At 48.7% G+C, this 253,660-nt stretch overlaps 5 protein-coding genes and 2 long non-coding RNA genes across 14 annotated transcripts; 5 read left to right on the top strand and 2 right to left on the bottom strand.

The window, feature by feature from the left end:
* The first annotated feature begins 10,631 nt into the window (after positions 1-10,631).
* Positions 10,632-26,392, top strand: TCN2 (transcobalamin 2). 3 transcript variants are annotated; one of them, XM_078060775.1, is made up of 10 exons: positions 10,632-10,725; positions 11,023-11,222; positions 15,072-15,264; positions 15,968-16,137; positions 17,140-17,298; positions 18,598-18,770; positions 18,903-19,089; positions 20,032-20,197; positions 22,802-22,917; positions 25,793-26,392. In XM_078060775.1, the coding sequence occupies exons 2-10, from the start codon at positions 11,159-11,161 to the stop codon at positions 25,852-25,854; spliced, it is 1,290 nt and encodes a 429-aa protein (XP_077916901.1). In that variant the 5' UTR covers positions 10,632-10,725; positions 11,023-11,158; the 3' UTR covers positions 25,855-26,392. The 3 variants fall into 3 exon arrangements, with proteins under 3 accessions (XP_077916901.1, XP_077916902.1, XP_035954360.1); XM_036098467.2 differs by having other exon boundaries at positions 10,636-10,725; positions 11,081-11,222; XM_078060776.1 differs by lacking the exon at positions 11,023-11,222 and having other exon boundaries at positions 10,633-10,725.
* Positions 26,393-30,413: 4,021 nt separating this feature from the next.
* On the top strand, positions 30,414-37,072 carry SLC35E4 (solute carrier family 35 member E4). The gene is made up of 2 exons (XM_036098470.2): positions 30,414-31,780; positions 36,095-37,072. Exons 1-2 carry the CDS (start codon positions 31,168-31,170, stop codon positions 36,526-36,528), a joined length of 1,047 nt encoding a protein of 348 aa, XP_035954363.1. The 5' UTR covers positions 30,414-31,167; the 3' UTR covers positions 36,529-37,072.
* Positions 37,073-42,164: 5,092 nt separating this feature from the next.
* Positions 42,165-44,554, top strand: LOC118539711 (uncharacterized). Its single transcript, XR_013443465.1, has 2 exons — positions 42,165-42,936; positions 43,429-44,554. It is a non-coding gene; the product is annotated as an uncharacterized LOC118539711 (long non-coding RNA).
* A 1,289-nt stretch (positions 44,555-45,843) lies between these two features.
* Positions 45,844-54,049, bottom strand: DUSP18 (dual specificity phosphatase 18). Its single transcript, XM_036098471.2, has 2 exons — positions 53,805-54,049; positions 45,844-51,170 (listed from the first exon to the last, which is right to left on the bottom strand). The coding sequence occupies exon 2, from the start codon at positions 51,099-51,101 to the stop codon at positions 50,535-50,537; it is 567 nt and encodes a 188-aa protein (XP_035954364.1). The 5' UTR covers positions 51,102-51,170; positions 53,805-54,049; the 3' UTR covers positions 45,844-50,534.
* A 152-nt stretch (positions 54,050-54,201) lies between these two features.
* Positions 54,202-63,916, top strand: C13H5orf52 (chromosome 13 C5orf52 homolog). The gene is made up of 3 exons (XM_036098472.2): positions 54,202-54,591; positions 56,673-56,781; positions 59,929-63,916. The coding sequence occupies exons 1-3, from the start codon at positions 54,371-54,373 to the stop codon at positions 60,124-60,126; spliced, it is 528 nt and encodes a 175-aa protein (XP_035954365.1). The 5' UTR covers positions 54,202-54,370; the 3' UTR covers positions 60,127-63,916.
* Positions 63,917-73,532: 9,616 nt separating this feature from the next.
* On the top strand, positions 73,533-246,390 carry OSBP2 (oxysterol binding protein 2). Of its 6 annotated transcripts, none has more exons than XM_078060771.1 (14): positions 73,533-74,222; positions 105,178-105,386; positions 207,293-207,549; positions 219,946-220,138; positions 220,934-221,051; positions 223,154-223,205; positions 223,456-223,602; positions 224,678-224,923; positions 227,431-227,551; positions 227,838-227,941; positions 228,016-228,111; positions 228,192-228,376; positions 236,467-236,693; positions 246,271-246,390. In XM_078060771.1, exons 1-14 carry the CDS (start codon positions 73,546-73,548, stop codon positions 246,294-246,296), a joined length of 2,658 nt encoding a protein of 885 aa, XP_077916897.1. In that variant the 5' UTR covers positions 73,533-73,545; the 3' UTR covers positions 246,297-246,390. The 6 variants fall into 6 exon arrangements, with proteins under 6 accessions (XP_077916897.1, XP_077916898.1, XP_035954358.1 ...); XM_078060772.1 differs by lacking the exon at positions 246,271-246,390 and adding an exon at positions 241,773-241,879; XM_036098465.2 differs by lacking the exon at positions 246,271-246,390 and adding an exon at positions 236,930-238,542 and having other exon boundaries at positions 224,711-224,923.
* LOC144379926 (uncharacterized) lies at positions 234,484-245,298 on the bottom strand. The gene is made up of 2 exons (XR_013443464.1): positions 241,654-245,298; positions 234,484-234,962 (listed from the first exon to the last, which is right to left on the bottom strand). It is a non-coding gene; the product is annotated as an uncharacterized LOC144379926 (long non-coding RNA).
* Positions 246,391-253,660: the final 7,270 nt, after the last annotated feature.

The raw sequence follows: 253,660 nt of genomic DNA, 5'->3' as shown, positions 1-253,660 counted from the left end.
GGTTTTGGTTTCTTTGGGTAAATACCTGGTCATAGAATTATTAGATTATGTGGTATTTCTATTTTTTTAAGATTTTATTTATTTATTTGACAGAGAGAGAGAGAGCACAAGCAGGGGGAGCAGCAGAGGCAGAGGGAGAAGCGGGCTCCCCGCTGAGCAGGGAGCCCGATGCGGGGCTCGATCCCAGGACCCCAGGATCACGACCTGAGCCGAAGGCAGACACTCAACCGACTGAGCCACTCAGGTGCCCTCTATTTTTAATTTTTTGAGGAACCTCCATACTGTTTCCCACATGGGAAGTATAATCAAGGCTTTATGGAACTAGAGGGCCTAAGTAAACAACATGAACTGGTAGCCTAAGGCCTCTCTGTTGCATACAACAGTTGCTCCAGAATCCCTCCCCACTTTGCACCTAAGGCTGTATGGAGGTCCCGAATGACTAGCTGAAGGAGGAGGAAAAGACTCAAGTTTGATTTATGGATGGGTAGGCTCAGTATACAGGTACAAGGCAAAAATAGACCATATCTACATTATAGCTACTTCCAGGGTTGGTCTTGAAAGACAGTGGAGATGGAAACTCTTTCCAATGGGTGGGGCTGTAACTAGTCATCAGCTACTTATGGCAAGTAAAGTGGCCCAAGGTAAGAATACATATGGATTCCTGGGCGGTAGTCAATGGTTTGAGTGTCTGGTCAAGGGTCTGGAAAGGAAAGAACTAGAATGTAGAGATAAGGAGGTTTGGGGTAGAGGTATGTTGATGGACACAAGGATGAAAGTAATAGAGAAAACACTGATCCCCCAATACGCCACTGTTCCTTGAGGAGGCCAGCTGGCCACTCAATGGCAGTTCAGCTACAAGGCACATTTTCTGTTCTGGGAAGGTCACTGGTTTGTCCTCATAGGGAAAGATATCTAATCTGGGTAGGGGTTTGCCTTTTCTGCCCGGAGAGTCTCAGCCAACACCACTATCCAGCAGCCTGTGGAATGCCTGATACGGGCATGGGATCCCACATGTCATTGCATTCAACCAGAGGACCCATTTCTCAGGTAAGGATTTGTAGGAGTAGGCCCATGGCCATGGGATCCAGTGCTGTATCACCTATTGCACAGTCCAGAGGCAGCCACCCTCACAGAATTACTGGAATGGCCTTCTAAAGGCACCAGGTTGAAGGAAATACTCTGCAACAATGTATAGGAAGCCATCCCATTTCCACCCAGTGATCCACCGGGGGGGATATTGTGCTTCCCATCCCTGTAACTCTGGGCTCTGCAGGGTTGGATTCAGACCTGCACCACAGGGGGCCCTTGGCCTCCTCTGCGTCCCTCCCTTTTCATACTTAGAGAATTCTTCCCAATCAATCCTGTGCACCCCTAATGTCATCTTGGCATCTACTCTTGGAGAACGTGGACTAACATAGCAAGTCATAGATTCATAGCTTGATGATGATTCACAAAGCAAGCATACTCATAGAACCAGTACCCAGTTAAGGAAACAGAATATGACCAACACCCCCGAGGCCCTCCCAACTGTGCTCTCTTTCAGTTTATATTCCTCAATGAGAGTCACTAATTTCACTTCCCAAATCATGCAATAGTTTTGCCTGTTTTTGAACTTCGTGTCAATGAATTTCATAACATCTTCTGTTAAGAACTGTGAAGAGTCCAAGGTCTTAAGCCACTCGCACAGATATATAATTTTTAAATATAAACACTGCAAAAACATGAGGTTTCTGGGTCAGAGGAAAGAATTTTTGCTTGATACCCACAACCAGATTAACAACCAGAGTAGCCTTGCGCCTAGTTCCTTGTACCTAGATCCACAGACAATTCAGTGAGAGCTGATGGAAGCTTTCTGTGTGAGTAGTGGGTTATATATCATAAATGAGGGATGGAGAACAATGATTTTTCTCCATTTCTATAAGTAGGAGCAAAGCAGCTGCCTTCTCCTTCCCTCCTGAAAGGAAAAAGAAAAAACTCTGCTTATTAGAATTGAATTGAAAAGATCCTAGGTATTTACCCTAATCTGATGGAATGTAAATACATCCCTCCAAGAACTGGATAAGCCCCAGTATCTCTGGCTTTTATAATGTAGAGATGTTTGGGATGTCTCGGCTTTATCCCTTTTGAAATATATGGGGAGATAGCAGTCTGGTTTTCCTGGAACCTTGGGAGCTTAAACCAGGGGCCTAGTTGGACTGTACCCATTTGGCCCTCGCAGGGAAATAAGAGTTTTATTTTGCTTTTGGTTAAGACAATTAACTAGACAAATGGCTACAGATTGGAGTGTCATGGTGTCTGAAAAGTTAAATGTTTTTAGGGGAAGTGAAAGCAAGCATTGCCTGTCTTTATATCATATACATTTCCACATCTCAGGGGACTAGGGTTTTCTTTTTCTTCCTTTCTTTCTTTCTTTCTTTCTCTTTCCTACTTTCTTTCTTTCTTTCTTTCTTTTTCTTTCTTTCTCTTTCTTTCTTTCTTTTTTCTTTCTTTCTTTCTTTCTTTCTTTCTTTCTTTCTTTCCTTCTTTCTTTCTTTCTTTCTTTCTTTCTTTCTTTCTTTCTTTCTTTCTTTCTTTCTTTCTTTCTTTCTTTCTTTTTCTTTCTTCTTTCTGTCTCTCTCTCTCTTTCTTCCTTTCTCTCGAGAGCTCCTGGTACAGGGTTGGGGGCAGAGGGAGAGGGCAAATCTTAGGCAGGCTCCACTCCTAGCACAGAGCCCGACCCAGGGCTCAATCCCACAATCCTGAGATCATGACCTGAGTTGGAATCAAGAGTCGGATGCTTAACCTACTGAGTCATCCACGTGCCCCAAGACTAGGATTTTCTACAGAAGCACCAAGACATCCATGGAAGTTTTATTTCCTTACACAATGTTTTCTTTTCCTTCTGGCTTCTTTCATTCAACATTATGTTTATGAAATTCATCCTTATTGTTGTGCGAATATTCATTCATTCTCATTGCTGTACAGAATATGTCATACTTTATCCATTTTATTTTTGGGGGAGATTAGACAGTCCAAAAGTTCACCAACTGTGAAGATAGGGAGGAATGCACACTTCTGACACCAATGACAAGTTCATGGGCTCCCAAGATCATCCTCAAGTTTGATAATTCACTAGAAGGACTTTCAGAACTCAGTGAAAGCTGTTATATGCACGTTAACAATTTATTACTGACAAAGGATACAGATTAAAATCAACCAAGGGAAGGGCGCCTGGGTGGCTCAGTTGGTTGAGCGACTGCCTTCGGCTCGGGTCATGATCCTGGAGTCCCGGGATCGAGTCCCGCATCGGGCTCCCTGCTCGGCGGGGAGTCTGCTTCTCCCTCTGACCCTCCCCCTTCTCATGCTCTCTCTATCTCATTCTCTCTCTCAAATAAATAAATAAAATCTTTAAAACAAAACAAAACAAAACAAAAAAAAACAACAACAACAAAAAAAATCAACCAAGGGAAGAAATACATAGGGCAGAGCCTAGGAAAGTACCAATCATCCTCTCCCTATAGACTCAAGAGACTGTTAGTACATGGACTGTGATGGCTGGATTAAATTCTCCCTGTACTAATTCTGTTTTACCCTTTACTAGTTTATATAGTCTGTTTCTGTTCTTTTAATGATCACCCCCAAATTTTAATTTACACACTTAGCAGATCCTAATGTTAATCATTATTCTCCTCAAGAACAATACATGTATCTTAGTATACTCCAACTCCAATCTGAACCCTCTAGACTTAAAAACAATTGTTGTGCTTCATTTTTATCTTGATTTTATGCTCTTAATATTAGACATTATTGGTATTGTTTTACGCAGTCAATATTTGTTTACATTTATCCTCAAGCTTGACATTTTCTTTGCTCCCATTCTTTCTTACATCTTAGACTTTCCTTCAGGAATCATTTCCCTTCTTCTGGAGGTATATTAGTAAGTAAGGTTCTGTTGCAGGTAAGCTCTTGGTTTTTGTTTTTCCTAAAATGTCTTTGTTTTACTTAATTTTTGTTTTTGAGTGTTAGATTCACTGGGTATAGAATTCTAGGTGGCTAGTATAATCTCTTAACACAATGAAGATACTAATCTAGTGTGTTCTGGCTTCCATTGTTACTATTAAGTTATCTGACAATAGAATTATTGTTTCTTTGTAGAAAATGTGTCTTTTTCTAGCTTCTTTTAGGATATTCTCTTTATCTTTGATGTTTTTAGTTTCATTATAATGTATCTAAGTTTGGATTTGTTTTTATTTATCTGGCTTGAGATTCACTGGTATTCCTCATTCTGAGGATTTATATCTTCCCTCAATTCTGAAAAATTCTCAGCCATTATCTTTTCAAATATTGCTTCTTCTTTATTCTCACCATTTTCTTCTCATGTAGTTCCCGTTAGACTTATGTTGAACCATTTTACTCTATTATCCATGCCTTTTAATTGCTCATATTTTGGGAAACATGTTAATTTATTTAACTTGCAAAGAGAACTGTAAAATTAGATGGACTGATTGAGACAAAATTAAAGTCAACTAACTATGATATTTGATAAACTATCAAAAATTATACTAAAATTTTAGTGTTTTTTTAAAAATATTTTATTTATTTATTTGACAGAGAGAGAAAGAGAGGGAGAGCACAAACAGGGGGAGTGGCAGGCAGAAGGAGAAGCAGGCTCCTCACTGAGCAAGGAGCCCAATATGGGGCTCCATCCCAGGACCCTGGGATCATGACCTGAGCCGAAGGCAGATGCTTAACCGACTGAGCCACCCAGGCACTCCCTTTTGCCATTATTCTTACGGATCCCACTCATTTTCAAAGTTTCTTAGGTCAGCATCCTTTCCCCCACCCCTTTGGTTGTTTTATACATTGTTGATACAGATTAGATTCCTTGTCACATTCTGTATTCTATCCTGGGATCTCTTGATCTCCTCAATGATTTTTTTAAATTTGCATGCATTAAATTCACTCTATGTGCTGTAAAATTCTATAGGGCTGGACAAATACATAGTATTATGTATCCACCATATTACTATCGTATAGAATAGTTTTACCATGCTAAAAAAAGTCCCCTGTTCTTGCTCTACTTATTCAATCCCCTTACCCCAGCCTCTTCCCCCCAAGTTCTGGCAACTACTGATCTTACTAGTTCTACTGTTTTGCCTTTTCCAAAATGTTGTATAATTACAATCATATAGTAAGTAGAATTTTCAGACTCACTTTTCTTCACTCATCAATATGCATTTAAGTTTCATTCATGTCTCTTTGTGGTTTGATTTCCCTTTTTTTTTTTTTTTTAAGATTTTACTTTTTTGAGAGACAGAGAAAGAGCACATGTGGGGGAAGGAGGGGGACAGAGGGAGAGGGAGAAACAGACTCCCTGCTGAGCAGGGAGCTGGCCATGGGGCTTGATCCCAGGACCCCAAGATCATGATCCGAGCTGAAGGCAGATGCTTAACCAACTGAGCCACCCAGGCACCCCATTTTCCCATTTCTTTTGATTGTTATTTTTATTTATACCATATTTCATTATATATATATCAGAATTTGTATCCATTCACCCATTAAAGAATATCTTGGTTGCTTTCAGTTTTTGGTAATTATGAATAAAGTTGTTATTAACTTTTACATGCCGATTTTTGTGTGGACTTCCAGTTGGGTAAATAGCTAGAAGTATGATTGTAGAATCTGATAGTAAGACTATGTTTTGCTTTGTAAGAAACTACCAAACTGTCTTCCCAAGTGACTGTCCTGTATTGCATTCCCACCAACAATGAATGGCAGTTCCTGTTGACCTGCATACTCACCAGCATTTGGTGTCGTCGGTGTTTTGAATTTTGACCATTCTTTCATTCGTTTATTTGTTTATATTTTATTATATTTATCATTTTTTTTTTAGAGAGGGAGAGTGTGTGCACGTGGTGGGGGGAGGAGCAGAGGGAGAGGAAGAAAGAATCCCAAGCAGGCTCCATGCCCAGCATAGAGCACAGCATGAGGCTCAATCTCATGACCCTGAGATCATGACCTGAGCCAATATCAAGAGTCTAATGCTTAACCGACTGAGCCACCCAGACACCCCTTTTTAAAATCTTTTAAAATTTTATTTATTTATTTATTTATTTATTTATTTATTAAAGTAGGCTCCATGTTCAGTGTCAAACCAATGACATTTGAATTCACAACCCTGAGATCAAGACCTGAGTTGAGATCAAGAGTTGGATGCCCAACCAACTGAGCCACCCACATGCCCCGATTTTGACTATTCTAATAAGTGTGTAGTGGTATCATTGTTGTAATTTGCAATTTCCTAATGACATACTATGTGGAGCATCTTTTCATATGCTTATTTGCGATTTATTTTTCATCTTTGATGAGGTGTGTGTTGCCCATTTTTTTAAATGGGTTGCTTGTTTTCTTGTTGTTGAGTTTTAAGAGTTCTTTGTATATATATATTTTTAAAGAATTTATTTATTTGAGAGACAGAGATAGTGAGCACAAGCGGGGGGGAAGAGGGGGAAGGGGAGAGGCAGACTACCCAACGAGCAGGGAGCCCGATGTGGGGCTCGATCCCAGGACCCTGGGATCATGACCTGAGCCGAAGGCAGAGGCTTAACCAACTGAGCCACCCAGGCGCCCCTCTTTGTATATTTTGGTTAACAGTTTTTTATCATGTCTTTTGCAAATATTTTCTCCCAGTCAGTGGCTTGTCTTCTCATTTTTAAAAAAGATTTTATTTATTTATTTGACAGAGAGAGACAGAGAGAGAGCACACAAGCAGGGGGAGTGGCAGGCAGAGGGAGAGGGAGAAGCAGGCTCCTCACCAATGGGAAGCCCCATGTGGGGCTCAATCCCAGGACCCTGGAATCATGACCTGACCTGAAGGAAGGCAGATGCTTAACCGACTGAGCCATCCCTATACAGGCGCCCCTTGTCTTCTCATTTTTGACTATGTCCTCAGCAGAGCAGAAGTTTTTAATTTTAATGAAGCTCAGCTTATCAATTCTTTTTTTTTTTTAAGATTTTATTTATTTATTTGACAGAGAGAGAGCACAAGCGGGGGAGCGGCAGGCAGAGGGAGAAGGAGAAGCAGACTCCCTGCCGAGCAGGGAGCCCAATGCAGGGCTCGATCCCAGGACCCTGGGATCATGACCTGAGCCGAAGGCAGACGCTTAACGACTGAGCCATCCAGGCACCCTGCTTATCAATTATTTCTTTCACAGACCATGACTTTGATGTTGTTTCTAAAAAATCATAACCTCTCTAGAAGTTTTAAGTTTTATAGCTTTGTATGTTATGTTCAGTTCTCAATTTTTCACGAGAAGTATAAGGTATATGTCTAAATAGACTTTTTTCACATACGGATATCCGATTGTTCCAGCACATTTGTTGAAATTACTATCTTTTCTCCATTGTCAATTTCCTTTGCTCCTTTGTCAAGATATCAGTGGACAGTTTTTGGTTGGGTCTATTTCTAGGGTTTCTATTCTGTTCCATTGGTCAACCCGTTGATTCTTTCACAGGTTCTACACCATCTTGATTACTGGAGCTTTATGTAAATCTTGAACTAGGTAGTGTCAGTCCTCCAACTTTGTTCTTTTTCAGTATTTTGTTGATTATTCTAAGTGTTTTGCCTCTCCACATAAGCTTTAGAATCAGTTTATCAACATCCACAAAGTAGCTTACTGGGATTTTGACTGGGGTCATTTGAATCTCTAGATCATGTTGACATCTGTCACCATGACATCTTAACAATCAATATTGAGTCTTCCAGTCGACAGACTCAGAATATCTCTCCATTTATTTAGATCTTCCTCGATTTCTTTTATCAGAATTTTAGAGTTTTCTGCATATAGATCCTACATAATTTTTTTTTTTTTTTTAAGTAGGCTCCACACCCAACATGGGGCTTGATCTCAGGACCCTGAGGTCAAGAACTGCATGCTCCACTGAGCCAGTCAGGCGCCCCGGTCCTATACATGTTTTGTTCAATTTACTGCTCACATTGCTTTATCTCTCTGCCTTTTGGAATTCTTTGAGGCCTAGGTTTGAAGTACATTCTTAAAGAGCTACCATTTCCTTTTTTTTTTTTTTAAAAGATTTTATTTATTTGACAGAGACAGAGAGAGAGGGAACACAAGCAGGGGGAGTGGGAGAGGGAGAAGCAGGCTTCCCGCTAAGCAGGGAGCCCAATGCGGGGCTCGATCCCAGAACCCTGGGATCATGACTTGAGCCAAAGGCAGACACTTAACGACTGAGCCACCCAGGTGCCCCAAGAGCTACCATTTCCTTCTGCCACATACTAAGATGGTTTTTCAAGCCCATTTCTTGTAAAATGGGACTGCAATACCATACTCATAGGTTTCTCATTAGGATCAAATGAGGATGCTTATGAAATGCTTAGAACAGTGGCTGGCATATGGTTCGAGCTTATTCCATTTCAGCACTTATTAATGACTAACTATCAAAATCCAGGAAAGAGGGCACCTGGATGGCTCAGTTGGTTAAGCCTCTGCCTTCAGCTCAGGTCATGATCCCAGGGTCCTGGGATTAAGTCCCACATCGGGCTCCCTGCTCAGCAAGGAGTCTGCTTCTCTCTCTGACCCTACCCCCTCTCATGCTCTCTCTCTGAAATAAATAAATAAAATCTTAAAAAATAATAAAACCTTTAAAAGAAAATCCAGGAAAGAATGCTTACAGGGAAGAGTTAAATATCCACTTAGTGAGTTTCCAATTTCTAAAGGTCTGGATTCCAGCTTAGTAAGAGAAAAGAGCCTTGCACATGACACGAGACTAATAGACTATCTTAATCCATGCAGTGCTGGGACACAGCAGTCTGAGTAATCCTGCCTGACAGCCTTTCCTTCTTTCCCCTGAACCTCCCTCCATCCTCAAAGGCTGGTTGTCCTGACCAGGAACCCTGGAGGGAACACACTGGATCCCTGCTGGCGGGTGCCAAGAGAACTTCTCAGACAGATCCTTGGAACTGTTTTGAATCTATAGGCTCCTTTATGGAGCAGAGCAACTGTGGGGGTCTGATCATACAAACAGAAGGGTTATTAAAGCATTTGGCTAAAAGCTGGGGAGTTAGGTGAAATGTAAACCAAGCAGTGCTTTGATAGACTCAGCACATTGCAGGCCTGAGTGAAAGGGGTCAACTTCAGATCTGGACAGCAAAGTGGACTCAAAGTCCTCTTCCCTTGGAAACCACAGAGATAGGTGTGTAATGTTGAGTCCAGAAACTTCTGACCTCAGGCTGCTTCTCTGTGTCCAAGTGACTTAGCTCCTCCAGGCATGTTTCTTTCTTACAATTATGATTTAAAACAGCAAATTTATGATTTTAGGGGGGAAAAAAAGAAATCTCAGTAAAATGTAATAGTCACTCAAAGAACATGATTATTGGGACACTTTACAGCTGTAACATGACCTTGGGAAAAGTAATGTTTCCTGTTAACATTGCAGCTGACTTCATCAGTACCTCTCCTGATGCATGGACAGGCAGACTTTCACTTGTTCATTCCACACTAATTTTCACTTTCTTGGTATAGACCCCTAAATAGAAGTCCTGAACCAAACATTTTAGTCGTCTTTCCTTTTTACTTTTCCTGACGGTATCACCTAACACAGCCCACCTTTGCCCCCAGTCATTCTGTTCCTGATAGCTATGGGAAATGCACCTCTTTCTGGTGGGTCACCACAGTACGTTTAAGTCCATGGGAATCAGAGGTGACCCTGCTGAAGGAAGCTGCTTCTCCCCAGAGGCTGGGGGATGGGGAGCTCCTCCACCATGGTCACCTTCTCCAGGCTGCCCTCCTGGAGGCGGCAGGAACCAGAATCACCACCACCTGCCACAGACAGAGGGTTGGGGGGGCCAAAGCAGTCCTGTTCTGGATCAAGGCAGTTCCATTGCATACAAATTGCTGGGGCTCCCCCGGAGGTCTGAACCTGAGAATCTGCAGAAATTGGGCCCAGCTGGCCTCCCTAATTCCCCAGAACCTCACCCCATGGGCCACACCTCGCCTTCTTGAGCCAGACAATCTAATTGTAACTTGTAAAGTACTTCCGTAAACAGATGCATATATCTGTATTTGTCAATGTGAAGAGCTTGACTTGTGGTAAGTCAGGCACAAAACCAGATTATCTTGAAAGAATGAACCTTGGCAATTAGCCACAACATGACTGCAATAAAAATCTCATTAGGGGAAATGATTAGAGGTGTTTTAAGATGTTAACATTTTCACAGGTTGAGCTGGAAGGGAGCTTGGTTAGAATGATCTTGTCCAACCCTCTCATCTCACACAGGAGAAACTATTTCAAACTCAGAGAGGTTAAGTGACCTGGACAGGGTCACACAGCACGGCCATGCTTAACTCTTGGACATTGAATTTCCTGTGAGGTTAGGCAGAGGAGGAATCCTTTGTTCTCTCTTCTTACAGAGATTTTTTTTTTTTTTTTTTAAGATTAGTTTCCTAGTCCTAACAAGTAGCCCCACTACCCAGGACTTTGTGTCTCAAATGATTAAATCCTGTTCCTTCTTTGCTTTGTCTCCAGGAGGCCTCCCGCTTTCTGGTTGGTTGGGAAAACTGGCCAGTCTGGTCCGGGTCCAACCCCTCCCAACCCTAACGCCCGGCGGGCTGGCCGAGGACTGCTGACGCCAGCAGTCGCTCACGTGACCACCACAGCTCTCAGTTCCGCTCCCTGTCCCAGACCTCTGGGTGGGCACTTCCAGGGACTCCTTCTGTGGGGGGGCACCAGGTAGGCACCCCTACCCTGCCTGTCCACCGCTGGAACAGTGAGGGGGCGACCACGCAGGCGCAGGTGGACAGACGTGGGCAGATCAGATGTCAGGCCCTCTGTGCCTGCCCAGCGCTCTGTAGGCAGCGGGGACTGAATGTGGCTGGCCTCAAGATGTCTCACAGCATTGCTATTTGTCCGCCCCCACCCCCGGCTCCCTTCCTCCAGGAAAACGACTCTGCCCTTCCTTCCTCTGTTCTTTGGCCTTGCTTTCCCCTCAGCTACAGATCTTTTTCCCCTTTCTCTCTGCTGATTTAGCAGCATCCTGCTGGGGGCGTGGAGGGATTAATCAGTGACAGGAAGCTACCTCTTTCAGAGCAGTGACCAGCTGTGCAAGACCAGCCCTAGGAGTCTGTGGTGCTTCCTGCCCGCTGCTCGCCCACCCGCTCCTGCCATGGGGCACCTTGGGGCCCTCCTCTTCCTCCTTGGGGGCCTGGGGGCTCTCGCTGATATCTGCGGTGAGTAACCAGATCTACCCTGTGCCTCTTTCCTCCTGGGGCCTTAGGGGGGAGGACTGTCTTGTCCAAACCCCTCATTATGTAGCTGGAGAAACTGAGGCTCGAATGTTTGGGAGGGTACGATTTATCTGCCCCTTTGGACTTCCACAGCAGCTGGGACTTAGCTGGACCTCAGTGTTTGACACACTGTGTTGAGATTGACCCTGAGTTGACCCTCGAACAAAGTGGGTTAGGGCTGCCGGCCCTCCATACAGCCCAAAATCCATCTATAACTTTTGACTCCCCAGAAACTTAACTACTAATAGCCTACTGTTGACTGGAAGCCTTACTAATAAGATAAACAACACATATTTTGTATGTTATATGTATTATATACTGTATTCTTATGATAAAGTCAGCTAAAAAAAAGAAAATGTTATTGAGGAAATCATAAAGAAAAGAAAATAGATTTGGGACACCTGGGTGGATCAGTCTGTTCAGTGTCTGCCTTCGGCTCAGGTCATGATCCCAGGGTCCTGGGATCGAGCCCCGGAGCCTGGCGTCCGGGGAGAAGCAGGGAGTCTGCTTCTCCCTCTGCCCCTCGCCCTGCTTGTGCTCTCTCTCAAATAAATAAATAAAATCTTTAAAAAAAATAGATTTAAAGTATTGTACTATATCAAGAAAAATTCACATATAAGCGGACCCAGGTAGTTCGAACACACGTTGTTCAAGGGTCAACTGTATACATCTGACAGGCCACCAGACAAAAATGCTCCCATTAATCCAGTCATGGATTTATTTACTCATTCAACATGCATTGACTGAGGCTTCTCTGAGCCAGTGCAGTGTTGGGCTTTGGGGAAAGAACAAAGAGAAGACCGGTCCCATCCCTGTCCTCCTAATGCATCTGTTCTAGTAAAGGGGACAGACAAAAAAGTCAAGACGCAAATCAGTGCTGTGTTTGGGGGCTGCAGGGAGTGCCAAAGGAAGCAAACCAGGCACGGAGGTAGAGAGCTGGGGGCCACTCTCCACAGGGAGAGAGTTCAGGGAAGGATTTCCAAGGACCAGGCGTGACAGGGGGATTGAGACCCAGAGGAGGAAAAGGAGCTGACATGAAAAGGAGTGGGGGGCATCCCAGGCAGAGGGAAGTGAGTACGTGGGCACCCTTAACGGAGATGAGACGAGTCTGAGAGAAGCGTAGGTGGCAGGTCATGGCAAGGCATTTGTGGTATACTGCACGCACAGGAGCCTGGCTGCTTCGGCTCTGTGTCACAGTGTCCCCAGGGGCCTCTTGGGACCGGTGGACCGGTCTTGGAGTCTGAATGCAGCCTGGGGCTATTTGTGCACTGGAGATAGGCAGAAAGCAGGAGGCAGGCAGGGAAGCCTCTGTGCTCTGGGATTACCCACCTCTCTTCCCTCCTTGTATGGTCTCTTGTTATCTTTGGACGAACTGAGAGGCAGGTTCAGGTGACAGATGAGTCAGTCAAAGGTTGGAGAAGCCAGGTGACCTGCCAAGGCACTCCAGCTTTCCAGGGCTTTGCTGAACTCAGTGCTCAGAACTCCAGGCCATGGTCTTCCCTGGGCACCAGGAGCTTCCAACCTGTGTTCCATAAGTGCAACCAGACCCCTCAGCCCTTGGCTCTTGGTTCCCGTCCAGACAGTCCCCAGGGGAGACCTGGGACCCAGACCTCACTGGGCATGAACCATTCAGTAGTTGGCCCATAGACCCGACAGAAGCCCTGGACCAGGTTTGGGGGTGCAGCCCCCTACAGCTGAGCCACTTAGCTGCTCAGGCCTCATTCCCTCCGCTGCAAAATGGGCTAAGAATTCTTCCCTGCCTTCCTCCTTGGTGTGGTGCGGAGGATCCCACCGCTCAAACTTTACCAGCTCAAAGCTCTGTGTGGTTGTAAAATTGACAAGAATGCTGCACTAATGCTTTTGCTCAGGGTGGGCTCCTGTGCTTGGGAATGTCAAGGCCGGTCAGCTGGCAGAGCTGCATGGCCCTGTGAGCAAGAGGCCCCATGGGAGGGAGCTCGCCCTGGGCCACTTTTATGACCAAGGTGAATTTGCCCGGCTCCTTCCTTTTAAGGAGGCTGAATTGTGGTTATGAGCCTCTCTTTATAGCTCTGGCTCTTCTTCTTATCACTTCTAATCCCAGGGCTGACTCACCTGCTAGAGGGCAGAGCCTGGGGTTGGGGTGAGGCTCCCCTACCAGTTTGAAGGAAAGGGAGAGGGAAAGAGAGGTACAGGGGGACAGATGACCAGAAGGACAGGCAGAAAGAGGTAGAGACTGAGACAGATACAGAGAGGGGGAAATGCCTATAGAAATGGGAGGCAGCCCCAGAAAGTCACTGAGGATGTGAAAGGAAAAGAAAAGCAACCCCTGTCCCCGACCCCCACCCCCTCTAGCCCCTCTAGCAACAGATACCTGTGACTTTTGGGAAAACAGGCATAAGATGGTGAGACCTGTAGGGGCGCCTGGCTGGCTCAGTCTGCAGAGCATGCCGACTCTAGATCTCAGGGTCATGAGTTTGAACCCCACATTGGGCATAGAGATTACTTACAAAAAAAAAAAATGATGGTGGGACCCAAACCAAGAGGGATGGGCCTGTTACCAGAGGAACCCTGGTCCTTGAGCAGGTGAAGAGCTCTAGCGGCAGTTCCTGGGCTCAGTCCCCTGGGAGGGGCAGCCTGCCCAGCATCCTGGGACGAGGCACGGCCACAGTGGAGGCAGCTGGAGCCCTGCAGATAACTGGGAGGCAGTAAATGGGGGAAAGTCCAAAGTGCCTCCCAGGCCACCCACTGAGCTCAGGTTCCTTCCCTAAAGGAAGCAGGCAGGGTCAGCTGGGTCTGGGAAATGCCTCTGAGACTTCAGCTTCCCCAGTTTTTCAGCATTTTCATGATTCAGTTTCAGGCAAACCCCAAAGCACACAGAGAAATGGTTGCCAACGATGATGGCTTTCTACAGATTCACCCCTCAGTCTCCTCTTCACCTACACAGATGTGGCAAGAAAAGCCTTATTGTGAGATCTGCACAGAGGAAGCTCACCAGACAGCCCCAGTTAGCCATGGGCAGCCTACAGTGGGGTTTGTTTGTTTGTTTGTTTTGTTTTTTAAAGATTTATTTTATTTATTTTAGAGAGAGTTGGGGGAGAGGCAGAGGGAGAGAGAGAATCCTCAAGCAGACTCCCTGCTGAGTGGGGACAATCCCCACCCCCCACCCCCAATGCGGGGCTCGATCCCAGGATCCTGAGATCATGACCTGAGCCGAAGGCAGAAACTTAACAGACTGAGCCACCCAGGTGTCCCAGCCTGCAGTGTTTTAAAATTGGGTGTGTAACATGTTCTGTGTGTGGGTTGCAGTCTTGGTAAATGGATTCGGCAGAGCACCAAAGAACACGGGCTTTGCAGGCAGGTTCATCCTTGGCTCTGCAGCCTGTGGAAGACACAACATGACTTTGAACGTCTGCTTCCTCTTTTGCACAAAGCAGTGATGACAGTGTCGATGCCACAGAGCTGGCATGAGGGCCAGGTGAGGTCAGGTGCAGTGCCTGGGGCACATCATGAGGCTTGAGCTCCACTCTCTGTTACTCCTGGTGGCAGAGTGGTTGCCTGGTACCGGCTTCCTCTGCCCTTGGCCCACCACCTCTCCCTAGCCCACTCCAACTGCTCTTTTGGGATACCTGCTTTCCCCTATTTACCTGCCGCCTTTCATGACAGCCTTATTTTCCCATACAAGTAGGATATGTGCTAGGTGGAGACGGAATAGAGATGTTTATTCCCTAGAGAAGGCTCCGGTAAGGTAAAAGCAGTTCCTTGCTGGTGGCCTGGCTCTGCAACCTCACTTGACCTATTGTTCTCTTTCCTAAGAAATACCAGAGGTGGATAGCAAGCTGGTGGAGAGGCTGGGCCAGCACCTCTTGCCCTGGATGGACCGGCTCTCCCTGGAGTACCTGAACCCCAGTATCTACGTGGGCCTACGCCTCTCCAGCCTGCAGGCCGGGGCCAGGGAGGCCTTCTATCTGCACAACCTCAAGCTCAACTACCAGGAGAGCGTCCTGGGGTATCGCTGTTCACTTTCTTCTCCTTTCCCTATGTCTTGCTCTACCTCCTAAGGGAAAGGAGACCTGTGTTCTGGTTTGGGCTACCACTGCTTTGTTGGGGAGACTTTGGGCAAGTTTTGTCTCCTTTGGCACTTTCTCCATCTGTAGAATGGGGTTGGCTTGACTAGACTGGAGGCAGATATCACTGATCCATGATCACAGTCTACGCCCCCCCACCCCCACTACTGAGCCCAGAAGCAGCATCTAGCAGCATCTAACTTTGTGCTCCCTTTCCAGGGGGCATTAAGGGGAGGCCTGTTCTGAGGCTCAGTGTGGGAGTTTGAATGAGAGGTAAAGGATCGGGACCACCCTGAAGCATCTCCTGCTTGGACTCCCTCTCAAGAAGCAGACACAGAGCAGGGAAAGGGAAGAAAGGGAGGGCTGTGTGGACAAAGGGTGATCAAAATGGTGGGGGCAAGCATAGGTCACGGATGTCAGAGCCCTTGGGACTTGTCCTTGAGTCTAATTTTTTATCTTTATGAAATATGTATGGCATGCACCTTACAACATGCAGAGCTGACTCATCTACTTTTGGTAGTTCTAGCAAAGTTTCGAATTATTAGGATTCTTTTCACTTTATGATGTTGGGGGGAGGTGTCCCAACCCAGGCTTACCAAAGGTGGCATTTTCTTACAGAAGTGTTGTTTACTGGCTTTGTCCTAGGCTTCCCATCAACGATGACAACAGGAACAACCAGGCCAAGCCCTCCATGGGCCAGTTGGCCCTCTACCTGCTGGCTATCAGGGCTAACTGTGAGTTTGTTAGAGGCGACAAGGGGAATAAGCTGGTCTCACAGCTGAAGCGGTTCCTGGAGGACGAGAAGAGGGCCATTGGTGAGAGGACATGGTCTGCCAAGTGTGGGGGGGGCCCTCATCAGATAACATTCTCTGGGGAAGCATTTAAGTCAGAACTTTGGGTTTTTTCCCCCCAGGCTTCTTTCCCACCCTCCACTCTGCCTGTCTCACTATCCACCTAGAGGCTTGGGCCTGCCGCAGTCGCCATCCTTGACCAAGCCTTTCCTGTACCCCACATGCACTCTGTTGGCAAGTTCTGCTCAGTCACCACGACTGAACTGACTGTCTACCTCTGGGACAACTGCATGGCCTCCGTACTGCTTACTCCTCAGCCTCTCTCTGCTAACTCTCCTGCCGCCTGATTCGACCCAGCACATGACAGCCAGGGCAAGCATTTGAAATCTAAATTTGATCTGGTTAGCCCTGTTCAAACCCTGCACAGGCTACTCACTGCTGTGTCCACAGCCCCTCAGGCTCATCTGTCTGCCCCTTTCTCCTCTTCAGGACCTGCTGGCCCACTCCCTGGCTCACCCACGCACCTGCCTTTCTGGCTCTGGCCACGCTGATTTCTCAGCTTGCAGATCAGGGTCTTCGTATATGTTCTCTCTATCTGGAAGGTTTCCTTCCCCTTCTAGCTTCCTGCTCCCCCTTAGCTCCTCCTCACCCCCACCTCCCCAGTATCACTGCCTTTTAGAGAATCCTGCCCTGATTCCCAGCTACTCGAAGACCCCTACTGTTTGGCCCCAGAGACCTTGGTCCACATTTCAGTTCTAATCATGCTGACGTGGGTGCAGGTTGTGTTACTGTTGGAGGGCTGGCCGGGCACCACTCTGAGCACAGTACCTGACACAGAGTGGATCCTCAGCAAGAATGGGTTGAGGGAATGAAGGAATGAAGGATCCCATGACCCAGAGGAGGGTGTCGGGAAGTGTGGGCAGTGGGGTCCCATGTGCTGACTGGGCTGGTTGCTGGGAGGGGGGCAGAGAGGCAACCCCTCAGGCCCGGCATGAAGCCCCTGCCTCATGGTCTTCTTCCTCCCAGGGTCCAATCACAGGGGCCACCCCCGCACCAGCTACTACCAGTATGGCCTGGGCATCCTGGCCCTGTGTGTCCACCAGAAGCGGCTCCATGACAGCGTGGCGGGCAAGCTCCTGTACGCCGTGGAACACGACCATCCGCCCCGGGGCCGCCTCTCTGTGGGTGAGTGGGCGAGGCCCTGCTAAAGCCAGGCTGGCACTCCGCCAGTCCCCAGCTCCAACTGAAGGCCTCCACGCCCTGCCCCATGCTCACCTTTCCTTGGGACCCCTTCCTTATGAGTTCCTTAGGAGTGAAATGGCGAGGGCTCGTGTGTGGGGTATGGTGGTCGTGAGCCAGTGTTGGAGCAGGCCTGGGACCCGGACCCCAGCTCTGTCACACAATTATTGTAGGCTACCCTGGGCAAGTCAGCTGGTCTTTTTGGTTCAGCTTCTGCTGTAAAATAACCTCCCAGCAGTATTTTTTTTTTAAAGATTTTATTTATTTATTCGACAGAGAGAGACACAGCGAGAGAGGGAACACAAGCAGGGGGAGTGGGAGAGGGAGAAGCAGGCCTCCCGCAGGGCAGGGAGCCCGATGCGGGGCTCGATCCCAGGACCCTGGGATCATGACCTGAGCCGAAGGCAGACGCTTAACGACTGAGCCACCCAGGCGCCCCTCTCCCAGCAGTATCTTGATAGAAGATACCTTATAAGTCAAGGGCTTATCATGGTGCCTGGCATGGAGAAAGTTCTGGATACAAAGCTATGGTCTTGTCCTCATATGAGCTGGGAAGCCTGAGACCTGGATTCTGGAGCTGCTACCTCACTGTGTTACCTTGGGCCTCCAGTGCTCTTTCTTGTCGTCGTGATTCAGGGTCTCTTGTAGGTGGGCGTTCTGTGAGCGTGCCTCGCCTAGGGTGGGGGTAGGATGGAGTAGGTTGGGAGGGTGAGGAGATACTGCAGAGAGCTTGCTCTTGCCTGAGGCTTGTAGAAAAACCACTGTGGGCCCAGTAAATCACCTCTGGGCGGGGGCGGGGGCTGGTGGGGTTTAAAGCCTGAAGGGCCCAGGCAGCTCCCTGGACCTATGATATCAGATCACCTGGGGGTGGACCCAGCTATCGGTCTGTTCCAAACTTCCCTGGTGATTATAAAGTGCAGGCAGGTTTGGGAATGAGGGGTGTAGGATAAAGCCTCTTGGGCCTCCCTCCTCCAGGCTCTCTCCCTAATCTCTAACCCCTAAACAGTAGACAGGGGAAGGGTGACCAACCATTGTTTGCCTGGAACTAAGGGGCCTCCCAGGACAGCGGACTTACAGTGGCCAAACTGGGAAAGTTCTGGACAAACTGGGCTGAGTTGGTCCCCCTTGCTGGTGAAAACGTTCTAAAATGCTGATCTGACCATGCCCCTTCTTCAAGCCTCTGGTGGCAGCCCATTGCCCCAGGGCCCTGCCTAGACTGACCCCAATCGGCTCTGTCCCTTGCAGACACAGTGGCCATGGCGGGCTTGGCCTTCACCTGTCTGGAGCGCTCCAACCTCAACCGCAATCAGGGACACCGGCTCACCCTGGCCATTAGGACAGTACAAGAGAAAATCCTGAAGGCCCAGACCCCTGAAGGCCACTTTGGGAATGTTTACAGCACACCTCTGGCGTTGCAGGTAGTAAAGAGAGCATGGGGCCAGAGTTCACCCCGGTGTTCGGTGGGCGGTGGCCTGGTCAGGGACTGGAAGACCTGGCTCCTCCATGCCAGCCGACCCACCTCCTCCTTCTCTTCCCCATTCTGTCACCAGTTACTGATGAACTCCTTCATGCCTGAAAAGAAGCTGGGCACAGCATGCCTCAAGGCAAGGGCTGCTCTGTTGGCCAGTATGCAGGATGGGGCCTTCAAGAATGTTCTCATCATTTCCCAGCTGCTGCCTGTCCTGAACGGCAAGAGCTATGTGGATCTCATCTCCCCAGACTGCGAGGCACCAAGAGGTAGCTGGGCCTTTCAACGGGAGCCCTCTTCTTTTCAGTCTGCTCAGTGCTTCCTGAAGTCTGCATGTCCCAGGGAAGGGAGGTTGCCTCATCCTGATTTGCTGAGTCGACGGGGGTTTGCGGGTCCATGTGGGACACACTGGCAGCGAAGATGCAGTCAGAGCTTCCAGAAAGCCACGGTGTGGGGAGAGAGATACCAAAGAGAGAGCTCTGGGTGGGCCATGAGTCTGCAGCCCCTTGTGTGATACCCGGTCCAGAAATGTTTGAATGGATGAATGGGGAGAGACACATTTTGGGTAGTGCTGATATATCCTAATGAGTCCCAATTAGCAGCTGGAATCAGGGCTTCATCTGGGAGAAGGACTTGAGTTGGTGAGTGGGATTTTCCAGTGGCGAAGAGCAGTAGCAAGGGCAGGGCAGAGAGTGGGCAGCAGGAACAAAGGTGCCGAGGTGTAAAAGGGTCCTCCCAGGGTCCAATCACAAGGACCACCCCCGCACCAGCTACTACCAGTATGGCCTGGGCATCCTGGCCCTGTATGTCCACCAGAAGCGGCTCCATGACAGCGTGGTGGGCAAGCTGAAATTTGGGGGAAGGTTCCTACTAGAGAGTGGGGTCTGGGGGAATGAGCTAGAGTTGCAAGCAGGAGAATGAAAAGGAGGGGAGACCCTCAGAGGTAATGTGGGCAGGGATTCTAGTTGTAGAAAGAGCCCTCTGGGGAGCTATGTGGCAGATAGGTGGGAAGGGGGTACTGGAGGCAAAAAAACCAGTGAGGGACCCAACCTTGGGCAGCCGGGGGACTTGGGGGATAAAGGACAGGGGAGGCTGGGATCCTGTGGTGATCCTGGCTGAGATGGGCCACAGTGTCTTCAAGGGAAGAAAGGAGGGCTAACACCGGCCCCCTGCCCTCACACCAGCTACCCCTTCCTCTCTCCCTGGCTTAGTCCTGTTGCAACCAGCTGTGGAGACTCCTTCACAGACCCAAGAGCTCATCAGTGTCATGCTGAAGGTCCCCAGTGTCTTGCCACCATACAGACACGCCATATCTGTCCCTGCTGGGTCCTCCTTGGAAGATGTCCTTAAGAAGGCCCAGGAGCTCACAGGATTCACGTGAGACCCCCACCTCCCAGCCCTCACCCCACCTGACCTGACATCCCTGAAACAGGGCGTGGATGGGATGGGGATGGAAGAGGAGGTTCCCCTGGGAGAGGTGTCTGGCCAGGCTCTGCTTCCCCCTTCTCCACCCCTGAATGGCCCGGGGTATAGTGGAAACTGGGAGCTGTGGGCCAGCATTGTCAGTGGCTCTGAGAACATGCTCTGGGGGCAGAGCATCCACATTGGAATCCCAGCTCCACCACTCCCCCACTAGGGACCCGGAACCAGTTATTTACCTGTAATCCAGTGAGAACACCAGCTGTGCCCTGCTCCTTGCAAGGTCCATGCAAGGAGTCCGGGAATTAGTGCACAAAGAGGATGTGGCCCCCCATCCTTAGTAATCTCAATACAGGTTAGCTTTTTTTTTTTTTTAATATTTTATTTATTTATTTGACAGAGAGAGACACAGCGAGAGAGGGAACACAAGCAGGGGGAGTGGGAGAGGGAGAAGCAGGCTTCGTGCGGAGCAGGGAGCCCGATGTGGGGCTTGATCCCAGGATCCTGGGATCATGACCTGAGCCGAAGGCAGACGCTTAACGACTGAGCCACCCAGGTGCCCCACAGGTTAGCTTTTATAAGAATCAGAATTTTTATCATCAGGTGATCTTGGCCTCATCCCTGTGATGAATTACCCTGGGCAAGTCCTCTGTAGAATGTGGAGGTTGGGCAACATCCTTAAACTTGCCTCTCACCCTGACAAGATTCGACAAGTCTGGGGCCAAGCATTTCTGTCCAGCCGTGTCCATGCCTAAATAACATGGATGGGATTCTTGTGTTACCAATGGGGAATATGAACCAGAGGAGTTGAGTGCCTTCCACCAGGTCACCCAGACCCCAGACTTTTCTAGAAAGATATGCCTCAGTTTGAGAGAGCCCTAATTTCTGCATCCACCTGGAGTTCCCAAAGGACAGCGCCCTGCGGTCAGGGAGGGCCCACAGCTGGTGCCTCGCATTTGTCCAGGTCAGGGAATTTCAGGCCAGAGATATACAAAGACTCCCTTTAAAGAGCAAAAATTCTCCCAGACAGACCCCAGGATATTTCTGTTATACTATGACTTAGATGTGTGCTATTATGTTTACTATTAAAAGTTCCTTCTTTTTCTGGCTCCAGACATCTATAAATCCTAAACAACTCTGCAAATAGATATAAAGTGTAAAAAGAATAACATTCAAATAAGGACTATTTGCTGAGGAGCAGGTGTACATGGCCAGGCATGGCGTGAGCCCTATGCTCTCAGCTACTTGGGCCTGAGCTACTGTCAACCCTGAGTTTGTCCAGGCAGCTGTGACTTCATAGGCCCTTCCCTGGCCCTGAACACTCCATTCACTACTAAGCCCGCCTCAGCTCTCTTCCCAGTAGCCTGCAGCTTACGGGGGCCCACACAGCCCCCGACGGCCACACACGCTGAGCACCTGGGCAGGCCGCCATCCAGCAGACATTGAGAGTATGCAGACCTTGCTGGCGTTCATGTCTGAATAACATCATCAAAATGAAAAAAATAGTACTTAACATTCTGATTCAGAACTCCAGGACCTCCGAGGAGACATCAGGGAAACAATTCTGTCAGTGGAGGTGGGTGCCTGAACTGGGTGTGGAGGCCAGGCAGTAAGGTTATATGTCTGGAGGCAGAGAAAGCTGGACTGCAGAAAGAAAGATCCAGAGAGAAAGAGAGGAGAGAGAGAGAAACAGGGAGACGTGCTCTAAGCAGCCACATGGACCCACAGAGTTAGGGATGACAGGGCAATGGGGTCTGCTCCACGACACCCCCTCAAACAACACTTTTCCCTTGGACGAAGTCACCCTGAGTGGTTTTCTGTCTCTTAAAACTATAAAAACCTCCCTCTCTAAGACATAACCATTGATAAGCCTTTTGGAGAGAGGAAGAACATGACCCATGGGCTTTTAAGAGGACCCCTCTGGCAGCCACATCCACATGGTTTGGAGAAATGCACAGTTGGCGGCAAGGAACTCAGGGAGGGGGTGGTGTGAATAAGGAGTCTCTAGGTCACAAAGGCCAGAAACCTAACTCCAACCCTCTCTGGTAACGGGGGGCATGGGGTGTGTAGAATCGGAGAGAAGACTGAGCCACCCAGCCATAAGAAGAGGGAAGGGTCACTGAGCCACAGAAACTTCCAGACGCAGAGACCCACTGCCACCACCAGGTGTCTCTGTCTCGCACATCTGGGCTTCTCTGCATTCTGGCTTCGCCCTCTCTCATCGTGCACTGGCATCTTATATGTGGTGCTGGTGGCTTCTGCTCCTCACCCCTGCAACATCAGCTCCCAGAGAGGGGGCAGCTGCTGAGCCAGTCATGTAACAGGTGTCCCTTCCTGTAGGCCATGGTCCGGGTCAGTGCGGAGGGGGGAAGTCCCATGAGCGGGCAGTGTCAGGGCGTGGCAGAAGAGGGACGGGGGGTGAACGCCTGTGGCCTGGAAAGGATTTGGCCAGTGCCAGCCCTGAGGGAGAGGCCAGGACTTCCCTGGTGGGGGTAGTTCCGTTTCTGCCCTTGGGTCAGTGGAAGCAAAAGTCACTTCTCCTTCTGCCTCTCCCTTTGGTAGGTATGGAACCCAGAACTCCTTGTCAGGACCCTACCTGACCTCCGTGATGGGGCGAGAAGTTGGGGAACGTAAGTTCTGGCAGCTCCTCCAAGCCCCTGACACACCACTGCTAGAAGGTGAGTCTGGTGGCCAGCCACCTCTGGACACCTGCCCCAACCGGCCTGGTTGCGGCGAGGCTTCCCCGGCTCCCCTTGGTTTTCCCCTGAGCCTTTCTGGGCCTCAGCCTCAGGTCATCACTGATGCTCCAGGCGGCTTCTGACTTACTGAACTGAGCGCTTAAGAACTTTTACATAAGTTATTGGGGCAACTCTAGGAAATCAGATAGGCAAAAAAGGAAAATTAAAATCACCTATCATTTGCTCCCCAGAAATTACTTCTTTTAACTGTTGGTGTATTTTCTTCCAGCTAATTTTTTAAATATGTAAGTTTTTTCATAAAAACAGAGCCGAGCTCTGTAGCGATGCTGACAGAAACGAAATGCTAGTGTCATTCTAAATGTTCTAGATGGCGACATTAATATTAACGATATATCTTATTTAACCAAATACACAAGATTCTATTATTCCGAGATATAATCAATGTAAAATTATGAATGACATTTTTGCATGCTTGTTTTGTTCTAAGACTTCAAATGCACAATAGCTGTGTGTGGCTAATGTGAGCATACTGGGTGGCACAGCTCTATGTACTGTTTGGCAACTTTAAAAAAAAATTCTTGGGGCGCCTGGGTGGCTCAGTTGGTTAAGCGACTGCCTTCGGCTCAGGTCATGATCCTGGAGTCCCGGGATCGAGTCCCGCATCGGGCTCCCTGCTCAGCAGGGAGTCTGCTTCTCCCTCTGACCCTCCCCCCTCTCATGTGCTCTCTCTCTCTCTCAAAAAATAAATAAATAAAATCTTTAAAAAAAAAAAAAAAAAAAAAAAAAAAAAATTCTTGGGGCTCCTGGGTGGCTCATTCATTAAGCGTCTGCCTTCGGCTCGGGTCATGGTCCCAGGGTCCTGGGATCGAGCCCTGCATCGGGGTCTCTGCTCAACGGGAGGCCTGCTTCTCCCTCTACCACCCCCCCCGACTTGTGTTCCCTCTCTCGCTGAGTCTTTCTCTGTCAAATAAATAAATAAAATCTTAAAAAATAAATAAATAAATAAAATTTAAAAATTCTCCTCTTTTTTTGAAAAACATTTTATTTCATTTATTTATTTGACAGAAAAAGAGAGATCACAAGTAGGCAGACAGGCAGGCAGTGGAAGAGGGAGAAGCAGGGTCCCTGCTGAGCACGGAACCCGATGTGGGACTCAATCCCAGGACGCTGGGATCATGACCTGAGCCAAAGGCAGATGCTTAACTGACTGAGCCACCCAGGCGCCCCTCATTTATTTATTTTTTAAAATAAGCTCTGTGCCCACTGTGGGACTCGAACTCACAACCATGAGATCAAGAGTCGCCTGCTCTTCTGACTGAGCCAGCCAGGCGCCCTGCAACTTATTTTTTTCATTCTTAATGTATTGTGGACATCTTTCTATGTTGTTATATGTAGATCTTCCCCTTCCTTTGAAATAGCCACGTAGAATATATCACTCATGAGGGTGTTTGGGGCTGCAAATAACAGGAAACACAGTGCCAACCAACTTCCACTATATATGACATCCGTTGGATCGAGTGACCAGGGTCAAGAGGGAACGAGGACTTCGGGGCTGGTGTGACCTGGGCTCCAGCCCTCCTCCCCTGTGACTCCATATTTATTGGCTTCCTCACCCTTCTTGTGTCTTCCCAGGGCAGCTCCCTTTTAAAACTTTGCCCCAAGCAGACAGAGGTGGAATTGGGACACAGGCACATTCCTGGACCCATCCCCGTTGTTAGGAGATGGCCCAGGTTCTGCACTCACCGTCGGCTAGAGAACAAGGATTGCCACACGACTGGTGTGGGCCAGTCAGGGCCTGCCTCGGCACTGCGTGCTGCAGAGGGGCGTGGAGTGAGATGGCGAGGCTGCGGCTTCTTGATTCCTGCTAGATATTTAGGGTTTTAACGCCTACGCCTCAAGCTGTCATGAGCATCCTTGTGCATCAGCCCAGTCACCAGACAGACTCTGAAGGGTCCTCTGTCCCTGCTCTTGCTATCTGGAGCTTCTGTTGGGCACCTACCAAGTGCCAGGCATTGGGCCAAGTACTTTCCAGAAAGTGGGCCTTTCTGAGGGAGTCCAAGAAAAAGCATTCTCTTTCCCTGCCTGCTTCTGAACAGACTGAGAAGTAAAACAAAGAGGGGGCAGATGGAGACCCCAGATCTGGCCTCTATTACTGATAAAGCCCGGGCTGGAGGGTGTAGCCTGGGGCAAAAGCCCGATGGACTCAATCATGAGGCAGATGTGGATCATTGTGTCCTCCACCCCCCCCCCCACCCGCCCCATCCTGGTCCAGCAGGAAGCCCACTCTCATGGGGAAAAAAGGAGCACCTGGTTGTTGATACCATTATTGTCCTCATTTCAGAAGTGGGAATGCCAGCACTCACAATTGTGAAATAACTTGCCCAGAGTCACACTGCTGATGAGTGCAGAGCTGGGACTTGACTGTCTCTAGTGAGTGGAGGCTGGCTCCAGCAGACTTCACTTGTGGTCTTGGTTCTCCCTCCAGACCACACTGAGCAAATCCCCCTTCCTGATGGCCCCTCAAGGGACCCTGAAGACAGTGACCCTGCCCATCAGGTGTTGTCAAGGGTCTCTGGTTCCTTTCACCCCATGTTGGTTATCCAGAATGCTGTCCCGGCCCCCCTCCCTGGGGGCCTCCCCCACTGTAAAATGAGCCTGTGGGCCTCAGGAGCCCTGAGGTCACAGCTGATTTCAGTTTCCAGACTGGCTCTGGACAGCTCCCACTTTCCCACCAGCAAGCCCTGAGTGGATCTGATAGACCCTGGCCTCAGGGTGCTTGTCCATAAGAAGAGGTGGTGGGGTGGCGGGTGGGATTTTCTCTCCTGCTAACCCCTCTGCTTACCTGTTTCTGCAGGTATTGCTGACTATATCCCCAAGGATGGAGAAACCATCGAGCTGAGGCTGGTTAGCTGGTAGCCCCTGGGCTCACCCACGCCAGCAGCCTGGCCCATTGCTGGGCCTCCGCCTTCCCTCCAGACATCGCTGTAACAGGCACATACATGCCCAATCCTGCTGCTACCTCATGTGTCCTTGGAGCAGTGTCCCCTGGATTACCCAGCTACTACCCTTGCAAAGGTCCTCAGCCACCATCCACCCTGGATCAGGGAACCACGCATCTTCCCTGGGAGGGCTGTTGCTCGAGTCTGGCCCCGCCTGGCCACACAGGCATCCCTTGAAGGCCGCTCATAGTCTGAAGGGTCTGAAGCGTCTCAGACTCCTCAACACAAGGAGGAGAAGTCACGGCCATTGGTGTTGTGAGTACTGCCCCCTCTGGGATTGGGGTCCTGCAAGGAGACCTGTGTGGCCCAGGGGCTGCAGTCCTGACCCCAGCTCTCTACTCCGGCCTTCAGGGCGGTGGCCCCACTGCTGGCCTTGGCAGAGTGGCTGGTGGGGGCTCTGCCGAGTTGCTCAAAGCCTGCCTCTGAAATGATTAAAGTGTTGATTGTGTACCTGCCCTGGTGTCCTGATGCCTCAAGCTCATGACTGAGTACAGGGGGCTGGAGGAGGAGGAGCTCCCCTGGGGGCGCAGAGGAAGGTGGGGGGTGGGGGAGGGTGGCCGCATTCTCCTGGGGGCTGGTAAGGAGCAGTGCTGCTGATGCCAACACTGATTACTGTTTAGGGAACATAGCCTTGCTAGATGCTTTCTCGCACAACTCTTGAGGTTGTGGATATTTTTGTTTTCATCTCTACTTTGCAGATAAGGAAATTGGTACTCAGCAAGGGCATGTGACTCACCCACAATGTCAGGCAGGGGACGTGGCTGAGGAGACACAGGCCTGGCCTGGGGTGGCCTCCTGGCTCTTCCATGCAAACACTGAAAATTGGGGGGCTTCCATGGTTGTTGGGATTACATGACAGAACCCAAATGTAACTGGAGGCCCAGGAGCCTAGAGCTTTTTTTTTTTTTTCCCCAACACACAGTCAGGGTACCACCCCAGGCCTTCAGCGGCCAGGGGCCAGGGACCTTGCCTGTTAGTGGGAGGGCCCTGAACCCTGGGCTGACCTCTGGGAAGTGGGGTTCAGGCCAGGGAGGCACCTCACATGCCCCACCTCACCAAGGTGAGGAAGAGGGGGGCCTGCCCTCAGAGGGGCTCTGTGCTAGACAGTGTGTTACATAGATACCTCTTCCTAGAGCTCTGGTTTCACATATTCGGGGTCTGGACAGGAAGGGGAAGTAGATGATTTAAAAAATTCTTATATTGAAACAACCATCAGAGTATCAGAAAGCCACATGAAGACACAGCCTGTTCGGAAGGTGAAACGTCTGTGCCCAGAACCCCAGAGGACTTGTTCACCTGTCCCTCCTTGATCACCATCAGGGGCACTTCTCAGAGGATTCAGAACCTGCTCCATGCTCTGTGGTTCTTCTATAGTCCTGTTGAAGAAGGGTGGAGACCCAGAGGTCTGAGGCTTGCCTCAGGTCACAGAGCCTGGAGGTGGCAGAGTCCGGACCCTCCCCCACTGACCTCAGCCCTGAGGTACTTGCCACCACAGAACCCCCGCTGTCTCCTCGCCTGTCGTGGAGACACCAAGTGAGGAAGCCACAGGCCCCTCCCACAGAGAGGAGACTGGCAGTGGCAGGTCTAGACCAGGCTAGAGAGAGAGGGTGGACGGGAACGACAGGGATGCCCCTGCACTGGGCTTTCGAGGGCGCACAAACTGGGTGTGATCTACCCTCCAAAGGGACTATTTAGTCAGGGTGTGTTTGGCTCTGAGGAGCAGAAAACTACTGAATCCTACTCAAATCAAGCCCACCGACTCAGGGGCAGCCAAGGGTGGTAGGGAAGCAGACGTTGGGGCTCAACTTTCCATCACCTCCACAATGATCACTAGTCTCTGTGTCTTTCCCCCGTCAGCTTCTTCAGAGTGTGGCCCCAGCAGTGACTCTGTCACCTTCCAGTTCAATTCCCCAGCCCCCTCTCACTTCCTCAGCCTGTGTCCCAAAGCCTAGAGAGGGGGTCTGCCCAGCCCAGCCTGCCTGTGGATTCTGGGCCAGGTGTCTAGCTTGGCACAATCTGCTGGACCGTGAGAAGGGGTGTGGGTGAGAGCACAAACATGTCTGGTGCAGGGCCCCATAGTGAGAGTCTGATAAACAGAGGTCCCCCCTGGGGATTGGGGACCAGGTTTGTGTCTAGCCTGCATTTAGATCTGTAGACCTCCAGACAGACCAATTCCCCTCTCTCACAGCCATGGGATGGCGCCTGGATTTGCTTAGCATGTTCATGCCTGTGAGCTCATCATGTCATAGGTGGGGAAACAGGCCCTAGCAGTGAAATGATTTATCTAGGAACATGCAGTGACGAGAGGAGAGGTCTGTCCCACAGCCTCTGCAGCCCAGTTGCTAGGAATGCGTTCTTCTCCTGCTCCTGGTGCCTCCCAGAGTCCCTCCCTGAATCACCTACTTCCAGGTTGGGGCCCCAAAGGGCAGCAATCGGATCGGATCTGAGGGATTTGGGAGTCTGTGGGCAAGGGCAGCCTGCTGTGGGCTGCTCTGGGCTTTTGGATGGACCCCAAGGACAGCAAAGGAGCCCCCTGCCCCCATTTTTGCACAAGGGAAAATCCTATGGAGAGTCTTGCTGTCTACAAGTCAAGGCAGGTTAAAAACTGGGGCTCTGGACCCAGACAGACCTAGTCTGAATCCCCCACCAGCACTCAGGCTGCACAACCCTTGCTTTGAGCTGTGCCCTCAGCCTCTCCCTTCCCCCTCTACCGCAGTGTGGGCAGCTCTCTCCATCCCATCATGGCCCACTCAGGCCTCATCTTGAATAATCCTCTAACCCACCCCTTATCAGGCAGGGCAGGTAGGAGCTGCTTTGTGGCAGTCTTGGAGGAGTTGTAAACACTGCCTACCACTCCCTGCTAGCTCAGCTCTGAGAAAGTCAGGGTGTTTACTAGTTTTTAAAGTATTATTATTATTATTTTTAATTAAAGGAAATTTCCTGGAAAACTGACATCTCAAAAAGAATATAACCCTTAGGAGGCACTGATTCCTCTTCTTCAGGAAGTATGGGGGGAGGGAGGTTGCCCTCTTGGCTGGCTCAGCTTCTCTCCCACAACCCCTCTTGGAGAAACCCTATCTAAATACCCCCTTATTTTAGTCCTTGACCTGAAAATCCTTTCCCCTACAATTTGGACTATTAAGCAGCTATTTGCAGGCTCCAGCAGGCATCGGAATCACCAGAGGCAAATGTAAAAATGCAGACTCCTGGGCCCACCAGAGAGCGTCTGATTCAGCAGGTCTCCGGTGAAGCTGGGGGCGGGTGTCGGGGGTACGGGGGGTGGGGGGGTGGTGCGGAGGACACAGACGCTGCTAATCCTTGTCCAGTGATTATGATGGGGCTTGAGGGGCACTTGTCATTCCGCAGTCTTACCACGAGGGGGCGCCGCGGACCGAGCTAAGTGGTTACCCTTTGCGGTCTTGTTCCTCCCGACAGGCTGCTGTCCTCAGGACTTGCTGGTCAGACAACAGGCTAAGGGTGAGCCGTGTTCCGGTGGGCAGCTTCCGCAGGGAAGGAAACCCGACGTCAGGAAAGAGGCTCGCAGTTGGCTGTGGGCACCTACCTGCGCCAGGCATTGCACCTTGGTTCTTGCGCACTTGGGTTCCGGAGCTCAGAGAGTCCAGTGTCCAGCCTGGAATCCGAATCAGCTTGTTCTGCTCTGGGATGCGCGGTTTCTCCAACCCTGAGCAAAGAGAGCATCCGTCGTTTAGATGGGAAAGCAGAGACCCAGACAGGGGCAAGGGCTTAGTGGCAGCTGCTCTGGCTGCCAGCCCACCCAGGGCTCTTTGTCCTGCTAGGGCTGGGGGCAGAGGGTGGACCCCAGGAAGTCCAGCTATGAGTCAGTTCTGAGTGCCCAGGGGACGGGACAGGGGCTGTTGGCCAGGGATAGATGCTGGCTGGTACCCCGCTTCCACAAATGTGGGTGGCCTTGGTGATTCAGTTTCCCTGTGTCTGCCTAGAGGGGAGCGGCCCTGGGCTGGGAGAGGGAGGAAGTGCTGGGAGTTAGGGAGGGGCTATGGAGGGGCCTTAAGGGGCTCGGTGGTCCAACTCGTCTGGATGCTGAGGTCCCACGGAATAACTGTGGCCAGAGATCGGGTGGCCCCGAGACTGGTCCTGGGATGAGGGTCCCTGGGTGGGGGTCCTTGAAGATGCAGTCCCCGGTGAGGCTGGGGGTTTTATCGGCCTCCCTCAGAAAGGCACCTCATTGTCCCCGCACTGCATAGGTCTCTACGGGGGGCTTGCCTTGGCGCTGGATGTGGAGGGGCCTGATTCCCCACTGCTAGGGGAGAGGGGACAGGCAGCCTGGCCACTCCAGCTGGGGGGCTCTGCTGATGGAGGGACTGCTAGGCGGATGGAGGAGGGGCTGTGAGCGGGCGGCTTGGGGGAGGAGCGAGACATCCCTCCCGGCTCCGGGGGCGGGGCCTAGCCAGGGGCGGTGCTGGGGGCTCAGCTCAACTTTCCGGGTGGGGCGCGGGCGGCGGCGGTGGAGGCGGGGCCTAAGAGCGCGGGGCCTCGCCCGCGGGGCCGGCCGGGGCTGAAGCCTGGCTGGAGCTGCTGCGGGAGCCGGAGCCGCAGCCGCAGCCGCAGCCCGAGCCGCAGCCCGGGCCGCCGGAAGCCGGAGCCGCCGGGAGCCGGAGCCGCCGGGAGCCGGAGCCGCCAGGAGCCGGAGCTGGAGCGCAGGCCCCCGCCGGAGCCTAGTCTAGCCGAGCTCGTCGCGGAGCACCGGCCTGAACGCGGGCCGGTGTGTCAGCTAGCCGCTGGGCCTGGGCGCACTGTCGGAGGAAGCGAGCCGCGACCACCCGGCACCACCGGGAGCCGGTGCCCGGATCGCCCCTGCCAGGCCTGGGCCCGGCCTGAACGAGCAGTAGGTCGCCGGGTCTGGACCGAAGAGAAAAAGGAACGAGGATTCCATCTAATCGTGGAGTGGGCTTAAAAGCGGGAAGAAGAGTGGAGACTTCACGTGGGACCGGGCAGAGGTGCCGGCAGCTTACTAGGCCAGGCTTGAGCACCAGAGAGCCTGGCATGCCAGCCGCTCGGCCGGGGTTCTGCCCTGCCTGAGCCAGGAGCACCGCATAGCTCCTGGACCTTGGCTGGCACAGGCCTGGCACAAGAAGCAGTGCCCTCACCTGTCTGAGGAACTGTGCTTGGGCCTGGCCCAGAGTGGGACTCTTCGGTGGCCCAGAGCTGGTCCCTGGGGAGCCGTCCTCCTGCCGCGGACCCACTGGTACGGATGTGTCGCTGCCCGCTGGAGCACCATGAGGGCAGGATGACCTCAGCGGAGGCAGTGGCTAGTGGTGCTCGGGGGGCTGGGTCCCCCGAGTGGCCGCCCGACACCCCGCAGGCCCTCGGGCGGCCTGGCCGGGCCCGGGTGGCCGTGGCAGCACTGGTGTGGCTGCTGGCAGGGGCCAGCATGTCAAGCCTCAACAAGTGGATCTTCACTGTGCACGGCTTCGGACGGCCCCTGCTGCTCTCCTCGCTACACATGCTGGCAGCGGCCTTGGCGTGCCGCTGGGGGGCACAGCGCCCCATGCCCCACCGCACTCGCCTCCAAGTGCTGCTGCTCAGCCTCACCTTCGGCACCTCCATGGCCTGTGGCAACGTGGGCCTGAGCGCTGTGCCCCTGGACCTGGCACAGCTGGCCACCACCACCACGCCACTGATCACGCTGGCCCTGTCCGCGCTGCTGCTCGGCCGGCGCCACCACCCGCTGCAGTTTGCCGCCATGGGCCCACTCTGCCTGGGGGCCGCCTGCAGCCTGGCCGGGGAGCTCCGGACACTGCCCGCTGGCTGTGGCTTCCTGCTGGCTGCCACCTGCCTCCGCGGCCTCAAGTCCATCCAGCAGAGTGAGTGCCTGGGTCACTGGCTGAGAAGGTGGGGATTGGGGTGGGGGTGTGGCCTGGATGGCCCTGTGAGGGGTATGGCTGTTATCCCATCTTCCAGATGAAGAAACTGAGGTTCGTGACTTTGGAGGAGGCAGAAACTGAGGCTCGGTAAAGGACCGACAGCTCAGAGAATTCCAGGCCCCAAACTTAGCTCTAGACCCCAGCCGATATTTAATAATAGTTGCCATTGATCCGTGTCTCATGTTTTGTCAAGCCTTTTATCTCATTGGATCTCCATACTGCCCTGATGAAGGAAGTCACTCAGTTGTCCCCGTTGACAGGTAGAGACTTGCCCTGGGTCATGTGGCTAGTGAGCAGCAGAGGCAAGATCTGAACCCAGGCAGTCGGACTCAGTGCTGTCCAAGTGATGTGGCGTAAGGCTGTGGACCCTGAAGGAGAACTGATAGTGGGGACTCAGGAGAGAGAAAGAGGGCGAGACCTTGAGATGGGATTGGAAGCTGAGGGGTTTGGCTAAGTCTGGGAAGGACTGATGTTTACTGGGAGCTGCAGTGTAACAGTCCCCATGCTCCGTGTTGACCTTGAATCGCCATGGCAACCACCACCTTCATTCTCATTTGATAGCCCATGGAACTGAGACCTAGAGGTTCATGATTTGTCCCAGGTGACCTCACTTCTGAAGAAAGGAGACAGGGGGCCCTGGGCAGAAGGTGAGGTGGAGGCTCCAGGCCTAGACCCTGCTAAATCACTGGGTCTGAGGGTAGAGGATGCCTTCCCCTCTGTCTCCTCAAGGGGCATCTGAGTCACTGTCCCCACCCTCTCTCTGCCTCAACCTAAGGGAGATGTGGGGGAAGGCAGGGTGCCCACTTGGGGTGGGGAGGCCTGGGATCCAGCCACGCGTTTGCTCATACTTGCTGGTCAACCTTGGGCAGATCTGGGTCTTATCTGGGCCTCAGTCTCCCTATCTGTTCAGAGGAGGAGGGTTGGAGTTGATGGAGTCCCAGGGGCCCCCGTGCTCTCTCCCCCTTCCAGCTCTGAGATCTGTGACCTAGGCCTGGGAGAACGAGGAGGGGTCTTCAAGGGTGCTAGGCTGGGGTTGGGGGCAGCCTGCAGGCAAGGGAAGGTAGATGGCAGAGCTCAGCCCTGCCCTGGCATCTTCCCCATCCTCCTGGGCCCTGAGGCATGGTCAAAGCTCCGTGCTATTTTTGCCCTCGGGTTACATGAGAGCTGGTGACTGAGCTTGGGCCTGAGCTCTGGGCATGAGTCGGTAGTGGGAAACCTGACCTCTTTCCCCCCGACCCCCCCCCCCCCCCCAGCAGGGTCACAGGGCTGGGAAGGCCCCAGCCTTCAGGCCCACAGCACGCCTGCTTCTCACCCAGCCCTCAGGCGTGAAACAGCAGGTGCCTGGCATTGATCTGTTTCTTGGCTTCTGCCAGCTTCCTCCTTCTCTCCCGAGTGTCAACCGCCTGGCCCTCGAGGTGGGTTGGGTGCTTCCTCCAGGCTCCCACAGTACCTCTGTTTCCCCTGTCACAGCTCTGATGTCCTGTATTGTAGCCACTTGGTTACCTGTCTGCATCCCATCAGACAGGAGGGCTGAGAGGGCATGGACTGGCTTTGGGCATCTCCATGTCCCCCAGCACCTGGCCTGAGGCCTGGCACAGGCAAGTACTCTTTCAGTGGGTGGGTTATTAATGGCTCTGAGAGCAGAATTGGCAGGCTGGTTAAGGTACATGGCTCAGGGTGCTAAGCAGGGAGCTTAGGAGGCTGGAGGCCCCACCAACCGAGATGGGAGCCTGGCAGAGATGGGGAGGAACAGACCAGAGCCAGGAAGTAAGGTGAGTTTTGGACAAGAGGAGGTTTCTACTTCCAGGGGTTCCAGATTCAGACTAGAGTGTAAATGGTAGGCTGAGAGCAGACTGCATGGAGTAAGGGTAAGAGTCCAGGAAGGGGAGCACCCAGGCAGCCATGGGCAGGGCCAGTCTCTTCCTTCCAATCTGGGCCACTTGCAGGCCCAGGGTGGGGCTACGCTCCCAGAGAGGCTGGGAAGAGGGGTGCCAGCTTGCTGAACTTGCTTTCAGCTGTACCCACCTGCATCAGAGAGCAGCCTGACCTGATCCCTGCCTGAGTTCTCAGGCTGGTGGGGAGATGCACTCAGAGGCAGAGACTACAAGGGCAGGAGAAAAGTTCTAGAGCCAAGGTGGGCACAGGTGTGGTCGGGGCCAGCTTTCTTCTTCCTGGGGAGACCAGAGGAGAGAGCATTCTGGGAGTGGGACGCAGGCCTTGCTAGGGCCCGGGTGGCAGCCGGCAGGAGCAGCGTGGGGGATCATGACAGCTGCCGTGGCGAGCAGTCACCGCCGGGCACCAGACCCTGAGCTCAGCACCTCGCATGCTCCTGTGAGGGCGGTGTTGTTACACACGAGGAGATGAGACCTAGAGTGACTTGTGTGATATCACACAGCTGGTGACAGAGCAAAGATGGGCTAAACCAGCAGCCATAGGAACAGAGGGTCTAGAGAACGTTTGTCTGTCTGTGGCCGAAGCCTAGGTGTGTTCAGATGCTGAAACAAAATTGCCTTTAGAGAAGGAGAGGTTGAAATGGAGGGTTTGGTGGGGCTAGCCAGGGAGGGGTCATTAAGGAGGCAGGACCATAGGCTGGCATTTGGGGGCCCTGGGTGGGGCGAGTGGCCTGTGGCAGAGGATCACTGCTCTTTCCCTGGGCTGCAGGGAGGGCAGGCAGAGGGCTGGGTCGGGATGCAGAATGCGCACAAGGGGCTGGGGGTGGTGGGGAGGTTAGGACCTTCCTGCCTGGCTACCTCACGGCAGCCACTGGGGCCATGGGAGAGAGAGAGCGGCCTTCTGGAAGGGTCACCTTAGAGGCAGTGAAGTTCACCTAAACACCTTCCAATGATGGGACCTTTAACGTACAAGCCACACGCCGCTTGTAATAGTGCTAAATTTGGAGTGAAGGAGAAGGAAGCATTCCAATTATCTGTTCATTTCTAGAAATGCTTGAGCTAGAGGGACTGTTGCCTAGAGAACAAAGCCAAAACATCAAAATGAAATTGAGAGAGAAATACGGTTTTCCTATTCTGGCCTATGAGTAAGCACCCCTGTGGCTCTTTGGAAAGCGTGTGTCAGAAAATGCACAGAGGCTCCAAGAGCCCTGGGAGGGGGCCTCCATCGGTTACTCATCTCTCTCCACTAAAGCTAGGAGAAGGCCCCAGAACATCGTCACCAGTGTGCAAATACTGTCATTTGACCCGAGCGGTGTCTGACTTTGATGATGGCCACTGCTTCCTTTGTGAACAGCTGGGTGGTAACGTGTATAAGCATAGACTCACACACACACACACACACACACACACACACACGCACACACGCACACATTCACACATATGCAAGCTGGTAGGATCCTCTCTTTCCTTGCAAAACTAAAAGCTTTCCTCTTCGTCCTGGATTCATCTCGACAAGCCTTAGTGTTGGTAGCAAAAGATGCTGATGATCAGTTATGAACAGTGAGTGACAGCCAAGTGCAAACAATGACTTTCTTGTTGTCTTCCCGTCATCCCAGGGTCATAAGTGAATGAAGCAATGAATGAACTCGCCACTTGACTCCGATTTATTATTGTAAAACCTTTTTTTTTTTTTTTTTTTGCTAGGAGGTGGCAGAGCTGGGACCTTCTGTTGGCCCGTCTGTTGCTATGGTGGTGGGCGCTGCAGTGTGGGGTAGTGGGTGGGTGGGTAAGGACTGAAACCAAGAAAGGTGGGTCAGGGTCACTTGGCACAGGGCCTTCCAAGCTGGCTAAGAACCTAGGATATTTTTCTCTGGGGCCTGGGGAGCCCCCGAAGACTTTTTGTTTTTTGGTTTTTTTTTGAGCCACATTTCATGTTTATTGATCGTTTGGCTATCACAAGCAGCTTATTGTTTGAGGCTGCGGAAGGCAGTTTGAAGTGGATGATAACAGGCTTATTTATTTACTTTTTTACATTTAGTGAGTACTTACCTTACAAAGTCTTGATAAGTGTCATCTATTTTAATCTTTACAACAACGCTGCGTATGAGGTGCTTTCACCCAACTCTGCAGGTGATACGGAGGGTAAGTGCCAGGTCATAGCTGGTCAGGAGCGGACGCAGGTCGCAGGCTAGGTGGGGTGCCTGGATTCTTGACTGTCATGTTACAGAGCAGGAGCCACTAATTCTGCCTGAGGGACTGGGGCAGGCTTCCGGGGTGATGGGCCCCCGAGCCCCTGCCAGGTCGGCCAGTGGGGTAGGGGTCGTCTCCCTCGGGGTGCTGATGGCTGCCGTCCTGCTTGCAGGTGCCCTGTTGCAGGAGGAGAGTCTGGACGCGGTGACCCTGCTGTATGCCACCTCGCTGCCCAGCTTCTGCCTGCTGGCGGGTGCGGCCCTGGTGCTGGAGGCCGGTGTGGCCCCGCCGCCCGCCCCCGCCAGCTCCCAGCTCTGGGCCTGCATCCTGCTCAGCTGCCTGCTGTCCGTGCTCTACAACTTGGCCAGCTTCTCCCTGCTGGCTCTCACCTCTGCCCTCACCGTCCACGTCCTGGGCAACCTCACTGTCGTGGGCAACCTCGTCCTGTCCCGACTCCTGTTTGGCAGCCACCTCAGTGCCCTCAGCTACGTGGGCATTGCACTCACCCTTTCAGGAATGTTCCTTTACCACAACTGCGAGCTCGTGGCCTCCTGGGCTGCCCGCCGGGGCTTCTGGAGGAGGGGCCGGACTGGCAAAGGTCTTTGAGACCTAGGGGAACACCTGGGCTCCCTGGGACAGCCCCAGCCTGAATCCAACCTTGGCCAGTGGCCATGGGAAAAGCAGAGAGCAGGCAGCCACTGGGGCCCTGGGAGAAAGAGAGGGGCCTTCTGGAAGGGCCACCTTGGAGGCTGGAATGGGGATTCCCGGAGAGAACCACCTCCTGTCCCTTGCCTGGCTCTAACCACAGACCTCACTCACCACTGGATGGTGGGTCCAGACCTAGCACAGGCACTGTGCTTCTTGGACTGATTGTTAGGATGAGCATCAACTACTTCTCCAAAAATTGCTGGCCAAACTTTGAACACCTCACCATGTTCTGATGACGACGATGATGATTCTTGGCGATTGCACAATCCTTCCTCCTGGAAGTGGGGGAGGCAGCTAGGGGGCCCAGGGAAAGGCCTCTTTGTTGCTGGGATCCCCTGGGGATTGGGATCATCTGTGCCAACCCCAGGCAGCTGCTGTAGCCTCACCCCTGGGCCCCCCAATTTTGGGTCTTCCATCCTCAAATAAACTATTTTTGCTTGTATACCTGTGTCATTCCTCAGAGTGACAGCCAAGGAAATGTAGGGAGAGCTCTGGGCCCGCTGGCTGCTAGCTGCCCACCCAGAAATGAGGACATCCTCCCTGACCCATCATGGCCTGTCTGGGTCCCCTTCTCTAACTGGCCAGGCCACCATTGCTCACATTCTGCATGGTGGCAATGGCTTCCTCCCTGCTCTGCTCTGGCTCCTCTACTCCACCTTCCACATAGCCCCCGAAGGTTCTTTCTAAAACACACACCTTCTGGGGCTCTATACTGCTCCTGGGACAAAGTCAGAACTAACTGCGGGAGACCACAAGACCATCAGGATCTGGCCCCTGCGGCCTCACCAGGTTCCTGTCTCGCTTCTCTCCTTGGGCTCCACCTTCCATCCTCACCGACTTCTTTCAGGCACCTGGCCCAGGAAGGACAGGCGCAGGGTTTCCTGGCCCTGGCCTCCATCCAGGCTGGCCTTTTGAAGGGGAAGTGGGCCCAGGCTGAGTCACTCACTACCCACCCTGCCCGTGACTCAGAGATGCCGCCGGCCCAGCCCTGTCCCTGTGCAGCCTGGGCATTTCCAGCCTCCACTCTGAGGCTTGGCCAGACAAGACAGATTAGATGTCTTTGGGTGGGCAGAGCCTCACCAGTACTCAGGACCCTTTCTCTTTCCAGGGAGTCCCCCTGCCAGAGTAGGAGCCTCCCTGCAGCACCCTCGCCGTGGCTCCTGGAACCCCATGGAATGCTTGGCTGAAGGGTGAGCCTACCCCAGCCCCCAAACCCTATCAGATCAGAGCCAGCCCTTGGTGGTTGTGGGGGCAGAGGGCAGGGGTGAATCGGAGCCGTGCTTGACCTTGGGGCTGGCTTGTCACCAGACTCAGGACTCTCCAGCATTGAGGAGATTCCCTCAAGGTCATGTTTAAAGCCCTCCCTATCAGAAAACCCGGGTTTGTATCCTGGCCCCCTTTCTCACAGTGTGACCCGTTTGGTCTCTCTTGGTGTCACAGTGTCATTGGGAGTGGGCAGTAAGGATTGCTGGAATAACCGGAAGGAAGGGCTTGGTGGGTGATTTCCATCACAGGCCACTGCCCCTCTAGGCTCTCCCTCTTACTAGTTGATTGCCTCAGGCAAGTCGCTCCACCTCTCCAAGCCTCAATCTTTGTGCCCAGTCCCTGCAGGGAAGCCTTGTCCTCAGGAGAACAGATGTCACCTTCCTTGGGAAGCTCTTTCCTACCCCTACCTCTGCCCTGCTCCATGCAAAGCTGAGTCGAGAGCCACAGCTAAAGGTCACCCCAGCTCCTTGCACTCAGGCTGGGCACTGAGCACATCCCACTGTCAGAACTAGTGTATCACTTCTCTTCCCCACCAGCCTGGGCTCTGGCAAGGGCCAAGACAGCTGTCCTGCTCACCACTATCTCCCCAGCACGAGCACGGGGCCTGCTATGGACAGAGTAGGTGGAAGAGAATACTAGTCAAGAACAGGAGTCAGACCTGGGTCCAAACCCCAGCTCTGGCGTTGTCTAAGCTGTGTGACTCCAGGCAACGGCCTTCTCCTCCTGTGCCTCTGTGTGTTAAGTGGGGGCAGCAGTAGAACGGAACCCTGGCTAGCTTGGGGAGGGGGCTGCAGTGGGCTAATGTGTGGCAAGTGCTTAGCAATAGTGCCTGAAACCTAATAGGTCCTCAAGAAATGTTAGCAGACTGACTCACAACAGAACTAACAGAATTCCTAGTTCCTTCCCAAGGCTTTTCATACTAGCCACTTCCCTCCCCCCCAGCCTTCCACTGCACGGTGAGCCCCTTCCCCCGCCCCCCACCCTGGGGGCTTGCTCTTAGAGCACAGTGGGAGGGCTGCCCCAGCTCCCACCCCCTTGCCCTGCTTTGGAGGAAGCTGGGGATCTGGGTCTGTGCTGGGCATCCTGCCATTGTGGATTCAGAACAAAGCCCCTGCCTTGTCTCAGCCCCAGCTGCGAGGGGGCCCCTCCCAGCCACCCCAGGGGGCCCTTGGATTGTCATTCCAGGGGCCAGAGCAAACAAGGGCTCTTCTTGCTCTCTGCTCTGTTCCCAAATCAGCTCAGGGATGCCAGAAACGCCACCATCGCACTGCCCCAGCTCACTTGCCAGTACTTCCTGGAAAGAACACACTATACAATGGAGAGCCACGGGAGAGGCTTTGAGCAGGCAAGAGCCATGATGTTCAACACACATTTCTTGAGAGTGGCCCTTTAGTTTGGTCTGGATCCTATGTGGAGGGGAAATGGAAGGGGAAATTGACAGGAGGTAGAGAGATCAGGGAAGAGGTATTGTGGTCCAGAGGACAGTGGGGACAGTGTTGTGGGCACAGTGCAGAGTACCATCAGCTGTATAGATTTGGGGTAACAGATTATCCCCAAACATTACAGCCTAAAGCAACACACATGAATTATCTGACAGTTTCTGTGGATCAGGTATTTGGGAGTGGCTTAGTGGAATAGTTCTGGATGTCGCCCAGGGCTGCGGGTCATATGAAGGCTTGACTGGGGCGGGAGGGTCCACTTCCAAGATGAGTCATCCACACGGCTGCTGGCAGGAGGCCTCGCTTCCTTGCCACGTGGGCCTCTCCACAGTGTCCTTATGACATGGTAGTTGGCTTCTCTCAAAATAAGTGATAAAGAGAGCAAAAAGCCACAATATCCTTTGTGACCCAATTTCAAAAGTCACACTCATTTCTCTAATATCTTCATTTATTATTTAACTCTAATACTGTCATTTCTCTGATATCTTAGGTCAACCCTATCCAGTATGGGCCCTCCCACCTTGGCTACCCTAAGGACATGAATACCAAGAAGAGGGGATCTTTGAGGTCAGCTCAGGCTGGCTACCACATCAGTGAGTGTTTGTTGAGTGAGAGATTGAGGAGGACACAGCTTGGGGCCACGGGGAATGAGTCCGGGAGTCTCCTGCTCCAGGTGGGATTTTGTTGGCTGCACCTCTGTGTCCTCCCGGATACAGTACTATAGGATCCTGCCCACAGTGGGCACTTGGCAAGTGTTTGCTCAGTGAGGGCTGGAGGCCGCTTTCTTTGCTCCCCACTCACAGACAGGAGAAGGTCTGGGCTCCTTGGTCTGGTATTTGAAGCCCTGGATGCTCTGCTATCTCCAAGCCCACTCCCCGTGATTCTTCCAGCTAGATGAGGCCACCCCTGCTCCCTGTGCCTGATGGAACCTTCCAGAATCTAGGCATCCTTCTGCCCACTCATCATGTGCCCCTCCCTCCTTCTCTAAGCACTGCCAGCATCCCAGCTGGGTAGATTCTGGGGCAGCACTACCTGCTGCCTCGACCGGGCAGTGCTCTTTGTACGTAAATTTTCTTTGGTGTAAGAACCCTGTCTGTGCATCTTATGCTGGAGCCCAATATCAAACAAGCCAAAGCTGAGGCGCCTTAGCTGAATGAGGAAACCCCTTACCCCTGAGACACCTCTGCCAAATTTCCCATGAACCCTGTCTGAAAGCCACAAATCTAGTTCAGTCCTTGTCATACATATGAGGCAACTGAAGCCCAAAGAGGAGGAAGAACCAAGATGATTCGCTTCATCTGTTCGGGCTGCTATAACAAGATGCCACAGGCTGGGTGGCTTATAAACAGAAATTTATTTCTCACAGTTCTGGAGGCTGGATGTCTGAGGTCAGGGTCCCAGCACAGTTGGGTGTGGGGCCTCTTCTGGGTCACTTTTTTTGTATCCTTACACGGCAGATGGGGCAACTAGCTCTCTGGGGCCTCTTTTATAAGGACATGAATCCCATTCATGATGGGTACACTCTCATGACCTCATGATCCCCCAAAGCCCCTACCTCCGAATACCATCATCTTGGGCATTAGGTTTTTCAACATATGAATTTCAAATATTCAGACCATAGCAAAAATCTGATGCAAAGGGGGAACAGCAGGGCTAGGGCTTTATCTGCGAATTTTGGGGATTCTGCCATTTCCTGCTCCGAACTCTGCTCTAGAGAACAGAGCCAGGGTGTGAAGTTATAGAGGTACGTATGGTCTGGCCCAGGTTCACAGGGAGTGTCTCCCACAGAAGTTGCCAGGCGGGTATCTCCCAGCTCAGGCAGCAAAACATTTCTTTTTGTCTTCAGGGGAAAAGCATTACAAATGTTTTGCCACGGGGGAGTCTAGAAACATTTGTGGCAAGAGGCTTTTAGAGATGTTGAAAGCTTTCTGCTTTGGGGTGTCTCCTGGCACCTCTGAGAGGTGGGCAGGATGGTGATTTACTCTGGGTCCTCTGAGAAGCAGACACCAAGATGGAAAGAAAAGTGCAAGGGTTTTATGAGGGCAAACGTCTGTGAGGGAAAATGGGAAGGGAGCTGGGAAGGCTAGGAGACCTGTCAGACCATGATGTAAGACTCTGAGTGGAGGAGAGAGGGGAGGAAGGTTGGGTGGACACGTTTCTGACCATGCTGCAGTCTAAGGAAGGTTCAGCATGGCCATCAGAGCTCTTGAGGCAAAGAAGGCAACCAGAAGAGCCCCACGTCTCCCAGGAATGGGTCTGCCTTAGTATCCCTGCTGTGCTCAGGAACTGGCTAGAAGGAGTCTGAGGGAAGTCTAGCCTCAGCATAAACATGGTGATAGATTTCACACTGCCCTTGGTCAGTTTTACTTTCTGTAATTGGAGGTCTGTGGGACACATCCTTAGGGTCACCACAGATGCCATTGTGACTCCCATTTTACGGAGTCGGCAGAATTCCAGAAAAATTCCAGGGTCTGCCTGAAGTCACAAGGCAGGATGAAAATCCACCTTTTGACTCTCTTTCAGGCTTCTTAAGTGATACAGATCCTAAATCCAGAGGTGAAGGTGGATGGATTCTTAGGGCATTTGGATGTGACATCCCAGGATACAGGTAAGCAGGGTTGTGTGCTTCAGGGTCAAGAGCTACCTGTCCTTGGGGTCTGTAATGAGATCACCCTTTTAACAGAGGTTGTTCAGGGAAATCCCCAGGGCCACTAGCGTGTCACTATTTCTCTGACAGGGTATTATGAACTTCACAGAAACTTCTTAAACCAAATTTAATTTTTTCATTTATCATAAAGAAAGAAATTCTGCACTTTTAAAGTGGGAAAGTTAAAGGTTCATAAAATCACAGAGACCTGGAATCCCTGCTCCAAGCCAGGATGTTGGGCTGTGAGAATCATTTCATTCTTCCCTATTACAGGATTATGGTAAAGCTCCAATATGACCTACTTTGCCTAGGTTGTTTGAGTAAAGGGCTACCGAGTCTGAAGGAACAGAGTGAACTATTTGGGAAAAGGGGACCCTCTCAAGAGCCCTCAATCTCAGCCTCTTCCACTTAGGATATGAAATCTTGATCCTACCACAACCAATTCAGAAAATTAAAAAGAATAATTTTAAAAAGGAGGATCCAAAATTAGATTTCAACTATGAAAAAAAATGCATGAATGGAAATATACCACTATACCAAAATATTGACTTGGTTATCAAGATAGTCTTGTAGATGGACCATATTTGTTTTCCTTTTTCCACAAACGGACATGTATCTTTAAAAATAAATTTCTTGGGGTTCCAGTTCTGAGTAAGATAGAGTAAGCATCATCTGTCCTTCCCCCAAATGCAACTAAAAACGCTGGACCGAATGGAGCAGCTCTCTGAGGACTCGGAAAACGAAATGGTAGCAGGTGGTTTGGGGAAGGGAATCAGAACTTGAAGTATAAACAATCTGGCGGTGAGCTTCCTGTTTTGTTTTTTTTGTTCCTGTATCTCCTGGCCTGGTCTCAAAGTGGCTCCTGGAACTGTGCACTGGGCATGGAAGAAAAAACTCCAAGAAGCCCTGTCTTCCTGGTCTGAGGAGTAGAAAGGAGGGCCCCTTAAGGACAAAGTAAGGGAAATCTTTTTTTTTTTTTTTTTTTCCCCTTTTCTCTTCTTTTGCCCTGCCCCCAGGCAAACCTCATGCTCAAGTTAAAACTCAGGGCAGCAGCAAAGTCAATGGCAATGGCAGCTGGGAAGTCACCTAAAATTCTGAGGGGAATCCTCTCAGACCAAAAGAACTGTGGCCTGAAAAGAGTGTATGGAGGGAGGGAGTGTGGGGCAGGGGATGGAATTCCTAATGCCTTTTCTTTTTTTTTCTTTTTTTTTTTTTTTTAAAGATTTTATTTATTTATTTGAGAGAGAGAGAATGAGAGAGACAGCACATGAGAGCGGGGAGGGTCAGAGGGAGAAGCAGACTCCCCGCCGAGCAGGGAGCCCGATGTGGGACTCGATCCAGGGACTCCAGGATCATGACCTGAGCCGAAGGCAGTCGCTTAACCAACTGAGCCACCCAGGCGCCCCCTAATGCCTTTTCTCTCTTCATCCTGTCACTTGGCTCCAGAGCAGACCCAGTCGCAGAATGTGTGCAGCAGAGCAGGGAGACCAAAGGCCCTGATTTCCAGCTGGAGGACCTGGGAATGGGTGGCCTTGAACACTCGAAAATGTGGGGGAGATCGTGGAGAGGAGGGAGCTGGAGAAATGGATCCCATAAAGTTGCATACGAACTGCTAGGCTCCATGCATGGATCTGACTCTAAACAGTAGTCCAATGACTTTCAGAACTAAACTAGGTAGACCACCCAGATTTCTGACTGGCCCCTGGGTGGCACAGACTTAGGACAGATCTAAAATACATTGCCAAAGTTTTGAAAATTGAACTAACGTTGGAACTATGGCCCTTTTAAAGACTTTTTTTTTTTGAAGATTTTATTTATTTACTCATGAGAGACAGAGATTGAGAGTGGGAGGCAGGCAGAGGGAGAAGCAGGCTCCCCACAGAGAAGGGAGCCCGATTCGGGACTTGCTCCCAGGACCCCAGGATTACGACCAGAGCCAAAGGCAGAAGCTTAACCAACTGAGCCACCCAGGTGCCAGGAACCATGGCCCTTTCAAAACACAAAATTCAGCTGTGTAGCTTTTATTTAATTTAAAATTTTTTTTATTTTTAAAGATTTTATTTATTTGAGAGCGAGTACAAGAAAGCACAAGCAGGGGGAGTGGGAGAGGGAGAAGTAGGCTTCCCGCAGAGCAGGGAGCCTGATGCGGGGCTCAATCCCAGGACCCTGGGATCATGACCTGAGCCGAAGGCAGACGCCCAAAGACTGAGCCACCCAGGTGCCCCTGAGGTTATGGACTTTAAAATCAGGATTATCTGGATTATTGGGCAGGCCTAATCTAATCACATGAATCCTTAAAAGCAAGAATTTTCTCTGGCTGGATTCAGAGAGATGCAACAGAAGGAAAAGTCAGAGGTATTCAAAGTGTGAGAGGGACTCAACCCCCTGGATAGCATTTGAAGGAATGTAGGCAGCTTCTAAGAGAAAAGACCAGCCTTCAGCTGATAGTAAGAAAATGGGGTCCTTTGTCCTATAACTACAAGGAACTGAATTCAGTCAACAACCTCAATAAGCTTGGAAGCAGAATCCTCCCCAGAGCCTCCAGTAAAAAAAAAAAGAAAAAAAAAACACATGTGATTTCAGTCTTATGAAACATTTGATTTTGGCCTGTGAGAACCTAAGCAAAAGATTCAGTCAAGCCCAACCAGACTTCTGCCGTACAGAAATTGTGAAATATTAATAGGTATTGTTTTTAGCCACTGAGTTTATAGTAATTTGTTATAGCAGTAAAAGAAAACTAATACATTATCCATTGAACATCAGAGGGAAGTGGTTAAGATGTTAATTCTAAATAGATTCTGAAAAGTTAAGTATGTATATATTCTCTAGTGTAACCTCTAAAAAAACTATATAAAATTAAAATGGAATACTTTAAAAATATTCAATAATCCAAAAGAAGGCAGGAAAAGGGAAACAAATGGAAAACAGAGGACAAACAGAAAACAAAATGGTAGACCTAAATCCAAATATTGATAAATTTGGTCTAAACACACTAGTTAAAAAACAGATTAGATATGTAAAAAAAGCCCCAACTATATGGTGTCTACAAGAAACCCATTTTCTTTTTTTTTTTTTAAAGATTTTATTTATTTATTTATTTATTTATTTATTTATTTGAGAGAGAGAAAGAGACAGTGAGAGAGCACACAAGCAGGGTGGAGTGGCAGAGGCAGAGGGAGAAGCAGGCTCAGCAGGGAGCCTGATGTGGGGCTCTATTCCAGGACCCTGGGATCATGACCTGGGCCAAAGACAGACAGTTAACCGACTGAGCCACCCAGGGGCCCCAAGAAACCCATTTTCAATCTAACAATATAGTAGGTTCAAAGTAAAAGGATATAAAAAGATATATCATGCAAATACTACTTAAAACAAAGCTGGAGTGGCTATAGTCATATCAGACAAAGTAGACTTCAAAAAATTAAGAAGGGTAAAGAGACATTGCATATTGAAAAAAAGGTCAATTTACCATAAAGACATAGCAATCCTAAATATGTATGTACCTAACAACAAAGCTTCAAAATACATGTAACAAAAATTAATAGAATTGAAAGGAGGTGTAGGCAAATCCACAATTTTAGTTAAATACTTCCAACACTCTTCTCTTTGGGACGCCTCGGTGGCTCAGTAGGTTAAGCGTCTGCCTTCGGCTCAGGTCGTGATCCCAGGGTCCTGGGATCGAGTCCCATGTTAGGTTTCATGCTCAGGAGGGAGCCTGCTTCTCCCTCTGCCTGCCGCTCCCCCTGCTTGTGCTCTCTCTCTCTCTGGAAAAAAAAAAAAAATCCAACACTCTTCTCTTAGTAATCAATAGAACAAGTAAACAGAAAATCAAGGCGAGTATAAAAGAATTGAAATCACCATCAATCATCATCAATCAATAAGCTGACATTTATTGACCACTCTATCCAAAATAATGTTTTTTTCCTCAAGTGCACATGAAACGTTCACCAAGATAAACCACATCCTACATGGTAAAGTAAACATTAACTAATTTAAAAGAAATAAAATCATACAACTTATGTCCTCTGATCATGATGGAATTAAATAGAAACCAATAACAGAGAAATGGTGGTAAAATTTCCAATACTTAGAAATTAAACTACACACTTCTAAACAATACATGGGTAAAGGAGAACATTTCAAGAGAAATTAGAAAATATTTTGAAGTGAACAAAAATGAAAATGCAGCATATCAAAATTGGTGGGATGCAGGTCTGAAATAAAGTTTCTACCTTATGAAATTAGAAAAGACAAGATAAATTTCAAACAAGCAGAACTGCAGAAATAATAAAGAATAGAAATCAATGAAGTAGGAAAGGGGAGAACAATAGAGAAAATAAAAAACAAGGGAGGTAGTTGTTTAAAAAGATTTTAAATATTGATAAACCTCTAGCTAGACTAACAAAGAAATAAAGAGAAAAGACAAATTATCAGCATGAGGAATGAAAAGGTGTTATCTCTGTGGACCCTGCAGATAATAAAGATAATAAGGAATACTATAAATAACTCTATGTGCATAAATTTGACAACTTGGATGAAATGGAGCTATTCCTGAAAAATCACAAACTACCAAAACTCACCCAAGATGAAATAGATAACTTGAATAGTCCTTTAACTATTAAAAGAATTGAATTCATTGTTAAATTCTTCTGAAAAAGAAGTCTCCAGGTCCTGATGGTTTCACTGGTGAATTCTACCAAACATTTAAAGAAGAAATAACACCAATTCACACATCTCTTTCAGTAAACAGAAGGGGAGAAAATACTTTTCTACTCTTCCCTAACTTCCTTAACTTAATAAAGGGCTTCCTTAACTACAAAAAGCCTATAGCTAACATCATAATTAATGGTAAAAGACTGAACACTTTCTAAGATCAGGAATAAAGCAAGAATGTCTATTTTCATCCCTCATATTCATCATCATACTGGAAGTTGTAGCCAGTGAAATAAAATAATAAATCAAAGATATTCAGATTGGAAAGGAAGAAATAAAACTATTTTTATTCACACATGACAAGATTGTCTATATGTAGATTGCCAAGGAATCTACAAAAATGCTCTTAGCAAGGTCACAGGATACAAAGTCAACACACAAAAATCAATTGTATTTCTATATAGTACCAACAATGCACAATTGGAAACCAACATTAAAAAAAAATTTTTTTTCACAATGCTCTCCCTCAAATGAAATACTTAGGTATAAATACAGTAAAATATGTAAGATTTGTATGCTGAAAACCACAAAACACTGATGAAAGACATCAAAGACCTAACTCAATGGGGAGACATACTATATTCATGGATTGGAAGATTCAACAGAGTAGAGATGGCAGTTCTTCCCCAAATTGGCCAAAAGATTTAATACACTTTGAATTGAAATCCCAGTAGGAGTTTGTTGATACAGACAAGTTGGTTCTAAAATTTATATGAAAGGCAAAGAAAGTAGAATAACCCAAACAATTTTTTTAAAAAGAAAACTGGAGGACTCACTATCTGACTTTAAAACTTACTACAAAGCTACAGTAATCAAGATAGTGTGGTATTGGTGAAGAGAAAGACTCATATATCACACAGAATAAAGAGTCCAAAACAGACCTACACAAAGGAGCAAAGACAGCTCAATAAAGGACAGTCTTCAACAAATGTAGTTGAAACCATTAGACATCTATATGGAAAAATATGAACCTCAAACTAATCCTCATACCTTATACCAAAGGATCATAAAAATAAGTGAAAAATTTAGACCCTCAAACTTTAACATTGAAGAAAATCTTTGTGATCTGGGGTTAGGCAAAGAGTTCTTAGACATGACACCAAAACAACAGTCCATAAGAGGAAAAACTGGCAAGTAGCACTTCATCAAAATTAAAAACTTTGCTCTGTAAAAGATACTTCTAAGAGAAATGAAAAGACAAGCTAGACTGGGAAAAAATATTTACAAATCCTTATCTGACAAAGGACTTGTATCCAGAATATATGAAGTATTCTCAACACTCAAGAGTGAGAAAACAGCCCAATTTTAAAATGGGCAAAAGAGTTGAATAGACATTTCACCAAAGAGGGTATGCGGAAGGCAATGAAGCACACAAAAAGATGCTCAACATCATTAACATTAGGAAAATGCAAATTAAAACCACAATGAGCTAATACCACACACCTATCAGAATGGCTAAAATAAAAAATATTGGCAGTACCAAATACTAGTGAGAAAGGGGATCTCTCATAGTGGAATGCAAAACAGTATAGCCACTCTGGAAGTCTGGTAGTTTTTTTATAAAGTTAAACATAACCTTTACCATATAACTGACCGATCCCACTTTCTAGGTATACACCCTAGATAAATGAAAACTTATGTTCACATAAAAACCTATATACAAATGTTTGTAGCAGTTTTATTCAAAATGGCCCCAAACTGGAAACAACCCAAATATCCTTCAATGGGTGAATATTAAAACAAACTGTGGTCATCCATACAATGGAACACTACTTAGCTATAAAAAGTAACACATAATGAATCTCAAAGACATACTGAAAGAAGCCAGTCTCCGGAGGTTACATCCTCTATGATGCTATGTGTGTGACATTCTAGAAAAGGCAAATCTAAGGAACAGTGAACAGATTGGTATGTGCCAGAGGCTGGGGTGGGGCAAAGGTCTGAATACAAAGGGGTGGCGTAAGAGAATTTTGTGGGTGATGGAACTGCTCTGTGTCCCGATTGCAGAGGTAGTTAACACAAATGTGTTAAAACAGAACTGTACATACAAAAAATTAATTTTGTGGTATGTTAATTCAAAATTTTTAAAAATGAAGATAAAATATGTCCCAATCAATTTCTCTTTAAAAAGGTTATGAAAGAAATTTTCCATCTGGGTTTCTTCCAGAAAGGCTGCTTTGTGGGGGCTCTGCTACACCAGCCCTGGTGTTTGTGGGTCTGTTTATCCATCTGTAAAACGAGAAGTCAGTCTAAAGCAGGGCTTTTCCTTCTCCCCTGCACCCTAAAATTACACCCCTGGGCATGCCCTTTATGGAAGTGGGGGTAGGGTAGTTTGGAGGGAGAAGGCATTTGGCTTCCACTGGGCTCTGGACTCACAGAGCAGTTGTGCTTTTGTCTGTCTCATATATTGTTCTTCTGAAAACCTCTGGATTAGAACAGTTGGTCTTGAGTCAGATCCTCAGGCCCCTGGGGGGTTTGAACAATCCTGGATTTCAGGGCCTATAGGTGGGGCCCACTCATTTGTCCCTGTGGACCCCAGTGGTTAGCATTGGCGTTAATGGTCAGCAATCTAAACAAGGCCTTTTTGGGGGAAGCTGGAAGTGTGCTCCTTGCTTTAGGACCCCCAGTCACACGTGGATTCAACACAATGGAAACTCTGAAAAGGCTACAAAGTCTAGGCCTCTTCTAAGGTAGGGTCTGAAAGGCCTCAAACCACTTTTTTCCCCACAGGATGACATTATGGAAGAGCACTTTGTAAACAGTGAAGGGCTATGCACAGATGGGGGAAATGTCATCATGAGGATGACCACGCTGACCCAGACCAGCAGGGCCAAAGCATCATTCAGGACGAAAGTTGCTACCATAAGCACCTACCACGTGCCAGGCGCTGTGTTAAGGGATCATTGACTCTCCATGACAATGCTGTGAGGAAGGGGCTGTCATTGCTTGGACAGATGAGAAAGCTGAGGTGCCAAGAGGTCCCGATCACATGCGGGAGGAGGTGACAAGGCTAGGTTCTGGTCTATAGCTCTGGCCTTTCATTTCGAGACCTGTGAGAGGAACCTCTGAAGCCTGATATCAGGCCTGCTCTCCACATGTGCCCCTAAGAAGGAAACTCATGCCACCTTTCGTCAAAAGCTGGCGGGGGGCTGCCAAGGGTTCTTGAGACCTTGCCATTTACAAAGGCACTCAAAATCAAAAATATCTTTAAAAAATTTTATACTGTGGAATGCTTTCTTTGAAAACGATGCCATGTGTAAATCAAATCCAGAAAACCAGAGATGGGCCCCCGTGGGTCGAAGGTGGAAGCAGGGTTGGCCTGGGCCCCCAGGACTCCCGAGGCACCACCTGAAGGCCACTTACCTAGTGGGTCGGCGCACTTACTGTGAACAGCACAGGAGGTGCCCTGATGCTTAAGGCTCTGGCTTCAGGTTTGAAAGAATTGAGTGGAACTGTGGCTGACTCATTCCTAGGTTAGTCGGTCTAGGGGAGGGCAGCAGGACTGCAGGCTTGCCAAACGCTTTAGGCGCTAGTCCATTTGACCTGGGCACTGGCCTCACTCTCCCCACTGGCCAGCAGCCATGACCTGTCACTTAGAAAGGTAGGAAATTTCTCTGCACCATTGTACAGTTAGTGAATTTAATCTTTGAAGATACGGATAATAAGGTTAAAAGCTACAGCACCTTTCCTTTTTTTCTGGCCCTTATAAAAGGCATCATCTGTTTTTTCTGTATCAGCAAAAGTGGAACGTTTTAAGTTCAGATCTTGGTGGAGGGTCAACAGCAGATCTGCACCTCTGACCTGGGTGCGGGGGTGCGGGGGTGCGGGGGGTGCTGGCAGGCTCACAGTGGAATCATCAAATGGACCTCCTTCTCGTAGATGTCAGGGATCACTCCCATAGGGGAGCTGACCATGTGCACGGTGTTCTTGCCAAACAGCTGGAATTCATAGTGGATGAGCTGCTCCCAAAAGCCATTGTTGGGTCGGATGATGGGCCGGCATGACTTGGTCCACGTGTGGGCGTCCAGCAGGGACATGGCATGGTACTTCATGAGGTAGGCCAGGCAGAGGGCAGCTGAGCGGCTCACGCCAGCAGCGCAGTGCAGCAGCGTGCGGCCCTGCTTCAGCTCTACACTGTGGATGTGGTCAGCGATGGGGTCAAAGAAGTCACAGAGACGCGAGATGGGCGTGTCGGCCACGGGCACCTGTACGTACTCGATGTCCTCGTATAAGGTATTTACCACTTCCACCGACACGTTGATGACCGTGGTGATCTGGTTGCTGGAGAGCATGAGCTTGTTGTTGGCGGCCACCCCATTGCTGACATACAGGCTGCTGGTGATCTGTGAGAGGCCACTGACCGAGGGCTGCCGGAACTGGACCGGAAACGTACACAGGGGTGCTGTCATCAGGCCAGTGGGTCAGCGGCCAGTGAGGCACAAGGGCTACATCTTTCTGTTGGGCTGTGCCATGGAAAACTGCAAGGAGGAAGAGAATGCTTAGAGAGCAGGAGCCCAGCTGGGCCAGAGAGCCAACCCCAGGGGATTTCTGGGAAGTGGATGGGTGGGTCTATAACAGGATCCCCAGGGCGGTCCTCTGACCATCACAGCAGAACTACCCAGAGAACTTATCTCCAACTCTGGAAGTCAAGGCCTCCCTTGGGGGTCTCCACATCTCTAGCTGGGCAGGCGGACTTGCGTCCATCAGCTGCGCCCTGGCCTCTCTGTCTAGGTTCACATAGCCACTTGCCCAGTCTTGCTTCTGTTCTGACTTTATGCTCAAATCATGAGACTCTGAAGCAGCGACATGAGGAGTCACTGGTGGTATAAGAGAGAGGAGGGTCTCAGCTTCCCCCCTCCAAGAAACCCTCTGAAGAGACAGGACGTGCCCCTGTGAAAGTGACATCAATTACAGAGTCCTACATCATTAACCAAGCTCCTGCAACTGGCCTCTAAGGAGGGCACCTAGGGAAGAAGGCGGCTGGAAGCTTCCTGGAGGCCAGGATGGGGGGCACTACAGCAGCTCCCAGAGAAGCAGAGGGGCCTCAGGTAGACAAGCTATACCAGCACGATGCTGTGCGCAGCAGGCTTGTGGCAAGCACCCCAGCGAGGGCCACACCCCTGCTTTGTCCTAAGAAATCCCAGGTCCTTCACTCTCTCAGTCTTGCACAAAGCTGCAAAAATAGCACATTTTCACATGTTCCACTGAAACAGGAGTATTCAGATGTAGAGCACACTTCTCAAGGCCAAATGGCAGTTGTCATCAGGCAGAGACAAATGAGGAGCAGAGTTCTGTTCCCCTGCTTAATATATTTCACTGGCTGCCCACTGTCAGGATGAGGTGGAGTCCCTTAGCTTGACTGTCAAGGCCATTTGTGGTCTGGCTCCTGCCCATCTCTAGCCTCTTTTGCTCCATCCTGAAAGGCCTTGGCTAGGCTGAGCCATTGCAGTGCCATATGGATACCTGGTCCTCCCTGGCCCAGGGCCTTTGCCTTTGCTGTTCTCTTGGCCCAGAACCCTCTTTCCCTACAAGCCTATCAGATCCTGATCTGTTCCATTCAGCAGAGGACTTGGGATCTTAGCTAAGGGTCACTTCCTGAGGGAAACCCCTTGGAACCATACCCTTCCCCCAGGTTTAATCAAGTCCCTGCTCCAGGCTTTCTAAGCCCTATGTGATCTTCTTCCTACCACTTCCTAAAGATGTGGTTTTGTTTTGATTTGTCTGTGGTTCTACTGGGATTCACTGTAACTATCTTTACTCCTACTGTATCACCAATGCTAAGTTCTCTGTCCATATAAGTAAGTGCTTGATAAATATTTGTTGAATGAGGAATGGCTCCAACAGCCACAACTCTGTCATCTCAGAGATCTTCTGGAAAGGATGAGTTTTCTGGTCTTGTTTGTCTAGAATTTGGGGGAAGAACTTGGTGGAGGTGAGGGTGGTTCCTAAGTTGCTGGAGAGGAAGGACAAAGGTACCTAGGAAATCCTGCCAGCCAATGCCCCAGAGTCAAATGCATCAGGCTCACCCCAGGAAGGCCAGATGGGGCTGTCTGTTCTAAAGGTCATGTGGGGGCAGAGAGAAAGCTCCCCAAAACTCAGTTGAAAGCCTAAATGCTAAGGGATGTTCCATCACCCAAACTGATGGATCCTTATCACCTGAAAACCCAGAGAAAAGTGAACTGAGGGTCTCCAAAATTAGTGCCCAGTGGGCAACAGGAATAGAGGAAACTGCTATTCATCACAGTGACAATGAGTGTGCAGAGAAGACTTCTCTTGATGGTGAGGGTAGGGATGGGAGGAGAGACTTTTTCATGCTAGTCAAGAGATATTTATCAGGCTTTGTATTAGGTGCTGGGGGTATTGAAATGTACAAGACAGTCACGTCCCTTCTCTCACAGAGCTCAAAGTCTAGTGGGAGAGACAGACATTAAATAGGCAATTATAGGCACAACAGGGCTGGAAAATAGGGATAACAGTGCCTGTCTTATAAGGATCTTCTGAGGATGAAATGAGGTAACCCCAGGTAAAGTGTTTAACACGGGGCCTGACACAGAGTAAGCCCTCTATAAATGGTAACTATTCTTGCTGCTGTTAGGGACGGTGAAATGTAGGGCTTTATGGGAGTGAAGAATAAAGGGGTTTATTTCAGGCTCGGGGCGAGGGAGTTGCAAAGATGGCCTCAAGAAATGACACAAAGATTTGAAGAACATTTAGCGTGAGGGGGAGCGTGGTGGTGATTAGTTTCACCATTTTATGGCCTACAAAGCCTTAGGCTACCTTCATCTGGTTCGGTCTTCAAGCCAACATAATAGGTGTCTGTAGTTAATATCTCCATTTTACACACGGAAAAGTGAAGTAGAGAGGAGAAAAGGACCTGCCTAGGGTCACGAAGCAAGGTCCGAAAGCTGGTCTTTCTGGTCTCATCACGTGTGGGAAAAGTCGGCAAACACCGGGGGCGTTCATTAATACTGGTTTATAAGCGTGGGGCGAAGTCCACGGCTTGACAAGAGCAAAGAGCCACTTTCAGGGGTGAGCCTCCTAGGTTTTCTGGGGAGTTGACGTTGGAATGGGCTCCCTCGCCTCCTGGATGTTAAGAGCCCCCACAGTCTTACCTCTCTCCCGTGGGCGGGAGGGCAGGTTCGTTCAGGAAGCAACCGCGCCCGAAGCCTCGGGTGAGGGTCTCGGGGAGAGAGAAGATCCGTCACCATCCGGGAGCCACAATCCCCCGCTGGCCCGCGCTCTGGTTTCCATAGCAATGGTCCCTCCTCGCGGTGAGGAATCCGCAGCGCCGGGTCTTCGGAGAAACCCCGGCCTCGCCTCGGTTCCCTGGAGCTGCCCCGCCCGGCCCTACCCGGTTACCCGCCCCGCGATCACGCGGGGGCCACATGAGTCCTAGCGGAGAGGTAGTGTCAGCTCAGCGCGCCGCAGCCCGCTCCATCTCGCCCGGCTCGTCTCCATGGCAACGCGGCGGGCTGCACCACGGCGGCCGCCGAGGGACAATCCTGCCGCGTCCTCAGCCTCCTAGACTCCGCGCATACGTCCCGCCCCAAGGTCCCACCTTCCGTCACGCGTCTCCCGGGCAACGCGCCTTGCTCTGCGCGCCGCGTCGGCGCAGGGATTCACTCGGCCTCCGCGCGCTCGCCCTCCTCTGCCTCCCGCTGCCGAGTCGTTCTGGAGCATGGTAGACTCGGCTGCCCAGCAGTCCAGGCCCTCGGTCACATGGGACCTGGGCTCGCCATCGGTTTTTTCGGCCTCCCAGGCGACTACCAGTTCCGGCACCAACCGGACCCGGGCCTCCCCGCACGTTAGATTCGGCAGCCAACCCGAAATCCACGTAGGGACCCACCCGCAGATCTGCTTCCTGCGGCCGCGGACCGCGCAGCCGCTGGTGCTCTTCAGGTGCAGCCCGGATGCCCAGGGCTATTCTCAGACCCCCGCTCCTCCAGCGGCCCTTGGGACCTCGGCCGTGGCTCTCCCAGAGCCCCGAGCCCGTCAAACCCCCAGAGAGCCTGGATTTCTCACAGATGCGAGCCCCACCCAGCTCCTTCCCAGGCCAGCACCTCGCACCCCCAGGAGCTCGGGAGTCCAAACGCCCTCAGCCTGGGACTCCCAGGAGAAGCTGGAATTCCCATCTCCCACCTGCGTGTCTTCCGAATCTCCCCGGCTCTTTAGTCTCCCAGGCTTGAGATCGTATAGCCCCGGGGTCCCCAGCGCCCTTTGGGCCAGCCTTGAACTTCCTTAGAGCCTAGCGAGGCTCAGGTCCCTTCAGGCCTGACACCTCTCTCCTCAGCCTCTACGTTCCCCAGTAGTCCTGGGAAAGCCCTTCAGCTTTCCGAGTCGCACAGACCCCAACTTCCCCTCCCTCCCTTCCATTCCACAGCCCTGGCAGCATCCTCTAGGCTCCCACAGAGGCCTTGCGTTGGAAAACAATTTGGTTCAAAATGACCGTTTATTACTTGAAAGGGGATATTTACAGTCTCTGTTCCCCCCACCTTTTTAAACTTTTCCAGGAAATATTGGTAAATTTGGTACACCACTGAGTAGGCGAAGAGCGTTTTATGTGTCTTTAAATATTTTACGTTTTGTTTTTTTTTTTAACAGGATATGGGAGACGTTTTTATGTGAGCATCTCCTTTTTTGTATGTCACCCTTTTTATTTTCATGCCTTTGTTGTCAGAAAAATGTAAATGGGAGACTGGGAACATTTGTTTATACTAGTCTATAAATGTAAAAACATTCATAAAACCATAGTTCCAGATTGGCTGAAAATGAATTAGAAATTTTTTTTTAGTCCTTCAAAATGCTTTAACCTTTAAATATTGTCTTTTTTGTCCTGTCAAAGTAGTGTACACTTATAGGAAAATCAGACAAGACAAGCAAGCAAAATGAATGGCCACAGACAATCACTGTTAACATTTTGGTATATATTCTTCCAGATCCATTCATATATAAGTACTACAACATGGTGATTCAATTTTGGGGGGAAAAATTTATCACAAGAAATTTCACTATTGTGTTACCTACTCCCCCCCCCCCCCATACACTATGGATATCTGTTTTATTCATGACTGCATAGTATTTTATTGTATGGCCTAATTAGAATTTATTCCATTGCTTCTCTATTGTACACTTAATTTACAAATTTTAGGAAGAAAATATGAACAATTATTTTGAAATGGGCAAAAACATTTAGAGGTACATATTTGCAAAACCACTTCATGGTGTAAGTAAATTATCAAAAAGCAAAAACCTGGCATTATGCATTCTTGACCAATTCTTCATTTTGGCCAAATTTTTATCTCTAGTTTCACTGGGAGCACCTGGCTCCAGTCCATAACCCCCAACCACCCAACCCCTCCCATCCCATCTTCTTCCTCTCATCTTAGGAAGTCTCCTCAAATCTTTTTCCACCACAAACTTCCCTCACTTTTCTAGACTTTTTCCAAACCCTCTTCCCTTAGAATTCCTTCTTCCCTTAGAAGTCCCCTGTTAACCAGCCTAACCTCCAGTCCTTTTTTTCCCTGCTTCCTCTGATCCCTCCCCCTGCCAATCTTTCTTAGACCTAGGCTCTGGAGCAAGTGCTCCCCACTTCACCCGCCTCAAATTCATCCCTCTGAACCCTACCCTACAACTTTTGCTCTTCTCTAAGACCCCCACCTCCCATCTCATCCTATTTTTTCTCCTTAAGATGGTTGCTTCTGAGGACAGTTTTGAGTCCTGTTCACACTTTGGGCCTTTCCACATCTTTCTCAGGATGACTTTTCCTCTCAGCATCCAGAAAATACCCGTTTAGTGCACATTTTCTGCAAGAGGAAGCCTGGGCCTACTCCCTTGCTCCTCCGAAAATTATGGCAGCTGTGCCTCTCCTAAGAATCCTGGGGAAGCCTCAGTCACTCCCCTAGGACCCCATCAAATCAGTCCCTGTCCTAGCCCTGGCCCCAGCCATCTCACCCTGTGCCACTTTTCCCTCTCACTTCCAGCGTAATGAATTCCAGTGAAGCAGCGGCGAAAAAATTTTTACCCAAGAGCAACTTATCCCGGGTGATTATTCGTGACAATCTCAGTGCACAACGGATCTGTGAGATGGAGGTAAAGTCATCAAAAGCTTTTGCATTAGAGGGTGTTAGTGGCTTGACCCATGTTCACTTCACCCTCACCAATAGCCTGGGTGGGGGGGTGGGTGGGGGGGAATCACAGATTTTAGAGGTGATCAAGGTGCTCTAAAGCAAGTCTCATTTTACAGAGGAGGCAACTGAGATTCGAGGTTACTGGTTTGCCCCAGACGTCACAGCTATTGCTGGGCCGAGGGAGCCAAGGAGAAGGATTCCATATTTTTTGGTTCTTGTGGCATTTCCCCCCTCCAGTCATGTTATTTCTCTAGAGGATCCATGAATGGATTCCTACTGTCTCCTGTAGAAAGAAATCTTGGGTCTTGGAGTTTGAAATGGCATCAGTACTCTTTGGTCTGATTTTTCCTTTACCTGGAGGAGCACTGAGGCCCTTCCCCTTTCTGCTTATGGACAAGTAGGGTTGGACTGCTACCCCAAAATCCATAGAAGAAGGGGAGGGAAAACAGTGTTGTCACCACACAGACTCAATTTAATTCATTAAATGCATCATTAGGGGCTGCTTAGGATAGGCACTGTGTTGGGCACTAGGAAGAGGCTGGTGAACACGATGGACTGTGATAATGTACTCATTTCTTCAAGTGGAGCAGAAATCCCAGAGTTGAATTGCTGTCCCCTTCTTTTTTTTTTTTTAAGATTTTATTTATTTATTTGACAGAGAGAGATCGCGAGAGCAGGAACACAAGCAGGGGAAGTGGGAGAGGGAGAAGCAGGCTTCCTGCTGAGCAGGGAGCCCGATGCGGGGCTTGATCCCAGGACCCTGGGATCATGACCTTAGCCGAAGGCAGACGCTTAACGACTGAGCCACCCAGGCGCCTGAATTGCTGTCCCCTTCTTGACTCTGTTGACTTCCCTCCATGTTCCAGGGCCAAATCTAGACGGGCCTATGAGATTCTGACATTAAAAAGAGTAGGAGAGGTTCAAGAGATGAAGCTAAAGCCTCTTAAAGGCCAAAGAGACCAAAAGAAGAGCAGGGGTCTGGGTGTTTCTCTCTCTGCTAAACTTCAGCGGCACAGTGTAGTCGAAAGAGGGTGGACTTGGCAATGGACAAGCCAGCTTTTTGTGACCTCAGGGAATGACATTTCCTCCAGGACTCCCTTTTCTCATTTGTAAAATAGGATCTATTAGGATCCTCTCAGTTGCTGGTGACTCAAACTGAACTTGAACTAGTACAAGTAAAATAGAGAACAATCTGTTTACATAATCAAGGATGGGTAGGGCAGGGTCACCAATGTTTGGGATGAGAGGAGTCAGGGACTCCAGTACCATTGGATGTGTCTTCCACTTTACTTTTTCATCTCTTTTCTGTGTCTTTGTGCATGTTGGCATAATCATCAGGCTGGCTGTCCCTGGTGAGCATGGCCAAGGAAAGCCTGGCCCGTAGCCTAGAAAGGAAATGGGGTGCTTCCACTGTTGCTCACATTAGACGAATCCTGGGGAAACTCCGGTTGGCCCAGGGTGTGTCACTGGCCCATCCTTGCCCCAGTCAGTGTGACTAGGTGGTGTGGGCTGTTTTGACTGGCCCAGGATGGGTTGGGGGCCAATTTCTATCACCAGCAGGGGGAGGGGATGTTCTATCTCTGGCAAGTGGGGTGAGGATCCGTGAGATGCTGTAACTGGAGACTCTCCTGAGGTGCTTTATATGTATCAGAGGGCTGTGCCACCCTCCAGGCATCCAGAAGTTCTCCTTTTAAAGCTGTATTGAGCCCTTATGTGCTTTAGGTATTGAACATCCATTATGTATTATGTATTATTAATAGTTCAGGAAATTGAGGCTCAGAGAGACAGAGTAACTTCACTAAGGTCATCCAGTGCATCATCGTAGAGTTGTAAACCTGGGTCTGACTGGCATCTTCCCTTCAGGATGAAGACTGTCTTCTCCTTATTTGTAGACCTGGTGACTTGCTAAGGTCCCAGCTTGTAGGAGCTCAGTGGATGTGAGGCCTGAGTGGCAGCATGGCAGTGTTTCTGTCTCCCCCCCCGCCCCCCGCCCCTTCCCCTAAAGTGCTCACGTGAAGAGAAGAGGCAGCTTTGGCTAAGCCACTGGTTTCTCAGGACCTTGACAAGAACAGCTAAGACCTTGTGTCCTGGGAATCATCTGAGCACACTCTGAGAACACACCCACCCTCCCGCTTCATCCCTTGTTCCCAGGATCCACTTAGGTTCTTGGCTCATCCCTTGTTCCCCTTGCACAATGATCATGGCAACACTGGCCTTGAATGGAGCTCTCCTTTGCCTACGTTGTGCTGGGTTTTGAGACACTGTCAAGGCTTAGAATCCCCAGGAGGGTTTGCAAAAATGTCAGCTCCCAGGATCACCCCCCACCTGGTTCTGTTTTCACATGCCCAACACTTCCCCATCCTCCAAAACCCAATCCCAATTTATAAGTCACCCCTCCATGAGGCTTTTCTTGGTATTTTCCTTCTTTGAGCTCTGTACTTCTTTGTAGGGGTGTGTCACTCTCTGCTTCACTTAGAAACATTTGGGCATGTGCCCCAGCTTCCCGACGATGTTGTAGTCGCTCTGAAGACCTGCGGCTGATTTTTGTTAGTGTCCACTTCACAGCTAGCTCACTGGAATAAGCAAATGAGTGAGTAAGATAAAGGATGTGCCTTTCTAGGGCTTACAGTCTTGTTGGGGACAGGACAGAAATGATACGCTAGACAAAATAAGTAGAGGTCAGTGTGATGTAGGGGATGTCAGAGACAGTATGTGGGAAGCACTGAGTGAGTACTAGGGACAGGGTGATAGGATTTATGGAGGGGAAGGAGCCGGATGCACCTTTTCTCCACCCTCCCCACCACACACCTCCTTCTGACCAGTTTTCCAATAGAGATGTTGAGGTCCAAATCAGGCTTCTGGGCTGCAGACTGTCAGAGGTACCATAGGGGTTATGTGGCTCAATGCCCACATTTTACAAATAGGGAGACTGAGGCTTACTATGAGTCTATCTATTTAGGGACTATTGAGTCCAGCTGGCTCATTTTCCACGTACCCCCCCCCCCCCCATCAGCAGCACAGATGTCTCTCTTTCTGTGAAGTAGCTTCTTCATCCTAACATCAACTCTGGTTTTTTTTGTTTTGTTTTGTTTTGTTTTGTTTTTTTAAGATAAGAGCCTCAGACAGGACCAAGAGAAAGATGAGCCACTTATACGACCACCTGAAGAAAAAGTTCATGACGGACCAGCTCAGGAAGCTGGGGCGCTGGCGACGGGAATCCATGAACATCCAGGAGTACCTGGATAGCATCCGCGTGTACAAGGTCCACTTCAAACTCCAGCGTAACAGGAAAAGCCAGCCGCCCTAGTCAAGGCGGAGTAATCTGCCCCTGGGCCATGACGACACTAGGCTACAGGCGGAGGAGAGGCAGAAGCTAGCCCTCCCACACCATCGTAGAACAACAATAAACTGAGACCAGCGGACAGCGGAGCACAAAAGCTCTCAGCAACTGTGATATTCCTTGCCCTGCCCCACCATCCCGTCTGTTCTGGTGAAGGTGATCCTGATGGACCCGTAGCTGCCTGATTGGGAGGAGGCTGAATCAAGCCGGTTTATGGTTAAGGCCAAGATCCACCTTTGGTACCCACCTGTCTGAAGTGAAATGCCAGGCCAAGTGTCCTGGGACAGTGAGTGGTACCTTAGATGGGAAGGATTCAGTAGTGCCGCTGTCTAGTGGTGAGGGGGTCAAGGTGAGGCATGGGACAGACCTAGGTGAAGCGCTATATCTGCCCCCCACCAGCTGTGTGAGTCTGTAACCTCTCTGAGCCTCTGGTTCCTTATCCGAAAGAATGGGGTGGTAGTGAGGGAACCTGCCTCCAAGAACTGGTGTGAGGATGTGGAATGCTTGGCCCAGGGCCCATCATTGCCGATGGCTCTTATCATGATGGCTCCCTGACGGCTTCGGGCCTTGCCAGTCTCCAGTCCCTGGCTTTGCCTGCTGTCCTGACTACACCCTGACAGTCCCCACATTGTACCTTTACATGCACAGGCCCCTCATCCAGAATACCCCTTCAGCGCCCCCAGGGTTCTCTCTTCATCCTCCAGAGCTTATCTCAATGCCATTTTCTACAAAACTTTTCTGACCTCTTTCTGCTTCCTGCCTGCCCTTCCCCCCCACCCCCTTTGTCACATGGGTTTCCTCTACCCTCTGAACTTGGATTACCCAGGGTGGCTTAATTCTGCCTTGTGTGGTAGCTATTTGGGCATTTGTCTTAACCCCTGATTAGATGGTACAGTCTTTGAGAGCAGGGACCAAGGATCCTCCAAGATCCAGGCCAGGCCTCTGCCATGACACTTCCCCCCACCTGGCCCCAGTAGAAAAGGCCACTCCTTCCAGTGCCCACACCTCTGTCTGCACTGAGCGTGTGGTTGGCCATTTCTTGTTTGCTCACCGTCTCCCTGACCAGATTGTGAACGTCTTAATGGTGGAGATGCTGACTTACTCATCTGTAACCACAATGCCTAGTAAATGCCTAGTCGTCACTCAGTGTTTTCTGACTAAATGACTATTCCTCTTTGTAGTATAGCTTTAGCACAGTGCACAGAGCAAGGGCCTAGTATATATGTTTTTTAAGTTAACCAAGTCCCCTCATTTTACAGATGAGGAAACTGAGGCCCAGAGAGGTGACTTGATTTGCCTAGGGTCCTGCAGCAAGTTAATGGCAGAGAACCAGAAGCAGGTTTCCTGTCTGCCATGGAGTGGTCATTCTGCATCACAGCACCTGCTAGGTAAGGACATCAGTCCTCTCGGTGGCTTTTGGAAGTCTTCCCCAGGAAGTCCTCCTTACTTGTTCTCATCCTCATCCTCATCCTCATCCTCATCACGCCCCTCTCCAGGCTTAGTGCCTGGTCGCAGGCCTTCCTCTGAACGGAATATCCAGGAGCCTGATCTGGTTCATGATGTTTTTCTTTTCCTCCTTTATGGTCTTCCCTTGAGAACTGGAGCGTGCTACTTTTTAGTGGGGATGAAAACAGTCTTTTTTCCAAGCCCTTCTCTGTTTTCTTGGCTGATCACGACTGTTTAGAATAATTGATTTTAAATATTTAGAGTTTATCACACAAGAAATATGACCACGTCTGCCAAAAACCTTTTAGATCAACCTCTGCTAGCACTTTGGTGTCTTTCCTTTATTTGGTGTGTTTGTTTCCTTTCAACAAATATTTTTCCTTGGCCATCAGCCAGCGTGCCTGGAAAGGGGAAAGGCTTTGGGGATCTTGGAGTCTTCAGAGGGCCCACAGAGCAGCCCCAGCCCCTCTTTCTCTAAACTGTCCCCAGGGTCTCCCTACCTCCAGGATCTTGCTTAATGCAGCCTCCCTGAGCCTGACTCCAGTCTAGCCTCCAGCCACATGCACCCTCCTGGATGGCTGGCCTTGGCTGAGAGTCTTTGCATCCTCATGCTGTGGCCCAAAGGACTGCAGGATTCCCTGGGAGTGAGATGTCAACCTAATGAGTCAATTTTATAAGTCACTAACTCACCTCTAATTGTGTGGACTCAGTCTTCCCATTTTTGTTTTAAAAACCAGGGGATGTTGCATTTAAGCAGGGGACAAGCAGTGATGGAATTCTGGAGAGGCCACTTAATTGTTGGGAAGGAAAAAGATTAAAGGGAAGAAAAATCAGCAAGGGATGAATGGAGGGGTGTTGGATGGGAAGATATTGTTCGAGAAACAGAATCTTGACGCTAAGGAGAGGTTTATAGAGTCTTTAGTTCAGTGGCCACACATACACATGCGCTCATGTGCACAACTCTCAGTTCAAATGAAATCTCACCTGGCCCATTCCAGTAGTCAAGACTATCGCCATATTAACATTTATTCAGCACTCCTGTGCTGGGCACAAGGCTCAGCTCTTTTCAAACATGATTCATTGAATCCTCCCAACAACAAAGTAAGTAATTTTATTAGCCCCCTTTTGTAGGTGAGAAATCAAGGCTCAGAGAGTAAGAATTCCACCTAAGTAAGGTTGGGCAGCTAGTAAGTGACAAAGGCCACCCTATGCCTGTCTCACTCTGGAGACCATCTCCTAACCATCATGTGTTAAGTTCCCCATCTTTATTACTCTAGTTGGAAGTGGAGGGCCTGGGACCTAGAGCCTTCTGGAGCCTGATTTCACAGATGGTGTTGCAAGGGCCTCAGCTGTAATGTCAGCTAGGCTAAAACCCAAGTCTCCCTTCTACCAGGTGGCTAAGAAGACCTTGCCGTGATCCTGGGTTGGATATAGGCTGTTGAGGGAGAGTTAGGCTGGGTTAGGGAGATCTAGATGATGGGGATGAAGTAGGGCACAGGAGTCCCTCCTACTGCCCATTGGCTGTGAAAAGATGTTCCCAGTGTCACCCTCAGGGAATCTCCGTGGAATATCCTTCATGTCTGAAGAACTATGCTGAGGGCAGGGGACAGATGAATGATACTCTTTTAAAAAGAATTTTAAATTCAATTAATTAACCTATAATGTATTATTCGTTTCAGAGGTAGAGGTCAGTGATTCATCAGTCTTATATAACACCCAGTGCTCATTACATCACGTGCCCTCCTTAATGTCTATCACCCAATTGCCCCATCCTCCCACCCACCTCCCCTCCAGCAACCCTCAGTTTGTTTCCTATGATTAAGAGTCTCTTGTGGTTTTTCTCCCTCTCTGATATCATCTGGTTTTATTTTTTCCTCTCTTCCCCTATGATCCTCTGTTTTGCTTCTTAAATTCCACATATGAGTGAGATCATGTGATAATTTTCATTCTCTGATTGACTTATTTTACTTAGCACAATATCCTCTAGTTCCATCTACATCGTTGCAAATGGCAAGATTTCATATATATTTTTGTTGATGGTTGAGTAGTTTCCATTGTGTATATATACCACATCTTCTTTATCCATTAGATGAATGATACTCCCTTTTAAAGGGATCAAGTCTGCTTGAGCATACCTTTAATTCTTGCTGAAAATCCATTTCATTCCCTCCTCCTCTATCACCACATGCTTTAGAGTACTTGGAAAAACCTCCCAGGGTAGAAAACTTGCTGGGGGCACAGTGGACCTTGTTTTCCTTCCCTCTCCAGAATTTTTCCATGACCTGGAACAGAAGGAGGGAAGTTCTATTTACCGAGCACCTGTTATATGCAAGGCATTTCCTATCTTACCTCAATCAGTCCTTACAACACTTGTCAGGTATTATGCCCATCTTACAGGTGAGAAAACCAAGGCACAGAGAGGCTAAGGAACTTGCTCAGAGTCAGTAGGTTTGAGCCAGGCTGCGAGATGCATAGGGCATACTCTTTCCATATCGTCTAGTCACTCTGGTGATCCTCAGCCCCTTTGTGAGCACCAAACTCGATTTCAGCCATTGTTGGCGGCAGAAACAGCTCTGTGAGGGATACCCGTGCTGTGGGCCTGTTCATGGCCCTGGCCCCTGACTCTCCTCCACAGAGGTCAGTGATGTGGCAGGGAGGAAGTCTTGGATGATTACTCATTCTCCTCATGGAAGGTCCCAGCTCCAGACTGTCAGGGGCAGTGGCTTTGAAACCCCAGCAGGAGAGTGTGGAGTAGGCTGCCAAGGGGCTAGGCAGCTGGAATTCTAGCCACAGCTTGTCAGGGAGCAGGGGAGGCATCTGGCTACTCCAGCTGCAGTGAAGAGGAAACTCAAAGTTCTTACATATCCATCCCATTAGTCCATCTGTCCATCCATCCATCCATCCATCTGTCCGTCCACTCAACTCTCCATGTGGCCCTTCAGCACACAATCAGAACACAAAGGTGGAGGAACTAGTTTTCTTGTCTGCTGTGATCCTCTCAATTTTCCTGATCAGTGTGAGGACATGGGGTGACCTGCTCACTGGGAGTGCCTCTGCTTGGATTCACTCCGACTTTGGGCAAGTCACCTCTCCACTCTGAGAGTTTGTGGGGCTGAAAAAACCTTAGAGTTGCCTTGTGCAGGTCACTTGTGCAGGTAAGGAATTCATGGTGGATTTGGGACTGGATCGCAGGATGCTGCCACTCATTTGTAAAGTGGGAGTGGGAATCCTGTCTCTCCTTGCCACCTGGGATTGTAGGGAGGAGCCCCCGGGGTAAAAGGTGGGAAAGCGCTTTGAGGCCAGAAAGTCCCAGAGGAGCACCCGGGGCCCTGGCGGCTGGGCCAGGACAGATCCCACAGTGACCACAAGGGGTCAGCAGACACTTGTGCGCTCAGCTAGGATCTGCTGGAAGTCACAGGCTTGTGTGCTGGGGTCTGGAAGGGAGGCCAAGTCATTTCATTCCTGGAGACCCATAACACAAAGAGGTGGGGGCATAGCTCAGTCCAGCCCCTTGTGGAATCGAGAGGTGGTACTCTGGGTGTGACAGTACAGAGCCTGGTCCAGCTGCTGACTTTGGAACTCTGCCGGGCTCAGAGAGCTGAGGGGGCAGAGCCGGGAGCAGGCCTGGGACTCCCCACCTCCCCAAGTAATCTTTCTTTGGGCTTTAGCTTTCCCACCTGCAACCTGGTGGCTGATCTCTGCACTTCCTTCCAGTTCTCAGATCCTGAGATGTGGCAAAGGGCTTTGCACACATCATGCTCCACAAATACCTGCATTTGAATGGATTGGAGAGACTCCTGCTCTGAGCAAAGCCAGGCTTATACAAAATGATAATTCAGGGTGAGTTTTGCTTTACTGATGTATTTATCACTTGGCAGAATGATTCCTGATGAGATCATTTTAGCCAGTTGGCTCCTCTGGGAGCACTTTCAAGGTTCTGTCACCAAGTCACTCTCAGCTTCTGGAATGACCCCCACTGAGAAGCTTTGTGTGCCGGTCTTTCTCAGTTCTTCCTGTGGCTCACCAACATTCACTTTCCGCTTCATTCAGGGTGTTTCTCGAGCTCCTTGTATGGCACTCTCATAAGTGCTGGAACAAAACTGACTCAAATTCCCTGCCCTCGTGGAGCTTACATTTGAACATTCCCTAGGGGGAAAAATGAATCAGATGAAAACCCTGGCTGTTGGTGGCTGGTGCCTCCTTTGGGTTCTACAGGGAGAACTATTTGGGCTACATTTGCCCTGTTCAACCCATTGGCCACTGGAAATGCTGCCCACAAGCTTGGAAGGCTGCATGTGTCCTCATTCCTCGCTGCTGCAGAAAGGTCTCGTTCATCTGATGTATGTGGGCTCTATAGTTAGATGAGTCTAAATCAGAATCTCAGCTCTATCTCTCAGGAGAAAGTTATTTTACACCCCCCACCCACCCTTGGAGCTTCAGTTCCTCATCTGAAAATGGGAATAATTGTGGCACCTACCTTATAGGCTTGTTCTGAGAACTCAGTGAGCTAATGCTCACATCAGGAACCTGGTATGAGGCCTGGCCCCTCATAGCGTAAATGTGAAGGGGGTTGTGGTGTAATTGTAATTGTCGTGATGTACTTGGAGCTGACGTGTAAACCTTGAGAGGCAGCCTGGTGCAGGAGAGTGAGCCCCTCAATTTGCTGAGACCCTGGGCAGCATACATCCCATCTCTGGGCTTTGCTGGACTTCTCTCTTCCTTCAGATTTCAGTTAATCCCTCAGGAGGAAGAAGTTGGACTGAGATACACCCATAACCCATTAGTCAGTGAGTGCCTGGTGGGAACGGGGTCACGGAGCAGTGGTCAGTCACTGGGGCCCCAGCCAAACCTTCCTCTGGTAGTTCTACAGGGCTGAGTACACGGGCTGTGCAGGATGAAATGGTCACAGGGAAATATGGTTCCTTCGCTTTGTTCAAAAGGCAAATTAGAGGACTGGGAGCACCTGATCCTGTGGAACCTAGCTTTCCAAACTTATTTCCTGTACTTCTTCCCACAAGCCAAACCTCATGAATTCTCTCTCTTCTCCAAAGAGGCCTCTTGATTTTCTACTTGCAACCTTTGATCCTACTGTTTACCCTGTGAGGAATACAGCCCTCCCTCCTCTCCATTTGAAATTCAGCTCAGACCCTTTAAGGGCCTGGTTTCTGGTCCACCTTCGTGAAGCCCGCCCTGATGTGAGCTCTCTCTTCCTGGACTAGATGCACCCCGTCCGTCTTTCATACCTGGTGTTATCATCGTTCACCATATTCCCTTCATTCTCTAATGGGACTGGGAGCTCCTACCGGGCAGTTGCTGGACAAAGGGAGGTTGGGCTCCCCCTTTCTTTGGGAAATTTGCATCATGTACCACCAACCATATTCTCTGGAACTCCCAGGTCATTTCCAAGATGTTTTCTATGTTCTTTTTCCTTCTACTGCTTCAGAGATTCTGTGTGCTCTGTCACTGAGGAATCATTGACTATCCAGAAAGATTTTCAAACACAACCTAGGATTTCTATCACCCTAAGCAGAGGGCAAAACAGAGGCTGCTAACCAATAGTCCTCCTGGGGTTGACAGTGGGGCTGTTGAGTTTGGTCAACACCATGTTTTCCATGGTCTTGAGGTTAAGCATTTTGTGTGTGGGGGGAGAGGTTATGCAAGGTCTGGTTAGCAACAGCTTCTACCAGGACTATTGACCTAAAGCCAAGTGCACTTACCTTCCTAGCCCCTGAAGGCATTTGAGTTTGTGATCACCCCAAAGTGTGAGAACATGGGTTCCTTTAAAATATTTAACTAGTTTCTACAACTTTAAACTTGCACTTTATACAAAAGTGAAATGTACGGTGTATATAACAAAATGGGAACTCCCCTCTTGCTCCTCTCTGGGACCACCAAGTTAACAGTTTCTATGCATCTTTCTAGAAATGTTCTAAGATCACAGGTCCTTAAGATGAAGTTCATGGTCTTCATAAATTATATGTAAAATTTTAGATGTAAATGCTGATTTGTATATTCTGTAGGTTCCATCATCATCTTATGGGGGTCCACGATACCTGCCCCCCCACTCCCCACACATGTTAAGAACCACTGACTTTGAGACTTCAAATTCAGGATGTTCGACTAACACCCATGTTGGCCTCTCATCTTTCTTGAGACCCCACTGAAATAGAAGTATAGAAAATTCAAAAAGTACTAAACACTCAACAGCAAAGAGAACTAGAAAGAAGACTTATGCCACAAATATACCTTGAATTCCTACTATATGCCAAGTCTTCTAGGCCCTGATGGTAGAGCAGTGAAAGGAATCTGACAAAAATTCCTGCCCTCCTGGAGCTTACATTCTAATAAGAGGAGACAGAAATAAACCAAATAAATCATTTAGAAGGTGAAAAATTCTGTGGGAGAAAAAGAAAACAGCTGTGGGTGCTTGGGAAGGCCATGTTGGGGGGTGGTTTAAAGAAAGATGGATCACTGGTGAATGAGAGATTTCAACAAGTGCTTGGAATATGGCAGAAGATGAGAGCTCTTGATGAATGAAACAGATGGAAGGAGCAGCCAAGAACATTCTCTTAGCCAACTAAGGAGGAGGTGGAGTCAGCTGGCTTGAAAGAACCCAGGGAGAGCTTTGGGCTCAAAGTCAACAGGTTATAGAAGAAGGGAGGAGGGAGGAAAGAGAATGAAAATAGGGGATTTTATTCCTTAAGCTAGTTAGTAAGCTCATGGGTGTCACTTGTATTGTTATTTGCAGGCCTACACATATTTTTACAATATTCTTTTGTATCTACTTAGTATATAATAAACTCACACACAACCTGGGGCAGATGGGCCTGTGGGGTGGTGGATACCTGCTCCAATCCACTGTCCTACCCTTCTCTACACTCAAGTTTCCAAAGTGCAGGTAACATTTCTCCCAGGCAGAAAACAGTATAGCTTTTCTCTTAAGAAATTGAATTCAATATCGCAGGTCAGCTAGAGTTTGCAGTGTGGATGTTGGTACCACAGAATAGAGGCCTCCTGACTCTGCTATTTATGATTCTGCTCCACACTGGGCTTCTAGCCAGGTATTCTCATTTAGCGAAAGGACCAGAGGTAAGCCAGACCTAATTGTGTAATAGCAGAAGAAACCTACATCAACTCATTTTACAAGGTACTCAGTAATGGGCATACAGCCAGAAAGCAGCCAACCTGGGATCTGAACAGAGGCCTTCCTTCCAAACTTGTGCCCTTAGCTCTTAGCTCATACATATCCTTTCCTGGGTAAAATGAGGCACAAACTAGTCAGCATTTCTATCTGTGCCCACAAGCTTATAAGAGAATCTGTCTGGATTTTGAACGAAGACCAATGGGAACAGAGAGGCCTGGGTTTGTTTTGTTTTATTTTTGTTTTTTTTAAACAGGCTCCACACCCAACGTGGGACTTGAACTCACAACCCTGAGATCAAGAGTTGCATGCTCTACCAACTGAGCCAGCCAGGTGCCCTGAAAGGCCTGGGTTGTTATCCAGTTAGCAATGTGACCTTGGGCTGACCTCAGGTGGAAATGGTGGCTGTGACCAGCTCTGTGGCATGAGGTTGGATCAGCTATCCCAGAGTCTTCCCACCCACAGGCCCTTCACTGATTATCACTCTTAAGCTTTTCCCGCTCCTAAGGTCTGCAGGGGCAGCCTGGCAAGGCTTCTTTTGGGGGTGGGAGGCAGCTGTCTGGGGGCAAGTGTCTGGTGTCTCTGTTCTCTTATGACACAGGTGGACAGGCTTTGGGGCTAGAGAACCTTCTGTTTGAACCTGGCTCCCCATTTGTCCATGGTGTGACTCCAGGCAGGCCTTTAGCTCTGTGAACTTCGATTCCCTCTTACGGAAACATGGGGGAATTTACAGGGTTGTTGGAAAGGTAGGAGGCGAGGTTTGTAAAAGGCCCAACATTTGTAAAACAAAAGCATTTTGTGGTAATTTTCAAACCTATACAAAAGTGAAAGCTGAGAAAACCATATAATATACTCATGTGTACCCATCACATTGCTTTAACACTGTCAACCCCTGGCCATTCGTTGTTCCTCTGCTCCCCACCCACTTCATTTTTTAAAAAGCCATATTATTTGAAAGCAAATCCAAATATATAATTTCACCCAGAAGGACATCAGAATATATCTCTACAGATAAATCCTTTTAAAAAAATCACAATACCATTATAACACATATAACAAATAATTTCTTAATATTCCCTAAAACCCACTCTTTGTTCAATATTACCCAATTGTCCCTGAAATATATTTTTTGCAGTTGGTTAGTTTGAATCAGGATCCAAACAAGGTTCACATACTGCATCTGGTTGATATGTCTCTTAAGTCTTTTTTTTTTTTTAAGATTTTATTTATTTATTTGACAGAGAGAGAGAGAGCACAGCAGGGGGAGTGGCAGGCAGAGGCAGAGGGAGAAGCAGGCTCCCCGCAGAGCAGGGGGACCCTAATGTGGGACTCGATCCCAGGACCCTGGGATCATGACCTGAGCCGAAGGCAGTTGCTTAACCAACTGAGCCACCCAGGCGCCCTCTCTTAAGTCTTTTTAAAATGGATAACATTTTCCTTTTCCCATCTTTTTTTCCTAGGCCATGTATTTATTGAATATAATAGGTCATTTGAATATAGATTTTCCTATTTTGTGAATTTGACTGATTGATTCCTTGGGTCACTCAGCATGTTCCTCTGTCCCCTGCATTTCTTTTACACCGATCAGGCTACAAGCTGGATTAGATTCAGGTTTAGGGGCTTTTTTGGAGATAAGAGGAGGGGAGAAGTAAAATTACTTCATATCTGTTTCCTACTGGGTCACATCCAGAGGCACATAATGTCCTGTCATTGCATTTTTGGTGATGGAAGATCGATCTGTAGATTCAGCTGACGTCAGTCTGATCAGTTCTTTATGAAGTTCCCCATTTACCCCATCACTTAGAAGTTTTGATAATCGTTGCCTGGACCCATTATTTCATTTAGGGTTGCCAAAAGATGACATTTTCTTCTAATTTTATTATTCCTTCTGCATTCATTAGTCAATTCTTTTCTAAAGATTTTTTCCCCCATAAACTCTTTGGTTACTATAGATAGAATTTGTATAAGAAAGGAAGGATACAGACTTAATATCAGTTTTCAGAATAATGAATTGGTCCTGGTCATCAAAGGCAACCAATGAAGTTTTGTTTTGTTTTGTTTTGATTTATGCAACTTTAGGAATTTGTGGATCAAACTTATAGATCTTCATATATTTGATGTTTTGACCCATTGTAATCATTATTCTTGTGGATGTTCAAGTTGTCCCGTCCTTGGCCTGTGAAAGCCCCTTTGAAGTTGGCTTCTAAGTCCTTAATGGCCTCTTTACTTTCTGGAGGTGACATAATGTCTCAGGCAGGCTCATCTTGCATATTTTTTGCCCCAGACTTGGAGACATCCATTTCTCCAGCAGGTGGAATCTGGCATTTTAAATTTAAAAAATCTCCCAGGAGATCCCAGTGCCCAAGAGGCTCACTTTCTGTAGGATATAGGGTATTCCTGATTGTGTGGTATCCACCTAGCTTCCTGTTTCATCTCCTGCCCTGCTCTTTCAAATATGTTGAGCTCTTTGTTACTTCTCAGACAAGGTGTTTTCTCCTGATTTGGGGCTTTGTGCATGCTGATTCCTTTGCCTTGAATGCCCCTCCACTCCCTGCCCCTCTGACTCAGTGCAAACCTTGTCCTTTCTGTGATACCTTCTTCACTCACTCTGGCAGCTGACTTAGATCCTATTATCCATTTATTGCAGCAGTCAAAACATATCATTAAACTTTTAATAGTTGGCTTCCTTCCTTGGGTTGCAAACCCATCTGGCACATACCTAGCCAGCACTGAGCTTTTCCCATTGTTGTGGCTGTTTTCCAAGCCTATTAATCTTGGTCTCATCTCTTTCTGCTCTGGCCTCTGTTTAATTCATTTCACGAAACATTTCACAGAGCACCCCTCTAGTTATATAACTAGAGAATACGTACTGAGCATCTACTATGCCAAATGTGCTTTACATACATGATTTTATTACTCTCAACTGGTGAGGTAGGGATTATTATCCTCATTTTACAGATGAGCAAGAGGAAGCTCAGTGAGGTGGCTGAAGGTCCCATAGCTAGGGAGTGGCTGGGCTGGGATTTCGGTAGTGGATCTGACGCCAAAGCCCAAGATTTTCCCTTCACATCATCGTCCATCAAAGTGTGGTCAATGATCCACCCACATCAGAAACCCTGGGGAGGGTTTCTGGGGGAGCTCATTAAAATGCATGCTCCTGGATTCCACCCCAGACCTACTGACTCAGAATCCTAGGAAGATGCAGATGGAAAACTGAATTTCCAATAAGCTTCCTTGGGATGAACTGAAACAATTATTATTACTTTTTGAATAGGTGAAACACACACAGTTAAAACATTCCAAAGGTTCAAAGGGTGTAAGTGAAGAGCAGGCACCCCAACTCCATCCCCCAGCTGCCCAGTTCTCAGAGACAACCACTTTTCCTTGACTCAAACTGAGACCATCTTTGTATTTACGTGATATACCAAGATAGGCAGGTCTCTGCACTCCCAAGCTCACAAAAATCTGCAGGTAAGACCACCATTCAGGGGCAAGTGCGCCAGGAAAGGGTCTCAGTCACCAGCAAAGATGGCAAGGAGTTCTGTTTGGGGAGTGCCTGCACCACCTGTTTCTAGGACATTCCAGCGTGCTGGGCTCAGGCTATCACTTTGTGTAGGAGGCTTGTCCCTGCATAGGCAGTCTTGTCACAAGCAAAGATCAGGAAAGAACAGTGGGCAAAGGGAGCGTAAGACTCGTTAGGATGAGTAGAGGGGAGCCTGCACAGAGGTCTAGAGATGAAAGGGTCTGGGTGGGAGGCCCAAAGCCAACATTTCCACTTGTATTTTCCATTATTTGTGGTAACCATCGACCTTTCCCTTTAGGATAGTCTTTAAAATATTTAACCTTTCTGGGATCACAGACTCCTTTTGGAATCTCATGAAAACCGTGGACTTTCTCCCTAGAAAATTGCACAGACACATAAAACTCAGCAGACGATTGCAGAAGCTTCATAGACTGCCAGCCAGGATTACCCAGGGATATCCAGGAGGTCCAACTTAAGAACTCCGCTTTCAGATGTCCCTGGTTATACTTAAAACGCCCGGTTTACAAAAACTCTATATTCGTTTAGAGAGCCTGAACTATGTCGCCACTTGGCAGCGAAGTGCCGGGTCATGAACTAGAGGCCAGCCTGCTCAGGAGGTGGAGGCGTTGGTGACTTCGGCCACTGAGCTTGATCGTCGAGTAAGGACCCATAGACAGGTAATGGCTCCCATGGGGGGCGGTGGGCGTCCTCCTCAGCTTTTAGCGTCATCCGGCTGGGCCCCGGTGCTTCGGGAGCATTTCGTGGTTTCCGAGCGCGGCACCTGCTCCCCCACACCGCGATCTCCTGGGTTTCGGAGAGTGAACCCACCCCGGACTGGGGAGCGCCGGCGCTGGGCTCGGCCCGCAGAGCTGCGCTGCGAGCCGGCGGGCTCCGCATTCATCATTGTTCCCCCAGCGCCTGGCACGGGCTGGGAGGCAGGCAGCGAGGGTGGCCTAAAGCGCGCCGTCCCTTCCGCGTCGCCCGCCCACGAAGCTCTAGCGCCACAGGTGTTTCCAGGGCGCCTTCCAAGGGCCAGACCTGAGCCGGGCGCTGGCGACGCACGGGAGGGACAGAGGTCCAGCTCCGGCCCGCTGCGCGCGGGAAGGACAACAGTCGGCTGGCGCTGGCGGCTCGGGGCGCACGGGGCCGCGAGGGGACCTGCGCGCGCCCCCGCCCCGCTACGCGCGCTCGTGACGGCGCCCCCGGCCCCGCCCCCGGCCTCCGCCTCCCGCTTCCCCCTCCCCGCGACTCGGCCGCGCTCCGGTCGGCGGGCTCTATGGGGAAAGCGGCCGCTTTGTGCCGAGGCGGCGGCTGTGGCGGCCGCACCCGCGGACTCTCGTCGCTGTTCACGGTTGTCCCCTGCCTGTCCTGCCACACGGCGGCGCCGAGCATGAGCGCTTCCACGCCTGGCGCCGGGCCGGAGCCCAAGCCCCAGCCCAAGCCCCAGCCTCAGCCCCAGCAAGTGCCGAAGCCCGAGCGGCAGCCGGTGTCGGAACAGGTGTCGGAGCCAGTTTCTGAGCCGGTGCCAAGACTGGAGCCTGAGAAGACGTCCGAGCCAAGGCCAGAGTCCAAACAGGGAACGGAACTGCTGCTGGGTTTGGGGCGGGGGTCAGGGCCCCGGCCAGAGTTGGGCTCCAGTGTAGGGGCTGGGCCCTGCCCCAAGGCCTCATCAGAGCAGCTGCCGGCCCTGGGGCCGGTCGTGGGGAGCGCGCCCTGGACCAAACCCGAGCCGGGGTCGCTGCCGGCGTCAAAGCCCCCGCCCCTGCTGCGACCCGGACAGGTGAGGGCGTCTCTTGGGATTCCAATGTCAGGGACTGGCGCGACCTCCGCTGCGCCCAAGGTCTTACTGCCTCTGGACAGCTTCAAGGGCTGGCTGCTCAAATGGACCAACTACCTGAAAGGCTACCAGCGCCGTTGGTTCGTGCTCAGCAATGGTCTGCTGTCTTACTACAGGTATGGACGTGCCACACTGGGGCATCTGAGGTTGGAGGGTGGTGATGTTGCAGTGATGGTGACAGAGGGTGTGTGGGGTTGGAGGACACTGCCACTAGCTTAGGGATGTTTGGGAACATGGACTCTAGCAGGAGAAATAATATCTCTGACTAACCTCCAAGGGCTGGGGGCCCTGACCTCTGACAGGGGAGCCCCCAGTGGACAAGACCTCTGACCAGCTTGGGTTTCAGGAGTGAGTGGGGAGGTGGAGTGAGAGAGTGATCTGGGGCCTCAGGGCCCCTCTGGTCTTGGGGGTAGTGGAGCCTTGGGGCAGCCAACCAGTGTCAGTTCCCCAGTCTTTGATTCTGGTTCAGGAGCTAAGATCATTGTGTTAGGGATTGAGGGGAACAATCACCTTGTTCAGTCCTTGGAACCCACTGTGGGAAGGACTGCTTGCTCCTCCCCCTCGCCCAAGCTGGTCACTTAGTTTATTTCCCACTCTTCCTGACACCCCTGGTGGCCAGGCCTTGGGATGGGCACAGCAGTCCAGATGTATCAGATACAGGATCTGCGTTTTAGGGGCCCATCTTAGCATTCTGTGGAGAACCAGAAGCATCCCACTGTCATCTTCCTTATTGCAGAAGCAGCATGGGATTCAAAATTGAAGTCCAGTGGTGAGATAGCTAGTACTGTCTGCCCGATGAAAGGGAGAAAGATACCAGAGGCTTCTCTCTTTTCTAACTGGCTAGTGCCTTAGTATGTTTCCTGGGGATGGTTGGTTTCAACTTTGACATCATAGGTCACCCTATGCCATTTGTTCTCAAACATGAGCCGGTATCAGAAGGACTTGTTGAAACATAAAGTACTTGCCTCTCTGCCGAGTTTCTGATGCGGTGGGTCTAGGAGGACCTGAGCTTTGACATTTCTCACAAGTTCCCGGATGCTGCTGCTCCGGACCACAGTCTGAGAAGCACTGCTCCATTATCTTTGCAGACAGGAGGGCCCTGCCTTGCTGTTTGGTGAAACTCAGGTCACCTCGGTCACTTCACTTGGCCAGGCAGTATCCCTTCAGGTCGCTCACTATAGGGTTTGTAGGATCCTTCCTCGCCTTTTTGAAACACAGCTTCTGGAGGATGGTTGAGTCTATGATGCCCCTGACAACTGGGGAGCTCCACTGAACTTAAATGATGGTTCCCACTCCAAAATGGGGACCACTGTCATTAATTCCTGGCAGGGGAGAAAACTGACAAGTATTTCTCATGTGCCTTTCTCATGTGGTATCTTGGTGCCCTTCAGCGCACTCAGCCGCACCCTCTAGATCACACAGAACATAGCGTTCTTATAGTTAGGCAACCAAACAAGAAATGACTCTTTTCCAAAGGGTGTTTTTATCCCACTTACCATTCTCTGTCAGGTGTGTAAACATTTCACCAAGACATGCAGCGGTAGGGATCATCTGTGATTTGCTATAAATGTATCACTGTCGGCTGTGGACCACACACTCTTTTTTATGTTACATTCACTTCATCCTCACAACCACACTGTGAGGTGGGCTCCAGGATTGTCGAGGGGTTCTGAGGTTTGACAGGAGGATGTAGCTTATCGGAAGTCACTGGCCCCATCGGCAATGGGGAGAGATTCTGACCTGGGCCTGTTGTATCCACAGTGTCCTAATGCCCACTTTCTCGAGTTCACATTGTTATCTGTATTTACCAGGTACGACTAACCTAGAGGGGTCAAGGTAATGTTTATGAGTATAGGGTCCCACAGTTCTAGCGGAAGTAAAACCTGATCTCATGCACTTTTCTTTTGTTTTATTCTAATCGAAAGAGCAAAGGTTTACCAATTTCTTTTCTCTAAAATAACTGTGTGTAGACAGTTGGCATTTCAAGGTTATCTCAAATGTGCAGATTCTCTGGGCAGCAAGAAAAATTCTTATTGCTTGCTGATAAGGTTGTGGGCACAGATACTGGTTTGGGGGGATGAAGGGGTTGGGAGCAAGTTTCTTGTGTGTGTGCTTGCACAATCCAGCTCGGTTGCTTTGTTTTTGGACATTTCTAGACTCCAAGGTGGGCAGAACTGTTGCTTGACTTGTCTGGGTGGAATGAATGATTCCCAACATTAGGACAGCCCTGTGCCATCATTTAGTCCTATGTGAGTCTTTCCATGAATATGTCCTCATTCCCATTTTAGAGGAAAGGAAACCGAGGCCAAACGAACAAACCTTCCGTGGCTCGCCCAGAGGCACCTCACTTGTGGGTGGCTCCCAGATGCCAGGGGAGATGGGTGAGTCTCCAAGTGCAGAAAAGTCCCCTCTGAGGTGGAGCCCAAACTGCCACTTCTTCCTTGTACCCCTGTTGTGCCTTTTGGAAAGACCACTCTAATTTTATTATTCTTTTTTTTAACTAAGTGAAGCCTGGTGTTCAGAGAAATATCTTCAGAGAAAATGTGGGCACATATTTCTTGTGCTCTCTCCCCTCTCCCATCCTCCAGCCTGCCCCACTCTGGGGTAACCACCATCCCAAATTTATGTCACTGTCCTCTTTCTTTCTTTTTTATTCAGTTTTATCGCATCTATATGCAATTTTAAAAGCCCCATAGTTTTCATTTCAACCATTTTTAACTTTATAAAAAAGGGCATTGTACAATATATGATTTGGGGGGACTTATTCTGATGGCTTTATAACAGTCCAGGACGTGAGTGTGTCACTTTTTATTTATGCATTCTCCTCTCGATGGCTGACCATGACAGTTCTTGTACACATGCAGGAGATTCTCTTGGGTGAAATTGCTGGGTTGTAGGCATGTGAAGGTTCACCTTACATAATGCCAAACTGTTTTCCAAAGCAGTTGTACCAATGTATACTCCCACCGGCAGTTAATAGATTTTATGGATCTATATCCTTTGCAACACTTGCTATTGTCTGCATTGATGGGTATACTGTGGTGTCTCATAGTCTTGACCTGAATTTCTATCCCCATTATTTGTACCTTAATGGAAAATCAGTGGAGGTTTAGGTTAGAATTTCTCTGTTATGTGTGGCTTTCTCAGGTACTTCCGCCCTGGATTTTGCTTGAGAAACTCATTTGATCACTTAAGTTTATTCTAAAGGAGAAGGTACCTAGTGCCAACAGCTGGGCTTGGTAACAGTCCTATAATCAGGATTAAAAAAATGCTCTTTGTAAATATTGTCACATATAGAAACTATTTCGGGGAAGTATTGGTAACTGTTGGCAGGTTTTTACTTCTTTCCAACAATGTGCTAGGAATCTAAATAAATACAGGAGATGAGATTCTTATTCTATTGCTGACGTGCTTAGTTACATGTCTCTTTGGACACAAACAAAGAGAATGTGGTCTTTTGGTTATTAGTTCCCATTTAAAAAAATTTATCCCTAGTTCTTATCTCATAGAGAACATGTGATTACATGTTACATTAAGGAAAAATTCATAAGTGATGGGGAATTTTCAAAGGTATCGCTTCAGCAAGTTCTTAGGGCTAGAGTTTTCCACGCATGAGCTTTCTCCACATTAATGACAACATTGATTTGGTTAAGCAAAATTCTGTTTTGTTTATACCAGTTGCCTATTTGGTGACACTATAAATGATGTTTGTTTCCCAGGAAATGATTTCAAACAGAAGCATTTGTTTTAATTTATTTGTTGTTCAGACTGATCTACGCGGGTAGGCATAGCTAGGCCAGTTAGCAAGGAAGTCTTCAAAGAAATTAGCCTGGGTCTGTAAGAAAGAAGACTTCGGTCAAGTAAGAGTAAATTTTGAAAGTCTTCTGGCTGAGGAAGACCACTGAACATGTGGTGAGCTGGGCCCATTGTGGGGTGGTACCAAGTCAGGTAAGAGAAGTTGGCACACCAAGACATCTTTGACTCTAGGATGGATCATGTACTCATTCTTCCGGTGAGACCATCTCTCAAAGGCAAATTCTCATGGAGACGGGCTGCCAGGAAATAGTAGTGTTCTCAACATCACTTTAGGTAATACTCGAAGGACGGGGATGGGAAAGACTCTCCAGTTGCAAAGTGTCCCTGAGGATGCAAGTCTGCAGGTTAAGCCACTGGGGTCTCCACCCTAGAAGATGGTGGCCTTATCATATTGGATTCAGCTTTACTTTAAAATATCATCCAGTGTTTCATACTATAAGATTATTAGGAGGCTGAAAAGGAATGCACAGGCTGATAACGTGTCCACAGTTGCTTGAAGTGTATTTTCTTAACATTTAGCAGAAGGGTGTGGCAAAGAGGTTGTGAGTGGATTGGCAGCATATTTTGGAGGAACCCAGTACACACCAATGTTCTTAGCAAGGTCTAGTGACACAGATTGTAATTTTCCCCACCAATCCTGTTCCTTCTGCTAACTTTTCTCTTTCTATGAATAGCTGAAAACCTCTGAGTCATGCTTGCTGCCTCCTCCTTCTCTATTCTGACATCAGATGGAATTGCGAGCCCTGCCTGTCTTTCTCCTCTAGTCCCTCCTCTCCGTTCCTAGGGCCACATTGTGTTTCAGGTCTGCCTTCCACTTCGCTGGCGTCCCAGCTTCCAGCCCCTGTGCTGGACAGCGTGTCCCCACTGTGGTGCTAGCTCCCCACCCAATGGCCCCGGACTTGCCTTGTCTTCTCCAGGCTTCTTTTTCAACAGTTGCTTCCCTTATGTTGTTCATACATCCCTCCCTGCATTGGTTTTCTCCTGTTTGAAATACCCACAGTGGCCCCTGACTGATCCAAGGGCCATTGTCTTCCTTCTCTGGGAGCCACACACACACAGGGTGCCCGTGTGGGCATCTCTGCAGACAGCTTTTGTACAAAAGGAACACCATGGCCAAGTTCAGCATCTTCTTTGCATTCCTCATGGAGCCTGGCAGGTGCTTTGCTGTTGATATGTTCTCAGTAGCTTGGTTAATCTGAATGGAAGAGTGAGTGAATGAATGAGAATTGCCTGCAATTTTATGAGATTTCAGGGAGCCAAGTAGGTTAATGCCAAACTTGGGTTTTTCTTAATTTGTTTTCAGTTTCAAAAACTTGTTTGCTCGAATGAGATTGGGATGATAAGTGGGAGATTGCCGGCTGAAGCCTTTAGTGCCAGAAAAGCTATAGTTATGAAATGCAGATTATCTGGATATATTATGTTGACAGATTTGACTGTGTTGAAATAGGCTCTTCAGTGAAACAGTAGCCTCTTTCTGTGGTCCTACTTTCATATTTCCATAGGGTTGCAAGTGTTTGTGCATATGGTCTATATATACCTAGGATGACTTGTCACTTTGTAAAGTGTGGTGGTCATTGCAGGAATGGGGAGCGAAGGTAAAGCTTTAAAAGGGCTTTTCTCAATCTTATAGCTCCTTCAACTAGTTTCCTGTGCACCAGAAGGTTTGCTTTTGCAGGCCCTCCACGTGCAAGACCCTGTGGGAAGCAGGCCATGGATCAGAGGTGATGCCTCCACCCTAAAACATTAGATCCAATCAAATAACAGGCCCTCACATCTGTGGGGTTCTCTGCAGATGTCAGAGCGATTTCCAGTTCACGGTTTCAGTGAGGAGTGCAGGCCAGGAGCATTGTTCTGATATATGGAGGAAGAAGTGGGAGTTCACGGATGGCACCAGGGGGCAGCTCATGGACTCCACGCACCTCTTTGTGGGGGAGACCTCTTGCTGGGGCCCTGTGTTGGGATCTCTAAGACTAACCCTCTAGGTTCCATAAGGAACCAGGAGGACACCTAGGACTCAGCATCTATCTGTGTTCACAGCTGTGCTTTATTACAGCGAAAGGGGGCAAATCACCATCAGCAAAAGGAAGAAGGGCATGGGGTGAAGTCTGGGGAAACCATGCGCGAGCTTCTGAGGGTCCTTTCCCAGTGGAGTCACACAGGACATGCTCAGTTCCTCCTCAATGAGTTGTGACAACACGTGTGAAATGTTACCAGCCAGGGAAGCTCATCAGAGACTCGGTGGCCATGGTTTTTACTGGGGGGCTGACCATGTGGGCACCGTCTGCCTGGCATATACCCACCGTCCAGACTGCCAGAATGAAAGCAGGTATTCAGCGTAGACCGAGATTTTGTGTGAGTAGTTTAGGCACAGTGAGCCACCTTTAGCAGTTAGCGAGTGGGGGGAGCCCTCTCCAAACCCAGACTCCCAGATGCCAGCCCAGGGCAAATCTTTCAAAGGATAAGTGGCCTCAGCCCAGCTGTGTTAATTCTTTTCTGCATAGCTCTGACCTCCTTCCTCCTTGCAGACTTCAGTGATGTCAGGCACAGGGAAGGGCCAACACTCACTCCGGTTCAGGGAGAGTGAGCGCTTACATTTGGCTTTGAGTGCCAGAGTCGCTTCTTACTGCCTATCAGAGAAAACACATGCCAGTCTTGCAGGGTATGGGCATGGCCTGCTGCTCTGTGTGCTTGAGGGCCTTCTCTTTGGAGCCTCCGGCCACAGTGTTGTCCCTTTATTGTTTCATAGACACTTTTGTCATCTAGACCTTCCCTGAGACTCTTTGGTGACTTGATTTCGCACATGACTGGAGTGCACTTGCCACATGTTCTTCCTTCCTCTGCAAGTACTTTTCTGCCTTTGATGGAATGTCTGATGTGAGTTCTTCAGCTTGTGCCTTCTTTGGGGAGGGTCTATTAATCCAAGATTGGGGCCTGATGAACAGTCCGGAACATTTGTGACAGTAAGCATTATACCAGCTTTGGTTGTATCATTTATCGAGGGCCAACAATCTATAACGCAGTGTGGGAGATGGACATGCATACCATCCATCATAAAACCACTGCGTGGAGGAGGAAGGGGAAGAGGGATATCCATACCCATCCTGGCCATTCAGTAAAAGGCCAGCAGGTTCAGACACAGTGCCATGGGGGAGCTCGCAGGGAGCTGGGTATTCAAGCATGCCCCTCCCATGCCTCCTATAGTCTTCTGGGGTATAGTTGGCAAACTGTGTCAGGAAAGAAAGACAGGTCTGTGAAAAGGGTGTGGGGTTCCTTAACCCAGATCAATGTCTGCTTATCCTAGGAGGAGAGAAATACATTCCACTGTAAACTGACATACAGGGAGTAGGAGATGGTAAGAAACACCCTGAATAGAATTGAAATTGGCAGCTTTGATGTGTGGTGAATCACACACATACCAGGTGTCACCACACAAAGATGTGGCTTTAAGAGGCTCCTTTCATAATCAGACGCATGAAGCAAACTGTCGATGAGTTTCAGGGTCATGCTGGGTACTCTATGTTTTTTTCTTTTACATGGGACTCTTTCCCGCATCTGTTTCCATTTTTAAGAGTCCTGATCACTAAGCTCCACTCGTCTTGACACCTCATCACATGCTCAACCACACCTCCGCGCACTGAAGGCCGATTTAACAATCTTGACTCACACCATTTGATCTGCATTGCTGGGCCATTGCCTAAACCAAGAAGAGGGCTATTGGCATTGCTGAGCTTGCATAGGACACTGCCAGATTGTGTTGTCCTTTGAAGCTGTGGTAGGTACTGTCTTCCCGAAATACAGTGTGTGGCCTTCCTGGGCTCACCCCTCACTGCCCTGTCCAGCTGGGTGCCCCGTCCCTCTCTCCCTCTCTCTTGATACCTGGGCCTTGACCCATCTTCTGCCTAATTTGCCTTATTCCCCCTCTGCACACCACATGCCCTTCAGACTCCCCTTCAGATCTCTGCATCAGCCATCCTTTCAGCCAGGAGATCCCCTCTTCATTGCTACCGACATCCTAGCTGACAGTCTTAATTCCAAGTCATCTCAGGAGAACCTGCCTGCGTTCCCCTGCAATGAGCTGAGCTGGCAGAGCTGTCCTTCCTCTGATGCCCTTTTGAGTATTATGTATTTGGCCGTGCACCCCTATTAGCAGGATGTTGGTTTGTCTCCCTCCTTTAGGTTAACATCCGGCTCCTCCCCGCCAGAGCCTGGGGCTGTGTCTTCCCACTGAGGTGTCCCCTGGGGTGCTGGGCATAGTGCCTTCTACTTAGTAGATTCTCAAATTTCAGTGAAGTCCTTTTTTAAAATAGAAGACACTCTGTCATTTTAATCTTTTTACATGTTATAAAGACCCAACATACAGCCTGAACTATTGCAGTAGCCCATGGGGAGTCACTGAATTGCCAGGAGAATCAAGTGACCACAGAAGCTACACATTGCTCAGATTTTTAGCTCCTTTTCTGAGGCTTAGCATGAGCCAAGGACATGTGACAGTATTGACAACTCATTGTACTCATTTGTATTTAAAACTCTTCAGTATGAAGAATTTTAAACATATATAAGAGTAGACAATAGTATAACAAACCCCCGTGCACCCATTACCCAGTTTCAACAATTACTAACTTTCTGGCCAATCTTATTTCGTCTCAGTCCCCCACCTGCCAAAACCATTTCAAAGTCCCAAATATCACATTTCACCTGTAAATGCTTCAGTATGTATCTCTAGAGGATAAGGATTTTTAAGGACATATCCACAATACCATCGTGACACTAAAACAAATGAATAATTCCTTATTATCATCAAATATCTGGTGTTCACAGTTTCGATTGTCTCAACTGTCACAAAATGTTTCTTTGATTCATGTGTTTGTATCGGGACCCAAGTAAGGTCTACCCACAGAATTTCACACGGTCTGGGTTTAGCTGATTGCATTCTCTTCGTGTAGGTTAACATGTCCTCCCAGTTCTTTAATTTGACAGATGGATCTAGAAACTTGATCAAGTGATGATGTGTTCTTCCATCAGGAGCTCATAATGTCTGGTGGCTTCTTGGTTTGTGATGTTAGCTGCTGGTGATAATCAGTCTTCGATTAGTGTAATTCTATCGCTTCTTCCTTATTTATTAGCAGGAATACCTCCAGAAAGAGAAACCTCCCCTTATCTACTACTCTGGTTACTCAGGGGTATGGTTCACACAGGAAAGGCAGAATAAATTCTTGATTCTTTCCTTTTAATCACAAGCTCTCAAAATCATGAGTTGGTTCTTATCTTCCAATGGTGACCAATCCTTTTTGTTTTCTCAAAAACACTATCATCTCATGGATACAAACATGTCTGCTGTGTTTCAGCCCACTGTTGTATTGCCCTTAATCGTGCTCATATTGTCCTGCCTTGTCTTTGCCCTTACAGGGGCCTCTTCAGTTGGCTCTAGAGTCTTTTGGATAGGACCCTGATGGTGTTAATAGTTTCCTGTGTCTAGCTTGAAAGCATGCTCCAGGCTCTTCTTATACTTGTCTTAACCCAACCCTGGAGTCAGTTAAGGTTCCAATTTCATTCTTTTGCTTGTAGACATTCAATTTTCCCAGCACCATTTGTTGAAGAGACTGTCCTTTCCCCATTGGGTGGTCTTGGCACCCTGGCACGATATATGCAGGCATGAAAATCAAACCCGTTTGAACAACATCTATACTGATTGGATAGGACACTGCCACTTTCAGGGTCCACCTGCAACTCTGTCATCTGGGACTGTGGGAAGTTAATCCAAGAGGACAGACCTCTAAATTCCCTTCCCACATCTCCAGGCTTCTGTAACTGGCTAGTAAGCCCTCCACTTGCAAAAAGAATGATTGTGAAAGCCTAAGAGAAGGTGGGTGGAAATAAAAGCAGACAGTTAGGTTGCTGACAAAGATTGCTGACATGTACCTTGCATTTTAGCACAAGAGACTCCTTCTTCATCTTCCATTCATCCCAAACACATACAACCACTGCTTATCTTCAGGACCAGCCTCATCTCTGCCTTTCTAAGATCATCTTCTGGTTTCTTCCTCTACTGTCACACCCCAGTGACAGTGGGCTCTGTGCACATCCTAATAGGGGAGGGGGTAGATGAGAGTTAGAACTGGGTCCTCAGCTCACTTGTGCTCCTGGATCAGGCAGCCCCCAAATAAATCACCCCAAAACTCAGAGGTTTAAAGCAAGGGTGGTTTATTCTTGCTTGCATGTCTGCAGATGGCTGGAGCGCCTCTGCCTCCAGCAGCAGCACCTGGACACTCCTCTGCCTTGAACAAGTAGGCTAGCAGTTTCTCCCTGTGATGGTAGAGGTATAGGAGGGCAAGCAGGAAAGGAAGCACCCCGGTTCAAGCCTGCACACCTTCACTCTGGTCCATATTCCATTGGCTGAATCAAGGTACATGGCCCCATCTGATATCAGTGGGGTGAGAGGGTACCCACTCCCCACTCTAGTGAGTGATCCTCCAAAATCCCATGACGAAGGGTGTGGACATGGAATTGTAATTCAGGGAGGACATTAGGAATTGGGAAAAATACTTCAGTGTATCCCAGCCTCTACCCTTCCTTCCAATGATCACACTCTTCATCTGTAAAATAAGGGGGCTGGACTGGGTGATCTGTGGGGTTCCTTTTAGCCCCAGCTTCCTTGAGAATTTGATGAGGAAGCAATTGGAAGAAGTTGGGGGAGAGATGAGCTATCAAAGATGATCTCTGCCTGGCACTGGGCTTGGCACAGAAATGTCTGTTGACTTGGCGGCTTGGTGATCAGAGTCCAGGCAGCAGGGAGGCTGGTGGTTGACCTGGTAGAGAAAGAATGGGTGATGCTCTTGCTGAGCCACAGATGGGCGAGTGGTGTGTTCCTGTTCCCAGTTTGGGGAGACGCGCAAGCCGACTAAGTTGGGGGGGCATCATCTTTTGCTGCGTTGTTCACATGCTGTGACAAGAAAGACACCTTCCTTGAATTTTCCATTTTTAGAAAACGAAATTATTTTGCCAGTTGTGGGCACAGAAGTGATTTTCTTCTTCTGAGGCTTGCAGTTCTCCTAAGTTTGCATTTATTTTCCCTGCCAGTTTACTGAGTCATTCCTTCTGGAGATGGGATTAGGGCATTCTTAACCCCCGAGCAGATGTCCAGAGTGCTTTCTCTCTCACTTGCATTAACCTGAGTACCTCACAGCCTGTGCAGCATTTGCAGCCTTCTAAACTTTTTTTAAAAAGATTTTATTTATTTATTTATTTGAAAGAGAGAGAATGAGAAAGCACGTGAGGAGGGCAGGGTCAGAGGGAGAAGCAGACTCCCCGCCGAGCAGGGAGCCTGACACGGGACTCAATCCCGGGACTCCAGGATCATGACCTGAGCCGAAGGCAGATGCTTAACCAACTGAGCCACCCTTTGCTCCCCTTTGCAGCCTTCTAGATAGTAATGGCTTCGGGCTGCAGGCCTCTTGCCTCCCTTCCGCTGTCAGCCCTGGATTGCACTTGGTGACAATATGTGCTTCGTGTGCATGTGCAGCTCTTTGAGGGTAGGACCAGTAGCTCATGTGTTGTCTATTTTCTCCTAGAACAAATCAGTTTTCAGTAACTATTAGCCAGATGCACACTGCTCAAGCAGGTCATTGGAGCCTAGAAAGCTGGGGAGCAAGATTTTCCAGGTCCCTGGGTAAGTTGCATGGTGTGGAAGAATCTCTGGTAGGAAAGGAACTTGCAGGTCATTCGATCCAACCATTGACTTGAAGTTCATTGATTTCTTCCTATGACATCTTTGCCCCGTTAGCATCAGCCTCTGAGCAGACCTCTCCGGTGACAGAGAGCAGACCTTTATCTCCCAAGACAAGCTGGTATTCCTTAGATAACTCTGACTGTTAGAAAGTTCTTCCTCTGTTGAGCTGAGATGGGTTTCCAGGCAAACTCTGTCTTCATTGGGATGTTTCTCTGTCCCACTCTCCTGGACTTATCCCTTCCTCACAGCCATACTCTTCATCCTCAGAGAGGCTGGGTCAGTGTCCCTTTGTGTTTTCTCTTCCTGCGTAACAAATCATCCTAAAATTTAGTGGCTTAAAACAATAATAAACATTATCTCATGGTTTCTGTGGGGCCAGAATGCATGAGTGGGTGGTTAGTTGGAGGTGATTTTGCCTTGGGATGTCTCATGAGGGCTGCACTTACCTGAAGGCTGGACTGGGGCTAGAGGTTCCACCTTGAAGGTGACTCACTTATGTGCCTGGCAAAGTGGTGCTGGCTGTTGGTAGGGGGCCTCAGTGCCTCTCTCCATGGGCCTCTCCAAAGGGCTGCTTGGGTGTCCTCACAACATGGCAGCTGGCTTTTTCCAGAGAGGGTGATCCAAGAGAGAGCAAGCAGAAACCACAGTGGTTACTTGGTTGTTTTTTATTTGTTTGTTTTGTCTTCTTTTTTTTTTTTCTTTTTACCTTTTCAACTTTTTTGACTCTGTCATTTCCACAGTATCCTGTTAGTTACACAATCAGCCCTGACAATGTGGAAGAAAGTCTCCAAACCTCTGTGGCCCACACTTTTATCATCTGTAAACAGCCCTAACTGGCTGTTTGAAACAACCCATGAGGAAGGACTTGGTAAACCCTTCCATAACTGAGAGGGATGTTTTGAATGTAAGGATTTTGCTAGTAGTAAAACTTAACTAGTGAAAACCTCCTGTTTAACCTCACACTCCTGTGTAACACGTATAGTCAATGAAAGCAGGGCTGGATTTGCCAGAGGATGAGGAAGACATATTTGAGGGCTCTTTTGGGTATAGCCAGGCTGTGGTCTATCCTTCTGGAGTTCAGGAACCTTTTCATAAGGAGACCCCTCTGTGCTGACAGGGCCCTTCCCTTGTTAGATCAAATGATGGATGAGAGACAGAAGATCTTACACTCTTGTTGGATTCTTTGGGGGCCCAGGAGAGCCACCACCCCATGGCAGAAGCCTGGACCTCATCTGTTTTCTTCACTGGTCTGAGCCTAGTGCCTGGCCTGTCACGTTGACTGAACAAAACAGTGAACGTGACAAGCAGGGGTGACAGTTGTTTTAAGCACAGTCTCTGCTGGGGAAGTCTGTGACTGCCTGTGGTGTGAGGCCTTCAGCTTTGCAGGCTGCTGTCATGTTTTGATAGGAGTTCAGCTGCCATTTCTGCTTCACTTGAAACTTGGTGGGAGTCACTTTTACATAAGATCATTCCATCTAATATTAATATCAATGTGCATAAGACTGGAGGCCATGAAAGGAAGAAGTAGAATTCCTGAATAAATTACATGTCTCTCCATCAGATCTGTAAGCTTGTATTGTAATCTGTGCATTTAATTTTGTAATTGGCCTTGGTGTGTTAAAATTCTATCCAAGTGTTTCCTTAATTGACTTCTAATTTGTGGCGTTTCAGTCTTTTGCTTGGCTTGCTAACTGGTTTTCTTTTTTAGAACCTCCTTTGCTTAGTGAAGTATTTTGGGGGGGTATGTTTTAGTGCTGCTGAAATTTTAAGCTAACGGATCACTTGTAAAAGGAAGAATCTAGGTTGTTGGAACATTCTGTAGATTGTGGCTGCAGCTACAGAGATTGTGTGATGATTAAAAAAAAAAATCACAAATCTGTTCAACTATACTGAATTGTTCTGTGCCCATGACTAGGTCTTGAAATAGATCCAGCCCTGTGCCCTGAGGACCTGTCATCTTTTATCTCCTCCTGAGACGCTCCGTGCACAGCCTCATTCCTGTGCCTGGCTCACTGGGACTCAAGAGATCCCCTTCACCATCAAAGTCGTTCAGCACAGGGGCGCCTGCCTGGTTCAGTCGCTAGAGCATGCGACTCCTGATCTCAGGGTCATGAGGTCAAGCTCCATGTTGGTTATAGCGTTTACTTTAAAATAAATAAATAAAATCTTTAGGAAAAAAGTAGTTCATGGGGTGCCTGGGTGGCTCAGTCAGTTAAGCGTCTGCCTTCAGCTCAGGTCATGATCCCAGGGTCCTGGGATCAAGCTCCCTGTCGGCTCTCTGCTCAGCGGGGAGCCTGCTTCTCCCTCTCCCTCTGCCCCTCCCCCTGACTTGTGTGCTCTGTCTCTCTGTCTCATATGGATAATAAATAAAATCTTAAAAAAAAAAAAGTAGTTTAGCACTGCTGTTGGTCATCACTACACACAGGGAAGAACTTAAAATGCAATAGATTTCAAATGGATTTTATTTTTTATTATGGGAAATTTCAAACATATAAAAGTAGAGATGTTGGAGGGCGCCTGGGTGGCTCAGTCGTTAAGCGTCTGCCTTCGGCTCAGGTCATGATCCCAGGGTCCTGGGATCGAGTCTTGCATCGGGCTCCCTGCTCAGCAAGAGGCCTGCTTCTCCCTCTCCCACTCCCCCTGCTTGTGTTCCCTCTCTCACTGTCTCTCTGTCAAGTAAATAAATAAAATCTTAAAAAAAAAAAAAAGTAGAGATGTTGGTATAATGAACCCTATGTTCCCATCACTCAGTGTGAGCAAGTCTTACCTTTGGGTCAGTCTATGGCCTCCCCACCCTCACTTAACATGAAGCAAGTCCCAAACATCTTTACCCTAATTTTAATAATTAAGTTTAAAAAATAATTTTAATAATAACTAATATTTATAAATATTTCAGTATGTATCTCTGTAGAGATGAAGGTTTTTAAAAAAACATAATCAAAATGGCATTAACATGCCTAAAAGTTTAACAATGATTCTATAATATTATTAAATATCCAGTCAATATTAAAATTTCCCCATTAATTTAAAATCGTTTTTACAGTTTCTAGAAATCAGGATCCAAATAAGGTCCATTTATTGCAATTGTTGATATTTCTCCCCAGATTTTTTTTTAAAGGTTTTATTTATTTATTTGCCACAGAGAGCGAAAGAGAGAGAGAGATCACAAGCAGGGAGAGTGGCAGGCAGAGCAGCAGGCAGAGGGAGAGGGAGAAGCAGACTCCCCGCTGAGCAGAGAGCCCGATGCAGGACTCGATCCCAGGACCCTGGGATCATGACCTGAGCTGAAGGCAGACGCTTCACTGACTGAGCCACCCAGGAGTCCCCTCCCCAGATTTTTTAAATAAACTTTTTCTTTTGAAATAATTTCCAACTTAGAGGAAAATTTCAAGACTAGCACAAATAGCTCCTATGTACTCCTCCCTCAGATCCCCCAATTGTTACTAATCTCCATTTACCTTATCTTTCTCTATGTTATATTTATACATAATATTTCTTAAGATTTTAAGAGTAAGTTTCAGACATGATGCCTATTACCACTTACTACTTCAGTGTGTATTCCTTAAAACAAGGGCATTCTCCTATGTATGCACTGTAAACATTGATATAATGCTATCATCCAATCTATGGATCCCATCCAGATTTTGCCAGTTGTCTCAGTAATGTCCTTTAGAGGTACAAGAGCCAATCCAGGATCGTTGATTGCATTTGGTTGTCTTGTCACTTTAGTTTCAGTCTGGAACAATTCTTCCATTTTTTCTTGTCTTTCAGGCCCTGGACATTTTTGATAAATACATGCCGATTACTTTGTAGAATGTGCCTCAATTTGGGATTGCCTAGTGTTCCCTTATGTTTAGATTCAGTTCCGGCGTTTGTGGCAGGAATACCACGGGATGCACTACTGTGTCCTTCACAGTGCATCATATCAGGAGGCACATGATGTTTTGTCCTGCTACTAGTGATGTAACTTTTATCATTTGGTTAAGATGGTGTTTGCCAGATTTCTCCACTGTAAAGTTAACTTATAATTATTAATTAATAAGTAATTGATCAGAACCAACTAATTAATAAGCAATTAATCAGAATTAATAAACAATTGGAAATGGAAGCAATTGATTATAATCAATAAGCAATTGATTAGAATTAAGTCATAATTTAGTTACTTGGAATAATTAATTAGAATAGAGCTAGAATATAATTAACATAATCATTAATTAATGTGTAATTAATTAGAATTAAATTAGAATGTATTTTTATGCGGAGACACTTTGAAGCTAGGCAAAACACTGTTTAACAAATCGCACTGGTTTTTAGTACCCTTTGGTTATTCTTGGCTGAATCAGATGTGTTATTATTTTGATGGCTGCCAGTTGGCGGTTTTTCTTATAACACCATTCTTTGCACATTTATTAGAATGCATTGTACTATAAGGAGGAGCTTTTTATTTACTTATCTGCTCATCTATTCATATCAATATAACCTCATGGATTTTGGTCTCATCCAGTGGGTTATTATCAGTAACTCTCATTTATATTGATACTCAAATTTTTCCAGCTTTGGGAAGGAGGAGTCTTTTTAAACTGGCTCCTGTGTCTTTTTGACATTACCCATCACTCTGAACATTTCTTTACTTGTGGCACAACAAAATGTTCCTGGTTTATCTTGTACTGGAATGTGCATTTCTCTGATGAAATTGCTTTTGTTGGAAAATTTAGAAGCCAAAATCTGGATGCTGGGTGTGCTCATTGTCATTGGGACATCATTGCTTCTAGGCTCTCTCTGTGGATAGAGAGAGTTTTTTTTTTCTCACCTTCCCCTTCCATATTTCCAACTTCAGACTCTGACAATAAGAGCTCTGGCTCCCACTATCCTCAATATATTTACATATTTGCTCAGTTTCCTGTATGAAACTACTCTCTCAGCCATGCTGACCAAATCCTGTCTGTCCCTCCACACCCAGTCATACTTGCTGAATTTTCTTTAAAGATTTTATTTATTTTTTTGTCAGAGAGACAGAGAGAGAGAGTGCACAAGCTGGGGGAGTGGCAGGCAGAAGGAGAAGCTGGCTACCTGCTGAGCAAGGAGCCCAATGAGGGACCCAATCCCAGGGCCCTGGGATCATGACCTGAGCCGAAGGTAGACGCTTAACCAACTGAGCCACCCAAGCATCCCAACTCGCTGAATTTTCTTGACTTTAGTGTTGCTGATCTTGCCGGTGATGCCAGTCAAACCTCTCTGCCTCAGGCCATGGCTGAGCACAGGGAAAGGGGAAGGAGCTCCCCAGTCTCTTTCGATTTATAGGTTCTTATTCTCTCTTTTTTTCCCTTTACAATTTATTGGCTGAAGAAACTAGATCGGGGCGCCAACAGTCTGTCTCTCTGTCTCTCTGTCTCTGTCTCTCTCTCTCTCTCTCTCACACACACACACACACACACACACACACACCAGCAGCCATTGTGGACAATTTCCTAGACCCATTAGTTCAGTACAAGTTGCAAAATGATGATATTCTATCATTCCTTTTGTAGTTATTAGTAGAAATAATTCTATAAAGAGAAACTTCCCCTCATCTAACCATTTGGTTACCCAATAGTTTTGCTAATATGGAAATGGCAGGAAAAATGTTCCATGCTTTCCTTTATTCGCCACTTATCAGACAAATGAGTTGGACTTCTAGCATCTCTCCAGTGTTACTAATGACTTATTTTTTTAGTATCATTCTTATTTTTAGTATCATTCTTGACTTGATGCCTTTCAATATATTACAGTTGTTATTCTAATCTTTGAGATATGATTCACATACTGTGCATATCATCCATTTAAAGTATACAACTTAATGATTTTTAATGTATTCACAGATATGTGCAACCATCACAGTCAATTTTAGAACATTTTTATTATCTCCAAAAGAAACCCCATACCATTTAGCTATACTACTCTGCCCATCCCTCTGCCCCCGAATCTTCCCCCAGCCCTAAGTGACCACTCATATACTTCCTGCCTCTATATAGTTCCCTATCATGGACTTTCATATGGATGGAATAATACAATGTGTGGACTTTTGTGACTGGCTTCTTTCACTTAGCGTAGCATTCAAGATTCATCCAAGTTGTAGCATAGACCAGGACTTCATTCCTTTTTATGGCTGATTATTCCATTGTATGAATGTGATTCCATTGTATAATATACCAAATTTTTTGGTGTTCATTCATCTACTGATGGATATCTGGGTTACTTCCACCTTTTAGGTGTAATGCTATTGTAAAAGTTTGTGTACAACTTTTTGTGTGGACATGTGTTTTTTCATTTCTCTTGGTTATATATCTGGGAGTGGAATTGCTGGGTTATATGATAACTGTATTTAATTTATAGTGTTTTTGAGTGTATCTCTTTGGATAACTTTTCTAGTGGTTTCTCCATATATTACATTATATATACATGTTTATCGCATCTGCTGGTGTCATTTAACCAGTTTCAATGAAGTATAGAAACTTTGCTTCCCTGGAAGCTCCTTTACCTGCCCTCATTTATAGTATGGTCTGGCTTTAAATTTTCCTCTGTATACATGTAGAACCACATCATACAGTGTTTAAATTTTTGCTTCAACCGTCAAACATAATTCAGAAGACTCAAGAGGAGAAACATCTATTGTCTTAACCCATATTTTTGTTTATCATGTTCTTTCTTCTTCCTGATATTCTAAGATTCTTTCTTTTTATCATTTCCTTTCTTTTTAGAGAATCTTTTGCCATTCTTTTAGAGTAGGTCTTCTGGTGACAAAATCTCTTTGTTTCCCTTTATTTCAGAATGTCCTTAACTTTGCCATCATTCCTAGGGATATTTTTACTAGATTCTGGGTTGACAGTTCTTTCCTTTCAACCCTTGAAAAATGTTGTGCCACTTTTTATATCAAACTTCATTAAAACTTGACATTTAAAAGAACAGGGGTCGGGGGCATTCTTTCATGGCAATGGAGGCAGCAACGACTAGTTCTCAAGGGCAGGAGAGGTAGCCGAGCCAGGGAGCATCATCATCCAGTGCCCAGGCGGCAATGTCCTCTCCAGGACACGACTTTGGGTCATGGGTCTGGCTGCCCAGCCTGCCTTGCTCTCTCCCCACCTCTGCGAGTTCCATCCTCCTGCCCTTCCATCCTATGAGCTCCAAAAGATCCTTCCAGTAAATACCTCCTTTTTTGCTTAAGATACCCAGAGCTGGGTTTCTGTTGTTCTTGACTAAGAACCTGCTAGCACAAGTGGGCGGGGGCCACAGAAGGGACGTCAGAGGGCAGAGAGGACAGTGAAGAAGGTCGTGCAAGAGACACGGGCAGGAGAAACAATACATTTTTACTGAGGAAGAGCTGGTAGGTCTTATTCAGGAGCAAGGACTTTGTCCTGAAGGAAGAGGAGAGTGGTGGAAAGGTTTAACGCAGCATATTGACAGATTCAGAATGGAGGTTTAGAAAAAGGTGGCACAAGAGTAGATTGGCAGGGGCACAGCGGAGGCTGATGACGAGGCTGCGGGGGTGTCTGGCCGAGAGATGACCGTGGCCCAGTGCGGGGCTGGGGGGCAGCTGCAGTGAAGGGCGTGGGTTTGAGGGAGGTTGAGGAGGCATGCTGGAGAGGACTTGGAATTCTGCTCAGTGATGTCCAGGGATGAGGCTTTCGCCCGACCTACCTCACAAATTTTTTTTTTTAAAGATTTTATTTATTTATTTGACAGAGAGAGACACAGCGAGAGAGGGAACTCAAGCAGGGAGAGTGGGAGAGGGAGAAGCAGCCTTCCCGTGGAGCAGGGAGCCCGACGCGGGGCTCGATCCCAGGACCCTAGGACCATGACCTGAGCCGAAGGCAGATGCCTAAGGACTGAGCCACCCAGGCGCCCTGAGACCCACCTCACAATTTAAAAGCGTAATGACTTTTGGAAAAATATTGTGGTTTGTCGTTATTCCATTGGCAGTAAAAGCGGCATATTCATCCATTTTCTACCTGATGGGACATTTTAGTCTAAATTTGAGCTCTAAAGCATTTGTCTAATATTCTGTGACAGGCTTTCCATGTAAGAATCTTGGGAACCGGAGCGCCCGGGTGGCTCAGTCGGTGAAGCGTCTGCCTTCGGCTCCTGGGATGGAGTTCCGCGTCAGGCTCCCTGCTCAGCGGGCAGTCTGCTTCTCCCTCTCCTGCTCCCTCTGTGATCTCTCTGGCTCTCAATCTCTGTCAAATAAATAAATAAATAAAATCTTAAAAAAAAAAAAAGAATCTTAGGAACTACCTTAGATGTTGCTGGGTGGTACGTGATATTCTGACATTTTGGTGGAACCACAAAAAGGGTCTAGTGGATTTTCAGGGGGTGCTGTGGAAGGGTGGGGTGCTGTTCCACCTTAACCATGGGAGGTTGGCAGGACTTCGGGGGGACCCGGGACTGGGTCACCTCCCTGGGTTTGTTCCCCTGCTTGTGTTAACACTCATGCATTAATTCACGCAGCCAGCCCACCGTCTCTGAGCTCTCACCACGTGTGAGCTCTGAGCTGGGCAGGGACGAGAGAGAGAGAGAGAGAGAGAGAGGCCAGTTCTGTGTCTCGTGGAACTTACGTTCGCACTGGCAAGTGGCAAATAGAAGCAATGACCACATAAAGCATTTTCTGATGGATACCCCAGGATTCTCCATGGAAAGAGCCCTGTGCTGGTGGCAGAGAAACCCGGCTCCAGCCTGGCTTTATTATTTACCAGTTTTAATAACAGGGTGCATGATTTACCTTTTCCTGGCCTCCTCCCCTTTCTTGGCTGTAAAATGAGGCTAATTCTCTCCTGCAGGTGCCTGCCATTTGGAATATACTGGATAAATATTTGCTAAACAAATCAGTGTCTGCTTTGCCCACTTTATGGGTTCTTGGGAGGATTGAAGGAATCATGTTTGTGACAGTCTCCCATGGAGAGTGAAGTACTGTCTAGATGTAAGTTGTATGGATAAGTGTGCTGGCCTTTATAAATTGCTGTCTGTCATCCTCCATTTGTGTAAACTCATAGTGATGTGAGTTTCAATAACTGGAGAATGGCTTCCAAGTCTCCGCCTTATTTAAAAAATTACATTAGAAATGTCCTTCCTATAGAATTTGTAGCAGCGTTTATTTAACATTTCTCAAGGGAAGCTTTAAATGGAAAAGAATGGGGCCAGGAGCAAAGCGAAACAGTGTCAGGTCTCATGGTGATAGTCTCATCTGCGCAGGAGATGCTTCTGTTTGGCCATTTCTGACAGTTGCCATATTGAGCATTTTCTGGATGGTGCTATTTAACCATCTTTGATAACTCTCTGGGGGACAAGTCCATGCACCCCTGGGGGTAAGAGGCAGGGCTGCAGGTGGATGGGTGGGCCGGACTCTAGTGGCTTGGTCCCCTTTGGGACCTGCAGTGAGCTGCCTACAAAGCCCAGCCTCTCAGCCTCTGCATCTGGAACAGGGAGGTAACATGCCTGCCTTTCCTATGGCATCTCAAGTGGCTAATCCAGGTGAGACAGTTCTAAGGTACGCCCTTAGGATGTGGTACTTAGAACAAATAAGCTGAGCTTTGTTCTTTAGACCTAGAAGGGTCCTAACAGCATCCCTGTGGCCTGAGAGGTAGGAGATCCGAGATGTACTGTTTCTCCTGCCCGTGTCTCTTGCACGACCTTCTTCACTGTCCTCTCTGCCCTCTGACGTCCCTTCTGCGGCTGCTGCCCACCTGTAGTAGTAGGTTATTAGTTAAGAACAACAGAAACCCGGGCGCCTGGGTGGCTCAGTTGGTTAAGTGACTGCCTTCGGCTCAGGTCATGATCCTGGAGTCCCTGGATCGAGTCCCGCATCGGGCTCCCTGCTCGGCAGGGAGCCTGCTTCTCCCTCTGACCCTCCCCCATCTCATGTGCTCTCTCTCTCTCATTCTCTCTGTCTCAAATAAATAAATAAAATCTTTAAAAAAAAAAAAAAAAAGAACAACAGAAACCCAGCTCTGGGTATCTTAAGCAAAAAAGGAGGTATTTACTGGAAGGATCTTCAGGAGCTCATAGGTTTCCTGGAAAGGCAGGAGGACAGAGCTCACAGAGGTGGGTGAGAACAGGGCAGGCTGGGCAGCCAGACCCGTGACCCAAAGTCGTGTCCTGGAGAGGACATTGCTGCCTGGGCACTGGATGTTGATGCTCCCTGGCTCGGCTACCTCTCCTGCCCTTGAGAACTAGTCGTTGCTGCCTCCACTGCTACGAAAGAATCCCCCACCCCACACCCCCATTCTTTTAAATGTCAAGTTTTAATGAAGTTTGCTATGCATAGAGACAAGTGACAAATAAGTGTACAGCTCAGAAGATGCTCCCCAAATGAACACAATGACAAGCCGTTGCCCCTGCTGAAGAAATAAAACAGCACCAGCCCCCCCCCCAGGAGCCTCTGCACTGTGTCCCCCCATCTCTCCTCAAAGGGACCTGCTGCCTTGACTCCTTTCTCCAGCACTTAGTTTTGCCTGTTACTGTACTTTCTCTAAGTAGACTCACGTGATACGTTTTCTTTGTGTCTGGCTTCTTCTGCTCAGCATTATATTTGTGAGGTGCTTCCAGGCTGTTTGTGGAGTTCTTTTTTTTTTTTTTTTAAAGATTTTATTTATTTGACAGAGAGAGACACAGCGAGAGAGGGAATCAAGCAGGGGGAGCAGGAGAGGGAGAACAGGCTTCCCGCCGAGCAGGGAGCCCGATGCGGGGCTCGATCCCAGGACCCTGGGATCATGACCTGAGCCGAAGGCAGACGCTCAACATCTGAGCCACCCAGGCACCCCATGTTTGTGGAGTTCTCATGCATTTATTCTCAGCACTGTGTACTACTCCACCATTTGGGTTAGCCACCGCATGGATAAGCCACCATTTGTTTATCCATTCTAACATGGATGGACATACACGGTGGTGCAGTTTCGGGCTTTTAGGAAGAGTGCTGGTGACATTCCAGTACATGTCTTTTGATAACCACATGTATAACATACATCCCTAACAGGGAAGTCCAGAGGAGTGAAACTGCTGGATCATGGTATACACGTATGTTTACTGACCACTGATGAGGTTGAGCACTTTTTCATATGGTCATTAGCCATTTGGAGATCCTCTTTTTTGAAGTATCTGCTCACATCTCTTGCCTATTTTTAAATTGGGTTGTTGGCTATACATTTTGCATCTCTTGATCCAGACTTTGAAACCTTTGCAAAACAAAACAAAACAGCCCTCTGCAAATGCATGGGATTGGCCTGTGCGTGCCTTGGTAGCCAGAGATCCCAAACAGTACCCATCAAACCTTATTTGCAGTCACGGGTATTCATTCTGAGATGATGTAGCCTCTGGGAAGGTGCCTTGGCCAGGCCCCAGCAGCGCATACCAGAAATGACTCTGGCTAGTGTTAGCCGGAAGGCGGCGCTGTTAGGGGCTGAGGTAGCTTCCTAGTCCCTGGGAGGGCTGGAGGAGCAGCTGCAAGCTGCAAGTCAGGAGCATCGCCAGTCTCCAGACTCTCACTAGCTCAGCTGGGAGGCGGCTGATGCTGCTGTAGGGAGCCACGGAATCAGGAACCTGATGGCTACGAAAGCCCACTCCCTCTGTCACAGTTCCTGCCACCCCAATGGATCACTTTTCTTCTGCTCCCTTCCCTCCTAACTTGCTTCTACATTTAAGTCTTATGTTAATGCATGTCCTTGGTGGAACCTGGATCCTTGGAATCTTTGCTGAAGGCCATGCTGTGTGCTCTAGCCTCAGTAGACTAGGACAAAGGGAAAGCTCTGAGCTGTGATGGGTAGTTCTGGGGCAGGGCTGCTCTAGGAACAAGAGGAGCCATATGGGTGCTGTGGTGACTGAGGGGTCCAGGTGGGGCCTCTATGAAAGGTTGAAATCAGCCCCATGGTTGATAATGTAGAAAGAAACCAGCTCAGCTGCATGGGAGCTTCTAAAAGGCCATTCCTGCATTCATCTGTTCAAACATCACGTGTAATGTCCTAGGGATACTGTAATAAAGCACCATCAACTGGGTGGCTTAAAACAGTAGAAATTAGTTTTCTCACAGTTCTGGAGGCTAGAAGTCAAAATCAGGGGGTTAGCAGAGCTACGCTCTCTCTGAAGCCTCTAGGGGAGGTTCTGTTCCAGGCCTGGCTAGCTTCTGATGTTTGCCGGTGATCTTTGGTGTTCCTTGGCTTGTAGGTGCATCACTCCCATCTCTGCTGCCCTGTATCTCTGTGTCTTTCTTCCTCCTCTTAGAAGGAGGTCATACTGGATTAGGGCCCACCATAATGACCTCATCTTAACCTGATTATATCTTCAAAGACCATATTTTGAAATAAGGTCACATTTGCAGGTACCGGGCGTTAGGACTTCGACATATCTTCTAGGGGGACACAGTTTAACTCATAACACCCATCATCAAGCCAGGCCATGTCTGGACCTTCTGCTTTGGCTGCTCTGGGTCCCTGGGCTTTCCCAGAGCCACACACTCCCACACCACTGCTCTGGGTGGGTCTGGCTCTCCTCTTAGCCTTTGCCTGGGCAGAGTCCCCTCATTGTTTGAAATTCTGCTCCAGGGTACCTCCTTGATCCCTCTAGGACAGAAAGGGTCATTCCGTCTCCTGAGCTCCCACCACTGGCAACCTATTCTTCCATTTTGAGTTTGTTTTTAAAGCAAAATTTTTATTGACAATGGCTATGTATGTAACACACTATATACTGTATGTAACATACATGCAGAAAAGTAGGTAAATTATAAGGCTGCAACTCAATGAATTTTCATAAAGTAAATATTCCATCTTGAATTTATTTTCCTCTGCCTATTAAATAGTAGCTTGCCATTTATAGGCCTGTCTCTTTCACAAGACGGAATGTTCTTTGAGGCCAGGAAATGTGTTTTATTTATCTTTATAAAGAATTCCTATATATAGTGACCCATAGGAAGTACTTGCTGAATTTGGGTTTGGAAGATTGGAGCGGAATTTGCCAATGAATCAGACTCATTGAGTTAGCATTGAATGAAAGTCACACACAGGCTAAGTGCTTTGCTCCAGATCAGTATCTTTTGTCTTTCTATGGGTTTGGATTCAAATTTGTTGCTTGTCAATTTTTTTTTTTGCCTGTGGACATTTTTTATTAAGGTCCTCTAGAAAACATAGCCTGCACACACGCTCTCTCGAATGAGTTGGGGGGAGGGGCAGAGGGAGAAGCTCAACAGATGTTGAGCAGGGAGCCCAATGAGGGGCTCAATCCCAGGACCCTGGGATCACTACTGGAGCCGAAGGCAGACGCTTAACCGACTGAGCCACCAAAGCGCCCCCAAGATGGGACACTTTGTGTGACAGATGCAATCCCAGGGCGGAGAGGCAGAAACGGGAAGCAGGAGGATGGATGTCACTTCACAGTGAGCTGCAGAGAGACACAGCAGGTCTGGCACATGGACTTCTCCAGAAGATATGCAAGGAGAAAACATACCTGTGAGCAGTCTGCAGAAGGAAGAGCGGAGGGGACTTGATCTGTCCCCTTTGCTTCCACCTCCCATTTCCCACTGTGGCATTTCATGGAAGTCCAGAAGTGAAGGGACAATTGGGCAAAGATGAGGTACCGACCGAGAGAGACAGAGAAGGAGGTGGTCGAGGGAATCTGAGAAGGTGCACAAGGTTTGTGTCCAATACGCTCCACACCTTGCGCTACTCAGGTCCACTCGTGCCCTCCCATGGTGTCAGCTCTCCTACTACGATGTGGGGACCTCCATTCTCCTGAGAGAACGAAGACATCTTTACCCCTTCCCTGGGAGGGGAGGTGCAAGTCCAATCAGTGACAGAGTCCCCTTCCTGGTGGCCAGCTGGGGTTGCCTGGAAGACAGAAGCAAGAAGGCCATGAAACAAGCTCATTTGCTGCTGCTGTGTCTGTCCCAACACTATAATTGATATTCATTATCTTCCTCCTCACCACCTGTTCTAGATCCTCTTCACTCTCTGATAGCACTTTGGCTGGCCTGTGACATTTGTCCTGAGGGGTCTGAGTTCCTGGTTGCTTTGCCCATTAGTAACCAGTACCAGACATGGAAATATTAAGAGAGTCCCCAGGGAATCCTCTCAACTTGATTCCAGACATTCCCCTCCCATCCCCATATGTGCCCTAACCTAACTCTCCATGGCAGTTTGCATCAGTAACCCCAGCAGTATTGTCACTCCCTTCTTGGTCTGTTGGTCACTGTCATGAGGAGCAGAAAGTGGCCTGGGGATAGCATCAGCTTCTGATTGAATGGAAGCCTTATTGTGTTGTGTTTCCCCTTTCCCTGGAAGCAGAACCTCTAATCCAGCTGAGCCCAGCTGAAGGGAAGCACAAATTCTGCAAGGGGTCACTGTGTGTAATGGTGAGCAGGGCCACTCCTGGGCCCGTCTTCGTAATTATACAGGACACAGCACCAGATATCAGTTGTCAGTTCAAGGCATATACTTCATCTTGGAGGACAGTCCCTCAAGCACATAATACATCTCTTCAGTAGACGTCCCAGCTGAGCCTTCAATAGGCCATTCCTTTCTTCTGTCAGGTTGGCTCCTCCTGAGTGACAACAGGGTTTCACAGTGAGATCAGCGAACTCCAGTCAGGAGTCATTGGTTCACTTCCTTGGTTGAAATGGGTGACTTAGTCTGAGGCTGTGTCATATGAGAATCCAGGCCAGCAAATGAGGATTCAATAACTGTGGACCATAGTGCTGCTGAAGGCAACCCCATTACCAGAAAACACATTGATTCCAGTAAGGAAAAATTGCTCAATTCCCACTCTCCCAAGGTAAAAGTGGTCTAAACTAGTTGGTGGCTGTCTTGTTCTTTCCAAGGAGTGGGTCATGCCATGGAGGTTTAGTGTCGGTCCCTTCTGCTGCCGTGGCAGGTTGGACACTCAGCAAGATGATCCTTGGTGATGTGGAGGCAAAAAGGTAAAGAAAGGCCAGGGAAAGATGCAAAGTGATGTGAGATTTTAATGGGCTGGCCACCACTTCACAGCAAACTGCAAGTGTTACAGAGACTACTCATGTTCTCTGGGCTTATGGACTTCTCCAGAAGGTTTGCGAGGATATAACGTGTTTTGGAAAGGTCCCCTGAGGGGGAAAATGAGGAGAATTTACCTTCCCATCCATTTCCCACTTCCCACTGGTCACTGTTCAGCCTGTGAGGTGCTAACCTTTTCACATTAGTGGGTTGCAAAAATCCAGTCTCTTGATGGCCAATCAGGAAGCCAGATCCCATACTCTGAGACTAGTATCCCTTCCAAGCCCAGAAATGGAGGGGCAACTCAAGCCAAATGGTGTACCAAGAGAGGTAAGAGAAGAGGTGGTGAGGGGACTCTGAGCTGGTGCATAAGGTTTGTTATTTCATACAAGTGGGTTGGGTTAGTCACTAGCCAAAGTGCTACATTAACTATTACAGGCTTCCAAGTTCTGATAGCTGGTGTCATATTCTCATCTCTGACAAGGACATTGGCCATCAGAACTGGATGAATATTATTTGGTTGAGAGTCAGTGTGACTCACTTAGAACGATGTTAGTTATGGTTAACCTCTCTTACAGTTATGTTTATGGCAGGTGTTCCATATTTTGTCTCTACTTGTTCTAAATACTTCAAATATCCACCAAATGTAAAGTAATGCCACAGAACGTGTTTCTTTTAAAAACTGGCAGAAGATAAATGATCACGTGTGCTGGATATGAGCTCTGACATAACTGGCAGGCCCTAGGACATGGCCTGGTTTGTCTCGAGGCACTGAGGACACCCAGGGCTCGATGAGAATAGATGGTTCGAGGTTGTTGCACACCTCCAAAGCTCGCCTCCCGGGGCAGGTAGGACAGGAGTTGCCACTGCAGCTTGCAGACCCAAGTCCACAGTGTGCTATGAGTGGGGCTTTAACTTTTCCACCATCTGGGCTGGTGGATGGCCCTGGAAGGTCAGCTCTCATAGAAAGGGTTGCCTCAGCCAGAACTCACAATGGGAGAAACAAAAACTTTTATATGCAACATGGGTAGGTGTACCACTCCCAGAAAGCAACCTGAATTTTAGGAAATGTCCCTCCCTGAATTTTAGACCCTTTTGGGACTTACTTTGAAGGCATTGAAATTTTTAAAAAACTGAGTAACGGGACAAAAAATATCACTTTGGCTACTGGTGGAGAATGGATTGACCACAAAACATCTAAGTGAAAGAAAAAAGAACAGAGTTAAATTCCAAGACAAGCAAATGTACTGGACCTTGATGATTTTAGTGGGCCTTTAATTCCTAAATTCACATGTGCCTCTATATAATTTCTTCCAATAATGCAGAAAAGTAAAACTGAAAAATGAATCTCCTCAAGTCTTTTAATGAAAAGTAACTCTAGTTACAAAGAGTTAAGGTTAAATTTAGATGGTTAAATTTGCTGGGTGACTGGTAAAGTTTATCTGCTACATTTTCATTTGCTGAAATTCTCTTGTTACTTTTTCATGTCTACCTGTTCTTGTTTTGTTTTTACCAGGTTTTGTTTCACAAATTATTGCTCTTTATTGATGCTATTCCTTCATCTTTAAGAATATTAAGCCTATTTATGTTCATTTAAAATATATTGTTCTGATAGATCCATTTTTGTCTGAAGTAATTCATCTGCTGAGCATTTGACTTTGTTGTTTTCTTTGTTAGCATTGATTTCCTTCATGGGTTTTGAATTTTGGTTTTCAGTTTGTCTTGACTGGGAGATTCTCCCTCCCTCCCTGAGCCTTACCCACCACTCTACTCTTCTTTTTCTAGTGATTTTTAAAGTGCCTTCGCCTCACTCTTTATAAAGCCTAGTCCAGAACCAGATGTTATGATGGGGACTTAGGGCTTCTGTCCTTCAGTGACATTGTGAATATCTCCAACCCTGTCACTGAGCCTGAGGGCAAGTGAATTCTTGGTTCTGGATACAAGATTTCATATCAGCTATGGTCCTGGGCAGAGTGTGATGGCAGCATTAATAGGAATTATTTTTAATTTTGAAGTAACTTAGACCACAGTTTGGAGAATTTCCAGGTTGGTGAACATGTGGAGATTTGGGGACAGTGGCACACTCAGAGAACGTGGAAGCCCCATACCATTTCCCCATACCTTATTCTATGTATCTCTTCCATCTGGCTGTTCCTGAGTTGTGTACTTTTATAATAAACTGGTGATCTACTACTAACAAGAAGAAAAAGAAAGAAAAGAAAAAAAACCCAGACTTACAGAAAAGTTGCAAGTTCAGAGAGTTCTCACATACCCTTCATCTAGCTTCCCCTAATGTTAACATCTTATCTCAGCGAAGTAAGATTGTCAAAAGTGGAAAATTAACGTTGTATGATACTATTAAGTAAGCCTCTGACTTTATTCATATTTCACAAGTTTTTCTCTAATGTCTTTTTTTTAAATTTTATAATCCAGTGCAGAATCCCACATTGCATTCAGTGATTTTCTATTTCTATGATCTGTCCTTTCTCCCGCATTCATTTATCCCTTCAACTATTTACTTACATCAGCATGGACTCAGGGGTATTTATTTTAGTCAATAGGTTGTAAGGAAGGTCTGTCCTTTCTCCCGCATTCATTTATCCCTTCAACTATTTACTTACATCAGCATGGACTCAGGGGTATTTATTTTAGTCAATAGGTTGTAATCCAAAACAATAGCCACTAGATAACTTCCAGCCCAGCCCTCGTGCCACACAGTGGCCAGGCTTCCATATACCGTCTCAGTCCAGATACTTCTATTCCCCATTTTCCAAAGGAATTTCTGTAACTCTTGGCCACCCCTGCTCCTTTCTTGACATGAGGCCCAGCAAGCCCATTGTTTTTGTTTTGAGACAAAAGTCTAAATCCTTAGCATCACCTGCAAGGCTGTACATTTGGTCCCTACACAATTTTCTAGCTTCATCTTTTTCTCATTCACTCTGTTGTTCTCAATGCTCCAGCCACACGTAAGTTTTTCCTATTCTCTGAAAGCTGTAAACTCCACTTGGCCTCATGGTCTTTGCCCTTTCTGTTCCTTCTGTCTAGAACAGTCACCCTCCTCTCTTTTTTGAGCTGAGCTGCAGTGGCATTTGTGGTTAATTACTAGACTGTTTAATACTGGAACAGTCTCTAGCCTGAAAGCCCTTGAATCTAAAAGGGCAGGCTTCCAACACGCATGCCCCACCTTGCCAGTAATTTTATAAATTAGGAGTCTCCTTCAAGTGGAAGACATCAGCACCTATGAGCTGGACCTTTCCTCAGATATAAACTACATCATCTTCTCCAAGGAATGTAACCAAAGCAGGAGGGAATCGGAAAAGGCGGCCACTGTTCACATGAAAGCTGAATGTCTTCCCGAGTGTCAAGTCATTTGACTTTTGAACTGGTAGAAGAAGGGCGCCTCAGTGGGTTAAGCATCTGACTCTTGATGTTGGCTCAGGTCATGATCTCAAGGTTGTGAGATGGAGCGGGAAGCGGGAAGCCTGCTTCTCCCTCTCCCACTTCCCCTGCTTGTGTTCCCTCTCTCGCTGTCTCTCTCTCTCTGTCAAATAAATAAAAAAATAAATCTTTAAAAAAAGAAGAAGAAAGAAAAAGAAAAAAAAGAAAATAGAACTGGTAGAAGAATCAAGAAAATAGCAGATGAGGAACAACCAGGGGAAATGAAGAAGCATCAGAGGCCAGCAGAATTGCCGAACAAAAAAAAAAGACGAAAAAAAAAAAAAAGAATTGCCGAACGAGCTCCTGCCACTGGCAGTGTTATGTGCTGACCAATGGCTCTTCCTTTTCCAACCCTCTCTGTGGAAGGAAATTTGGTATGTTGTGAGGGTTCTGAATTTCCTTTGAGTGTGTGAAGGAGTGAGTTAAGTAGATCCAGTCATGATGGTTGCATCTCCATTTTCAGACTTTGGTCACAGCTGGAAATGGCCCACACTTCAATCACCTCTGCTTCCCCTTACTTTGGTACCATTAGCTCCACAATCTTATAACTGACAAAGGGTCAATCCCTGTCATGAGGTCACCCTGCGTTAGGCCAGCCATTAACTTCTTCTCATTTGGTGTGGTGGCACCCTTGCCCTGCAGATCTCTGTTGCCAGGTCACTCCTGCTAGGGGGTACCTCCAAGTTCACCCCCTGAGGTTCCAAGTCTCTAATCTCATTTTCAGTGGCAGATTCCCATCCTGCTCCAACTCTGTGGTTCTGAGGCTTAGTGGAAGAAGGCTGGGATGGAGTTAGATGTCTACGCTGCCTCGCAGGACCCTAGACGGTCAGCCTTCTCCATTTCCTGGTGTCTGCAAGGGCTCAGCCCACCGCAGGCATACCCTGCATTTGGCACCCAGCAGGCCCTCCTCCCTCTTGCCATCTCCCCACTGAGCACCCCTCAGCCAAGCCCCTTCCAGTCAATCCCACCAGGCATTATCTCCTAGCTCCGACTCCAGGGTCTCTCCAGCTCAAAGGGTCTGAGATTCTGAGGATTTGCCTTGAGGCTTTCTTCAGTCTAGAGCTATTGAGTTTGGGAGCCTCACCCCATACCTTCTCTTGCATCCTACAGAAATCAGGGTGAAATGGCCCACACCTGCCGTGGCACCATCAACCTGTCCACCGCGCACTTTGACACGGAGGACTCTTGCGGTATCGTGCTAACCAGTGGGGCAAGGACCTACCACCTCAAGGCCAGCTCGGAGGTGGAGCGGCAGCAGTGGATCACCGCCCTGGAGCTGGCCAAGGCCAAGGCTGTCCACATGATGAGCAGCCACTCAGGTAGTGAGCCCTCAGTGAGCGGGTATACACACAGTGTCGTGGGTCTGGAGAGAGTGGGAATTGAAAGCGTTTGGGGGTGGTGGTGACCAGGAGACCCAGGCTAGTCCAGACCAACCCTGGAAGGTAGAGGTATGTGTTCACCCTTCCTATTCAGCTCCATGTGTCCTCAGCAATGACCTTAGGTGGTCAAGGTTGGCTGGCAGTTCTTGGGATAGAAATATTTGTGGTGAGCAGGGTTGTGTGTGTTTTTCTTCGGACAAGTCTGGTTCCTGGACTTCAGCAGACCCTTCAGATGCTGCAGTGGGTGAGATCCAGAGGCAGCAGCAGGGGTGGGAGTCCAGGATTGTGCACCTGTCCCTGGGGCCAGACTTTTTCCCAGGCCCATTATGGAGACTGAAAAACCATTTAGCCAGAGATGCTGCCTTTGCTGAGGTGGAAGGCCAGCTCAGATATCCTGGGCAAGACATTTAAATGTTTACTTTAATACAGTCACTTTCTTAATATGTAATGTCTTTATATGATTCGTAAGCCAACAGTTTCAAAAGCACATGCAGTGACTCCTGCCCTTGACTCTTGTTCCCAGCCACACCCACCCTATGATCCCTCCCAGAGGCAACCAGAGCCACCTTGTGTCTTTTACGTATATATTAAAATTGGTACTTATTTTAAACTAAATGCAGTCTTCCACCTTGCTTTCTTTCCATTTAGCAATATATTTTGGAATTTTTTTCCCTATCAGTACGTAAGAAACTTCCTCCTTGTTTTTACAACAGTCTAGTGCTTTGTTGTACGGATGTATCATAGTTTATTTAACCCAAAGTCTGTTGATGAACATTTAGGTTGTTTATTTTGTTATGACACACTCTGCTGCAATGAGTAACCTTGCATTTCGTTTCACATTTGCAGAAGTATAAATGAAGTATACGTTCCAGGGGGCGGGGTGGCTGGGTTAACAGAAGTGTGCATTTGTAATTCTGAGAGCTTGTCAAGCGGCCCTCCATAGGCGTTATACGATCAGATGCCTGTAGCAGTGTGTGAGAATGCCTGCCTCCCACTGTCTTGTCCACCCAGAGTGAGAGCACATGTTTCTGTTGGGTGAAAACTAGGTCTACACACACACGAGCAGGAAAGATTGGGAAGCTGTGATTCTTCTGAAGCTAACACAAAATGGTGTGTGTTTCCTTAGACCTATGTGGAGTTCTTTTAGGAAAGCAGGGCTCCAGGTGAGAATGAGTCACAGGCTCTGCTCTCTAGGATTATCACACAAGCTGGCTGGGGAGACAGGGAGTCCTGTGGAAGGAGCTCTAGCACAAAGCAGGATGAGAGGGTCTATGATATCAGTCACCATGCCCCATACCTAGTCTCATTGTGTTGGGGTCTCCCCCAGTACTAGCTTCTCAGTGCACATTGAAGGTCACTGAATATCGGTCTGACCTTTTCTTTTGGTCTCAGACGTTTGGAGCATGGATCCCCCCCTGACCTGGTGACTCTTCCTTGAGGTCAGCACTCATGTGACTCTGGTGTGTCAACAGGGATGCTGAGCTTGGCAAGGGGTCCCCAGGGTACCACTCCCTTTCCTGTGAAGGAGGATGTTGGGGCCATCTCAGGCAAGGGCTATGCCGAGACCCCCAGTAGGACCTGTGCGCTCTGTTTGGAGGCCTATGGAAAGCCACTATGGTGAATGCTTGTTAACTCAGCTGGGCAGTGCTAGGAATTGTGAAGCCTGGACTTCTTCTAGGAGAGGTTGGGACCCCAGAGGGAGTTGCCTCAGGCTCACCTTCCTTCATTTCATACCCCTTGACATAGTCAGGGGCTGGAGACACAGCACATGTCTTGTGTCCCCAGGGGTTAGCCTCCCAGGTAAAGACACAGGACAAACATTCAGGTACAATTCAAGGTAGCACTTGCTATATGTTGATGAGGAATGGATTCCTCTCCTTTGGATATTTTGAAACATAAATGAACTAATGTATGTGAAAGAGACGCCTTCAGGAAGGTACTGTGCTTGTATAGAAAGGTTGATTATTTCCTGAAAAATAGGTCTTGTAGTAGCATCCTCTGCAAAGCAACACCCTTCTCCCACCATTCTCAGGCTGATGTTGGAGAGTTGTGGTTTGCAACTTTTCACATGGAGTCAGTTTCAGGTAACCCTGAATGAGGGAAGGCAGTCTGGTGTAGTTCTCCTTGACTCTGGCTGATAGCGACCAAGCTAGGTCAAGGGCACTCCAGACAGACCCCTGCAGGTCGTCCTGGGGCCTATCTGTCCCTTTTAGACTGTGGACCATCTCTAATCTAGCAGGAAGCCTACTTCCTACCTCTACTTACTTCTTGAAAACATCTGCTACTCTCCAGCTTTTCTGCCACCCCCCAGTCCAGGCACCATCCCCTTAGCTGGGTGTCTGCAACAACCTCCTCACTGTCTTCCTGTTTCCAGTCAGTTCTCCAAACCGCAGGCAGAATGACATATTAAAAAATGGGCATTTAATCATATAACTGCACTGCTTACAACTCTTGGGTGCCATAAACCAACTAGACTTAACAGATATATACAGAACACTCACTCAACAAAGCAAAACACATACATTCTTCTCAAGTGCATGTGAAAAATTCTCCATGATACACTAAATGTTAGGCCACAAAACAAGTCTCAATAGATTTAAGAAGATTGAAATCATACAAAGTATCTTTTCTAACTATAGTGAAATGAAGCTAGAACTCAATTACAGAAGAAACACTAGAAAATTCACAAATATGTAGAAATTAAACAAAACACTCTTGAACAACCCATGATTCAAAGATGAAATCACAAGGGAAATTAGAAAATACTTTGAGATGGATGAAAATGAAAACACAACGTACCAAAATTTATGGGATACAGCAAAAGCAGTGCTCAGAGGGAAATTTATACCTATAAAATATGCATTTAAAAAGACAGAAAATCTCAAGTCAATAACCAAACCTTCCATCTTAAGGAACTAGATTAAGAAGATCAGACTAAACCAAAGCTAGCGGAAAGAAGGAAACAATAAATATCAGAGTTGGGATAAATGAAATAGAGAATAGAAAAATGATAGTGAAAAATCAGTGAAACTAAAAGTTGATTCTTTGAAACAATCAGCAAAATTGACAAACCTTTTGCTAGACTCATTAGGAAAAAAATAGAGAAGACTCAAATTACTAAAATCAGAAATGAAAATGAGGACATTACTACTGACCTTACAAAAATAAAAAGGATTATAAAACAATACTATGAGCAATTGTGTGTCAAGAAATTAGACAAAATAGATGAAATGGACAAATTCCTAGAAACACACAAGTTACCAAACCGATTGAAGAAGAAATAGAAAATAATAAGTAAAGAATTTGAATCAGTCCTCAAAAATCTCCCAACAAAGAAAAGTCCAGGACCAGATGGTTTCACTGGTGAATTCTACTAAACATTTAAAAAGAATTAATACCAATCCTTCTTTAACTTCCAAAAAATGAAGAGGAGGGAAACACTTTCTAACTTACTCTGTGTGCCTGGCACTATACCAAAGCCAAACAAAGACATCACAAGAAAAGAAAACTATAGACCATTATCCCTTATGAATATAAATGTAAAACCCCTCAACACAATATCAGCAAACAAAATCCAACAGCATATCAAAAGGGTTATACACATGCTCCCACCAAGTGGGATTTATCCCAGGAATGCAAGGGCAGTTCAACATAAGAAACCAATCAGTATAATACACTACATTGATTAAAGGAAAAAAACCCTCACATGATCATCTCAACTGACACAGAAAGAGGATTTGACAAAATCCAACACCCTTTCATGATAAAAACATCAGCAAAGGGGGTGCCTGGGTGGCTCAGTCATTAAGCGTCTGCCTTTGGCTCAGGTCATGATCCCAGGGTTCTGGGATCGAACCCCCACATCGGGCTCCCTGCTCGACGGGAAGCCAGTTTCTCCCTCTCCCACTCCCCCTGCTTGTGTTCCTGCTCTTGCTATCTCTTTCTGTGTCAAATAAATAAATAAAATCTTTAAAAAAAAAATCAGCAGAGTCAGACTAGGGGCTAACTTCCTCAACATGATAAAGGGCATTTATGAAAAACCCAGAGCTAACATCATATTCAATGGTTAAAAAACTGGAAGTTTTCCCCTAAGATCAGGAACAAGACAAGAATGCCTATTTTCACCATGGCTATTCTACATTGTACTGGAAGTTCTAGACAAGAAAAGGAAACCAAAGGAAAAATTGGAAAGAAAGCAGTAAAACTTTCTATTAGCAGATGACACAATCCTATATATAGAAAATCCCCAAGAATACACACACACACACACACAAAACTATTGAAGCTAATACACAAATTCAGCAAAGCTGCAGGGCATAAGATCAACAAACGTCACTTGTATTTCTCTATACATACAATGAACTCTCCAAAAAGGAAATGAAGAAAATAATTCCACTTAAATATCATCACAAATAATAAAATACTGAGGAATAAATTTAACCAAGGAGATGAGTTGTTCACTGAAAACTAAAAAAACAAAAACAAAAAAATTGCAGAAGAAATTAAAGAAGACCTAAATAAATGGAAAGACGTGTTCAATGATTGGAAGACTTAGTATTATTAAGATGGCAATACTGCTCAAAGCAATGTATAGATTCAATACAATCTATATCAAAATTCCAATGGCCTTTTTTCTTAGAAGTAGAAAAAACCATCCCAGAGAACCCAAAATAGCTAAAACAATCTTGGAAAAGAAGACAAAGTTAGAGAACTCTTTCCAGTTTCAAAACTTACTATAAAGCTATAACAATCAAGGGGCGCCTGGGTGGCACAGTTAGTTAAGCGTCCAACTCTTGGTTTTGGCTCCAGTGGTGATCTCAGGGTCATGAGATCTCAGAATCGTGAGATTGAGCCCCACATCAGGCTCCACACTCAGCACAGAGTCTGCTTGAGTGTCTCTCTCCCTCTCCCTCTGCCCCTCCCCTCAGCGTGCTCTCTCTCTCTAAAATAAATAAATAAATATTTAAGGAAAAAGCTACAACAATCGAAACAGTGTGGTACTGACCTAAGGATAGACATGCAGATCAATGAAATAAAATTGAGAGTCTAGAAATATGGGCAACGGATTTTCAACAAGGGTACCAAGGTCATTCAACAGGGAAATGATAGTCTCTTCCACAAATGGTGCTGAGATGACTGGATGTCCACATGCAAAAGAATGAAGTTGGACCTCTACCTCACACCACATACAAAAACTTAACTCAAATGCATCAAAGACCTAAATGTAAAGGTTAAAACCATAATGCTCTAAGAAAAAAAAAAGGAGTAAATCTTCATGACCTTGGGTGTGGCAATGGCCTTTTAGATATGACACCAAAAACACAAGTAGCCAAAGACAAAAATACATGAATCAGACTTTATCAAAATTTAAAACTTTTGTGCATCTAAGGACACTTACCAAGAAAGGGAAAAGACAATCCACAGAATGGGAGAGAATATTTGCAAGACATGTTTTTTTTTTTTTGTAGTTTTTAATTTTATTATATTATGTTAGTCACCATACAATACATCATTAGTTTTTGATGTAGTGATCCACGATCCATTGTTTTCGTATAACACCCAGTGCTCCATGCAGTATGTGCCCTCCTTAATACCCATCACTGGGCTAACCAATCCCGCCTCCCCCCTCCCCTCTAGAACCCTGTTTGTTTCTCAGGTCCATAGTCTCTCATGGTTCATCTCTCCCTCCAATTCTGCCCCCCATTTTCCCCTTCCTTCTCCTAATGTCCTCCATGTTATTCCTTATGTTCCACAAATAAGTGAAACCATATGATAATTGACTTTCTGTGCTTGACTTATTTCGCTTAGCATAATCTCCTCCAGCCCCATCCATGTTGATGTAAAAGTTGGGTATTCATCTTTTCTGATGGCTGAGTAATATTCCATTGTATATATGGACCACATCTTCTTTATCCATTCATCTGTTGAAGGGCATCTCGGCTCTTTCCACAGTTTGGCTATTGCGGACATTGCTGCTATGAACATTGGGGTGCATATGGCCCTTCTTTTCACTACATCTGTGTCTTTGGGGTAAATACCCAGTGCAATTGCTGGGTCATAGGGTAGCTCTATTTTTAAATTTTTGAGGAACCTCCACACTGTTTTCCAAAGTGGCTGTACCAACTTGCATTCCCACCAACAGTGTAAGAGGGTTCCCCTTTCTCCACAACCTCTCCAACATTTGTTGCTTCTTTCCCTGTCCATTTTGGCCATTCTAACTGGTGTAAGGTGGTATCTCAGTGTGGTTTTGATTTGGATTTCCCTGATGGCTAATGATGATGAACATTTTTTCATGTGTCTGTTAGCCATTTGTATGTCTTCTTCAGAGAAGTGTCTGTTCATCTCTTCTGCCCACTTTTTGACTTGATTATTTGTTTTTTGGGTGTTGAGTTTGAGAAGTTCTTTATAGATTTTGGATACCAGCCCTTTATCTGTAGTGTCATTAGCAAATACCTTCTCCCATTCTGTGGGTTGCCTCTTTGTTTTGTTGACTGTTTCCTTTGCTGTGCAGAAGCTTTTTATCTTGATGAAGTCCCAAAAGTTCATTTTTGCTTTTGTTTCACTAGCTTTTGGAGATGTATCTTGAAAGAAGTTGCTGTGGCCGATGTCAAAGAGGTTACTGCCTATGTTCTCCTCTAGGATTTTGATGGATTCCTGTCTCACATTGAGGTCTTTCATCCACTTTGAGTTTATCTTTGTGAGTGGTGTTAGAGAATGGTCGAGTTTCATTCTTCTGCATGTGGCTGTCCAATTTTCCCAGCACCATTTATTGAAGAGACTGTCTTTTTTCCATTGCATGTTTTTTCCTGCTTTGTCAAAGATTATTTGACCATAGAGTTGAGGGTCCATATCTGGGTTCTCTATTCTGTTCCATTGGTCTGTATGTCTGTTTTTGTGCCAGTACCATGCTGTGCAAGACATGTTTTTGATGTGTCTAGAATCCAGGATATTAATGGACAGGGCACTTGAATAGACATTTCTTCAAAGAAGATATCTGAATGGCTAATAAACACATGAAAAGATAATCAACATTGTTAGTCATTAAGAAAATGAAAATCAGAACCATACTTCACACCCATTAGGATGGCTATTATCAAAACAAAAATCAAAATACAACAACAACAATGGAAAGTAAGTGTTGATAGGGATGTGGAAGATTAGAACCCTCAAACACTGCCAGTAGGAATGTAAAATGGTGCAGCCACTGTGGAAAATGTTTTAGTGGTTTCTCACTAAGTTAAACATATAATCACCCATATGACCCTAGCAAATCCACTCCTGGGTATATATCCCAAAGAATCGAAAGCAGGTGTTCAAACAAAAACTTTGTATGGGAATGTTCATAGCACCCACTCTCCACAAGAGCCAAAAGGTGAACATAGCCCTAATGTCCATCATCAGATGAATGGGTGAACAGATGTGGTATATCCATACAATGGAATATTACTGAGCAATGAAAAGGAATGAAGTACTAATACATGCTACAACATGGATGAACCTTGAAAACACGTTTCTTAAAAGAGGCCAGATACAGGAGGTCACATGTTGTATGATTCTATATATATGAAATGTCCAGAATAGGCAGATCCAGAGAGACAGAAAGCAGAGGAGTGGTTGCCAGGAGCTGGGGAGAGAAGGGATGGGAAGTGTCTGCTTAATGGGTACAGGGTTTCCTTTTTAGGTGATGAAAGTATTGTGGAGCTAGAGGTGATGGCTGCACAACATTGTGAATGTACTGAATAGCACTGAATTATACACTTAAAACGGTTAACATGTTAAATTTTATGTGTATTTAACACACACACACACACACACACACACACGCACACATCTCAGGGAGCTCGTCAGTGCTTTCAGGGTAAAATCTGAGCTCCTTACCTTGCATGACAGTCTGTGGCCTTCTTCCCTCACTCTCTTCCTGCTCACCATACTCAACTCCTGCCTCAGAACCTTTGTACTTGCTGGCCTCTCCTCTCTGCCTAGAACACTCCTGCTCCTACTCTCGGCCTGCCTGGCTCTCATCCTTCGGGTCTCAGCTCAGCAACACTTCAGAGTGGTTTAAGTTGTTCCCTTCTCCTAAGACAGCTCCATGATAGCATCCTTATTTTCTTCCCTGTGATCTGCCCTCATTAGTGGACTGGCTTGTTTAGTTACTTATTGCCCATCTCCTCCATAAAACCTGAGTTTCTCCAGGGCAGAGAGATCCTGTGTTGTCTTATTTCTGTGGTGACCTCAGGGCCCAGCTCTGGGCTTGGCGTTGGGCTCAATGCCCAGTGCGGGTTTGTTGTGGGGCCAGCGTGCACAGCAGCCAGGACACCCTTGTCCGTGCTCGAATTGTCCTTGGGGAGGAGGCTTGGGCTGTTGTGGTTTCTCTATACCTGCCACCACTGGAGCAGATGAAGGAACTCATGACATTTCATGGGAGAAAGGAAGGCCAGGCAGAGCCTGCTCATATTGCAAGTTTGAAGGGTCAGAGCTTGTGAATGAGAATGCAGACCTGTTTTTTGTTTTTTTCTTTTTTTGTGGCACTGGGAGACACAAGCAGAACCAGCGGTAGAAGGGGTGAGACCGATTACTGCTTAGACTGAGAAACAAACCAGTGTACTACAAAAGGGAGGGGATGGTAGGGACATGATGGGAGGTTCCAGCAGAGAACTGGGCTGGGGGTGGGGGTCCCAAGGGTCCCTCAAGACTCCATTGTTGTCCTTCTGGGCTAATTGTGTTTCTTTTGCCATTCATTTTCCAAATTTGGTAGAATGTTCTGTGGTACTATGGGCTGGGTGCTAAGCCGAGGAGGGTCAGATCTGACCTTGGGCAAGTCCCTGTGTCTCTTGGGACCTCAGTCTCTTTGTCTATAAAATGGATGGTTGGCAAGGCTTCTCACTGAGCTCCCGCCATCTCTGGGGCCTCAGTCAAACCAGTGAATATTTCCCAGCTCCAGATTCCTCATCTTCAGCACCCCTGCTCAGTTACCAGGAGGATTACATGATAATTTTTGGGAAGTGTGTAGTGCTATGGGTACAACCAATTCCATTCATCCCAGCACTGTGGTCGGGGAGTGTGGCTCAGCACTCATAAATCATCCTGCCCACAGCTGGTAGCAGGTGATAGGACAGAATCATCCGCAGAAGGTCAAGCAGTCAGGGTGTTTGAAAAGTGAAGGGAAAAAAATGATTTCGCTCTTTAAATGACCTACCTCCACCAACATGTATTTCCCTGAAATGTGGCACAGCGGTTCTGGAGGGCTGCATTCTGGGGAAGGCAGCTGCTCTCCCTTCTGGCTGGGGACATGCACACTGGTGGGTGCAGAGGGATGAGTCATGGTCATCTTGGGGGTGTGCTTGCCCCTCCTGAATGAGTGTCTGTGTCAGTCAGGAGTCTGGGTGCTGGGACAGCCATCTGCAGAGCCCAGGACCTGGACGCACTCCTGGAGCCCACTTCTCAGCAGCACATGTCTGCCCCTGCTCTCTTGCAGAAGTGAACCGACCCCTTGGGCACCTGAAACTTGGCCTTTTGAGCTTTCCAGTTTTATATTTGTGGCCTTAACTTGCTAGTTGTCTAAAATGGGCCAAAAGAAGGAATCACCTATTTCTAGGCCACAGTAGTTTTTATTATATAAAAAATAACCCCAGTAGACCTCTGCACAGTATGTGCTCTTGTATGTTCGTTCCTTTCAGAGGGAACGAACGTCATTCAAATGGCACAGTCCTACATGAACTCAAACTTCATGAGCGAGGCGTGACAGTTCCCATGGAGGTTAGAATGATTTGCAGGTGAATTAGCACAGTGTAAGGTAGGAGGCTGTCACCACTGGGGTGGGTGGGAGAGGAGAACGATGTCAGAGATGGCTACTTATAGGAGCTGAGACCCGAGGTGGGTTTTTGAGGGACAAGAAGGGTTTGAAATATGGAGATAGAGGTGAGGGGGGCAGGGAAGAAGGAAGATTATCCAGGCGGTGGGGATGGGAATGTCTGGAGCAAAGGAAGGATGTGTTCAGAGACCATGGGGGGTTCTATGTGGCTGGGGACACTGCGTGTGTTCGGGCTGCATCATCCCTCAGCCCGGCAGTCACCAAGGGGAGGCTGGAGATCAGTCTGGTAGGGGTGGCCTTGGCAAGATCTGGGGCTAGGGCCTCCATCTGGCTGGGGGCACAGGGCTCCTGGAGGGAGGATGGTAGCCAGAAGGGCTGACTGGTTCAGCAGCTAGAGCACAGAAGCCACCTGCCAGTCCCAGGAGGCCCAAGCACCTTTGGTCAGCAGGAGAAGCCCCCACACAGCCCGTCTCAGGAGGCCCAAGCACCTTTGGTCAGCAGGAGAAGCCCCCACACAGCAGAAGGACCTACTTTTTGCCCAAGGACTTTGCATCTGATGGTTGGAACACTTCAGTTATTTGGACCCCTTTGAGAAGTGGTTTGCTTAACAGTTGCCATTGGGCTCTTCCCTGGGAAGGGCTGATTTGCCTGCACCCCTTCAGAGGGAAGCAAATTGCTTACATATATTTCAAATTATAAGGATTTGAAAGCCGTGAAGCATCATGTCCTGTCAAATGCCCTGTAACTCAAGGGCCTTTTCTCCAGTCCATTTGTATTCCCTCTGTTCTGCTTAGTGAAGACCCCCAGATTCTCTCCTACTTATGTATTTGGGGTGTGAATTTGGGGTTCCTTGTTTGAGTTTACTTATCCTTATTTGTTACACCTAATTATTATGTCACGTTGATCAGACCCTGAGAGATCAGAAGTACATAGCACTTACAAAAATGACATTGACCTAATTGTCAAATCTTTCTTTCTGCTACATGGGGGAGAAAAGATTTTTCTTTTAACCTTTCTGTAAATAATCACTAAGGAAAACGGACTTTAGACAAAAATTGGGCAGACTTTTCCAAGTGCACGAGGGGATGCTCAAACTCCCTAGATGTTTTTTCATTTAATGCTCCCTCTGTTTATGGTTGCTTTTTATTGTTGGCACTAGGCTTCTTTTCTGTCTGTGAAAGAAGAAAGCAGTCTAGCAATGTGAGGTTGCTTGAAGCCGAAATGTTCCTTATAAAAGTACAGTGCATGCGTATGTCACAAAGGCTCTTGATTGGTGTCCTTTTGTGTCCCAGGGACTGGGCCGTGTGTAGGGAACTCAGAGATGAACAGGCCCAGGCCTGGACCCAGCCTTGGAGGAGCTCTCTGGTGGGGGTTGAGAGTAGGCTGCCTGGGTGCCCCTGACTCTTCAGGGGGAGAGATGAGCCAAGCCTGAGGTGGAGTAAGAGGGCCAAGGACACAGGGACACCAGCCCCAGAACCCGTCGCGGGAAAAGGGAGCTGGCATTAGACCCAGCGACCACCCAGCCCAGGCCAGTACTCCCACAAGGAGAGGGCAGAGGACATGGGATGAGGGGGGCAGGCTGAGCCCCCCTATCAGATGGGGCAGGTTGAGGGGCCTTGTGCAATGGAACAGTGGAAGGAAGGATTATGGGACAGGGCCATTCAAGAGGACCCAAAGGAACCGAGAGCAATGGCGGGCATGGATGTGGGGTCCACCGTGATGGCGTACTCTAACCCCTGCCCCTCACCAATTCCAGGCCGCATGGCTCACTTCTCTCCAGCCTCCGCGCTCTTATCGGGTCCTGGCTTCCTGGCAGCTGTCCCTCGTCCCTTTGGCCTGCTGTGCTGTAGGCAGTTGGGCCCCAAAGCTGACCATGACGTCTAAAGATGCCTCAAGGGATGAGGTCAGCAGGCCAAGGCCGTGCGGGACCAGCGCGGGACCAGTTCTGCCCTGGTGATTTGGGAAGGCCTGGAGTCTGCATGCAGCCACTGTGTGCCTCTGATCCACAGGACCCGGGAGTGCCCTTGTCCTCCATTTCCTCTTTATGGTGAGGAGGGCAGTGCTCATTTTGGCAACTACCTTGTTTTTGTTGGTTTTATTTTTTACTTATTTATTTTTTTGAATTTTATTTTATTTTATTTAAATTCAATTAATGAACATATGTGTTGTTAGTGTTGGTTTGTTTTAAATGAGGTTCTCTTTTCCTTATTTATCATCCTTACTGCTTCTTAGGAAGAAATGAACCCACCTGTCCCTACTATCCTCAGTCAGGGTCCTCTGTTCCCCCTCTCTGCCGGAGGGTTCCTCCCTCCCTAGCCTTCAGTCTGTGCTCCTCACTCACACCCAGCCCGGCTTTGTGGCCAGCCCTGCTCCCCTCCCCCTGTCCTTTGTTCCTTCTTGGAGGCTCCTCTTTCAGCCTCCAGGAAGCCTGTGTCTGGTGCTGACCAGCACCAGGTATTCCAGCTCCTTTACCTGGAGCTGTTCTGCAGGGCCCTTGCTGCTCACCTCTGACCTCCTGCAACTTCACTGGAGGGGGGCGGGTGGGGGGAGGGTCTAGATGACCTGTCCAGCCCAGAGCAAGTTCTGGCATCGTCTTCGGCCGTCTCCTAGGGCTGTCCCCTCTCCCCTTCCCACCTCTAGGAAGCCTTCCATTGACATGTTGCCATTGCTGACCACATCTTGCTCCCCCCATCACTGATCGTCCCCACATCGGTCTTCAAGCTCCTGAAGACCCTTGTCCTCTGCTTTCTTCTGCCCACCCAGCCTTCCCACTGTGCAGCCTTCCCCGTGGGTCCCCTGTGTGGCCCCTACCTTGCCCCAGGCCCTTCTTGGCCTCTTGACCTTTTAGCACATCCACCTGCCAAAGCCAAGCTGCGATCATCCTGCTTGTGTCCTCCCGTGGATCTCTGCCCAGCTGCCGTGGAACACTAGAGACAACATCTACTCCTGCCTAGGCCGCAGCTACTGAATGCTCCAGGCAGTGTGCCAGGCCCGGGGAGCCCGAGAGCAGCGAGCGCGCAGAGCTCTAGGAGGCTGGTGGCTGGGGCCTCGGGTGAAGTCCTGAGCAGCTAATCAGGGGACCTTCCAGTGGGGGTGGAGATAGGCAGGGACTCATGTCACCAGAGAGAGCAGAGCTCACCAGCCTTTCAGGACAGTCTTTCCTTCGTCTCGGATGTACAAGATTTTTCTCGTGTGTTATTAGAAGAATCTGTGTGAGGAAGGGCATGGAGTCTTCTGATATTCTGATGAGGAGATAAGCAACCCCGGACTGGATGATTTACTCTTTTAGCAGCTTCTGAAATGTGGGCCTCGGTTGACAATGGAAGGCTTTATCTGGTGTCTGCAGCTGCCATCTGGTGGCTGGATGAAGGCCCTTCTGAGTTGCACTGGGCTGCTGGGGCTGGCTTGCGTGTGTGCCTTTGCTCACTCACTTGTCGTTTTAAAAAGGTCCCTGTGGGGTCATCAGAATGTGGTACCTTTGGGGAGAAGAACACAACCAGGAGAGTGAATTTACATCTAGGTAGACCCCTGCTCTGAGAGGGGCAAGTGACCAAGGCCAGGGTCATGCCCACCTCCAGCATTTGCCTCCTCTCCATGCTGCTCATTCATCTAAATCTTGGCATCTTGGTGCCCCTGCTGGGATTGCTCCCCACCATATCTGCTGTGGAGCTTGTCCTCAGCTTTCCGGGCCTGGTCCTCTGGTTGGCATACCCTTGCATCTTCAGCTGTGCCTTGGTATCACAGATCCCGTCTGCCTCCCCCACATAACTACCTCTGGACCCTGGGGCTCTGGCTCAGTAATTTGAAGTCAGAGTCTGACCCCTTTTCGGCTGCCACAGCAGCTACCCTCTCAGTACCCTTCTAGACCTCTGGCTCCTCCTCCAGTAGCTGCCTTCTTTCTTCTTCTCCCTTGCTTGGCTTGGCCCAGTATCTGTCCCCCAGTCACTCCTGAGAGGGGTCTTCCTCCCTCGCCTGATTGTCCAGCTTCCATCACACCCACACGTCCTCCACCAACCCATGAGATGAGCCTGGGAACCAGACAGCCCTGGGCTTGAATCCCAGCTGTGCCATTTACTAGCTGGGTCACTTCGGCAAAGTGGCTTGACCACTCTGTGCCTCGGTTTCCTTACCCTAAAAGTGTGTCTATTGATAAAGACCACTTAGGGTTGTCAAGAGGAATAAATTAAATCATATTACAAACCGCTCAGCTTAGCAACTGGAGTGCTCAGTTGACAGCAGTGAGGCTGTTGCTGTTTTGGTGACGACCCCTTAGCTCTGCACCTTCTGCCTTCAGGCAGGAATAGTAGGGCCCCTTCACTGGGCCAAGGTGCATAAGCCATGCAGCCATGCTTTGGGGGCAGTCCCTCCCAACCACATAGATCAGCACACCCTTAAACCCAGGGCTTGTGCTGGGCCTTTATCAGTGCCTGTCCCCCTAGTGTGGGTCCCCTGACAGCTTCCTTTCCCATCTTCTAGTGGCTCTTGAAGTCTTTGCCACTCTACATACTCTCACTACCCCAGCAAAACACCTTGCCTCCTTCTCATTCCATAGAACAAAGAAGTCCACCTTCTGGACCATCTCAGCTCTCTACCATCACACTTATGAACCTCCCTGCATCCACCCCTGTGTTGACTCCAGTGGGACCTCGTTCCACAGCTGTTCTCCTTTCTCTCCTGTAGCCTCAGCTTCTCTCCTGGCTTCTTCCCACTGTTCCACCTGACCCACTCCCCAAGGCCTTGAAACTGCCCTCATCATAGTCTTAGGTTACCTTCCAGACCTGGAAGTTGGACCAGTAGTAAACTCAAGTGTCCTGTTTACTCCTCCCCTCCTTCACCTCTCACGTTCAGCTGTCACGAGGTCTTGTGAGTGCCAGCCCTGAACAGTTTTGCATCTGCCTGCTGCCCTTCATCTGCATGGCCTCCACCTTGGTTCAGCCACCTGGCCTCCCAGATCCTGGACTCCAGAGTCTTCCATTAGAGACTCCTCAACAGCCAGAGTGAGTCTTCTAAAATGCAGTTCAGCTTGATTCCAGTCCTCGGGAGGATGAAGTGAGAGCACTTCACTTTGTGCAGCTAGAAAACCTGGACAGAACGCATGGGACAGCTATTTAAGCACCCCGGAAATTAAGTAGCCACAAGCAGATTGGAGAAGATCATAATTTGAAGTAACAATGAACAGGTGGTAAGTTTACAACTTTTTTCCTTCCAGTATTTTCCAGTCTGGACTTGGGGGAGATCCATGAGTGAGCAGACAGAGAGAGCTCCAGGACAAGCCCTCTCGTTCAGGCCCAAGGAACAGGAAAGTTCCCCTGCAGTGATAGTAGCAGCAGGGGGCTACAGGTGCCTAGAGCTTTGAGGGAAACCCTCCCCTCCAGGAGAAAGCATTGTGGTCCCAAGAGAATGAGTGAGAACCCCTGTTGCATTCTTCTCTTTCTCTTCCCACCCACTTGGCCCCAGATGTGGGTGCAGTGATGGGAAATGGGCAGTGGAGATAAGTAAATAAAGTCCCAGTCTTGCGCCAAAGGACAGAAAGAAGGAGCCCTTGGGAACTGGAAAATACCAAGATATCACAGAGAGGAGCTTGGGAAAGTGACCCTGTAAAGTTGTTTATGAACTTCTAGGTTCATGTCCAAGCTGCACGTGCATGAGTCAGATCCTAAACTGCATACTTGGAGAACTGAACTAAAAGCCACATGAACACCAAGGTCCCAGTGGCCACTGACTGGCGCATATGAGGGAAAGATTCAAATAGCACTGCAAAGGCGTTGTAAAGGGAACTGATAATGAAATCATCACCAGGAGAAGGTTGGTCAGAACTTGTGGCTTGAACCCAACTAGGCCAATTGCCTCCTAAAGTGAAAATATCAAAGTACCCACATCAGGAATGAAGGAAGCCATCGGCAGTATAGATACCACAGACATAAAATAATAATAAGGGAACACTACAAATAACTCTACCCACAGTTCTGACAACTTAGATGAAATAAATGGATTCCTCAAAAATCATAAACTCCAAAATGCACCCAAGATCAAGTATATAACCTGAATAATCCTATAACATTAAAGAAATTGCATTCATCATTTAAAACCTTTCAAAAAAAAAAAAAAAGAAGAAGAAGAAATATTCAGGCTCAGGTGATTTCATTGGTGAATTCTACCAAACATTTGAAGGAGTAATAACACCATTTGCACACAACTTCTTCCAGAAAATAGAAAAGGAGGAAACACTTCCCAATGCATTACCTTGATATCAAACGGGACAAAGATAGTACAAGAAAAGAAAACTTCAGACCAATATTTCTCATGAACATAGATGAAAAAGTCCTCATTACACTATTAGTAGTTTGAATACAGCAATATATAAGTAGAATAATACACCATGACTGAGTGGGATTCATACTAGCTGTGCAATATAGGTTCAGTATTTGAAAAGCAATCAGTGGAATCACCATATTAATGGTCTAAATAGAAACTACATGATCATGTCAATTGATGCAGAAAAAGCACTTGAAAAAATTCAGTATCATTCATGGTAAAAACTTCCAGCAGGGGCCGTGTGGGTGGCTCAGTTGGTTAAGCGTCTGCCTTCTGCTCAAGGGATCGAGCCCCGCATGGAGCCCCACATCAGGCTCCCTGCTCAGCGGGGAGCCTGATTCTCCCTCTGCCACTCACCCTGCTTGTGCTCTCTCTCTCAGTCAAATAAATAAATAAAATCTTTTAAAAAATACATAAAAATTAAAAAATAAAAACGTTCAGCAAACTGGGAATTCTTCCAAGTGAAGGAATTTTTCCACCTGATTAAGAGCAACTTTAGTGGTGAAAGACTCCTAGGATCATTAACAAGGCCAGGATGTCCATTCTCACAACTCACATTCATCCTCATACTGGAAGTCCTAGCCAGTATAATAAACAAGGGAAAAAAAACAAAGGCTTTCAGATCAGAAAGGAAGAAACAGAAATTTATCCCTATTTGCAAATGACATGATTGCTATGTAGAAGACCCTAAGAAATCTATAAAAATACTCCCAGAGGAAGTGAGTTTAGCAAAGTTACAGGACACAAAGAGCAATCATATTTCTTTCTTTCTTTCTTTCTTTTTTTTAAGATTTTATTTATTTATTTAAGAGAGAGAGAGAGAGAGTGGGACGCCTGGGTGGCTCAGTCAGTTAAGTGGCTGCCTTCAGCTCGGGTCATGATCCCAGGGTCCTGGGATCAAGTCCCACATCGGGCTCCCTGCTCAGCGGGGAGCCTGCTTCTCCCTCTGCCTGCCGCTCCCCCTGCTTGTACTCTCACTCTCTCTCTCTAGCAAATAAACAAAGAAAATCTTTAAAAAAAAAAGAGAGAGAGAGAGCATGAGTGGGGGTAGGGGCAGAGAGAGAGAGGGAGAGGCAGACTCCCCACTGAGCAGGGAACCCGACACGGGACTTGATCCCAGGACCCCAGGATCATGACCTGAGCTGAAGGCAGACACTCAACGGACTGAGCCACCCAGGTGCCCCAAAGACCAATCATATTTTTATGTGCTAGCAGTGAGCCTTTAGAAACCAAAATTTAAAAAAAAATTGTAAAGCACCCCCATGAAATACTTAGGTATAAATATCACAAAAACTATATAGTATCTGTATACTGAAAACTAGAAAATGCAGATAAAAGACCAAAATAAATGGAGAGACATAAAATGCTCATGGATCAGAAGATTCAACAGAGTAAGGATGTCAGTTGTCTCCAAAATGATCAATGGATTTAATGCAATTCCAATAAAAATAATTTAGCAAGACATTTTTTCTTTTTTATTAATTATGTTATGTTAGTCACCATACAGTACATCATTAGTTTTTGATGTAGTGTTCAATGATTCATTATTTGCATATAACACCCAATGCTCACCACAACACATGCCCTCCTTAATACCCATCACTGGGCTACCCCATCCCCCCACTCCTCCCTGACATTTTTTTCAATGTAGACAAGCTTATTATAAATTTATATGGAAAGACAAATGAACTAGAATAGCTAAAACAATTTTGAAAAGGATAAAGTTGGAGTAATTACCCAATGTTAAGACTTACTATAAAGAATCTGTAATGAAGATAGTTTTGTGTTGGCAAGAGTTGACTCAAAATATAAAGCACCTATAAAAGTTAACTCAAAATATAAAACACAAAACTATAACACTTTTAGAAGAAAACATAGGAGAATACTTTTGTGACCTAAGATTAAGCAAAGAGCTCTTAAGTATGACATCAAAAGCATAATCCATTAAAGAAAAAAATTGATAAATTGAACTTCATCAAAAATGTGAAACTTTTACTCTGCTTCCTCAAAATGAAATATTTAAATATAAACCTAACAAAATTTGTACAGGATCTGTATGCTAAAAGAAATTCAAGATCTGAAGAAATGGAGAGACATACCATGTCCATGGACTGAGAAACTCAACATAATAAAGATGTCAGTTTTCCCAGAATTGATTTATATGTTTAAAACAATTTCTATCAAAATCCTAGGAAGACATTTTGTAACTAACTCTAAATTTTATGTGGAAACACAAGGAACTAGAACAGCTAAAAGAGTTTTGAAAAAGAATAAAGTGGAAGAAATCACTTTACCTGATGCCAAGACTTACTGTATAGCTAGAGTAATCAAGACAACATGATGTTGGGGGAGGAACAGAGACCTATAAATCAATTTAACAGAATAAAAAACCCAGAAATAAACACAAATACACCAAATTGACTTTTTGACAAAGGTACTTTGTTGCTGGAGTCTTTGGACATCTGTAGGCAAAAAAGAAATGAACTTCAACCTAAGCATCAAATGGTATACAAAAATTAATTCAAAATGGAGCATGGATTTAAATGTAAAACCATAAAACTTTTAAAAGAAAACATAAGATACCTTTGGGACCTAGGGCTAAGCAAAGAGTTGTTAGACATGTCTAAGATATGAGAAGCACACTCCATAAGAGAAAACATTAATAAATTAGACTTTAAATTTGAAAATTTTGGCATTGCAAAAGACCCTATCAAAAGGATGAAAAGGGCGCCTGGGTGGCTCAGTCGTTAAGCGTCTGCCTTCGGCTCAGGTCATGATCCCAGAGTCCTGGGATCGAGTCCCACATCGGGCTCCCTGTTCGGCGGGAAGCCTGCTTCTCCCTCTCCCTCTCCCCCTGCTTGTGTTCCTGCTCTTGCTCTCTCTCTCTGTCAAATAAATAAATAAAATCTTTAAAAAAAAAAAAAAAAAAAGGATGAAAAGACAAGGTACAGACTGGGAGAAAATATTTGCAAATTACTTGTCTAACAGAGGACCAGTATCTAGAATGTATAATTAAATGTAAAAACTCAACAATAAAAGACAATCTAAATATAAATGGGGAAAAAAACACAAACAGATATTTCAATGAAGGGAAGATACAGATGGCAAATAAGCACATGAAAAGGTGATCATTATCATTAGCTATTAGAGAAATGCAAATTAAGATCATTATGAGATATTACTACACACTTATTAGAACAGCTGAAATAAAAAATAGTGATGATAGCAAATGCTGGCAAGGATCTGTCCTATACATTGCTGGTGGGAATATAAAATGGCACAGCTACCCTGGAAAATAGTTTGGCAGTTTCTTACAATACTAAACATGCAATGACCGTATGACCCAGTAGTCACATCCCTGCACATTTATCCCAGAGAAATGGAAACTTAAGTTCACACAACAGCCTGCACACAAATGTTCAGAGCAGCACTGGTTTTTATGGCAAAGTACTGGAAACTACCCAAGGGTCCTTCAGTGGATAACCAATTGAACAAACTCTGGTCCACAACACAATGGAGTACCACTGAGCAATGCCAACGCATGAGTTACCCATACATACAACAACTTGGATGAATCTCAAAGATATTAGGCCAAGTGAAAGAAGCCATTCTCAAAAAGTCGTATGACTCCATTTTATCTAACATTCTGGAAAAGGCAAAAACTGTAGAGATGAAGGACAAATCAGTGATTGCCAGGGGTGAGGGGTGGAGGGAGGATGTGATACAAAATTATAGCATGAGGGAGTATTTTGAGGGTGATGAAACTGATCTATGTCCTAGTGGAGGTGTGTTATGAAGCTGTACATGTGTTAAAATGCACAGAACTGTACGACAAGAAAGTAAAATTTGCTGTAGGTTAATTTGAAAACAAAATGCAATTTTGACTTATATTCCTTCTTGGGCTCTCCCCTGCCCTCCAGATCTACCCGGCTTCCCCTCTCCTCATCAACACACTATCTTTCTGCGAGGCATGCTGAACCTCTTACCTGCAAACCCTCTTCCCTAGTACCTGCAAACCCCTTTCCCACACCCTGTTTCCCCTTAGGTCTGCTTCTCCTTCAAGGAGAGGGCCATTCAGGAAACTTCCCTGAGCCAGCCCCTTGCCTGGGCCAGATGCTTGCTCTCTGCAATCTGGTTAACTCCTTGTGCACAGTAGCTAGTGGTTAATGTGAATGTGGACTTCCCAGAGCCTCAGATTCCCCATTTGTGAGGGTCCTTGCAGTTCAAAGATTTCTAAACCAGTGGGAGCCTCCCTGAGTTCAAACCATGGCTCCTTTACTTACCAGCTGTGTGACCTTGGGCAAGTTGCTTGCTGTCTTTTGCCTCATTCTTTCCTCTGTAAAATGGGCTTAATAATAGACCCACCTCTTAGAGGTGCTGTGAGGATTAATTTAGAGAATGCATGAAAAAGAACTCGGCGCTTGGCTTGGTAAATTCTCAAGAACAATTAGCTGTAATTATTGATAATAGCCATCCTGGCAGCTTTAAAATAATACAGGTTCCCAAGTCCTCCTGCCCTGATAAATCTGAATGAATGAGAGTAGTACTGGGTGGGGTGGGGCGGAGGAGGGTACCTACATTAAAAAAAAAAAAAAAAAATCTCCTTAGATAGGAGTACCAGATTTTGCAAATAAACATACAGGACACCCAATTTAATGTGAACTTCAAGTATATAGCAAATAATGTCTTAATATAAGTATGTCCCATGTAATAGTCGAGACATATACCAGAATTTATTAATTGTGTATCTGGAGTTCAAATGTAAAGATTGTCCTGCGTTTTATCTATCTGCATTTAACTGTATCCTGGGAGACCTTGACACTCAGCCCGCTTGGGAGCTATCCTCCTGACTCCCTGCTTAGGGTCCAGGGTTGAACCTCCCAGTCAGAAAATAGAGAGTATTTTTTTTCACTTGACACAGGAGGGAGCTAGAGGATGGTTGTTCACTTTCTTTGCTCCTAAATTGATGTCTAAGGAAGCATGGGCAGATTGGCTGGCTTGCAACTTACCTCTCAGTACTTGTGAATCATTTTCAGAAGATCTGCAGGTCTGCATCCAAGCGGGGCTCTGAAAGGCTATAAGAAGTGAACACAGAGCCAGCCACCTCTTTCTCTTGGCCTTACTTGCAGGGGGGCTAACCCAGCCCCTCAGTGGCTCCCTCTCTTCTGCCCTGCTTCCCCCAGGCTGGCCTACTCTCACATTGATGTCATAGCCCTATTCTGACATCACAGCCCTGTGCTCCGAATTATCCCACACAGCCCAGATTCTGCCCTTAGAACAATCAAGGCTGGCATTTGAGCAGGGGTCAGGGGGCTTTGGGTGGCTTGTGGCCCTAGGGGTTGACCCTAAAGAACATCTGGGCAGCCTGCCATCCAATTGCTCCAAAATGAAAATCCTCTAAAAGGTAGGACTTCAAAGGCTTTCCTTCTGTCCCTGGTGGCTGTGGTCCCCAGAGGTGGAAATAAATTCCTGGGGAATGTGGATTTGTTCTAGCTCTGTAAACAGCTCCTAGAAAAACTGCTGCCTTTGTGCCTTGGGATGCAAGGGGCCTGGAGAAATGCTGGTCTCTCCTTGGTCCACTCAACACTCTTCCCATTTGAAGGAATGATTTCCTGAAATACAGAGTTTCTTACGTGTTGTGGGGGAGTTGTCCCTTAGCGTTTGGAGAATGCCTGCACGTACTGAGTCTGTGGTGGGTTCTTCTGTGGCCACCTCCTCTGTCTTCAATCCCTAGAGGCTGGGTGGAGACAGGGTTGTGCCCTTCTCAGCACAAAGGGAAAATGCCCCCATGTTCAAGCTATTAGCTCTCAGATCCCTCAGTCCCAAAGAGGAAGATACCCATCTGCCTAGCTGGCCAGAAGATGTAATGAGGTCTCTTGTGAGCTTATTAAGTTAGTAAAATATTGACTGGCATTGATTAAACAACACACACACACACACACACACACACACACACACCTGAATAACTTCTCATTAACTTTGGTAGGTGGGCATGAAGTCCCCTGGGATGAGCACATTAAAAGTCTTAGTGGAGGACCACCAAGATTCTGATGTGATGGTCCTGTGGTGCCCAGGAACCCCATTTTTTAAAAAGATTTTATTTATTTATTTGAGAGAGAGCGAGAGAGCACAAGAGGGGGGAGGGTAAGAGGGAGAAGCAGACTCCCCACTGAGCAGGGAGCCTGAAGGCAGTCGCTTAACCAACTGAGCCACCCAGGTGCCCCGGGAACCCCACTTTTAATAAGCGTTCCATACAGGGCTCATGCTGGTCCCCCGTGGGTCTCATTTTAAGACATGTCATCTGTTTAAACTTGCTGGATTCCTTGCCACAACTGGCTGGCTTCCCCCATTTCCAAATTTCATGGTTTCCATTGAATGGGGATTTAATTCCATTTTACTGCCACATATTTATTTAATTCACTGGATATAGAGAGACAAAAGAGACCGTTAGGGTGATCACCAGGTATGTTTGTATCCGAGTTCTTGGACCCTGTCTTCCAGCCGTAGGTGCAGCCTTTACTTGACAAGAGGCATTGTGTCTATGTCAGAGTATTATACTCTTTACTCATCAGACTCTCTTCATGGTCCTCACCTGAACTGAGAGAGTGGGAATATGGGTGTGAATTAAAGGTTATTGACCTTGACAGTGTTGAAGTGTATTGCTGACTGAAGGGATTGGCTTCAGTTTCTCTGGTGGCTCCAGGATGAACATTTCACAGGACCCAGGATGGCAACCATTGCTCGTCGATAGGTCAGCAGCCCAAGGTGGGTATTCCTTCCCCACTTTGGCTGTGAATTCAGGCTTCCTTGAGAATGGCACACAGACTTCTGAGCAAAGCAACATATTCTGTGCCTAGTTGGGAAGGGAGGTCAGTTTCTGGCTTGGAGGTCTTTGGATGAGGCAGTTTCCCACGTCCAGGTGTTTGGGTCTGGAGCCCCTAATGGTCTCAGTGCTTCTGTCTATGCTTCTGGTCCAGACGGGAGGCAGGACATGTCCTGGCCCTTGGTCCTTTGTCTGCAAGTTGAGGGACAGAGCAGTTGGCCTCACCCAAACCCTCCAACATGTGGATGGGTTGGCCTCTCTTTCTCTGAAACTCTTGTCTGCCCTGACCCACACCTGGGCCACCTCATCCAGTAGGGGTGGGGGAAGAACAGAAGGAGTTGGTATCCCCTCAGTGATGCTGGGCTCACTCCATCCTAAGGAAAAGGAGGCCCTGACTGCCACCCTGGTGTGGGAGAGAGAAAAATCAGTGCCCAATTTGAGAAATGAAGCTTTGGGGACTTCGCTAAAATAAAGGACAGGACTGTGCACAACAGGACAGCATCCTGAGGGCTCCTCACAGGTGGGGCCAGTCACTTTTATTCTGCAGCTTTTAACAACACTTTGAGCATAGTAGTTGCTCAGTAAACATATGTCAGTTGAAAAGGATGCAGGTAAAAGCTCAGGTGGGACAGTTGGACTCAAGGATGTTATAAAACTCTAGGGATGGGATTTTGTAAAGCCTTTGTGTTGTTGTGGAAAATTTAAGACCTAGAGAGAAGTGGACAGAAGAGTCTCAGGAACCCACACACATACCTGTCTCTCAGTTATCACCTCAACCCTGTCTCTACACCTCCAGCCTGTTCCCCCAACATTTTGAAGCCAGTTGCAGACCTTATGTCATTCCATTTGTCAATATTTCAGGATGTACCTTTAAAAGAGTAAGGATTCATTCTTAAAAATTTAACATAACCAAAGTACTGTTATCACACCTGAAAAATGAACAGTGCTTTGGAATGAGGTTTATTTCAGGGAGCCAGCGCACTCTCCGGTGTCCAAGAGGGTATAAAGGAACTAGAAATAGGAACGCAGTGGCTGAGAAAGGGGGGCAGGCCTGTGCTTCCAGCCGAGAAGGCAGGGCTTTAGTCAGAGTTTGAAGAAACCAAAGAGGAAGTTAACATCCCTCAGCTGGGAGAAAATTCTGGACCTTCACAAAGAAGCAGGGCGTGGCATGGCTCAGGAGGTCATGGAAGGATGGAGACTCCCCTTGGTTTGGCCTTGCCAGGAGGCCCTGCAGGGTAAAGAGCAGGGCATGAGCTGGAGTCAGTTCTCAAGTAGCAAAGGCAATAGCCACCAAAAGGGAACTTAGCAAAGCGACGGTATTTGTTCTGTAGGGGGTGTTGACAATTGGGATTTAGATGTGACCCTGTGACCCATACAGATGGCAGCAGCTTACCCCTGGGGGACTCCTATAAATCAGTGCTAGCTGAAAGAGGCTCAGGGTAAATGGGTCACCAGCGAGTTTGAATGTACGTGCAGAATTAGAAGAGACTGATGTTCAGTTCTCAGAGAAATCGAGTTGGATTTTCACAGTGAGGATGACAGCCTTGCATCTGTTCTGACTTCAGCTCTTCCCTTAGGACCCTCTGCCTGCCTGCTAAGCCCCGGAGCCAGCCAAAGGATGGCCCCCTTATTCCAGTAGAAAATAGGCATTCTAAGATGTGTTTGCATTGGGAGGTGGTCATCATAAGAGGGTTAGTAGGTCAGAGTCATTGACTAAAAAAGTAGACGAAACGGTCACTGTCTACATTTGATGTAATCTTACCATTAAGATGGTTTAAGCATATTTTCCTGCCAGGGCAATTACCTTGATTACTAATTGCTTTCTTTGCAACTAAAGGACATCATAGCACTTCCCTTTGTAATTATCAGATTCATAAGGCTTATGCTTTGTTACCATTTGGATGTTAACCTGCTTGTGTATCTGTGGGCATGAGCGCCAACCTCTGACACAGGTGAGGCTGTCGGCTCATCATGTCACCAGCTCCAAGGCAGAGGGCCCTGGGTACCAGGGCAGAACGTGTGACCTAAACCCAAGGCACACTGGGCTGGGACACCTTCCTGGGTCCCTCCTGCACCTCACTCTGCCAGTTTGAGCTTTGATTTGGAGATAAACTTTGAAAGGTCAAGGCTAGGTATTCTAGGATATAGACCTGGAAGGCTGGGCTCTGCTGAGTCTCAGTTGCATGGTGGTGTGAAGGAGTGTGGCTTAGTATAAGGGGTGCAACATTTGGGATCCTGGCTTTGCTCTGAGTCACTTTGTGACTTTGGATGAGCCCTTCAAAGCCTCAGTTTCTCTGCCTGTCAAAGGGAAGAATAATGGCCATATCATGAGGCGGTTATGAGAATAAATAAGAACAACAACAATAAAAGACTACAGAACACCTCTAGGTGAGAAGGAACCGTGTGGCTCAGCTGACAGGCGCGGTCATTACCACCACCGACCGTCCCTGACTCCAGTCCGTATCCCCACTTGACAATAGAGGCGCGTGGGATGGTCTCGTGCACGCAGGGATGTCTCCTCACTGCGCAGGAAACACCGTTATAGACAGGGACCTGTTTACTAATTCTTTTTTAAAAATTAGTATTTTGTCATGGTTTCCTATTCAGGGTCAGTTAGTGGTGGGGAATGAAAACCCACTCAAACTGTGCTTTAGTAAAAGTAGGGAGTTATGCTCAGGGTATGTCCTGGAGGGACAGAATGTGTCGTCAGCTGCTCCTGATTTTCCCATTTCTGGTTCTCTCCTGGTATCCCCTCCCGTTTTCTTTCCCTCTGCAGATGGGCTTCTGTGTTCTTCTAGAAGCTGTTCTGCCGGTGGGGCTGCCCTGCCCTGGCTGTGCCCGCCTTTGTGCTGCTGTCTCGGTGGCCCAGTTTCAGATTCTTGGGCCAGAGGCCCCAGAGCAGCTTGGAGCAGGTCCCCAGCCCTGGTCCCATCAGGGTGGCCTGATCCCACATCCTCTGTGGCCAGAGGAGGCAGGGTCATACCTGAGGGCGACCTGAATGTGTTTAGTAAGGGAGAAATCCTGCCCCCTCTCGGGTCCTCCTGAGATGTGACCTCTTCTGCAGACCCTACCCTGACCACCTCCAGCCTCCATCCAGTGGTCCCTTACTGTCCCCTCCAGGAGCAGGAAAAAGAATAGGAAGGCAGACCGCAGATGCCCGTTGCCCACATCCAGCCCAGACCCAGGAACCATGGTGAGCTCACACCCAGCTCTGGAGGGAGGCCAGGCCAGCTGGTGGGTGTGATAACCATGAATTGTGGAAGAGAATCATTGGGGGAGAAGACAAGTCCCCTGGGGGCAGGGGCAGGAGTCATGGAAGCTTCTAGAGGCCCCTCACAAGTGGGCTGTGCTGTCAGGGAGGGCCTTGCGAGCACAGGAAGAGTTGGGCCCAGTGGAGGCTGGCTCTCAGCAGCACGGTACACGTTTGGCATTTGGCACACAGCCGGGCACAGGAGTAATTCCTGCACCTTGGGCCAGTGTGTGAGGCCCTGTGCTGGTCTCCTCCCACTCTGTCAGCCTAAGTAGCTTCCCTTGTTCTGTGTCTGGTGGTCTCTGGTGAAGGACATCTGTTTGAAAAACGGATTCCACTACAGAAGGTTTGAGAACCACTGGTCCAGAGCTGTCCCCTCTGAGGTCAGCATTAGCTTTGAAACCAAGGCTGAACCTGAGGGTGGCAAGGGCTAGGGCGAGGGGCGGGGCTGGCCATTTTCATGATCCCCCAAAGGAGGCCTGTGGGGGCAGCTCCCTGGAAGGCTTCACAGAACTTGGCCTGGGTTTGCCCTTGCCCGTGTAGCTGGCATTGCTCTCCAGGGGCTCCCGTATCAGGGGTCCTTTCTCCTCCCATGGAAAGGACAAAGGCCTTTAATGCCTGGGTGCAGAGAGAACATTCTGTCCAGCACTCAGATGTTTGGTGTGCACGGTGCCGCATGCTTGTAGGCTGCCTTAGTCCAGGTGGGAGCCAGGAAGAGCATAGCTGGGCCGACAGGCAGCCACGAGGCCAGAGAGCCGGGCTGAATGTGGGCCCCCTCTGGCTGCCCAGGCAGGAGTCGGCAGCTCCTGCAGCCTTGGGCGCGGCCCTCTGTAGAGAGAGAAGAAATCGCCCTCGTGGGTTTGTGCGGGGCCGGGATGGAGACTACAAGCTGGGATTCTGGTGGGCGAGTTCTGCTTTTAGATGACTGAGTGGTGGATTTTCCTCTCCTGCCAGCACCACCTTACATTTTTCTGTAGAAGACAGCCGGAAACACTCGACTGCTCAGAGAGGGGTGGCCTCTCTTGAGGAATGGGGTTTTCATTTTAATTAGGCTCTCGAGTCATGGGGCCGCACCTGCCTTGGAAGAGTTGCAGCTACCACGAGCCCATCTTTCCTCATCTCTGTTCAACACTAGAAGTGGGGAGGCCAGACCGGTCCAAGGGACATCTTGTCATTGGTGAGGCAGCTCTGTGTTTGCAGAGAGCTCCTATTCATAGCTGTTTTGTGAGCTCAGCCAGAAGAGTCACCTTCAGGGCCTGGCCACAGAGGCCTGGAGCCCCAGCCGTGCTGGCGGCCGCTCTGCCCGCTCCAGGCAGGCCTGTGGCTGCTTCGGCCTGACTTGGAGGCCACGGTGAGGTCTGGCTTTCCCTCTCTGCAGCTGAGCACTGTCCTCTGTTGCCCTTGCCTCTCTGGAACTCAGGTTCCTGTCTGTAGAAGGGAAGCGGCGAGAGCCCCCGGGCAGTTAGAGAGCTGGTGTGAGCCCCACACACTGTGCAGTGTGGCACACACACCGGATGGCTGTTATGTCACGAGAGTTCTTCTGCACAACACCTTCCAGTCCAGCCCAGCCCAGCCCGGCTGCTTCCCACCCCGCAGCGGGTGCTCTCCCGGCCCCTGGTGCCTCTCCTTCAGAGCGCTCACCACCATCGTGGTTGTTATTTGCTTGTGAACTTACCTGTTTGACGTCTGGCTTCCCTGATAATCCCAGTGCCTAGGCCTTGCTCATCTCAAAGGAGACATGCAGCAACTATTTGTTGGGTGGATAAAGGAGGGGGAATGAATGAACGTAGAAGAAGGTGCCTGGTTCCTTTCATTCATACCTTCTGGGGGCCGAGGCTTCAGGCCATTCAGATAAGTTGCATGGGGATCCTCACAGAGCCGAGTTTGAGGAGCATGTCCTGCTGAAGGGCATTACCGGGAGTGTGGGAGATCAGGAAGGACTCTCGGCAGCTAGTCTAGAGAGACCGCAGGGCAGCATCGGTGTCCTCAGCAATGGGCAGTTGAGCGGAGGTCACCATAGTTAGCCCTCCAGCTTCTGCTGTTCACATGACAAGCAGTAGGACCTGAAACACTTGGCTGCGAGGGATAATACAGGGGTTAGGGCTCTGCTCCTTTATGCAAGATCAACGTGTAGTGGTCTTTACCTCCTGAGCGGAAGATTGGCCTCAGCCCCCAGCAGCAGGGTCCTAACCACCAAGGAGGAGTGGTTCCTGGGAGAAGGGAGAGTCCATGTCGGGGTGGGTCCTGCCTGGGCTGCTCAGCTGTGGTATGTGGGCACTGGCTTTAGCGTCGTCCTCTCTGAAATAGGGACAGTCTCAGTGCTGGGTCAGCTGACTCCACAGGAGGACTATGAGGCTGGATGAACGTGTGTAGGAGAGAGTTACCAGGGGTCACTGTTGGCGTTGTCATTGGCAGAGGGGTCCGACAATAAAAGTGGGCCCTCCGCAGCCCCTCCATGGGGTGGTGGTCATCATAGACAGTCACGGTCATTGGAGTAAGTGCCAGGTGCCAGGTGGCTTTTGTGAGGAATGTGCCATTACGCGGGGCCATTCAGTCAGAATGCTGGAGGTGAAGAGGGTGTTTCTAAACATGTCTGCCTTTTAAGAGAAAAGCTTTATTGTTTTATAAAACTGTACTCCGTGGAAAAAGAGAAGAGTAAACTATCCTGAAAAATGGATAAAAGGGAGAAAAATCTCCTCAAATCTACTAACCCAGAAATGATCACTGTGAAATCTTGTACTGAGCAGCATTACAAACATTTTATTTATGCATAGATATGCATGTAGATCTAGGTATATACTGTCACATCATCGGGGGAAATCCCCAATATTCAGTTTTGCAACTGACTCATCAGACTCAGCATGTTGTGGACATCCCATGCTGACAAATACACATCTGTGGCACCGCTTACTATGGAAACTTGGTAGCAAGTCATGCATGCGCGTGTGCGCGCGCGCACACACACACACACACACACACACACACACACACAGACCCCTGTTGTAATCACTCATTCTTGAGCAGTTCTCAAGTACGGCCAATCTTATTTCATCTCACCCCAGCCTGTGTACCCCCTGTTATATTTTTTATCGTGGTAAACACACATAACACAAAATTCACCATTAATGGCATCTAGCACATTTACAATGTCATGCAACTATCACCTCCATCTATTTCCAGAACATTTTCATCACCCCTGAAGGAAACCCCATAACCATTAAGCGGTAACTCCCTATTTCCACCTTCCCTCCGCCCCTGGCAACCACTAATCTGCTTCCCCCCATTACTTACTTATTTGTTTGTTATTTAAATTCAGTTAGCCAACTTATAGTATATCATTAGTTTAAGATGTAATGTTCAATAATTTATCAGTTTCATATAACACCCAGTGCTCATCACATCACGTGCCCTCTTTAATGCCCTTCACCCAGTTACCCCATACCCCACCCACCCCGCTATTATTTTTTAAAAAGCCCCATCTGCAAACATTTTACTGTGTATCTCTAAAAAACGAGGACTCTTATAAAAGCATAAATTCAAGACTACTTACACACCTGAAATAACAATTCTTTAATATTACCTATTTGAATATCTAATTATAATGTCATTTTTAATGGTACGTAATATTCCACTGAATGGATATAACATGATTAAATTAATACTTTTTAGCCATTTAGGCTGTTTGCAATGTTTCCCTATTATCAAAAAAAGTACCGGCACAAGCATTTCTGTGCTTTTTTTTCTTGGCAGTAGCATGATTTCCAACAGGTAAATTCTTAGAAAAGAGATCACTGGATCAAGTGAATGTTTCCCATTTTGATACTGTTGCCAAGTTATCCACCATAAACCTTCCAGTTTATACTCCCCTTAGCAGAAAAAGGATGGCTTGGTTAAGAGAAGGTGTTCCCTGGAAATATACGCATGTTAATCCTTTGCCATAGCTCAAGTAAAAGTACCACTATTTTCCCATTTGTATAGACATGCTCTGTTGCACTGGGCGAAGGGTCTCCCAGATGCTACCATAGCTCAAGGCCATCAATTGATAACCAAATGCAGGAGAAAAATGCCCTGGTGTGGCATCCATAGTGACAGCCCACAGGACCTTCAGCCAAGGAAGGGCTCAGAGCTGTCGGGGAGAGTGATGGGAGCAGCCTCGGAGAGCAGGAAGGCGGAGGCCCCATTTGTGGAGCCAGGGGCTGGTTCCCACGCAGATGCGTTCATCAGTCTGGAAGCTGGGGGGTGGGGCAGCTGGTGGTAGGAAACTGATACTCTTTTGGAAGAGAGGGAGGAAGAGAGAACTGGTGAGAATAATCATCCTCTGCCATTCACTTAAGCTTGATTTCCTATGCTATTAAAGACATTATAGTGGCATTAAAGGACACTGAAAAGAAGAATTGAAAGCATGGCCATGGGCCATGCCTTTGGGGCCCCACTCCTATCTCCCACCCCCACCCCCCTGCACGGGCAGCTGAAGTTGTAGCAAACACCACCCATTCTCATTTCCCTCGGCTTCCCAGCGTCAGTATTCACCAGCTCTGCAGCCTCAGTTGTCACTTTTTATGCTTGCTTCTAGCCCTAGTTTCCGTCCCTGCTGTTCTTTGGCTGGACACTTGAGCAGCTTCCGGTTATGGCCTGTTATAAATATAACATGTCCATGCATGCTGTTGTCCTCTCTTCTGTGACGCTTTCCTAGGAAAAGTTGTGTCGGGGGGGGGGGAAGGAGGTGGGTACATGCAGGTGGTATGGTGGCTCTTGATTCCACTGTCCTTCAGCCCAGTTGTTTTTAAGAAGGCGATGAGTGCCCTGCAGGAGGGTACCAGATCATAAACGGTTAAGTCAAGTAGTACAACATGTATATAATCTAGAAATAACTATTCATCTATTGGGGGGCAAATGATCACACTTTTTTTTTTTGGATGGGATGCATAATCTAACAGCTGGGACGTCTGGCTTGAGTTCTTTGAGGACCAACACCACCTTCTCCTCACCCCCTTGCCCACTGCCCAGCACAGAGTGGCACTGCACAGACATTTGGCAAAACTTCCAGAAGGGGGTCCTGGGCAGCGCTGCCACCTGACCTGCTCCTGAATGGCTGGACTTCAGCTTCTCAGGAAACGGATGCCTTTCTGTCGTAACTGCCTTGGCCGCCCTGCACTTCCTAGGTACACTTGTTGCTGTGGTAGCTGGTCAGAGCAATACATATCCTGCCCTTCCCTGGGAAAGCTCCAGAAAGGAAGCGCCCCTTTTTCTTTTAAGCATCCCCAGTTCCTTTCCAGAATGAAGTTGAACTAGAGCTAAGGGAACGAAGGAATGGTTCAGTCTTGTACTTGAGTGGCAGGGACCAGACCTAAGGCAGAAGGACCTTGGCCACTTGGACGGTTGAGTCTTCTTTTCCCTGGTCCTCACTACCCACCCTGGCCCACCTGGGCGGCCCCGACGTTTGCTTGTCCTCTCTCCCTCCTGTTCGCTCCCAGCTCCTCTGTTACACAGAAATCCAGCTCACCCCCACTCCTCAGGCTCTCCTCTTACTCTTCAGTATTTCTTTGCTCCTCATTTTTCCTTTTAGATGTGCCTTTCCGGCATTCAATGTGAAGCAAAAACTTTAATCTATTTGTAGTCTATTTAAAATCAGAGGAAGGTGCCTGAATTGAAGGATTATTCAGGCTGAGCATTCAGTCCCTCAGGGGCTCACAGCCCTGGGGGAGCAGAAAGGCACAGTTCTTCGGTGTTATTTGAAAAGCGTGAGTCACCCAGAATTGTTTTCTGGATGCCAGTGCCAAGGTTTTTGCAGTAAATATGCCCCAGTAATCCATCTCTTCTCAAAACAACGAAGTGATTATCCTGTAGCAGGTCCTGGGGACACATTCAGGCACCAGTGGGAAAGCAGCTGAAAATCTCATTAGGGAGCTTTACTCAGCCCCTACTCTGTGTAACAAACCGAGGCTTGTGAAATGCCAGGGGGCTGTGACTGGCACTTTCCACGTTCCCTGGCCACTAAGATACCATTACACCATTTTCTTTTCTTTTCTTTTTTTTTTTTTTTAAAGATTTTATTTATTTATTTGACAGAGAGAGAGACACAGCGAGAGAGGGAACACAAGCAGGGGGAGTGGGAGAGGGAGAAGCAGGCTTTCCGCAATGCGGGGCTCGACCAGGACCCCGGGATCATGACCTGAGCCAAAGGCAGATGCTTTAACGACTGAGCCACACAGGCGCCCCCCATTACACCATTTTCATTGAATCCCTTTGGCATTTGTGGATCTAACTTCTGTCAAGTCAACTTCCCATTCCTTGGGCTTTGTGCACTCATTTCAAGCGACCCAAAAGTAAATGCCATGTACTAATTTTATTTTAGTATTAAAAATCATCCGCCTCAAAAGACGGCCATTCCTGCATTTTAACTCCGTGGTTCCCACCACACACTGAGTCACCTGTCCCTTGGCTCAGGCCTCAGCTCAGAGTTGTGGGTGTGGAAAGGCCGGTGAGGAGCCTGGGAGTCTCTTGGCCAGGACATCCACCATCTACCTCTCCACTTCTCCTTTGGAGCCTGCACTCCCCAGAGACACACTGACGCTTTGTGTTTCTCTGTGTAAAATGCCCCAGAAGTGGGTTGAAGCATTCTGATCTCGGGCTGTTCGGAGTGAAGGAGACATGAAGGGATGTCCTTTCCCTGCACCCAGGTACTGAGACTGACCATAGGTGGTGCTGGGTCCTGTGCAGGGCATGTCTGGGGGACCGTCTCAGTGAGTCAAGCAGTACCATCGAGAAGGAGGGAACATTTTTCCTGTTTACAGAGGAGGACCTCGGTGCCTTTTTGGAAATTGCTGTTAGGAAGTAATGATGCTTTGATCGACATCTAGCTGCTCAGATAGACTACTTCAAGAAGAGTGCTGAGGGCAGGGCCGGCCACACAGGAGATGCTCAGGAAAATGTCCAGTGAATGCGTGGTGGCACCGAAATCCAAACAGAGACTTTTGCAGCTTCCAAGCTAGGCCTTGTTGCATCCCCTGGATGAGAACATAGTGAAAGGCAGGAGCAGGTAAGGTTGATTTTGTTTGTGATTTAGTAGGGGACACCTAGGAGTAGGGACATTTGCTCAGTAGTTGGCCATGAAGCTCTGCAGGCTTGGAAGAGTTCATGCAGGTTCCTAAAAGTCCATGGGCTCTCCTGCTTTCTTGGAGTAGCAGCTTTACTACACCAGACCTCAGGGAGAGGGAAATAAAGCATGTGGGTTGGATTTTTATTAGCTATAGTGCTGGTGTCCTGTCTAAAAGCAGCTCGAGAAGGTGAGCTACAGTCACAAATTGAATTTGTCAGAAGAACACCTCTTCCTTCTGCAAAGGTCCTAGCCGGTTGGGGGGGAGGATTCCCCAGGGAATGTGAATGGTGGCCCTGCATGGACGGTGGACTATGCCCTGACTTTGTGTGGGCTGATTATAGAGGAGTGCCTGCCTGGGAGGGGGGCAGGGAAGGTGGGGCTGGGAGCCCCAGTGAACCGGGAGATCCATCCACAGGAAGGTGCCAGGTCTCATGGTCTTGGTGGCTTGTAGCAGCTGTCCAAGCTGGAGGACAGGGAGGAACACAGGGCTTCTTGATGGACAACGACTTTTCTTTTGTCTTCAGTGCATGTCTTTAACAAAGTCTTTAACAAAGTCTTTACTGAGGTGTCATTGACATGCAATAAACTGCCTATATTTAAAGTGCCTAATTTGGTAAGTGTTGACATATGTATACACCCACAAAACCATCACCACCATCAAGATAATGGACATATTTGTCACTCCCAGTGTTTCCCCCTGCCCTTTTGTAATTCCTCTTCAGCCCTTCCCACCTCCCCAGGTAACGACTAATATGCTCCCTGCCACAATAGATTAATTTGAATTTTCTAGAATTGTATACAGTATATACTCTATTTGGCTCCTTCACGCAGCATAACTATTTTGAAATCCATTCATGTTGTGGCATATATCACTAGTTTGTTCCTTTTTATTGCCGAGTGGCATTCCATTGTTGGATGGAATGTCTGCTGCTGCCAGTTGATGGACATCTGGGTTTTTTCCAGGTTTTGACAATCACCGAAAGAGCTGCCATAAACGTTCGTGTCCACGCCTTTGTATAGACATATGCTTTCTTTTCTCTTGGGTAAATCACCTAGGAGTGGAATGGCTGGGTTATAGGGTATTAGATATGTGCTTCACTTTTTAAGAATCTGCCAAACTGTCTTCCAAAACGGGTGTACTATTTAAATGCCCACCAGCAGTGTGAGAGGGGCCAGGCCGGGGAACACTGAGTCAACGATCCCAGGATAACCTGAGGAAATGCTGAGCACAGGTTTTCTTGATGAACAATCATTTTGCCTTCAAAAAATATGATTGTATGTTTTCTCAGGCATTACAGTGTCTTATACATTTTCTTTGCTTCAAGGAGTAGGGGACCTGTGCACATATGGTCCTAGTCATTAGTACCCCCAGGAGAATCAGTGAAGGCAGCTTACTGAAGACACAGGTTCCGTCTGTTTTCATTCCCCTGGGACATGAAATACCACATCGCAGAGGCAGGGAGGCTTGTTCAGAGAGCATGTTTCTGTCTAAAGGTAAATGAATAACTCCATAACACTCCTAATGCTGTTGTTCCCCAAATCTGACTGATCACGTAAAGTCTTTGCCTTTGTGAATGTTTACATAAGAATGCAATTTATTGAGAGTCTTTAGTTTGGACATAGAAAAACTGGCACCTTGATGCAAAATGTGCCATTTCTCTCTAGCTGTTGTTCCCCACCAACATTGCCCATGAGCCCCAGAAGCTTCCCAGAGCCACACCTACTTGGATCAGGCAGGCAGATGATGACTGTAGGAGAGTGTGGATCTCAGAAATGTCCACTGTAATCACTCAGACTGTGTTCATTGAAAGTTGTCTTTGACATGTATCTGTAGAATGACTATTTCCTCCCATGGAGAGGCTTCAGAAGCAGGGACAGCGTTTTCAGAGGTGGGCATAAGTGTCCGCACTCTGGTGGGTAGTCTCACAGAGCTGAGTCTGTGGTTGCTTATTAAAATGCCCTAGGTGAAAATCCTTGTTTTTCATTCTTAAAACCAGAATGGCATCTCCAGAAATAGATTTATGGGAGTTCACTTAGTGATAAAGGTGCCATTCAAATCACCCAGTGGAGGGACCATTAACAAGTGTGTTTTAAGTTATATCCTCCGGGAATTTGTTTTTGTTTTTTTTTTAAAGATTTTATTTATTTATTTGACACAGAGAAAGAGACAGCGAGAGAGGGAACACAAGCAGGGGGAGTGGGAGAGGGAGAAGCAGACTCCCCGCTGAGCAGAGAGCCCGATATGGGGCTCGATCCCAGGACCCTGGGATCATGACCTGAGCTGAAGGCGGCCGCTTAACTGGCTGAGCCACCCAGGCACCCCCAGGAATTTGTTTTTATGCAAGATATGGGATAGGCGTCTAATTTTATGTTTTCCAAAAGTATATCTCATTTTTCCCAGCAGAATTTATTCTGTTTTTGAACACTACTGTCCATTGATCTCTTTATCATTCCCTCTGCCTGTATCCCACAGTTAAGTCACTGTAGCTTTATGGTAGAGTTTGACAGCTAGTTGGATAAATCCTCCCTCACTGTTCTTCAATTTCAAAAATATATTGGGATTTCCCCCTTCTATGTAAATTTTAGAATCACCCCAAGTTTTACTTCAACTATCCCATTGGGGTTTTGTTTGGGGTTGCATTTTAATTGTAGATTACTTTTTCCTTTCTAACCATGTCATGTGTGGACCGCATTTTGTTCTTTGAATAGTTTTAATCATATATCTAAAGCAGTGTTTAATATTTCTGAGTTAGGAAACTTGCTTCCTTGCTGAATTTTAGAGAGGTTAGTATATATTAAGTCAGTATACAATAAATATTTGCTGCACAGCTCTCTGTGCCAGACAGTACTGGGAGATGAGGATTTAATGGAAATTTAATGGGAAACAAAACCAGTCACTGCCTCCAGGGACCTCACTGCCTGCTGTGAGGAGGCAAACAGCCGAAAAATCGTGGTGGAGAGTGTATGAGGCTACACCCCAGCAAAGGAAACACAAAGAGAGGCACCTCGCCTAGTTTGGAGGGTCAGGGAAGGCTGCCTGGAGGACGGGACATGTAAACTGAGGCCTGAAGGTCAAGGAGGAATTTGCCTGATGAAGTGTGGGGAGTGCAAGTGAAAATGAGGCCAGAGGTGGGGAGGAGCGTGACCGTGTGGAGAGCTCCAGAGAGTTCAAGAGTGTCCCAAACAGAGAGGGCTGGGATGGGGTGGGCATGGCCCAAGATGAGGCTGGAGGAGCCACATCATGGATCATGAAAGGCCTTCCCAGCCACATTCCCAGTCTCAGCTCTGCTCCTCTGGCTGTAGGGTACACAGCATGTCAGAGGGAGGCAAGACTGGTGACAGGATGTGTTGGCAGCAGGGCAGGAGAGAAGCCCTGGGACTTGAGAGCTTCAGGGGGCAGAGCCGAGCTCTGCGTCCTGTTTGTTCCTTATGGTGTCTGCAGAACCAGAAGCCAACCAACCTAGGATCTTGGCTGTGGGGCTTTCCAGCCACATGACCTGGGACACATGATCTAACCCAACCCCCGCCCCCATCTTTCTGAGCCCCGGTTCCATTATTTGAAGAATCAGGCTGTTGTGAGGATGTGTAAAGTGTCAACACCCTGCCCGGCCTGCGTAGCACCCATAAAAGTGACGATAGTGATGGTGGTGATGGGGACAGTTTGATTAGCTGCAGAATGTCCTGCTGAGTGGGAAAGGGGAGAGGGAGGGAGTGACACCATCCCTTTTTATCTAGGGTCTCCCCGATGCCAATGCCGTGTCGATCACTCTGAAAATGCAGAATCCCACCTGGTTCCCGTGGGAGATCTTCCTCCAAGGAGAAACCTTCAGTAGAGAGAGCCCAGCCCTCTGCCGCATGGAGAGCTGGTGGTGGATGGTGTGCTCAGAGCCGGGTCCTGGCCTTCTTAGCCACATTATTCCCCTTTTACTCGGGGCCCTCCATCAAAAGGCTGAATGTGCTCTGGGGTGACTGACAAACCAGCCAAGGCCTTTGGTAGGATTGAATCTGACAGATTCAAAGAGGAGCATAAAATGGTGTTGCCGTGGCTCAGACTTGCAGGGCTCCTGCAATTACGCGTCTCCTTTCATGTAAAATTAGATTAGCACCGTGGCTCCCGTGTAATGAGTCTCTAATGCCAGGGATCGTGTTAATGAATACGTTGTAAATGTTGACTTTTGATTCAGGCCTTCTTCGGGGGTGAATAATTAATTTTTAATAGCTTTGGGCAAATCTACATGCAGTACCGTGAAAGGAAAAAAATGGCTTGGCATGAGGCCGTTGACATGTATGGCCATCTCAGCGATGGTGCCTTAAAGGAAAAATGAACAAGAAATGTTAGCTTCTGGCATTGACTGGTGAAACATCAGCTTTTGATTGTTGCACCCTCTTGGAAAGAACTGTACTATTTCTTAGCCTAAATGGAGGATCTTGGAAGGTGTACTGTTCCATCTCTGAGATGCATGCTCCGGGTTGCGGGGAGGGGCTCTGGAAGGAAGTCCAATCCTGACCAGAGAGAGAGGACCTGAGTCTGGCCAGCAGGTGGGGACTGCGTCCTCTGTGCATTCAAACACCAGGATTTCAGGGCAGTGAAATCCGCTTCCTCTTAGAAATGATCTGGCCCATCTTGTTTCCAGATTTCGCATCTTCCAACCAGTTCCAGAAGCCAGTAGCTAACAAAAGTGAGGTCTCCCTTCCATTGACCCACCCATTCAGGTCAGATACGGGCAGAGAGAAAAATCAACTTTCAAAAATCAGAAAAATCAGACTCAAAAATCAGAAAAAAAACAAAGACAAAAAACCCCCCCAAAAAACCCAAAAGAGCCTCAGGACAACCCAGTGCCCCTCTTTGGGGTTCACCACATAGAAAAAGCATTGGCTGAGGCTCCCAAGTCCACTGGAGGCCCCCAAGTCCAAATCTCCCTAAGGGGAAAGAAATGGTTTGATTGGAAGTGGTTTGGATGCAGCCTTTCGGAAGGCAGCACTAATGACCAGAAGGTGGACAGACTTGTTCTAACCCCAAGAGCACAGGGCAGGATGAATTTTTCTCTAAGAACAGGGTCTGCTCGTGAGATTCTCTGTAGCAGCTTTGCCTCCTCTTCTGGTGGGAACTCTGTTTCCATTTTAGAGCACAGCTTCATTCTATTTTGTGCCATGTTATCTGGGGGTAGGAGGGATGTGAATCTCAGTGAGAACATGTGTTGTTTCTTGTGCATCTCTATGTGACAATGGCTGTCATCAGAAAGAAGGAGGGTGGCAGGCGGTGACGCTCTCTCCATGCTCCGAGATGACTGGGCTTCAGAAGAAGGACATGGGCCCCTGAGGTTGGCAGACACGTCGTAGTTTGTTACAGTGGCTGACGGGTGTGGGCTCCTGGGGCTGGAGGCATGATTGGCCAGATGACCCACAGGGTTTATTGTCTCTGTCCTTTCAAGTGTCACCCTCTGCCTCCACATATCCCCTGGATTAAGAAAGACTCTGGATATGTAGCCCCATGAAAATACATAGCACTGGTGTTTGACCCCCTTTTTAGGGAGGGAAGGGATAGAAAAGATTGGATAACTTGAAACTGCATCACCTATTTGTAGTTCTGGTTGCACATCTAATTTACATACTCATACACAGGATCCATGATGGATTTGGAGGGAGATGGGAAAGAGGGCAAAGTTGGAGGCTCCACATTGGTCTTGAACTATCAAGGAGATCTCAGTTTGGGGGGCTGGATTGAGAGAGAGAGAGAGAGAGAGAGAGTGTGTGTTCCAAACAGCTTCTACGGCTTTCAGGCGATATTTCAGCAAGATTCTTAAGACATGCAAAAAGCAACCCCTAAGCGATATAGCAAACTGTATTTAAGGGGGGGGAGGGAAGGGGGGAGAGAGAAGGAGGGAAAGAAAGGTGGGGGAATACTTAATAGGTTAAATTATTTGAGATGTGGTAACTCGCTAAGGATCCACTGGCAAATGTGGTTAAGGGTCATTTCAAGACTGATAAGTTCTTGGATCAACAATTTAAAAATCAGTTAAGGGATGTTTCTTCTGTTATCTTTATGCTTGCCCCACTTATCATGTGGATGCCCTGAAACCGAGGGGGATAGGATCTGTTTCTTTGGTTTTTAAGTTCCATTGCTTGGAAGGTCTTTGACATTCAAGAGCAACATGATCCCTGTTGCCAACACTGCCCTTCTTCAGGTTCCAAGAGCTTACATATATTAGGGAATTTTAGATATGACCAATCCTGTCTCTTTACCATAACTGTGCCACAGTCTTGTGAAATACGTTGTCAATTGTAATTTCACTTTGCTGATAGAGAAAAACAAACTGTGGACTGGCAGAATGCCTTAGCTAGCACAGAGCAGCGAGACTGAGAGGGTCACAGTCATGTCCCAGGGCTGGGTCCAGGCCAGTGGAGATTTCAGGAGCCTTTGCAGTAAATAGTTTTATTAAGACCCCAGCTAGCCTCCTAGCCTGCCCCAAATCAATGGGTACATAGGTAGACATCACCAAAATATAGAAATAGAGTCACGATTAAAAAATCCATAGGTGGGGCGTCTGGGTGGCTCAGTAGGTTAAGAGTCTGCCTTTGGCTCAGGTCATGATCCCGGAGTCCTGGGATCGAGCCCCACATTGGGCTCCCTGCTCAGTGGGGAGTCTGCTTCTCCCTCTGCCTCTCCCCCTGCTTGTGTTCTCTCTCTTTCTGTGTCAAATAAATAAATAAAATCTTTTTAAAAAATCCATAGGCATTTATCAAAACAGCAAAAAACTAAGGATTTAGGAACCGTGTACAGAAGCTTCGATCACCATGGTTTGCATGATAAGAAATAGTTTATGAATATAAGCATTTTTTTCATCCACCATCTGCAGTGTTGTTTATTGAGAAAGCTGAGGTTATAAACCTTCCTCAAACGCTTCCTGCAGACATTTACTTGCAAGCCCTTGGGTAAAAGTTAGCATTTCTATTTTTTAATGAATAGTCTCTATTGGGTTTAATTAGTCACTGTGTCTATGCATGAATCATTCATAATCTGGGTTTGCCACCAGCACATGGCGTTTAATGTCAGATGAACGGAAACAATATTTTTAAGCAAAACGTAAAATACACTTTGGCCAATTATCAATGGTTGACAACATGTTTTATATAGATAAAAGTTGATTGGCAGCTGTTACAAGTTCTGTTTTGTCTTCTTGCCGGTTGGGGGGAGAAATGAACATTATGAAAAGCATAAGTCTCAGGCATCTTTGAGGGCCCAGAGTCTGGAACATTCCCCAGCCCACCCGACATCAGAGAGGTGCTCTGACCTGGTGAGAGTAACATAAATAATTGCTGCCATGCGCGCCTGCTCTGTGCCTGGCATTTTTACGTGCATTATGTGTAACCCTCCCAAGAACTTGCCCACAGTCACTGAGTTAGTAAATGGCAGAGCCTGGCTTTGAATCCAGGTCTATCTGACTTCAGGTTCTCTGCTTCCTTGTGTACACATTGTCTACTACATTGTCTACACACTGAAAGTACAAGTGATTAAGGTTGTCTTTCAGCTAAAAGGTTGATTTCAAACATTATTTAGGTTGTACAAATACTCATATTCTCATAGCTATTCACAATAGCCAAAAGGGGGAAGCAACCCGAGTGTCCATCAATGATAAATGGATAAACAAAATGTGATCTATCTACACAATGGAATGTTATTCAGCCTTAAAAAGAAAGGAAATTCTGATACATGCTACAACATGGATATTCCTTCTCTTTCATTTTTTTATTATTAATCAAGCATTTTTTAAATATATATTTTTAAAGATTTTATTTATTTATTTATTTATTTATTTATTTATTTATTTATTTGACAGAGAGAGACACAGAGAGAGAGGGAACACAAGCAGGGGGAGTGGGAGAGGGAGAAGCAGGCTTCCCGCTGAGCAGGGAGCCCGATGTGGGGCTTGATCCCAGGACCCCGGGATCATGACCTGAGCTGAAGGCAGACGCTTAGCGACTGAGCCTCCCAAGCGCCCCTAATCAAGCATTTTTTAATGATTTTATTCTCTCCTTTATTCATTCTTATTTGTACCTTCTCTCATTCTTATTGTTTTTAAAGATTTATTTGTTTATTTTAGAAAGAGAGAGCATGAGGCAGAGGGAGAGGGAATCCTCAGGCAGACTCCCTGCTGAGAATGGAGCCCAATGCAGGGCTCGATCTCACAACCCTGAGATCATGACCTGAGTAGAAACCAAGAGTTGGGCGCTTAACCGGCTGTGGCACCCAAGCACCCCTCTCATTCTTTTAATAAAAGAGATTATAATGTGAATCTTTCATATATTAGAGTCTACTTTAAACTAGTACTTCTACCACTTCCCAAACAATTTAAGAACTCCACAAGTTAAATTCCATTTATCTCTTGCTCTTCTTCTTATTGCTCTTATATATATTTACTCATATGTTATAAATTCCACAGAGCATTATAATTGTTTTTTATTTTGCCTTAAAATATTTTTATTTCACCTTAAGTTTTGAATTTTTTGGCAATATTTATTTATATTTAGTTACATTAAAAAAAAGACAATTCTGATGTTCTTTATTCCTTTCTGAATTTCTTCTCTTCTGTCTGGGACCATTTTCCTTCAGTACAAAGAACTCGAGTATTTCTTGTGATACATGTCTACTGGCAGTGAATTCTTTGCTTTTTGTTTTTTATTTTGCCTTAAAATATTTTTATTTCACCTTAAGTTTTAAGGATCTTTTCCCAGGGTATAAAATTCTAGATTAGCAATCCACCCTGCCTCCCTTCCTTCCTTCCTCCCTCCCTTCCCTCCTTTTTTAAGCTTTAAAGATCCTATTATCTTCTTTTTCTCTATTTTATATTGAAAAGACAATAATCAGAATCAGTTTTATTGCTCCTTTGAAAATAGTGTATCTTTTTTTTTTTCTCCAGCTTCTTTTAAGTTTTTTCCTCTGTATTTGATTTTTAGGACTGACTGTAATGTACCTAGATAAGATTTGATTTATAGTTCTTCTTGGGGCTCACTGAGCATCTTGAATCTGTGGGCTAATGTCTTTCACCAGATTTGGGAAAATTCGGTCATTATTTTTGCCATGACTGCTTCTGGCCTACTCTCTTTCTCTCTCTGTCTCTCTCTGTGGGACTTAAATTACATGTGTGTATGTTAGACCTCTTGATGATCACCCAAGTGACCTTTATGGTCTGTTCTGTGTTTTCCATCTTTTTTTCTCTCTGGCTATTTTGATTAACCAGATTTTGAGTTCGTCAATCCTGCTTTCTACTTTACCCATTCTGCCATGAAGCCAATTCAATGAATTCTTAATTTCAGATACTGTATTTTTAAATCCTGGAATGTCCATGTGATGACTTTTATAGATTTCCAGTTCTGCTGAAATGCTACATCTATGTATCCATTTTGTCTTTTTTTTCTTTAAAATTATTAATTACAGTTATTTTGAAATTAGCTTCTTGCCAATCAAGCTGCTTAGGACGCACTAGATATGCCAAGTGGCTCTTCTCACGGCTCTTGACATTTCAGCCATCTGTATTTTTGAAGGTTTACATTTCTCTCTTGTAGTGTTTTCTTAGGTTTCCCTAACTGCCCGTGGGCTTCATGCGGGGAGAACATTAAGTCTTTGAGAACTTACCAGGAGCTATGAGGACTCAGAGCCCCCAGTTTATGAGATGTGGTTGCTTGGTGACTGCTGAGGGAAATCTGGTCTCCTGGGCTGGGATCCACCTAACTGAGAGCTCCTTGGTCAGTCAAAGCTATAAGCACGGTATTCAGGGTTGAATTTATTTGTTTTTCCTGCTTTTAGTCCTTGTATATCACAAGTTTTTAAACACTAAAAACATATTTACAAGGGAAATAACTGATATTAACTTAACCAACTACATAATGTTTTTTTTTTTTTTAAAGATTTATTTATTTATTAGAGAGAGAGAGAGAGACAGCGAGAGGGGACACAAGCAGGGGGAGTGGGAGAGGGAGAAGCAGGCTTCCCGCAGAGCAGGGAGCCCGATGCAGGGTTCAATGTGGGGCTCGATGCGGAGCCCGATGCGGGGCTTGATCCCAGGACCCTGGGATCATGACCCAAGCCGAAGGCAGACGCCCAACCACTGAGCCACCCAGGCGCCCCTACATAATGTCTTTAAAAATTCTCTTCCACTCTGTTAATATATATACTTCAGATAAGAATTTTTGTTTTTTAATTTCTTAATAATAATTAATAATATTATATTACATATTTGAAATTTTAACCATTTTTAAGTTATGGTTCAGTGGTATTAAATACAGTCATATGGTTCAACAAACACCACCATTCATCTCAGAATTCTTTATCTCGAAAAACTGAAACGCTATACCCAAGAAACAATAAACCCATCTCCCCCCTCCCTCAGTCCCCATTCTGTCCCCAAGACAACATTCTACTTTCTGTCTCTACGAATTTCACAACTCTGGGTACCTTATATAAGTGGAATCATAAAGTATTTTTCTTTTTGTTACTGGCTTAATTCACTTAGCATAATTTCTTCAATGTTCATTCAGGTTGTAGCACATGTCAGAATTTCCTTTCTTTTCAAGGTTGAATAATATTACACTGTATGTATATATCACATTTTACTTCTCCTTTCATCCATCAATGGACACTTGGGTTGCTTCCATCTTTTGGCTATTGTAAATAATGCCGCTATGAATGAATGTGGGTATAGAAATATCTCTTTAAGACCCTGCTCTCAATTCTTTGGGGTATATCCCCAGAAGTAGGATTGCTTGACCATTATAATTCTATTCTGAAATTTTTGAGGAACCTGCTATGCTGTTTTTTTATATTCCTACCAATCGTGCACATGGTTCCCAATTTCTCCACACCCTCACCACCAATGCTTATTTTGTTTTTTTAATATTAGCCATTCGAATAGATGTGAGGTGATATCTCATATGGTTTTAGACTTGCATTTCCCTAATGATTAGTGATGTTGAGCATCTTTTCATATGCTTATTGCCCACTTGTAGATCTTCTTTGGAGAAATGTCTATTCAAGGGGCGCCTGGGTGGCTCAGTCGGTTAAGCGTCTGCCTTCGGCTCAGGTCGTGATCCCAGGGTCCTGGGATCGAGCCCCACATCGGGCTTCCCGCTCCGCGGGGAGTCTGCTTCTCCCTCTCCCTCTGCCTGCCGCTCTGCCTACTTGTGCTCTCTATCTCTTTGTCAAATAAATAAATAAAATGTTTAAAAAAAAAAAAAAGAAAAAGAAATGTCTATTCAAGTCTTTTGCCCATTTTTGAATCAGATTGGATTTTGTTGCCCAGTTTTAGGAGTTCTTTATATATTCTGGCTATTAATCTTATCTCATATACAATTTGCAAATATTTTCTCCCATTCTGTGGATTGGCTTTTGACTCTGTCAATAGCGTCCTTAGATGCACAGAAGTTTTTAATTTTCATGAAGTCCAATTTGTCTGTTTATTCTTTCGCTTCCTGTGCCTTTGGTGTCATAGCTAAGAAGTCATTGCTAAATACTGTGTTGTGAAACTTTTGTCCTATGTTTTCTTCTAAGAGTTTTATTGTTTTAGGTCTTACATTTAGGGTTTTGATCCATTTTGAGTTAATTTTTGTATCTGGGTGTTAGGTAGGGTCCAACTTCATTCTTTTGCATGTGGACATCCAGTTTTCCCGTCACCATTTGTTGAAAAGACTGCCCTTTCCCAATTGTGTGATCTCAGCACCCTTGTCAAAAAACCTTTGATTATACATACGAGGGTTTATTTCTGAAGAGCCGTTGAATTTTTGTAGGTAAAAGAGACTGCCAGAATTAGTTAATCCAGTGCCTACTTGTCCCAGATAAGGAAACTGAGGCCCAAAGTGAGAAAGTGACTTGCCCTGGGCTTCATTGTTAGCGTATGACAGAGCTAGGAGTCCTTCCCTGGCCTGATTTCACACTGGATACTTTTTTAAACCTGGTTGCTAGTTTGCTTCGTTCCTAGAGTAGAGTTATGTTAGTTACTACTTTGATGGAAGCAGCAAATAGTCTCTAGTCTGCAGAAAATCAGTTGTGGCTTCTCCAGCCCCTCACCACTCCTGTGGAGCGGTCACTGCCAATAGCTGTGTTTTTGAGGCATTGCTATGGTGAGAATAGGTTACTCAGCCTGTCCCTGGGTTCCAATTTGCCCTGTCATTTTGTTTGCAGAGTTACTTGAAGGGTCTTGAATATAGCTATGTAATAACATACCACGGAATGCCTTATCAGTCTTGTCTTTATCACCCACTGGCAAAGAACTTGTTCTGTGAATTCTCTGGCAGCCTAGAGCCTCTTTCTCCCCTGCCTGCCTTCCCAAGCTCAGCTTGGCAGGATGTGGCCTGGGGGTGAAGAGAGAGAGAAAAAAATATGAATTAGATAAAATTCAAAAGCAGATTTAAAGTTATCCCTTTCTTGCTATTACCCATGCTGAGTTTGCTCATTCAAGAACTATTGAGCACCTCTCAATAGCGCTGTGAACACTTTTCTAGAAACTGACAGGCCCCCACAAAAATAGAAGGCGAGAGCTCATGTAAACTTTCTGGAGAGGTAGGATGCCTGGGCATGGACAGGTAGGTAGTGGTGTAGATGGTTAGAAAGATTAAGTGTCTGGTGCATGGTACTGATAGGAAAGTGCTCTAAGAGCTCAAGGAAGTGGAAGTGGAGGCCAAGGTAAGGAGCCATGCTCCAGAACAGTAAGCATGCACTGCCTGGCACCAGACCCAGCACTGGCCACAGCTGCACTTGGGAGCACTTCTGGTTTAAGAGTTTGCCGCTCCATTGGATGGACAGGGAACTTGAAGGCCAGGTGAGGGATAGTGGAGCAGATACTCAGTGTTGACAAGGGACAGTCTAGGTCATGAGGCAAAGACTTGAGACATCATGGCCAGAGATCAGAGCTGTCACTAGGGGGGCTTGGGAAATGGGAAAATGGGATAGAGAGGGCATGTCTGCGTAGGACTCAAAGGGTTAGGCTTGGAAGTTAAACCTTGCTTGGTTAGTAGTAGGGTGGTGGCATTTTAGACTTGTAACAGAAGTAGTGACAGTCTGTACCAGGTGTCGTAAGAAGAATCATATGGCCAGAGAGGAGGTTAAGAGAGGGGGCAGGGGCCCAGGGAGGAGGCGCCATGGTGGACCAGGGAGAGAGAAAGAAGGCTAGGTCCAGGTCCCCAGTTGGGTGAGCAGGAAAGAGGGCTAAGGAAGGCACTGGTGGACCCTGGGGTAGGCTGGTTGTAAGGGAGGAGGAGGGGATGGGCCAAGGACATGCTCATGTTTTCAGGGCATAATAGAGGGAGCAAAGTATAGCTAGGCTGGGGTGGGAAGGATGGATTTGGTTGGGATTTACTGGCCATATTGGTAGAAAGGTGGCATTCCAGACAGGTTGGGGGTGGTTTACTAGTTGTCAGCAGGAGTGGGCAGTCATAGTCTGCCCACCAGGAACAGATTGTCTAGTGAGGTCAAAGAGCAGGGTTTGAGCCCTGGGGCAGACGGAGGAATGGGACCTGGGGCAGAAGTGTCTTCCTGCCTTTGTAGTTGAGAATCATTGGAATGAGTTCCAGTTTTTAGGTTTTTCCAGAACCTAGAGAATAACTGCACTGAATAAATGCACTGAAATTTAAAATCTTGCTGTATGGCTGGTATCGTTTCTGTTGTTCCAAATCCTGAATCTTTTGGGATCTTTAGTGTATATGTGAGCATGTCACGTCAGTAGAAAATTTGTGCTTTGTGCTAGTGGGGTATGTGTGTAGAAATGGGCATCACTGGGTCCCTCACTGATCTCCTGGAAGGTGAGGATGCAGACATGCTGGTGATTGCTGAATGTGCTGTAAGTTAGACAACTAAGAGTTAAATTGAAGGACTCCTCTGTCACAAAATCCTCAAGAAATTCCATTCCAAATGAGGAAATGCACAAAGAAAGACTTGAGACTTTCCTCATAAGTGTCAACATGTCCACTTGGCAAATGTTGGATGTTTGGAAGGCGGATGGGCACCCCATCCCCCATCTGATGCTTGTGACCAGTGCAGCAGGAAGTTCACATAATCTGATGTCACTGGAACCTGACTTGTTTCTTGTCTTTGGATTTTGATGGTATGCTACTTAAAAAAAAAAGGGGGCGCCTGGATGGCTCAGTCGTTAAGTGTCTGCCTTCAGCTCAGGTCATGATCCCAGGGTCCTGGGATTGAGCCCCGCATCGGGCTCCCTGCTCTGCGGGAGGCCTGCTTCTCCCTCTCCCACTCCACCTGCTTGTGTTCCCTCTCTCTCTGTGTCTCTCTCTGTCAAATAAATAAATAAAAAATAAAAAGAAAGCTCTTGGAAGTAATTTTCAAAGTAGAAAAAAAAATGTTAAGTTAAAAGACTGTAGAAGTAGTGGTTTTGTTTCTTTTTAAAGACACCACATGGGGATCGTGATTCTTCTTCCTTGATGTGGAAACTGAAGGAGCCCCTGCCCCCCACCCCCCACTTGCAGAATTTCCTGGATGGCAAATACTCACTCCTGTTCCTGCTGTGCCCTTCCTGAACGTTTCAGCTCTGGGCTCTTTGTGTAGCAGCCTTGATCTGAGAATGTTTGAGCAGCGTGCCTCCTGCCTGCTCGGATAGCATTTATTAACCTCAACTTGAACTCATTCCATTTGGTCTTCTCCCTTCAAACCAGGGGCTCAACCAAATGGTAAAAAATCAACATGTCTTTGGATTTGAATTAATGAGGTATAAGAATTGTGGTTGCTTTAGAAAGAATTAAGCAAGGGTGGCCAGTTTTGGCAGCGGAAAGAAGGGTCTCCTCATCTTGTACTTGGAATGGCCATGAAGTGACCTGGGCTGGGTGTGGCTGTCCAGTCTTGGATTCTTCTACCAGAGGTAGCTCCACCCCACCCCCACATCCCAGAGGAGAAGCTGAGGCCCACTGAAGGCAGAAGGAAGAGTGGCCCAGGTCATGTTTCTGGTCTGCGGCAGAGGGTCTTACAACTAGGGACCCTCATCTCCATCGGGGCTTTCCTGGCCGGGGATGAGGAGTGGTGGGAGGGATTTTAACAGAAATGAAAAACGGAGAAGCGTTCTGAGTGATGTCACCAGGCTCCAGTAGTCCCATCCGTTGGTTGGTTGACGATCTGACACCAAGGATGTGGAAGAGGGAATTGGATTCCAGGTGGGGATGGAACCCCAAAGGCTCTCCCTCCCCTAGGTCCCAAGACACTGTTAACTGGTTAATTCCTTACAATCCCAGGGTATATGACAGAGGAGAAATGAGGGCTTGAGCCAAGGGCCCTTTCCACGCGGGACCCAGGCAAAGGGCCAGCCCTCTTTGGCCTCGATTGAGCCGCGATAGCGCCCTTAGTGCCGGGTCGGGTTCCGGGCCATGCCCCCACATTTTAAGAGGCTGAGCTGAGCTTTCTGCCGCCCGCCGGCCTTCACGGAGACACTGAGAACTCGCCTTTGTCTAGCCCGCTGGGCGGGAGGAGAGCGCTAATCCCTGCTCTGACCGGGCTGGAGGAGGTGCGTCCCATCCTCCGGGGACTGTCTGGTGGCCTCGCACGGCGCCCTTCGCTCTTGGAGCGGGGCCCTGAGGGACGAAGGCGACCACCCCCGGCGGGTCGGGAGGAGGCTGGAGGAATGAGGACGCCGTGCGCCGCGCCCCTGCCGCGTTCCGGCTGACTGGCTGGCGGGCAGGCGGAGCAGGGCGCTCGGCTCCTCTCCGCTCAGAGCCCGTGGGCTGGCCGCTGTCCGCGGTGCTGAAGGGGCAGCCTCGGCGGGGAGGCGGGCCCGGGGCCGCCGGGTAGCACACACCCAATCCGGGGACCGCCCTCCTTCTCCCGGGCTTGGCGCGGCGGTGGCAGCCGGCACTGCACCGAGATGGACTGAGAGCGCGGCGGCGGGAAGGCAGCGGCGGCGGCAGCAGCTGCAAGAGCCCCCGCAGCCTCGGGGCCAGACTCACTTCCACACCCGGGAGCCCTTTCCTGGGGTGAGTTGGGGCAGGCGGAGCAAGCATGGGGCGGGCGGGTCCCGAGGCATGGGATCTCTTGGGCTTTTAAATTTTCCTTACCCATTGTAAATTTCTTCCAGCCCTGATCTTGAGCAGCCTACAGGACTGAGAGCTCAGATCTCTGCCCTGGTTCTGACCCAGTCCTGGGATAGAGGGCAGGCCCCTCTGCCCTCACGAGCCAGGGGACAAAGGGTTTAGCTAGAAGTCTAAGGGCAGTCACTAAGCATGTCTTCTTCACCAGCCTGGGTGCTGCCCACCATATGACACTGAGAAGGGATGTTTGCCCAGGTTGGTGTCACAAGGGCAATACTCTCCCCTCCCTGTGCAGGGGACTGGCCCATGTAGACTAGCCACTGGAATTCAGCCCAGACAGAGGCCAGCCATCTTTTAGCAGGGAAGGTGGGCTTGAGTCTTCCCCAGGGGCTGCAAGCAAGAGGTAAAGCCCTCTCCCCGCCTTAGTCCAGTCTCCTTGGGCACCTGAGCTGCCACTGCTGGACTTCAAGGGCAAGGGTCACTTGAGTGCACCTGGCTGTTGGGAGTGAGCTGGACTGAGGCAGAAGAGCTTTGGAGTGGATACTGGGCAGGCACTCCCTGCTACTGTGTGTGTGTGTGTGTGTGTGTGTGTGTGTGTGTTTCCCAGCACGCAAAGGGGATTTTAAACTCCGGTGGTGCCTGTCACAGGAAAAGCCCTTCTCCAGATGGCCTGTGCCTCTGAGTAAGCAGTTTGGGGTCACGCTGGGCAACTACCCAGCCAGGAGGCTTGGGCTTCCTCGGTCCTTAAAGCTGCCCCCCTCCTGCCTTGAGCCATCCACTGAAGGGGGAGATGTGTTTAAACTTGATGGGTCACCTCTGCCTTCGATCCCACCAGCATTCGGTTCCCATCTCCATCACCTGGCAAGGTCAGACAGATAGACCTCTTGACTCCTAGAACCTGATGGGTAGGCTAATGGGGGGCTCTACTGCCTCGACAAAGGACTTTTGGTGTGTTGGGGAGGTGAAGGGATGGAAGGAAGTGGGGTGGAGTTGGAGGGACCATCCTCCAGTGCCCTGGAGAGGTCTAGATTCTAAACCTTGTAAAGTGTTGTAACCAGGTGGATGTAAATGAATATTCTGAATCTGGACAGGCTCATGCTGGAGGACTGGGGTCTGTGTTTTGTTCTGACTGTCTAGCCTAAGCTATGTGCTTCAGAAATGACTCTGGTGGGCAGCTTCCTTGGATCATCGGATGCCTGGTGGTGGTGGTGCCAACGAAATGAAAGAGAGGTGGAAAAGATGTGTGAGGTGATGTGCTGGTTTTAGGGTCAGGGTGAGCTGCAATGGTGCTGCAGTGCTGATGGAAATGTATGCCAAGAGTGTGGTAGCATTCCTGGGTACCATTTGGTACCAGGTACCATTTATCGCCGGCCAGTATTCTGTAGAGAGGAAAGTCATACTGGGGAAAGTATAATAACTGCATATGTAACATATACTTGATTTACATTATTCTTGACCACTTTTTTTCTACCCCAAAGCATTTTTGTTTTGAGTAGGTAAGTTTTGACTGACCATGTAAACGCTTTGTATTTTGGCCAGATGAATAAACCTCTTTAGAGAGTAGTTGTCAGGAAGGATGGCTGACTCATAACTGTACTTTGACAGCATTCTTGCTGACTTGGTTCATAAAAATATGAAGTCCAAAATGCATAAAATGCAGGTTGGCTAGGCAGCAGGCCATTGCTTTTGCTTTGGAGAAACGATGTATTTGAGCTTTGCATGTTGTTCGTTTTGAAAATACATTTATAGGCCCCAAGTTTTCTGTAACTAGATCAAGTTGGGGTATATATATATTTTTAGCCTGCTCTACACCTGTAATGCAATCAGGCTACCTATTTTTACTCACAATATGAGCAACTTAAAACCTCCTCAATAATTAAGGTGGGCTCAGGTTCTCCTCTGTAACTGAGAAAGATAACATTTGAGGGTTGTCTAGGTGATACACAGTTCTAGATCCAGCTCACAGTCTCTGTTCAGAAGTCTTGCACTTGGTGGGGCACCTGGGTGGCTCCGTCATTAAGCGTCTGCCTTCAGCTCAGGTCATGATCCCAGGGTCCTGGGATCGGGCCCCACGTCGGGCTCCCTGTTCTGCGGGAAGCCTGCTTCTCCCTCTCCCACTCCCCCGGCTTGTGTTCCCTCTCTCGCTGTGTCTCTCTCTGTCAAATAAATAAAATCTTAAAAAAAAAAGAAGTCTTGCACTTGGTTATATCACATGCAAGCCTTCATCTGTGTACAATTATAAAATGTACATGAAAAATATGAACAGAACTTTTCTGACTGGATTTCTCAAGGCCACGGCAGAAAATAAAGATATAGTGATAAATATATGGCAATAGAACAAGTTTCATTTTGGTGAAAGTTATTCATCTTGGGTTCCTGGTAGAGTGCTGTTAGGGATGATGGTAATAGCTGTGGTGTGTAAAGGAGTGAAAAAATGCCTCGCTTTGTAGATTGAGAGACCCCAGTTAAAATTCCCATTTCACCTCTTATTAACTATATGCCATGATTTAGCCTCTCTGAGCCTCAGGGTTTTTTTTTTTTTTTTATTAGATGTATTTATTTGAAAGAGAGAGAGAGAGAGCAGGGGGAGGGGCAGAGGGAGAGAAGCAGACTCCCTGCTGAGCGCGGAGCCCTTTGCAGGGCTTCATCTCACCACCCTGAGGTCATGACCTGATCCGAAATCAAGAGTTGGACGCTTAGCTGACTGAGCCACCCAGGTACCCCCTGAGCCTCAGTTTGTAAGATAGAGAAAGTAACAGCTGCCTGATATGTAAACTTAGCACAGGATTGTGGGGATTCAGTGTTATCCTTGATATCTCTTGCCATAGTGCACTGCCACTTGTTATTAGAAGAATCTGAGCATATCAGGACAAAAATCCCCACACATCAGTGTTTATACTGAAACCATGCCGGTGGTTTGCTTTGGGGTAGCCCGGTCCTGCTGGAGGTAATGTTCCCAAGGCGGAGGCTGTCTTTGGGTCCTCTGTCATCCAGGGACCTTGGCTGGCCAGCAGTGGAGCTTGGGCAAAAGGACAAGGGGATTATTCCCTCCAGGAAGAAGGGACCTACATGCCAAGGGCCATGAGAAACCCCTTCCAGGAAAGGCTATATGGCAGGGGACGTTTTCTTGTGGGGGGAGGTTGCTGCTGTCCCTCCTGAGGTTCCCACTCTCTAATACTGGGTTGTCCTTCCACAATGTATGTCTTCTCTTCCTGCTTATGTCCCCCATTCCCTGTGGCAATAGCAGCTAATGCTGGCCGGACTTTCCTGTGTAACTCAGTCCTCATAACAACCCTGTGAAATAGAACCATTACCACACCCTCTGATGTGCATGAGGAAACTGAGGCTCAGAGGTTAGATCACAGGTGCCTAAGGTCTGACTGTGGCACCTGCCTGGCTGGCCTGAGGAGGGGGCCTCACAGATGAGCTGATGGCACAGAAGGGGGGAGTGACACACCCACAGTCACCTTGATCTCCAGGTGCACAGTCCAGTGCTCCCTTCTCCCACTGAGGCGATAGCACCGGTTTCTGGGTGGCTAGAGGAAGAAGAATAAGCAGGGGTTAGGATCAGCTGTACAGAAAGAATCATGACCTGGAGGAGTGAGTGTCTGAGACCTTCCGTTTCAGGGTTGCCAGATCTTCCCATCCTCGCCCGGGGATGAGGCTTGCTGGTATTCGGGCAGCAGGGACAGCAGCTGCAGCGGTACGCAGAGCTGGAAGGTAGAGGGGCCCTTTGGAAATCAATGAGGTCAGCCTCTCCTGATATGAAGAACCTGAGGCCCAGAGAGGGAATGAATCACCCATGAAGGTAGGGGGAGTGGAGAGAAGGGTCTTTATTCCATCCCCCAAGGCGAGAGCCTTTCCCCTAATGCTGTGCCTCAGCGGCGCCTCTCGGGAAAGTCTGGGGTGGTTGGAAGGTGCTGGTGGCTCTGTCAGAAAGGGCATCCTAAGTCCCAGGACCTCTGCTGACCGCAGAGATGCCCCCGAGGTGGACAGCTCCCTGTGCCCCTGGCTCTCTTGCCTGGGAACCCGCTCCATCTGGCCTCTGCTGGCACCCACCGCAGCCCTTTGCAGACTGCATTGATTTCCATTTCCCCGAGGTGAAGAGGTAATTTAAAGGTGATTCAGTTGAGTTTCTAGTTCCCTTGGCTTGAGACCTTTCTTCCAAAATGCCCGCTGCTAACAGCTTGGGTACCAGGCATTGATAGAAAAAGACGTGTTAGTTGCCCATAAACTTGAATTATTTACAAAGTATGTGAACTCTATAGCTGCTTTGCACACATGCCCCACTTCAGGGGTTACTTAATGAGTGCACCCGTGAGCTGGCTTTTTAAATTGAATGGCATTTCATGAGACTAAACTGATCGCCGCTCCTGCAGGCACGCTGCTCTCCCTGGGCTGCCATTTTCAGTCACTGGCCCCTGAACCCCAGCCCCTGCAAGCTTCAACTCCTTCCTCTCCTTGCTGCCTGAGGTCATGCCCTGTCCATTCTATCACATTTTCTCTGGATTCTCTCCTTGCCCTGCTGCCACTGCCCTCATTATTGGTAGTGACTCCCTGCCCTGGGTGGCTCCTTTGAGACTTGCCCCTCTATGCCTCGGGCAGATTCATCTTTCAGGAACACTGGTTCTGCTCTTGTCACTGCTTTCCTAATGAATCTTCCCTGGTTCCCCACTGCCCTGGCCCCCTACTGCCTCCACGGTACCAGGGCAGAAGCCTCAGCCCAGGCTGAAAAGCATTTCTGCAGGCTGACCCAGCTCCCCGCAGTGCCAAGCACAGAGCCAAGGCCTTTTGTGCAGCCCGGCTCTCCCTCATCTCTCATGCAGTGTTCCTCCTTCCTCCTGGACATGTCCCTTCCCTCCCCCACCTCCTCCAGGCCCAGCTGCAGAGCTGCCTCCTTCAAGATGCCTTCCCCCTCTGACTTTTCCTCACCTGCCTAGACCCAGAGCACCCTGGCTCAGTCATCCGTGAAGAGTTCTATCAATAGTGATGCCAAAGTGAGGGCTATGGGTTGTATTGTGTTCCCCCAAAAGCTATATTAAAGACCTAACCCCTCAGTACCTGTGAATGTGACTGGAAATAGGGTCTTTGCAGATGTCATCAAGTTAAGATGAGGTCATGAGTGGGGTCCCTAATCCAATAGGACTGATGTCCTTCTTTTTTTTTTTTTAAAGATTTTATTTATTTATTTGACAGAGAGAGACACTGAGAGAGGGAACACAAGCAGGGGGAGTGGGAGAGGGAGAAGCAGACTTTCCACTGAGCAGAGAGCCCGATGCAGGGCTCGATCCCAGGACCCTGGCATCATGACCTGAGCCGAAGGCAGACGCTTAACGACTGAGCCACCCAGGCACCCCAGGACTGATGTCCTTCTAAAACGAGGGAAATTTGGACTCAGACACAGACACAAGGGGAGGGCCATGTGAAGACAGAGGCAGAGACCCCACTTATGCTGCCACAAGCCAAAGAACACCTGGGACTACCAGGAACTAAAAGAGGCCAGGAAGGATCCTTCCCTCAACCTTCAGAGGAAGCATGCCTTTACCAACACCTTGATGGTAGATTTCTGGCCTCCAGAGTTGTGAGAGAATAAATTACTGTTGTTGGAAGCCATCCAGGTTGTGGTGGCCCTAGGAGAATAATATAGTGAGTGCACCCCTTCCCGGCCCTCAAGGTGCTGACCATTTATTTGCAGGGGGGCAGACAAGATCCTTATGAGTCAGTGTGTTGAGTGCAGCAAGCGATGCATAAGGGTGTGATGAGAACCCTGAGGAAGGGCCCTTCTCCAAAGAGTCTTCCATCCCCTCTCCGGGGTGGCAGCTGTCAAGTAAGGCTCCCTTGAGGAGGAGCCCACACCTGGTATCCATAGATGACAGGAGCCAGCCCAGGGAAGGAAAGGCAGGGCATGTCAGCCAGGTGAGCAAAGGCAGGGGCGGGAGGAACAGGGGTGAAGCTAAGGAGTAAGAAGTGGGGAATTGCTGAGGCCCACAAGGCTTAGCTCCTGATGGGCTATGGTTTGCCTAGGAGTTTGAACTTGAACTTGCTGCTGTGGGTATCAGGGAGCCATGGAAGGGAAGTGACAGAGAGCAGATGGTGTATTTTCAGTAAATTGTCCCCATGGCAGCTTGTAGGATGGATCAGAAGGGATAAACGTGGAAGCTGAGACCTTGGAAGTGAGCAGGTACGTGGTTTACTCCCCCCAGGTGGAGCATAGGGTATGGATTTGCAAACCATTTTGAAGTTAACATCCTTACAACTTGGGGATGCATTGCTTGTCGGGGCCCAGTATGAGGGAGAAACCGTAACAGCTGACCCTCAGGTCTCCTGCCTGGTGCCTGTGGGCAGAAAGGATTGTCTGGAGGGGGAAAGGTAGTCATGAGGGAGCAAAGGAGAGATACTGGGCTCAGTTGGGGTCAGGTTGATGGGGGAGGGGACTTGCAGTTGGCCTTGGAGATCTGGAGCTTGAAGGGGAGGGCCCAGCAATGATACAGATGGGGAAACATGAACAGGAAGACAGGACAATGAGCCACGGGCATGGGCGCCATCACTTGGGCCCCACCCAGCAGGGAGTGGGAAGAACATGGGAGTGAGGACTGACTCTTGCCTGGGAGCAGGGAGATAGGAGGTTGGAGGACAGTGGGGGTGTGGCTAAAGGGCAGGAAGCAGGGGGGTTTCAGTAAGAGGCCACTGGTGTGACTCATGCCTGCCACGGTACAGGCACCAGAGGGGGCGTCCGATGGGCCTGCTGCATTTAGGGATGACTCTTTTGAGCTGCAGCATATCTCTCACTTCTTCCCTGTGTCTTTGGTCGACACTTGCCTCCAATATCCTCTCTCCTTTTCTGGCACTTCTCCTGACACTTCTCTGGACCCTGCAACCCAGAGAAGCCCTGGTGAGGTGAGCACAGGTGGATCCACGTGGTGGCCTCTCCTGAGCCTCATCCCTGAGCCACTGCCGCTGCTCTCAAGGTCACTGGTGGCCGTGGCCATGAGCATCTGCCAACAGCCTGGTGGCTGAGTGTGGGGTGATGCCTGCAGCCTGGCCGAGTGACGGGTGCCTGAGCCTTTTGCCTCCCACACCTGGTTGCAGCTGTGTCCGTTCTTTGCAGGGCCCGTCACCATGGGCCGCTCTGCTCCTCCGCCTCATGGGGATTGTGCCACGGGTGCGTCAACTGATCCAGCCCCTCTCTGATTGCTGCCTGCCAGGTTGGTCTGTGTGCATTGATGTGGTGGCTTCTCTGATGTGACTTCTGGGCCCTCCTGCCCCCAAACTCACTCATTATGCACCTCCCTTCATGCCTGACCTTCCACCATTAGAGAGTCTTTTGTAGGGTCTCAGGTTTCAACATGAGCAGGAGTTGATCCTGGCACACTCTTACCAATTGTAATTTGTTGAGAGATGGCATTCGTTAGGAAATACAAGCTTGTAAAATGTTTAAATGACTCTGAAATATGTAACAGAAAATTTAGTCATCTTTCATTACCTCCCTCCCAAGAAATAATACACACCCATTGGTTAGCAGTGGTACTTTTCCTGGTCCTTACCCATGCTTTTACAAAGACATGTAAGTTCACACCACCCCCTCACCCCCATGCCCTTACATATATGTAAATGAGATCATATTGTGGATATTAATAAGCAGCTTGCTTTTTCCCTTACAAATATATTTTGGAGATATTTACATGTTGACACAAATAAACCTAGCTCATTTTAAAAATAACTGCATAGAATTCTAAAGTGTATCATAATTTATTTAATCATTTCCCACTTGATGGACAGTTAGGTTCTTTGCATTTTACTACTATTTCCCAGAGTGCTGTAGTGAACCTGCTTCTATGTGCAAATTAATGCATGTGTGTATAGATTCCTAGGAGTAGAATTGCTAGACTAGAAGAGGATACCCATGATGGATATCAACACACACTATCAAATTGTCAGCCAAAAAGAGGGCATAAATTTATATCTCCCAATAGTGTGGATTGTCAACAGAAGCTACCCCATTATTCTTTTTACGCTTTGTTGCTCTGATGGGTGAACGACGAGGCATTTCTTTGCTCTGTTTTGCCTTTCCCTTATTACCAGTAGAGATTGAGTATATTTTTATCTGTTTGTTGACCAATCATGTACATTTTGTGACTTGTATGTTCATATTTATTGCCATTTTACTGTCTAGATATTTGTGTTTTTATGCTGATTTGTAGGAGCTCACTCTGAGTTATGGTTATTTCTCCTTTGTCAGTTATTAATTTTTCAAGTATTTTCTGTGTTGCTTATCTTTTAACTCGATTTATGGTAGCTCTGGAGCTATGGACTTTATGAACATTCATGTTGTAAGATCAATCAATCGGAGCCTTATTTTTTAGTAATGGGGAGAAGTGGAGCTTGGAGGTTTAAGATGTTGCATTAGTGACCCTTTTTGGTCTTTGACTTTGCACAAAACCCCTTAACTTCACTAAACTCTCATTTTGCCAGCTATGTACGGTGACGTCTGTCCTGCCCAACCTCATCCCAGCCGCCATGGGGATCACGGGAGAAGCGGTCTTGCAGGACTTCATAGTTCTGAACTTCACAGTAAAACTAACTCACTGATGGACACTGAGACCCAATCTTCCAGCACAGGCCTTGTGTGGGCGGTGGTTTTCAGGGCGCCAAGCCCCTGCCTCAGACCTGGTTCACTTTTCCCAGAGTCTTTTGCGTACCTGCCCTGTGCCAGTGATATCATCCTCAGGGCTCTGCGAAGGGAGGGGTATTCATTTGCTGGGGCTGCCCCAAAATACCAGAGACCGGGTGGCTTAAGCCACAGAAATGTACTTTCTCCCAGTTCTGAGATCGAGGTGTCAGCAGGTTTGGTTTCTTCGGAGGCCTCTCTCCTTGGCTCGTAGGTGGTTGCCTCCTCGGTCTGCGTGTGTCTGCATCCTGACCTCCTCCCCTTATAAAGACACCAGTCATATTGAATACGGGTCCATCTATAGGACCTCATTTTACCTTAGTCACCTCTTCAAAGGCTCTGTCTCCAAATACAGTCACATTCTGAGGTACTGTGGGTTTGAACCTCCACATATGAATTTGGAGGAGGGGAGAGGACACAATTCAGCCCATAAGAGGGGGCCAGGACTGTGTCTGGATGAGAATCAGGGAAGCGATGCTCAAAGAGGCTCCTGGACTTGCTTCATATCACCCAGGGCACAGGTTGCAGCTCTGTGCTCAGACCCACACATCTGACCCCCAAGCGCAGGCCACCCCAGGGCAGCCTGAGTGAGGTTGACATTGCCCTGACTTCTCATTCGCTGGTCCCATCCTGTTCCCCTGCTGTCCCACACTCCCTGAGCAGGGCACCTACTCCCAGCCGACTCTTCTGTACTTCCTTTGGCCCCTTGGGAAAGGGTTTGAAATAATTCATTTGATTGAATGTAGCTTGCTCAATTTTTTTGTTGTTGTGGAAAAATATGTGGAATATATATGTGGAAAAATATGCAGAAAAAGTAAGATAAAGAGCATTTGGAATATAGGCAACTCTCCAGTAATCTCACATCCTCGCAAAACTGTTTTTGATTTTGCGTGTTCCCTGCTCTTCCCCACCCTGCACACACGCCCGTGTCTCACGTCTTTGGCATCATATTGCACATGGCCTTCATGTCTGCCTTTTTTACCCCATGTTATAACTAACAGTCTATCTTTATAATGGTCATTTTTTTTAAAAAATTTTTTTAAGATTTTATTTATTCATTTGAGACACAGAGATACAGAGAGAGAGAGAGAGAAAGCATGAGCAGGGAGAGAGGCAGAGGGAGAGGGAGAAGCAGGCTCCTCGCTGAGCCAGGAGCCCAATGTGGGGCTCGATCCCAGGACCCTGGGATCATGACCTGAGCCGAAGGCAGACACTTAACCATCTGAGCCACCCAGGAGCCCCTATAATGGTCATTTTAATGGCTGTGTAATATTCCACCGAGCTGATGCACTCTCATGTTTTGAATTATCCACTGATTTTTGTGCATTTGAGATCCGCCTTTATGCTATTACAGATAATGATGCAATGAGTGTCCTTGTACTGAATGCTCTTTGCTTCTCTTGAATTATTTCCTGAGGGAAAATTCCCAGGAGTCAGATTACTGAGTTAAGGGAAGCAACATCATCACAGCGCCTCGATGAGCTATAATATCTCTTTCTGGAACGAGTGTACCGATATTCTGTGCCACCAACAAAGAATGAGCATGCCAGCTTCACTGTCATCTCACTTGCATTTGGTGTTAATAATTAAATATACTTTGGGGCCATTTTAATATACTTAAAGGATACCTGCCTCAAGGCTGCTTTAATTTGTACTTTTTTAATGGCCAAGAAAGAAGGAGGAACATTCTGCAGTAGATCTGTATTTTCAATTATTTCTGTTGTTGCTTTCTTTAAAATGAATTTTTTAAAAACGGAACAGTTGAAGACCAGACAAATGGGTAGTAATCCCTTGGGAATCCCAGCTCTTTGATCATCTTGAGGGATTTGTTGGTCAAAGTGATATTTAGACCCCCTCAACAAGCAAAGGCCTTTTGGTCAATAACTGGTATAAGCGATTGAATGGACCAGCTGGGCCAGCCACTTCTGGGAACAGAAAGGGCTAAGAAGAGGCCAGCATCCTCAGAGCTGCCTGGTGGGACCTGACCCCCGCTCTCCTCGGGGTCCTCCAGGTGACCTAGTGCTCAGGCAGGCCATTCCTTCCAAACACATGTGTGGGGATACAGTGCAGCCCCTGGCTCGCTCTAGAACAGCTAGGGAGGTGGCCTCCGGGGCTGCTACTATTAGCAGGAGGCACGGGCAGGCGGAGCCAGGCCAGGCACCGTCCCTGAAATCTGTGAAATCTGTCTCGTGTTTGCCGTTTTTCAAACTCCCCTATTCCATCTTTCTGATCTGAAATAATCAACAATAAATTGAAAGTTTTTTCCCCCTCGGAAGTTTATTTTAATTGCCTAGCAGCATATTATCATAAATTGCTCTCAAATTAATTCTTTGGCTCTGGTGCAGACTCATTTATTAATGATGATAGCAGTCAGCATCTCTGCGTGGCTATTCTTAGAACACTGCTGTTTTAAAGGGCTTCATTCTTAAGAAGTCTCCGCAAGGAACTTGTATGTTACGCAGACCTTTGGGGAGCTTGATTCTCCAGACAACACGGAAGGGTAAGAAGGTGGTGGGGGTTTTGTAGGTTGGGCCAAATAGGGCTCCCGATAAAGTGGTTTTCATTGATTGATTTATCAATGAATTAATTTATCTGTTTATTCCTGCGCTCATTTATTCAATGTCTGCCTACCATGTGCTGGGCCACCCGAGAGGCTGGGAACAGTAAGAAAAGACCACAATCTCTGCCGTCAAGGAGTTTGCCGTCTGTTGTGGGAGATAGACAAGTAAATAGGAACCCCCACCTGAGGGCAAGTTAGGTCCTGGGAAAGAAAGAAGCCTGGGGCATTCTGGAAGCCCAGACTGGAAGAAATTCACCTGTGAGTCTAGTATTTTAACATTTCCGGGTATGGATAGTTTTCACACAATTATAAATATACTGCATGATTTGCCTTTTTCCTCAGCATTTTCTTTTTAACCACAGTTTCTTATTTCTGCAGAGTCATCACACACGTAAGTCTGAATGGCTCCATGATATTCTGTGAAGTTGATGAAATAAACATTGGCCTGCTGTTAGGATCTTGGGTTGCTTCTGGTTTTTTGCAACAAATGGCATTGGAGCTTTGTGCCCCTTTCCCATTGTTCCCTTGTGATGAATCCCAGGGGATTCACCATTCTAGGCTGGAGGGTATGGATGTGTGTTTGTGGTTCTGAGCTACCACGTGCTCCCCCACCCCACCTGAGGCCTCATACCAGTTTCCAGGGACCTGTTTCTCTGTTGCCTCCAGGACTGGGGTGGGCAACAAATACACCCACCTACCCCACGCACGCATGCCTGTGTGAATTTTAGTTGAGTGGATGTGTGTACCATATTACTGAGCAAAGGAGGGAACATACCGGAAACAGAGCCTGCATAACAATGTTCTGGTTGCAAGTGGAAGTGGGGAGGCCAGCCTCTAGGGAGGCTGTTGCAGCAGCAGCAGCCCGGGGGGATGTGACAAGGGAAATGTCACCATAGACTTGAGGGGAAACCAAAAACTCGGAAGTGACCAAAGCAACTTGATGAGGGGTCAGCTACAGCCTAGAGGGAGGGTTGCAATTGCCTCCGGCGTTGTCACTGCAGGGTATTTGTGGTGCGTGGATCTCAGGGAGGTCACAGACTTAGTGCACTTGATTTTAGGATGTCATGTGTAGGGTGTTGGCGGCTGTCCACCTGGAGCTCTTCAGGAGCCGCCCTCAATGAATGAACACAGATGGGGGACAGGAGCGGGCTGGGGTTCAGCCTCACGCTCACACACACGGACAGGAGGGAAACTTTGACAGGCCTCAGGTAGCCAGCAGAGCTGTTGGAATTACCTGTCGGTCATCTTACACTCTATCTCTTGGCGTTCTCGCTGCGGGCTCACCTAAGACATTTCAGCTAATATATCCTCTCCTTTAAGGACAAATCGGCACTCTTCCAGCTGCCTGTGAAGCTAGGTGGCAGATTTCTAAAGTATTTCACGTGAGCAGAGTCTGATAGTTGTTTGATGTGACTTATAGCATAAAACAGTTATGGAGAAAGGAGAAAACGTGTGTGTTTACCTTAGTAGGACCGCATGATCCTCCCTTCCTACTTCTCTTTCCTATTTTCATTTCCTCCCTGGCTGTGTATTGTTCCCTATCTCCTCTGCTATGCAGCTGGCAGCCAGGTGCACCTGTAAGTGAGGGGAAGTGGACAAAGGAAGCAGGGGCGGTGAGCCCAGCAACCACTCACTGTGAGGAGAGGCATGAGGTACTCAGCCACTCTGCCCTCCATTCCTCAGCTCTGAGATGGAGGGCACAGCTCTGCATTCAAAAGATGCTTCCAGCTTCCAGAGTCTGTGATACACAGAGTATCTGGTTCAATATCCTGGGTGGGATTATTCTTCCACATGCAGATCCTTTAAAAATTATCTGTTGTTTATGAACATTTCCCAAAGCACTCAGGACACTGTTATGGTCTCACCCCACTTTTCCTTACGAGGCCTCTGGGAGCCTGGGGAGCAGTATTCTGCATAAGGAAGCCCACAGGACATGGTTGAGAGTGTGTCCGAGGTCAGCCAGAAGAGGCTGGGTCCAAACCTGGTGACCCTAGGCAAGTCCCTTTACCTCAGAGCCTCAGTTTGCTCATCTGTAAAAGAGGATGTTGGTGGAACCTACCAGAGGCTATTCAGTGGGGATCAAATGAGGCAGTGCAAAAAATGTAGGTAAAGCTTGAAGCCCAGCACTTGGCATTCAGTCAGCATTCCACCACTGGTAGCCATTTGCATTATTATTATGCTCTTCATTTTGTAGCCAAAAAATCAAGGCCCAGAGTGGCTAAAGGCCTTATATCCCCTGGGCCAGCAAATCTAACGCAATTGCTCTAGATTAATTCTCTAGGTGGAAGAAATACTCAGTTGCTTCAAAGGCCTAGAGGGAATTATTGACCCAGCACCACCTTGCCTGAGTTTATTATAACAGGAGCTTCATTGTATATTTGAAAACCTTTAAATTGGTGGAACTTGATTCAGTTTCAATAGATTACATTTGATAGATTGTCTTGACTGAACTCCTGTGAAGAGGCGGTGTTGGAGAGGGCTTTGTCACGGGTGGAGCTGGGGCTAAAGCCTAGTCCCAGGGCCCAGAGTTTGTCGGCCAGTGGGGAAAACAAGACCTAAACAGGGCAGAGTAAGGTGGGGGCCAGGGCCAAGAAGAGGCCCAGCCTGGGTTTGGACTGCCTTCCAGCAGCTGTGTGTGTATGCCAAGTTGTCAGTGCGGCTGGAGCCCAGGGATGGAGGGGAACAGGATGGGTATGCTGGTGGGGACTTAGAGACCACTGAGTGGACGTGTGACAGAGTCTGAGATACATCGGCACAGGATCTCTTGGCTGTTGTACTGAGTGTAGGCCATGGGGGGCATGAGTGGAAGCTGGGGACCTGCTGGGAGGCTCTAGGAGGGTCCACAGGGAAGATGATGCTGTGTCTGGCCTGGGTGGCAGCCGCGAGGGTGGTGAGCAGGGATGGGATCCTGGCTGTATTCTAGGAGTAGAACTTGTCCCGGTGTGCTGACCAACCGGAGGTGGGTCTAAGAGACCTAGGAGTAAGGGATGACTTCCAGATTTCTGTCCTGAGCAACTGGGAGGTTGGCGCTGCCCCTAGCTGAGGTGGGGAGGACTGGGGAAGGGCTAAGGACACAGGTCTAGGGGGCCATTGGGAGCTCAGATTTGGACAGTTGGGTTTGTGATGCCCATCACACACCCCGTGGAGAACTCCTGCAGACAGCTGGACGGGTGAACTGTGTTCAGAGAGGTCTGGGCAGAGACAGACCTTTGTCCCCAGGTGCCTGCAGCCCGGTGGTAGAAGTGGTAGCTGGACTCCTGGGGGCCCCGCCTGTCGCCTTCCTCCAGAACGGTGGATGGTGTCTGCAGGTGCTCAGACACAGGGGCACCAGGCACACCAGGCGCCACAGGGGAATCGGAGGGTGACCAGGTCTCAGAGGTGACCCCGGTTTCCTGGAAGCACTGTCAGGCCCTGGGCCAGCTCCATTTCCCACGTGCCCCTGAGCTCTCAAGGGCATCTTTCCCTTTGAAATAAAGCAACGCCAATCCCGCTACCTCAGGGGGCGACACCTTCGCTCGCATTTTCTCATTAACATGGGACGTTTAACTGAGGAGCCCGCCCGACACCTGGGTCCGACCTGGGTGCCCTGAAGGTCGCACGGGCGAGCAGGTGGCGTGCGGGCGAGGGCAGCGCTCCCGGGAGAAGAGAGGGGGCGGCCGCAGCTCGCGCTCCGCTAGGCTCCCGCGGCGCCGACGGGGTTAACGGGCTCGTGCACCGGGCGGCGGGCGGGCAGCAGTGGTGCATTGTGGTAACGCGGCGCCGGGACGGCTAGCACCCGCCGCCTCCGCCGGGAGGCCCGCCGAGCTGTGCACGCGTCCTTGGGAGACCCTGGGCCCGGCGCCATGTAGCGCCCGGCCGCTCGGAGGCCGCCCCGCCGCGGGGATGAAGGGACGCGGCTGCTGGGAGTCGGCCTCCGTGCGCTCCTTCTGCAGCTCTGGCTGCCTGAATAAATTTGAGAAGGGTTAGTGCCGCCCGGCTTCCGCCCAGAGGCCGGGCTCCCCGCGCACGCCCGCCCGGCTTGCTGCATGATCAGTCCACGCGAACCTCTGATGTCACTCCCTCGCGGCGTGGGGAGCGCGGGGAACCCCGGTACCCCGCCAGCGTGTACTCTCCGGACTCACTTCTGGCGCGGGGCGTTTCGGAGAGAGGGCTGTGGCTAGAGACCCGTCCACCTGATTAACCCCGGCAAAAAGGAAACAAAATATAATCCAGAGATTTCTGGAAGTAAGGGGCGGGAAGAGGAGGTGCCTGTTTAATCCACCCACCTACCCTTCCTTCCCCAGAGTCGGCTTGGGCCCTGGCAGAATTGCTGCTTTGTCCACAAGGTCCTCGTCCTGGGGCCACCCGTGGGGGCAGCTGTGCTCAGTGCATGACCCAACCAACTTCTCTTTGCCCTTTGAGCAAGCTGCGGCAGATCGGGAGAGTCCGTGTAAGTGGCTGCCTGGGTTTAAGCAAGGACCAGGCTTGAGGATGCACTCCCAGGCGTCTGTGGTCTCGGATGGCACCGGGGTATGCAGGCATGCTCGCTTGAGAGCCCTTCCTCAGCAGCTGTCGCTAAGGTTGCAGTCTTGCAAACTGGTTAAGCCTCTGCCTGCAATTCCTGATGCTTGAAAAAGTTGCATTATTGGAGATTTTGCACGAGTGAAACTTGCTGTTTACCTTTTGTTTCTGTTATAGTTTGGGACTCTAGGGAAAAACTAGGATTCTTTGACTCTGTAGACCTAGAAGATACAGACGCCGTTAAATTCACTTAACATAAATTCATTAGAAAGAGCTCCTTTTAGAAATTAAGTCTCTCTGATCTGTAATAAGCCTTGTAATTAATTTTGCTGACTGGTCACACTAACGGCTTCATGAGGCCCTGGTGTAGGGCAGACATCTTTGAAGTTGTGGACTCCAAGCCTCAACCCTGGAGTCAGGTTTAATCGTGCAGATTCTCCTGAAAACACCATCTGAAGTCTCAGGCTGTTTGTAATTACAAACATTTGAGATTTATTTTACTGGGAGCTGATGCTGTGCTCCATCTTGAGAATGCTTTACAGAAACTGACAAGTAAATTTTGTATAGAGTATGTTTTCTGGTTTTAGATTGGTGTTAATTTCCAATTTTTATTTTAGTTGGAGCATTCTTTCTTTTTTTTTTAGAGATTTTTTTTTTTTTTTTTTTTTTTTTTTTTTTATTTATTTATTTGAGAGAGACAGAATGAGAGAGAGCAAGCACATGAGAGGGGGGAGGGTCAGAGGGAGAAGCAGACTCCCTGCCGAGCAGGGAGCCCGATGCGGGACTCGATCCAGGGACTCCAGGATCATGACCTGAGCCGAAGGCAGTCGCTTAACCAACTGAGCCACCCAGGCGCCCTGGAGCATTCTTTCTGATGCAGTTATGTTCTTAATGAGAAGTTTAAATGTTCCTTTTATCACTTTGGATGAATTTATTCTGAGGATGAATTTTGGAGTTTATTAAAAAAAAAAAAGAATGTACAGTTAGGTGTTAGTTTTTCTTCTATTGGCCTGCCTGATGATTTTCTTGGTTGCCATTCTCTAGAACATTTGCTGCTGGCAGGGAACATTGGGCCTGGTATCCACTTGCTTTCTGCTTGGTTGTGAGAGGATGCTCATTTTTTTTTGAAAGGTTTTATTTATTTATTTGAGAGAGAGCGCGTGTTTGCATGCACGAGCAGGGAGGGGCAGAGGGAGAGGGAGAAAGAATCTGAAGCAGACTCCCCATTGAGTGCAGAGCCTGACACGGGGCTCGATTCCACAACCACGAAATCATGACCTGAGCTGAAACCAAGAGTCGGACGCCTAACCACTGAGCCACCCAGGCGCCCCAAGGGTGCTCATTTTTGTCTGGAAGCTCAAACAGCTGCACCTCAGGACTGATGGCAGAGTAACCTCTTTGATTGCTAGACCTTCCTTCTTACCCTTCCTGTGACTGTCCCACTCTCCACAGTGGGCCTGGGGAGGAGGAGCTGAGGACGTTGTGTGGGGGAGGGGATGGTGCCTCGCACAGGTCCTGGAGCGGAGCCTCCTGGGCTGTGGGAGGAGGCCCAGGAGCCAGCACAGTGGTCAAGGGCAGCCAGGATTCAGCCCCAATGTCAGATGCCCTGGGGGCAGACTGCAGAGGGAGTCCCCTCTGGTGTCCTGTGTGAGTCAATGCCCTGCAAGGCCAAACGGAACATTTCTGTGGGCAGGATGATGCTTGCCAACCTGGCCAGCTAAAAAGAGCAAAGTGAGGAAAGCAGAGATGGGGCCTTTGGGAGGCCTGGTGAGCGGGCTGTTCTGGGAGGTGGGGGCCTCGTGGGCCCTCACACTGTGGGTGTGGCAGGCACGGGCACGGGGCCCTCATCCCCAACTTGCAGATGAGGTGAGACTGGCCTTCTCGTTTCAGACACATTGAAGGGTATTGCAATGAGAGGCCACTCCAGACTCTTTTCCCCTTAGAAAAGGGTCCCAGTGAAATTGTGCAGGTCGAAGAGCCAGCTGGGCTCGCAGCCTGCCCTGGGGACGAGGGGCTGAGGTCCAGGCGGTGATCATTTAGGTGGCAGGACAGCATATGAGCTTGTGGAGGTTCATCACACGGGCTGTTACTCTGCAGGGGGTGGGGTTCCCACAGTGGATCTGGGGTGTCAGGGGGCCTGAGTACCTATCCTGCCTCTGCTGCTGGGCTCTGTCACCATGGGCAAGTCCCTGTCCCTCTGTGGGCCTCGGTGGCTCCCACCTCTGTAAATGACGGGGGAGGAGTGGGTTGCGAAGGGCTGGTGTCTCTGTCTTGCTCTCAGGCCCGAGCATGTGAAGAGGAGCCCCGGGGAGTCCGTTGACAGGAGGCCGCTCCTCCGTGGGTAATGGCCTGTTCAGACCACACCCCCGATGCTTGCCCGACCTTCCGCTAGCTTCTTCGCCTTTTTGATTTGCAATTTTCTTGTCTAAAAGATGGCGTTAAACCTACTTACCTGGCAAGGTGGCTGGGAGGTCAAAATGAGATAATATATATCCATATCTTCTATTCAATCAATCAATCTGTGTGTCTCTGTGCTTCAAACAGGGCTGGGAACCGCAGACAGGGAAATGCCCATTCAGGGTCGCTCATAAGCTCTGAATTCAGCCATTGGCAGCTCACTCATTGGCTTGTGTGTGTGTACGTGTGTGCGCAGTTGTATATAGGACTTCTGCATCTTTTTGGACTGTAAAGTTCTGAAAGAGCACAAAATAGGGACCCCCTTGCCCTGGTAAGGTAGACTCACCAGAGGTCCGAGCCAGGTGACCTTGGCCTGCCCACAGCACTGCTGAGGTCGCCACTTTCCCATTTGTGGCCTCAAAGAGCCCCTGCGGACCCATGAGCCAGCCTCCACGTCCTGAGCGCAGCTCTGATTGGCTGTGCTTGCACGGTGGGGATGGGGGATGGGTCACGGAAGTGGGAGGGGGTCAGGGCAGCGGGAAGCACCAAGGGCAGGTGCATGCGGTCAGGCCGGTTAGGTGTCTCTGCGCAGGCTCCCAGCGGACTCGGTGGCATGCACGCTCCAGCTTCTGTGTGGCTGTGATAGGACAGCCAGGGCCTCTTGTTTTGATGAAGGTTGTTTGTTTTTGCATCTCTGAGGCCTAGGACAGGAACCGTTCTCAGAGAAGCAGCCTCACGGAACATCAGCTGAGAATAGCTGTTGCATGTGGTATCCTTCAAAAAGTCACAGGTGGGGTTCTTTTATGTTCATTTTGGGGCTTGTCAACGTGTCCGATCTTGTGTTCCCCTGCATTGTGTTCCCAGGTGTCTGCTGGGGTCCTTGGGAAGAAGGACTGAGGCATGAAGTGAGGGACTAGCTCTCTGTTCTGATCACTTTCTGTGTGTGTGCAGAATGGTCCCCCCAGTGCGGTGCCCCGAGATTAGCATCTGTGACCTCCCGGGGCCTGGCCTCACTGCCCGCCCAGTCCAGCTCTACCCACTCAGCCGAATGCCCTTGCTCATCCCTCACATGTTAATCAAATTCATCTGTTGAGGCCCTGTGCCCATCCTCGTTCCTCCTGAAGCTTCCCCAAACCCCTCAAGGCTGGAGGTAACCTCTCCCCTCAGACCTCTCCTGGGCTTCCCTTCTGCAGTGGCCCTGGGTTGTTTGAGTGCAAGTCTTGCCCTCCTCGGAGGCTGTAAGCACCCAAAGGTGAAGCCTGGGTTTCACCTGTGTCTGTGATTTGCCCTCCCACCTCTTCCCCCAGCACTTGGCACTTTTGCAAGTTTCTGTTCCATAACCAACCCACCAGCATGGGAGTGAATGGAGGGAAGGCCATCTGAGGCTGAGTGGTCAGGAGCATTCTTGGCTGGTGTTTTCCCCTCCAGCACACCCCCCCCAGGGGTTTCTCCTGGTTCACCAGAACTCTCTCGACTCAAGATTAGAGCAGTGGGTGGACTCTGCCCCTTGTAGTGTTACTGTGGATGGCGAGTCGCTCCCCTGTAACCGGGGAAGCTCAGAGGAGTGAGGAAGGGGGCCTCCTAGGGGAACATGAGAGATCATAAAGAACTTCCTGGAGGAGATGACGCCCAGATGGGTGTTGGAGGATGAGGGTGAGTGGGCAGGTGGAGGATGGGGACAGGCAGGTGCTCACTTAGGTTTAAGCGAGGCGAGACAGGCAAGAGGTGGAAGAGGGCCTCACTGGTGGGTTGGATCTAAAAGGACAGGTAGGCAGGAAAGGACATGAGCTCTGCTGGCTCAGGAGGTGGAGTATGGCTCAGTGGTAGCACATAAGATGATTATTGTATCATTGTACTGTATCATTCTATAGATGGGGAAACTGAGGCTAAAGGACTTTCCCCAGATCACAGGCTTAAGTGGGACCCAGAGCCTGCACACTCCGAGTGCCAGCACTTACAACGTGTCAGTGGGATGGAGGGTCCAGGTGCAGGGGAAGGCCAGCAAGGGAACAGTATAGACCGAGAATCTGCGGGACTCTGAACAAGCCTGGCCTGAGGAGAGGTCCAGTGGGTGGTGAGGCTGGGGGCTCAATTTCTGGGGCAGGACCTGGGAAGTGTAAAGTGTGTTGATTTGGGGGGGGGTGGGATTCCTTATTGAAAGAGGCTAGGGCGCCTGGGTGGCTCAGTTGGTTAAGCGACTGCCTTCGGCTCAGGTCATGATCCTGGAGTCCCGGGATCGAGTCCCGCATCGGGCTCCCTGCTCAGCAGGGAGTCTGCTTCTCCCTCTCCCGCTCCCCCCTCTTGTGCTCTCTCTCTCAAATAAATAAATAAAATCTTTAAAAAAAAAAAAAAAAAAAAGAAAGAGGCTAAATGCCGGGGGGGGGTGGGTTTCAAATGTTTCAATGCTTTGAACAGTAAATGGTAAGAGAAGACAGTAAATGGTAAGAGAAGACAGAAGTGAGGTGAGAGGTAGGTAGGCAGGGAGCCCTGCGTGGAGGGCCCACTGTGGGCAGGTAGCTAAGGGGTGGGTTAGATGGGCTGCAGGCAGCGGTGCCCCAGGTAGAGAAAGCAACATGTTGGGGGCACTGAGGAGCGCTGAGCATGTGGGTGTCATTGTGTGTGAAGGGGGGCAGGCCATCAGGTCGGGAGAGTGGAGAGCTAAAGGCAGGAGGTGGGGAGGAGAGTGGAGAAAGGTGGGCCGAACAAGCTTTCCCCAGTGCTTCTGATTGGCTGTGCGGAAGCCTGTGTCCGCCAATGGGCTTTCTGTCTGTGCCAGCTCCGAGCCCCTGGGTGGCAAGAGGACTGCGGTGCTGGATTTGAGGACTGAGAGGACAGGGAGTCGTGAACAGAAGTGACCTCTACTTCGAGGACAGTAGGGAACTGAAGCTGCCCAGGCGCTCGTGGCTGCATCCTTGAATAGCAGCATCCCAGTGAGGAGGGTATCCGCAGCATGGAGGTGACAAGGCTGTGACGGGCCCTGGGCTGCTCCAGCCAGGGTTCTGGTGCCCCTGGTGGCCCCAAGGAGCCTGGAGAATGTAGTGTGCTCCCTAGGGAGCTGGTTCACTGATTATTCACATGTTGGTGTGCAGGGCTGTAGTGAGCCCACTTGGTGCCCATCTTTAGAAAAGGGCACCCCTTCCTCAAGATCTTTTACTTCCACTGACCCTGAAACTGTTGTAATATACTAAGGTTGTTAAAGCAACACTCTTTTCTTTCATTTGCTGTTATAACAAAAACAAATCTGCAGTGTCCATTACGAAAGGTGCCCCCTGTGGTTGTGCAGTGAGCAACCTGCTCAACCAGATGCAACAGCCCTGTTAATATCAACACGTGCTAGGAGCAACGACTGGCTGGCCCTGAGGATTATACAATGATCTCTGTTGCCTCTAGGCGAAGGGAGAGAGGGCTGCCCGGGTGCCACGCCAGGAGAGGTGACTGCAGGGGGGCAGTCCTACAGCAGGTGGCACTGCCCTCTGCAGAAACAAGTCGTTCCTCCGCCGCCTGGTTTTCCTGTAAAGTGCCAGTCAGCTCAGACCGGCAGCAGCATCTGATCAAATAGATGAACAGTATGAATAAAGATGAAGTTATGGGCCTCAGGCTGCCAAAGATAAAATTTCCTTTTATGTCCTGCTTGCCTCTGACGTGTGTGTGGAATAATGATACCTGACGCACATCTTGAGAAATCAGAGCTGCTCAGGCTGGACGTGTGGTGAGGTCAAAGGAGGCCATAGGCTTGGGGAAGGGGGGGATCCCCACGTGGGCAGCTCCCTGGTGTGCCTCGTGTACTCGAGGCCAGAGGTGGGAGCTTGTTAGTGGACAAATGTTTTCCCTGAGAGGCTAGAACTGACAGCCAGCAAAGCCCCCTGGGTCCCATCCTCTGCCCAGGATATTTTTATGTCAGAAGCAGCGCAGTTTGTCCAGAGAGGGTACCCCTGGAGCATGACTCTTGGCTCATTGACCATTTGGCAGCTGCTTTTCTGCCTGATGAAATTCTGCGCCCCCCCCCCCCAAACACACACACGCTTTGTTCTTGACCAAACTGAGCTTCAGCTCGGCCCATCCTCTGCACCCTGCACATTCATTATTTTTAAGGGTTGTTTACCATTTAAAGCAACAATTCCAGATGTTCAAGATCTTGGTGTTTCCATGACCCCATTACCCCTCATGCCACTGTTTTTAGGTCTCTATTTTTAGTCAGTATTTTTCCTTTATGTGAACATCCGTTTTACATCACTGGGCGACAAAAAAAAATATTACCATTTTCACATGGCTGTCCATCATAAGCACTTTCCCACGTTACCACAGGCTTAATATGTATCTGTTGAATGGCTGTGGAACATCTTTTCCTTCTGTTAGGCATTTCGGTTCTTCCCAGATTGTCACCAGAGCCAAACTGCTGCCTGAGCATCGTTGGCATGTAAAATTTTTCTCTGGTGTCTCTTGCCTGGGACAAGTTCCCAGCAGTGTGATTGCTGAGCCAGAGGATGAGACTGCTTCCCTCCATGGCCCTCGGCCGAAGTGTTCTGGTCCGTGAAGCTCACAGGGCTGCGTGTGGACATCTGCTTCTCTCCTACCTGGCCTGCACTAGCCTTCCATCATTCTAAGAGAGTATTTTTTTAACCAGGCATAAAATTATGTCTTGTTAGTGTTTTAACTTACATTTGACTAACCAGAAAGGATGAATCTCCCCCATCACCCCCACCAATTTTGGTTATTATTTGTGGTTACAAATTCTGTGGTTCATCAGCTGCATCTTTTCCTGCCCTCGTGTGGAAACCCAAAGGGAAGCATTATGAATGCTGTTGGTTTATGTCGAACATGGCTGGAACCCAAGCCAGGCAGGACTTCTTGGGACCTGGCACTGCCCTACTTTGCTTGGTGGGTGAGGTTCTGAGAAATGATCCTTGGAACTGTCATCCCCCAGCAGGATCTGCTGCATAAGCTTGGGGCCCCTTGTTTAAAAATTATTAAGAGTTTCAGGAGGGAGACAGTTGAACATCAAACCAAGCCTGGGGCCCTTCTGACTTTGGGCCCTGTGTGACTGCACAAGTCCCATACCTGTGACGTGTCCCCCCCCCGCCGCCCCCACCCTGTGGACTCATCGAATTGGAAGTGGAGAGAGTTTGGAAGTGGCTTGCCTGACTGTGCTGAATCCACCCTTCAGCTTCCCCAGAGCCCACTCCAGATGCAGAGGTTCCAGACCCAGAAGTGGACGGGCTTCTGACATGGTACCCCACTCCTGCTGCGCTTGATTGACAATGGCCAATGGCCGTGCGCCCTCCCAGGTCTGCTCCACCCTAGACTAGGTCATTTTCTCCGTGGCCATTTCTGTGTCCTCTTACACCCCACGCTGACCCCTAGTGGCTCTTTCTGGTGGAGAGCTGTCCCTTCTGCTGCTCATCTTTGCCTACTTTTGCCAAGCAGAATAAGCAGCATCTCACTGCCCTGAATATTTAATAACATTCTGTGCTGTTTTTCCCGTGTGCGCTTTCACCTTTGCCTCTCCCACTTCTGTCTTGCTTTCCCCCTCCTGAGCCTCTCCTGGCCAGCCCAGGGCCAGGAGGAACTGTTGCTTCTGTAGTGAGAAGCTGCTCATCCAGGGGGCTGCAGAGAGCTGCTGATAATCAGTAGCTAGTTGCACTTGCTGGTAATTGGAAATGCCAGGCTGTCTCCCTGATCCCCGTCCCGTGGTCCCGCACCAAGCAGCAGAGTTTCCAGAAGTGAAGGGGGGAGAGGGGAGGGAGTGTTAACTTCACAGGGGGCTCTGAAACATGGTGGCATCCTGAATGGAACAAATGGATTTCCACAGAAAGAGGGTGTGTGAACCCTGGTATGTGTTCTGAGTAATGGCATTCTGCAGGGGACTTGCGGGGGTGGGGGGCAACTCCTGGAATGCACCTCCTGCGTTCTCCCCATGAATTACATAGAGTTTGGAGCTTTATAAATGATCCTTGGCTTGATTAAGCTCTTACTCTCATGAGGAATGCGGCCTTACACGTGTGGGGTTTTGTTTTGTTTTGTTTTTTTACATTTTTCGAAGTATGAATCAGGAAGGTGTCGATGTGAATTTCACATTGCGCTGAGAAGTGTTCAGTTACCCACACAAAGGAAAATCATGTAGCTGCAGAATCCATGACTATCAGAGTTGGAGGGATCTTGCAGGTGATTTACCCAACCCCAATGGTACAAACAAGGAAACTGAAGCCTGGAGACACACAATTGGCATAGTCTGCTAGACAGAGATCAGAGGGCACAGTCCCAAATCATTGCCGTTTGGTTGTGAAAATAATTTTTGACATTTTTTCCAGATTACAAAGATAATTCATGCCCAGTGTAGAAAATTTAGGAAAGAAAAAGCACTTAGAAGAAAACAAAAAAGTACCTTTAATTCTATTGCACAGAAATAACCACAGATAATTTTAATCAGATTGTGTGCATCTTTTAGGACTTGTTTTTTCTTTCAATATAATGTTCCTAAGATTTATTTATGTTGTTGGGTGTGGCTGTTGTTCATTCATTTCCATGGCTTCTACTATTCTTTTGTGTGACTGTATCACAATCCATGTACCCTTCCTCTGCTGATGGACATGAGATATGTTTCTGATACTTAGCAGTCATGAACTTCGCTGCTATGAACATTACTGTACACATCTCCAGAGACATACGTAAAAAGTTTGCTGAGGGGATACCTGGGCAGGCCACTTCGGGTCATGGGATATATGAATGATGAGTTTTGAAAAGTACCACCAGATATTGTTTTTCGAAGTGGTTGTACTGACTTACTTTCCATTACGTGAATGTGGGTGTGTTCCCTTTGATTATCATCCTCTTTAACACTTGGTATTGTGATGTGTATTCTTACAAATCTGATGGCCCTAAAATGGTATTTCTGTGTTACCTTAATTGGCATTTCCTTGATATCAAAATAGCGTGAGCATTTTATTGGTGAGTATATGTTTCTTCTTATGTGAAATGCACTTTTCTGTTGGTGGTTTGTCCTTATGTATTTGTAGGAGCTCTTTATATGATCTGGATACCGACTGTCAGTGATAAGCTTTTATTTAAAAAAAACTTTTTTTGAAGATTTTATTTGTTTATTTGACAGAGAGAGAGCACAAGTAGGCAGAGTGGCAGGCAGAGGGAGAAGGAGAAGCTGGCTCCCCGCTGAGCAGAGAGCCTGATGCAGACCTCGATGCTGGGATCATGACCTGAACCAAAGGCAGACGCTTAACCAACTGAGCCACCCAGGCACCCCAGTGATAAGCTGTTAGTTTGTATTTTTATATCATCTTGTTTATGATGTCTTCTGATGAGTACTTTTTTTAAAAAAAAGATTTTATTTATTTATTTGACAGAGAGAGGCACAGCAAGAGAGGGAACACAGCAGGGAGAGAGGGAGAGGGAGAAGCAGGCTTCCCACTGAGCAGGGAGCCCGATGCGGGGCTTGATCCCACGACCCTGGGACCATGACCCGAGCCGAAGGCAGATGCTTAATGACTAAGCCACCCAGGCACCCCGATGAATACTTTTTAAAATAGCTTTATTAAAATATTCATTTACCATACAAGTCACTCATATAAAGTGTATAATTCAATTTTTTTTAGTATAGTCACAGGGTGTGCAACCATCATCACAATCTAATTATAGAATATTTTTGTCCCTCCTAAAGGAAATCATAGCAGCCATTCCCTATCCTTCCTCCCTCTACCAACCCTAAGCAACCCCTGACCTACTTTTTGTCTCCATAGATTTGCCTATCCTGGATATTTCATATAGACGTCATATATTTTTGTGTCTGGCTTCTTTCACTTAGCATAATGTTTTTAAGGTTTATCCATGTTGCACGTGAGTGGGATTGCTGGGTCATATGGCCATATTGCTGGGTTATACAGTTTAACTTTTAAAGGCCCTGCCAAACTCCTCTTCACAGCAACTGCATCATTTTGCATTACCACGGGTAGCAGTGTAGTAGGGTTGCGATTTCTCTATATCTTTGCCAACACTTGTTGCTTTCTGATTGTTGTTATTGCCATCTTAGTGGGTGTGAAGTGGTATCTCATTATGGTTTTGATTTTCATTTTCTTAATGACTAAGAATGTTGGGCATTTCCCCCTGTACTTATTTGTGTATCTTTTTGGAGAAATGTCTATTTTAATCCTTTGTCCATGTTTTATTTGAGTTATTTGCTTTTTATTGTATGGGCTCTTTGTATTTTCTGGATGTCTTTAATCACATACATCATTTGCAAATGTTTCCTCCCATTCTGGGGGTTGTCTTCTCACTCTCTTAATGGTATCACTTGTAGCACAAGAGTTTTTAATTTTGTTGGTGTCTGATTTATCTATTTTTTTCTTTTGTCACTTGTGCTTTTGGTGTCATATCTAGGAATCCACTGCCTAACCCAAACTCATGAGGATGAATTTCTATGTTTTCTTCTAAGAATTTTATACTTTTAGCTCTTAACACTTCGGGATATGATCCATTCTGAGTTAATTTTTGTGGATGGTGTGAGGTGGGGGTCCAACTTCATTCTTTTGGATGTTTTCCAGCATCATTTATTGAAAACACTATTCTTTTCTCTATTTAATTGTCTTAGCATCCTTATTGAAAATCAGCTGGCCCTAAATGTAAGGGTTTGTTTCTGGACTCTCAGTTTTGTCCCATTGATCTATCTGTATATCCTTATGCCATTACCAAACTGTCAATAGACACTCTTAATTTTAATGTGGTTGAATTTACCAGTCTTATGATAAATTCAGTCTTAGGTTTCTGCCTAGAGATAACATATTTTTCTGTATTTTCTTTTTAAAAGTTTTTAAATTTTCACAATGAAGTCCTTACTACATCCAGAATTGATTTCTGGATAGGATGTGAAATATGTGGTTAATTTTATTTTTCTCCATATGGTCAATTATTTGGCCTAGTACTGTTTTTTGAGCAGTCCCTTTTGTACCCACTGATCTGCTGTATGACCTCTAGCAGCTATCAGAGTTCTACATGTGCTTAGGTCTGTTTGGGATGCTTTCTCATTTCATAGGACAATTCTTCCCTTTTGCCAGTACCACACTGCCTAAAGTACCTTATAATACATTCTGATATCTTGTAGATCAAGTCCAGCAGCTTATCAGGATGCTGTTATATTTGTTCCCATTTTACATATGAGAACACTGAGTCTCGAGAGGTTACATCATGGGCCACACTGCTAGCGACTGGCAGAGCCAGGCTTATTTGAACTCAGGCAATTAGGCATACTCTTAGCCTCTGAACTCTGCATACCTCAACAGCCATCGCATACAAATCACACTTGCTCCACCAGCTGAATGTTTAAGTCTTTATCCCCTTTCTCTCTCTTTGCCTGGCAAAGGGAAAGTAAGCAAATTTTAAACGTAACAAGATCTGGTTTGTTTGAGGTTTTAATCCTCTCCTGCTTCCCTACTTGAGATAGTTCAGGGAAAGCTTTCCAAAGATATTTACCACCAATTTGATATTTTGGGGCAATTTTCTAGGCAAAGATGCAGGTGTGGTCAAGAGAAGAGCTGCCTGTCAGGTCATGGTCCCAGGGTTCTGGGATCGAGCCCCGCATCGGGCTCTCTGCTCGGCGGGAAGCCTGCTTCTCCCTCTCCCACTCCCCCTGCTTGTGTTCCCTCTTTCGCTGTGTTTCTCTCTGTCAAATAAATAAAATCTTTAAAAAAAAAAAAAAAAAAGAGAAGAGCTGCCTGGAAAGCAGGTAAGACACAGCAGGACAGGTGACCTGTGGTTAGGACGGAGTGGGCAGCTGAGACCGGAGAGACACCAGAAACCCTAAGAAGTGGTGATGCCTGGAGTTTTGGGTTGATGTTGGCTGGAGAATGAGGCTTGGGGACATAGTGAACCTTAGAGACTGCTGCTTGTGTCCCCAGCACCCCATGTGGTAGGTGACACACACACAGTCAACACGTTAAGTGAGTAATGTGATTAAGGAACCAATTCAGCAGATGTAAGATGCTAAATTGACCTGCTGTGTCTCCAAGCTGTCATCAGTCTTTTTGAGTGGTACGGTGTGCTGGGGATCAGGGGACAGAGTTCTCACCCTGGGCCCAGTGTAGATAGTTTGTCTTAGCCCCAGTGGACCTTGGCTTCCTTAACTGTTCCATGGTGGGGGGTGGGGGCGGAGATGTGGTTCTTTGTGCTTCTGCAGTGATGCAGAAGCAAGGAAAACCACCCAAGCCCCTTTTGCAGGGGACTCCCTCCCACACCCCTATGAGAAGGAGGTAGGCCATGCCATCCAGCTGTGTGCAGCTTGTGGCCAAACTGCGTGTGCCAACTGCTCACTCACACTGCACGGAACCAGAGGTCGTGATGTGGTTCTTCAAAGGTTCAGGATGGGAGTGAAGCCCAGGGAGAGACCGAAGCGATCTGATCTGTAGGGTCACTGGAGCTAAACCTTGGGGCCGCCATTGTCCTGGTTCCTTCCTCTGTAGTCCTCATCCGTTGATGGACGTTTAGGTTGTTTTCACTTTTTGGCCACCACGAGTAATGCTACTATGCAATAAACATTCACATGCAAGTTTTCGTGTAGACATATGTTTTCATTTTTCTCGGGTGTATATCTAGGATGGGATTGCTGAGTTCTGTAATAACTGCCAAACCGGTTTTTGTTTTTGTTTTTTTTTTACAGCAGGTGTAATATTTTATATTCCCATTAGGCTGAAGGGTCCAGTTTTTCTGCATCCTTACCAACACTTATTTTCTTCTTTTGACGACGAATGATACTGAGCATTTTTTTCATGTGCTTATTGGCCATCTGTATATCTTCGGAGAAATGTCTGTTCAAATCCCATTTTTTAAATTGAAATTTTTTTTATTATTTATTTATTTACTTATTTATTTTCAAATCCCATTTTTTCTTCTTTTTCTTTTCTTTTCTTTTTTTTGGTTTTGTTTTTTTAAAGTAGGCTCCATGCCCAGCATGGAGCCCAATGCAGGGCTCGAATTTGTGACCATGAGATTAAGGCCTGAGCCAAGATCAAGAGTCAGACACTTAACCAACTGAGCTGCCCAGGTGCCCCTCAAATCCCATTTTTTGTTAAAGATTTTATTTATTCATTTGACAGAGAGAGCACAAGCAGGGGGAACAGCAGAGGGGGAGGGAGAAGCAAGCTCCCCACCGAGCAGAGCGCCAATGCAGGACTTGATCCCAGGACCCTGGGATCATGACCTGAGCCAAAGGCAGACGCTAACTGACTGAGCCACCCAGGCGCCCCAACAAATCCCATTTGTTAATTAGGTTGTCTTTCATTGATTGATATTTGAATGTTAAACCAACCTTGCATTTCTGGGATAAACTTCAGTTAATCAAGATGCATTATCCTTTTTATATACTGTTGGATTATATTTGTTTGATACTTTTTTGAGGATTTTTGTGTCTTTGTTCACGAGGAATATCGGTCTATAGGATTTTTCCTTGTTTGTTTGTTTTGTAATGTCCTTGCCTGGTTCTGGTATCGGGTAATTCTGGCCTTATACAATGAATTGGGAAATATTCCCTCCTCTTTAATTTTCTGACAGAGTCTGTGTAGAATTGATATTGTTTCTTCCTTAAGTGTTTGGTAGAATTTGTCAGCAGATCCTTCTGAGCCCTGAGTTTCCTTTAAAGATGTTTAACTGTAAAATCAATTTCCTTAATAGACTATTCAGGTTTTTTTTGTGGGTTTTTTTTTGTGGTTTTTTTTTTACTGAATAACTTGCAGTGCTTTTGTATCTCAAGGATTTATTTCATCTCTAAGTTGTTGAATCTGTGGGCACAGAGTTGTTCACAATATTTCCTTCTTATCCTTTAATGTCTGGAGTGATGTCCCCTCTTTCATTGCTGATATTGGTACTTGGTTATACCTTTTTTTTTTCTCCCTCAATCTGGCTAGAAGTGTATAGATTTTATTGATATTTTCAAAGAATCAGATTTTGGTTTTATTGGTCTTACCTACTGTTTTTCTTATATGCTCTTTAAAAACATATACATTATAGATACCCTTAAAAAGTAAACTGAATCATACTATGATGCCGTTCTGCACCTTGATCTTTTTCATCGACTATGTCTTCAAGTTTTTTCATATCACACAGAAGCTCATGGATTCTTTAACATCTATGTAATAACTCTGTTATATGCATGTATCGTAGTTTAATAACCAGTCCCTTCTGAAGGGCATTTAGGATGTTTATAGACTTATTACTCTTGCAAACAATACTGAAATGTACATTTATCTTTTTTTGAGTTTTATTTATTTAAGTAATCTCTACACCCAACATGGGGCTTGAATTCACGACCCTGAGATCAAGAGTCGCATGCTCCTCCAACTGAGCGAGCCAGGTGCCCTGAAATGTACATTCGTTATCCATCAGTCTTCGGTCACAGATCTGCATGTGTATCTGCGTATCTGTAGGATATGTTACTAGAGCTGGATCAGTAGGTGGTTATCCTCTTTTTTCTTTTTAAATCAACTTTATTGATGTAGAATTTAAGTACAATCAAATGTACTGATTTTAACCATTCTGTGAGTTTTAACAAATGTATACACCTATATAGCCACCACTCCAAGTAAGATACAGAACATTTTTATCATCCCAAAAGTTCCCTCATGCCCCTTTGCAGTCAGTGCCCTTCACGCCTAGCCCCAGATAACCACTGATCTTTCTGCACTATGGTTTTATTTGTCTAGAACTTTATATAATGGAATCAAATAGTAGTGTATGTGGCTTCTTTCATTCAGCACAAAGCTTTTGAGGTTCATTCTTGTGTGAATGCATGATTTGTTCCTTTTTTTGCTGACTAGTTTTCCATAGTGTGAATATACTACAATTATCCATTCACCTGTTGATGGACATTCACGTTGTTTCCGGTTTGGGGCTTCTATGAGCCAGAAAGCTGCTCTGAACATGTGAATTGCATGTATTTTTGTGGACATAAATTTTTAATTCTCTTAGGTATACCTAGAAGAAGAATTGTGTGTCATACTGTAAGTGTATGTTTATCTTTATAAGAAATCGCCTTTTTCCCAAATGGTTGTACTACATTACATCCCAACTAGCAATGTATGGGAGTTCTGTTGCCCTACACCCTACCAACACTTGATATTGTTAGTTTTTTTTTAAATTCACCTATTCTAGTGAGCATGTAGTGGTATCTCATTGTAGTTCTAATTTATTTTTCACTAATTACTAATGCTGTTGAGCGTCTTTTCATATACTTATTAGTCATTTGTACATATTCTTTCATAAGGTGCCTTTTCAAATCTTTTGCCTTTGGGGGGGGCTGTTTGCCTTACTATTGAGTTTTGGGAGTTCTTTATGTGTTCTGAATGTAAGTTCTTTTCAGGAATATGTATTAAAAGTTCTAATCTCTGGCTTACCTTTTCATTTTTAATGGTATCTTTCTGAGAGCACAAAGTTTTAATTTTGATTAGATCTATTTGTCAGTTCTTTATCATTAGTGCTTTTTTGTGTTCTAAGAATTGTTTTGGCTACCTCAAGATAGTCCCGTTTCCTTCTAGATGTTTTGTAGTTTTAGCTTTTACATTTAGGTGTAAGATCCACTTTCAGTTAATTTTGTGTGTGGTGTGAGGTAGTTGCCAAAGTTATTTTCTTTCTTTCTTTTTTTTTTTTTTTTCTTCCTTTCTTTTTTTTATTTATTTGACAGGGAGAGACAGCCAGAGAGAGAACACAAGCAGGGTAAGTGGGAGAGAGAGAAGCAGGCTTCCCGCCGAGCAGGGAGCCCGATGCGGGGCTCGATCCCAGGACCCCGGGATCATGACCTGAGCCGAAGGCAGACGCTTAACGACTGAGCCACCCAGGCGCCCCCAAAGTTATTTTCAAATCCATGTGAATGTTCATGAATGCTCAAGCACCATTTTCTTTAAAAAATAAAGCATTTCCCTCATTGACTTACCTTGACAATTTTGTTGAAAATCAGTTGATCACACAGGTACAGGTCTGTTTCTGAACTCTATTATGTTCCATTATAAATGGAGTAAATGTATAGTAAATCATGATATCAGGTAGTGTGCGTCCTCCAGCTTTGTTCTTTTCCCAAATGGTTTTGGCCTATTCCTTGTTCTTGCATTTCTATATGAATTTCAGAATTGGCATGTCAGTTCCTACAGAAAAGTCTGCTGGGATGTTGATTGGGATTGCATTCAATCTATAGATTAATTTGTGGAGAATTGATATCTTAATGATACTGAAATTTTAAATTCATGAACATGATATTTGTTTATGTTTTCTTTAACTTCTCTAAGCTATGTGTTCTCTTGCACAAATTTTGTTAAATTTGCCTGTCAGTATTTACTGGTTTTGATGCTATTATAAATAGTATTTTTTAAATTTTATTTTCCAGCTCTTTGTTGCTAGTATTATAGAAATACAGTTGTTGTATATAACCTTTTATTCTGCTGTCTTGCTAAATTCACCCATTAGTTCTAGTGGCTTTTCTTTAGATTCCTCAGGATTTCCTGTATATGTGATCATGTTGTCTGTACCTAAAGGCTTTTTACCTCTTCCTTTCTAACTTGTATGCTTTTGACTACTTATTATATTGCACTGGTGAGGTGAGAGCAGACTTGCCTCGTTCCTGATCTTAGGGGAAAAGGTTCAACTTTTCATCATTAAGTATGAAGATAACTGTAAGATTTTTATAGATGTCTTCTGTAATGGTGAGAAAGTTCCTTCTTCTTCCAAGTGTTCTGTGTTTTTGTCTTGAATAGGTGTTTAGTTTTCTCAAATACTTTTTTTTGGTATTTATTGAGTTGATTACATTTTTTCTTTATACTGTTAATACTAATTAATTTAAAATGTTAAACCTTGCATTCCTGAGATAAACCCCACTTGTTCATGACGTATTATCCTTTTTAGCTGAATTTTATTGGCTAATATTTTGTCAGGGAATTTTGCTTCCATATTCAGGAGGGATCCTCGGCTGTAGTTTTCTTGTCGTGTCTTTGCTTTTGGTATGTGTCGTACTGGTACCTCATAAGATGAGGTAATAATGCCTTGTAAGATAATCAAGAATTGTTTTTTCCTCTTCTTTTTTTTTTGACAAAGTTTGTATACTAACTGTATTATTTCTTCCCTAAATATTTGGTAGAATTCACCAGTGCAGCCCTTTGTACCTGAGTTTTCTTTGAGGAAAAGGTTTTTAATTTTAAATTTAGTTTCTTCATAAAGGGCTTTTTTTTCTTGTGTCATTTCTGGTAATTTGTTTTTTGAAGAAATATTCCATTTCATCAAAGGTGTCAAACTTATTGGCATAATATTTTACATAATATTCTTTTAATATCCCTTTAATGCCAATAGGAGCTGTAGTGATGTTTCTTCTTTCATTCCTGTTATTGGTAATTTGCATTTTCCTTCTTTCTTGATTGTTCTAGCTAGGGGCATATCAATTTCTTGATCATTTCAAAGAAAATCTTTCCAAAGCTTTTAATCTTTCCATTGTTATTCTGTTTCCTATTTCATTGATTTCTGCTCTTTATTGTTTTATCCCTTCTACTCATTTTTGAGTATACGTTGCTTTTCTTCTTCTAGTTTCTTAAGGTGGAAGCTTAGATCATCCATAAATAAATCATCATAAATAGATCTTTTAAACCTTTCTTCTTTTGTATAATAAGCATTTAAAGCTACGCATCTCCCTCCAAGCACTGCTTTAGTTGCATCCCACAAATTTGATATGTCACATTTTCTTCATCACCCATTTCAGACTATTTTCTAATTTCCTGTGTGTTTTTTTTTTATTTGACCCGTCGGTTATTTAGAAGTGTGTGATTTAATTTCCATGTATTTGGGTGTTTTCCAGATACTTTTTGGTTATTGCTTTCTAATTCTGTAGCAGCCAGATAACATACATTTTATAATTTAAATTTAAGACTTGATTTGTGGCCCAGCATATGCACTGATATAGTAAATGTTTCGTGTATTGTGGAAAAGAATGTGTATCCTGCCATTGTAGGGTATAGTACTCTATAAATATCCATTAGGTCAAGTTGACTGAGAAAGGATACTTAGAAGATTCACATCCTCTAAATCCTTATTTACTTTATCTACTATCAATTCCTAAGACAGTAGTACTGAAATCTCTAACTATTGTAGATTTGTCTCTTTCTCCTTTCATTTCTGTTTTTGCTTCATGTACTTTCAAACTCGCCATAAGTTACGCACACATTCAGGAGTTTGTGTCATCTTGATGAATTTATATCTTTTGCATTATGAAATTTTCCTCTTTATCTCTGTCCTCAAGCCTCCTTTTGGATGTTGATCTTGTAATTGCTGTTTGCCCGGTGTTTCTGTGTCCAGTCTTTTACTTTCAACCCATTGGTATCTTCATATTTAAAGTTGTGTTTCTTGTAGAAAGCATATGGTTGGTTATTTGATCTATGCTTTTATATTTAAGGGGGTTCTTTGTAGATAGCATATCATGAATCTTGCTTTTTTTCCCCAGTCCGATAAAGTCTCTGATATTCAATTAGGGTGTCAAGACCATTTTAATTTAGTGTAATTATTGATATGGTTGGGTTTTAATCTACCATTTTGCTATTTGTTTTGGTTTCATCTATTTTCATGCACTGTTTGTTCTCCTTGCCTGCCATCCGTGGTATAATTTTTAGTATTCCCATTTTCCCCTTTTATTAACCCATAACTATACATCTCTCCTCTTGGTGGGTTGCTCTAGGAGTTACATTACATGTCTTGAACATATCACAGTCTTCCTTCAAATCCTCTACTGTTTCATCTCTAAGAACCTTAAAATGATGCTCTTCCATTTCCCCCATCCTCTCGCTGTGCCCTGTTTTACTTTTAAAGATGATATAAGGGCGCCGGGGTGGCTCAGATGGTTAAGCGTCTGCCTTCGGCTCAGGTCATGATCCCAGGGTCCTGGGATTGAGCCCTGCATCGGGCTCCCTGCTCCTTGGGAGCCTGCTTCTCCCTCTGCCTCTCTCTCTGTCTCTCTGTCTCTCATGAATAAATAAAAAAAAAATTAAAAAAAAATAAAGATGATATAAACCCTACAATATACTTTTTTCCCTTGCTCTATATAGTCAGTTATCTCTAAATGAAATTTAAAAGAAGAAAACCAGCATCTTTTGCATTTACTCACATATTTATCTTTCTTAGCACCCCTTTGTCGGGATCTGAGTTTCCTTTTGGTATTATTTTCTCTCAGGCTGAAGAACTTTAACATTTTTTACAGTGCAGGTCAGCCAGCCACAGATTCTCTCAGGTCTTATTTTTCTTTTTTTCGACTTTATTGTTGAAAGACGTTTTTATGAGCTATATGATTCTAGGGGGTTTTTTACTTTCAGACTGTAAAGAAGCTGTTTCTTCTTTGTCTTCAGGCCCGTGTGCCCACTGCCCCCACACCTCCCTTCTCAGGGCCCCAGTAGCTAAGTCCCAGAGTCAAAGCTGCCCTCAGATGACCGTGGGCAGGCACCTCACCTCATGGCACCTCAGCATCCCTGACATTCACGGCCAGTGGCGCCCACACAGCGGTGTGGTGTGGCAAGCCCAGGGAGCACCGTCTGGCAGAGTGTTTACGGAACTTAAAGTAACTTGCGTTGTCAGCACGCAGTGGCCACCGCTGTTGTTGCCTGGCTCTCTGCCTCAGGCTCACCTGCTCCAGAAAATGGACTCTTTGTAGGACTTGGCCATTCCAAGGCCCCAAGGCCCTCTGGGTCTTAAATGGCCTCGGATATTCCTCAGCACAGCCCCCAAAGGCCTCAAGGCCCCCCACCATGTGCTCTGTCATTCTCTCCCCCTTCTAGCATGGTAAGCCTAGGGCAAGAACCCCAGAAAGTTCTCAGCCACAGAATGACCTAGTTAAGGGGAACAACACCAGGCCACCAAGGAGCCAATCTGAAATGGGTCTTGGGTGGAAACTTGGCCCAAAGATGTTGGATCTCTGCAGGCTGGTTGTAATTCAAGCCCACCTGGCTGTGGAGTTTTGAATTTTGCCGGATCATATTCGGACACCCTCACAGCCTGAGTGTTGTGTGCATCTTTGGATGTGTTCAGCTTTCCCTCTCAGCCCCGCAGCCTATGTGAGAAGTCCCCTGGCACAAAGTGGCTCTGCAGCTGAGGGGAAGGTCCCAGCTGAGCTCTGGGGATCTGGTGTCCCTCAGGCCGTGAGGAGCCCCCCTGCAGGCTCAGGGAGCAACTGCTGAGTAGTGGGGTCCCCAGAACTGGGGTATGGGCAATGGCCCTCCTTTTAGGCTCTACTCTGAGGTAAGATTCTTCCTTTCCCATCTTGCCACCCCCACCCCCACCTCCTCCACCTTAGCAGGCTTTTCCCTCCCCTGGCCTCACAGTAGCTCTCACTTCCACTATGTCACCCCTGCCCCCCGCCCCCCAGGCTCCCTGAGGTGGCATTTCCTACCCAGGAGCCAGCTCCTAGTCACCAGGACTTGGCAGTTGGAAATAGCCCCCCTTCAGTTTTTAGGAACAGTCACCTTTAGTCTCTTGACCAATACAGTCACACATGTAGGAATTTCTAATTCCTGTTTCTTTTAGAAAATAAAAAACCAATTTCTTACTTTACAGTAAGAAATGTAACTGCCAAGAACCTGAGAGTGAAGCTCGCTGGCCCTATAGAAAGCAGTTCTCTGAAGGAGGCTGGGCAGGCAGGGGTCAGAGCTAGAGGCTGCAGGGAGGCTGGGACCTTAGCCTTCACTCTCGGCTTCTTGAGGAAAAGGCAGGCTAAATCCCACCTTATTTGTCTTTGGCCAAGCTCCTGTTAAGCAGCTTCCTTCCCAAATATGGACTTTTCTGAGGCTTCATTATTTTCAGATTGATTTTCCTCTTTAGCAACAATAACTTGGGTAGCTTTCCCCGAAGCCAAGCCTTGGAAGCCGCCCTCCCACAGCCGTGTTTGCGCTGGTCCTGCTGGTAGGGCCCCCCTAAACTGTGGGTGGTGACTGCCCACCCTGAGTCCAACAGGTGTGGGTACGGGGGAGACAGGGCAGGGAGGTGATGGTGGACCCAGGCCGGGACACGGCCTCTGTGGGAGCTGCTTCCACACTGACTGGTGGAGGAAGGAAATGTGCAGAGCGGAGAGAGTGCCGCTGAATGATTCACTCAAGTCTTTTCTGCTGCAGACCCTTCCTCAGCCCCTTTGCCTCCTCCCCACTCTGGATCTGAGCCCTGGAGCCAAATCCCCAAGTAGCAGATCTGGGTTCAGCCTATCTGGCCGGATGTGGTTATTCTCGGTCGGCTTTCTGCTCCATCCCACAGTGGTGGGGGCGCCTGTGGATCCTGGCCTCTGGCCTGGCTCCCAAGGCTTCCTCATAAATGAGCGGTTCTGCTGAATTGTCCAATCCAGAGGAGCTGGTTGTTTACATGGTCAAGTCCTCCTCATCCCACTCCCAGAGCGCAATGACCTGAGGGGCCCCGGGCCCTGGAACCCAGGGTCGAGCGCATGCCTGCATGAACCTAACTGTAGCTGGCAGGCCTTCTCTGCAGAGGGCCTTTCCTCTTGCAGGAGCAAGCACTGAGGCCTGGGGAAGGAAAGGGACCTGGTCAAAGTCACACGGCCTGTTGGTGTCCAAACCAACGCTTAAACTGAGGACCTGTCCACCCAGCGGTCTCCCTAATGACCTGGGAACGTAGAAAACAGAAAACAAAACTATGTTGGCAATCGGAGAGGCCTTAAAGTCTTCCAAGTGCAGGAACACCACCTCGGCCTCACTGACCCTCACATCAGCCTCTCCCCATCAGTTCTGGGTCAGGCTCACAGCCCCTAGCAGCCTGAGGACACCTTTGGCTTCCCCAAAAGCCCCCACAAGGGATGGCTGTCCACTGCCCTTGGTGTCCTCCAGGAAAAAGGTCTGGATGCCGACAAATACAGAGCCTGTGCCAGGCTCCCACCTGCATGGACAGTGACCCAGAACTGAGAGAGGAATAAAAGGAGCTATGGAGGAGCCAAAATAGCCTCCACAAAAATAACCTCCCCCGCTTCTCACAGCCTCACTCTGTGCCCTTTGTCTTTAAACATACACTCTGCCAAGTGTACTTTTCTGGGGTTGCCATTAGCAGGCCTTCCCTCGGGGGCACCTCTACCACCTGGCCCGGCAGGGCTCGGGGATGGCCTCTGGGGACACCGACTGGCGGGGTGCTGGTAGTGACGTGGTTGTGGGTGTGCCCGGCCCTGGGGGCACAGGCCTTTCGAATGACGAGAGTTCGCACCTCCTCTCCTGGCCCCAGAAAGGTCTCTTCTGTGGGTGTTCTTGGCCACCCGGCAGGCAGGGCACTGGGACAAGGGAGGCAGCCCCCCCCCCGATCCATGTGGCACGTTTGAGCGGGCAGGGACGAGTTGCCACAGGCCTCAGACGGACAAATGAGGTCATCTGGAGGAGAGCTGCTGGTGATCATTTCTTTGCTACTTCGCGCTTTCTACGGAGCTTTTCCGTTTTTCTGCCTCAAGCGTGGATCGTTTTTATAGCCAGGGAATAATGGCCGATATTTGTGGCCTCACTGTGGGCCAGGCACTGTGCTGAGGCATGAACCCGTTTTACAGATGAAGAACTAAAGGTTAAGCTGTTCCCTAACTGTGCAAGGCCACAGTGGTGATCCATTCCAGGTCTGTTGACTCATAAAAGGAGAAAGCGTCTCTTACTTGGGCAATTCAGTGAGAGGGGCTGCTTTATCCCCTCGTTTGTTTAAGACACGAATTGGCCTGGCTGCCTCCCATGGAACCCAGTCTGAGACTTCACCCCTACAGGGACTGTGGGTCTTTCCCTCGCCCTCCCTGCAGAGCTCAGCCAGGGCCAGGGCACCCCCTCGCCACCCTGCAGCCAGGAGAGGAGGCAGGGCGCCCGGAGAAGATGTGCAGGGTGGGAAAGAGGATCTTTGCAGGGACCATGCAGCGAGGTCTGGCCAAGGGGGGTGGGTCACAGGGCGACTGGGCTGTGATTCACTTCACTTTGGATTCCTGTGGTAGTTCAAGACCCAGGGGCGGCATAAAGGAAAACCCTGAACCTGGACTCTCTTAATCCCAAAGCACCATGATCCTCCCCACCACTCACACCCGCACGCTGCCGCAGTTCACAAAACACTTTTCCACCCGTTGTCTCTGGTGTCCTCCATTCATTCAGCAGTTCCTAGTTAGCCCTTCCTACATGCCTGGCTTGGGGACGTGAGGACCAACCAGGCAGATGTGGCTCCTAGGCAAAAGGACCCTTCCCCCCCCTCCCCCCCCAGGCCCCCTGCCTTGGCTTGCTCCTTGTCGTGGACGCCCAGAGGCAGCTGCACGTGGAAAGATCTTTAGTGCAAGTATGTGGACGTCAGATGGTTTCCAAGGATAAGCAGCCGTGGCTGTCTTCAGGCCAGGAAAATGTAAACTAGTAGTTTCCAGTGACCTGCTCAACAGTGCTGGCGCCATCTGGGATAGATCAGTGGGTTCTCACATGCGTGTTGCCAGGCCTTGCTTTAGAATTAGTCCCCCTGGCTTTGGCCTTGAGATGCATGTCTGCGCCGAGCAAAATGAAACACTCAGGCAGGTGGGGTTCCTTGTCCATTAAGGATCCTTCTCGCTGGTCCCACCCCCATTACCCAAGGGCTCAGGTGAAAGCCGCAGCTCCTTGCCTCACTCAGCTCAGTCTAGGGGAGTGCACTGCAGTAGCCCGGGGCCCGGCCCTCATGCGCCCACCTCGGGGCTAGGGAATGACCCACTTCTGCACCTCGTGATCCTGGGGGGAGGCTCCGACCAAGACAAGGCAGGCGAGTGAAGCAGAGGCCCTGGGAGGGGGTCAGCTCCCTGCAGGTCTTAACCCTGAACGGCACCCCTATTCCTTCAGGGAGACCCCCCTGGAAACCCAGGTTAGAGTGGAAGCTAAGGGTAGGCTGGGCCCTCTGCCGGGTGGAGGAGGCTATGGGCGGCAGGTTGTCCTCAGCATCACAGCGGCAGCCGTAATTGGAGTCCGCGCCTCTATTTTTATGTTCCGTCTCTGTGCCAGTGTTTATTTCCCTGGAGGAGGTGGGCCCCGCTTCCAGAGCTGTTCGTCATCCTGAGAATACTGTGGCTCCTGGTCACAGCCTTCTGCCGAGTCGGGGAGGCACCAGGTTCTGTGGGCATCCTGTCACTCATGTGGACTTATTTTTCACGCTTCACTGTGGCTCGTGGCTTTGACCCTGTGCCCCAGCCCCCTCCAGTGAGGGGAAAGGAGATGGGTTTCTACGCCCTTGGGAATTTTTTCTTTTTTTTTTTTTTAGTACTTTACATTATCTCCTTTTATTTTCACATATCCTGTAAGGAGATACATTATCCCCATTTGATAGATGAAGAAATTGAGGCACAGAGAGCTTAAATGACTTGCCCGAGTCATATAGGTAGTAACTGATTAAGTTGGGATTCGAAATCAAGCAGTCTGATTCCAGAACCCATTCTTGAGAGCTGTGTAAGCGTTCATGAAGAAAAGAAAGGGAAGGAAGCATTGAAGGTAGAAGGAACATGTGCCAAAGCACTGAGCGCACAGTGTTATGGAGAGAGCAGCGAGCAGTTAGTGTGGCTTAAGCGCCGGTGAGGTGTGGTTGCCAGAGACGGCCTGCCGGGAGACAAGGCCAGAAGGTAAGATGAGAACATACATGACTAGCATACGTGCCATAAATACGGAATTTCCAAACAAGAAAATGGCAATTTCTCTTTACTCTAAAAGAGAACAGGAACCTCATTTCTTTTTCTGAGATTGCTCTGACATGAGGGTAGTCTCTGGTTTCAATGTTTTGTTCATGGTGAGAGCTTCAGGCCTTTTTATCCTTTCAAAGCTATAGCATTCACTTTTGTCTTCAGAGGATAATGTTCTAGCGCTAAGTGGAAGCCTTCCATTAATAAAGTGTCGATTAGTATCCTGAGGACATTAGTTCCCGTTGGCCAGTTTTCGGTTATCAGGTTTTATAGAAACATACCTCTGTCCCCTGCAAGCGGGTGTATTCTTCAGGGTTACTATTTCCGAGGACAAAGCAATCAGGTTTGTGTTTTTTTCTCACGTTGTGATTGACAGTCAAACGAGGCTACATGGGGGGCTGCAGGAGGGGCCCCGCCTGGAGCCGCATGGCCACCTGTCCTCCAGCCGCGGGGACCATGCGGTACTGGCTGGGCACGGCGGCAAAATGCCCTTGGGGATTTTTGCCAGCCTTCTGCTTGCTGGAGTCTGTAACCAGTCAAGGGGTCCCAGGGAGTATTTTTCCCTGGGAAGATGGGAGATTTGGCTGTCACGGATGTGTTTGTGGGATGAGGGGTCTGCCCCTTGCAGCTCCAGTAGATGGAAGCAAAGCCCGGTTTCTATATCAGCCCGGGGCATCCATCCCTCAGGCCCCATCCCTTGGCCTTGCTGATAGCTGTCCCTAGTTATGGTGTCACCCCTGGACCCCTCTCCAGGGGAAGTTGCCGGAGAGCCCAGATGCAGTCTCACCAGGTCCCCGATGCCCTCAACACACCCTGTGCTGGTCACCAGAGAAAGAGGAGGGGAGATGAGCCATAGACCAAAGGCCAAGACAACCACGGTGCTCTGGCTTTTGTTTTCCATCTGCCTGCCAGGGTCTCACAATTAATTATTTATTGTTATCTGATTTTTCCATCCACATAGATCCTGACACGCCTTCCAGTGCCCTCGAGTCCAAGCTTCTCTGAGTATTCAGTCACTTGCCCCCTTTGGGGAGGGATGGCATTCATCCTATTTTCCAAAGCTTTTTTTTTTTTTAATCGTCACTGATTCCCTTTTTGTAGAGCTTTCTACAGGACTAATGTCCCCCAGGCCCTACTTTGGGGAAGGCCGACCTGCTTTCTTTCCGGGTTCCCCAGGCAGGAAGGACCGCAGTGTCTTGGTGGCCCTCGGTGGCTCCCTGTGCCATGTGACCCGGTCCACGTGCTTCACTCCCCAGGACCGAGGCCTCTGGCCTGCCTCATGCGCTGCACTTTAGGGGTGCTTATACTCAGTGCTCCGGCCTGGCGCCCCTGCCCCCTCCTTGCCCTGCAGTGTCACCCGCCCGCAGTGCATGCATCTGTAAAGCAGCCACCTCCTCCCAGAGGCCCCTGGGGGCCCCAGCCCAGCCTTGAAGTCCCCTCTCCAACACCATCACCCAGGGGCTCCCGAGCCCCTTCTCTGTCAGAGGTGGCAGGCTCCCTGTTCTCTCAGAAGCGCCCAGAGACCTCTCAGCCTCCCTCTCCCCCTTGCCTGAGTGGGGCAGAGCACTGGCAGGGGTCGGGGCCGGGTACCAGAGGACCAGCGCCAGCCCCGTAGGCAGGGCTCACCTCCCTGCCTGCCCCCTCCAGGCCAGGTTGGAGGGTCCGGCAGGCGTGGGCTTCACTCAGGGCTGGGGGCAGGCAAACTGCTGCCGTCCCTTGTCCCTCAGCCTCCGGGGCTGTGGAGCGGCAGGTGCCACCAGGCTCTCTGTAAAGACCACGCCGCCAATTCCAGCCCCCCTCTTAGGGGCCTTGGGGTCTTGAGCATGATCCTTAACTTTCATGTCACCTTTCCCTCTTTGGGGTGTGAATCTTGCCGCATACCGTGTTGTACGTGGGAATGACACAACATATGGAAGCGCAGAGTAGGCAGCCGCTGAGCAACCGGGCTGTTCATTCTCAGACCCACGAAGTCACTTGATATCCCGTAGACCTGCCTCAGGGCCTGTTTCCCTCTGTTCACAGCAGCCGGCTAATTGGATTCTACGATCAAATTCCGGCAGCTTAACAAAGCTCCCGAAATCTAAATAAAAATCACCAAACCTGCTGTAATTGAATTTTTGAGGCGCTAACTTTGCAGATTGGAAATGGCTGTTTTCTGCCAAGAGTGCAGCGCCCCTGCAGTTCTCACTTGAAACTGATACCCACTATGTCTGTGTCTTCCCAGAGACCCTGCGGTGGGGTGTCTGCACAGCCAGGCCGCAAAATACTAGGATGCACTCCCTGCGCAGAGTCCTTCCAGCTCGGGATGCACTGGAAGCCCTCCTGTGGGGCATCTGGGAGCCCCGGGGAGGTGTGGCCACGGAGGGAGGGAAGGAAGGAGTGCCTGTCCCCATTAACCATGCTGCTGGCCCAGGGGGCACTGCGTCAGGGTTGGTCCTGCTGGTGAGGGAAGTGCCCGTCAGCTGCTACCGGACAGTTGCGTGGCAGGCCGCGGGTGCGGTGGAGCCCGTGCTGCGCTAATGCGGGCCCCCCACCCCACCCCCCGCCGTGGCAGGGGCGGGTCCTTCCCCACTCTCCCTGTGGAAGGCCAGGACAGGGCCTGGGGTGAGCAAGGACACACAGACATTGAGACAACGTGTGTCCTGGGCCTCGGGGCAGTAGCCATCTGCCAGACGGGAGTAGAAGGGGAAAGAAATCCGGGGAATAGAGCCGAAGTGGAAAAGCACTGAGGTCATGAGGTCTCTGCAGGGGGCACAGTGTGAGCTGAAGAGCCAGGAAGGGGAAAGAAGATGCGGCAATGGCAGGTGCCTTGCTGGGCATGGAGTGGGCGTGGGGCGTAGGGTGGGGGAGTTCCTGCTCAGGACCCTGCTGGGGCTCCTGTGCTTGTCCTTCCAGCCCTATAGGCCTGTCCCCTGCCTCTGCAGTCAGGACCCGTCTCAGCACCACCGCCCCCCCCCAACACACAACTCATGCAGGCTTGTGCTGGGTACAGGTGCAAAGGGCGGGGTGAGTGCTGGCCTTCCCCTGGCCTTGACCTTGCCTGTCCTGAGGCCTCTCCACAGCCAGAGCTGCTCTCATCTCCAGCACAGTGTGTGAGGGGCCATGTTGTGCCTTGACTCCGAGGAGCTCATGGGCAGATGGGGGCAAAGCCAGGCTTCCCAGAGAAACAAGCAAGAGACAGTACAAAATGGGGTGGCCCCAGGGCCTCTGACTCCTACATCCCCACCATGTCTCCCTGCCCCCTCCAAACAAGTCGGTGCCGCCTTTTGGTTTCTTGGTTCCAAGCTCGTGTTTGCTGCCCCCTGACAGGGCTTCCCCACCCAGAAACCTGATCCATTTTCCTCCACAGATGAAAAAAGAAAAGATCTATTTCTAAATATAGCCTACCTGGCTCCACTGTAGTGTTTCCATGGCAACCCACTCCTTCCCAGGAGTCCCCCAGTAAAAGAGGGTGAAACAGGGTCCCAGCCCCGGTGTGGGTCCCCAGTGGGCTCCTCAGCCTGAGCTGGCCGTGAAAGGCATTGAGGAGTGCCCCAAGTGGGGAGCAAGGGCAGGGGGCAGGGCCAACACACTGGGACTCCCTGTGGCTCCAGGCCTCTACGATTTGAAGGAAGCTCAAGGCTGGTTCTGTGCAGAAGTGAGCCGTACCGATGAGGATGACCGGGATCCGGTGGGCCGGAGACCAGGAAGTCCTGGCTCTGCGCTGGCTACACACCGGGCACTTAAGTTGTTTTCCAGAGCAGGTGTGGATATGCCCACGCACGTGGCTGAGCACACTTACCCCAGGCCACGTGGGGTCAAGGCAGGACCGCCTGGCCCAGACCCCAGCTCCTCTCTGAGCAATAGGAAGACCTTTGTGCCAGGCTTTGGCGGGGGGGGGGGGGTTACACAGGGACTTGTGAGGTCTCTGTGCCCAGGGAGGGGTCTCCATGTTTAACAGGAGAGCATCCAGGGACCACACCCCCGGGCAGTAAATCAAACATGATGATCCATGGCAGGTGAGAATGTGGCCTAGTGTTGAGCTCAGCCACAGCTCCTTGGTGTGGGAGCCGAATAACGGCCCCCAAAGACGTCCAAGTCCTAATTCCCAGAACCTGTGCATAGGTTACCTTATATGGCAAAGGGACCCTGCAGATGTGATCAAGGATGCTGAGATGGGGAGACTCTCCTGGACTATCCAGGTGGGCCCGAAGTCATCACAAGCGTCCTTCTAGGAGGGAGGCCCGAGGGTCAGAGTTGGGTGTTGGCTTTGAGGATGGGGCCTGGGGCCACAGTCCAAGGAATGTGGGCCGCCTCCACACCCCAGAGAAGGCACAAAAACAGACTCTTCCTGGAGCCTCCAGGAGGAACGCAGCCCTGACTTTAGGGCTGATTTCAGGGCCCTGAAACCCCTTGATTTTACAACTTGTGACCTCCACACTGTCAGGTAACAAATGAGTGTTGTTTTAAGCCACCGTTTTTGTTCCCTCGGGCTGCCCTAACAAATCACCACAACCTGATGGCATAGAACCACAGAAGGTTAGCTTCTCACAGTCCTGGAGGCCAGAAATCTGAAATCAAGGTGTTGGCAGGGCCGTGCCCTCTGAGGGCCTGCGGAGAATCTGTTCCAGGCCTTTCTCAGCTTCTGGTGTTGCCGACAATCCTTGGCATTCTTTGGCTTGTGAACACAACTGTCCCTCTAGTCTCTCTCTCTCTCTGTCATCACATATATTTCTGTGTCTTTTCTCCTCTTCTTATAAGGACATCAGTCATATTAAGGAGCCACCTTATTCCAGTATGACTTCATCTTAACCAATTATATCTGTAACAACCCTTCTAAATAAGGTCACATTCTGAAGTTCCAGGAAGGACATGAATGGGGTGGGAGGGGGACTAGCCAAGCCAGTGTGGCAACTAAAGGTTGGAAACCCATACACCCGAGAGCTTGCCATGGATGAAAGGCCGCTGCCAGACTCTGCTGGCTGACCAAGATGGACAGACAAGTTTTGGCTGCTGCCTTATAATATTGGCAACCTGAGTTTTATGGATTTATTCTCTTCTTTGGTTTTTGTTGCCGTTTGTTTGTTTGTGTGTTTAGACAGAGCAGGTGGGGGAGGGGGAAGGGAGGAGAGAGAGGGAGAGAGAGAATCCTAAGCAGGCTTCACCACGCCCAGCACAGAGTCCGTCGTGGGGCTCGATCTCACGACCCTGAGATCAGGACCTGAGCCGAAATCAAGAGTCGCACGCTCAACTGACTGAGCCACCCAGCGCCCTGGGATATATTCTCTTCTCACAAAAAGAATTCATTCTTGTGTGTAGCTGGTGAAAATTGATGGGTATGTTAGGAATCAGTACCTTTCTAGAAACGGTGGTGTCTGAGAATAGGCTGGCCCATTTGTTTCACGTGGTCCCACTGTCCCAAGAGCTGCCTGCACCTCGTCTCGAGCTCCGAGTGTGCCTCAGAGGCCGGATCGATTTGTTCTTTCGTGTTCCGCAGTCTGGAGCTTGGGAGTGCCCCTGGCTGAGGAATGTCAGGCCGAGTTCCCCCGCAGTTACTGAGAAATCATTTTCATTAGAAGGTGCAGGCCCTCTGGCCCTGCGTTGTCCCTGGGGAAGTTGAAGGGCAGAGTCGGCTTCTCCGTGTCCCAGGCCCAGCGTCCTTGTCTCAGAAGCCGCACTCAGCAGGCTCCTGCCGAGCCGCTTTGCTGGGGAGGTTTGCTCTGCCCTTGGAAGCACGCCACGAGTAGCGCGCCCAGAGCAAGGCCTGAGGAAGCATGGCCTCGGCAGCCCTGCTGGGAGGCACAACAGGACAGCGGCTGGTCCTTTGCAAAGCAGGCATGAGCGATGCCCATGTGGGAGGATCGGGGCCAGGGAGGATGGGGAGGCAGAAGTCCCCTGCTGCCTGCCTCCCGCGGGGGGCCCTCATCTGGCCCCCTCCAGCTCTCCTGTCCTTCCCCCCCCATCACGGTCCCTCCAGTTAGCTTCCCCAGGGTCACTGTCCTCTGCGAACCGTGTCCTTAGGGGCCAGCCATGCGGGGATGTGGGCTCCCGCCCTGACTCTGGTGGTCTTGGCCAAGAAGCCCTGTGCCCTGAGTCTCAGCCCTCTTGTGGAGAGGACAGCACAGGGTGGCGGGGTCTGTAGGGCCCCGCAGGGCAGACCTTCGGGCTCTGTCCTCTTCCTGGCAAGCCTGACAGTCTTGGAGGGGGAGGGAGATGATGCAGGTCAGCAGGGAGAGGGCAAGATGAGATGCTCGCATTAGTCCTGCGAGAAAGAGAAGTCACTGTGCAGGGTGAGGGTGGGCGCTCGTCCTCGCCTGGCCTTACCGAGTACCTCCCAGGCCAGCTGCACTGCGATCCCCCTCCGCGTGGCCTGCGCTGGGGGACGGGAAATGGCCATGATGACGGGGTGGGGGGAAGGGGGCGTGACACCCCAGCTCCGCCACTCAGACACATAGGACCCATCCTGTTCTGAGCCTCAGTTTCCTCACCTGTAAAATGGGAGTGCTAAGGGTGCAAGGTTAGGACGCTGCCCTCTCATCCAGCTGCTTCATCGCTGGGCAGTGGGAAGCTGCCCCTTCCAGAGCTTGCTTCCTGAGCTGCTGAGACCCAAGTCGGGTGTGAGTACAGTCCGTGCAGCATTTCCAGAGGGCACCAGCCCGGTGCAGAGCCAGCCGGAAGCCAGATGAGTGAAGCAGAGCAGTTGACTGCAGGGAGCTCAGCGGAGGCAGGCAGTGAGGGGCACTGCAGGGCCAGCGTGACAGCCTGTCCTGGAGAGAAGGAGAAAGATGCACCCCAGTGAAGGGACCGAGATTTGGCAGGAAGGAGGGGCAGGAAGATCCTCACCGAGCAAAGGACAGGAGCCGTGTGCACTTTGGGGTGCTTTCAGTGATGCTTTGCTCACACCCACTGCCCGGTAAAGGCGGTCCCCTGTCCTCTCCTGCCTGCCCCCACCCCGGGCTGTGCCGAGAGAGAAAGTGAGCCCCAGCACTCTGCCCTGCAGACCTGAGGGCCGCCCAGCGCTGTGGGCTCCTGACAGCAGCAGCTGGTCGTGGCGTGTGATCAGAGGCCGGCCTCCCACGGCCTGGGGAGGAGGCTCTGATAGCAGGGGCATAAAGCCGCGCCCCCCCACGTCCTCCCCTCCTGGGAAAGGTATCTGGGTCATCTGCCCTGGGTCCCAGGCTCTGACCCCTCAGCAAACGCATCTTAGCCATTTGGAAAGAGCCCGCCCAAGACCTGGGCCATATCTGACAGAGCGGGGGCGTTATAGCTGCCATTGCTGCCAAGGTCAGCGTCTGACCTTGACCAAGCCCCTCTCCTCCGTCTGGGCCTCAGTTTTCCCATCTGAAAGCAAAGGCACGGGCCTGGATGCAATGGGCATGACCTAAAGTCGCCCGTGCTCTGAACCCTCTTGGGTTCAGCCTGGCCAGTCCACGAGTGGGGTCACCTGACAGTGCAAGAGGCTTCCAGAACGCTCCTGCTACCCTTGTATCAGCTGACCGCAACTGAAGAAAATGGGAGAAGTGAGCAGAGCAGGAGACAGTGAGGACGGGGAGCACCCTCATGGTTAGACACTTGTCCTTTATCTGAGGGCCAACGATGCCTCCCCCAGAGCTCTCCCAGTTGTTCTGAACAGAGACAAAGCAGCAGCTAAGAAGGAGGGGTCCAGAAAAGTAGGACATTGTCTGATGCTCTCCACAGCCGCCCTGGCGGACAGGCAGCGGAGACTAAGGGGACACTAGGGCTCTGAGCACGTCAACAATGCCGCTTTCCTACCCCTCCCCACCCCTCACTCCTGTCTTAACCCCTGGGCCTTATGCAGAGACGCCACCTGCTAGGGGTCCATTGGCTCCTTCCCAGTCTCCCCTGAAACTTGGCTGGGGCCAAGCCCAGGTCTGCACTGGGTCCTGGCTGATGAAACATTGCACCCTCCCAGTGCTCAGGTACACTTCCTTTCTTTAAAGGACCAGCATTTTCTAGGAGGTAATGGAGAGGCATTAAGTTCAGCCAGCCCCTGAAAACCAGGGTATGCTTCTCCCAGTGTTAGATCTTGTTTCCCAGGCCAGATGCTCAGAGATCCCTCAGTGTGGCAGCGGCGGCTGCTGGGGATGATCCCACCTGATGTGGCCCACCTGACACCCAGGTGCTTCCCAGCTCCGTGAGGTGGGTGTTGCTGTTCTTGCTGTACACATGAGGATTCCAAGGCCCAGAGTAGGAAGACAGCCCCACAAAGCAGCAGAGTTCAAGGTGAACTGGGAACTCAGGCATTCAAGCCAGTTCTTTCTGACCACCTTATTTTTATGCCACCCCAGGACACCCTGGCAGCCCCCTCCCCCAAGAGCTGCTCATCGTACTAAGTCGTGGCCTTCACATGGGTTTGGGGGAAGGCAGGGGGCTCCTCTGTGGCCCAGGAGCGTGGCTTTGACCTGGCCCTGGATTTCAGTTGCTGCTCTTCTTGTATTAATAGAGTTGCAGAATTTCTATAGGATTTTACGTTTGTGGATAGGTTAGTGTTTGCTGGGTTGTGGAGATGTGGACTGAACAGAGGGGACAGGCGGGGTCATAAAAGCTTGAGAACCCCCAAGGCCATGAGCTTGAGAGCCACAGGCCTGAACAGCTTGATGCATACAAGTGTTTGCCTTCCTTTGAACCAAATTCCCCACCAGTGGAGTTCCCCCGTCAAAGGAAGAAGCGGGCCATGGAAGCTGAAGAGCCATTTCTATGGCTCTTGAGGGGTAGCTGCTGGTTTATCCTTCAGAAAGCTGAAGCTAATTCAATGCCATTCATTCTTTTTTCTAGTTGGAGTAGTATCACAGCAAGTAGTTTCATTTACGTCTCTGAGAATGAGTTTCATCTCTCTTTCTAATGTGAGTCTGCTCCTTGCAAGGACCCCTGACCCCAAACTGAGACCTGGAGACTCAGGATGGTCGGAGTTCATCATGGCAGAGGCAGAGTCCCCTTCATGGTTCAGCTCGGCTTCCGCCCAGGCCTGAGTGGGGGGATTCACGGCGCTGCGCTCAGTATGAGTCTGAACAGCCCATGACACTGTGGGGAAGTGAGCAGCTAGGCCACATGTCAGGCCACATGGCAGCTAGGCCCCATCCTCGAGGACTGGCCAGGGACGGGGACTGCCTGGGAGCGTGGCTGTCACTAGACGGTCATGGCCTTGGAGCTGGGTGGGTGCTGCCATCAGCACTTTTGGGCTAGGTTCAGAGGTCCTGTTCTCTCCAGCCCCTGGCCTCCCCCCAGCTACTCTGGCCTCTCTGTCCCTTCAGTCTGCTCATCCTGCCACTTGCCACCAGTCTCATCTTTCCCATGGATTTCTGCTCAGGTGCCCACACTCTCCTTCTTGCCAAGGGATAAAGGCTCAGGCTTCTCAGCTGAGCTGGAGGCCCTTTCCCACCCACCTCTCCAAGTAGCTCCTCCCTCCTACTGATCATGCCCTTCTCCAGACGCTGCCCTCCCGTGTGTGACCCACCACCTCTGTGCATGCCACTCAGAACCCCTGGACAGGCCTCCTGATCATTCATTCCTTCACTCACCCATTCCCTCCCTCTCTCTTGCCCCACCCCTGCACCTGCCCTCTTTCCCTCCCTCCCTCATTCTCCCGATCTCACTGTACCCTCTGGGAGAGACTCTCCCTGCCCATCCCCATAGAACACACTGTGCTGGTCAGTAACTGCTGACCCAAGAATCTTCCCATCCCTCCCCCACCAACACAGCCCATGATTTGGGAGCAGAACAAGTACATTCTCATGTCTCTGGCTGCCGGACCTGAACTTGGACCCTAAGAGCTGCTTATTAACAAGTTAACTAGAAATGTGTTTACCCACCTCTGGCCACCACACAGGCAGATGCTCAGTTAGGCCAGCTGTGTTTCTTGCTTAGAGCACAGTGTGTGTGTGTGGGGAGGGTCCCACTCAGGCTGACCCGCAGCCAGCGTGTCCCCACACGGCCCTCCCGGTGTATAGCAGCCCCTGTTCTGACTGCTCGGTGGCTGACCGTTCTGGGGGTTACACGTGTTGAACTCGGAAAGGTGACAGGAGATTACATCGTAACTGAGAGCCCAGGCTCTGTGCTCAACAGACCCGGATTCAGATCCAGCTCTGACCCCGTAACCGCAGCGCCCGTCTGAGAACGTACATTTCCTCACTTCTCGCGGTCTGCGGACCACGGTGAGGCTGGTGCAGCACGTGCGGTCCCCGGGCACCGGGCCGTTTCCGAGCCGTCGCCGGGCTGGCTGTGGTGGGAAGAGGGAGAGCCCCTGCCCCGAGCCCGGATGCTGGCCCACGGCCCCAGTGGGGGCTGCACCCCCAGCCTCCAGCCCACCCAGGCCCCACGCCGCCGGCGGTCCTGGCGCCGCCACCAGCTGAGGACACGCTCAGAGTGGCCACTCAGCCATGGCCACCCCCACGCACCCTGTCTGCCGTGGGAAGAAATCTGTTCCCTCACAGCATGTGCCTCTTTAAAAAATCTTGTATCTTGGGTTACAGATTTCCTTCACCAAAAAAAAAAAAAAAAGAAAAAGAAGAAGAAAAAGAAGAAAAAAGTTTTGTAAACTGATGATTTCTGAAACAAGACCTCTCAGAAACCCCTGGCGCTTACAGGCTCGGGCACGCGTGCTGGTGGCAGGTCTTCACGGTCGCGAGCCCGGTGCTTTAGCAGCAGCAGAGCCCGGGCCGGCTGCCCACCTACCCCACCCGCGGTGGTCCCCCCCCCCGAGGTCCCCACTACCCTGCGACCGTCTCAACACAGGCAGGGCTGGCAGAGGGCTGGGCTCCAAGGCACCCCGGACTCCCAGGAAGGGCCACCCCAAGGGCGCCCGGGCGACTGTGTGAGAGGTGAGCGGGATGGGCCAGGAGGAGACGGGGCGCCCGCCTGGCCCGCTCACAGAGGCCCCAGCGGCCGGCCTGGCGTGAAGAGGGCAGCTGTGGAGGCAGACAGACTAGCCGGGTGGCCTGGGGCGTGACCTCAGCTGCCCGTCTGTCCCTGGGGCATGGTATCGTCCCTACCCTGACGAGGCCATGGAGATGCCACAGCCCGTGTCTGGACAAATGAGAGCGGCCTTGCTCGTGCCGGGGAGGTGGGTGGGGACCTGCAGGAGGATGGCCAGGGGCGGGGAGGATGACTTTGGCCTGGGGGTCTTCAGGCAGGCTTTGAAGATCGGGGGCATCGGGCTGGGGCTGGGTAGGGGTGAGGCCTCTGAGGAGGTGGGGGAGGTAGGAGGAGGTTCCAGGCAGTGAGGACACCGTGGGAAAGGCCCCAGGCCTGAGCACTCAGGTGTTGCAGGGAACAGGGGCAGTTCGGCATGGCCGGGTGTGGTCGTAGAGCAGAGGGCAGAGTGAGGCCGGCAGGAAAGTCCGGGTCGGCTTAGGCTGGGCCCATGATGCGCGGAAAGGAGCCGGCCTTCATCCGGGGTCTCTGGTCTGCGACAGGAGCTGCTCCTCGTGGCAGTCTCCAGCTCTCCACCCAGCTCGGTCCACCCTGGCCTGCGTGGCGCAGCTTAGGGGGCTGGTGCCCCGCACGCAGGCGGGTGCCCGCAGGGCTGCCCCCTCCAAAGTGCGGGCCAGGCGTGGTCTGTCAAGCTGGTCCCCCCCTTCCATCCCTCCCACTGACTCACGAGGGCCCGTGCCCACCCTGGAGGGCTGACCGGGAGCAGGAGCTGGCACCATGTAGGGCCCTCTGTTTTGAGATGCTCTACCTGCTCCTTCCTCCTGGGCCCAGGCCACGTGGGCTTCTTGGCGCTCTGTTGGTCAGTTAATAACCGTGGCCACTCTTTTGCCTTCTGCAGATGACTCTGGGGACGACGACGACGAGACTGCCTCTCCAGCTGACAAGAGCGAGCTACACTGCACCATCAAGAGCCTCTCCTTGAAGCTGGATGATCTCAGCACGTGCAATGATCTCATCGCGAAGCACGGCGCTGCGCTGCAGCGCTCCCTGAGCGAGCTGGACGGCCTCAAAATCCCCCAGGAGAGCAGCGAGAAGCTGAAGGTCGTCAATGAGCGGGCCACCCTCTTTCGCATCACCTCAAATGCTATGATCAATGTGAGTGCCCTCCCACTTGGCCCAGGGCTCCCCGTCACGGCACCACGGTCCCCGAGCAGGTGGCGGCCCCGGTGCTTGACAAACCAGGGCTCCATTTCTTGGTGGCTTCAGGTCATTTCCCAAAGCCTCCTGCCCTCTTTGCAGTTGTCTGGTGGGAACCGGAGTGGGGCGCGCAATCCTGATGGAGGCTGGCAGCTGGCTCGGGCCCAGCCGAGGAGGGCCAGGCCCCCAAGCTGAGCACGTGGCTCTGCCCACACAGTAGGGACAAGGCTGCCACGCTGGTGCACAGCAGCCGCTCCTGCTCTTTCCCCCCAGAATGCCGCCCAGAAGCAGCAGGCTCAGGGCCCGGCGAGCACAGCGGCAGGCATGCAGCTGGGAGCCTGGCTTTGTGGGTTCCCCTAGCCAGAAGAGCTTGCAGATGAGCCTGCCACGGGTCATGCCGACCTGACAGTAGCCAGATGAGTAGCCACAGTCCGTAAACTGAAAGGCACAGCCTTGGGGGTCGCCACATTCCACAGAGTTCTGGAAGCCACATTGCTGTGACTGGGAGCTGGGAGGGCCTCTCCATGGTGGCAGAGAATATAATGCTCACCTGTGCTTCTGGGCCCTTCTTCCTCAGTCCCCCGCCTCCCCAGATGTGTATGCTCTTCTTGGCCTCCACCCTGCAGACACAGGTCTGACTCCTGCAGCCTCCTGCCACGGACAGCCCCAGGAGGGGCACACCGGGAGCAAGGAGACCAGAGAGGGGAGGTGTGGGGAAATGGAGGCCACCTCAGAGGAGGCGGCCCACGTCCAGAGAAACAGGCAGGCCATCAGGCTGGTCAGAGACAATGGGTAGTACTGGTGCCCAGCCTCCAAATCAAGGGGATCCAACGAGAGCAGGGCCAGGAGTCGGGACTAGGCTGTAGGCCGAGGACAGGGTGGGAAGGTGCAGGCTGGAGCCCACGGCGGGCCAAGACCCCTGGGTGAAACTGTGGCCACCAGAGACTTGCCCCAAGCCTGATTCACTGGGACTGTGGGCAGTCCCTGTGGGGAGAGTAGACCACCCGCACACCCCCACCGCCCCACACACACCCCCACCCCGCCACTGGACCGCCCCTGCAGGAGGAAGCCTGAGGAATCCATACCCTGGGACCTGTGGCTGAGGAGGTGCACCCTCTTCCCAGGCTGCTGGGACGCACCATCCGCAGGTGCTCGGCTCCCTGCGCTCAGCCAGCGCAGACCTTTGTCCACGGCCCTCGGGTGCATCTGGGGGTGCATCTGGGGCGTGCCCGCTGAGCAGCTGCCCTGTGAGTCGGTTCCGTCCTTGGTTTGTACTCGCGTCGTCCCGTGTTCCCCTGCTCGCTCGGGCCAGCCGGCCTCCTTACAGCCTCCAGACTTTCGGGGTCTGGGTCACTGCCCTCCTTCTGGTGACAGGCCCAGATAGGAAGCGCTTGATGACAGAATGGCGCACTTGTGTTTCCCCACCCGGCCTGGAAGCCATCACCTGCCCGCGGCTTCCCTGCTTCCCTGGCACTGCCCCTCCCCACCCCCCGCCGACACCGAAGCTGCTTTGTCTTAAGTAAGCAGTTTCGGCTTTTCCCAGATAATGAGCTTCTCAGCTGGTGTTTTTAGCAGAAATCTTTTATCGGGCATCAGAGGCTCCTCTGTGTTAGGAAGCCATAAAAACCGTGTACCATCTAAGTGCATAATGAATTGTTTGATGGGAAGCAAGCCCCTGGGGTGGGTTACAAAAGCCTGTGTGCGGTTCCAGCACCCGGAAAGTCGACCCAAGTGCCGGGGAGCTGCACCCTGGGCTGGGCTCCGCCACCCTGCTGGCCTGAACCTGATGAGAGGGCCCCTGCCACCTACCTCCACTGGGTGGGGGGGCGGGGCGCACCCAGAAGTGAGGGGCTGGCCCCGGCAGGCTGTGCTCAGAGCCCGGACTGGGGCGGAGGCCTCGCGTTTATCCTGGGGACCCTTCCTGATGCCGCTCCTCGCCTGGCAGGAACCAAGTCAGTTCTGGATGGTAGTTCATGTACGCGGTTGTCACACACCAAATGTCTCAACTCCCACTGTGTGCAGAGGCCCCCCGGACAAAGCATCCCCACCCCTGGCCAGGCCTTGGCCTCCACCCCTGTTACAAGGAAGGGGTTGGACCAGGGATCTGTAACTAAGGAAGCCATGCACATTCACACCCAAGACCACTCACCCCTTGCTACAACCTCATTAATACCATTAGGTATTGTTAGTGCAAAGTGGAAACAGGCTCAGAGAAGTCACCTGAGCTGCCCAGGGTCACCCAGCTGGTAGATATCTGAGCCAAGATGCAAGGCCAGGTCTGTGTGGCTCAGTGGGGGAGTGCTGGCCCCTACACTCTCAGACGTGGTGAGGATAAGACCCCCAAGGGGGGCAAAGACCCCCTCCCCTCTGCAGTCAGCACACGGACTGGGTGGCCTTGTATCCACCAGGGCAAAGCCCCCAGTGTCAGGAACCTGAGTCCCTGGTATGTCTCTTACCTTTAGGCTGCAGCCACACCAGGGCCCTTCCTGGGAAACTGGGGGCTCAGGATGGGTGGAAGCCACCCCCGCTGTCCCCAGAAGGCACAAACCATGATCCCCCAGGTCACTCCAGTTCTTGCTGTGAGAGGAGGAACCTGTTTCTTCCCACTGCTGAGATCCCTTTGCAACTCCACCCGCCCCCCACCCCCGGCCTTAATGATACACACCCTCTCTAGGGAAGCTTCCAGCATCCCCCATGCCCGAGTTTGGGGAATCTATTCCCACTCCCACTTTAGGGCAGGCCCCCCCCTCCTGTGAATTGTGAATGGCTGTGGTTTTCCACCTCGTGGGCTCTGATTGAGCCTGAGTCATATAAGTGGAGCAGAAAATGAGGGATGGCTGGCCAAAGCCTACAGGGAAATGCATGCTTTAGAGGGCCCTGGGCAAGCAGCACCCTTCCCACACAGAGAGGGATCAGCTGCGTCGCCTTCACTTTTACCCAAGATGGCCAAAAATCTGGGGTTGTTCATCCTTCAGGAGAAAAGTCAGAGGGACAATCGAATCTCCTTCAAATTTGGGAAAGGGTATTTTGGGGACCTTCACAAGCCTGTAGATCCCTAGCTCCCAGCAGGACAGGGAGGGGGCTCTCTGGACAATTCCTAAGACCCCAGGAACCATGGTTAGTGACGCAGCCCATTCCTGTGCCACTGCCCCCAGGGGGCCGATGCGGTGAAACTCACCTCGAGTCGAGCACGGCCCCTTCCCTTCTGTAAGTGTTGGAGGGAACAGGATGCTCAGAGGAAGTGTCTGGATCAGGAATGCTGAACAGTGCCACAGTGTTCCACCTCTTTGTGTCTTTGCCTGTGCTGTACCTTCTAGAACTTTCTCCACCCTTTAGATACCTGGTGGATCCCTTTTCATCCTCTAGAACCCCACATGGATGTCACCCAGGGCCAGGAGGTTGTCCAAGCTCCTTGTCAGAAGCCGTTCTTTCTGGCTAGAACCCTCTGGAACCCACAGGCACTGCTGGGCCTCGCTGAGCCCACTGTGCACTTTCCCCTGTTACTTTGTCATCTGCCCCCCAGGCTTTGTGCCCCCAAAGTGAGACTCGGATTTTAACTCACCTGTGTCCCCAATAGTAGTAGCCCAGTGGGAGTGCCTAATATGTGATGTTGGAACCAAAATGGGTGTCATATCTCAGAAAAGAAAATTCTAAGTTGCCCACGACTCATGTTTGCCTGCTGTTACCATTTACAAAGCCATTCTTGTTCCATTTCCTCACTTGAACAAGGTCAGTGAGAAAGTGGGTCCAGCACGCAGCCCTCGGCCAGAGCCACTTGTCACTGCCCCACACCACTCGTCACTCTGTCTTGCAGAGAAATGACCCAGCCTGGCCATGGAGAAATAGGAAGCGTGATTTATGAAATTAAGTCATAATTGGGTTTTTCGCAGGAGGGCTGTACTGAGCCCCGGCCTCCTGCCCTCCGCTTGTGGTTGTGGTTGATGAAGCCGTGTCCACGTGGCTCCTGCAGTTAGGAAAGTCCTGCCAGTTGGGAATTGAACCCAGACCTGAGCGACTTCTCACTGGGAAGGGCTTGTGCCAGGCAGGGACTCGGCTCTGCTCCTGGAGCTCACGATCCAGAGGACCTGCCTAGTGACGCTCTGTCACACATGGGGGCAGCAGGGACAGCAACTCACAGGCCCACTTTTGCAGGCCAGGTATGTAGAGGGCCTGGGGAGGGACTGGGGAGGTTCCCAGTCGGCCGGGAGCGGGGCTCAAGCCCAGATGACCACAGCCCACCAAGAGAGTGACCCTTGGGGGGGCTAGCTGGACACCCTGGGAGCCAGGGCAGGGCCTGCAGAGGGCAGAGGTAGTGGCCATGGAGTGGAGCCTATACCGGTGGGGAGAGTCACTCGCAGGCAGGGAGAGAAGGTGTGAACAGTGACATCTGTCCATGGGGCCTCGGCGTCTGAGGGGCTTTTCTGCTGCAGCATCTTGCCCATCCCCCCGCTGGCCTGGGCAGCCTGCAAGGCAGCCCTGAAGCTTCCATGTGCAGCACAGTGCCCAGCATCAGGGGCCTCGGCCAACAAGTGAGAGCAAGCAGGTGGGGGAAACACAGGGCCGGGGTGGCATCACGAGCGGCAGAGCTCCCCGGCGGCGGATTTTGCGAGTCTGATCAAAGACTGCATTGTGGTCCCCTGCGTCGATTCCTGTTTGGGTAACTGAACTAGCCCGCCGCTGAGGAGGGACCTCACAGCCCGGTGAAACAACTTTGGTTCGTAGACAGAGCCTGGAACCTCAGCGTGGCCGGCGGCCGGCGTCCTTCCTGGGACCCAGGACATGCCTGGTGTGCGGTCGCGTTGGGCTGGTCCCCGTGGTGTAAGGTGGAGCGTGATTGAATTAATACGTAGTCCCAGCTCAGGCTTTGGGTATTCGTTTCCATAAAGGAAAAGAATAAATTCCAGTTTCGTTCTCTTTTCCTGTACGTTTATCTTTGGGGTAAAGCAGAGTGCCCTGGTGTGAAGGACAGACCTCAGGGAAGGCAGTGGGATAAAACAGCAGTCCGCCCAGCTTCTCCCCGATACCTCACAATGGCCACCTGAGGTTGGCGTCGTCGTGCCTTCCTTGTCATCAGCATCGTTTGTATTAGTCAGGTGCCACCCTGAGGCCCAGAGCAGTCATTTTGCCTGGGCGGGGGGGCAGGCTGGCTGTTAGATGAGCACTTGGGGTCACAGCCACCGGGCCCTGGGCCTCCCGCATTGCTGGCTGGGGGGGTCTGTGCAGAAGGGCTGAGGGGCATCACCCGTCATCAGGTCCAGCACACCTGCGCTTTCCTGGGTGACCCGGGCTTCCCACGGGTTGCCCGTGAACCCTGTGTTCCGGCCTCACGGCCCCTGCCCCCGGCAGAAGAAACCCTCAGTATCGCCGCGGACATTCTGGGGGCGAGCCTGTCCCACAGGGCTGGCGTCATGTCCCTCCAGCGCCGAGCCCCTCAGCGGGCTGGCAGCCTCTGGCTTGCTCCCCACCGGCCGCTCCTCCAGGCCCCCGCAGCGGTGGGGGGACTGCCCCCAAACAAGGTAGGTTGCTCCTGACACAGCCCCCGCCCTTGAGCTGTGAGAGGCTCCTCAGAGTTGGTGACTCGTGTTGGGGCCCAGGACTCAGCCCCTCCAGCCACAGGGCCGCCCCAGGGCCCTTAGGCGCCGTGAGCTCAGGCCAGCCTGGCTTACGTGTACTGAGCGCTTTGCAGCAGGGTGGTGGGGGAGGCCCTCCGTGATCCCTCCCTGGTCTAGCCCCGGGCACACAGCGAACAAAGCCCAACCTCTGGAACCTGGGTCCCCTCGGGGAAATGTAACCACACAGATGATGAGGCATGCTCGCGGCCAAAAGACCTTCAGAGGGAACAGAGCAGGCTCGTGGGGTGGGGCGGGAGGCCCCGGGGACACACGGGCTGGAGGGGAGGGGGGGACCTGGAGGGAGGTGGGGCGAAGAGCCAGCCCTAGGTTCTCAGGCAGGCCTGGAGCAGCGGGAGGCCGGGGTGAGCGGTGGCAGGCATGGAGGGGAGGCCTGGGGGGCCAGAGCGCTCACAGGACACTTTGGGTGCTTACACTCACGGAGAACACCGTGCTTTCCACTCTGGATGAGGCTCCTGCAGCCAAGGACAGAGGTCCGACCCACGTTTTAGCAAGAGCGCCCCCCCCCCCCCCCCCCCCCCCCGCTTGGAGCGCGGACTACAGATGAGGCACTGGGGCCTGCGGGCAGGCACTGGGAGCCCCTTGTCGCCTATGGAGGGCTGGTGGCTTGGACTGCGGGAAGGGGCTGGCACGGCTAGCCCGGCTGCTCGGTGTGTTGAGAACAGGGCCCGCAGAGTGGCTGTGCAGGGAGAGATCTGGGCTATCAGGGGGACTGCAAGGCGCGGGCATGAGCTACTAGTGGAATGGGGGGCCCTTGCTGTCTGATCCCCACCTCAGCCCTCACAGTGCTGGACAGGGGCCCAGCGGTCAGTCCCACAGATTCAGGTAGGATGCGGGAGGGCCTTTCCCAGAAACGGGTTTTGTGCAGCCAGTGAGTGAGCAGAGCTGGGCAGTGGGTGAGCCCCACCGGAAATGAAGACGGTCAAGGTGCCCAGCGGGGGCAGGAAGTGGCACTGGCCGACAGGGGGCGGATGCCCACCAGGCCTACTTCCAAGGGCCTGATGGGACAGACAGCGCACTCTGGGGCTCTCAGTTTACCCAGGAAGGTAGCAGCTTGCGGGAGACACCTTTTGGGGCCTGCGGGAGAGCTGTTTGGGCAGGATGGGGGTGCGGATTCTGACGGCAGGGACGCTGTGGGGAGAGGCACCAGCAGAGCCAGTCTGGCCGGGGGTTGGCTCCGGATCCGCCTGAAGGGAGCTGGAAGAGAAAAGTGCAGGCGGGCGTGGACAGGGTGGGGGCAAGTAGGGCCAGCTGGGAGATGTGTGCGGATATCGACGAAGCGCTAGGCCAAGGCCTCAGGTTTGGGGCATCATAGAAATAAAGCCCCAGACTGGAGCTGTTTACTGCTGGAAATACTCTGAGGCTTCTCTCGGCCCCATTTGGAGATCACGAAGGGGTTCTTGCGCCCACCCAAGCAGAGCAGGGGTGAGGGGCCCTGGAGCCGCCCTCCCTGGTCCTTCTGGGGCCCGTGGGCAGGTTCCCGGCCAGCTGACCACTGTTCTGCTCTTGACAGTTTGCTCATTTGGGGCCTGGGGAGATGAATAAAAATAGATTCCATAACTGTTTAAAATCAGTTGGCAAACTGGCGGCCAGATGGTGCTGGTTCCTGTGCGCAAGGGGTAAACTATTTTGAACATGGAAAGGGCTATTTTAAAGTTTGAAGTGAAGTGAAAAGCTGCCTCTCCAGCGCCACCAGTGAGTCACATCAGGGAGAAGCCATGACCGTCCCCTCCGTGTTTGGGAAGGACCGGCCGCTGTGGGCGCCGGGTCTGTTCTGGGTGCCGTGTGAGGAGGGGTGGCTGGCCCGGCCTGGCCTGGGAGCTGCTCGGCCTCTAGGGGCCAGGACGGTGCTGAAGACGCAGCATGGCAGTTTGGCTGGGCCTGACCCAGAGGAACTCTCCCCCCCCCCAACCCCCAGGTTAGCCCAGCGCTGCTGTCGTGGCTCCGGGGGTCCCCACTCTTGGTCTCGGAGGCCTGAGATGGCTGTGCATCTCCTGCTGTGGCGGCCTCTGAGCCTTGCAGGCCGGGCCTGAATCTCAGCACTGCCCCTTCCTGCCTCTGGGAGGCGCGAACTGAGGGCGGCCTGCTGCTCCTCGGTGAGGGGGAGAAGGAAGGACCCTGTTGACCCCAGTGTGTCCCCGGGTGTGAGCTTCCGGCCAGGCACAGCGGCTCAGGGAAACCAGGACTCTGCACGACTTTGTCCTATTTGCTCCTTTTATGATAAAAGGCCAGTGAGAGGCAGGTCCACAGTCCTGCTGGCCACGTGAAGACCGGTGCAGGGGAGGTCGATGGTGCATGGGCAGCCCCTGCGACATTGAGAGCCGAAGGGTCCAGCTACCCATCCACCTGGGAGCCCTAAAGCCTGAGGGTCCCTGCAGTCCAGACACATGGCAGTCAGACATCTAGCGAGTTCGTCTGGCTGCAGGTGGAAACACAGCCCTTTCTCCCACCCTCCCTGCATCCATGGTTACCAGAACTTGCGGTGTGCTGGTGGCGAGAGACAGAGCCAGTCGCCCAGCTGGCCCTGTCAGCCCAAGGCACTCGCCCAGCCTGGAACCTCTGAGCATTTGGTCCATCTCCCCGCCTCCTCCATGAGTCCAAGGACCACCCACCCCAACGTCCCACAGTCCTCTGGCACTTTCCTCACGCCCCCGGCTTGGAGGGCAGTGACAACACAGGAGATGATGCTTCCCAACAGTCCCTGAAGGCCAGGCCTCAGCAGGGTCGGCTCTGCAGACCCTCCCGAGAGCTTGAGAGGCTTCCTGGGTCACACACAGGACGGGCATAGGATCCAGGCTGGCTGACCCCACGCCCTACTCACCCGCCCATATTTGGGGAATGGCAAGGTTGTCCGGATTAGGATTAGGAACAACAAAAGCGATTAGAGTTTGTCCTCCTTCCTCCTGGGCACAAGCGGGCAAAGGTTTCCAGTTTGGAGACAACTCTGTCCGTCCCACGGGGCCTCTGTCAGGATGACCAGCAGTGTCTCCCTTTGGAGCTCACACGGCTTGCGTGAGCAGGCCTCACAGCCCCCTTCACCAGGTGGGGCTTCTGAGAAGGGAGAGCCCCTGGGGGGCAGCCAGGGCCTACCAGCCCCCCAGCCTGTTGCTGAGCAGAGCCAGCCCCAGTACAGGGGGAGGGGGGAGGCTGTCTTTTCTGTACTGGGCTTTTGGGTTCTCACTCTGCTTTGGGGCAGCTTGGTGGGCTCCCCACCCCCCACACTGCCCACAGGACCCCACATCTCTTCATCTCGGGGATCCTCTCAACAGCCGTGGGAGTGGGAGGAAGGGACAGGGCTGGGAAACTGGAAACTTGTTCCCACCCAGAGGGCGATCACTCAATGGGTCACAGAATCAGGGGCTCTGCAGGAGTCCCGGGGTTCGGCTCTCTGTTCTTCCCATGAGGACACCCAGGCCCAGGAGGCTCTAGGCCTGGCCCAGGGTAGGCAGCAGGCAGTGCCCATGAGGGGCCCAGAGGCTGGGCTCCTTGTTCTGCCCATTCCTGGTCCCTTGCATCGTTTAGGAGCTAGTGTGGGTAGGGGACTTTGGGGTGGCTTAGGAAACTGCTCTTGCTCAGGGCTGGGCACGAGCTCTCTGAGAATTGTGGCAGAGCCTCAGGGGAAATGTGACCATGTTCAGGGTGTGGGTCAGCCAGGCCCCTCCCTGGGCCCCTGGAAGCTGCCCCCAGCCGGCCCCCCGGCGGGCCCCCGGCCTAATCCAGCTTAGTGAACACACATTGCACAGCCTAGCTCAGCGTTCCGGGGCAGCGGGGCTGGACCAGCGCCTGCCTCTCTCTGTGGCGTGGCTGGGATGGGGCCTAGAGAAGGCCGGCCGCGGCGGAGGAGACCCTGAGAGTTGAGGATGGACACCAGGTAGGCGCAGCGGGGTGGGAGGGGTGGATGAGCTCTCCGCAGCCCATACGGTGACCGGGCCGCTTCCTCTGCTGCGGATGACCCCTCGTCTAGGAGCAGTGGCAAAGCCCTTGGTCCAGCCACAGGAGCCCCTCTCTATCGGCGTGCGGCACCCTCTGCCCTGCCCTTGTCTTTAGGGGACTGTGACACTCTATGACCTTCATGTACCCAGCCCGGCTACGTGAGGCCCCAGCTGTCCTGGGGATTTGGCTTCCTGTCCCCTGCTGCTCCACACCCTTGGGCCTGCGGTGGCAGCAAGGTGGAGGTCACAGCCAGCCAGGCCGTCAGCCAGCAGGCCTGGCCGCCGGGGCAGTGGGCAGTGTCCTCAGCCGCAAGGATGGGTGCTGGGAGCAGGTGCCGCGGGGGCATGGCTGAGTCCTGGTGCTTGAACAGGGTTATTCCCTGACATCCTTACTAGCGAGCATCTCCTGGAGCCCAGCTCCCCCTCCAGGAAGGCCACAGAATCCCTCAAGGGGCCCCCAGGCCGTGAAACCCAGCTGTGCAGAGTGGTGGCAGGGCTGGTTCCGGGCCCTGGGAGACTGCAGGTGGGGTCCACAGGGACTTTGACTCCGGCCCTACACACACTGCCTTGTGGCCTTGGGCAAGTGCCTCGGCCTCCCTGAGCCTCCATTAAAACAGCGACCTCCATGCTTGCAAGAATGCCCCGGACGGCTCTGGCCACGGAGGTGTGTGGCGTGCGGGAGGTGGGGCTGGCGTCAGAATAAGCAGGTGTGTTTGGGACGGAGCCAGAGGCGAGGGTGACACGTGCCTGGCGGCCACACGCAACTGACATGGGGATGATGGGGCCCCAGGAGATGAGGCTGGAGAGGATTTGAGGCCAGGTCTATGAGAGGCTGTCAGCTATTCCTCGAAATACGACGAACATTCCATTTTCCCTTGGAAGAGAAAATGGTCGTTTCTAAGGCAGCTAAGAGCTCGAGCACCTCAGAACCTCAAGACTGGGAGAGAGGGAGCCTGATTCATCTTTTCCCCTTTGCTCTTGTGGTGCAGCCTCTCTTGTCTCCAGAGCCTGGTAAACGCATAAGGAGATTTCTCTACTCCCACCCCAACCTGGGCCGGGTCACCTGCCAGTATAAATCCCTGCCCCTCCTGGAGAAGCTGGTTACAGTGGCTTAGGTGTGGCCAGGCAGGGACCTTTCGGGGAGAGTGGGGAAGCTCCTGAATCTGAGGTGGAGTGAATACACCTCCTCCCCAGAGCCTTGCAGGGGAGCTGCTGGAGACTGAGCCTCAGTTTCCTCATATGTCAATTGGGGATGATCCCACTCCTCCTACCTTGAGGATTTTGCCGGGCCGGGGTGGACAGGGAACCTGGGAGCGCAGGCTCGGTCAGATAGGACCGTTCTGTCTCACAGGACATGGGCTCAGAGGGGCAGAGTGGCTTGTGCAGGAACCCAGGCCTTCCCACTCCTGATAACAAGCCTTTTTTACTCTACTTTGCTGGTTTCCTTGGGTCCCCATCACATCTTTGGGATGGTATGTGTGAGTGAGGGGGTGTCGGGGAGGAAGCCTTGCCCCGCCCGCTCCGCACGGGGGGCTGGGAGCCCCTCAGCAGGGTGCTCCCTCATCCAGCGAATGCTCGGAGCAGCTGTTGTGTTTGGGGGTTCCGTGGGACGAAGAGAAACAGGCACAGTGAGCAGAGAAGCTGATCTGTAGACACGAGACTGTGGGGTGGGGTGGGTGGGTGCCTCAGGGGACCTGGCTGAGACGCTCGGGAGCCTTCCCTGGGGGGAGACATGGGAGAAGTCCGAGCAGCGGGGTTAGCGGGGCGGGGGGGCTGCCCATGCCCCTGGTGCCCCCGAGGGAGTGTCTGTGGAAGGCTGCTTGGCCCAGCACTCCACATCACCTCCCTGGTTCCTCCTGACAGCCCTCAGGATAGTGCTGCATTGTCCCTGTGTCACAGATGAGGGGCTGTGTGCCTGTCTCCCTCCAGCAAAGCTCGACTCTGTCGGGGTCAGACAGTGTGATGTGTGTGGGAAGGGAGTGCGGGGGAGGGGCGGCCGGAGACCACCGCTGAGGAAATGTGTCGCTTCCTACTGTGTTAAAGGAGTCCAGAAGGGGCAAACCCCGAGGTCCCCGGCTTGGCCCTCCCTGCCCTCCAGGGACAGCTGAGCCCGGGCCCTCCTGCCCAAGAGGATGACAGGGGCAGAACGACCAGCCCCTGCTTCATTAGAGTGTGGTGGAACCACCTACGGCCCGGGGAAGCTGGCAAGAATCTGGATGTCAGAGTAGGCCCCAAGTTTGAAGGGGGAACCTTACTTTAAAAGCAGAGTTATGTGATACAGACTTTGAGGTAACCTTGTGGGAAGGCCCAGTCTCAGTTCCTGTGCCAGACAAGACCCTTTACGTCTCTAAGCCAGGAAGTATAGCAGAATGTGGCCTTCCTTCCTTCCCTGCCAAGGGCAGGGACTGGCCTGAGCCCCGCGTATGCCTCGGGTTCTCGTGGGGACAGAGGTCATGACAAACCCCGGGTCCGGCGCACAGTGGGGAGGCGGCAGCTGAACTCGGGCCCCAGCCGTCTGAAAACCCAGCATCCGCCGGCCACAGGCCGGGTTTGGTGCTCTCGGATGGCATCCTGACTGGGGGATGCCGGCCAGGGCACACGCCCGTCCCGGGGCTGGCTCGGAGAAAGCAAGGGTCCCCGTGTCCCCACAGAAGCCAAAGGGGGCAGCAAAGGTGTTTCTGCGCACCCCAGGGCCTTCCTCACTGACTGGCAGGTGGGGTGTGGGGTGGGGGGCAGACAGGCCCCTCCCCCAGGCCCCGTGCCCACCGGCCACTCCGTGCCCCCGCCCCCAGGCCTGCAGAGACTTCTTGGAACTAGCGGAGACACACAGCCGGAAATGGCAGCGCGCCCTGCAGTATGAGCAGGAGCAGCGCATCCACCTGGAGGAGACCATAGAGCAGCTAGCCCGGCAGCACAACAGCCTCGAACGGGCCTTCCGCAGCGCCCCCGGCCGGGCCGCCAACCCCACCAAGAGCTTCAGCGAAGGTGAGAGCGTGAGGGCTGCCCAGCCCGAGCTCCGTCTGCGCCTCCCTCTGCCCGCTGGTTCTTACACAGCGCCCCCATGCACATAGCCCTTCACACGCCCACACTTGGGCCTGCCTCTGTGGCTTTGTACTTCCCACACCCACCGCCGAAGGGCAATTAGCTCCCTGCACTTTGGTTCCAGTTCTTTTTTTTTTTTTTTTAAGGATTATATTTATTTATTTGAGACCGAGAGAGAGAGAGAGAGAGAGAGAGAGAGAGAGAGAGAGCATGAGCAGGGGGAGAGGCAGGGGGAGAGGGAGAAGCAGACTCCCCGCTGTGGGGCTCGATCCCAGGACGCTGGGAGCATCACCTGAGCCGAAGGAGGAGACGCTTGATAGGTTCCAGTTCTCACAAGAAAAGTCTAGTGAGCCCAAGGGTCTCTCTGTGGCAGGGCTGCCCTGGTGCCAGGTGGCGGCCCACCTCGCCTTGGGCTGGGAGTGACAGGTCGGTCAGAAAGGGCAGCTAGGCCCCAGACAGACTGACCAGCATGCTGAGAGATCAGGGAGGCTTCCAGAAGGAGGCAGGCCTCTGAGCCAGAGCACTGAGCGGGAAGCTCATTCCAGGAAGGGGAGCGAGGGCAGAGCCGCAGCCAGGTTAATGCGGGCCAGGTGAGCGGAGTGGGGAGGGAACCAGGGGCCGGTGGAGGCAGGGGGCAGGGTCCGAAGTGGGGGGCACCCTTTGGGCTCTGGACTTCCTCAGGCAGGTGAGTGAGTTTTCAGTGTTGCAAACAGGCCGCGGTTTCTCACATATCTGCAGGAAGCCTCTTAACTCCCAAAGGAGAGGACAGTGAGGAAGATGAAGATACCGAGTACTTCGACGCCATGGAAGACTCTACATCCTTCATCACTGTGATCACTGAGGCCAAGGAGGACAGGTGCGTCCTCTCCCAGGGTTAGCCCTTCTCGCCTTGTTCTTCCTAAGCTCCACCTGTTCTTTGTGCTTCGGGTTTTCTCCCAAGTCTTGCTTCACGGTATATTTTGATTAGATTTCTTCTGTTCTTCCTTAGACCCAAAATGCCCACATAAAGTTTGAATCAGGGTTTCATTTTAAATGGAGGTGGAGAATGGGGCCTCGGCTGGATCCAGTTCCAGCCGGAGGGGGTGGGGGTTGGGGCTGCCACACGAGGGCTGGGGCCTGGAAGCGGCCGCTGCTTTTTCTTGCCTGGAGCTCGGTGCAGTCCCACCCACTCCTTCCACCGCGCCAGTGTTCCAGAACAGACAGGAGATGCAGGAAGTCCCTTTTATTTTCTATTTCCAAGGCTTTGTTTCATTTTTTCATAAAAGCGTCCTCTTTCTGGATGTTTCTAAATACGCACTAGAACACAGCGGTAACCAGGACATCGTTTTCGGAGTCCAGGTCCTCGGGAAGCGCCCCCGGGTGGTACAGGACTTGCGTCAGGGACGAGCAGGAGCTGGGGCGGGGGGCGGGGGGGGGGGACGCGAGGCTGGGTCAGAGGGCAGCACCCTGGGGCTTGAACGACGATTTGCTATAATTAGGAGTTGCCTCATTAGGATCTTTTATTCTCATCACATTGCTTCAATATTCTATCGATAGAAGGGTCGTGAGTATGGCAGCATTAGGGGACACCCCTCTGCTGTGGCCTGGGGAGGAGCTACCGCTCCAAGTCCTGGGGACAGCGACCTAAGTGACCACAGCCTGTGCTGCCCTCTGCCACCTTCACAGAGTCACAAGCCTCCCATGCTCCCCCACAGATGAGGGACTGCAGGCTTCCCAGCGGCCTTACTCCCTGCATCTGATCTGCTGCCCGCCACGCCCCGTGCTGCCTTCCTGAAGCCCAGTCCGGGGAGGGGGAGGCCGGCAAAACCCCTGGCTGCTCCTTTTTTGCCTCTGTGGACCGACATGGGTCACCACCCCCATGTCCTAGTTTCTCCCAGGGCAGGGGCCTTTGGGATCTCTCTAACCCTTCAGGGAGTTTCTAGTCCTATCAACTGTTATTTCCAACTCAATTGTGGTTCATTTCCCAATAATATTTTAAGATTTGCTTATATTGCTCTCAAAATGAGCTTGGCTTGGCTGTTCTGAATTTCCTTTCACTTTCACCCAGCAGCGTCACCTTTGCGGACCCCTCCGGCTCCCCGCCCACCCCTCCCATATCTGGAGTCCCCAGGGGCCTGGGCTCCGCCTCCTCCTTCGTACCCCCACCCCAGCCACCTTCCACACCTCAGCCACCAGCCCCAGGCCTCTCTGCTGCCACCCGACCGGCAAGCAGGTGACCCCCGTGCTCAACACTCCTCATTGGCTCCCTAGGCTCCTGACACAGCCCCAAGGCCCACACTACCACCTTCCCTGGTAGTGTAGCTCCCCCGGACTGCAGGCGGTACCTTGTCCGCAGTGACCCAGTGAATCCTTCCCATTCCCTGAGGCCCTGACTGCCAAGTGCCTGTCCCTCACCCCAGCTGGCCCAGGTCACCTGTCCTTGGGGATCCCTCAGAGCTTGGGCCCCTCAGCCATACCGCCCCCTGCTGCTCTAGCCAACCATCTCACCACAAGTATTCACAGGCACAGGCATGCATCTGACCCACTTCCTGCCCTTCTGGAACCCCAGTCTAGTGCAAGAGTCAGACCAGCAGACAGTGAGGACACAGTGGGGTCTGTCTGTGATGGAGGGGGCCCACGGGGCCCTAGGAGGCTCTGCCAGAGGAAATGGCCACTCCCAGCTTCATCCGGGTCCTGGGTCTGCCAGTCCCAGGAGGGGGCTGTATGCAGGGACCTCAGGTGACTTTGCTCGAGTGGCTGCTCCTACGGGGCATCAATGGGTGGAAGCCCCTCCAAATCACTGTCCTGGGCCCCTGAGCCCAGCTGAATGTCCCAAACTGGAGATGTCCCATTGGAGAAGCAGCTTTGGGGTAGGCTGCCCCTTGCACCCCACTGAGGGGTTTGGATAGAAGGTGGCCAAGTCCCCAGGAGGCCTGAGGATTTGTAAATAACTTACCTCCCCTTTTGTGTTTCTTGCAGAAAAGCGGAGGGTGGGACCACAGGCTCAGTGGACTGGACCTCATCAGATAATGTAAGTGAGAGGGAAGACCCCAAGGGTGGCTGGAAGGCAGGCTGGCACTTTGGGCTCCAGACTCCTGGGGTGGGCTCAGTGCCCTGGCTGCCTTCATCCTGGTCTGACCCATCAGCCAGACTGCCCCCGTGCCAGCGCCATGCCAGTGGCCAGCTCGGTGCTCGGACTGCGCTGGGTAGAGGTGAGGGCCAGGGCTGGGGGGCTGAAGGGGCACCCTGGCCTCCGCTCACAGGCACGTTCTCTCGGGCAGGTGCTAGATGGTGCCTCGCTTGTGCCCAAGGGCCCCCCCAAAGTCAAGAGGCGTGTCCGCATCCCTGACAAACCCAACTACAGCCTTAATCTCTGGAGCATCATGAAGAACTGCATCGGCCGGGAGCTCTCCAAGATCCCCATGCCGGTAGGGGGCTGGGGCGGGGCAGCTGCAGTGGGTCCGGGGGGCGGGGGGGTTTTTTGTGATGGATGAGAAGGAATGGCCTCTGTGAAGTACAAGCAACCTGGGTGTCATTTTCTTAAGGACACCTGAGGAGCATGTAACAAATTATCCAGTCGTGTTCAACGACATTGCCAAAATCCCCTGAGAGCAGAGGTCTCAGGCTCTGAGGGAAGGAGTGAAGGAGGGGCTCTGCATTGATCAGAGATGTGGGGACCCCCCAGAGCGCCTCTGCACCTGACAGGGCTTCACGGTGTGCCAGCTGTCCTGACCTCATAGATGGGGAGTGGCAGGACTGGGCCCTCCTCTGGGCCGGGAGCGGTCTCTGGCGCCCACGCTGGCCAGGTCACACAGCGGGCTGAGGGCGGGGTTGGCATCTGCGTGCCACCAGGCTCTGATGGCATCTCCAGGGAGGAAGAGTTTGGGGTTCGGGCCCGACTTGGCTTCACTGTGTGCCCCGGGACAAACCCCTTCACATCTCCGGCCTCTGCGCCCACACCTGCGAAGTGGGGAGAGTAATGGCGCCCACGTAACAGTGTCGGGAGGATGAAAGGGGAGAACGCAGGGCAGTCCCTGCCTGATGGCTGGCCCAGGGTCGCAGCCCAGCATGGTGAGTGACCCTGCCCTGTCCAAGGCCAGGATGGGGGGCCACCTCCAGGAGCTTTCACCAGAAAACTAGCATAATAGCTCAGAATAGGAGGAAAACCTACTCAGCCAGCCACCCATCCATCCACTCACTCACTGATTCTGACTCGGTGCTGAACAAGTCAGAAACTCTGGCCTTTGTGGCATTTACATCCTAGGAGGGGAGAGTGACAGTAACCATAGTGAGAGGGTCCGAGAGACAGCAGGTCCAAGAGCGGTGAGGGCCGGAGGCGAGCGCATGGAGCCGCGGGTTCAGACAGGGCTTTAGACGGGGTCATCAGAGGATCCTGTGAAGGTGCCGTCTGAGCGGCAGTGTCCACGAACCCCTGAGGAGAACAAGGGTGCCGCGACGCCAGGCCCGCGCTGGGAGCAGCGCCTGACGGCCGCCTGTCCACAGGTCAACTTTAACGAGCCCCTGTCCATGCTCCAGCGGCTGACGGAGGACCTGGAGTACCACCACCTGCTGGACAAGGCGGTGCACTGCACCAGCTCGGCGGAGCAGATGTGCCTGGTGGCCGCCTTCTCTGTGTCCTCCTACTCCACCACTGTGCACCGCATCGCCAAGCCCTTCAACCCCATGCTGGGGGAGACCTTTGAGCTGGACCGCCTCGATGACATGGGCCTGCGCTCCCTCTGCGAGCAGGTGAGGCCCACGCACGCTCTGGCCAAGCCACTCCTGCTAGGCCTGGGGGTCCTAGCGAGACGAATGGGACGCGGCCTCTGTCCCTGACGTGCCCGTGCCCACGGGGCCAAGACGAGGTCCAGTCAGCAGCTGGGCCTCCTGCAGCAGGGGCAGGCCTCCCGGAGACAGCTGGGTGAGGACAGAGTCAGGGCTGGTGTGTGGGGAAGGGGAGGGCCCCCCTCCCCCCCGTCAGGAACCATGCAGCCCTCGAGGGACATGTATGCGGTGCTATCGGGGAGTCCGGGTGGACCAGAGCGGGGGAGGTGGCAGGCAGAGGGGAGCCCGCGCCGTGTGGGGACCCTGGTCAGTGATGGTACAGGCCTGGAGTGTGAGGAGCTTCTCGGATCCAGAGGTCCTGCCCTGGGGGGCGGCGAGGTCAGCTCGCCCCCATCCCTTCTCTATGCCTTCCCCACAGAGATGCATATTCTCCTCAGGGAGCAAAACCAAACCCAGGCCCTGGGGTCTGGGAGCCTCCACAGTAGCATCTCAGCCTGAGCTTTGGCACCCTTGTCTGAAGAGGGGTGATCTGTTGGTACCTCCCTGGGTGCTGGGAGGACCCAGTTAAGTGCTGCGTGAAGGCACCCAACATAGAGCTTCCCGGGTGGGCTGCTGGACGTGAGCCGTGGGCCAGGCTCTGTTCTGGGCCTGGGGTGGAGCTCAGAAAGCAGACGTTTCACAGTCTGGTGGCTAGTTGAAAAGCCGTGCTCTGGCTGCAGTGTAGCCCTATAGGAAGCCGGTTAGGGTGGCCACACCAGGGGGATGTGGGAGGGCAGAGCACAAGCTGCTTAGAAAGTAGAGCCTGCGGATTTGCTAATGCTTTGGATGTGGGGAGAGAGGGCAAAGGAGGGAGGGAGGGAAGCAAGGGAAAGTAGCAAGGATGACCCCGGCGTTCTTGGCCTGAACTACTGAGTGAATTCACTTCTTCATTCAACAGAGTTGACCAAGTACCCCCAAAAGCACCAGGTGCTATACAGGCAGCTGGGAAGTGAGCAGATGGGGTGCCTGTTCTCCTGAGGGGGGCAGTGAGGGGCAGGTGCTGTGTATGACAGATGGTTCTGGCTCCTTTAGAAAGCTGGCTGAAGCCCAGAGTGAGGGAGAAAGGAGCGCACAGGTCAGACAGGGAGTGGGCAGGCAGCCTGAGGCCTCTGGTTTCACTGTGTGTGGCAGGTGGAGGAGTCAGGACACCGGCCTTGTTTTATGCCCCCACCCCCCCAACCCCTGCAGCAGAGAGTAAAGCCTACAGACGCTCTGCGCCACCCACTGTGGCCTGGTGAGGGGGAGAGGGGTGGCTCCTAGATGCATTTTGAAGAAAGAACAGCCTGGATTTGCTAAGGATTAGAGCAGGCACACAAGAAAGAGGGCCAGGGATGACTCCAAAGCATTTGGTGTGAGCAGCTGTTAGACTAGGTCATCGGCCTGAGCAGGAAGCCATGACGCAGAGCGCCAGGGCCAGCCCCTTGGGGTCCCATCCCTGAGTTTGCCAGTGTGCTGGGCTCTAGGGCACGTGGGGCGCTGGCCTTGGGCGACAAAGAATGGTTGGCGGGTTTGACCTGGGACTCAGACCCAAAAGGCAGTGAGGTACCACTCATGGTGACAGGAGGCAATGAGAGATGCATGCAGGCGCGGCAGGAACTCTGGTCAGTCCAAAGAGCCGCCGGAGTGGAAGCATCCAGTGGGCACCTGGAGCGCACGGCACCAGTCCCAGCGCAAGGCTGGGGCCGGAGCCTGACTGAGGCTGTGACTCAGCGAAGAGGTGCCCTAGGGAGTGAGGAAGCTGGGGAGAGGCTGGGCCCCAGGACCCTGCGACCAAAGGAGCCACAGAAATGAGGAAGAACAAACAAGGGGAAGTTGACAGGGGCGTACTAGCAGGTGAGACAGCCATCAGGGGCGCCCAGTGCCGTGAGAGGAGGCAGGAGGTGCTAGGGGGCCCCCGCGGGGCTGTGCAGAGCTTGCTGCGCCACCCTCCGCGGACTCCTGCTCTGGAGCCAGGCTGCCCAGGAGGGAGGCAGGGCCCAACTCTGCCGCTCAGTTCAAATGGCTTCCCCGACCTGGGCCCCCTGTGCAACATGGCCCTTTGCGGATGAGTGGGGCGGCCAGCTGGAGAGTGGGCACAGAAGCCCTCGCTAGAGCGTCACACCTCGCTTCCTAGCCCTCAGCACAGCTTGTCACAGGGGCCTCCTTAAGGCCAGGCTCTGTCGTCACCCCATTTCAGAGCCCAAGTCCGGCAGAGAGATGCCTCGGCCCCCTTCTCCCAACCACAGCAAGCCCAGGACAGCCGCCCAGGCCAGTCCCACTGCCGCACCCTTGCTTTTCCACTCAGAGCACCGTCCTTCCCGGGGGCCTGCTCCCAGGGCCATGGAGCTGGTCGTGCTGAGCACAGGGCAGGCTGTCCCCCCCTCTTAGCTGGATGGGGAGCAGGCCTGGGCCCACGTCCAGCAGACACTCATGTCCTGTGGGTCTGGTCTCAGGTGAGCCACCACCCACCATCAGCTGCACACTACGTGTTCTCCAAGCATGGCTGGAGCCTCTGGCAGGAGATCACCATCTCCAGCAAGTTCCGGGGAAAATACCTCTCCATCATGCCTCTAGGTGAGCTGGAGCCCTGTGCTCTCCCAGGACAGAAAGACATTTGGGATAAGGGGGAGGGTTTTACCAACCCAGAAGCCAGCTTGGGGCCTCCAGGAGTGACATTAGTCTCTCTGCAAATCTGTTCCCCACCTCCCCAGGCTTCCTGGATGCCTCCCTGGCCTATGTCCTGTCCCCAGTCGACATGAATACTGCTTCCAGTTGTCAGGACCCTGGGACTGTGAGCAGGCAGGCTGGCTGGGGTCTAGCATGGCAAGCCGTGACCTCTGACCCTATATCTGGCCTTCAGGTGCCATCCACTTAGAATTCCAGGCCAGTGGGAATCACTACGTGTGGAGGAAGAGCACCTCGACTGTACATAACATCATTGTGGGCAAGCTCTGGATCGACCAGGTCAGGCGGTGCCCTCAGGGAGGGGGGGCGTGTGGCCTCGAAGTGGGCCACTGACCACTACCCTCCATCACCAGACAGGGGACATCGAGATTGTGAACCATAAGACCCAGGACCGGTGCCAGCTGAAGTTCTTGCCCTATAGCTACTTCTCCAAAGAGGTAGCCCGGAAGGTAAGCAAGGCCACCTCTTGGAGTGTTGGGGGGGCCTGGGGTGGGGCGTGTGCCTATGCCGATCCTGCCCATGTCCACAGGTGACAGGAGTGGTGAGTGACAGCCATGGCAAAGCCCACTACGTGCTGTCAGGCTCGTGGGATGAACAGATGGAGTGCGCCAAGATTGTGCAAAGCAGCCCCAGCAGCCCCGGATCGGATGGGAAGCAGAAGACAGTGTACCAGACGCTTCCAGCCAAGCTGTTGTGGAAGAAGTACCCGCTGCCGTGAGTGGGGCTGCAGGGCGGGTAAAGAGCAGGCAGGGAGCGGGAAACAGAGGCAAGGGGCAGAGGACAGGCCAGGGAGCCTGCCCGGCCAGGCAAGAAGCGAGCAGCAGGCACTGGGGTCGGGACGGTTCTGTCCACACGCAGACAGAGACGGTGTTCTGCAGCTGACATCCCAGTGTGGGAGCCAGACACTCGGCCGTAAATAAGCGTGACCTTATCCGGTGGTAGCAAGTTCTATGCAGACTTTAAACAGGCTGATAAGGACAGAGTCCCCACAGTCCAAGGAATGAAAACCAAATGTGAAAATCAGTGCAAGAAACAGAAAACTATAAAAAGTGGCACAGCAGGTTCCAAAGAGAGCAAAACAAATTCTACAAAGGAAAAATTAAGTAACTGAACTTGAGAACTCCAATTGGGAAGGTTTAATACAATCCATCAACAGAAGAAAAGAAACACTTCAAATAGAGAGACAAAACCTGGCAAAGACAAAAAGCTAACAGAGAGAAAGTTTACCACCTAGTGACCCAGAGGGAGTCCCTGGAGCAGCATCACCAGCAGCCCTGGGAGCCCATAAGAGTGAGAATCTCAGGAAGATCCCGAGGGCAGCCATGCGCACATCAGGTTTGAGAGCAGGGTCTAGGATACTTCTAGTCAGAGTCTAGAAAGAAAGAGACCATATCTGAAGAGCAAACAGAAAAGAATCTTCCACACCAAATCTATACAGTGGAACTGTTGAAACTAAATCAAAGAGTTGTGAAAAAGACCTGTATGACTTTCTGTGGAATAGCAGACTGACAGCGGTCTCTTCCTCAGCAATGATGGAAGCTTGAAGACGGTCAAATGAGATCTTCCATGTGCAGAAAGACTCACTGCCAGCCGATGATTATACACCCAGCAAGAACATGTTTACAGAGTGTTGTTGAAATATTTTATTTTCAGACTAATAAAAACTCATTTTGCCACCAGCAGACCCACATTAAAGGATATACCTCCTGCAGAAGGAAAGTGATCCCAGATGGAAGATCTGAGATGTGTGAATGAATGAAGAACAAAAACTATGTGAACCTAAGTGAACAGTAAATAAGAATAGAAATGTCTTGCAGGTTTTAGAGTCTAAACAAAATACAACTGTGTGATCATGTAAGTCAGAAGAGGGATAAATTTTTAGGAAGGAAACTTCTCAAAGGCCTTTGTGCAACTCAAGAAGGTCAAGATGTGCAGTAACTTTTGGCTGTGTGAAGTCTGCATAATTCCTAGAACAACCACTAAAATAATGTTTAACTGGAATCCTGGAAGGAAAAGAAAGAAATAAAAATGGAAAGGAAAGAGAAATAGTTAAATAATGGAGATAAATTTCCCAGAATAAAAACAGAGATGGGAGACCTTGGGTTGAAGGGCCTGTGGAGTTCAGAGACAAGAGATAAAGAAAAGCTTTCACCAAGACCACACTATAGTGAAAATTAAAAATGCCAAAGAGAAAATTCTAGTAGCTTCAAGAGAGGAGTACAAGCAGATTACAATGAAGGATAAAGAATCAGATTGACAGGGGTGCCTGGGTGGCCCAGTCGTTAAGCGTCTGCCTTTGGCTCAGGTCATGATCCCAGAGTCCTGGGATCGAGCCCCGCATCAGGCTCCCTGCTCAGCGGGAAGCCTGCTTCTCCCTCTCCCTCTCCCCCTGCTTGTGTTCCTTCTCACGCTATGTCTCTGTCAAATAAATAAAATCTTTAAAAAGAAAAAAAAGAATCAGATTGGCAATCAGAAAGATTGACATCTTTCAATAGCCCATGTTTGGAGTAATATTTTCAAGGTAATGAAGAAAGCAAAATTAGAAGATTAAGATTTTTATCCAGACAAGCTATCATTTAATAATGAGCACATAACAACAACAACAACAAATGTCGTCAGGCAAACAGCCTCAGAAGGTTTGCCACACAAAACCCACAATGAAAATGGCATTAGACATAGTAGTTTGTTTGTTTATTTATTTATTTTAGAGAGCAAGCAGGGGTGGGGCAGGGGAGGGAGAGAGACAATCTTAACCAGGATCCACACACCCAGTGCTTAGCTGACATGGGGCTCAAGCTTAAGACTCTGAGATCATGTGAGATCATGACCAGAGCTGAAATCAAGAGTTGGATGCTTAACCAACTGAGCCACCCAGGCGCCCCTAGACATAGTACTTTAAAAGGGGGAGAAAAAAAAATCCAGAAGTTGCTGCAAAAGACATATGAAGTAAAAGAGAAATATTCCCATAATAATGCAGAATTTAAGATGTAGATAATGTTAACATGTCAGGATCTGAGGGGAGTTGAAACGGACACCAAGGGATGTGAAGGATTGCTAAGTTCTTATTAGAAGGAAGAGACAAATATAAGATGTTAAAACAGTAAGAAAAGACTAAAAAGAAAAAGGACAAATAAAAACAGTAAATCAACCCAATAGGAATAGGCCCAAGCATAACAAATAAAAGTAGCTGAAACTCACCAGTCAAAAAGCAAAATACTGATTTAAAATCCAGATATATGCACCTTCTAAGAGATGTCAAAAACAAAGACATGCAGAGGTTGAAAGGAAAAGACATATCATGGGAATACTAACTGAAAAAGCTACAACAGCTATATTAATATCAGATAAAACAGACTTCAATAAGACAAAAGCATTACTAGGGATGGAAGAATTGCTACATGATAAAAGTCTGAGTTCTTCAAGAAGATATGAGTTTCACTATGCATGTAATGAAACAGCCTCAAAAATATACAAGGCATATATTGATAGTAAAGGGAGAAATTGATAAATCCATCACCATGGTGGGAGATTGAGAGACTTCAATATACCTCTCTCACTTGTTGATCAGTCAGAGCAGGGGTGGGATCAACAAGGATCTGAAGAGATCAAAACAACACAGGATGTCCACATACTTGCAGTTGCAACAATAATAGAATGTACCTTTTACCCAGTAGACATGGAATGTATGCAAAGATCTATTGTGTACTGAACCCTAAAGAAAGACTCAACAAATTTAGAGGGTAGCATACAGACCACATCTATGATAAGACAACTAAGTCAGAAGTTATGAACAAGATGACAAAAAGTCCTCATGCGTTTGGAAAAAATTGTTAAGTTGCTAAATAACTCATGGGTAAAATAATAAATTAGAAGGGAAATTTTAAAATACATAAAATTGGGGCAACTGGGTGGCTCAGTCAGTTAAGTGTCTGCCTTGTGCTCAGGTCATGATCCCAGGTCCTGGGATCAAGCCTCACATCTGGCTCCCTGCTCAGCAGGGAGCCTGCTTCTCCCTGTCCCTCTGCCCCACCTCTTGTTCTGTCTCTTAAATAAATAAAATCTTAATATAAAATAAAATAAAATACCTAAAATTGAGAATGGGTGTAACAAAGGCAGTGCTTTAAAGGAAATGGACTGCCTTAAATAGGCACATAAACAAGCTCATTCATTTTGAAACTATTTCTTTTCTGAGTTTCTAATCTAAGAAATTAGAGAAAGGTCAACATATAAACCAGAAGAAAGAAAAAAACTGACTTTAAAAATAAGAGCAGAGATTAGTAAAATAGAAAAAATAAAACAGAGAAGTTTAAAAAGCCAAAAGTTGATTCTTCAAGAAAAAAAAAACTGACAGAAAACTATTGGCAAGACTTATCAAGAGAGAATATAGAAATAAATATTATTAATGAAGAGTTTAATATGACATACAAAGTACTAAGAATTAAAATTCAGATGAGGACAAATTCTTAGAAAAATATAACAAGAACTGAGTCTAAAAGAAATGAAAAGCATGACTAGTCCTATAATCAAAGAAACTGAAGAGGTAGTTCAAAAATTCTCACAGGGAAAACACAAAGCCCAGTTAATTTTGTAGGTGAATTCTACCAAATTTTCAAGAAATATATTATCCCAATAGTATATAAAATCTTCCAGACCAAAGGAAAAGAAGAAATGCTCTCTTTTCCTATACGTGAGGCCAGGATAACCCTGATACCAAACCAACCTAAAAGAGTCATAGGAAAATTAAAGTTCTACCCTATTTCACTCATGAATATATAAGCAAAATTCCAAAATAAGACATCAGAAAATCCAACAGTGTATAAAAAAGAAAGCATTCATCAATCCTGTTGCGTTTATCATGGGCATGCAAAGATGATTTTATATTAGAAAATCCAGGGGCGCCTAGGTGGCTCAGTCGTTAAGCGTCTGCCTTCAGTTCAGGTCATGATCCCAGGGTCCTGGGATCGAGCCCTGCATCGGGCTCCCTGCTCAGCAGGAAGCCTGCTTCTCCCTCTCCCACTCACCCTGCTTGTGTTCCCTCTCTCGCTGTCTCTCTCTCTCTGTCAAATAAATAAATAAAATCTTAAAAAAAAAAAAATCCACAAATTAATTCATCACATTAATAAATCTCAGTAGATTCAGAAAAAGCATTTTAGGTGTCTTAGTATAAGGTTATATGCAAAAGTCAGTTGCATTTCTACACACTAAAAGAAAACAACTAGGAAATACAATTTAAGGGCGCCTGGGTGGCTCAGTTGGTTAAGCAACTGCCTTCGGCTCAGGTCATGATCCTGGAGTCCCTGGATCGAGTCCCGCATAGGGCTCCCTGCTCGGCAGGGAGTCTGCTTCTCCCTCTGACCCTCCTCCCTCTCATGCTCTCTGTCTCTCATTCTCTCTCTCAAATAAATAAATAAAATCTTTAAAAAATAAAAAAATAAAAAAAATAAAAAAAAAAAAAGGAAATACAATTTAAGAGAAGACAATTATCATACCAGAGGAGGATCTTGTAATAAACCTTATATTCAATAAGATAATCTTGTAATAATATAATAACATAATATATAATATGTAATATATAATATAATAACATAATCTTGTAATAATCTTATATTCAAGACCTCTATAGAGAAAATTATAAAACTTTACTGAGATATTAAAGAAGAGCTAAATCAATGGAGAAAGACACAATGTTCATAAATAGAAAGATTTAGTATTACAAAGATGTTATGATCTAAAGAGGAGATCAAACAAAATCCCAGTAGTGATTTTCATTGCTTGATATAATGATTTTTAAATTTTTATTTAAGAATAAAGGGCCAGAATATTTCTGAAGAACAGAGAAATAAGGACTAGCCCTACTAGATATTAGGACTTATTTTGAAGCTGCAATAGAACAGTGAGCCTGGAAACAGACCCATGGATGTATATATCTTTGGTATATAACAAAGGTGACATGAGATCATGTGGAAAGATGGCACTGTTCACTAAAAGATTTGGGAAAATGGTTATCCATATGGAAAAAGATTACCTGAATCTCTCCCTTACATTAGAACAGAAACTGACTCCAGGTAAAGGTCTTAGAAAAGGTATTAAGCTTGATTTGCTGTTAAACAATAAGTTAACTCTAAGGAGAAAATACTGATGAGTATCTTTTAGACCTTAAGGAAATAGATCTTAAGACACAGAACAGCACTGATGCATGTAACTATATTAAAATATTTTTTTCATTAAAAGAAGTTTTGCTCGTTAAGAGACAACTTAAAGAAAGTGAAAAGACAATATATAAATTTGCAGAAGATAATCACAATACTTAATGCCTGACAACAGATCAGTATTGAGAATACATAAAAAGTATTTGGCCACAATTAAAAATAATAACTAAAAAAAATCAAGAACACCTCCTCCACAAATAAAGCAAAAACAATTCGGCAGAAAAAGTGTAAGAGTCACAAGCAAGAATTTCACACGAGAACAAATACATATGACCAGTCATCATATGAATATGATCAACATCATTGGTAATCAGGCAAATGAAAATCAAAACTGCAATGAGACCATTTTGCCTTCATTTAATTAAAAAAAAAATGAAAAAGTCTGACAGTATCAAGTGTTGAAGAAGATGTAGATCCACAATATTTTTTACCCATCACTGGTGGGAATGCGAATTGGTGCCTGGTCACCATGTTGAAAAGCAGGTTGGCCTTACCTCCTAAAGAAGAATATCAGATTCTATAGCCCAGCAGTTCCACTTCTAGTTACATACTCGAGAAATTCCTGCAAATGTACAATGGGAACCATGCATAAGATTACTCCAAAGCAAAAACTTGTAAACAACCCAGATTTATTGAATGAATAACTGTGTTATTATTCACAGGAGGGAATATTACACATTAGTTGAAACTAATGAACCACAGAAACATGCAACAATATAAATTTTAGCAGTATAATATTAAGAAAAAAAAGCAAGTCCCAGAAGGTTACATACATCATTCTTCTTACACAGTTAAAAACAAATATGTAAATATATGTATATGAAAACACATAAATACATGCACATTTAAGACTATGTAAAGATGCAATAAAATTAGATTAGAAGGTAAGCAAGGGACTGATGAACCCAGGAGTCGTGACAGCTACCTAAGAAGGGGATGGATTGGTGAGTTTTCCATATGGTTAGATGTAGGTTTTGTCAGGATTCTACCTTTTGTTTAGAGGTTCTTCTGGTGGTCAAGCAGGCCATGCAAGGACCAATAAAAAGAGGGTGTCGTGTAGCAAGGATCATGACTAATCCAAAGCTGTGCACCTGAGGTCCAAAAAAGGAGAACACAAAGAAAAAAACAAGATAGATTTAAATCCAACATATCAGTAATTACATTAATTACTCCCATTACAGGTATAAGATTTCAGATAAGTTTTAAAAATCCAACTATATGTGTTTTACAAGAGCTACATCTAAGTAAGAAAAAAAGATTGGAATAACAGGATGGAAAAAGGTATGTCTACAGAAATAACAAACAAAAGCTGCTGTAGCTATATTAATGTTGCAAAACAGACTTTAAAACAAAAGGTAAGACGGGAGGTAAGGGGGACATAATGATAAAGGTTCAATTCACTAAGATGGGTTTTAAATTTGAACCTATCATGTATCTAAAAAACACAGCCTCAAAATATTTACCACAAAAGCTGGTAGAAATACAAGGAGAAATGGATTAATTTACAACCAATATAGGAAATTTTAACAAAGCTCTTAGTAATGGCTAGAAACAGGAAAAAAAAAGTTTGAACCATAGAATCTACCAGACAATTATAGAACACTGTACTGAACAATTGCAGTAAACACTTTCTCTTCAGGTATACATGGAACATCTGCAAAAACTGACCATATACTGGGTCTTTCAGCAAATTTCAAAGAACTGAGATTATACCAGTATACTGTCTGTTTACAAAGCAATTATGCTAGAAATAAAGATAACTAGAAAGAATCCCCAAATGTTTATAAATTCAAGAAATATACTTCCAACTAATCCACAGATCAAAGAAGATAGAGTGGACATCAGAAAATATAACTGCATAAAGGGGCGCCTGGATGGCTCAGTCCCTTAAGCATCTGACTCTTGATTTCAGTTTGCCTCATGATCTCACTTGAGATCAAGCCCCCCATCCGCCTCCGTGCTCAGTGTGGAGTCTGCCCGTCCATCCGCCACCCCTTGCTGGCACTCTCTCTCTTAAATAAATAAAGTGCATGATAATTAAAGTAATACATATAAAAGCTGTGAGATTCAGCTAATGCAGTACTTGGAGGGCAATGCCTAACCTAAAACGCACATATTAGAAAAGAAAAGCTGCAAAATCATGAGCTCAGCAACCATCTCATGAAGTTGGAAAAAGAACAGCAAAATAAACCGCAACAAAGTGGGAGAATATAAAAGTAAACTCAGTAAGGTAGAAAAACCTAAAAGAGGATCAACAAAGTTTCATCTTCAACCAGTGAAGAGAGTGCACGAACCTCCACCATGACTGTTCAGAATGGGGGGGGGAGGCACATTTAACTCACATCACAGATGTGAAAAGAGGACATCACCATGTCCTAGTCGTTAAAGCAGTAGTAATAAGATTGAAAAACGGGTGGAAATCGGCAAATTCCCAGAAAAGTAGAATGTAGCAAAACAGATGCAGGTCGGTGGAGCGAGTGTGCAAGGTGCAGGCTGTGAAAGAGGAAGGAGCCAGCCGCTGGCTGGGCGAGTTCCAGGGGTGGACACGTGGCCCGGGGGCCCTGCGGGACCGCTCACGCCGCCCTGCCGCCACAGGGAGAACGCCGAGAACATGTACTACTTCTCCGAGCTGGCCCTGACCCTCAACGAGCACGAGGAGGGCGTGGCGCCCACGGACAGCCGCCTGCGGCCGGACCAGCGGCTGATGGAGAAGGGGCACTGGGACGAGGCCAACACGGAGAAGCAGCGGCTGGAGGAGAAGCAGCGGGTGTCGCGGCGCCGGCGGCTGGAGGCCTGCTCGCGGGGCTGTGGCACGGAGGAAGGTGAGGCTGGGCGGGGAGAGAGGGGACCCTGGGGGTGGGGAGCGGGTTCCCGGAAGGAAGGGATGCCCCAGGGGTGGGGAGAGGGGGAGGAAGGGGCACCCCAGGGACAGGGAGGGTGCGGGGGCAGGCAGGGTGGAAGGAAGCTGTGTCCTGGGGGCAGGGAATGGGGGAACCAGGGAAGGGGGCGGGCTGGGAAGAGGCCACTGTCCACCCGCCCGCCCACTGTGCCTGCCCAGCAGAGAAGGAGGCCGATGTGTACATGCCGCTGTGGTTCGAGAAGAGGCTGGACCCACTGACGGGGGAGACGGCCTGCATGTACAAGGGCGGCTACTGGGAGGCCAAGGAGAGGCAGGACTGGCACATGTGCCCCAACATCTTCTGAGCGCCACCCCTACTGCAAATACAGGCGCCTGCACAGCCTGGTCCACCTCTTCTTTAATGCACTCAATTTAGTACTCAACGGCCCTCCTCCCCACACCTCCCCCCCCACCTTTTTTTTTTTTTAACACTTTTTTGGGGCTCCCACCTTGGAAGGAGTAAGTGCTGACCTGCATTCTCTTCAGCTCCCAGGTGCCCTGGGTCACCCAAGCCCCTTCATTATGGACTTGGGTCCCACTGGGACCCCAGCTCCCAGTTAACACAACTCAGGCAGGCTGGCCCGGGCCCTGGGCTGCCCCAGTCACCAGCCCCACCCAGGGAGGCACTGGCCCCTCCTGAGGAGCCACATTTGACTTTTTTAGAAAAAACCATCTCCATTTCTTTCCAGCCAAGACGTTTAGTAAATATTTTTAGCACAGCACTTAGCAGACAACTTTCTAAGTGTGCTTTCTTGCCACAAACATGTCCTGGCAAGAGCCCCTTCTTTTTAAGACATCAGGAAGCCAGACCCCTTTGAGCAGGGAGCATTTTGTCGCTCAACATAGCAGGGCCACATCGGTGTCGGAGCTGCCCAGTCAGCGGGAGCACAGGACTCCACAGAGAAGGGAACTGGAGGGGCCAGCTGGCCCAGGAGAGCACAAGTCGGTTGTCTCTGGAGCTACAGCCGCACCCACTGTGGGGGAGGGGGCGCCGAGCGGCCCCCATGGAGATTTGAGGGTATCAGCCCCTTGCCTTGCCTTGGCCATGTTGAGGCTGCTCCCCAGCCCTAGAGAGGCCAGGAAGGGCTGGGGGGCAGGGCCTGCAGGTGCTCCCCACCCCAGAACCAGGCCCCAGATCAGCAATAAGAACAAACACTTGGCTCAGCCTGGGCTGGTGCCCACAGGCACCAGAGACCCAGTGTCCCGCCTCGGCCTCAGGCACCTTCAGGGTGCCCATCTCCACACCCCCTGAACTCTTTTATTTGCCTGATTTATATATATATATGATATATAAATATATAAAAATAGCTATTTTGCTTAAATTTCTATGGTATGTGGAAGTTAAAAAATGATGAAGACAGGGCACTCCTGTCTGAGTTTAGCCCTCCTGTCAGTTGTGCCCTGCCCTCTCCTCGGACCCCCTTCCAAAGGCTTCTGCCAATGGTGGGGGTACTGGGCCATCGTGGCCACTGTCCCCGCCCCTCAGAACCCCCACTCCAACCCCTCCCACTTAAGTTTGGTCCTGAAAATTCATCACAGGGTTTTTTTCTGTATACTCCAGGACTGATTTTGTTTTTATAAAAAAACAAAAGTGAAAACACCAACGTATGAAATGCCTTAGGGTGCCCACTCAAGAGGCAGGGTGGGCTGGGTGGGGTGGGTGGCCCCACCAGGCCTGCAGCAGAGCTGTGCAATGTACCTCTTCTCAACACTGTTTGTGAGGGAGCACCTTCTGACCGGTAATAAAAACCTTGGATTTGGAGTTTTCCAAGGCCCTGTCCCTGAGTGTGTCTGTGACTGGGTGGATCAGGGCTGATGCAGGACAGGTGACAGCCTATAGGGCAGCATGGGGCGGAGCCTGGGACGTTCTTCTGCTCTGCCCTGAGGAAAGCAATGAAAAGCTGGTCTAAATGGGGAGGGGAGAGAACGGGGTTGGAAGACTCGTTGTGACAGGGTCTGGGCCAGGAAGGCTGCAGAGGGCAGAGAAAGAAGCTAGGGGAAGGCTCACAGCTTTGCCTGGGGCTGTCTGGGGCCAAGCCAAGGCACCCACCCGGCTCTTCTCTTTGAGGGAAGCCCACCTTGGTGAGTTCCAGGGTTACTCGATAACCACGATAACTTGGACTGCTTCTGTTGTCCCAGGTTGCTAAGCAACTCTGATCACTAGCTCCCAGGACGGGCCTAGAGCGGCTTGGTCTGGCCCACTGTGGGGGGCCTCCCACTGCCAGTGCTTCCACGTGAGAAGACGGGGTGGGGCAGGGCACCACAGGAGTAGCAGAGCGAGGCTCCAATCACCTGCCCTGAAGCCCCAGCGCTGTGGGATCCAAGGCTGGCCCTGCACAACTCTTGCCTTACCAGGGCCTTGCTTTCCCACCTGTGGGGAGGCAGGCACTGGTTAGTCCTGCAGCTCTCACTGGCTAGAAGGTGCAGGGCAGTGAGGCAACCCCAGCATAAACCTGAACCCAGGGGGTGGGGGCAGTGGAAGGGGGCCTGCCAAGGGAGAAGATGGGCTACATGGGCAAAGCCCAGAGGTGACAAAAGCCAGTCCACTGAGACAAAGTGAGGGAAGAGCCTGGAGTGGAGCCAGGCAGAGCTCTGAACAGGGAGTGACATCAGGTTGACGTTCTAGAACCCACTCTAACCAGATCACAGAAGATCAGCCTACTCTCAGCAGTCTATCCACCAGCCATCACTGAGTAGAAAAGGTCATAGAAAAAAAGATTCTGCAACATAGGCCATATGGGGCCTCAAAGTACATCTGACAAAAAGATGCAAAAGACCTTTACAGATACAACTTTAAAATTTTACTGAATGATAGAGAAGACCTGAGTTAAAAGGAGAACACCATCTTCACAGATGGCCAGCTCAGTTATGTGGGTTCTTCCCAAATCTACAAATCCAACATGATCCAAATCAAAATCCTGTGAATATTTTTTAAACACTTGACAAATAGATTGTGAAATCTACATGGGAGAATTGAGCAATTCTTAAGCAAAAAATAATAGAGAATAGAGCAATTCTTAAGAAGATGGGGAACATGGAGTTGACCTACATATACCCAAACATGTTAGAAAGCTACCAACAAATTGCTTCCTTTTTCTCCACTGCACTCTGGCATGATGTGTCATACCATATATTTTATTCATTTGTTGACTATCTCCCCCACCCCACAATGGACTGTGAGCTTCATGAGAATAGGAATCATGTCTGTCTTACACACTATAGCATCCCCAGTGCTTGGCACATAGGAGATGCTCAGTAAATAGGTGTTGAATTAATTCCAGGCCAGAAGGCCCAGACAGAGCAAAGGCTCAGGGGGATACTCCCCAGAGCCACTGAGAGTGTAGCTGCAGCAGCAAATTGTGAGGGGGCAACTGGGAAGAGCTGAACCTAGGGACCTAGGAAACTCCTGCTCCCACAAACTCTACAATCCAAGTCTTTGCACCTGACAGACTGTGGGGGAGGAAGCCTGAAGTTCCCTTATCCCCAGGGCTGGGGCTCAAAATAAAGTGGGGGTAAAGGACACCAGATAGAAAAATGTCAAAGTGTAGCACAGAGACACCATCAATGCAGTTTCTTATTCTTCTTATGAAGCTGGCCAACATAACTTCAACAACAAAACCTGGTAAAGACAGCACAGAAAATATAAGAACTGTGTATTTCAAGCTCACTTTAAGAACAGAACCTGGGTGGCTCAGTTGGTTAAGCTTTTGACTTCAGCCCAGGTCATGATCTCGGTGTTCTAGGATCAAGCCCCACAATGGACTCCCCAATGGGGAGTCTGCTTGTCCCTCTCCCTTTGCCCCTCCCCTGCTCATGCTCTCTCTCTCTCTCAAATAAATAAATAAATAAATAAATAAATAAATAAAGTCTTTTTAAAAAATAGAATTTTCAGGGCGCCTGGGAGGCTCAGTCAGTTAAATGCCTGCCTTCGGTTCAGGTCATGATCCCAGGGTCCTGGGATTGAGCCCTGCATCAGGCTCCCTGCTCAGTGGGGAGCCAGCTTCTCCCTCTCCCTCTACTTCTCCCCCTGCTTGTGTGTGCATGCTCTCTGTCAAATAAATAAAATCTTTAAAAAAAGAGAGAATTTTCAGGGTGCCTGGGTGGCTCAGTCGTTAAGCATCTGCCTTTGGCTCAGATCATGATCCCAGGGTCCTGGGATCGAGCCCCACATCAGGCTCCCTGCTCCACAGGAAGCCTGTTTCTCCCTCTCCCACTCCCCCTGCTTGTGTTCCCTCTCCCACTCCCCCTGCTTGTGTTCCCTCTCTCGCTGTATCTCTCTGTGTCAAATAAATAAAATCTTTAAAAAAAAGAAAATTTTCAAAAATCCAAATAGCAAATAGAATCCAGCCACATACCAAAGACTAATACCTCAAGTTGGTAAACCCATGCCCAAGTTAGGTTTACCACAGAAATGCAAGAATGGGTCGGTGTTGGGAAGCTTTTCATTATAAATCATTCATTATATCAACCACCCTTGTATAATACCAGGCATGCTAGATAAAATTTTAAAACATCTTAAAAGCATCCATGAGTCGGAAAGAATATAAGGAATACTTGGGCCAGATATTAAGTGAGTGTAGAAATATGGAAAGGTAAGAAGAGTCCGAAGTCTTGCTTTTCCCTCATAGCCACTTACTGTACCAGTGAGCTTAAGTTTTCACCGCCTCAAATGATACTTCCAAGGTAGGGTATTTAACATCAGATGTGCACCATAAAGCTGGACTCCCAAAGGTCTATACCTTTGATATAATGAATCCAAAATCAAATACAGGAAAATTGTTTGTCTTAAAGATTGGTCCTAAGCAGAGCAGAAAAGAATCCCCTAAGAATTAGTAATTGAGAGCAGACCCTCTCCTGGTTTGGTTTAATAGCCAAATACATACTATCAGATAGTCCAATAAAACCTTTGGCAGAGAATATAACATGGTCTCAAATTGGCAATGTCCCCAGTCACATGAGAGAAGCAAAGAAATCCTCTCTGAGGCTCTCCCCTTCATTCCAGGTCTTATGGAATCCCAGATGTGACACTGCAAGGAAAATGAATAGCTTACAGTGTGATATCTCTAAACACACAAGGAAACACAATACACAAGTTGGCCCATGAGCATAGGCCAACAGAAATAACAGCAGAATCAGACATAAAACTCCATATAGTGAAATTATCAAACACAGAATATAAAATAAGCACGTGTAATATATTTCTAGAAATAGAAGGTTTCTAAAATTTTCATTCCTGAAAATGAGTGAACACTATTTTAAAAAAACTAAAGAATTTCCAGAAATTAGAAAAAAATCACTAAAAATAATAATATTAAAACATACTACTGAAGAGAATAGTGACATAGAAGTAAGATCTGAAGAAAGTATCCAGAATACAACACAAAGATGTGAAAAATACGAAAGAAGAGACATGGAGAATAAAGTGAGAAGGTCCCATATGTGTCTAATCGAAATGGAGAACTTTTTTTTTTTTTTTTTTTTTTAAGATTTATTTGTCAGAGAGACAGAGCATGCACAAGCAGGGGGAGTGGCAGGCAGAGGGAAAAGCCGGCTCCTTGCTGAGCAAGGAGCCTGACGGCGGGACTCGATCCCAGAATCATAACCTGAGCCGAAGGCAGACGCTTAACCGACTGAGCCACCAAGGCATTGCGGAGCAGAACTCTTTAAAGAGTTAATGATTTTAAAATTTCCAAGAAGTCATGAGAAAGACCAACATACAGAGTAAACCTCAACAAATCCTAGTTAGGAAAATAAAAAGACATCCACAGCAAAATACAATAGAGTGAAATTGCAAGACTCTTAAAACAAAATCTTAAAAGCAGCCAGATTAGGGGTAGGTGGTGGGAATTACCTTCAAAGAGCATTGATCAGACTAAGAGTTGACCTCCTAAGAAAGAAGAGAAAAGTGATTAGAGGAGAAAATGTTAGTATTCCCAGGGAAAATATCTTTCAGGATCCAAAGGAAAATAAAGGTATGAATAAAAACTTACTAAAACAGTATTAAGAAACTTGTGGAGTTAGACTTTGGTGGGTTAAGTATTTGGTAAAACACACAGAGTAATCACTAAAGAAAGAATAACGGATTTCCAAAACAAGGGAAAACATTGTATGTGTGTGTGGGGGGGGAATTTTCAGTCAATCTAAAAGAAGGCAAGAAGGAGGAAAAAGGAATGCAGATAAGGTGGAATAAAAATTACAAAATAAGACAGAAATAAGTCTGTAATGCATCAATAATACACAAAATTTAAGTAAGTTAAATCTTTGGGTAAGAATAAAAAGTATCTAGAATAAAACAAAATCTTGCTATATGTTGTTTACAAGAATACACTGAAAACATAAATATACAGACAAGATAGACTTTAAGGCAAATATGTATTTCTATATGTCAACTCCTATAAATCAAAAAGTCACTTTGTAATGATAAAAGATAAAATTCACAAAGCTCTAAAACTCCTATGCACCTAATAACATCTCAAAATAAAGTAAAATGGACACAATCACAAGGAGAAATAGATAAATCCACAATCACAATGGAAGATTTTAACATACCTCTCCCTGTAGTGAGAGCTCAGAGAGGCAAAAAATATCAGCAAGGTTTCCAACAACACAATCAACAAACTTGATGTAATGTACACATAACTGCAGGATATATATTTTTGAAATGTACATGGAACATTTTTGAATATTAACCATGTATTTGGGCCAGTCATAACGCCTCAGCAAATTTCAAAAAACTAATACACAGACCACATTCTCAGACTAAAATGAAGACAGTTTGGGGCGCCTGGATGGCTCAGTCATTAAACGTCTGCCTTCGGCTTAGGTCATGATCCCGGGGTCCTGCGATAGAGCCCCACATCGGGCTCCCTGCTCGGCGGGAAGCCTGCTTCTCTCTCTCCCACTCCCCCTGCTTGTGTTCCCTCTCTTGCTGTGTCTCTATCAATAAAATAAAATAAAATAAAATGAAGACAGTTCAAAATCAGTAACAAAAAGGCAATTAGAAAAAAAATCCACTCTTGAACATTAAGAAACTCTTTTAAATAACTAATGGATCAGAGAAGAAAACAACAGAATTATACAGTTAAAAATTAAAATGCTAAATATCAAAACTTATAGGACAAAGGTAAAGCAGTACTTACAGAAAAACTTATAGCATTAAAAGCTCATGTTGTAAAAGAAGAAAGACTAAAAAATAATGAGCTAACCATCCAGTTAGAGTAAGAAAATGAACACTAAGACAAACTCAAAGAAAGGAAATCAAGATCAGAAATTAATCAAAGAGAAAACAAACACAATAGAGAGGATGATAAAAGCTAAGGTTGATTCTTTGAAAAACTAAAATTGACAACACTGATAAGGAAGACAGAGAAAGGGAAGGAAGGAGAGAGAAAATGGATGAACCTAAAAAACACTATTTGAAATAAAAAGAAGACATAAATATAAATGCTACAGATATTGTCAAATAAGGATATTATGAACAACTTTGTAACAATAACTTTAAAAACAGATAAAGTTCTAGAAAAATATAACTTAAAACTGACTCAAAAATTAGAAAATCCTAAGTAGTAGTATAACCATCTTTAAAAATCAGTTTAAAAACTCCCAGCAAGGGTGCCTGGGTGGCTCAGTCAGTTAAGTGTCTGCCTTTGGCTCAGGTCATGATCCCAACATCCTGGGATCAAGTCCCACATCAGGCTCGAGTCTGCTTCTCCTTCTGCCCCTCGCCCTGCTTGTGCTCATGCTCTCTCTCTCTTAAATAAATAATTAAAAATTTTTTTAAATAAAAACTCCCCTGACACATATACATACAAAACTCCAGACATAGCTGACCAAGGAATAATCAGCCTTACAGAAACTATCCCAAGAGTAGAAGAAATAATCCCCAACTCATTTCTTGAGGCTAGTATAATCTGGTCACCAAAACCTAACAAGGACAGTAGAAGAGAGGAAAATTACACACTAGTGATGGTATAACTCAAAACAAATATTAACAAGTCTAGAAATATAGAAAACTTATAATCATTATTCCAGAAATGCAAGGGTAGTTTACCCTAGGAAAAACTAATGAGTGTAATTAACCACATTAACAAAATAAAGAACACTACAAGGAAAAGTGGACAGCCACATGCAGAAGAATGAAACTGGACCATTTCCTTACACCATACACGAAAATAGACTCAAAATGGATGAAAGACCTAAATGTGAGACAGGAATCCATCAAAACCCTCGAGGAAAACACAGGCAGCAACCTCTTTGACTTCGGCTGCAGCAACTTCTTCCTAGACATCGCCAAAGGCAAGGGAAGCAAGGGAAAAATGAACTACTGGGACTTCATCAAGATAAAAAGCTTTTGCACAGCAAAGGAAACAGTCAACAAAACCAAAGACAACCAACAGAATGGGAGAAGATATTTGCAAATGACATACCAGATAAAGGGCTAGTATCCAAAATCTATAAAGAACTTACCAAATTCAACACCCAAGGAACAAATAATCCAGTCAAGAAATGGGCAGAAGACATGAACAGACATTTCTGCAAAGAAGACATCCAAATGGCCAACAGACATATGAAAAAGTGCTCAACATCACTCAGCATCAGGGAAATACAAATCAAAACCACAATGAGATACCACCTCACACCAGTCAGAATGGCTAAAATTAACAAGTCAGGAAATGACAGATGTTGGTGAGGATGCAGAGAAAGGGGAACCCTCCTACACTGTTGGTGGGAATGCAAGCTGGTGCAGCCATTCTGGAAAACAGTATGGAGGTTCCTCAAAAAGTTGAAAATAGAGCTACCCTATGAACCAGCAATTGCACTACTGGGTATTTACCCCAAAGATACAAATGTAGTAATCGGAAGGGGCACCTGCACCCCAATGTTTATAGCAGCAATGTGCACAATAGCCAAACTATGGAAAGAGCCCAGATGTCCACAGACAGATGAATGGATAAAGAATATGTGGTATATATATACAATGGAATATTATGCAGCCATCAAAAATTGAAATCTTGCCATTTGCAACGACGTGGTTGGAACTAGAGGGTATTATGCTACGTGAAATAAGTCAATCAGAGAAAGACAATTATCAGATTATCTCACTGATATGTGGAATTTGAGAAACAAGGCAGAGGATCATAGGGGAAGAGAGGAAAAAATGAAACAAGAAGAACCAGAGAGGGAGACAAACCATAAGAGACTCTTAATCTCAGGAAACAAATTGAGGGTTGCTGGAGTTGTGGGGGGGTGGGAGGGATGGGGTGGCTGGGTGATGGACATTGGGGAGGGTATGTGTTGTGATGAGTGCTGTGTATTGTGTAAGACTGATGAATCACAGACCTCTACCCCTGAAACAAATAATACATTATATGTTAATAATAATAATAAAATAAATTTTAAAAAATAACACTATATGGTCATCTCGATGGATGCAGAAAACACTTCAGATAGAATTCAACATGCACCCATGATATTTAAAAGGAAAAAATGCTTTAAAATAGGAATGGAATCTTCCTTAATCTGTTGAATGGTGAAGAAGAAGAGAAGAAGAAGAAGGAGAAGGAGAAGGAGAAGAAGAAGAAGAAGAAGAAGGAAGAAGGAGGAGGAGGAGGAGGAGGAAGGAAGGAAGGAAGGAGAAGAAGAAGAAGAAGAAGAAGAAGAAGAAGAAGAAGAAGAAGAAGAAGAAGAAGAAGAAGGAAGGAAGAAAGAAAAAAGAAAGGAAGGAAGGAAGGGGAGGAGAAGAAGAAAGCTTAGTGAGATAAGAAACAAAAAAATAGGGGTGCCTGGGTGGCGCAGTCATTAGTGTCTGCCTTCGGCTCAGGTCATGATCCCAGGGTCCTGGGATCGGGCCCCGCATCGGGCTCCCTGCTCAGCGGGAAGCCTGCTTCTCCCTCTCCCCCTCCCCCTGCTTGTGTTCCCTCTCTCGCTGTGTCTCTCTCTGTCAAATAAATAAATAAAATCTTAAAAAAAAAAAAAAGAAACAAAAAAACCCCTGCTTTTCCCTTTATACTCAACATTGTACTGGCAGCCCTAGCCAATGCAACAAGGCAAGAAAAATACATGAAGCATGAGAATTGGCAAAATTATCATTCCTCACAGATATGTAATAGCAAACTCAAAAGAATCAAAAGATAAATTAGAATAACATGAAAATCAATTACATTTTTATATATTAGCAACAAACTGTCAGAAAATGAAGTTTTAAAAGTATCATTTACAATAGCATCAAAAACCATCAGGTACCTAGGCTACATCTAATCAAGAAAATAGAAGACCTCTGGGGTGCCTGGGTAGCTCAGTCAGCTAAGCATCTGCCTTTGGCTCAGGTCATGATCCCATTGTCCTGGGATCAAGCCCTGCATCAGGCTCCCTGCTCAGCTGGGGAGCCTGCTTCTCCCTCTCCCTCTGCCTGCCACTCCCCCTGCTTGTGCTCTCTCTCTGTCAAATAAATAAATAAAATCTTTTAAAAAAAGAAAATATAAGACCTCTAAAAGGAAAATTATAATACTTTCTTGAGAGACACTAAAGAAAGATCTAAATTAATGGACAGTTTTACTATCTTCATGGTTAGGAAGACTTATAAATATCAGTTTTTCTCAAACTGATGACATAGAATCAATTCCAATGAAACCCCTTCAGATTTTCTCTTGGAGCTTGATTAAATGATTCTAAACTTTATATGGAAATGCAAAGGACCAAAAATAGTCAAGACACTCTTGAAGCATAAAAAGTGGTTAAATTGGCTCTACTAGATATAAAAACTTACTGTAAAATGATAATAATTTAATCAGTGTGGTACTGGCATACAGAGACAACAGCCAAATGTAACTGAATAAAAATTCAGAAAAAGATTTACACATATAGGAACACTTGATATAACAGAGAGGTAGCATTGCAAATTAATGGAGAAAAGTAAGACTTTTCATTAAAGGATGTGGGGACAATCAGAAAGAAGTAAGGAATTGAAGCTCTACCTCATACCATACACAAAAGTCAATTCCAGGTGGATTAAAGATTTATATGTGAAAGACAAAACTACAAAAGCTCTATAAGATAATATAAAATAGTATCTTCATGACTTCATGATAGGGAAGAATTTCTTGAAACAAGCTACAAGAAATGCAAACAATAAAAAATATTGGTAAATTAGTCTACACTAAAATTAAGAACTTCTACTCATCAAGACTCTATAAAAAGGTTTTTTAAAAAGATGCCAAAAAGTAGAAGAAATCTGCAACACAGATAACTTAACAAAGAACTTGTATCCAGAATATACAAAAATACAAATCAATAAAAAGAAGACAAAAGAACAGAAAAAATGGTCAAAAGTCTTGAACAAACACCTTATCAAAGAAGAAATCCAAATGGTCAATAGACAAGAAAAGGTGCTCAACCACATGAGAAATCAGGAAAATGCAAATTAAACCACAATGACAAAAATAAATAAACAAACAAACCGCAATGACCTACTGCTATACACCCATCAGACTGGCAAAAAAATCCAAGTCTAAAAATATCAAGTGTAGGTGAAGAAGTAGAGAAATGAAGAATTTAGTGCCAGTGAGCATGTAAACATATACAAGTGCTTCTGAAAATAATCTGACATTACCTAGTAAGGTTGAAAGGGGTATGACCTATATGATTCAACAAGTCTACTCCAAAGATGATGCATGCATAAACAAGAATGTCCACAGCTGTATTGTAATAGCAAAAAAACTAGAAACAACCCAAATGCCAGTCACAGAGATATGGATAAAAAATTATATGTTCCATTATAGGTGTGATTCATTTTTCATTACTGTATGATATTCAACAATGATAGAATAGTATATGATAGTGAAGATTAATAAATTACAGCTACATCTAACAACATGGATGGATTTCTGGAACACAATATTGAAAAGAAAATAGCACGTTGCAAAACAGTAAATGTTATGTCTAAAGTTCAAAAACAGGCAAAACAAAACAATTATTTAGGAAGGTAAAAGGTTTTAAAAGAGCAAGAACAAATATGCACATCAAATTCAGGATGGTGGTTACTGTTGGGCAAGGAGGAAACGGGAGAGGACCCAGGAAAGGCACACAGATTTATAAGGTAAGAAAAATGCTTTTTTAAAAAACAAGATGATAGATGTACATTGCATATTCTTACCATATAAATATTTTATAAATACAGTATTCTTTTGTAGCGACACAATGTCTAATAAAAATAATTGTTAAAACAGCAACTTAAAGGAAAAAATACCCATATGATTTGACAGTCAGGGTTGTGTCCCTGCTAATTGTGTGCTCCCCAACCCACATTTCAGTCTATGTAACTAGTGCCCCCTGGTGCTCCACTCAGGTAACACTGGCAGTTTAAACAAGATGGAAACTCTTTCCACACTTTAAAGCTCACCAAAACCACAGCCAATATTCTGCTCAACTCTAACATGTGGATTTCCAACCCATCAGAAACAAGACCCACATAATTATTCAACACTGTTTCACTGTTTCTAGCTAAAGCAAAATAGCAGGGCCCCTGGGTGGCTCTGTCGGTTAAGCTTCAGACTCTTGATTTTGGCTCAGGTCATGATCTCAGGGTGTGAGATGGAGCCCTGCCATGGGCTCCATGTGGAGCCTGCTTAAGATTCTTTCTCTCCTCCCTCTGCCCCACCCCACTTGCACTCTCTTAAAAAAAAAAAAGGCATTAAAATATTTAAAAAAAATAAAATGGCAATTAAATTGGTGTACTGGCAAATTTAAGGCTTGCATCTATGAAAAAAAATAAGTTTATTTTTAAAACTACCAGAGTTCATAACATAGAAAATAAATTGTTTGCTTTTCTCTGTATTAATAATCAGGAATAGAGATGGAAAAAATATCCCATTCACAATACTGACAAAAACAGTAACAGAAAAAAATGAGAAAGTTATAGAAATTATAAAATCTTATTGTAGGACTAAAAGGAGTCAAACAAATGAAAAACCACTTTATATCCTCTGGGGAGATTTAAGGTCATAAAAATGTCAACCTCCCATAACTTACATCTAAATTAAATGCAATTATAATTTAAATCACAATGGAACTTTTTTATTTGGCAAGGATGGGGAAAAATTGGGTAACGTGATCTTAAATTTCACTTAACAGGGGCGCCTGGGCAGTTCAGTTGGTCAAGCGTCTGCCTTCTGCTCAGGTCATGATCTCAGGGTCCTGGGATGGAGTCCCACGCTGGGCTCCCTGCTCAGTGGGGAGTCTGCTTCTCCTTCCCGCTCTGCCCCTCCTTCCGACTCTCTATCCCTCTCAAATAAATAAAAATAAAATCTTAAAAAAATAAATTTCACTTAACAGAATAAATTCTAAGAATAGCCTGGAAAAATATTTTTAAAAAGAAAGAAAGAAAGAAACAGTGAGGGAGATTGATCCATCTAGATGCTCCTGACGCCCAAAATTCTAGTTTCAGCTGGGACCCCACCCCTCACATCAGAATCACCTGTCCAACCGATAACAGGACGTCTTCACTGACACGTCCAAGGAGCCACCAAATAGAATGGAATATAAATAATGACCAAGGTTGTTCACTTAATAAATGGGGCGAACATAGTGAATTCCCATCTGAAAGAAGAATCAAAGCTTGACTCTTGCCTTACCGCTTAAGCTAAAATTCCACAGGGAGTGGACACTGACATTTTTTTTTAATACTGCAACAAAACGTAAGAGAATTTGGGGGGAAGGCAATGAAGAGAAAGGGAGAGGTTTTCCTAAGCATGATAAGAATCCCCAAATCCTAAAAGTGTTTACCTTCCAAGTAACACCATACACCAAACTAAGGACAAACCAGTAGAAAATGGGCCAAGGTTGTGAGACACAAGATGCCTCAGGTCCTGGGAGAGGCCGACAGGCTGGCAAGCAGGCCAGACCTTCGAGGAAAATTACCTGGAGATGGCTATTTTACGACGTAAAACATGCAGCTTCCTTTCCAGGTCCTTTATCTTGTAGATATAAAAGCACCACACCGCAAAGTCATCTATACAAAATGCTTTCTGTAGTGGCCAAAAAAAAGTTGAAAAACAACTCGGGCTTAATATGCAGACGCCAGAACAAAAAAACAACAAAAAACCCCACCCACTTTTCTGCTTGGGGTGTGGGCAGGCCATTGGATCCCCAAGGCCTTTCGCTCGCCCTAGGATGTGAAGACCCTGGGGCCGCCGGCCCCCAGCTTGCCCCCAGTCTGGCCGTGTGTGGCGGTGCTGCCAGGTCTCCACATCCCGACCCTGCAGCCAGCAGGCCTCGCGCACCCGAGTTTCCTCACGGTGCTTCCTCCCCACTAGCCTGCTCCCCTGCCCCACCGCCCCATTGGCGGGCTTGTCATGTTCCCAGGCGCATGCGCATGGCGCAGCCGCACACGTGCGTGCCGGGCAGCAGCATCGCGCAGGTGCTGTTACGTTCCCGCCTCGAGGGTCTGGAGAACTGGTGTAAGGGACGCGCTCGGCCGACCGGCAACGGTTGGCGGGCTGGAAGGCCGGCGCCCGGATGGGGCTGCAGCTGGATCCTGGCCGCGTCTTCTGGGCCAGGTAAGAATTTGCAGCCAGTTCTCCAGCCCATGTCGTATTGTGATAGATGGTTTAGAGTAAGAACTCTTTCCCTTCTAATAGTTCTCCTCCTACCGCAGCGCCCCACACCCGGTGACAGATTGGCCTTAAAAGGTGGCATTAGGGAGGGTAGTGAGAGCCCAGAGCTTCGTTAGAGGAAAAGTGTAAAGGGAGGGACAGTAAATTCAAAGTGGTGAATTAAAGCTGGCCACGGCTTCCCAAACAACCGGCGGTTGCTCGGGCAGGAAGTGGCCCCAGCGAATCCCATGGAAGCATCTCTGCCAAGTCCAGAGGGGAAAGGGGGAAAAGATATGTCCATGTCCATCAGATCCTTCTCTCAGTGGTCTAAGTGTGCCCCTGCGGTATGAGCTCCCCCACTCTCTAGGCCTTGGCCGCCAACTGCTGGGAATGCCTGAATGTACCATAGGCAACCTACAGGGCAGCCCCGAAGGAGGCTGGATGGAAGCCCCGCCCCTCCTTACCCTTAAGGGATACTTTTGAAACAGGCCAAATGGTTAGGCAGCCATGAGGATGGCTATGGGGTAACACCCCAGGAGGGCCACTGAGTAAGCAGTGAAATGCCTACAGGTAGCTCGCAGGGACCAGTGAATCTTGGACACAAAAATTCAGGGTCAGGGCCACAAGGGCTTTGGACCTCCATTCCAGCTTCAGACCAGCCCTAGATTAGTGGCTATCTATATGGGCCTCTGAGTAAATTTAAGGTGGAGAACTAGCCTCATGGCTTAAATAAGCCAGGATGGGCAATGATTTGTCTGAGGCCTTGTGAGCTGGAAGGAAAATTCTACAGGACCCACCAGGAGCCCTAGTTAGAAGACCGCGGGGTGGAGGGGAGACACTGGTCAGTATTTTGGCTCATTGCAGAGTGAGATGTTCCTTGCCAGGGCCTTCCTCTGTCCAGTCTTTGTCTTGCTCACTATGGAGGGTGACCCCATTAGTGCTGAGAACAGAACAGTCTGAGGCCTCAAACAGGGCAGCAGAGAAAGCGTGTTCCCTTGGAGCTCTGCCTTCCTTGGCCAACCTGGCCATTTACCTGTTCAGGGAACCAAAAGCAATGAGGTCATTCAAAAGGAAGCCTCAGAGGTGCCATCTCCAACAAAGGCCAGAACCCTCTAGTGGAATTCTGAGGATGTTTCAAGCACCTTAGTGACCACAGGTCCCTTATAGCCTGGCCCAGCTAGAACAATCTTCCGACAGGGACAAGTAACCAGGAGACACTGCCCACTCCAGTCAAGCCTTGTATTCTACGTAAATGGCAAAGAAATTTGAGCTTTATCACTTACTGGTCCTTAGAGCTAAGAACTCTTGGCTACCACTGCTTGAACCACAGGTCTGAAAGGCAGTTATGTAGACATGGGGAACTGGACCCAGTAAGAGCAGCCAAAAAGTAGTGTCACTCAGATAAAGGAGGAACCAGATAAGTTTTTCTCAACCTATTAACCCATGCCTTCGTTGAGTAAACAAACACGTTAAACCTTTGTCCTGACCTAGTAATACAGTACTGATCCTAAAGTGGGGGTTATAATCCTAAATCCATGGGACACTTGGGGCCTGAAAGGGTCGTACAAGGTGAACATTTTCCTGAGGACTTCACCCCTTGGTTATCATCTTCTATTTTTGTAAACACTTTTGTACAAAAGTCCCTAATCCAGATTCAGAACTACAGACTGCATCAGAGACACGACTGGCCAATGAAGGTGCTCAATCGTAGTTCAAACCAACTCAAAAATACATCACTTTTCTCCTTTCAGATTAGTACACAGGATGGAAGAGACTGCATACTGACAAGTGTGGTGGGGGGGGGGGCAGAATACACTGCTGGTAGGAGTTAAAGTTGGAGGTCTTTTCTGGACTGTATCTTAGTATTTTTAATATTAGTATCTACCATTTGACACAGCCATTTCTCTTTGGAATTTCCCATACATACATATAGATCTGAGTTAATAATACACACACTCATCATAGCATTTTTTCATAAATGTTAACCCAAATGTTTAAGTAGGAGACTCTTAAACATCAGTACATCCAAGACAATGAAATGCTATGAGGTTGTGCAGAAGAAAAAAGTAGACCCATATGGGCTATTCTGAAACAGGTTCCAAGAAACACTGAGTGGGAAACAGGCAGAAACAGAACAGATGTGTGCTTAGCATGGATATTCTTTTCAAGGAGAAAACAGGGATCAAGGGTGAAAGGGAGTCTTGCTTTTCAGGCTTCCCAGCCTTTTGTACTGTTTGAATTTTTACTGTTATGCGTGTGTCACTTAAAAACTAAAGAAAGTCCCCATTGCTCCCATTCCTTA

This window comes from Halichoerus grypus, chromosome 13 (genome assembly GCF_964656455.1).
Source record: "Halichoerus grypus chromosome 13, mHalGry1.hap1.1, whole genome shotgun sequence".
Classification (NCBI taxonomy): Eukaryota; Metazoa; Chordata; class Mammalia; order Carnivora; family Phocidae; genus Halichoerus; species Halichoerus grypus.
This window is presented reverse-complemented; position numbering and strand designations above follow the sequence as displayed.

Bases quoted from the DNA above. Each gene is read 5' to 3' on its own strand.
- TCN2 (XM_078060775.1), top strand. From the start codon at position 11,159: ATGGGGCACCTTGGGGCCCTCCTCTTCCTCCTTGGGGGCCTGGGGGCT. The intron at 15,265-15,967 runs GTATCGCTGTTC...GCTTTGTCCTAG, and splicing joins TACCAGGAGAGCGTCCTGGG to GCTTCCCATCAACGATGACA. The intron at 20,198-22,801 runs GTGAGACCCCCA...TCCCTTTGGTAG, and splicing joins CAGGAGCTCACAGGATTCAC to GTATGGAACCCAGAACTCCT.
- SLC35E4 (XM_036098470.2), top strand. From the start codon at position 31,168: ATGTGTCGCTGCCCGCTGGAGCACCATGAGGGCAGGATGACCTCAGCG. The intron at 31,781-36,094 runs GTGAGTGCCTGG...TCCTGCTTGCAG, and splicing joins CCTCAAGTCCATCCAGCAGA to GTGCCCTGTTGCAGGAGGAG.
- DUSP18 (XM_036098471.2), bottom strand. From the start codon at position 51,101: ATGACAGCACCCCTGTGTACGTTTCCGGTCCAGTTCCGGCAGCCCTCG.
- C13H5orf52 (XM_036098472.2), top strand. From the start codon at position 54,371: ATGGTAGACTCGGCTGCCCAGCAGTCCAGGCCCTCGGTCACATGGGAC. The intron at 54,592-56,672 runs GTGCAGCCCGGA...TCTCACTTCCAG, and splicing joins CAGCCGCTGGTGCTCTTCAG to CGTAATGAATTCCAGTGAAG. The intron at 56,782-59,928 runs GTAAAGTCATCA...TGTTTTTTTAAG, and splicing joins AACGGATCTGTGAGATGGAG to ATAAGAGCCTCAGACAGGAC.
- OSBP2 (XM_036098463.2), top strand. From the start codon at position 73,546: ATGGGGAAAGCGGCCGCTTTGTGCCGAGGCGGCGGCTGTGGCGGCCGC. The intron at 105,387-207,292 runs GTAGTGAGCCCT...TGCCTTCTGCAG, and splicing joins CATGATGAGCAGCCACTCAG to ATGACTCTGGGGACGACGAC. The intron at 228,112-228,191 runs GTAAGCAAGGCC...CCATGTCCACAG, and splicing joins CCAAAGAGGTAGCCCGGAAG to GTGACAGGAGTGGTGAGTGA.